Source organism: Denticeps clupeoides, chromosome 20, assembly GCF_900700375.1.
Source record: "Denticeps clupeoides chromosome 20, fDenClu1.1, whole genome shotgun sequence".
NCBI classification, from domain to species: Eukaryota; Metazoa; Chordata; class Actinopteri; order Clupeiformes; family Denticipitidae; genus Denticeps; species Denticeps clupeoides.
Window position 1 is genome coordinate 8735060 of NC_041726.1, and position 245220 is coordinate 8980279.

The 245220-nt window shown below is 46.1% G+C and overlaps 20 protein-coding genes across 34 annotated transcripts; 7 read left to right on the top strand and 13 right to left on the bottom strand.

Annotated features, from left to right (window-relative positions):
* Window positions 1-2345: 2345 nt before the first annotated feature.
* On the top strand, window positions 2346-9526 carry smap2 (small ArfGAP2). Of its 2 annotated transcripts, none has more exons than XM_028963396.1 (10): window positions 2346-2696; window positions 6487-6620; window positions 6922-7007; window positions 7191-7269; window positions 7355-7417; window positions 7710-7791; window positions 7861-7991; window positions 8279-8444; window positions 8518-8780; window positions 9392-9526. In XM_028963396.1, the coding sequence occupies exons 1-10, from the start codon at window positions 2594-2596 to the stop codon at window positions 9515-9517; spliced, it is 1233 nt and encodes a 410-aa protein (XP_028819229.1). In that variant the 5' UTR covers window positions 2346-2593; the 3' UTR covers window positions 9518-9526. The 2 variants fall into 2 exon arrangements, with proteins under 2 accessions (XP_028819229.1, XP_028819230.1); XM_028963397.1 differs by having other exon boundaries at window positions 7861-7976.
* A 2536-nt stretch (window positions 9527-12062) lies between these two features.
* rims3 (regulating synaptic membrane exocytosis 3) lies at window positions 12063-38640 on the bottom strand. 2 transcript variants are annotated; one of them, XM_028963399.1, is made up of 7 exons: window positions 38439-38640; window positions 34361-34602; window positions 17442-17583; window positions 17229-17341; window positions 16891-16992; window positions 16646-16785; window positions 12063-16495 (listed from the first exon to the last, which is right to left on the bottom strand). In XM_028963399.1, exons 2-7 carry the CDS (start codon window positions 34596-34598, stop codon window positions 16283-16285), a joined length of 948 nt encoding a protein of 315 aa, XP_028819232.1. In that variant the 5' UTR covers window positions 34599-34602; window positions 38439-38640; the 3' UTR covers window positions 12063-16282. The 2 variants fall into 2 exon arrangements, with proteins under 2 accessions (XP_028819232.1, XP_028819231.1); XM_028963398.1 differs by having other exon boundaries at window positions 34361-34630; window positions 38439-38639.
* A 2180-nt stretch (window positions 38641-40820) lies between these two features.
* On the bottom strand, window positions 40821-43310 carry LOC114769954 (glutathione S-transferase A-like). Of its 2 annotated transcripts, none has more exons than XM_028963401.1 (6): window positions 43079-43310; window positions 42038-42103; window positions 41826-41931; window positions 41449-41564; window positions 41288-41370; window positions 40821-41212 (listed from the first exon to the last, which is right to left on the bottom strand). In XM_028963401.1, exons 1-6 carry the CDS (start codon window positions 43226-43228, stop codon window positions 41080-41082), a joined length of 654 nt encoding a protein of 217 aa, XP_028819234.1. In that variant the 5' UTR covers window positions 43229-43310; the 3' UTR covers window positions 40821-41079. The 2 variants fall into 2 exon arrangements, with proteins under 2 accessions (XP_028819234.1, XP_028819233.1); XM_028963400.1 differs by having other exon boundaries at window positions 43061-43309.
* A 785-nt stretch (window positions 43311-44095) lies between these two features.
* Window positions 44096-46720, bottom strand: LOC114770431 (glutathione S-transferase A-like). The gene is made up of 6 exons (XM_028964365.1): window positions 46553-46720; window positions 45418-45483; window positions 45206-45311; window positions 44952-45067; window positions 44791-44873; window positions 44096-44713 (listed from the first exon to the last, which is right to left on the bottom strand). Exons 1-6 carry the CDS (start codon window positions 46718-46720, stop codon window positions 44581-44583), a joined length of 672 nt encoding a protein of 223 aa, XP_028820198.1. The 3' UTR covers window positions 44096-44580.
* A 4720-nt stretch (window positions 46721-51440) lies between these two features.
* LOC114770430 (myosin-M heavy chain-like) lies at window positions 51441-55565 on the bottom strand. Of its 4 annotated transcripts, XM_028964363.1 has the most exons (5): window positions 55458-55565; window positions 54223-54505; window positions 52420-53002; window positions 51999-52144; window positions 51441-51835 (listed from the first exon to the last, which is right to left on the bottom strand). In XM_028964363.1, the coding sequence occupies exons 3-5, from the start codon at window positions 52948-52950 to the stop codon at window positions 51562-51564; spliced, it is 951 nt and encodes a 316-aa protein (XP_028820196.1). In that variant the 5' UTR covers window positions 52951-53002; window positions 54223-54505; window positions 55458-55565; the 3' UTR covers window positions 51441-51561. The 4 variants fall into 4 exon arrangements, with proteins under 4 accessions (XP_028820196.1, XP_028820197.1, XP_028820195.1 ...); XM_028964364.1 differs by lacking the exon at window positions 55458-55565 and having other exon boundaries at window positions 54223-54516; XM_028964362.1 differs by lacking the exons at window positions 54223-54505; window positions 55458-55565 and having other exon boundaries at window positions 51441-51778; window positions 52420-53722.
* Window positions 55566-55616: 51 nt separating this feature from the next.
* Window positions 55617-93245, bottom strand: LOC114770429 (FH1/FH2 domain-containing protein 3-like). Its single transcript, XM_028964360.1, is given in 30 exon segments — window positions 55617-57223; window positions 57366-57524; window positions 57609-57801; window positions 57996-58019; window positions 59469-59673; window positions 59770-59960; window positions 60071-60232; window positions 60322-60441; window positions 60628-60729; window positions 60731-60811; window positions 61228-61386; window positions 62979-63913; window positions 64011-64343; window positions 64942-65114; window positions 66309-66359; window positions 66435-66569; window positions 66660-66719; window positions 67460-67549; window positions 68836-68895; window positions 69377-69415; window positions 69961-70196; window positions 70301-70444; window positions 70547-70641; window positions 70714-70819; window positions 71688-71782; window positions 72560-72665; window positions 72758-72825; window positions 86659-86723; window positions 89106-89215; window positions 92866-93245. Coding segments are annotated over 30 exon segments (4545 nt in total). The 5' UTR covers window positions 93031-93245; the 3' UTR covers window positions 55617-57140.
* A 2576-nt stretch (window positions 93246-95821) lies between these two features.
* Window positions 95822-102521, top strand: slc6a19a.2 (solute carrier family 6 member 19a, tandem duplicate 2). The gene is made up of 12 exons (XM_028964636.1): window positions 95822-96020; window positions 97719-97859; window positions 97952-98089; window positions 98173-98354; window positions 98938-99048; window positions 99117-99229; window positions 99317-99445; window positions 101334-101490; window positions 101573-101777; window positions 101873-102032; window positions 102116-102278; window positions 102357-102521. The coding sequence occupies exons 1-12, from the start codon at window positions 95822-95824 to the stop codon at window positions 102519-102521; spliced, it is 1863 nt and encodes a 620-aa protein (XP_028820469.1).
* Window positions 102522-103911: 1390 nt separating this feature from the next.
* Window positions 103912-108213, top strand: LOC114770000 (sodium-dependent neutral amino acid transporter B(0)AT1-like). Its single transcript, XM_028963568.1, has 12 exons — window positions 103912-104257; window positions 105069-105209; window positions 105285-105422; window positions 105532-105713; window positions 105805-105915; window positions 106001-106113; window positions 106369-106497; window positions 106581-106737; window positions 106832-107036; window positions 107124-107283; window positions 107443-107605; window positions 107684-108213. The coding sequence occupies exons 1-12, from the start codon at window positions 104059-104061 to the stop codon at window positions 107891-107893; spliced, it is 1908 nt and encodes a 635-aa protein (XP_028819401.1). The 5' UTR covers window positions 103912-104058; the 3' UTR covers window positions 107894-108213.
* A 1203-nt stretch (window positions 108214-109416) lies between these two features.
* Window positions 109417-114933, top strand: LOC114769968 (sodium-dependent neutral amino acid transporter B(0)AT1-like). Of its 2 annotated transcripts, none has more exons than XM_028963437.1 (12): window positions 109417-109685; window positions 110465-110605; window positions 110681-110821; window positions 110913-111094; window positions 111686-111796; window positions 111879-111991; window positions 112107-112235; window positions 113027-113183; window positions 113360-113564; window positions 113646-113805; window positions 113929-114091; window positions 114219-114933. In XM_028963437.1, the coding sequence occupies exons 1-12, from the start codon at window positions 109487-109489 to the stop codon at window positions 114387-114389; spliced, it is 1872 nt and encodes a 623-aa protein (XP_028819270.1). In that variant the 5' UTR covers window positions 109417-109486; the 3' UTR covers window positions 114390-114933. The 2 variants fall into 2 exon arrangements, with proteins under 2 accessions (XP_028819270.1, XP_028819271.1); XM_028963438.1 differs by having other exon boundaries at window positions 110684-110821.
* Window positions 114934-115939: 1006 nt separating this feature from the next.
* On the top strand, window positions 115940-121823 carry slc6a18 (solute carrier family 6 member 18). The gene is made up of 12 exons (XM_028964637.1): window positions 115940-116099; window positions 116696-116836; window positions 116925-117062; window positions 117419-117600; window positions 118555-118665; window positions 118761-118873; window positions 118956-119084; window positions 119234-119390; window positions 119476-119680; window positions 120741-120900; window positions 120994-121156; window positions 121445-121823. Exons 1-12 carry the CDS (start codon window positions 115940-115942, stop codon window positions 121640-121642), a joined length of 1857 nt encoding a protein of 618 aa, XP_028820470.1. The 3' UTR covers window positions 121643-121823.
* On the bottom strand, window positions 120628-129499 carry tert (telomerase reverse transcriptase). Its single transcript, XM_028963246.1, has 15 exons — window positions 129284-129499; window positions 127616-128747; window positions 127353-127539; window positions 127113-127266; window positions 126773-126940; window positions 126521-126682; window positions 126331-126420; window positions 126164-126249; window positions 125979-126095; window positions 124625-124696; window positions 124315-124500; window positions 123278-123404; window positions 123132-123193; window positions 122668-122921; window positions 120628-122368 (listed from the first exon to the last, which is right to left on the bottom strand). The coding sequence occupies exons 1-15, from the start codon at window positions 129497-129499 to the stop codon at window positions 122265-122267; spliced, it is 3117 nt and encodes a 1038-aa protein (XP_028819079.1). The 3' UTR covers window positions 120628-122264.
* Window positions 129500-130480: 981 nt separating this feature from the next.
* nup42 (nucleoporin 42) lies at window positions 130481-132616 on the bottom strand. The gene is made up of 7 exons (XM_028964359.1): window positions 132385-132616; window positions 131891-132107; window positions 131723-131811; window positions 131568-131644; window positions 131357-131443; window positions 131154-131277; window positions 130481-131077 (listed from the first exon to the last, which is right to left on the bottom strand). Exons 1-7 carry the CDS (start codon window positions 132506-132508, stop codon window positions 130563-130565), a joined length of 1233 nt encoding a protein of 410 aa, XP_028820192.1. The 5' UTR covers window positions 132509-132616; the 3' UTR covers window positions 130481-130562.
* A 4863-nt stretch (window positions 132617-137479) lies between these two features.
* Window positions 137480-143612, bottom strand: klhl7 (kelch-like family member 7). Its single transcript, XM_028963999.1, has 11 exons — window positions 143223-143612; window positions 143025-143127; window positions 142020-142113; window positions 141818-141942; window positions 141530-141705; window positions 140958-141132; window positions 140338-140480; window positions 140019-140259; window positions 139707-139908; window positions 138886-138983; window positions 137480-138520 (listed from the first exon to the last, which is right to left on the bottom strand). The coding sequence occupies exons 1-11, from the start codon at window positions 143346-143348 to the stop codon at window positions 138207-138209; spliced, it is 1797 nt and encodes a 598-aa protein (XP_028819832.1). The 5' UTR covers window positions 143349-143612; the 3' UTR covers window positions 137480-138206.
* Window positions 143613-145956: 2344 nt separating this feature from the next.
* On the bottom strand, window positions 145957-177119 carry rapgef5a (Rap guanine nucleotide exchange factor (GEF) 5a). Of its 2 annotated transcripts, none has more exons than XM_028964722.1 (26): window positions 176836-177119; window positions 170336-170383; window positions 169640-169746; window positions 169314-169435; window positions 167682-167844; window positions 165736-165817; window positions 164588-164636; window positions 164337-164413; window positions 162043-162171; window positions 156710-156837; window positions 155752-155852; window positions 153635-153713; window positions 153338-153482; window positions 152068-152159; window positions 150656-150686; window positions 150402-150480; window positions 149504-149653; window positions 149313-149410; window positions 149054-149176; window positions 148669-148847; window positions 148436-148526; window positions 148290-148340; window positions 148124-148211; window positions 147967-148031; window positions 146640-146694; window positions 145957-146550 (listed from the first exon to the last, which is right to left on the bottom strand). In XM_028964722.1, the coding sequence occupies exons 1-26, from the start codon at window positions 176989-176991 to the stop codon at window positions 146432-146434; spliced, it is 2607 nt and encodes an 868-aa protein (XP_028820555.1). In that variant the 5' UTR covers window positions 176992-177119; the 3' UTR covers window positions 145957-146431. The 2 variants fall into 2 exon arrangements, with proteins under 2 accessions (XP_028820555.1, XP_028820554.1); XM_028964721.1 differs by having other exon boundaries at window positions 170336-170386.
* A 12196-nt stretch (window positions 177120-189315) lies between these two features.
* LOC114770602 (uncharacterized) lies at window positions 189316-191370 on the top strand. Its single transcript, XM_028964638.1, has 5 exons — window positions 189316-189806; window positions 189903-190087; window positions 190180-190263; window positions 190365-190505; window positions 191179-191370. Exons 1-5 carry the CDS (start codon window positions 189686-189688, stop codon window positions 191368-191370), a joined length of 723 nt encoding a protein of 240 aa, XP_028820471.1. The 5' UTR covers window positions 189316-189685.
* A 261-nt stretch (window positions 191371-191631) lies between these two features.
* On the bottom strand, window positions 191632-197762 carry tomm7 (translocase of outer mitochondrial membrane 7 homolog (yeast)). Its single transcript, XM_028964233.1, has 3 exons — window positions 197553-197762; window positions 191902-191950; window positions 191632-191829 (listed from the first exon to the last, which is right to left on the bottom strand). Exons 1-3 carry the CDS (start codon window positions 197653-197655, stop codon window positions 191814-191816), a joined length of 168 nt encoding a protein of 55 aa, XP_028820066.1. The 5' UTR covers window positions 197656-197762; the 3' UTR covers window positions 191632-191813.
* Window positions 197763-198199: 437 nt separating this feature from the next.
* On the bottom strand, window positions 198200-210615 carry hycc1 (hyccin PI4KA lipid kinase complex subunit 1). Of its 6 annotated transcripts, none has more exons than XM_028964534.1 (13): window positions 210484-210615; window positions 208763-208890; window positions 206826-206907; window positions 206490-206591; window positions 206144-206323; window positions 205393-205473; window positions 205199-205314; window positions 204988-205083; window positions 203108-203224; window positions 202929-203016; window positions 202676-202835; window positions 201534-201685; window positions 199351-199525 (listed from the first exon to the last, which is right to left on the bottom strand). In XM_028964534.1, exons 3-13 carry the CDS (start codon window positions 206874-206876, stop codon window positions 199493-199495), a joined length of 1176 nt encoding a protein of 391 aa, XP_028820367.1. In that variant the 5' UTR covers window positions 206877-206907; window positions 208763-208890; window positions 210484-210615; the 3' UTR covers window positions 199351-199492. The 6 variants fall into 6 exon arrangements, 5 of the variants coding, with proteins under 5 accessions (XP_028820362.1, XP_028820363.1, XP_028820365.1 ...); XR_003743351.1 differs by having other exon boundaries at window positions 199394-199525; window positions 201360-201685; XM_028964529.1 differs by lacking the exon at window positions 201534-201685 and having other exon boundaries at window positions 198200-199525.
* A 153-nt stretch (window positions 210616-210768) lies between these two features.
* LOC114770486 (uncharacterized) lies at window positions 210769-215177 on the bottom strand. The gene is made up of 4 exons (XM_028964456.1): window positions 215045-215177; window positions 214578-214638; window positions 214215-214424; window positions 210769-211770 (listed from the first exon to the last, which is right to left on the bottom strand). Exons 1-4 carry the CDS (start codon window positions 215105-215107, stop codon window positions 211400-211402), a joined length of 705 nt encoding a protein of 234 aa, XP_028820289.1. The 5' UTR covers window positions 215108-215177; the 3' UTR covers window positions 210769-211399.
* A 3443-nt stretch (window positions 215178-218620) lies between these two features.
* Window positions 218621-221488, top strand: cdca7b (cell division cycle associated 7b). The gene is made up of 10 exons (XM_028964426.1): window positions 218621-218863; window positions 219151-219276; window positions 219356-219472; window positions 219555-219875; window positions 219962-220024; window positions 220103-220276; window positions 220459-220608; window positions 220688-220837; window positions 220940-221076; window positions 221234-221488. Exons 1-10 carry the CDS (start codon window positions 218666-218668, stop codon window positions 221253-221255), a joined length of 1458 nt encoding a protein of 485 aa, XP_028820259.1. The 5' UTR covers window positions 218621-218665; the 3' UTR covers window positions 221256-221488.
* A 3115-nt stretch (window positions 221489-224603) lies between these two features.
* On the bottom strand, window positions 224604-232114 carry sp4 (sp4 transcription factor). Of its 2 annotated transcripts, none has more exons than XM_028963854.1 (6): window positions 231795-232114; window positions 231336-231415; window positions 229561-230992; window positions 228407-228599; window positions 227942-228141; window positions 224604-226912 (listed from the first exon to the last, which is right to left on the bottom strand). In XM_028963854.1, the coding sequence occupies exons 2-6, from the start codon at window positions 231396-231398 to the stop codon at window positions 226662-226664; spliced, it is 2139 nt and encodes a 712-aa protein (XP_028819687.1). In that variant the 5' UTR covers window positions 231399-231415; window positions 231795-232114; the 3' UTR covers window positions 224604-226661. The 2 variants fall into 2 exon arrangements, with proteins under 2 accessions (XP_028819687.1, XP_028819686.1); XM_028963853.1 differs by having other exon boundaries at window positions 231684-232114.
* Between the last annotated feature and the right edge of the window lie 13106 nt (window positions 232115-245220).

A 245220-nucleotide genomic window follows, 5' to 3' on the forward strand; every position in this document is an offset into this window, starting at 1 on the left:
TCAGAATGCGCGTTCAGAACCGATCCCATCACCCATGTCACAACTGGACCCGCCGGTTGTTCGCAGTTTTTACATGTGAAGCGCTGCTGCTTTGTCGGCTCCATGCAGCCCGTCTGCTCAGCCGCTCAGGCAGCAGCAACATACCTGGGCTGCTCTCTCGCCGAGCACTCTGCTACTGGGGCTGTGAGCCACCTTTGACTCATCCCTTTTAATAGGGGACCCATTAGATGTTCCATTATTCCCTCGTTCGCGCGATGGTGTTGTGGTGCGGCGCATTTCCGCAGTGATTATTCACGCCCGGTGAAACCTCTTCAATGAATCATACATTTTTGCGTGTGTGTGTGCGTGCGTTTTTTTTTCATAGAAATTATTATCTGCGTCTTTAAAGACAGAGTTTCTGAGCAGCACATCCTTTAGCAAAAAGTGCTACCCACATGCTGAATACTGGAACTGCACTTAATAATCCCTCAACAATCTGCTCAAGTTCAGCATGACACCAACAAAGCAGTAAATCATTGAAGTCTAGACTCCACGTGACCTTTGGTGAATGACCATTGGTGAATGACCATTGGAAAAGTTGGGTGTAGACAGAGAACAGGCAGATCAAATAAAGCGCCAGTCATGGGTAGATCGGAGAGCCCTTGTGGCAAAGCCACCATTACAACCAGGATCACTGGTTGCTCAATCACACAAACCTCCATTTCCTGTGCACTGAGGGGTCAAACCTCAAGCAAAGAGTAACAGAGTCCCCTAGTGGCCAAGCAGAAGAACTGCTTCAGAGGTCTGGAATGGATGCTGGCGTTCCCACCGACCCTAAAATGACCACCTCTGATCAAGATCCTGGGGTCACATGGGTGAGTGACCAGAAGCTGGACTTACAACTGGACGGGCGTGTACACAACTTTTTTAGTGCCCACTTCAGTTCTCCTTGGGTTCTGATTGGCCAGGGTCTCCTGCTGATGAGCCTTCAAGGCTGGAAACATACGTCCCGTGGAGCGTTCCTACTTACGGGACCCAAGTGTTTACCTGTTCTGCCACAGGGCCATAATTTAACCTTCTCAACAAGACAACCATGACCTCTTAATGGCATTACAGCAATTCACTTAGAGTGGGGAAGCTGTTTCAGTGTTCAGAATAGAAGCCATTCACGTGTTTTTGTGTAGCCAGCCTTGCGCGGGAAATGTTGTAATCATACAGCAGAATAGCTGCAGTTGATTAATTTGTGTGGATGCACAGAAATTGCTTGTGCTTTGAATGGCTGGTTCCCAGTGAAAATCATTAAATAGATGTATTCATAGTTGGGGTCCTAGTGAACCGGAATTGATCTCTTCATCGATGGTAACTTGAAAGCACGTTGTAAGTCGCTCTGGATAAGGGCGTCTGCCAAATGCCGTAAATGTAAATGTAAATTAAATATGACTGTGGTGCTTTGGTTTTTGTGTTTTAACATTTTTAAATGTTAATTATATGTTAAATACTCTTTAAACAAAAAGCAAAAGCATCTTTTGGACAAACTTGGATGGCAGCTATGAGAAAGGGGATAAATTAAGGTTTGAATCACTTTTTCACAAAGCCGAAGACAACAGACCCCCAAACTCAGTCGCCAGATGCTGCTGCTGCAGGAACTCCAGATGGGAGATAAAGGTAGAGGGGGCCGCACAGGACTCACAGTGAGGGTCACTTGGCCTGTGGTTTAGGGGTCAGGTCAGGCTGAGGTCCAGTGATCCTTGCTGTAGACCTACGTTTACTGAACGGGTCTCGTGCAAGATCAGCAAGAATTATTACTAAGCCTGGTAAATGTGATTGTTCCTTATTTCGCAATAATGCTCAGCTCAAATTCCTGTATCTAAAAAATAAATTAAGCTAATAAAATGTATGGTTTATAGTGCAAAGGGAACCTAGAACTATCAAATGGCACAGTAAAAATAACAATAGTTTTACTACCGCTTGAGGTTCTGGTTCTGTCTATAGCAGGACCATTTGTAGATATAGATGCCACATAAAAAAAATGAAAAACAAGCCAGAGTAGAAAGTCACAAAATAGTTTGGACGTAGTCAGTACCAAATATTTCTTGAATCTGATCGACCCAGCTACTGGAAAGGTAATAAGCAGTGTTTGATCATTAGGGTAAAAACAACACTCGGTAATTACATCCAGTGGCCAGTCCCCTGGCACCCCTGGCTGCGGTTTAGTTGCTGTTAGTCACCATTTTAGTGCTTAAATTGATTCGGATTGTAAGGATTATTGACGTGGAATATTAAATGTGCTGCAGTAACGCAGTGTCGCCGCTGCGCCGGTAGGTGGCGGCAGTGAAACGCGTAGCCTCGTTTCCGTCCCGATCGGAGGGCGGGGTAGAAGAAGAGGAGGAGGAGACGCTTCTTCTTGTCACGGTGCGGCGTTTAGCGGCAGCGCCGACGTCCGGATCAAACCTCCTGCCCGCAAACATTTTAAAAAGCGAAGAGCGCCTCCGTCCGCTGGCCGTCGCTGAACCCAGAGCGATCTGCTAATCGGGTTTCCCCGGGGATCGGAGCGGGTCTTTTACCCTGTTCTGCCGGAGGAGGAGGGCGAGGCGAGGCGAGGAGAGGAGGGAGGATGACGGGGAAATCAGTGAAAGACATCGACCGGTACCAGGCGGTCCTCACCTCCCTCCTGGCGCTGGAGGAGAACAAGTTCTGCGCGGACTGTCTGGCTAAAGGTGAGTCCCGTGCCTCCTTCTCCGGGTCTCCTGCACCTTCCCGGTCCCGGCTGTGCGGCTCGGCTCCTCTCGGCTCGGTCTGTATGTTCAAGGTTACGAGCACCTGTGGTCTCGCACGGTGCGACGTGCTGAGGTTGGAGGTCTTAAAGTATAACGGTGTGGAGGGACGTGGTGACGTCCACTGTACTGACCGGACTTTTTGCTGTTAAAAGAAAACTGTTGGAGTTAGACAGGATGTTCGACTTCCGTTTCGTACAAGGTGGTAGTAGTAGAGAGGGTGTAACGGGTGGGGTTCTCCAGCGACCTTCTGATCTCCCTGTGTTGTGTGGGTTTTTGTTCTTTTCAGCTGTCTAGTCTCCGTGCTGGTTAACCTTGTTTGGTTTGTTTCTAGTCTCTGTGCTGGTTAACCTTGTTTGGTGTGTTTCTAGTCTCTGTGCTGGTTAACCTTGTTTGGTTTGTTTCTAGTCTCTGTGCTGGTCAACTGTGCTGGACCCTGTTTCTCGTGTAGTCTTTCATGTTTTTCAGCTGTCTAGTCTCTGTGCTGGTTAACCTTATTTGGTTTGTGTCTAGTCTCTGTGCTGGTTAACCTTGTTTGGTTTGTTTCTAGTCTCTGTGCTGGTCAACTGTGCTGGACCCTGTTTCTCGTGTAGTCTTTCATGTTTTTCAGCTGTCTAGTCTCTGTGCTGGTTAACCTTGTTTGGTTTGTTTCTAGTCTCTGTGCTGGTTAACCTTGTTTGGTTTGTTTCTAGTCTCTGTGCTGGTCAACTGTGCTGGACCCTGTTTCTCGTGTAGTCTTTCATGTTTTTCAGCTGTCTAGTCTCTGTGCTGGTTAACCTTATTTGGTTTGTGTCTAGTCTCTGTGCTGGTTAACCTTGTTTGGTTTGTTTCTAGTCTCTGTGCTGGTTAACCTTGTTTGGTTTGTTTCTAGTCTCTGTGCTGGGCAACTGTGCTGGACCCTGTTTCTCGTGTAGTCTTTTTCGTCTTTTTCAGCTGTCTAGTCTCTGTGCTGGTTAACAGTGCTGGACTCTCTGTTTCTTGTTTAGTTTTTTTTTTTTTTTTTCCAGCTGTGTAATCTCTCTGCGGGTTGGGTCGGTTGGTTGTGCTGGACTCGCTGTGTTTCGTGTGCGTGTTTTTTGTATTTGCTGTGTGAGTCAGATGTCTTCCTCAGTTGGTAACACTTCTGGTTGTTGACTGCTTTGGTTTGTGGTTTTGTCTAATTTGCTGAATTTACAGACGCATGACGGTTCGCTCCGTCTCGCTGTTTTAGGAAACTTCCTCTCTCACTTGCTGCAACGTTCTGCAGTCCTATTCTTGCAACTTCCTCTTGTGGCCCCGCAGCTCTGCTGCCGTTTGTTCAGCGCCACAGCTTTTCTCTGCAGCTTTGCCTCCTGCTTCACCTGAGGCCATGTGACCTGTTCTGTCTGCTGCTCCTCCACATGTATTCCAGGCTCCATGTTGGTTGGCCCGCCTTTAATCTGCCCTCCCCTAATTGGCCGCTCAGCAGTAATCTGCTCGCAGTGCCCTGCTGGGCACGGACATCGTGCCCTTCAGCTCTGAGGTCTGGACCATGTCCAGAACGTGTGTCTCGGTGGAGATTAGATACAACCTCCGCTCCACTTTTCTGACCTGTCCACATCCTATAATGTACGAATCGCAAATGTTCACATTTTTGTTATAAATGTGAGCCTTTATGGTTTAAGCAATGACTTATTAAAAATCATAAAGCTGCTATTGTACTCCATAAGAAACCTGTGAAAAGGTCTAACTTTTTCCCCCAAATCATAATCACAGGCCTGGGCAATCAAATTTGAATTAAGATAACATTTTGGCTTACAACAATTTCAAATAATCTAAAATAATATATTTATTAATGTTTTTTCTTTTCTATTTATTGTTCATGTTAAAAAAAAATTTTTAGTCCAAAGAAATATTAAAATGTTGCATTTCAATAGTCAAGTAATTTCTAGTTTTAGCAGCAAATTAGCAGCCCTAAAACACCCCACTTTAAAAAAAAAAAAAATTGGTGCGTGTCATGATTATGATAATAATATCAGGAACTACGATTACAGACATTTAATTCATGATTTTGATCTCTATTAATAAGCAGCAGGTAATTTAAGTTAACTGTTGGAAATTTAGAATTGTCAGATTAAAAATATAGATTTTAATAATTTTCAGTTCAATATGTGTGTGTGTGTTTGTGTGCACGTGCGCGCATTTTCTTGAAATAAATTTGATATGTGAGATTTAACGAGGCCTGAATCTGACAGTTGTAGACCAGCTGCAGTGTTCGTGTTGGATTAGCAGTCAGTGCCATCTGATCTGGGACTTTCACTCTTCCATGTCTGTTGAGCGGCGTTACTACAACTACAACCAGCTGCAGTCGGCACGCCGCTACAGTGCATGTAAGAAGTGTCCATGCCCAGCATGCCAATGGCAGCTTTATATAGGTTAGTTTGGTGTATATAAAAAGTGACCAACATCCCAACTGTAACCTGTAACCTGCACAACGCAAAACAAATCTCTTATTAAAAAAGTAAAAAAAAATTGACCATAAGCTGATTTTATTTATTCATTAAGTGTCCACAGCACTTAATAAAATAAGACTTTTAATAACTGCTGAAATGCATCACCCGCTGGGCGGGGTTAAAAGAGTGGACGGGACCCTGCGTGCCGTTCTCCGTTCTTCGTTTATCTTCCTCTCCTCCTGGTTCCTCCGCAACAGAGAGGCGTATTTTACGTTCTCTGCTCCAGTGGTTGCCATGGGGACGCTGTTAGGGGGAGGGCCTGCTGACGCCTGGTGTCACCTGTGTTGCTGATCTTCGTCCCCATCGCAGGTGCCGGTCTGCTGCCCGTTCAGCCCTCTGCTCATATTATTATTTGATCGGTTAACAGAGCTGAACTTTGACCCCTGCGGTCAAGTCTGGTCCTCGTAACCTGCCGACCCACTAGAGATTAGAGCGAGGATTTAAAGGCGAGCCCGCCCTGACCTTGGTCACTTTCACCGCAGTGTTGTCAGGGGTCAACCGAAGGTCATTTTCACGATTTAAGGAGAGCTGGAGAATGGAAGTGATGTGTCGTCGTTATTTACCCGATTCCACATATATGGCGCCGTTATTCGCCGGACCGCAGTGTTCCGGTGGAACTGCTGAGCGCCGCAGCGTTCCTGCAGGTGTGTTCTGCTGCGTCTGCAGGCTGTGGCCGACGTTCCCTCTGGAGGACGTTCTCACGTCAGCCTCGCGTTCTCCTTTGCATCTCGGGTGCTGGGACGCAGTTTTATGGGACATGACCCTGGGACGACCCAGAGTTGGAAGTCGCGACCCTCCCTTGGGGGGGGGGGGGCTTGGTGGTCCAAGCAGTCCATCTGCTTAAACTGGGTCTGCGAGGCCGCCAACGGGTCACTTCCTGTCCTCCGGCGATCCGCAGAAATGTACCACCACGGGGGAATTTTGGAAGGTTCTACATTTTTTCGACGGAGTATAAAGTCGAGTTGAGTTTATACTGTATATGTGAGCGTCATCATTTTCCGCTCCTCGGCATCGACGAGTGCGTGCTGCCGCATAGATTAATTCTCCGTTTACCCCGCACCGCGGACCCGTACTTCATCCCCTTACACACTGATCATGTGACATTACCGATGGAGGTCACATAATCAGTGGCCCCTCTTATGGTTTATACTTTTGCAATGATCCGAAAGAGTTAACGAGTCTTGGTTTTTAAGGCACGTTTTAATACCTGTTACCCGGTCTGACTCCGCCTCCCCTCCCCCCACGTTGTCCCCACCTCTCAGGCCCGCGATGGGCGTCCTGGAATCTGGGAATCTTCATTTGCATCCGCTGCGCTGGGATCCACCGTAACCTGGGCGTCCACATCTCCCGCGTCAAATCGGTCAACCTGGACCAGTGGAGCCAGGAGCAGATCCAGGTCAGAGGTCACGAAGGAGTAAAGTTTTTTTTTGTTTTGTTTTTTTGGTTAAAATGTAAAAAAAAAGAAAAGGTTATAATAGTGGGTGGTAGTGGCCTAGTGGGTAACACACTCGCCTATGAACCAGAAGACCCGGGTTCAAATCCCGCTTACTACCATTGTGTCCCTGAGCAAGACACTTAACCCTAAGTTGCTCCAGGGGGGGACTGTCCCTGTAACTACTGATTGTAAGTCGCTCTGGATAAGGGCGTCTGATAAATGCTGTAAATGTAAATAATCTCTGTGTGTGTTTTGCATTCAGTGCGTGCAGGAAATGGGCAACGCTAAAGCTAGACGACTTTATGAGGCCTTTGTTCCCGAGTGCTTCCAGCGGCCGGAGACCGACCAGTATCCTGTGTGTGTGTGTGTGTGTGTGTGTGTGTGTGTGTGTGTGTGTGTGTGTGTGTGTGTGTGTGTGTGTGTGTGTGTGTGTGTGTGTGTGTGTGTGTGTGTGTGTGAGAGAGAGAGAGAGAGACACAGTTGCTATTGGCCATTGCTTGTGCCCAGTTACCCTTGACCAGGGCTCTGCAGGGCTGCTGAGGTCTTTATTCGAGACAAATACGAGAAGAAGAAGTACATGGACAAGTGCATCGATATCCAGGCCTTCAGGGTGAGCATCTTCATCATCGTCATCATCTTCGGTCCAGTCACAGCTGGAAACATAATCCACATCAAAACGTGTGTGTGTGTTTCAGAAAGAGAAGACTGCAGAGATGATCACAAAAGAGGCACCTGTTGTTTTTGAAAAGATGAAGCTGGTGAGTTTGTGTGTGTTTGTGTCATGTTTCCTGTGTAGCAACTGTTGTGCTTTTGTTGCCTTATCTAAAGCATTAGTATATATTGTATAAAAAAAATGATTTCCTCCATTTTGGAATAAGGCTGTAACAATAAAATGTGGGAAAAGTGACGTGCTGTGAATTCTTTCCGGATGCCCCGTATACTTCTGGGTTACTTCTAACAGGTGTTAAGTGGGGGATGCTTTAGGGCATTTGATATTTATTTGCACAATGGACAGTCCTGAAAAGAGATGTTTCCACTTCGCTTTTGTAGAAGAAGGACGAGTCTCAGCAGCACAAACCAAGTCCAAAGCAGCAGCTGCAGTCGCAGTCAGTCAGTGACCTGCTAGGATTGGGTAAAAAAAACACAACATAATAATAACACACACAGAGACTTCATTTAACTTCATTTCCTTGTTTTGCAGATGCCCCTCCCCCACTTTCCCTCATGGCCAATGGGAGGTCTAGCTCTGAGGCTCCGCCCGCGCTCGACCTGTTTAGCTCTCTGCCTGACAGCAGCTCCAGTTCCATTAAAAGTGCGGTGCGTACACACCAGGTGGGCGGATTCAACGTACTGGTGGGAGATTTACAGGGGGCAGTGGTGGCCTAGCAGTTAAGGAAGCAGCCCCGTAATCAGAAGGTTGCCGGTGCGAGCAAAGCACCGTCCCCCCCCCCACACACTGCTCCCCGGGCGCCTGTCATGGCTGCCCACCAAGGATGATTGGTTAAAAGCAGTGGTCACATTTCGTTGTGTGCACCGTATGCTGTGCTGCAGTGTATCACAATGACAGTGACAATCAATGACAATTTATTTAATTAAGTCTCTTCTCTGATTGGCTCCAGCCTGTTTCTATGCCAACGGGTCGGGTTGCTGCCTCGGTACCAGAGAACCTCAGTTTGTTCCTTGACCCAGAACCTAAACCTGAGGAAAGAACGAAGAAGATGTCCAAAGATTCTATCCTGTCTCTGTATGGAAGCCGCATGGCCACACCCAACATGGCTGCCCACTGTGAGTCAATGCACATAATAATAATATGAATAATAACAACAATAATTTATGATCATTTAATCTATTTCCACAGCCTGCATGTACCTCAGCCCCGCCCAGATGGGCTACACAGCAGCTGGCTATGGGCCGTACCAGCAGCCAATGGCAGCACAGGGTGGCATGATTGGAGGCATGATGGCGCAGCAGGTGGGCATGATGGGACAGCCTGGCATGATGCCGCAAGCAACTGTCGGCGCCACATCGAGCCCGTACATGGCAGGCATGCAGGGAGGCATGCTGGGAGGCGTGGGGGCGGGGCCTCAGCAGAGTCCGCAGGTGCAGTGGAACGTAGCGCAGGTATCAGCCAGGTTCTCACCAATCAGTAGAAAATCTGTAGATTCATTAAAACTTCTATTCTATAATCCAGCCATGTTTTATTACAATTTTAATTCTGAAATGAAAATAAACGATTACTTATTGCACTCAAAAATACAAATAAAATATTGCTTGTTGACTATTTGTTTCATGTTGATAGTGTTTTTTTTTTTTTTTATATAATATAAATTCTTGTTCTAATTACAGGTCTCACAATTTGACCAGATTTCGATTATCAATGCAGCCAATTAATATTTAAATTTATTTTATTTTTTTTTACATTTTTCAAAGCGTCCACACGGGCATTCAGCACCAGCATTTGGTTGGCTGCGTATTCGGATGGTGTCAAATAAACTCGGCATAAATGCATATGGTGCGGAGCGCCGCTGTTCTCCGATCAGGCTGCCACAGTCACTACCGGCACTAATTTTTAACTAGAAAATCACCAAGCAACGCCATTATGATATAATCAATTATGTTCTGCACTGCATCGATGCAGAACCGCCCATGTTTTTTTCTATGCATATTTTCATTCTCTCTTCATTTTGTTATTATTTAATTGTAATATTTATTTATTTATTTTGACCCTGCAGATGACACAGCACATGGCTGGTATGAACTTCTATGGGACCACAGGCATGATGGGATACGGGCAGCCCACAGATGGTGCCACACCCCCCGGCGGCGGTCACTCTCTCGACTCGCACGTATGGAAGTGATGGGATTGTATGGGCTCCCGATGGCGGGTTGAAAGGCCGACAGACTTCACGCATTCGTACCACACAACATGAGATGACTGGGAACGTCCGGAACGTTCTTACGCCCGCATCGCCACTTTCACACGCCCCATGTTTGCCTTGGAACCTTTTTTTTTTTTTTTTTTTTATACACCGCCAGAATCTAGATGGTAGGAAAGTGACAAGTGGTCACGCTGTCACCCAGCCATCTATCGACATCCTTGTTTCTGTGTGTGCGTGTGTTACTAAGCCTCCTTTGAGGACACCTCAGCTCAACTCAGGAGTCGACTGGTGAAGGGTTATGGCTGCAGACGGCCTCCTGTCAGTCTGTGTTGCACTTAACATTTACAAATACAAGTTGGAACCAAAGACCATGGGAGCAACCTATAGGTGTGTGTGTGTGTTGTGCCACGCTCAGGATTTTGACATTGTTTCAGCCATCTTAACTCATGCAGGGTATGTAATAAAACTGCTGTGTCTGTGTCTGTGTCTGTGTGTGTGTGTGTGTGTGTGTGTGTGCGTGTGTGCGCGCGCGTGCGCGTGTTTTTTTTAGGTTTAATGTTAATTTTGGCTGAAATCGTTCTACACACACACACACACACACACACACACACACACACACACATTGCCTGTGAGGTTTGTCTGTTGACTGAGGCCTGGTGTTGGTGAGGGACGGTCTGTCACCATTACCTTTGCACTTCATGTGTTACCATGGAGACGTTATTCTGCTGCTTTTGTACGCACAGGCGGGAAGTGATGTCACATGCCCTAGTGAATGATCTTTTATTAGCGTGATGTGATTAGCTGTCTCTGTCTCCTCCCCTTTGCTCCCCTCGTCTGTCTGATTTGACTAACTTCTCCAGAGCAGCTTTCACTGCCGCCCCCTGGTGGTAAAACGTGGGAAGGGCTAAACGTGTACCAATAAAAATATATCCCCTGCACACACACACACACACACACACACACACATATGCTTGCGCGCGCGCGCGCACACACACACACATACACATATTCATTACCCAAAACTGCTTACCTGTACATCTGCACTGTTCTTTTAATTTTTGATTTAGAATGATCTCACTGTGATAGGAATGTGATAACTAATTGAGACCAATAATGTTAAACCGTTTGGAACATTTCATCCTTATGTGTATCAGTCTGCAGCATTTCTGCCTCTAATACTTCCTGCTGAATGGAACACGCTGAGTTCAGTCCCTCTGGAGCCCTGTGGGATTTGAACTTCCTCCAAAAGGACTTTTATTATTGTTGTCGTTATTACTATTACACTTTTATTATAATGAGCACTGCATGATGTACCTATGAAGAGGTGTATATCATTTTTATTTCTCCTATCTTGTGAAACTGAATGTTTGTGTGAACTGAAGCTGCACTTTACTCTTGAATCGTTGCTTGGAGACCGAAGCAGGATTGGGCTGATCAGAGAAACGTTTTTAAGACATTCCACTTCAAATGTCTGCCTGCTGCTGATTGGCTGACACCAGAGGGCACCGGCGGCCACTCTGCTGTAGGCTCTGTGTTTTCTGAATTGTATATATATATTTTTTCCTCTCTTCATCATTTCGACCAATAGAACAGTGGCTACTATCATGTGCGTGGCTACAGAGAGTCTCAAATTGTGCAATTGGGAGATTTTGTTAAACCTGAACAAAAAAATTACAAATTGCGGTTTTGGTCGTAGATGTTAAACTGAATTGGAATTTTTCAGCTAAACATTGATTATGTAAAATGTTAGCAACATGTTGAAGTACCAAGATCTGGCGCCTTTTCTCAATGCCGGCCCCTGCTGCTGTCTTGGTGCTAAAATCCTCACAAGCTTCTAGTGGGGAGACTTTGCAGTGAAATTTCAGCACTCACAGAATGTAACTTTTTTAATTGAAATCATATTTTGTGTTCTCCATTCCATGCTTAATGTTCATGCAGAGTCTGTGAAGTTTTTTTTTTTTTTCCTTTACCATATCCTCTATATCTAGGATGACTGCAAATGTATGTATAATTAAAGGCCTGGCGATTGTGAGTTTGTGCGATTGTGTGTTTTTATACTTTGATTTTACCCTGGGAACGGGGATTTATTAAATCATTATTATGTAATGTAAATAATCTTGGAAAAACAATTAAAAAAAAAAAAAAAAACGATATAAAGAATTGTAGAGATGATTCAGTTAAAACTTTATTGACTTTGTTTCCAGCTGTCAGAGGGCATGCACAATACAGGCTTCTGAGTCAAAATCGGTGTGTGTGTGTGTGTGTGTTTTTTTTTTTTTTTTTTTTAGTTATTTTTAATATATATATAATATTTTTTTTAAATAATATATTTGTTCTTTTTTTTTTTGTACAAAACTACGTGCACCTTAAATAATTCTGTTGCGTACAAACCACAAAAATACCAGTTTTACATTATCAAATACTGCACATAGAAAACATTTACAAAGCACAGGTATAAAATTACAGCTTCGCACTTGCCTTCATTTACGCTTGATCGTTACAATCATCGTGAAATGGGAATAGGTTTTTTTTTTTTTTATGTTATATTCCTTTTTTTTCGTGCCATTATCGCCCGTTTCTTATACTTGACTATTTTAAATCTTTCCCACATTCATCTTGTTAGCTTGTACTGCTTTAATAAGACAGGAAAAAGGAGTGGATGAATCAAAAAGGTACGTCAAGAGCTAATGCTAACATCGAACAGTAGTGCTACATGATGATGCATCATTGTTAGAAAACATTTTTTGCTTGTGGGTTGTAAAATTTTGGGATCATTTGTAAAATAGTTTGTTCTGTCTGGATTCTGTGCTTTTAAAACACGACAAGATTTTATTTTTTATTTTTTTCCATTCCTTCCGCTGAGTGCAAAAAGAACACGTCGCCCGTCCAGGACAGTTATTGCACAAAGAAGGAAGAAAGGCTGATCACATGCTACAAGGATTTCCTGTTCTCCGCCATGAAATATTTCCCCTCTTCCTTGGACTGCCAGGGCAGTAAAGTGGTGTTTGTCTATTAAAGACCATGCATCTGTACGTAGGTTTGTAAGTACGCAAATGTACTACAGCAGTGATTAACGTTAATCAGGCCTACAGCTTCTCTGAAAATGAGCTCCGCCCACCTCCAGAATCTTGTTACTGTAAAAGGCCTCAGTAACCAAGGCTTGTTCAGTTAAAACAGTTCCAGTCAATAAATCAATAACGTATACGCAGGATACGGCATGTTCTCATAATCAATTGCATGCGTGCCACATACATTCATTTCAATAGGATGAAGTTTAAGCTTTTTTTTTTCTTTTTTTTTAATCCGTACGACAGTGTGCCAGTGCTACAACTGGTCAAATGTTGGAAATGAAATAAGGGCGTTTACATCAATGCCGCCCAAATACGACAACTGTTTGCATGTGATCTTTTCAAAGGTCACAGGATAACGAAAAGATAGGAAACGCGTCCTTTAGCATAAACCATCTAACGTAGACAGAACACGTAAACCAATCACGTATGGCCAAAGGTTTCACAGCAACCAATCAGTAATACTCATACAAAAGTCCCACCCTTTCCTAAAACAGCAGCGTTGTAAAGCATGCGGACTGCCATAATTAAACAAGAAATACATCTGACCGGGGGCGTGGTCCACAAAAAGTAGGATTATTCGTCACTTCTAGCTAAATTTAACTTTGCTTGTAACGGATAAGCCCAGCTTAGTGGAACACGCCCCTGGGAAGTGTCCATCGGAGAACATCTTGGCCACAACCTTCCCAACATTCCTGCTTTTTTAGGACAACAGTTTTTCCATTTTCATCGTCGTTCTGATCAGAAGTAGCCCGTCCCACATATTCAACAAGGTGGAGTTGGGCGGAGTCGCATGGACTGGACACTCCGAACTCACTGTTCAATTGACACTAAAGTGCATCCAACTAGAGACAAAGACCGAAGCCCCCACCACGCGTGCATGTGCCGGGATCATCCTGCAGACGAGGGCGGCCATGTTGCCGTCACCCAGTCGTCACACACACGCGCGTCCTACACAATGCGCGACAATTCAACCTTTCATTCGTTCTTTAAAAAAAGAGTGCAGGTGATTGTTATTTACACACGTGAACGGAACCTCGAAGTCACGTGACGTCACTCGGAAACCCACCAGGAGAAAACAGGAACACCGGCCACGGAAGTCAACCGACGCTGGCATGCTTGCGTCCCCTGCACTTGACATGACATTGATATTTTTGGTATGCTGTAGAAGACAACACCACCAAATGGTGTCTATTCAGATATTTTTGATCCCCAAAGACTGGTAACATTACTTATGTTCTTTATTTTTACCGAATTAGTGGAATTCAGTTAAAAATCAGATTACATTAACTGACGACTGTTTTATGGGGATGCAAACGAAGCATCTCAGGTGCCCTGTAGAACCCGACCCAGGACTCTCTGTCATTTTCCACAGTTCCACACTTTCTACGCTCCATCTGCAAACATGACAAAAATCAAGACGTAAGCGAACGGGCCTTTAGGATACAGACAGTCGTGCATCATTCACTCGTTTTACACCCTGAAATCTGCAGGACCCAGAACGTTACTGTAGCTACGTCATCAACGGTAAAGGGACACAGAAGTTCTCAAGTTCCAAAGTACATAAAATCACAATGAAAAAATATTGATATCTTATAGTCTCATAGTTTTTTTTCCCACCAAGGACAGAACATTCAGCCGCGAATAAGATCTTTTTCATACAGTTATACAAGTTCCATTAAAGTTTTTGTTAGAATAAATACGTTGTTACATTTGTTTAGTTCCTCCTCTCACACACAAACATTTGTCTGTCAGTTGTTCTGAAGGCGCTACTTAAAATCTTGTGCAAATAGAAAAAGAAGAGAGGTAACGACTGACCCATGGGCGTTTCATAGAAGGGAAGTAAATGCGAGCACAGAGCAATATTCACACGTCTACAGGTAGAGTTACAGCAGCGGGACCTTTGAGGAGAGAGTTTACAGATGCCCCGCCCACTCTGAAGGGCAGTCCCTACCCCCCTGTTAGAGGTCCAGCGAGGTTACCAGTAGATCTCATTTTCCATCAGACTGGCCTACCATCACATTGGGACTTTAGCATGTTTGCTGGTGGGAAGCCCACTTCCCACAATGCACTGGGAAGTCACCCTGTGGCTGTTTGTTGTGAAATTTGGCATTTAGGATAGTCTGTGCATGTTCCTGCCTTTGACATTCACATGATTGGCATGTCAGGTAACAATTAATTCCACACTGTGGTATCTTAAAAAAACTCAGGAAACAGGGTCGCAGAGGTCATCCCCCAAAAAGAAAATCAAAGTAAAAAACCAATGGAAAATGTGTGGGCACCGAGACACCATCTCATCACCTTTCTGCACAGAACACAGCAACAAATATTCCAAAAATCAATATCTATAACACATGCACTGGTCTATCTTCTAATATATAAAGTTGAACACTGAAGCAGATTTAAATACTGTGAGGTGAAAAGGTGAAATGCTTAAAGAAACCCAAGTGTCTCCAAACTCGTCCGGGAAAAATAATGGAACAAGGAACAATGACATCTGGATATGTGCTGATCTGAGATTGGTTGTGAAAATGAACTGAGGTATGTGGAAGTGGGTTAAGAACATCAGCAGGAACAAACGCATCACAAGGCTCCTCTCCCGACGCCGCCCGACACCTACAGCGCCCAACAAAGTGGTGGGCAGCGGCGGGCATCTGATGCCAGACGGGGGTGAAGAGCTGGAGGAAGCCGGCGCAGGCACCAGGACTCCGGTGCTGTGGAAGGGAGTGGACGAGGTCTCTGAGGACGTGAGTCCCTGTGCTGGTGGAGGGTGAGGGGTGGCCAGGACTACATTTCCCAGAGGCCTTTGCTGTAGAAGTTCCTACGAAAGGCCTGTTTTTTGATGCAGAAGAAAAAAGGTCCTCGGATATCCCACAATGCAGCATGCCAAGAGTGTTGCTGGTTGAATAATAATTGAATGTTCAACTCTCTGGAACTTGGAGAGAACGGTCCAACCCCTCGTTCGTCCTGACGGTGTCCGGGGTTTCACTCCTCAGTTCCACATTAGCAAAATAAACCAAATGTCATCTCTACTCTATTAGTTTTTTTGTTCTTTTGTAAAGGCAAGCTGAAAATAGCACTTTTCTCAAAGTTTAAAACGTGCAGAATGCAGTCGACACACAGCAACACAAACCTCACCGCGGATGATCTATATACTCTATTTATAGACGCAGCCACGCGGGAAAAGAGCGTCAAACAGTGTGTTTGCATGCCGTCTCCGGGAGCCCCACCCTTCGATCTGTGCTAACGTCCCCTTGGTATTTATTTAGTTTGCATTTCATCTAAGTCAGTGACTCTGCTACATATCCACAGTCCTACATCAACAAAAGTATTATTGTTACTATCATGGCCTATAATAATACCAATAATAAATTGCTTTGGTTTAAAAATAAACGTCGTGTTTGGCATAGACAGGTTAAAGACAGGCATCAGAATGACCCTGGGTTGACCGTGGGAAAAAAACATATGCTGGATTTGTACGAACCTCAGTGTGTGTGTGTGTGTGTGTGTGTGTGAGTGTGTGTGTGTAATCAGTGCTACATCTAGGAATGTAATGTCGGGTCATTTTCTAACCTGCGTGTGTGTTTAGGCTGGTGCCACTCTTCAGAGATGGAACAACTGCGTGTGTGTATGAGTGTGTTTGTGTGTATACGTGTGTTTGTGTGTATGTGTATATTTAGGTGCAGGTGGGGCTGGTGGCGCTCTCCAGTGAAGACTGCGACAGGCGCCGGCTCAGAGGTCCGAGACTCGGCTCGGCCAGGGAGGATGTGGGGAAGAGCTTGTACCAGCCGCTGACCATGGAGGAGAGGTCCAGGTCCTCCAGCAGGATCTGGGCCATTCCCATGAAGCACTTGGTGTCCATGCGGCCGTAGTCTCCCCATACGATCACCTGCGCAGCAAAGTTCAGAGGTCAGATTCTCTAGAGCTCAAAGATGATGCCACTTTCTCTGACATATTTCTTCAAAAATAAGTCAAAAATTAATTCATTAAAAATTATCAGTTGTGATTGGCTGACTGGACCGAGGCTGACTGACGTCACCTGTAGGACTTTGCCTTGCGAACTCTCATCGAACAGCAGCGACTGCTGGAAGGATGGGTCCAGGGACTTCTTCAGAACTTTGGTCTTTTTCTTGGCCAGACACACCCCGTTCTCCAGCACGTACACCTTAACGTATGTGGCTAATGATTGAAAAACTAAGTATTACCTGGTTGACAACACACAATAATTCTACATGAAATGAACATGACCACATATCATTGGTCCAGCAATAAACAAGGTCACACCTGGAATGTTCTTCGAACCCGGTTTAGGGATCAGACCTCGGGCTTGGTTGATCTCAACTTCCAACTGGCCTTCTCTCTCGACTACGCCCACATGGACATCACCTAAGGGTGGGGAGGTCAAGAAGTCTCCTTTAGAAATTGGAAAAAACCTCAGATTCCTCTGATTTGACCTCTGGGTCATTTTCAAACAGCAGTTCCTGTCCAGACCAGCAGAGGGAGACAGAGGACAGAGCTAGAGGCAGCAGTCCGCCTCTCTCTGTGTTCTATGGAACTTGTTTGTCTCAGAAGATACCTCACATACATACACAACTAAATGAAAAGATATCTTTATTCCTCACCCATTGGGGGGGTGGCCAGTGTCTGCCGACCCACAATCTGGGCGGGGCCAAGGCCATCCAAGAAGTCGCTGAACTGGCTCTCTGGGCCGAGTCGAGTCGTAGGGAAGATGAACCTGGAAAGTGACATGCTGATATTAACAAAGTAATGCCACAACACATATAACACAGCTCACATGTTCAGTGTTTTTGTGTGTGTGTATGTGTGCCACTCACGTTCCATCTGAACTGTTGCTGTTGGTGCTGCCGTCCGTTGACTCCTTGCTGCCCTGGCGCGTGATGCGGTTGCGCATCTCCACGGCGATGCCTGTCTCTGTGCTCCGCCTGATCGTGGACCGCAGCTTTTTTGTCCCCCCATCTGCAACAAAGCACACAAACATTAGCACAAACCCTTTTTATATCTGAGAGATATTCACTTGATTCTTCTTTTTCTTCTTCCTTCAGCTTCTCCCATTAGTGGTCACCACATTGGATGGTTGTCCACACAACAAGAAAAAAGGAAAGGGTAGCAACACCACTACTGACCAGAATACACAAATACAGATCAGTACATATAACTACAGACCAGTATACATTACTACAGACTAGTACATGTAACTACAGACCAGTATACATTACTACAGATTAGTACATGTAACTACAGACCAGTATACATTACTACAGCCAGTACATGTAACTACAGACCAGTATACATTACTACAGCCAGTACACGTAACTACAGACCAGTATACATTACTACAGACTAGTACATGTAACTACAGACCGGTATACATTACTACAGCCAGTACACGTAACTACAGACCAGTATACATTACTACAGACTAGTACATGTAACTACAGACCAGTATACATTACTACAGAATAGTACATGCAACTACAGACCAGTATACATTACTACAGACTAGTACATGCAACTACAGACCAGTATACATTACTACAGCCAGTACATGTAACTACAGACCAGTATACATTACTACAGACTAGTACATGTAACTACAGACCAGTATACATTACTACAGACTACTACATGTAACTACAGACCAGTATACATTACTACAGCCAGTACACGTAACTACAGACCAGTATACATTACTACAGACTAGTACATGTAACTACAGACCATTATACATTACTACAGACTAGTACATGTAACTACAGACCAGTATACATTACTACAGCCAGTACATGTAACTACAGACCAGTATACATTACTACAGCCAGTACACGTAACTACAGACCAGTATACATTACTACAGACTAGTACATGCAACTACAGACCAGTATACATTACAACAGACTAGTACATGTAACTACAGACCAGTATACATTACTACAGACTAGTACATGTAACTACAGACCAGACTAGTACATGTAACTACAGCCAGAACATGTAACTACAGACCAGACCAGTGTCACCCTCAGCTAGTGCAGTAAAATTGTCACAACATTATTGTCAGATTTTAAATGTCAGCAACATACAAATACAGACTTTCAGCTGCAAAATGCAAACTGTTTCAAGTATAAAATTCAGCAGCGAAGGTGCAGAGGGAGCTACTGGGTACGAACTTATGTGATGTTCATCGTCCACAGCTCAAAGCACGTAGTTACCAGCAGAGTGTCAGGAAGGATCTGTTTTTAAATATGTTTGTGGGAGTAAATCTGCCCGAGGGGTGGAGCTTAAACAGATTGTGTCAGGGGTGTGTCGTGTACTTCATGATGTTATTACAAATAAAAGACCAGTCCAGATAACATAGAGAACCCAGTATACCCATACATAGACCAGTACAGACAGGTCCAGTAGACACCGGCCAATCAGAGTTCAGCAGGCATTCAGGCATGTCCTAGTGCCTAGTGCCACGGGGCATGTTAGAACAGATCTGCATTTGATCTGTTGGCGGATATAGAACAGGCCCAGTGGTTCTGGGCGGTTCTAGCTGTTGGCGGGCATTGCAGGGACCGCGTGTGTGGGTCTGCCGCCTATTGGCAGCCGGGCACGGCCGTATGAGGCAAGTGCAGAGGCCGCGTCGCCACGGTGATGAAGTGGGGTGCCAGACCGTCGGTTCTGCAGCGACACACACACACACACACACACACACACTCTGTACGCAGCTTTCACCGATATTTACAAACACACCTCCCAGCAGGCCCGACGCAGTGTTTACATTCCTCCAGCCTGAATGTGTTCTGGGTGAGAGATGCATTGTGGGAGCTCACACAACCGTACTGAAAGCAGGAGCAGCTTCATACGTACACTTTTCACTTTTCAAACAAGAAATTATTCTTTTGTTCCAAGTCACTTGTGGTCCATTTAGAAACAGAAATGATGTTTGCAGCGTTCTCCACCCAACACTTATTCAACATATTTTGATGATCAACTCTTTTTATTGTGTCTGTCACTTTTTCTGCAATTTACATTCCCCACAAAAAATAACAACAACTGAGTACTATAAAATCGTTTAAAAATAAATCACAGTTTTGATTTTCATAAAAACCATGAAAACAGAAACCTGTCAAAGCCCATTGATGCATACTGTATGTGATTTTGAGCTATGTAAGAAATAAATGTTGTTGTTGTTGTAAACTATTTAGGCACACCAGTCTTACTGAGACCCGACAAGCTCGAAGAACTTGACTAACCACACTAATGAAAAGAGGCAGCGTTTCAAATATTCAATATTTAATTACTTTATTTGAGTAAATGTAAACATTTTATGATTTAAGAATAAAACCAATTTTCATCTGAGCTTTAATGGTTCTTGCTGTGATCTCGGCTGTGTTTCATCGTCTATAGGCCAAAAGTGGTTTTGTGTCTTTTTGGAACAAAATGAGACTGGAATTGAGCCCAAATGTGGGATCGGAAGTGAAACAAGCTGGAAGTGTTTAATTATAAGTGTTTAATTAAAAAATGGTCTGTATTGTTTTGGAGGATGAAGCTGTCTGGCTGGACACTTTCATTATGGATGCTTAAAGTCCAAAAGTGTCGTTGCATTGCACTACACATCTACACATCTACACACACAGACACGCACAGATCTTGTACTTTTACCGCTACTGTAGTGTGAGCAGAACACACCTGCGTGAGTGTTCTTTACGCCTCTGCTCTGCATCGTGTGTTCCTGAATCTACACACTGAGCCACACACAGTCTGTATGCAGCAACAGAAATGGATCCCGCAGAGGAGCAACACGTCCAATTACCTTAAAATAGCAACTCGTCACCAAACGTTAGCTAACCAATCAGGGGTCACCATCCGGGGAGGCGTTCTCTGCTCAGGTGGACTAAAAAAAAAACATCTGGTCCATCTTCCTCCTCCGCCTCCTGATGAGTATCTTCAGCAACTCTTTTAGGTGTGTGTGTGTTTGTGAGGACAATTTCACATCATCTCAGTGCCAGAGCTTCATGAAGAGGAGGAGGGTGAAAAGGGCAATGGAGATCAGGTGGTCGGCTGTAAAAACCCACGTCACCAGTGAGCATGTTGCGTCTGAAAAACGGAGTCTGACCGGTAACGAGACAATAAGATCGCCAGACGAGCCATTTCAGACAGACGTGCCCCAAACAAACCACCGTGGTGACAGGGTTAACCAAAAACAGACAGGGACAGAAGGTAAAGAGAGCGAGAAAAAGAAGGACAAGAAAGAAGAAGCGGAGAGGAGAGTAAGAAGAAGAGGAGGGAGGAGCGAAGTGGAGAGACAATCGGCAGGTTGGCCGTGTTTCTATTTTTACTCCTGCAGTCAGGAACAACAGAGCAGCAGAGATAAAGTACCGATGCAAACACACACACACACACACACTTTACATACTAGGATGATTTAAACTTAATGTCAGCCATAACATTATGATGACTGATAGAGAACGTGAAGTGATTGTCATTGTGAAACACTGCAGCACAGCACACGATGACACAACAAAATGTGTACTCTGCTTTCAACCATCACCCTTAGTGAGCAGTGGGCAGCCATGACAAATGTGACAATATCACCAGTGTAATTAACCTTATAACCTTATTTTGGAGTCCAATCAGTGAGAACGATGAGTGGAATGACGTGCTACAGTCAGAATCCGGACAATTTATTCTAATCAGACAAATTAAACCTAATATTATAAGCTGAAAATAATGAAAACTGTGAAGATTCATTAGTAAAGGACCTCCAGAGAATCTCACCAGTTCATAACATGATTATAAGTTGACCTCACCCTCACCTTATTAACCTTCCGGCAAAGAAGGACCCAACTCACTTCCAGCTACACTTGTCTGCCCGTTTGTGGCTGTAGTATAGTTTTCCTTTTCCTTATAATAATTTTTGTATCAAAACTTTTATGATGTTCACACATTTCAGTCGGTATACATTTTTTACCAAATGCTTGCACTCAATATTTAGCCTGTCATCAATCATTTTATATACTGTAATATGAGATAATATTAATGAACATTTCAAATGTTGTCCACTTTCTAAAGGAATGTTCATTAATATGATCATTTCAAATGACCAGTTATTGTTGTTATTTCTGAATTTAATGCATTTGCATTGTCGTAGTGCATCTGCTTGGTCACCTTTTACCCTGTAAACTGAAAATACTTCGCTTTTGCAACTGTACATCCAATGAACTACATGCTGTGGCTGTTGCTTGTCCAGTGGATATGCATATCCGAGAAAAGATCATGAATAATGAGTTTGTTATGATGGGTTTGTTTACATATTCAATAGACAATTCAGACCAAAAAGTGATTCAATAATCATGGCCGCTGGATTGCGAGGGGATTCTCGGAGTCATCATGTTTTTAGCATATTAGGGGGCCGCCATCTTCTGCTGACATTCCTAATATTTCGCTGACATACCTAATATTGTTGGTGAACCCAACAAGTTTTGAGCCCGTGACGTGGACAAATCAGTGACTTGGGAATTTTGGGGAATGCCCATTGAAGGTTGTACCTATGTTAATTCTGGGATTGCAGTACCTTTTTGACTCCAGTTGATTTTGGTTTTCTCAGGGTGTTTCGGACTTGGGCAAAATCGTATGCTTTGATCTTTCCACAGCATGGCCAGTCTGGGCCTCTGGGTCCCAGTCTGCAGTGTTTCTTCCCCACTAATCCTCCTGTTTTCTCACCCCCTCTCTCTTCCTCCCTCTCCCTCTCCACCCGTTTCCATGGCAATACGGTCTGCAATGCACCAAGATCCCCCACCGACCGCCTCTCTCCTGTCCCCACACAGCGGCTGTGCTCTCTTACCGTCTGTCTCCAACACTTTAACCTTCCACTCCTCAGAATAGCCCTTTTTGGTCTGAACGTCGTAATTTCCACCAAGTGCCATAGTCACAACACAATAAACCAACCAGCATACCCACATGGAGAAAAAGCTGAACCTGAACATCACATCACAGTGAGGCCTCATGCATTAACTTTTATGTCAGTATTCATATTTCATAACTGGTAATAGACTTATACCTCTTTCAAGTGAAGAATTTTTGGCCAAACTGCGAACAATGCATTTCTAACACAATATACTCTATAGTGCAGCAGTAGTGGCCAAGTGGTTAAGGAAGTGGCCCTGTAAATAGAAGGTTGCCGGTTCGAATCCCGATCCGCCAAGGTGCCACTGAGCAAAGCACCCTCCCCACACACTGCTCCCTGGGTGCCTGTCATGGCTGCCCACATACCCTACACATACTCCAGCTACACAAGATTCATAACCATTGCACTTCTTATTAATGCCGAGTAATAGTAATCTTGAAATATTCTGAGGCCATGTCATGTTACACAATATATATCTCTATAACTTGAAATTTCCTCTAAATCAATATAAACGCAAAATGTATGCCTGTGTCATGATCCGGACCGGCAGGGGTTGACTCCGGATCCGGGATCCGGACCGGAGTTTCATGTTCGTCTCGTGTAATGTTCCCTGATTGTGTTCACCTGGTGTATATTTATATAATTGTATAAAACTATCCTGTTCGTGTCTGTTCGCCGTCGGGTCATCGTGCGTGTTCATGTTCCCTTGTCGCGTGTAGTTTGTATTAAACCCCTGTCCTGTGATCGTGCGAATGCGTCCTCCTTCACCGCCATGTCCAGCCCACCCGTGACAGCCTGTATTGCATAAAATGACGCTAATATCATAAATGTAACAAATATTTTAATTTTTTCCCCAGGACGAAATCCCTTACCTCCATGGACACGCTCCTGTCACCTGTTATTCCAGTAGAAATCATGCATGCACCAGGAGAGTTTTCGGGATGGGCAGGGTATCAAGCTGTCGGCTTTGACGGGGCAGAGAAGTGAATCTCAAAAGCTGTCCGTTTACGATAACTGTAGGATTTATACATTTACATTTACTTCATTTACCAGACGCCCTTATCCAGAGAGACTTACAATCAGTAGTTACAGGGACAGTCCCCCCCTGGAGACACTCAGGGTTAAATGTCTTGCTCAGGGACACAATGGTAGTAAGTGGGATTTGAACCTGGGTCTACTGGTTCATAGGCGAGTGTGTTACCCACTAGGCTACTACCACAACCAGGTGTCAGTTCCAGGATCAGAAGAACCTATGGTAAGAGGTGAGCTTTAAAATTTGCTGATGTCACCAAAAAGTTTCTCTTTAAATTCAGTCATAAACTGTGAGAATAACGCAAACAAATTACCCAAAATTGCCACATGACATCTTAAGTGACAAAACTGAGGAAATTAGCAGGGATTCAAACATGACTTGAATGTGAAAAAATTCTAAAATGGTTAAAATGTAATTAAATAAAACCCAACATCTTATTGGTTTATTTTTATTGCATTTTTTTTTTTTTAGTTTTTCTTTTTTATCTTGATTAGCATTGAAAATCAAGAAGCTGTTACAGATTCACTGTACTGCAATGTCGGCTTTTCCTAAATGAAAAAGTAAAGCATCTGATCCACTGAGTCTACTCATCCCTGTCTGACTGACTCTTATTTCCTGAGAGATTTTATTGTTTTTTCTGTTTTTAATGCTCCTTTGACTGCAGTGCCAGGGTTGAGGAATTATTCTCCTCGGCTGGAGACCGGAGAGACGCCTGCTTCACTTCTCCCCTTTTGTGTGATTATTTGAGTCACAGCCAAGCCAAAATAACAGAAATAAGAGGGGAAAAGACACTTATGCAACAGAGCTGAAGCACGGCTGTGGGCTCATTAGAGCCACGTCTCTCTTTGACGATCAGAAAAGTTCCCTCTCAGGACCAGCAGCGCCTTAATAACCAACTGGGTTACTGCAGTACCAACACACATTACACAATTTCACACAACCTAGCACACGCTCACACACATGAGTGCAAAAGCATACCTATAGAAATACTTTAAGAACAGATATTGCATACGAAAACAAATGCTAATGAGATATATGCATATCTGTGCAAACACACACACACGCAAATGCATGCACACGTGCAGTACAAATTGACGACTCAACACTCAAACGTGCAAATCCAGGACACATCAAAGACTAACACATCATAATTACGCACACATACACACATACACATGCCAGTGTGTTTACATTGGGCACCATTAAAAGCCTGACTGGCTGAGTTTCATTTAAACACACAGGATGAAGTGTAATGCAGGTCCCCAGGGTGTCGCAATAATATTATTCCCCTTTTGATCCGGGTAATTAAAGCACGGTGACATTTGCAGCGGCGCCTGTCCTCCTCATCTCGCCGCTGTAACACACACGCTGCTTTTAGCAGCCCGGGTCGCGGCGTCCTGCTTCCCGCTGCCTGCTGCGCATGGCAACAGTAACCGGGGAAGAAAGAAGTGGAAGTGGCGTGTCAGTTACAGGCACAGAGTGTCCGGATTTGGTCTTTGACACGGAAAATGTTTCTTACAGTAAATTTGAAGGCAAAAAAAGGGGAGGAGATTTGGGGTGACCTGCAGGAAGGTGTGTGTGCGTGTGTGTATCTGCTATATAGCAGAAACTCAGAAAACCCTTTCATCATCAAAAGATAAAAAGACCCACAAATGCACACCCAGCAGAGGCGTTCGTGGGGAGCAGTTTAGAGAACACACACACACACACACACACATACACACAGAGATGTGAGTCTAATCCTATGTTCAGAGAACACACTTTTAAAGCCAGGGCCACTTATGGTCAGTGACCGAAATCCTCGGCAGTTGATGGACGATGCATGGCTACTCATCGAAGACTGCGACTAGATATCTGCCATGATCTGGCTGAGTTGGCTATTAGCTGCATCCAATGAGAGTGCAGGACAAGGGATGCATGAAACGGCAACAACTGACGTGGAGGCGGGACTGACATGGTCCACCTGTGAAGAATTCTCATTTATAATAATACAAGAATTACATTTTGGCATGTTGTGATAATGCAGAACAAATATCAATATTGCGTGTCTGAAAAGCAATACAGTACATCAAAATGAAATATCACAATACGTTTTAAGTATTGTTGTCCTGACTTTGACAGTCCTGTAGTCTAATCTGTAGTCTAAAAAATGTCCCCATAAGGATTAATTACCAGTTTTAAGAGGGACCTTTGGTCCTCACTTAAAACTAGTCCCACTAGTTGTAGTCCCCAACACACACACATATATACACACACACCGCACTGCGGGAGCGCAACAGCTCCTTTATAGTCTGCAGCTAAATGTCACCCAGACATTTCAAGCCAGGACCGTTTGAACACTGCAGGCTGTAGAAGCCAACAGGGTGTGGGGTTCAGATGGGAATACATTCTAATTGTGCTACAAAGGCTAATTACTCAGGTGTTATTGACCAGGCCGGGTGTGTCAGCTGACCGTCCGTCTGCACTTCGCCTTTTTTTTCCATCTGATGAAAAGGCCTGTTGAGGTCGGTCTGACTTTCACTGCTGCATCACGCTGAATGCGGAGATACATACAGATGAAGATGTAATCGTCTCAGGGATGACAGTATGTAGAGATTATACTAATCCACTTTTACTCTCAGCTCTGCGTCTTGGCTGCAGCTGGAACCTGTTAAAGCGGCTCTGAAGCCAAAAGAACACGAGACACGTTCCGCAAGATGTGCAGGAAAGTGGAACACATGGATTTAATGAGACCTTCAGAGAGATAAAGAATATCTTGTCTGTGTCTGCATGTGTGTAGGTATTTTTTATCATTCCTACACAATGATGAGATGTCCCCACAATGACATTTGGTCCCCACAAACAAACCAAAAAGAGACAAATATTATTATGAAATGTGTGTATGGGAGAAGTTGTGCCAATCATAATCATACTGCCAGTCCCACTTTACCACATACCAGCTTGTAATGCACGTAGGGACGGACTAACACACTCACACACACACATCTACAAATTTACAAATGAGAAATGTCACACACATTGCAACACTCCAATGTGCTCATACCACAAATCTGTGCTTCTCCAATCCATACTGAGAACATGATGCCACACAACATCTCAAATATAAAACCCTCTAATTCATTATCTTAATAAATGTACTAGAACAGGACTAGAATTTTTTGTACTAGAATTTTATATAAACAGATAAAAACATCTCCATATCTCCAGTTTTTCTTCTAAAAACACATAGCAATATGAACCGAAAAAGGCATGGACGGCTGTGTCTGTGAAAGTGATAAAGAAATCAATAGCACAGTCTCCAGGGTGCAAAGCAGGCTGGGATTGAGGCTGTTAGTGACTCTACACTGCCCTTAATGATTCATGGAGTTTCAGAGGAAGCAGAGGGGATTCAACAGCATTCATCTCTAACATGGCCCTCATCTGTGAGGAGAAGTAGTTTGCAGGATGTATTTAGATTTCCAAGCGGCTCATGAAGAGGATGAGATGGGAACAGACTGCAGCTTCCTAATCCCACCATCACAATAACAAGATGAGCTCATCGCTCTATCCCAAACCAGCCAACACATTCAACTGGTGCTGCTTAAAATGTTTAAACATTTTATTGAAAATTAACTTGAAGACTTTTAGGCCATAAGATGATCCTGGAAATTAAAGAAATCCGTCTAGTTATCAGGTACCATGAGATGACTTAGTTGATAGCACCTCGATCTTATAATAAAGAGAGGCAGGTTGAGTTGAGCAGGCAAGATTCATTTGAACCTTGAGACCAGTATCACAAACCAAACTGTACTGAATTCCAATCAAACTGAATCAATTCAAGTGAAACTGATCTAAATTAAAACAGTTAAATAGCACTATTGAGAATAAACTGAATATAACCAAGCTGAACTTTACAGATTTAAATAAAAATTAACCAAAGCAAAAAAATTGACTGAATAAAAAATACAAACTGAATGGATCCTAACAAGAAGACCAACCTGAACCCGAATACAAACAAACCATGTCAAACTCATCCAAACCAAGCCACTGATAATCATGAAATGAAACTTAACTGAACTTAACTGATTCCGAAGTAAACAAACTGAGCCAAACCAAATTGAACCAAAACAAACCAAGACAAATATCTGCTCATTTATGTCTGATACATCGCAATTTGGCAACGCGGGGCTCATGACAATAACTCATGACAATAACAATACAAATGTAAAAGCTGGTATTTAAACATGAGTCAATTTATAATTATGCAATTTATAATGTGACTAGTCAATGACTAATAGTTTATTGTCCATGACTATCAAAATTTTCCCTAGTTGCAGCCTTAGTTTGCACCAGACATTGCATTTTTCTTTGGTGGCCTACCAAAGCAACCTTCCTCCATACATTTGGGGAGTCGTCCACAAGAAGAAGTGTTTTAGTTTTAACACTGCGTAAAGCCCAGCTCTATGTGTGCAGCATTTTGTGGTCCTATGGACAGTCTCCGCTGTCGAGCTATGCAACTCCTTCAGGGACACCTTTGGTCTCCGTGCTGCATCTGTGATTAATGCCCTCCCTGCCCGGTCAGTGAGTTTTTGTGGGTGGCCCTATCATGGCAGTTATTTTTCATTTGTTTGTTTGTCTTATTTGTTCTTTTATAACTCAACCCTGTTTTGCACTTGGTCTGCATGTGCTGCGCCTTGTGTGGTGATGCTGCAGCCTCTGCAGCCTTTCAGAAAAGGTGTGTTAATACTAAAAGATCATGTGACACTTAGATTGCACAAAGGTGGAGTTCATTTCATGAATTATGTGGCCTTGGAATGTAATTGGTTGCAGCAGAACTTCAATTTGCAAGACACTGTAAATAAATGTATGACAGAAACAGACTTGCCAAAAAAATGTGGGAATGTACAAATTTACAAAATCAAGTAATTTTGCTGTCTCAACTAACACACATCCCTGCTCTGTGCATCTCAGCCCTTACAGTCAGTGAAGTGTAGGGCACATTGCCATGGAGATCCTCTGACAATTGCTGCAATTGAAGGCGGACGGGATCACCCTGACGCCTGCAGACTCAACTCACACCACTCAATTACTGTCGGCTGAAAGGAGCATCAACATGCAGCAGGTCTGTCTACATCATCAAATGCAGTTTGTGTGTGTGTGTGTGTGTGTGTGTGTGTGTGTGTGTGTGTATGGGGTCAAATGTCAATATAGCATGAGATTCATCAAACATAGACACAGTGGTTGGCCTAGCAGGTAAGGAAACAAACTGATGAGCAAAGCACTGTCTCAACACATACCCCCTTGGGCTCTGTCATGGCTGCCCACTGCTCACGAAGGGTGATGGTTAAAAGCAGAGAACACGTTTTGTTGCATGTGCTGTGCTGCAGTGTTTCACAATGACAATCACTTCACTTTCACTTGTTTTTGCAGGCTTGCTGGAAGAAGAATAACATTATTTTCATATGTATAAGCCTGGGTTTACATGACAATCTGCCACTGATGGTGGTGTTGATTGTCATGTTGTAGTAAGAAAGTCTAAGGGATCATTCTGATGAAAGCTTTTTTTCTCTGCTGGGTTTCTATAATAATGTCCAAACTTTATGCCTGGACTGGTCTAAATATGTCAAAACTGCTCCCTGGTTGGCAGTGGGGTTTGTGTGATCAGAGGATTTGTACTCAATAGTAATTGTCGTGTGACATCAAATGTGTGCGGGGACTTGAGGACCTGATTGGTGTAGTGAAGAGTCTGACACCAGAACTACTGGGTTAACCAGAGAAGGCAGAAGGCCTGTTATGGCTCGGATTCTCTCTCCGTGTTAACAACATTATGTTATGTAAGAGTGAACCAGTACACACATCGGCACCTCCAACAGCCAGTCTACTCCTTGACACGGCTCGTGGTGAAAGAGACAAACAGAACCCAAACACAGGGTCAGCCACGTTTGCAACAAGATTAGAGTGTGCATAGCTCCGCTCCTCATGAGGCTCCAGAAAGGAGATCCAAGGGCCCCGAAGAAGGTTTGACAAGCTTGTAGATGTTTGTGACTCTGTGTTTTGTTCTTTAAAGTTGTGAGAAGAATTAATGAGTATGTTAGAGCTTTGGTGAGCAGTTTTAGAAGAGCAATGAGGAATGATAAAGAGCCACAAGAACAGCCCAAATTTGCGAGGAGTCCAGAAGAATCGTGAGAATTTGGTAGGGGCCCTGAAGAACAGCGCAAATTTGCGAGGAGCCCTGAAGAACAGCGAGATTTTGTGAGGAGCCCTGAAACACAACAAAAATTTGGGCGGGGCCCAGAAGAACAGCGAGAATTTGGGAGGAACCCTGAAGAACAGCAAGAGTTTGTGAGGAGCACAGAAGAACAGCAAGAGTTTGTAAGGAACCCTGAAGAACAGAAAGATTTTGTGAGGAGCCCTGAAGAACAACGAAAATTTGGGCGGGGCCCAGAAGAACAGCGCAAATTTGCGAGGAGCCCTGAAGAACAGAAAGATTTTGTGAGGAGCCCTGAAGAACAGCAAGAGTTTGCGAGGAGCACAGAAAAACAGCAAGAGTTTGTGAGGAGCCCTGAAGAACAGAAAAGATTTTGTGAGGAGCCCTGAAGAACAACGAAAATTTGGGCGGGGCCCAGAAGAACAGCGAGAATTTGGGAGGAGCCCTGAAGAACAGCAAGAGTTTGCGAGGAGCACAGAAGAACAGCGAGATTTTGCGAGGAGCCCTGAAGAACAGCAAGAGTTTGCGAGGAGCACAGAAGAACAGATAGATTTTGCGAGGAGGTCTGATGAGCGCTGAAGATCAGTGGGGGTGCGTGTGCAAGCCAGACAGGTGTCTATGCGAGATGATGGAGCATTGGGGAGTCGTGTATGAGTCAGAGCCCAAAAACTGAGCCGCCTCCATCAGCTGCCGTCCCCCCGCCGCCCTCCCACCCGCTCCTCTGTCCTTGGGGGCTAAGAATAGAACACAATATACCCAAATCGGGAAACAGAAACGGCAGCGACTCCGCCACCGAGACATGCACCAAGAAATGCATTTAATAAAACCAAGCGGGGACCAATAACCACGCAAACAGCAGGAGTAAACAGCAAATAAACACACACACACACACACACCATTTTCTCATCTAGGAGGACGCCGTTCCTCAGGGCTGTCGGCTGCGCTGAAACAAGTTGTCAATGAATCAATATGTTCACGGTCTGTAACATGCAGCAGCAGCTGAAACACGCCGCGAACATGCCCGGTGTTCACATTCCTCCTGAGAGGGGAATGAAATCGTTACGAAGCGCCCGATCGCGGTTATTGCAGCTCACCACGACAATGTGTGCATCATTACTGGAATGGGGTGATCTTTGTAAACAGTAATGTAAATGTTCATCACTGTTTCGCACTTTTTTTGCCTGTATGGTGGAAGGAAAGGAGAGACTAATGTGCAGAATAAGAAAAAATTAAATATATATATATTTTTTTGGTAAGATTTTTGTTCCAATGGACCAAATGTCATTTAATATTTCATGATAAGAAGCAGCCCAAATTAAAAACATGGGGTCGGTCTCCTAAAAGGTACAGTCTTTAAAAAAAACATGTCAGCTGGTGTCTGGTTTATGTTCCCGAATAAAGAAATGTTTCTACACCAGACATGGATGTTGGAGGGTCTCACCATGCTGGACCAGTAATAAGGGACCTCAGCAGCCATTTTAAAAATCTTTTTTTATGGACTCTTGTTCTGGGTTTTCAGAGGGGTCCGCAGATATTTTCAGTAACACTCATTCTGCCTCTGTCACTTTTCCTAAACGTCTAAATTTAGCTGCATCCCCTCCCATCGTCTCCGTGGCAACGTGTTAGTGCCCCCCCGCCCCCTGATCATTACTGATGCCTGTTGGGATAGAAGCCCCTGCTGGGCCACAACGCCGGATCTTTTTGACAGACAGCTGAGTATTAATCAAACCCAAGGAGGAAAGATAAGTGGTGTGTGTATCTGTGTGTGTGTGTGTGTGTGTGTGTGTGCACTGCAGCCTCCCTGTTGCCATGGTGACCATGCGAGTGGCTACACGGTAAGTGTGGAGGCGGCGTGTTGTGCCTAGGCGGCTCAGTGTGCCCATATGGTCCCAGTGGCCGTGTTGGCAAAGAGTGGAGATATGAAGTCCCTCGCTTCGATTCACCTCGCTCTCCTTTCCTCAACCTCAACCAAGTGAAATGCATTCATTTTTTTTTATTTACAACATATTGTTACTTTGGTTGTGGAGTTAAAGATCTCTAAAAAAATCCTAGGGGCATCAGGGTGGCGTGGCGGTTAGTGGTGTGGCCTCATGTCAAATCCTGGCCTGGACATTTACATTTACATTTATGGCATTTATCAGACGCCCTTATCCAGAGCGACTTACAATCAGTAGTTACAGGGGACAGTCCCCCTGGAGGGACTTAGGGTTAAGTGTCTTGCTCAGGGACACAATGGTAGTAAGTGGGATTTGAACCTGGGTCTCCTGGTTCATGGGCGAGTGTGTTACCCACTAGGCTACAACCACCTACCACCTGGACCATGTGTGGTTGGAGTTTACATGTTCTCCCCCAGTTGGCGCGGGTTTGCACCGGGTTCTCCATGTTTCCTCCTGCCATCCAAAGGCATGAACACTACGCGAATTGCCGACTGACCAAAGGTGTGAATGAATTATGTGTGTCCGTACGGCCCCCGCCCTCAGTGACTTCATCCCCTTTGCCCGGTATCCTGATATGGGCTCCGTCAGCAGCAACCCTAAGTAGGACTATGTCACCGGAGTCATCCACCATCCACCAATCATTTTGCACATTTATTCTGTTATATTATGTATGGAGTTTCTACAGACTGAATATTTATTATTTCAAGTGCAGAAGACCTAAAATTTTACAAGATTCAGTTTTGAATAAATTAAGTAATATAAATAAAGAGTTGATTATTCTAATTCATTCGAGCTGCCAAGGGGTATTGATTGGATTGATGTTGTAGATTGATGTTGGACTGATGTTGTAGATTTGGACTGAGAAGTAGAACTCTGGCCCAGAGATTAAAATGTCACCCATCTTGGAATAAGTGACCGAGTAGAATTTGTCAACATTTCGATTTGAAAACGCTGTCCAAGCCCAGAAATTATGAAGGTAGAGCAAAAAGAAAAGAACAGAGGTCCCCTAATATGAATCGTGGGTGGGTGGCCACATATCCCCCTTTACAACTGGTGTCATATCGGTTCCTAATTTTGAACCCGTGTTGCAAAATCAGTTCCAAAGTGGCACCAAGTCATTTCTGGAATCATGTCATCAGAGGTCGTTTAGATTAAGAAAATATTAGAAAGAAAGCATGATTTGATTTTGTCACCTGTCTTCCATTGGCCAGTGGGAATGTGGCATGGGTGTTGCTGGTTCCCATCTTTAGGGAAGATCCTGTCATGTCAGAAGGACAAGATTTGCGAACTTCTACTTCAACAAAAAACATCTGGATTTGGATTCCGGATCTGGAGTCAATCCTGACATGGACTAGGTGGCTATCCTAACCCTATATGACCCGTAATACAACCTCACCCAAATCATAACCCATACTAAGGACAGTGGTTTCAACTTGTACTCTTCTGAATGCATTAATGTGGCTCTGATCTGTCAGAGAAATGTGAATGCCACCCTTTCTCCTACCCCTATCTGTACAGAGTAAATTTGTTTAGTAGAAAATGAGGCTGAAGAGGTGAAAATTGGATGGAATTAGATGACGAGAGGTGGGAAGCAGTTGAAAAGAAAGGATAACAAAGAGAGGTTTATTTTTATAAATACCGTGTCCTACCGTGTTTGTCTCCTCCCTGAAACTGTCAGGCCCTCTGGGCGGCTCGGCTATATTTACCCGACTCGCAGACCGCGGCTTCGTGGTTGATGGAGGAGAGATGATCCCTGAGCAACAGAGCATCTACCATGAGGAGCAGGAGTTAATGAATGAACGCGGAGACGCCGTCACGGCGAGGAAACACAGGGCCCAGGCAGGTTCTATAATTAACCCAAAGCCGTACTGAATGAGTCACTCGCGACCTCCGCAAAAGGCTACAGTCAGATCGGTGGCATGAGCAAAGAGTGCCATACATCACCGAGCCACGGTATCAACAAACACCCCTGATAAAGTCAAACGTCCCTACTACAGTTTAACCCCGTCTAATTCGCCAAAATAGAATTTCTGGGAGGTAATCATGACCAATCAGCTTACAACAGAGCTGACGGAGGGTCTAGAGATCATGGCAACTTAAAGGAAAGTTTGGTCACGATTAGGAGGGGGCATAGTGAGGCGACAAGCAACCCCGGGACCCTCAGAGAAGCACAAATCCATGAGGACACTGCTCGTTCATAAATTCCAGATGTTTTTTTTTGCTACTAGCAATTCTCTGATGGCTTGTGTATATGATCTCCAGAGACCCAACTGATAGGACCCCCATCACACAAAAGACTAAAGATAGCCAACTGGCAAATCTGATTTGGAAAGAGGGCGAAGAAGTGGAACGTGATTACATATCTGATAATCCAGCTCTCGTCTGGGCTGAAGGAGGTTACAGCGGCAGCAGCAGCATAACAATGATGTACAAAACCCCCTCTTCACAGGTGAAAACTCAGAGAAAGAAGACCCAAGGCTGGGAAAGGAGAACAAGAGAGACGGAAAACGTGAAAGTAATGAGAATACGAGGAATGGGAGCGTGACAAAGTCACACTGACCTGAGCAAGAGCGAGAGCCCTTCATCCAAATAACAGGATACAAGCCGAGAAGCAGAGAAAGAAACCAGATGTGAAAGGATGGGAAGAATATGAAAAGAAAGGAGGAGATAATTTAAGAGGCACAGACCTGTCTGGTTGAGCTGAAGCGTACTCCTGCTCCACTGTGAAAGTCCCACAATGGCCACCATTTTGGCGCCAAGGCTGGAGCGCCGCTTTTTGGTGCCGCCATCGGGGCCGTTGCAGCTGGGACTCTTCTCCAGGCTGTACATGGTGCCGCTGATGCTGGAGCTGCGGATCACGTTCCGGGCAGCCGCTGCACTCATCCCGCCTGGGCTGGGCACATCCATGGAGCTGCTGAGCATCATGGTCCTGCTGGGGCCAAGGAGACAGACTGAGGCTAGAAAAAGATCAAAGGTCACCAGTTAAGTAAAATTCACATCTCAATACGGTAAAAACCAAACTGATGAATACAATATCAGCAATTGTTGATTTTTGATAAGCCACAACAAGTGTTTATAAGTTTCTCTTTTCTTATAATAATCTTTGTAACAAATATATATGTATGTTCGTATGTATGTATGTATGTATGTATGTATATATGTTATGTGTGTGTGTGTGTGTGTGTGTGTGTGTGTGTGTGTGACAGGACAGCAGACGGGATGATGATATATAAACATATATATATATATATTTATATATATATATGTATATACATCAAAAATATGAATGAACACAGGAGAGTGATGGAGTGCTGTGGCAGATGACCTGGCCTCCACAGTCACCGGACCTGAACCCAATTGAGATGGTCTGGGGTGAGCTGGACCGCAGAGTGAAGGCAAAGGACCCAACAAGTGCTAAACACCTCTGGGAACTCCTTCAAGACTCTTGGAGAACCATTTCAGGTGACGACATCTTGAAGCTCATCGAGAGAATGCCAAGAGTGTTCAAAGCAGTAATCAGAGCAAAGAAACTAGAATATAAAACATGTTTTCAGTTATTTCACCTTTTTTTGTTAAGTTCATAACTCCACATGTGTTCATTCATAGTTTTGATGCCTTCAGTGAGAATCTTCCAATGTAAATGGTCATGAAAATAAAGAAAACACATTGAATGAGAATGTGTGTTCAAACTTTTGGCCTGTACTGTATACACACACACACACACACACACACATATATATATATATTTATTACATAGCAGTTAAAACAAAATGTATGTTTTATATATATATGTTATATCTGTATGTATTTATATAAAACTGGACAGCAGACTGGATGATGGAGGTCGGCTGAGACCTCAAAGAGAATCGGTTTTAAGCGTCCTGTTTTACGATTTCCCATGTCAGTTTCACACAAAAGATTGTGACCTATCACAGCCACAGTGTCATTTAGCATGATCTGTGCTGCCATCCAAAGCAGTTGGACATTCTGAAATTAGCATAAGATATTTAAACATTATTAAAGCATGGTTAAAAAACAGTGAAATTATGTTATGTTTAATATAGCAAACACAAACAGAGAAAATAACACGAAAGATCCAATCCCAGCTATAAGATGTGCATGTTGAAAATTTACACCATAGATTTGGTCTCCATGTCTTTCAAAATGAATTTGCAGGTGTAGAACAGCCAAACACGACTGAACGTCTCTGTTTTGCGTGAGACATGTTTGTAGGTTGGATGAGAGCAGTATATATAGATATCTCAGCACAAGAGTCTGTGAGTTGCCAAAGCAGGTCATCCTTTCTGGGAATAAAACTTGCCGTGATGAGTAACGGATTTGCAGTTTCAGTGAAATATCTAGAACTCTAAAGTTGAAATTACCCGAGAAACACTCTCAACAATTATACGTAGTCCCAGTAACATAGCAATGAAATGTATTATAAAAGAATTAGGGACTTTGGTGCCTTCCGTTTCTGTAAATATTGTAGCAAGCTTTGGCCTTCCAAACGAATCACTATTCGTTTTGAGAATGTCCCGGGACGCGGGGGTAAAACCGTATAAAAGCCCCCCTTCTCCCGTCATAATGCAGAGATGAAATCTTCATTAAAAATGCAGGCGCCCCCAACCCCCTCTTCGCCTGACGTGCGGCTCCCAAGCTCAAATCAGATTGTCACGTGCGCTAAAAAAGAAAAGCACTTCAAACGGGAAACAGGAGCGCTCTCTCTTCTCCATTTCATCTGAAATGTTTGCCCAGCGTAAGCTCCGGCCGGGTTTCTATGCTGTGAGTGTTTGATCCCTCTAATAATGAAAAGAGAGAGAGAGCGAGCGAGGGAGGGAAAGAGGGAGGGATGGAGCCCTTTTCTGCCCTTTTCTACTCGGCTCAGTGTCTTTTTCCCTGCATGTGAGCTGAAGATCTCGTCCCCTCTCATCACTAATGTAGAAAACTGGGGGGGGTTGAGGCAGGAAAAAAACACACACGGTGGAAGTGGGCAGGCAGTGGAAGCAATCTGATTTCTGCAGAAATGCACGCACACACACAATCAGACACACACATATATACACTATGTATGGTGTATATATGTGTGTGTTTGTTTTGCTGCTCTGAGCCTCTGTTTGCTGAGGGGTGTAAGTCTTCACCATGACACAGCATTGGAGGGGGCGGGCAAGAGAGAGAGAGAGAGAGAGAGAGAGACGTGTTGCTGTCTTTTCACCCTCCTTCTGTCGCCACACCCTAAATGAGACAGCAGTGTGTGTGTGTGTGTGTGTGTAATGCAAGCACAGACATCACGGCTGGTTAAGCAAGAAGCTGAAACCTCCTGCGGAGGCCATCAGGGTGTGGTGAGGTGTGTGGTGGAGATTCAACTTTAAATGAAGTTCTCATGGTCGCAGGTCCATAGCTGCAGAACCGGGGGAAGGTCTGCGCAGAACAGAGGCGAATTCAGGCCGGTGGGTGATGGATGATGGGGCGCCACGCCCGACTCCTGCCCTCGTTCGGGTGAGTAACGACAACCTGACGCCCTGAATGGGATTTGGGACTCGTCCTGTGGGCGCAAGGCGTCCCACTTCCAGACACTTGCTGCCTGTCTGGGGATGGGTTCACCTGACTCACGCTCTGAGGTCATTTAGCTCAGTTACCCAGCATGCCCAGTGTGGCTGTATTCATGCGAAGGCCACTGATCATCTGGAAAAAGGTCTTCTGCGTGTCATCTACACTTCACAGCATCCTCTGCATCATCATTATTATCTCCAAAGGAGGCTCCACCCCTGAATTCAGAACAAGTCCCATTGGTTTTTGGAGAATGAGTGGAATCTGGAAAGCTTGTGGAACCTGCTTTTTTAGGGAACCGTCCCCTAGTCCCGATTTCACCAAGTTCATCGTGTGAGGATGTGGGGAACGATCTGATTGGTTCTCCTTGATTGGACTCCACTTCTTCTCATTTTACAGTAAACTCATCAGTTTTGGTGCTAATGTGTCTTAAAAGCATCCTTCCCTTAACTTGATGGACCACTAAACGGTCAGCAAACTGGAAAACTATATCCCTCCTGCAGCTAGGGGCTTCAGGTCAAATTAATAATAATTGTCTAAAACGAATATTTTATAAATACCAGCGTGGCCTTGGGAAATCTCCTTTCTGTCCCCTGTATGTTTTTTATGAGGCAGCTGACACCGCAAGGCATCCAGACCATCCACGGCCCAGTGCTACCAGTCTCCGTGCTGGGGCCCTGTTAGGGTCACCCATGCCACCGCAGTCACGGCCACACCCCCTTCCCACAGCCTGCATGGGTCAAGTCTCAATCAGGCAAAAACAATGCTGATTAGGGCGTCACATGCTATTAATACTGAAAAAAAAACATTATTAAATAAATTATAATAGATGGACCAATCAACCAATAAGAATGCATACTTTTCTTTCTGATCGGATAAAAGCGAAATACTGTGCTTGCATAAAACAGTTTATAAAATCAGAGGCAATAATAATAAAAAGCTATAATAATAATAATTGGTTATATCTGACTGGTTTAGCTGTATAGACTCTTAAACCCAGTAATCAGCTCAGATGTAATTTATGCTGGGATTTATGGATTTATTCCTGCCGGCGCTGCGCATGCGGAATTCATAAATTACTAAATTAATTTCCAATTCACACTGCAGAGTCTGGAATTCTGAAGGTTAAAAAAGAGGGTGAGAAAGAGAGAAAGAGAGAGGAGTTTTTTTTTTTGCTGATATTGTACGGGAACGGCGACGCACGACGGAAACACTCACCGGCGAACGGCGGCGGCGGGAGGCGGGAGGCGGCAGGCGGCGGGCGGGACGCTCGGATTCACGCTCCGGTCTGTCGGCCCGTGGAGAAGCGCATCGTCGGGAGCGTCGATCGCGGGAGCGCCGAGGTCCGTGTCCACCAGGCAGCGGCAGGAGGAGGGATGGTGGAGGAGCGGGGAGGCGCGGCAGGAGGAGGGATGGAGCCTCCCAGCCTCCTCATCTCCATGGTGACGCACCTGACCCACTTACTCATTAGGGGGGGGGGGGTCTTAATGAGCTCAACTTTACTCAATTATGCAAATTTCCAGCGAAATTGTAACGCAATTTATTAACAATAAACCTCAACTTTCAACATCAACTTTACATTTAGTTTATCTGCACTAATACACAAATGGAATGCAAATTAAATAACTACAACAAATCTATGTACAAAACATGTACATTAAATTCAGCACACATATATTTTGGCTTTTTTGCAATCCCACAATCCATTTAATACATGATCCGCCAAGGTGCCACTGAGCAAAAGCACCGTCCTCACACACTGCTCCCCGGGTGCCTGTCACGGCTGCCCACTGCTCACCCAGGGTGATGGTTAAATGCAGAGGACACGTTTCGTTGGGTCACCGTGTGCTGTGCTGCAGTGTTTAACAATGACAATCACTTCACTTTATCACTTTCATTTAGGTTATCCACGAAACCCGAACAGCAACTCCCCCCAGGACTGGTAGGGAGCAGTGTTTCTACTTGGGATCAGCTGGAGTGGTTCACTGTATAATGTTTTCGGTAAGGCGTTCCTAACGCAGGTTAATCTGTATCAGGTATGTCATTGTCGACACAAGAAAGAAATAGGATCACACTGTAGTATTAGAGTCGTCACAGACCTGAGAATTTCTTTCTGGTGTGGTAATCCCGGAACACCGAGATTTACTGCTTTACACGGTCTTTACCGTCAGTTAAGTGCGTCCCACAAGACTGATTACAGCACTCATGGTCTGGAGAGTCCCCCTGGGGCTTTTTTTTCACCGCTGATCCATCCCTGGACACGCGCTCGTGTCTCCTGGGGGGTCAGGTCACGAAGGACCTTGACATCAACGCTGTTGGAGAAGTAAGGCAGTAACCTGACCTGTAAGTAACGTGCACACATAACTGACCCGATGACCGCGCTGCTTAAGGACCTGCAGACCCGGAGAGGGGAGATGATCTGTCCACCCAGAGAGCAGAACATCCCGGCGGAGCGTCACAGCGTCTCACTGGGGACGGTAACTGGATTACGGAGGAAGCGTGGAGCATTTCCTGGGAAGAATGTTCTCTGCTGCCTGGCATCTGCTGCCTGTGTATTTGTGTGTGTGTGTGTGTGTGTGTGTGTGAGTAGACGCTTTCTTGGAAGTGTTCAGTTGGCCAGTTTTTTTCCGTTGAAACCATCTGAACAGGCCGTCTTCTGCTCTCCGACCTCCTTTGGAGTAAAGAACCCGGTTTCATAACCACGCCGAGGAACATCCGCAGATATAAATACACGCCTGTGCCCACGCGTTCTCGCTTACATCCTCGGTGGACCCTCAGCCCTCTCATCTTCAACCACCGACACGTTGTCCTGTACTCTTGACTGTAAAACCATTTTGTAGACTGATAAAAGACGGACTTTCATTTACTTCATTAACCCTTTAACTTGCAGTGCAGAAGAGTTTCCTGAAGACGGATGAATGTCGCATGAGCATCTACGTTCTGATTACAGACACTGATGGCCATTGAAGACATTTCCAGAGGCCAGACGCTCAAACGAGAGAGACGTAAGCGAAGAAAAAGAAAATATGGACTAAAGAAGCCATGGAATAAGTTTAGCTTTTTTTAAGTTCCATTATCAGGTTCCATCAGCATCATCTCCTCCATCTGTTGCCTCTTAAAGACATGTCAACTTGCCATCACGGACCTCCAAATGAAAATCCATACAAAATCGACTCGATAAAAATATGAAAACATGGCACGCGGTAAATTCTTTCAAATGTATTACTGATGAAGAATAAATAGTGAAAATGGGTGTGTAGCCAGCGTTGACACCCCCAGGACGCTCGCCGCCTGCCCCCTGCAGGCCAGATGCCTCCACTGCAGCTCTGTGGGGTTTGAGCAGCGCAGACTTGAGTGCGTGCAGGTCCACTGATGAAGGCTCATCAGGCGACACTCATGCTCCCAGTCTGTGGGGCGGCATCATGAACTCAGGCTGGGGAGAGAGTGAGGGTCTGGATGAGCCCCCCGTCTGAGATCAGTGTATTTGTTTGCAACTGCAACCTTGGAGACACGTCGGGTGTTGTGTTCAAATTAAAATGCCACCTCTGTCCACCACAACAGTGGCAAATCAAAAGTCAAAATGAAATGAAGGCCAGAAAATTTTAGATTTACGTCCATTTCACAGTTTAATAATATTATGGTATAGAAAATATGACATACACACACCTAGTGGAGACAATACCTTACTGGAGGTTTAAACAGGATACAAACAGAGCGAGTACCTGCTGTCAAAGAACTATATTAAAGAGCATATTTTTACTAGGATTACAAATGAGAATAGCGCATCCAACAACACTGTAAAAAAATACAATTACTACAAGATTAAATGAGTAATGATATTTGATTGAGCCTGGACCCTTCACAGGGACTTCAGCAGGTCAGAGGTCGGGGGAGACTCAAGCCAGTGTGGGGGGTAGGTGGCTTTGATGCTGGGGCGGTCCTTCAGGAAGTCATTGTACTGGGACAGTTTAGGATATTTTTCCGTGGACAGGCTGCGTTGGATGAACAGGGAACATCTTATTTTCATATTTACAAGATTGCAGAGTCTGCAGAAGAGCAGAACTCACCCAAGGCGGAACATCAGCGCAACGACGGGGTAGACGACCACGTCGGCCATGGTGAAATCCTTCCCAGCCAGGCACGATCCCTCCTGTGGTCACAAATCAGAGCATCAGAAACTGCGGACCGCCAGAGGGAAGCATCCATTCCCTGCTGTGGTGCTGGTTACCTGCACGTGTCCCTCCCAGAGCTGAGCTTCAGCCGATGCAGCCTCCATGTTCCTCTTCATTGTGGTTTCCTGACGTTCTTCCTCCGGCACGTGACGAGCATACATCAGGAGGTCCACTGCAAACAAATCATCATACAAAGCAACAAACGCCATCAGTATAACAGTCTCACTGCCACAAAATATATAATCCTTGTTCAACAAATGAAATCTAGCGACACCTGGCGGCTGCAAATTGCAAATGAAAAAATGAAATTGTTCATTATTGTCCAATAAAAGTTCCCTTTTCTCAAATGATCAAGCTCGGGGAGTCTGTACATCTTAAACCATACATCATGTATACAAATGTATCGTGCATAAAAGCAGTAAAAGTGATGCACCCAGTTTCTGCTGCAGGACGAGCCCCTCAAACGCCCGCTGGTAAACGAGGGCCTGGTCCGCCGCCTTGTCCGGGATCAGCTGCGTCCCGCGGGATTTAAACTGACTCTGGCCAGCAACATGGTGACAGAAAACAGCGTCAGACCAAGACAGACTCGTTCATTCCGGTTTGTAAAGGGCCAGGCTGGGTTTTACAGGCCCAGGTGGGTCTCACCTCCAGGTACATGCAGATGGCCAACGACTCGTTCACCTTCTTCTCCCCATGCCGGAACGCGGGCAGCTGCGGGACAAGAGTTGGGTTTAATGCGAACAGTTCATAATATTTGTAGACATTTCAGAATTCAAAAGGTTTTTAACTCGTCCCATTTTAGGGAACATGAGAACCTTATTTCAATATTTATGAGCAGCAGGGGAGCAGCAGATCCCTGAAATCTGACGCTACGCCCTGAGATCCTCAGTTATTGCTTGCAGATACAATGTTTTTATTTGTGCATTTCTACATATTCTTTTTTATTGATTCATATTCACATTCACTGGTGGTCCGAGCTATGCACTTCAGAGATAGTAGAGATACACAAGGTAACATTTTGTAATGAGTTCTTGCTTAATCTATTAATTTTAGATTAAAAGACTGTAAACTCTTTGCACAGGAGTCTTTTACCAGACTGTCTGACTAACAACAGCAAAAACATTTCTTAACTAGACACCACAACCTTACTCATAATGCACTGTTAATGTGGTTTATATTATATGTAGGGACGACGCAGAGGCAAAAGTTACAGATTCGGGACGCGCCTGCGCAGTCGGCGAGTACAAATTAACGCGCTATTAAGTCGCCCGGCGGGGTTATGAGATGAGAAAAGGTTTCGCAGCAGTTATGTCAATACGTAAGAACTCAAAAGTAGAATGAAAAGTAGTTGAATACTACACTGGCATGCAGTATTCAAAGGTTCAAAGCGCCTATTGTCATGTTACACTTCTTTGTACAATTAAAGTCTTCCTTTGCTGTCAGACAATGTATTTAGTAAAAATAAGTAAAGTAACTCCAAATTGAAAAAAAAGTTTAGTAGAAGTACAGATACAGGGGGAAATGTATTTTGTTACTGTCGACTTCTGGTACTATCTGAAGTAATAAATTGTGACATGACGACACGCGCCGAAGCTCCGCCCCCGGCCGTTCGGTCCAACGTCAGCTGACTGCGTCGCTGGAGGAGCGACTGCGCATGCGCGGACCCACCTGCCCCCGCGGGTTTACCTCCAGAACCTCTGGCTGCTTGTGCTCCCCTTTCTCGAAGCTCAGCAGCTTGTTCTTGTAGCCCTGCAGGCCCTTCTCCTCCAGAGCGATCATGGCCCTCCAGCAGGGCGGGGAGCCGGAGCCCCAGAACAGGAACATGTCCTCGGCCATGGCGCAGCTTTTCGTTCCGGTCCGACCAGCGCCGTCGGTCCGAGGCGTATCTCTATTTATCCGCCGATCCGAGCTCCACCCCCGGCGTGACAGAGGGAAGTGGGACGGACGTGTATGGAACGCCAAAAATGCCACAATTCGCCACGCTTCTTAAAACAGTGGCTTAAAATATCGCAATATAACGCAATTCAGAACGTCGCTCTGGCAGATTGAACGCAACATTTTATCGCGTTTTATTGTTTTATTGTTGGCCTTCTGAATTCTCTTCTCAAAATTACAGCATTTCCTTATGAGGGTGATAAACCACGTGACGATGGAGGAACGCTGAGTCACGTTCTGTGTTATTAAAAATGATCGAAATGTCTCCACAATCAATAATTCAAGTTTTGAGTTTGAAATCACTTATTTTTTTTTACACTTTTTTTACAATTACACTTCAAAGAATAACGTTTGTTTTTAATCTTCATCTATAATACACTATTGTACAGAAATCCACAGTGAAAAAGGGCATTTACACACTTTATACCTTCATCACTCCCACTCTATTTCCAGAGACAAAATGCGTCTGATAAACCTTTAATTTGAACAATTATTATTATTTGAAATGTTCTAGAAGGCTTGTGAGGCTTACATTGCTGGAAATATGTTCTCCCGTTGAGAATTCATACAATAAACGAACTACAACAAAGGTCTGAAGCATGAAATTCGCTTCACCTTTGACCTATAATGAATAAAAAAATTCACGTTTGGAAACGTCTACTGGGGAAAGGTATTCATTGTTGGTTCCTGTACTGAAGCTAAAATAAAATAAAAAATAAGAAACTTTATTTTTAAAAAATGAAAAGAGGGTGGCCGTAGAAATACAAGAAAGTGGATTAATGGTTTATTGGTTAATATTCAATTTTTTAAGATAATAACATATAACAGTATAGTAGGGGAAGATCACCATAACTGATTTTATTGATTATCTGCCCAACTCTTTTGCTTCAGCACACTTATTACAATGGGCTGGGAAGGTAGAAGTCTAGTGTCTCCAGGGGGACTGTCCCTATAACAACGATTAAGAACATCTGATAAATGCTGTAAATGGAAATTGGCTGTCCATAGATCACACACAAACACACACACACACTAGTGGTGCCCATATGTTACTGCAGGCATCAGCAAAAGAAGAAACCCAAGACAGGAGATACTTGGTTTCATAAAAATTATATTAAAGAGCATATTTTTATGAGGATTATAAGTAAGAAAAGTGCATCAATCAAGACTGTAAGAAATACAATTATTACAAATATAAATGAGGAATGATCTTTGGGCTCTTGTGTGGTCCAGCCTGATCAGGCCTAGACCCTTCACAAGGCCTTCAACATGTCGATGGTTTGGGGAGACTCGCGCCAGTGTGGGGGGTAGGTGGTCTTGATGCTGGGGCGGTCCTTCAGGAAGTCACTGTACTTGGCCAGTTTGGGATATTTTTCCGTGGACAAGCTGTGTTGGGTGAACAGGAAACATCTTATTTTCATATTTACAAGACCACAGCGAGATTGCGGAGTTCCTGAACTCACCCAAAGCGGAACATCAGGGCGACGACGGGGTAGACGACCACGTCAGCCATGGTGAAGTCCTTCCCAGCCAGGCACGATCCCTCCTGTGGTCACAAATCAGAGCATCAGAAACTGCTGACTGCCGGTGGGCGGCGCCCATTTCCTGCTGTGGTGCTGGTTACCTGCACGTATCCCTCCCAGAGCTGAGCTTCAGCCGATGCAGCCTCCATGTTCCTCTTCATTGTGGCTTCCTGTTGCTCTTCCTTTGGGACACGGCGAGTATACATCAGGAGGTCCACTGCAAACAATCATCATCATACAAAGCAACAAAGACAATCAGTATAACAATCTCATGGCTACAAAATACGGCACAGCCACGGCAAAGTTCAAGCAAAATATCATGCATAAAAGCAACAAATGAATTTGAGTGATGCACCCAGTTTCTGCTGCAGGACGAGCCCCTCAAACGCCCGCTGGTAAACGAGGGCCTGGTCCGCCGCCTTGTCCGGGATCAGCTTCGTCCCGCGGGATTTAAACTGACTCTGGCCAGCAACATGGTGACAGAAAACAGCGTCAGACCAAGACAGACTCGTTCATTCCGGTTTGTAAAGGGCCAGGCTGGGTTTTACAGGCCCAGGTGGGTCTCACCTCCAGGTACATGCAGATGGCCAACGACTCGTTCACCTTCTTCTCCCCATGCCGGAACGCGGGCAGCTGCGGGACAAGAGTTGGGTTTAATGCGAACAGTTCATAATATTTGTAGACATTTCAGAATTCAAAAGGTTTTTAACTCGTCCCATTTTAGGGAACATGAGAACCTTATTTCAATATTTATGACCAGAAGGGGAGCAGCAGATCCCTGAAATCCGACGCTAAGGGTGGAAGGAGCCTAGTGGGTAACACACTCGCCTATGAACCAGAAGACCCAGGTTCAAATCCCACTTACTACCATTGTGTCCCTGAGAAAGACACTTAACCCTAAGTTGCTCTAGGGGGACTGTCCCTGTAACTACTGATTGTAAGTCGCTCTGGATAAGGGCGTCTGATAAATGCTGTAAAATGTAAAATATATTTTCAATGATTGGTTCCACAACAACATTTGTTTTCTTGTTCTTGTTCCATGCTTTCTTATATATATGTCTTAAATTTACTAATCCTACTGGCTAAATTTCATATAAATACATTTACAGTGGCAAAAATATTGGGCAAAAGGCCAGGACTGAGAGACTTTCTATCCATGAACCACCTCCCACCCCGACCGTCTGAATGTCCACTGTTGTTACTGCAATCTGTTACTGTTACACTGCATGGTTATTACACAATCTATTCACAATGCGGTTTAACAGACTCCGTATCCATTACCCGTGATGTCTGTGTCTCATGTTCTCATTGAACATAATATCTTAAGTATCATAAAACATTTTTGTTTTAAAACAATTTTTACTAGCCTTAGTCTCATTTTATTGTGTTCTGTTTCATGTTCTCTCTTATTCTATTTTATTTGATTATATAACTATGCACAGTGAAACAGGGCTGTTCAGGATGCATTTCACTGCGTGTTGTACTGCTATAACTATGCACGTGACACATAAAAATCTTGAATCTTGGCAAGAAACCCCTGCGTATAGTTCTTAGAGGAGACCGACCATTTTTCCTGAAAATACAAAGGCTAAAAATGATAATCATGGATTGTTTCTTGATGTTTCATTTTGCCCCTTGGTATAGTATTGTATGAGCTAGTTTTATGAAAACTGTAGGAGCGACTGCGCATGCGCGGACCCACCTGGCCCCGCGGGTTCACCTCCAGAACCTCTGGCTGCTTGTGCTCCCCTTTCTCGAAGTTCAGCAGCTTGTTCTTGTAGCCCTGCAGGCCCTTCTCCTCCAGAGCGATCATGGCCCTCCAGCAGGGCGGGGAGCCGGAGCCCCAGAACAGGAACATGTCCTCGGCCATGGTGCAGCTTTTCGTTCCGGTCCGACCAGCGCCGTCGGTCCGAGGCGTATCTCTATTTATCCGCCGATCCGAGCTCCACCCCCGGCGTGACAGAGGGCAAGTGGGACAGAGGGGACCCAGTCACCGTGACGCTGCATTCCGTTCTTATAACCTGTCTGACTACACTAGAAAGTGTATGAGTAAAACCCGCGGAGTCATGTTATTCGGTCTTGTACGTGATAAAAATAAAAATAAATAATTCGGCCTAGTTTTTTAGAACAGTTGGAAAAATCCAGGATTTCAAAAGGTATCAAGTGACAACATTTACATTTAAAGCATTTATCAGACGCCCTTATCCAGAGCGACTTACAATCAGTAGTTACAGGGACAGTCCCCCCCTGGAGCTCAGGGACACAATGGTAGTAAGTGGGACTTGAACCTGGGTCTTCTGGTTCATAGGCCAGTGTGTTACCCATAGGGTTGGAAAGGGGCGGAAAATTTCCATGGTAAGTTAAGCTTGGGAATTTTGGAAATTAATGGGAATTAAGGAGAACTAACTGGGAATATATTATTTCCAAGCATAAATATAAACAGAAATCATAAGAAAACCTCCATGCAAAATGTTTTCAACAGATATTTCAACAGATTTACTTGTAAGTACAGTAGAACAGAACACGTTTCAATAACTTGTTTCATGGATGAATAAAAACAGAAATGTTGAGTTCAATATTACCATCCCCTAACCCCGCTCATTCAAAAATGCCCCCTGTTCAAAAATCTCCACAAAGTCCCATTCAAAAGGTTAAATGAAAAATGCCACTTATCCTCCAAAACATCCCATTAAACATGCAAATCTTCCTTCAAGCAATCCTCTTTTCTCATTTTTGCTCAGTCAATAGACTCTTCCTGGACCTCATCATCATCCAACAACATGTCCACTTCCTCAGCATCCAGCCTTCTTGAGGATGGCTCTGTGTCAGGCTCAAAGAGCCGTAGGTTTGCCCAAATGCCGACCAGCTTTTCCACTCTCACATTTGTGAGCCTGTTGTGAACCTTTGTGTGGGTGTTCCCAAACAGTGACCAGTTGCGCTCGGAGGCGGCTGATGATGGTGGGATTTGGAGGAGGATGGAGGCTACAGGTGCAAGGGCCTCAGATTCACATAGTCCCTTCCACCAGGTGGTTGCAGATATGTGCTGGCATGACTGACATATTCCATCCCCTTTCCAAAGGCCTGGCTTTGTTCGATACTTTGCCAAACTGCCTAGAACTTTGCCTTTATCGAGACCCAGGTGGTCAGACATGGCTGTAATGACCGCATAGGCACCATTGATCTCTTCCCCAGAAAGTATGCCCTTGTCATATTTGGGGTCCAGCATGTATGCTGCTGCATGCACTGGCTTCATGCAGAACTCCCTCCGCTGTTCCAATGACTTGACCACAGCTGTTTCCTCTGCTTTCAGTAGTAGGGAAGTGGACAGAATTGTCTGGATTTCTTCTTTGAGTTCTGCAAAAAGGCACTGGACATCTGACAAGATGGCACCATCCCCCTCTATCTTCGCTATTGCTGCTGCAATAGTTTTGAGGATTTTCTGACTGCTAGATACTCTATCCCAGAACACATCCTTCTTGATGTCACTGTCGATGTCTACAGACTGGGATATGGCCATCTCTTCCAGAAGGCTGTCAAACATGATAACAACATCACCCCATCGCGTTATGCTGGGAAGCTTCAGTGTAGTACTCTTGTTCTTTTCCTTTTGCTTTGACAGAAATGTAGCGGAAGTTACTTGTTTGCCTTTAACATATTTCACAACTTGCTTCGCTCTCTTATTCAGAGTGTCCATTGTTTTTAGTGCCATTATGTCTTTTAGGAGAAGATTTAGTGTATGGGCAGCACAGCCAATAGTAGTTATATGAGGGTAGGTCTCCTCCACATGTGCCCAGGCAACCTTCATGTTGGCTGTGTTGTCAGTGACCAGTGCAAAAATCTGGTCCAAGGTCATTGATTATCACTTTTAGCTCATCTGCAATGTATTGGCCTGTGTGTCTGTTTTCCTTTGTGTCTACACTCTTGTAGAACACAGGCTGAAGAGTGGTGATTATGTAGTTAATAATTCCTTGTCCCCTGATATTGTACTGAAATACAGTCAGCTTGGTCAATGGTCTGTTTCACCTTTGCTTGAACTTGACTGAACTCTTCATCCAGTAGATGAGTAGACAATGCATGTGGAATGTATGCTGGTCGGAGAACATTCAAAAATCACTTCCAGTACACATTGGATGTCAGCATCAGGGGTGAGCCAGTTGCATAGATGTCACGTCCATGCGGGCATGACGTGGCGGGTGATCGGAGAGCAGGACGAAGAGTGACGAGAAGACGTGGAATGAAGGACGCTTTCACCTGACATCACGAAACCGGGGTTTAATTGGTGAAACACAAGACAGGGGAGACATCCGAGACGTAGACACTGGTGAACACGGAACATAACTTTAAAGACCTGACAGCGAACAGAAACGAACAGGGCAGCTTTATACAATTATCACAGGTGAAAACGATTAGGGAACATTACACAGGACAACAATGAAACTCCGGTCCGGATCCTGAACCGGAGTAACCCCCATTTCGGACCGGATCGTGACAGAATCCCCCCTCCTATGGCACGACGCCTGGCGGGCCAGACGAAGCAGTCCATGAAGGAGGAAGGACAGTCCAAACACAGTCTTAAATGGTCCGAGTGGACAGGAGGAATCGAACGGAATCGATTCGAAAACCAGAAAAGATGAGATAAACAGAGTGGAATGATAAATGACTGAATGAATGAATGAATGGTCCGGTATTCCAGATGGACGAGCGGCGGTTCTCCAGCTCAGACGGCTTCGGGCCAGTTTGGTACCGGCACCTCGTCCGCATGCGTCCGCCGCTCCCTGTCAGTCTCCGGCTCGCCCCGCTGAATGGCCGCTCCTCACCTTCAACGCCGCCAGACACGGGACTGAGAGGCAGGGGTCGGGACCCTGCTGAACATGAAGCCATGGAAGGCCAGGGACAAGGAAGCTGGCGGCGTCCTCCCGGCGAGTCGCGGCTCCTCCGATCTCAGCGGGGCTGCGTCAGGTGGCGTCCAAATGTGGGTCAGGTCTTTCTGTCACGTCCATGCGGGCATGACGCGGCAGGTGAACGGAGAGGAGGACGAAGAGTGACGAGGAATGAAGGACGCTTTCACCTGACATCTCGGAACAGGTGTTTAATGGTGAATCACAGGACAGGGGAGACATCCGAGACGTAGACACTGGTGAACACGGAATCGGATCCCGGACCGGAGTAACCCCCATTTCGGACCGGATCCTGACAATAGATTGCATGAGCGAAACACTCATCTGCGTTTTTCTGGCTAGTGTCATCCATAAAATCAAAGAATCCTCTGATGCCAGAGGGACCAGGAGCTGATGAGTGGGTATCTGACTCTGATACAGCTGAAACAGATTCATTTTCCCCTTGAGTGGAACTCCTGGCTGCTGCATGTGTTGGGCCTTGAGGAATGTTTTTGCACTTTGCAATGTGCTGCTGCATTTTTGTGGCATGCTTCACGTACGTCTTATCATACAGATTTCCCTTGTACATTAGCTGGTGTAAAATGTCTCCACACATCAGATAGTGCACGTGGCATTTTTCTGTAAAATAAAACAAGAGCTTGTAAAAATGCTAATGCAATGCAAGAGATCGTAATAACACAATTGCAATATGATAAACAGATATAAATAGTTACTGGAATGATCTTCAAAACAAAACCGCCAAATGAGGAAGCTAGCATCTTCTTTATGTTATACTAGCTATGGCTTATTTAGCATCTAACAGATGCTAGCATTTTATTTAGCATCTTATCAGATTGCTATCTACCAGATTAATACATTTTATGTGATATTCACAATTTAAACATTTAATGAATATATTTTCCCATAATATCATCAAAACTTACCTCACTTGTTAAGTCCACAGGCTCAAATGTGTGCCTTCAATGCTCTTTGTCCTTCAGGCTCAAAAGTGTGGTCCATGTGCACATGTGATGGAGGCATGCACAGTGCCAGTAGGTGGTCTCAATAGCCATGCAGCAAGCATGTGCTCTGTACATGTGATTAAGGAATGGCATGGATATTCAAGTGTATTTGAATTGCATTTGTTTGTTTTTGTCAATATTATGCTAAAATATACTTTGCTCAACTATATTTAAGTTCCCTAAGAAGAGCCAACCTTCAATTTTACTCCAGTTTATTCCCATAAATTCCCATTAATTCTCGTTAATTCCCATGGAAAGTTTCCATCTTTGAAAATTCTGGGAATTTTGCAACCCTAGTTACCCACTAGGCTACTACCACCCTGACAAAACAAAGTGACTTCAGTTGAGGTTTATTAAGGTTTATTTTAAAAATAATAATAATAACAAATTATTATAAATAATAAAAATAAAATAAAGTGAAGTGATTGTCACATGTGATACACAGCAGCACAGCACACGGTGCACACAGTGAAATTTGTCCTCTGCATTTAACCCATCACCCTGAGTGAGCAGTGGGCAGCCATGACCGGCGCCCGGGGAGCAGTGTGTGGGGACGGTGCTTTGCTCAGTGGCACCTCAGTGGTACCTTGGCGGATCGGGATTCGAACCGGCAACCTTCTGATTACGGGGCCGCTTCCTTAACCGCTAGGCCAACCACTGTTAAAACACTTTATCACCAGAGTCTGCACCTTCAATGCCAGTCCAGGCCTAGTCAGCAGTAAATGAATTCAGAATGCAGGAAACAAGGATGGGGTGATGGGAAAGTTACTGCGCAAGAGTAAATCATACTGCATGCGTGTTCTGTGTTCCGTTCATTTCACCAGGCCGATCCTCCTCAGGAAGGAAGTATAGGAGGACAGGAACTTCTTGGTCGTGTCCTTCTTGCTTTGTGTGTCCATCTTCTCCAAATGAGACTCCACGCAGCTCTTGGCATGTTGCAGATGGGCGTAGTCTTGGTGACATTCGGTGGTGGTCTTGCTGATTAGGTTGAGTAGCAGCGCGTACCTGGTGACGCGCTGCACTGGTGCCCTGAGGAACGAATACAAGTTCATGTGTTGCTGAATATCCAAAGTCTCCAAGAAAATCCTGCCAAAACCAAGAAGAGAAAGGAAAAGAAACAACATGAAACATGTGCTTATGACCTCAACTCCTTCACTGAAAATAGAGGACCACTGATAAATAAATCATGAGTTTATGATTTTTTCCATTAAGAGAGACAGTCAGATTAGCACCATTTACAAATCTTTACCTCATCGGTTCATTCTTCTTCTCCAGTGTATTCAACATGTTGACAGAGGAGGACTGCTGGAGGAAGTAGGTCTGAAAGGCCAACAGCATGTTAGCAAATTCCAAGAAGAGCTCTCCAATGCGTACTGTCAGAAGGTTCTCGTCACCCTGTATAAGTAAATAAGTAAAGCTTTATCGTCATCCCATCCATATACATAATACCACAGTGAGACGAAATATCGTCGTCCCGGACCATACGTGCAACATGGAACACAGCAGTTGACTAACACTAACCATGGCATCTAGTAAGAAGACCAACAAGCACCGTCCAGATCTAGCCACTCATTTGCCACAGATCACAGATCTTCTTCCAAACACTTCAATCCGCACCATTTTTTCCAATGGGAATTTTTTTTTTTAAATAAATGTTCATTAGGTCTTACCTGATTGATCGCCTGGTCAATGCTCTCCTGTAGGCGTTTCGTAAACATTTCATTGAAGCCAATGAGTTCCTGAACGTTGCTGAACACCACAGCCAGCTCTTTGTTGGTGAGTTGTCCAGTGGTCTTCATGGGACAGTAAAACTCCTCCATAATGATGCGCAGGTCCTCTCCATATCTGGACTCGGAGTTGAGGAACTCCATGATGGCCTCCTTGCGTTCGACGTGCAGCTTGGCGCACCTTTTGCATGTGTCTTTCTCCGCACTCGATGCCTCCAGTCCCCGGGCGGAGGCCGCGGGTCCGCTCCACCCTTGAGCCGGTAACATGTGCCCCACTTTTCTGCTTTTACGCTCGTTGCCAGAAAAACCATCCTCCCCACAATGTTCCAAGTAGGACTGTTCTTCTATTATGGTCCAACTGTTCTCCTTCGCCTCTTCCAGCATTTGAACCAGCTGAGCCTTCTCCTGTCTCTCTTGCAGCAGGTACTTTTTAAGCAAATTGTTGGCCTGCTTCTGCTTTTCCAGTGATTCCATTAATTCCGAAACTGCTTGTCTTGTTTGCTTCAATTCTATGTTTTCTTCAATGCTTTTCATAAAGATAAAAGGGCACAGTTTTCTAAACCACTTACTCTATCGTCCTTCCATGCTGTATAGCTATACACTTAATTTAGATTCTGACTAATGGTTACTAGGTCGTGCTTAAGTAAAAGCTTTATAGTCATTTTGTGGGAAGTCACAATTTCTGGCCAATCAGTACACGGCATTTGGTTAGGGGGCAGGGCCAATACTTCTAAAGAAGTCCCAGCCACCTAACTATGCTTCATTGCAGGTTTCCCCACTTGTTCTTGATTGGCCAGAAACTAGTCAAAAGTCAGAAAATTCTTTAGAAAAAAGGTTAAGCCTGAAAATAAAAAATGTCAAAGAAGTGAAGAAAACTTATTTTATAGTTCTATAGTGCACACTGCACGACTCAACATGAACCCAAACAATATTAATTAGGGGGAATTCCCTTAATATTTCAAACAAGTGATTTGTCCCAGATCTTCAAGTTCATCCCTCGTCAGGTCGCTGACCATTTTTTTTTTAGAAATTTCCTAATATGAAATCAAATATGTGTGAACTTGGTGAATCCAATGGGAAAACTGTCGTCATAAATTGTTTTCGAATTGGTTACGAATGCTCATAAAGTATGGGTGGCAGTAGTTAGCTACACTCACTACTAGCTAGGCTACACTCTGGCACGCCCTCTTAGATCTGCAAATGAAATGAGACTGAAAATTCCCTCTTCACGGGGTCTCCGATTCCAATCGACTCTATTCTCCTTTGTTGTCCCTGGCTGGTGAAACAACTTGCCCTGCTCCTTTCGACTAGCCGAGACTATTACCACCTTTAAGAAGCAGTTGAAAACCCACTTATTCAAAAAGTATTTCAGACAAATCTAACACTTACACACGCACATGCACACACACTGCACAAAATAAATAAATAAAATAAAAAATTCTTCGTCTACCACTTAACAATTTCCGAGCATGTTCTTTTTCTGACAAGTTAGGCCTTATCAGGGCTCTTAGTTTTGTAAACTCAAAATCTATAGAAATCGAACGAGAATTGCTGATGTCTTACTCTTGTAAGTCGCTTTGGATAAAAGCCTCTGCAAAATAAAGTAAAGTAAAGTAAGTAGCCTAGTGGTTAACACACTCGCCTATGAACCAGAAGACCCAGGTTCAAACCCCACTTACTACCATTGTGTCCCTGAGCAAGACACTTAACCCTGAGTGTCTCCAATGCTGTAAATGAAAAATGTACCTTGAGCTACGAGATTGGTGCAGGCCAGGTAACCGGGTCCAGTCGAGAACACGGTTCCACTGAAGTCTTGTTTTGTCCCTTGATACCTTTTGAAATCAGTTCATATACTAAAATCAGTTAATCTACTCCACATTTATTCAAAAATAGAAAACAAAGAGCACATCCAATCAAATGTAAGTACAAGCCTGGCAAGGGAAGTGTGATGAGAAACCAGAATCTTCATCTTCCTGACTCCAGACCTTTTCCGACAGTCCCGGAACACACGCCAGGCTGTCCTGTACTGCTGGAATTGAATTTTATATTCTGTAATGTTGGAATGTCAGCAATCACTCAATCAGCCTGTCATGGCTGCCCACTGCTCACTCAGGGTGATGGGTTAAATGCAGAGGGCAAATTTCACTGTGTGCATCGTGTGCTGTGCTGCTTTGTATCACATGTGACAATCACTTCACTTCACTTCACTTCACTTCAAGAACTTCACTATCCCTAACTGCTTTCACATGGAGGAAACCCTCACCAACACAGATAACTATTCATTTAATTGCAATGCCTTAACATTAGTGAGGCAAGTTCAGATAGTTCCAGCCATAACAGCAATTGTACCAAAATTGGCATAATAATTTCTTTCAGTTTTCTGTGAAACAAATCTCTGCTGTCTTTTGTTGTACGAACTCTGAACCCTTTGTGAGTAGGGTCCTTTTTTTAGATGAACAATGTCTGAAAACATGGCTTCTCTTTATCATTATAAATCTAGTGCCTAAAATGGCTATTTTTGTTATTAATTTTTAAACCATTATTACATTTAAATAAATTTTATTTCCCCCAAACAATACTGGATAATCTAAACTAACAGCCTAACAGAATCCAACAAAAATAAAATGTTACTATTGTCCTAGTTGGATTCTTGGTAGTCACTAAACATCTAAACACGTCATCTTTTTTTTATTAAAATCGAAACGCTCCCAACAGCCTATTTTTATTGCTGTATAGCTCATGCTTTATCCAGTGTGCAGTACGGGGGAAGGGGCAGAGCTAAGAATTTGGCAAATGGTGTTGAATTGCAGGGGTATTATCGGTAATGATTTATGAATTAAGGTAAGACGATGTAAATTAAGATTTTTTGTATGTATAATAATGTATTATTTGATTATTGTCCAATATGATCAACATGAACTGTTTTGATATTTGTGTGAAATTAATTGATTTACTGTCCAGGGCTATTTACTTGGTCCCACCTGTCCCTGTCACTGCTGTGACGTTGCTCCGGATAAGGGCATCTGATCAATGGCATTCATGAAAATGCGAACGTTTATATGACATTGGACGTGTCCTGCTGGGGTGCGTCGCCTCTGCCGGCAGAATTTGGTGGAATCAAGACGTTCTCAGGAGAAAAGTTGCAGAAGAGGATTTTATTTTCAGAGTGAACAGACAGCAGAGGCAGATCCACACAATGACCCGGCGACCACACAAACGTACCAGAAGCACAAGGACACGAAGACGTGCGACACACAGCCCTGGCTGTGTCCTAAGGCAGGGGTCGGCGCACGACCCGTCATCGGTGGGCTAATCAAAGATTTTGCGGTTAATTATTCAAGTTATCAGTTTGAAACAATGTCGTACATATCATTTGTTTTAATATATATTCAACGTGGCATGTTTCCCTCCCATCTTCCCCTTAAATTACACTTCATAGAATAACCTTTGCATTTATACTTCATCTATAATACACTATTCTACAGAAATTACAAAAGACAAATTAAGTCCACAGTGAAGCAGGGCATTTATAAACACTTTATACACCTCATCATTGTCACTCGGCAATTTCCAGAGATAAATGCATCTGATAAACTTTCTCTTTTTATTTAACAATCGTCATTATTGTTGTTGTTATTATTTGAAATGTCCCACAAGACATGTGAGGCTTAAGGTGCCAGTTGACCATGCCATATCCTGACCAGCTCAATAAATAATGAAATATCTTCTCCCTTTGAGAATCCGTACCATAAACATCATACAAAAATGAAGGACTGAGACATGAAATTTCATTCACCTTTGACCTTTGACCTCCTATAATGAAGATAAAATGCATGAAGAAAGGCACACACCAAACTGAGGACCTTCCGTGCTCAGTCCAAGCCTGAGCATACAACAATGCAAATAAATTAACCCGTCGGGTGTAAAACACTGATTAAAACGAACACTTTTACAAACGTCTACTAAGGAGTGGAAACCATTGGTGGTTCTAGTACCAAAACTGGAAACGAAAAAATGTCAGGAGAACAACGGACTACAAGAGCAAGAAAAGACAAAAAAACGAAAAGGGTGGCCGCAGAAATAAAAGAGGGAAGTGTTGGCAATGAAAATAAAAGCTAGTCCACGTGACCACTCTGAAGAACCAGACTACTCCTTCAGGAAGACCTAGAACTAAATTCTCACTCTTTCTGAAATGAAAATGATCCCTGCCGCTGGAGCAGGGCTCGTCTCAGGAACGATTTCCACCCCCAGCTTCACTCAGACCGCAAAACACATATCTGGAGATTCGTGGAGAATCTGAAAACTGGAACAGTGCTGTGTTTTCAAGAACCAGAGACATTCTGAAGAAAAGGTTCTCACTGCTGCCTTGGCCTTATTTCGCAGTTCCTGTAAACAGGCGAAGCAGATCAAACATCGACTAAACACACAAAACACAAGCCCTGAGCCACTTTTTTTTCCGTTCTTTCATCTGTCACTGAACAAAATGACAAACAAATGAGTGCATCATCGTTGCTGTGGTACATAGCTGCTAAAAGGCTTGTGATTGGCTGATGGCCATTTGAGCGGCAGTGTGGGCGGTACAATCACAGCATTGTGTATTCTGGCGGGAGGGGGGTGGGGATCTCAAGTCATCTCGACTTCTGATTGGATGGTCCAGCGTCGCATCACACTTGCATCTCGGAGCTGTCGGCCAATCCCAGGGCCTGAGCTTCCTCCGGGGTCAGGCCGCTCTTCAGAGTCCGCCGCACTGCAGAAACACCACATGCAACCGGAATTACAAACGGTGCTGAAAAGGGAGCGTGGCTTCCACAGCTCAGTCTAGTAGTTGAGTGGCGAGAGATTTCCCCATCTCTGATTGGTTGTCAGAAGTGAAATAAAAGTGGGCGTACGTGATTTGCGGTTGGCCCGGGAACGCCTCCTCTCCCGCGGCTGTGCCCTTTGGCTCGGCCCCTGCGTCGCTGACCTCACGATGCGCTCCATGATCTCGTCCGCCGGGTCGTCTGTGACGTTCAGCAGCTCCTCGTTAGCTGCCGCCCAAGCCGAGCGACCTGCCAGTGTGTCACAACATTTTTAAAATAACGCTTTTAGTAACCGCCACGATGGAAACGATGATGGAGCGGGGTCGAACTGACCGTGACTTGCTCTGCTGCGGGTTCGTGTTCGGAGGCCGGGCACCACTAGCGCTTCCTTCTCGCCTCCGTGCAGGCTTCCCTTCAGAACCGCCTTCATGTGCTCGTGTTCCGCTGCGTCCTCCGCATGGCCCAGACCCTGAGGCTCGCTGTCCTGCACCGGACCGGACCTGGAGACCGCAGCAGCCCGGCCCGACTGAGCAGCACAAACACAAACAGCAAACAGAAGGGAAAAACGTGAACTACGGTGAGGGTATGAGAAAAAAATTCGAAACGATGGGACAAAAATCCACACGATGGGTGGTTAGTGACTGGGTCCACCAGGAAAGACTGTGAGTGATGACGAGGTTAAAGATAAATGCATGCACACACACACACAGACCATCATACCTCACTGTCCTCTTCATCATCAGTCTACAGAGAGAGGAAATGGAGGTAGCATAAAAAACAGCACTTAAAACAACAGAGTGTACATGCCTGAGTGTGTGTGTGAGGGATAGAGATGAAGAGAGGAAAAAGCAGGGAAGTGTGAATGCGAGTCAGAAAGGACAATCAGAACAATGCTGGAAACGCATCAAATAATTATATCTGAGCATATTATCACTATTTAAGGACTCACCTCACTTCACACATCTCACCATTTCACATTGTCACATTTATTATTTTATATTTTCTTTATGCAACCTTTCCTAATAAAGATGTAATGTGGAGTACAACATGGACCCATCGTTGGTCCTGTGTTCTTACCAATATTAATTAATAAATATTGACACACATCACCATCACAACATTTACATTTACAGAATATGCCAGACGCCTGTATCCAGAGTGACTTGCAATCAGTAGTTACAGGGACAGTGTCCCCCTCAAGTGTGCTCAGGGACAAAATGGTCAAAATGGTTGTAAGTGTGGATTGAACCTGGGACTTTGTGGTCTTCTAATCCATAAGTGAGTGTGTTACCCGCTAGGCTACTATAAGCATGTCCCACTTTACATGATGTTTACACAATGTTTTATTCATATTTTTTATAGATGTAGCCCGTTTGTGGATGTCGCACATGTACACTTTATGTCAGTATGTAACTTTCACTATGTACCGTCTAACATCTATGTAGCTGAAATGACAATAAAGTTCACTTGAAACTTGAAAAATTGATGTTAACTAAAACCACAAGAGCCCTGAACTCTCCAAAACTCCTTTTGTATCCGCACCTGTGAAGAACAACAACCCCGGAAAGATTCCATTAAAATCCTGAATAAAAAGCTGCATGCGCTCCTCATTTCCCTCCCCCGGTGGCTCCTTACCGTCAGCGTAGCCGGCATGTGTTCCTAATTACAATACGCAATCACCAAAAGCTCTGGGCTGCTTTCTTTCGGTGGAGAAGATTAGAGACGGCGGCTTAATTTGAGGGGTGGTCTTCGAAAGCCGGCATATTTTGGCAGGGAGGAAAAGGAACATGGTGGGTCTGTTTGGGCAGTGATTAAGAAAACTTTGGACCTCCAACACGTCCACGAGAGCTGCAAAATCTTGGCCCGACCCAAGTCGGGTTGGGTTCGGGCTCAATTTCAGGATCATTTCCCATAATGTTTCCCATGATCAGGAACGAGTCTATAGTACCTATCCTTTCCTTATGACTCGCTGCTTGTAAATTTGTTTCGGTGATTGATTTGTAATTCTCTGCAATTATGTTAATTATCGCGAGAGATGCAAAAATGGATGCTGAGGAGGTGAAACAGAGGCCAGACCCGCACATTTCGCTGCACACTTCCTTTCTCTCTTAGTCCAGCGCTCGTAGCACGCATAGGAAGCCTTTCCACTGCCTGCATGTCAGATTTTCACATTCAAGGTCAGAGGTCACTCACGGGAGCGTTGACGTCCATGATCATCTTCCCGCGGGTCTTGTTCCTCTCGCGGTGGTCGGCCCGCTTCTGCTTCTGCTGCAGAACCCGGTCACGGGTGGTGCGGTACTCCAGGGCGAACTCGCTGATGATCTTGCTGAAGCGGTGGACGCTGATGTCGCGCACGCTGTACACCGGGTGACCCAAGAACATGAGGAACGCGTGAAACCTGTCAAAACAGATATCCGATGCATAAAAGGGTCCTTTGGTTATTAAAATTGTGCAAAGTCCATACTGACGCTAATGGTATTTCAACAAAATAAACCTGTTGATGATTCTGCGGTGCACGATCTTCAGGATGATGATCCTCTCAGCGCAGTCCTTCAGAAAGTCCGACATCTTCTGCTTCAGCACTGGCTTCATCTCGTGCTTGGCAATGACCTTCAGGTGGTCCCATGATGCCTTGCAGCGTCGCTCCATCTGAGTGAGGTTGTCCTGCAGCTGGTCAAAGTCCACCTGAGATTTTGAAGGGGGGGAGGAGTCAGCAGAAGACCCCCATAGCCCACTGTTCATGTATGCCTGTGTGTGTGTGTGTGTGTGTGTGTGTGTGTGTGTGTGTGCAATACCTTGGCTGACCGTGTGATGGCGCCAATCTCGGAGTACAGGTCGGTGCTCTCTGGGAAATTCTCCACCACAATGGAGCAGGCGTGGTGCAGCAGCGACTGTTTATGAACAGTGTCCTTCACTTCCGGAACCTTCTCCAGGTAACTCAGGTCAAATCCTTTGGCCTGCAGGCACGTGGACACACAAGGTGAATAATAACTCAACTCCTTAGAGGTCTCCCTCCAAAGCCCACTGTGGCGGTCACATGACTCACAGCGGAGCCATTGAGGAAATTGCCGATGGCGAGGAGCGTGGACAGGATGTAGCGCAGTGTTCGGTTCTTCTCCAGCTGCTCCATCCCCTCCTTCAGGTCCTGAAGCGGCTCCGCCACTTCCTGTTCACAGAGGGCAGGAGGAAACGCCTGGTTACAGAGCGCAGGGGGCGGGAACTTCCTGACCGCAGGGCAGCAGGTGCAAGACGTAGAACCGCCATGTTCGCGTAACACGGAATGCCGAGGGAGGCCGTAATTATGACATCATTCTCTGTGTGTGCATCTGCACTAACACTTTCTTCTTCCTACCTTCTCAGTGGCCTCGTAGTCCATTTTGAAGGCCCAGAGCTGCAGTCGTGCCGTCAGCTCGGTGATGGAGGACAGCGTGAGCAGGAACTGTTCGGCGCTTCCCCAGCGGAACGTCGGGATTCTGCAGCTGGGCCTCCAGGATCTTCTGCTTCTCCTCCTCCGTAGGGATCATGGTGAGGATTTTCTAGAGAAGAGACAAAACAGTAGCTTACAGTCATGACTCCGGGGCTCAAGGTCATTCTGAACCTTGCCCAGAATTCCCATCTGGACTTCAACCACCGGGCCGGACCAGAACAGAGGGAAAACTGAGTATGTACGTGTTGTGTGTTTGGCCCTCTGTTCTGCATCTGAAAGATGTTTTAAATAAAAGAGCAAAAATGCTGCTGCTCCATGAGAAATTTTCACTTTCAGCGCCAGCTGCAGCTCTGCCCCAGTCTATTTTTATCCCGCTCTCCTCAAAATCACAGCTCTGCATATCTTTTATAGCAAACGCCGTTTTCCTAGAAACCATCCAACGGGGTCAAACCTGGTCTAATGACATAAGGTCCACAGTCTGCCTCAAACGTAAAGATCCCAAGTTCACGTGGGAGAGAATCCCACCTCAATGCCCTCCTTGTTTAAGGCGTATTCATCGAAGTTCAGGATGGCCGTCTTGATGGTGCGTGGTGGGGGCAGCACCGTCAGACCGATGTTGATGGCGTTGCTCCTCTTCGAGTCCAGAACGATGATCTCCTGCCGCTTTCCGTCCGCTGCTGTTTTCTGCATTAGGCACACAGAGAACTCAGGTCAGTCTACAGTCATAGGGCAGACTGTTTCAAATCATTGGACACAACCGTTGAGACCAGAGGTGAGAGTGAACCACCAATCGCCAGAGCAGTACGGCGACAGCCCCACCCATTTAACATACAGTTCCTTGTCCATTCCTCCAGCCAACAAAACATAGTTTCAACCTCAATACACTCTGTGTGTGTGTATGTGGAGGTACTAATATTTTATGATTTGTGAAGTGCACAGTTCAAAGTGACAGTGAAGTCTTTGAGCTCCTGCTTGAGGGGGCGGAGTCCATACAGGGATTTTGGGCTTAACGAGTTAAAGGAGTATACACACACACACACACACACACACACATTAAAGAGGTCTTTTGATGGATGGTTATCAACACTCAGGATGATGGAAGGGGCTCTTTGAGTAACTGAGCCCACACACACACACACAGCTCCTCTGAGAGTCACTAAGTGACTGAACTCTCACACTCAGTCTTGCTCCCTCTCTTGGGATTGGCACTGATTGACCTCCTATGTCAATTTTGGGGCGGGGCCTTATTATGGATGGAGCCACAATAAAATGTTTCCTTTAATCACTTCAGGCTGCTGAGTGAACAGTCGTTTACTTGAAGGACACATGCAGGACCCAAACGATTCCGAGCCAGAATTCCAGCCTGTGCTCCGACTACAGAGTTAGCAAAAGCGGCAGAGAGGGATCTGGAATGATTTAATTCCCAATTACAGTCAGACATTAATTCCACGTTGGCAGCTCTTATGCAGATACCACACGCTGAGGTGAGCAATGCACGTCCACGCAGTCTGTTTCCAATCAGCTGACCTCAGCAAGGTAACACCTGACCTCTCCACCCCACCCGCCGTTGTACCGTCATTTTCGCTGCTGCAACACCGGGCCAAATTGAGATGGGAACGTCTCTCATTGGAATTTCAGGCCAGGCAAAGTCCTAAATCACAGTTTATCCCTCCCAAAAAAACTCACACCTCAGAGTGGGATAATGGGAGCGTCGGAACAAAACAGAAATGAGCTCCAGCTGAGGAGCCCAGAGGCACCGTGTGCACTTCCACACCAGGGTTTCAAAGAACGTCTTTAAACACACAAATCTCAATGCACATTTTAGCAACCAAAACATTCCTGAAATCATTCCAATTAATAATTATAATTTAATGTAGAATTTCAGTGTTGACGAGTTTTTGCTACATAAACCTCACGGCATTAGAGTCTGAAAATCCCCCAAAATGAAAAAACTTTAAATAGGGCTCCTATGTTTGAGGTCACTGTGAGATTGAAGGTAAAGATTTTTAGTTTAAAACATGAATTGCAATATCAAACAAAAATACGGTTAGAGACGGTTAGGCCTCGTAATCAGAAGGTTGCCGGTTCAAATGCCGATCAGCCAAGGTGCCACTGAGGTGCCACTGAGCAAAGCACCGTCCCCACACACTGCTCCCCGGGCGCCTGTCATGGCTGCCCACTACAAGCAAGCAGTATACCTCTAGATCAAGAAGACATAAATATTCATATACTACATAAATTGACTTTGTTCCAGTTGCCTGGTGGACCCTTGTTACCTTGGTGACAGGGATCTCTTTGGACTTGCTTTCGAACAGGTGCTCCAGCTTGCTTGTGTCCAGTTTGACCGTATCCAGTCGGGACCACAGGGACTCCCGGTAGCGCCTGCGGCCAAGGTACACACAGTCTGCAGGCCGCACTTCACTCCAGAACAGACGGATGGTCTTCTTCCTCTTCTGGAACAGGGGGGGTTCGCCACCCGGCCCCCGGCCCAGCTGAGGTGAGCCCATCTGGGGCTGTGGAGGAGGCGGGGCTGGGGTGGAGAAAGGTGGAGGTGGGGGCAGTTTCATCAACCCTGGGACAGACGGAGGAGGAGGGCAGCCAAAGAGCGGAGGGGGTGGGGGCAGGTTGAAGGGGCAGGGTGGTGGAGGGGGTGGGGGCAGCAGGTCGGTCCCACCCATGAGGCTGCCTGAATCCAGAATGTCCTGGTCATCTTCGTCAGCCAGATCAGTGAAGTCGATGTCCCCAATGCGCAGCTCACGTGGACTGGCCATCAGCTGGTCCCAGATGTAGTCCGACTCCTTCTTGGGGGGCTTCTCCGGCTGGGGCGGGGCTACTGGCAGTTTTTCGGCCGGCTCCAGCAATTCGATGTGGGGTGAGCCCAGTCCCTTGACCAGGTCACCGAAGCGTTCCGCGAAGGCTCGTACAGTACCTTGGTTCTCGACCTTCTTCCCACTCTCCAGATAGTCCTGGCTGTTGTCTGCATTGGCTGGCTGGGTGCTCTGCTCCGTGGGCGTGGCTGCACTGTCCTCGCTCTCCTCTGTGTCGCCCTTGTCATCTCGTTCCGCCTCTTTCTTCTCCTCACCCTCCAACTCTTCCTCCCCGGAGGGTTTCTTGCTCTGTGCGTACAGCATGTCCAGCATGAAGAGTTTGCTGTTGAGGATGTTGGTGCACTCGTTCACGTCCGCGTCCCTCACACTGCGGGTCCAGTCACCTGCCGGGGGGAAAGGCGCACAACGTGTTCATGATATTAACCACCACATCTCGGGACTAATAAACTATGTTTGGCACCAATAGCTCCGCCCCCTCACCCGTCTCATTGCTGTCCCCGCTTCTCTCCTCGCGTTCTAGAGTGCTGCTGGCTGAGGAGATGCTGGAGGCAGAGCAGTTGTCCTTCTCGTTCACTTCCTCATTCTGACGCTCTTTGTCACTCAGGATTTCATTTTCCTCTGTTTCACCATTGGGCGTCTCCTCTGGCTCCTCCTCTTCTTTAGCCCCTCCCTGTTCTTCGGCCTCGCCCACTTCCTGCTCAGCACTCAGCCCATTTGATTCCTCTTCCGGTGCCTCTGCTTCCTCCTCCTGTTCCTCCTCAGGTGACTCTGTTTCCTTGACCTCAGGCTCTGGGCTGGTGCTGGACTCCGGATCTACAAACAAATAGAAAAAATTGTAACCATGACAACCTACACTTTCTTAGTTTATTTTTTGTGGATTGATGTCTGACTTCAAAAAAATGAAACTAGCCTTATGTATAAAGGTGTGTCTCTCATTAGGCAAAGTGAGAAAATGCAGTGTGTTTTTTCAACAGAGGTGCACAGAAAACTCACAGTTTCTGTCAACAGCGTGCACACACACACTCACACACACCTCCCCTGACCCTGCAATAACACACTGTTTGTGTCCCCCGCACACCCCACAGATCTGGTCCTGCCCCGGTACAGTACGGCCGTTTCAGTCCCTCTCACGCAGGAAAACAGGAAACGTCTGACTGAAGTCCTTCAGCTCTTATCCACCCTGCGCGGGGTGGGTTGCACCCCGACACGCAGTGCGGACACACACGTCTGACTGCGGGGATGATCAGCAGCTTGGACCCTCACCACAACACATTTACATTTACACATCACATTTATTTTGCAGACAATGCCAGAGCGACTTACAATCAGTAGCTACAGGGACAGTCCCCTGGGAGACACGGTCAGATCTATACTTCTGGACTTCAAATGCACAGCGCACAGGTGCCTGTACCTGCAATGGGCGTGTCCTCGTCTTCCTGCGAGGCAATGGAAGAGGGTGTGGCGCTGCGGGATGACTGGCAGTTATCCGAGGGGCTGAGGGTGCTCAGGCCGAGGGTCCGTGCAGCCGAGCACAAGCGCTCACGTTCGCATTCCTCTGCCGCGAGCCGCTCCACGTTCTTATACCTGAGGAGGAGGAGCCAAACGTCCGCAAAGGTCAATTTTTCACAGAAAGAAAAGAAAGTTACACGGGATCTTCATCTTCCCGTCCTAAATAATCGTATCTCTTCTTTCCTCAGTCCCCCTGCTCTCCCCCTCTCCCCTGGTGAGCAGCACTAATCTGAACGTGAACGTGCACAGGAGGTTTTAAAAAGAGAGAGAGGGGGACTTGCTCGCCCTCCCAGAGGTAAATCAGCCTAAACCTCTTCAAGATGTGGCGTCCGGCTCACGAGCCTCACCTCATACAACAACAACCCAGGGTTTTTCACCAAGCTCCCCCTTCTCCCTCGCTCCAGGTTCATTTTTTTCCCCGTCTGGACAACGGATCTGTACAGATCATGGACGTTTTCTGAGGCTCGGTGTCATGTTAGTTACCGCAATGAAGCACGGTAGTGCAACCAAACCAACACTCTCTGTTTCTGTTTCCACGTCCCGTCAGCTTCTGACTGGTTGGTGTTTGATGAGCCTGGGCTGTTTCTACTGATGATATAATATCATCCTCTCTGTTGCGAGGTTTGCAACGTCTGTTTCATATAAAACTGCTGTCTGTCTCTGTCTCTCACTGGTTCTTAAGCTCTAGAACGTCTGATGAACATGCTGGCCACTCTCTGCGGAAACGCACGTAGGACAAATGTGGAGAGAGGCTTTTCTGCATTGTTTAGTCTGTATGTGTGGATGAGGACAGAACAGAGCGCTACAATTGAAATTTGTGGGGGTAGCATGGACAACAGGTCAGGAGAGTCACTAAGAACGTACTGAAAGTGACGTTCCACAATCGAACTCACTCATCGCTTCTGTCCATCCATGTAATGAAACTGCTTCAAATCGCTGCCTCTGAAGTTTGGACTTCCAGTTGCTTAACACTGGCATCACATGACCAACGATGTTGGATCAAATGTTTGAAAATGACGGCAAATTTTTGGACACAAAGGGAATAAAACCTAATTTTCATAAAAATGAATTGCATACATGCTAGCTTTGTAAAAAGTAACATACCGTGTGAAATGTCACAGCAAAAACTACATTTTTGGCAGTGACACCCCATTCAAAAACCAGTCATCCTTTGGACAATTCATGTGACTCTTGGCAGCTTTGACTCCTCCCACTTTTTAACACCCCACTGGCCAGGCAATGGAGAGTATTGCCACTTGACGCACGTACCTCTCCTCACGGGCATGGCGTGCTTCTTCCATCTTGTCCACGTAGTCGCGACTGAAAAAGAGACGAGTTGGGAGTATATGGGCGGGGCACGTTGAGGACTGGGTGTGAATGGATCTAAAAGCTCACCTGAAGCGGCTTCGCTCCTCCCTCTCTATCCGCTGCAGACGCTCTTCTCGCTCCACACGCCTCCTCTCTCGCTCCGCCGCCAGAGACTCCTGGTGCTGCCGATACGAGGAGGACAGCAGACCCCCCAGAGCAGGTCTGAGGGGAACCATGGGCAAAGTTAAGTATATGTACTGATTTGCTGAAGAAAAAGTGTGTGTGTGTGTGTGTGTGTGTGTTCGTTCTCACCGCTCAGCTCTGTTGGTGGGCGTTGGTGGAGCGCTGTGTGAAGGGTTGGCTCTCCCCTGCCTGTTGAATAAAAAGAACAGAGCATCTTCGTCTTTCTTGTGGCAACACAATCTACTGAAATCTACATCAGACTACAGCAGGGGGACCGGCAGGAACGTGAGGCGTCCTGAGAAACAACAACTCGCAGATGAACAGTTAAAGATGTGTAGGGGGTGACGTCTGGAAGGTTCTTCTGCTATGAGTGCAGGTGTAGTGCTGAGAGTGAGAACACAAGTGAGTCCAGAACTTCCGTGAAGGAACCGGCTGCCGTGTGTTAGAGTGATGAAGTGGCAGCCATTGTCTTCTGGACCTAGGCCTTATGGGCAAGCTCTCTACCTCTCGCCCTTTTCTCCAGGTTCTTCGTCAAAGTCGTAGGAAAAGAGGTGGAAGGGTGAGTGCAGCAGGTACGGCAGACGGTCCAGCGGATGGGCGGAGCCTCTTAATGGCGGGCTGACCTCGGTGGAAGGAGGTACAGTGATGGAGGATCTGTGGCGGGTGAGCAGCGTCGCCAGGAGGGAGGGCTGGGCGGAGTCAGCTTTCCTCTCATTCTCTTGATCATCCTCCTTTATTTCAGACGGTGTGGTAAAGCCAAGGCGGTGCGACATGTGGCTAAGAGTCAAACTGTAGCAGATGGAGCGACCAATCAGAACAGCCCGGTTCTAGATCCTTAAACATAGGATAGCGCGTAGAACGAGGGACCTAGAACCAACAAAATCTAGCAGAGGCAGTGCGTGTGTAAGATGATTTAACCACCCCAGTACCTCGGCGTTCCCTGACTAGATGCCTGCCCCGCCCCCTCCTCCTCCGTCTCGGTGAGCACCGCCTCTTCCTCCTCCTCATACTCCTCCTCTCTACGAGGGGAAGGGCAGAGGGATGGGAGGAGTGGGAGGAGGGGTGAAGGACAGGAGGGAGGGAGAAGACAGTGGTAAAGACAGAGCAAAACAAGACAAATCATCCAAACACACAGACACAGGAAGTGACATCAAAGTTTACATCAAGGTTCCACACATGAAATATGATCAAATTACAGAGAATAGACTAAGTAGGACCTATTTGAGGTGCTGAGGCATTATGGGTAATATAAGCCCTCATATGTAAACCAGACAAGAACCTGTCCAACACGCTACATCAGATGTTAACATGGCCACGCATGACAGACACCGTTTTTATGACGGCAAAGTGTGTGTGCATGTGTGTGAGAGAGTGTGTGAAGGTCGTATAAATGTTTGTTGACGGCAGATTTACTGCCCAACAGACACATCCAGGCTGATGTAAAATGCAGCAACGGCCTGATGGTAAAAATGTGGAAAAGCTGTAGCTGTCCTGTCTCCACTCATCCGTCAGATCCGCGCCTGCCTACTGCTCCCTGGAGCATCGTCTGCAGGTCGGAGGGTAAAAATGCAGACCCCCTGCTCGCCGTGGAGCATTTCAACTGGCTCTGAGTGCGAAACTCGAAAAAAAAAAAAAAATCCACTGCAACATACGCTGGGGATCATGGAACAGTGATGTAAATAAACTGAAAAAAATTGAGAACATCTGGATTTTATGCAAATGAGAAGCAGACCTGGCAAACAAATCACCCTCCCAAACTTCCCATTTGACATTAGATTTTTTTTAAGCATAATTTATAAAAATGGAACCTTTACAATATACAGTGAACATATGGCCTAGGCATCAATTGACAAACTAGAACTATTAGTGGAAGTTTGGGCCCCTTTGGGCGGTTTAGGAGGCACTGCCTATTGCCTATTTTATTTCAGTGGTGGCAGAAGGTAATCGGAATCTTGTGGGTTCAAATCCCGAACTGCCAAGGTGCCACTGAGTAAAGCACCGTCCCCACACGCGGCTCCCTGGGTGCCTTTCATGGCTGCCCACTACTCACCAAGGGTGATGGTTAAATGCAGAGGACGCATTTTGTGACTAGTGGAACACATGTTATATCAAACTATGGCAATTTGTCATTTATGCACTATCAATGTTTTCACAGTTGTTTCGTTCCGACTCTTCCTCAAGTGAGAACATACAGACACACACACACACACACACATACACAAGATCAAATCTTTCAAATCTTGCCGGCAGTAGCGTTAGCGTAGCCTCAGTGCTGCTCTACTGTACTCTACTCGTCTCTACTTACTCAGGCCAGGGGCTGAAATCTGTCTCATTTAGTTCCTGGTTCCAAAACCGGCCCGCCACTCTGGGCCCAGACACACACAAGGGGGGAGGACAAGCAGACAGGTGTTATAGGGAGGAAAACAGAAGGTTAACTAGGGCGACCAAATTTGAGCATTTAAAAAACAGGAGGGGGGGGCAGACTTGGGAGTCTTGCGAAAATTCCACTTGTGCGACTGGTGGGTGGGATTGCTAATGGTGTCTAGGACAAGCGGGTGGGAATCCGATCCACTAGCGTGAGTTGAAGTGAATAGGTGTGTAGGATGTGCATGACGTGACGGATGTTTAATCAGCTCAAAATCACAGCCAGACGCAATTTCCAGGTCTCAAAAGATGACATGTCCAGTGACTGGTGACCTTCCCTATGTTAATATCAAAACAGCTCACGCTGAACCTGTGAGGTTAGATCTAGCGTCTACGGTTCTGAGGTCAGTCTCCGGTCAAGTCTGCAGCAGAAGCAGGTCTAATCTCGGCAGTGGGGGTGATCTGAAAAATGCCCAACTTACATTGAAGGAAGGTGCATCAACTCCATCGTTCTTTGTGTTCTGGGGTAAAAGCATCACCACACATTGGTCACAATGATGGCAGAACATTTGTTGAATGGCCCGTGTACTGTGTTCACATGTTGGTGACCATTGGCAACCACTGAGGAATTATGGTTCTGTGTCTGGCCTAATTTCAACCACAAAATGATCATCAGTAGTTCTCTCCTCAATTTGTTAGAAAAAGTCTCCTGGTATGATCTCCATTCTGAAAGTAAGACCACAGTGGACCAGTCCCAGTTGTGGTAGCATGTCTCCTAAGAAAAAGTTTTGGGGGCCATTGATGTAGACAGTTTAACAGTATCTACAGTGAAGCAGAACCATAAATTGCCTTCCCTAAGTGGGAATGTTCATATCGATTTATAGACAACTTGACAATTACCAAATCACTGCAGCAAAGTTCACATCATTGTCTTGCAATGGAACAACATCACCTCTTGATGTTGTTCTACTGGAAACTAGTCATGAGAACTGTGCTGCTCAATCAGAACGTCCCACAGATACGGTAATGTATTTTATGTTCCTCTCATTTCATTTTTAACTCTCACCTTTCACTTATGTCCTCGGATTTCTGCCCATTAAATGGATGGAAGCCGGTGTGATGAGGGGAGGCGGGGCTAAGAGGAGAGGCCTGGCCAGGACGACCCAGTGAGTGTCTCCTGCTACGGCGTCTCTCCAGACCTTGCTTCTCGCTCCCTCCACCCAGGCTGGTTCGGCGCCGGTCCTTCCGGCCCGCTGGAAGTGGCTGGTTGCCATCATCACCGTCCTCGTGCCGGAGCGTTGCCTGGGGGTCAAAGGTTACAGTAGCAACATCAAAAACCTTAATAAAAAAAAAACATACAGGATTATTTTTAAATATTGGTGTCTAGTGGATGGTGGATGTCTGACCTCATAAATGTTTAGCTGCTCCACCAGGTCCAGGTCAGTTCCCTTGCGGTTTAGGTGTCTGCGGCTGATGGCCTCCATGCCCTGTTCCTCCAGCACGTCCACCATGTCATAAAACGAGTCCTGGTCCGGCAGAGCCTCCAGAGTCTGATGGGAGATACGCGCTCAGCTGTGACCTCACTGAATACATGCAGTCATCAAGCCCTGTGCGTGTGTGTGTGTATGTGTGTATGTGTGAGTGTTTCTCACCTTGTTAATAAGGGTCATGGCATAAATCAGAAGCTCAGAGTCCACCCCGTCCTTCTCATCGAGAATCTCCATTGCATTGGACCACTTCTTACGGCCTGCAGAACGTTGGCCTGAGGGTCACTTACTGACACTCTTAGGTGTATGTGTGTATGTGTTTTTGTACCTACAGTAGTCTACAGTAGTAATGGCCTGGATGAGCAGAGGAGCATTGGACTCAGCATACTCCACAAACACCAGCAGCAGCTTCAGCGCAGTCTTCACCACCAGCCGGAACTTCACACACACGCACACACAAAAAATCAGTCCCTGTTATTATAATTTTTTATACAATGCATTTGTATAATGTTCTCCAGATGGTTCTAAAGCCACAATTGTACTACTGCAGATGCTGGGCTCTTCCCCTCAGTTCTGTACACTTTTTTCAAGGGGTGGAGCATTGATGTTGGAGACCGCCAAGCGGCTAAACTGCACCTTTCTATATGGCTGGCCATAGAAAGGTAGGATTTATTAAAGGGCAATTCAGATCAGAACCAGGAAGAATAAGGTTTCCCACAGGCTCAGTTTCCTGCCACACCACAAACACCCCTTTCTCCACATGGACTCCTCCATCAATGACCTGGCTCCCTCCGGTGGACTGTAGGACTGCAGTAGTGATGTTCTCTGCTCTACTGTTCTTGGTTCTATGCTCTTTGGCTCCTGTTTCTCAGTGCTTTGTCTGTTTTGCAACATTTTAATCTCGCTTAGGCGTAGTGTGAGCAGATCTCCAGATCTGGGGCTGATGGATCTGGTGATGGATCTGTGTGTGCACATGTGTGTGTGAGTGTGTCTGTGTGTGTGTGTTTGGAGTGATTTATTGCTATTTTACTGAAAAAGGGAGTACAACCGTGAAGTCAACCAGTTAATCTATCCCTGGTGACCTATTACCATTAGCAGTACGTTTCTGAAGGAACTGCATTCATTGGATTATGACCAGTGTTCACATATTTTCTCCAGGCCATTTGTTAGGATTGTAACGACAGATTAAAAGAAGAGTGAGCAGATTGAAAGAAGAAATGTGCATCCCACAATAAACCACAGATCAGTGTTCAGTTTCAGCTCACACTTAACCTCAAAAAGGTTGAATTGGTTAAATGAAGGTTACCTTTGAGCCAATCAGTGTATAGAGCCATTGGACGGTCTCCGTGTGACCTATGACCCCATTCATCCCATCCACATAGAGCATGATCTGTCCCAGGGCTGGAGGTGAGAGTAAATGAACAAAGTTACAAAAGCAGTAAAACCATGACAACGAGAACAATAAAGAGGCAGAAATGGACTTTCTACATATTCATATTTTTGAAAATATGACATTGTTAACTTATGCAAGACATCACCATATTAATGATGATATGAATGTTAATTTTTCTATTGATATTCTGATAGATTAAAAACTGATACCTAATCAAGTCAAATACAGCAACAAAACTAGCAGACCAACAGATGGCGCTCTAAAGCTGCACTCGCACTATTATACTGTCAAAAAACACTCAGGTCTATTCAATTACACACACATACACAGAATGATCCATTTAAATGGCAAAAAAGGAGATCAATTGCAGGATCCACTGCAGCACTTCCACCTGGCGAAATGTCCGTTCTGAGGACTGAATAGGTAAGCAGTTGTGCACATCGCAACAGCTGCACTCGGGTAACACACTTATCATCGGCCCGCGGTGTCACAAAAACACTCCCCAATGCCATGTGTTTCTACAAAAAACAGTGTGTGTGGTGGTGGTGGTGATATGCTACTGAGGTCTGTAAAAACTGACAATAATCATTCATATGTTGCACTTTTCACGTCCTCAGAAAGAGGAGGAAATGAAGAGATCAGAGGTGCATGTGTGTAATATGCACGTTTATGTATGATCGTTTTAGTTTGATGAATTGGATTTTGATTGGGTTTGGTTTGTGTATGTGTGCACACATGGATGTGTGTATGGATGCAGGCCCACTCTCTCATTTTTATATACACACCTCGGAGGATGTAGTTCTGGTAGTTCTGGTCGGCCTCGGCCCCGACTTTAATGAGGCAGGTGAGACCCTCGGCCATCACAAATTCATGTACCAAGTCCTTATCATCCTGCAATTCAGAACATGGCGTCACCCCTCATCCTACCAAACACCGAGCACGGGTCAGAGGTCAGGGCTAAGTGTAAATGGAGCAACGTTTACCTGGAAGATCTGTTTGAGGGAGAAGAGCGCCCTGCGCAGGTCCCGTCCACTGGAATTATACAGCTTTTCTGTGGAGAAAAGGAGAAAAGGTGAGATTTTTTTTACAGTCACACACAGATACAAACTGATGGACACAACATTTAGTACAACACACACACTGATTCTCTCCTAAATCAACGGGAAGGGGGCAGGGCTGTGAACCAACTGTCACTGAAAGTGTCCTGAATACACACTCACCCCCACACACACACACTGTCCTGAATACCCTACTGCTGCATCGCTGCCAAGAGCTCATTAACATTCCATCAGAGCACTAATCACGGCAAGTGTGTGTGTGTCTTCAGTACAGAAGAGCAGCAGGCTGCTGAGTTTCTATTGGTGGGTGTGTGTGTTTTGGCTGAGGAGGGCAGGAGGTGAGTTGAGGTGTGTTTGCAGCTCTGCTCTCCATCCCCGGCCATTGTCCCGCTAACACACAACGTTCCGGTTCACGTCGTGGAAACGTTGCAGGAATGTTCGCAGCTCCGGCTGAAATAAATCCCAGCGTCCCACGCGCTCATATCACATCTGTCTACTCGCTGGACACAGAACTTCATTGAGCTTGGAACATTCCAGGCTTCACACGATCTGTCTGCAGGGGGACAGACGGCAGGACAGAGCTGCGTTCACTGCAGCCTTCAAGATCAGCTCCCATTCTGTGTGTCTGCAAATTTCGAACTGGTTCTGGTTCAGATCATTCTCTACAAAAATTTGTAGATAAAATATATATCTCTTCACGGAATTATAAGCCTGTTACAAAATGGAACACAAGCAGAAGAGGAACAAGGAAAGGCGAGGGTTGGAGACTTTGGAGAACCAGCACATGGTTCTAGGGATTTCATTAAATATTGATACGCTGAATACTGATCAGCATGTTATTTAATCTATATGTTTATTGAGGTTTTTTCTTTGGAGCGATCGGAGTCTCCCACATATTGATTGCACCTCCCAGACATTTATATAACATATAATAAGTGTAGGAGAACATGTGTTTCTCTGAATAGATGAGTCTTAAAGACAGTGATGGCACTGCTCTGATGATGGTTGGAAGCTCTTTCACAGTCGATGAGAGTAGAACATTTCACATTTCAATTAATTGCAAAATATCTTCGTCAATAAACCTTTTTGACGCGATGAAGACGAGACGTAATATTGAAATATTATAGATGTATGGATGTAACTACACTTACAACTCCCAATCAGGCAGCTCCCTCTAGTGGTGCTTCCTTATATAAACCTTCACAAATTAATTCATAAAGGGATCCTTAATTCATTAACACCTTTATTTCCCTTAGGAACTCTCCAGAATGTAGGCTACAGACAGTCCACTCATCCTGTTTCTGTCGGTTCCTGATAAAAGTTAAGTGGTAGAACAGTAATGCCATTCACGTCCAACTCTTGTTCACCGCTCACTGTAAACGGCTATTCTGCTTGCTCCGGAAAAACAACCCCACCCACCCAGCCTCCAGCCCCGCCCAGGTAAACGTGGGCTGCTTTGTATATGGCCTGCATTGTCCAAGAGCCCCGCCCCCATCTGCCTTTCCCTGGAACTGAAGGGTCTCTTCCTGATAGAACCACCTGGAACAGCCTGGGCGGAGCAAACGTATCACCTGTTCTCTTCAGGTCACGATTCTGTATCTCTGTGACCTTTGCCAACGTGGCCGCCCTTGCCAGGTCGCTGTCAACTTGGCTGATAGGGGCGGGATACCAGCGACAGACAAGTCTCTGCTTTATTTCACTGACATACGACAAGAGCTGAGCCACACAAACACACACACACACACACACACAGACCTGCATTACCATTCAGAACCACTTTCAGCTGTCCAACCCAACAGCGAGGGTGTGATGAGACGAGGAAATACAAAGAAAACCACACAAACACACACACACACACACACACACACACACACACACACAGGCCATGAGCCAATAAGAAGACTCTATGGCAAACAATGTAAGCTAATTTAAATAACAGACTGACTAACTTTAGAATAAAGTTCTATGTGTGTATGTGTGTGTGTGTGTGTGTGTGTTGAGAGAAACGCAGAGGCATCCGTTTATAGGTTTCCTTTCTCTTTTATGGTTTTGTTTTTCAGGCCTGAGAGCTTTTCTCTGGATTTGGGACCAGATGAGGCATACTGACAAAAACACACACACAGTCAAACACAGACAGATATACATACAGAACTGTGCCTGCCACGAAGCACCAAAAATACATAACAAAACACACTCATGCAAGCCCTCCAAACACACACACACACACACAAGTGTGTGTCCAGTGAACGTGAACTCTGCATCCTGCCCACAGATGGCCATCAAAGAGATTTAAACAACAGAGGGGACATTTAAAAGCTCTGGAAACGTACAATGAAGTAAATCTCTGTCTCTCTCTCTCTCACACACACAGATTCCTTTCACCATAAACAATCCCATATACCCATTAAAACACAAACACACACACACTTTACCTCTCGGTGTGACTAAGTCTGTATCCTCTGTGTTTTTAGTTAAGTAACATCAGACATTTTAGTTATCCTCTCAAATCCAAACCATTAGTGTCATAATGGATACACACACACACACACACACACACACACACACACAGGATTCCCTCTCCTCACTGATCCTGCTACTAAGCCGTGTCCCCTAAAAGCAGATTAACGTGTGTCCCACCGTCACCTCCCTCCCACCACGGCCACCCAGCCATCATACTGACATTTCCACAAATGTTGCAACATACGACACTCGTGAATATTCTACATCTCAGAAGACTTCAGTCCTCGGTGTACTGGACTTCTGCACATGGAACAATTCAACAAGCATTCTTCAGAATTCTACATAATATTCAGTGTAATACACGTTTCAGCACACTACATAATATTCAGCGTAATACACGTTTCACCACACTACATAATATTCAGCGTAATACACGTTTCACCACACTACATAATATTCAGCGTACTACACGTTTCACCACACTACATAATATTCAGCGTACTACACGTTTCACCACACTACATACTATTCAGCGTAATACACGTTTCACCACACTACATACTATTCAGCGTACTACACGTTTCACCACACTACATAATATTCAGCGTAATACACGTTTCACCACACTACATAATATTCAGCGTAATACACGTTTCACCACACTACATAATATTCAGCGTACTACACGTTTCACCACACTACATACTATTCAGCGTAATACACGTTTCACCACACTACATAATATTCAGCGTAATACACGTTTCACCACACTACATAATATTCAGCGTACTACACGTTTCACCACACTACATAATATTCAGCGTAATACACGTTTCACCACACTACATAATATTCAGCGTACTACACGTTTCACCACACTACATACTATTCAGCGTACTACACGTTTCACCACACTACATAATATTCAGCGTACTACACGTTTCACCACACTACATAATATTCAGCGTAATACACGTTTCACCACACTACATAATATTCAGCGTACTACTCGTTTCACCACACTACATAATATTCAGCGTACTACACGTTTCACCACACTACATAATATTCAGCGTACTACACGTTTCACCTCACTACATACTATTCAGCGTACTGCACGTTTCACCACACTACATAATATTCAGCATACTACACGTTTCACCACACTACATACTATTCAGCGTAATACACGTTTCACCACACTACATACTATTCAGCGTACTGCACGTTTCACCACACTACATAATATTCAGCGTACTACACGTTTCACCACACTACATACTATTCAGCGTAATACACGTTTCACCTCACTACATAATATTCAGCGTACTACACGTTTCACCACACTACATAATATTCAGCGTACTGCACGTTTCACCACACTACATACTATTCAGCGTACTGCACGTTTCACCACACTACATAATATTCAGCGTACTACACGTTTCACCACACTACATACTATTCAGCGTAATACACGTTTCACCTCACTACATAATATTCAGCGTACTACACGTTTCACCACACTACATACTATTCAGCGTAATACACGTTTCACCTCACTACATAATATTCAGCGTACTACACGTTTCACCACACTACATACTATTCAGCGTAATACACGTTTCACCTCACTACATACTATTCAGCGTAATACACGTTTCACCACACTACATACTATTCAGCGTACTACACGTTTCACCACACTACATAATATTCAGCGTAATACACGTTTCACCACACTACATAATATTCAGCGTAATACACGTTTCACCACACTACATAATATTCAGCGTACTACACGTTTCACCACACTACATACTATTCAGCGTAATACACGTTTCACCACACTACATAATATTCAGCGTACTACACGTTTCACCACACTACATAATATTCAGCGTACTACACGTTTCACCACACTACATAATATTCAGCGTACTACACGTTTCACCACACTACATAATATTCAGCGTAATACACGTTTCACCACACTACATAATATTCAGCGTACTACACGTTTCACCACACTACATACTATTCAGCGTACTACACGTTTCACCACACTACATAATATTCAGCGTACTACACGTTTCACCACACTACATAATATTCAGCGTAATACACGTTTCACCACACTACATAATATTCAGCGTACTACTCGTTTCACCACACTACATAATATTCAGCGTACTACACGTTTCACCACACTACATAATATTCAGCGTACTACACGTTTCACCTCACTACATACTATTCAGCGTACTGCACGTTTCACCACACTACATAATATTCAGCATACTACACGTTTCACCACACTACATACTATTCAGCGTAATACACGTTTCACCACACTACATACTATTCAGCGTACTGCACGTTTCACCACACTACATAATATTCAGCGTACTACACGTTTCACCACACTACATACTATTCAGCGTAATACACGTTTCACCTCACTACATAATATTCAGCGTACTACACGTTTCACCACACTACATAATATTCAGCGTAATACACGTTTCACCACACTACATAATATTCAGCGTACTGCACGTTTCACCACACTACATACTATTCAGCGTACTGCACGTTTCACCACACTACATAATATTCAGCGTACTACACGTTTCACCACACTACATAATATTCAGCGTACTGCACGTTTCACCACACTACATACTATTCAGCGTACTGCACGTTTCACCACACTACATAATATTCAGCGTACTACACGTTTCACCACACTACATAATATTCAGCGTAATACACGTTTCACCACACTACATACTATTCAGCGTACTACACGTTTCACCACACTACATACTATTCAGCGTAATACACGTTTCACCACACTACATACTATTCAGCGTACTACACGTTTCACCACACTACATAATATTCAGCGTAATACACGTTTCACCACACTACATAATATTCAGCGTAATACACGTTTCACCACACTACATACTATTCAGCGTACTACACGTTTCACAATATTACAAACAACAAACAGGCCCTGTCTTCTATATGTGCATATGTTTCTAAAACGTCCTGAGTGACCTCCAGTGTGGGTCCAATGCATCCAGAATCCACTGGGGCCAGCTGGTGGGGACGGGGTTGGGGGGCGGGGCTTGCAAGCAGCCGCTGACGTGCTGCAGAGCTGCATCCTGATGCGGTGCTCAGCATCGCTAAATAAAATCTGAGAGGATCTCAAATTACAGAAGAGACCAGAGACAGCTGAGAGAGAGTGTGTGTGTATGTGTGTGTGTGTGTGTGTGTGTGTGTGTGTGTGTGGAGCAGCTGAGTTCAGTTCAGGGGCTCCCAGTAACAACCATAAACCCTCCCAAAAATAGAGGTGCCTGGATGCACACCATACTGTATCAGCAGTGCATCAGGTTTACCAGGGTGTGTGTGCATGTGTGATTATGTTTGCTTGTTTGTTGTCTGTGTGTGTGTGTCTGCGGCAGTTCTATAAGCAGCCACTATAAAGCTCAGCCGTCTCTACAGAAACCAAAATGATTTCAGAGTGAAGCGAACGGGCGCTTAATCTCATGCGGCCAAATTATAAAGTGGCAGGGCAGCAGAGCGACTGGCCGGAGGAGAAGCGATTACAGAGCGGCTGGATGCCGCCGACCTCCGTCTGCAGAGGAGGCGAGAGAGACGGCCTACGACCGTCACTTAAAGGGAGCAAAGTGAGAAGGAAACCCAATGTTTCAGAGGTCAGATGTGTAGAGGTCTACGAAAAATATTCACCATTCGTCTCTGGAATAAAGGTCTCTCTGTTATACTGTATCGACTCCACAGCATTCATATCATCAGAAAGACATAACCAGGTAGAAGCAAGAAGTGCCCACTGGTTACTGGTTGTCTGCATGCTGGGGAACAAACAAACCTGTGAACCAGAAGACCCAGGTTCAAATCCCACTTACTACCATTGTGTCCCTGAGCAAGAGACTTAACTCTAAGTTGTTCCGGGGGGGGACTGTCCCTGTAACTACTGATTGTAAGGCCGTCTGATAAATGCATTACATGTAAATGTAAAGATGAACTTTACTGATGATTTTATTATCAAATGAGTCTGTAGGCATGATTGACAGCTCTAACACACCCTACTCCCTCATTCTGGACGATTTAAACCCCCTCCTTTCAATACATCACACGGTCAGGTTCAATCCTAACAATAATTAAAAAATACATCAAAACACACACAAAATTGCTACAGACAATCTGATATGTAACTGTCGTGACTACTTAAAATAAGAACGTTGTTCAATTCATATTTTTGACAAATATATGTTTTCTAGAAATAAAAATTCAGAACAGCCCAATCTGGCAACATACAGCACTAGGTCCCGTCTCTTCCGTTCCTGTTCAGCAGACATCTAAACACCTGATGTCCCTTAGTGTCATATCAGGTCCATGCCCACCACCAAACCAAGCAGATTATCAGCTCTTTTCTCCCAAAATTCTCACTGGCAAACCCATGAATCTGTCCAGGTTTCTGTGAAGATGCTATGATTCGGTATTAAAGGTTCTAGATTTGGTTCCTGTTCAGTTCTGCTAAGAGCCGATCTTTGGAACCGATCTCCAGTTCCTGTCCGTTCCTCTGTGCGGTGAGGCAGCAGGAAGTGATGATGAAAGCATTTGAGATGGAGGTCGAATAAAACCTAGAATGTGCCGGGTCACCACGGCAGACCATTCACTGTGTAAGCACTTTACAAAAAGAGCCTGGTGATGAGTGCCTGAGGTTGTGAAGGGCGTGTGTGTATGTGTGTGTGTGTCTCAGGCCACTTTTATCCCGACTCCATGTCTTTTGCCTGCAGCTGCTGATGATATCAGCATCTGAATGCAGTAAATCTCTCATACCTGTGTGTCTCTCCATATGATGAAGAAGTCAGAAGTCACTTTTTCCTTTTGTTTTTCTTTTGCCAAATTTTTGCAGCAATTACAGAAAATATGGAACACATTATTAGATTTGTAAATTTTTTTAGGTTTTTGACCGTGCGAAGGTGTGTTCTATAAAACAGGTCAGTGATTTGAAGGGGAAAAGCAAATCAATTGAACCAGATCCACAGGGGGTCTGAATGTACGTGACCGATCATTAACAGTGGTAGCTCCTAATCATTAAACACCCGCACCCACACACACCCACACACACACACATCCACACACCCACGCACACACACAGTGTTGCAAGTGTGAATCTGGGGAGAGGAAACGTCCCCAGAACACAAATAGCGGCGCAGCACATGTCAGCGTCCATCACGTGCCCCCAGCTGCTGGGGTAAAAATAACACCCCCACCAGTGCCACCCTCAGCCTGGGGGTGGTGGTCAGAGACACAGAGAGGTCAGACAGAGAGGGGGCGGGGCATCCGACTGGACACTCATTAACAGACACGCACACACATCCCCCCTGCTGGGATCTACACTCAGCTCCCCAGAGCTTTAAACCGCTGATCCGACGCTGGTTTGGAGGTTCTCTGGCGCGATCTCCGTATCCCACAATGCCACGGGGCTGCACGCAGTTAAACTGGTGTAGAGAGGGGCTCCTCAGACCCACAATCAGCATTGACCACGGCAACGGATCCGGTGTCAGAGGACGTGAGAAAGACACACGTTCGCACACACAGTATTCATGCAAAATAATAGAAAACCGGATCAGGACGGAAACACCCACGGGGTTCCGCAACCTGTTCCACATTGGTCCCTGGCCACGCCCCCCTCTCTGGAGACCAGTACACTGCTGTTCAAACGTTTCTGGTCATTCAGAAACATCCTTGTTTTTCCACGAGTATAAAACTGTGATGTCGGTTTGTATAACAAGCCGTCATTTAAAAATGTTTGAAACTAGAACGTAGTGGAACCGAGATCTGCTGATGCGCTACATACTACGTACTAGAGGGGATTTGGCCAGTTTAACAGCTCTGATACAATCTCCTGACAATCTTGGACATTGGCACAGTTTATATGAAGAAACTGTGAAGTATCAACTAAACCTGCCCATGTTCGTTTTGCACGTTCGACGTTAGACATGTCCTGTCTCGTCTCTGCCTTCTTTCTGCCGTTCGTGGCGCCAGGTGACCGCGGACTGAACGGCGGCCATTTTTCAAAGCGCCCAGTGTGGGCAGTGTGTATGGATGGCATCAAATCTCTGTCGAAATCCCAACAAACGTTAAACATCGACGAGCAAATGGCAGTGAAACGTCAATCAAACGCAGCTACAAAGTGCTGCAAAAACATGTATGGCATGTGGTGGCCTAGCGGTTAAGGAAGCGGCCCCCATAATCAGAAGGTTGCCAGTTCGAATCCCGATCCGCCACTGAGCAACACACTGCTCCCCGGGCGCCGGTCATGGCTGCCCACTGCTCACTCAGGGTGATGGGTTAAATGCAGAGGACTAATTTCACTGTGTGCACAGTGTGCTGTGCTGCTGTGTATCACAAGTGACCTTCACTTCACTCATTTCGGAGCGCCGCTGTCCTGTGTCCCAGCTGCCACAGTCACTGCCGGCACAAATTTTACCTAGAAATTCACGAAATGTCGTTGCAATATAACCAATTGTGTCCTTCACTGCGTCGATGCAGAATCAGCCCCGTCAGGACCACGATGCATCCTTGCATGCAGCTGCACAGTTTCAGAACAAGCGTTGGAAGACTGCTTCACGTTTCCTTCTCCGTCCTGCCCGGAGCGCCTCCGTCGCTCCGTTTTTTTTTTTTTCCAGTTCCGGGAACCACGCGCGCTCCATCGGGGAACAAACAGCCTTCAACGTCTGTCTTCCTCATCAAACCTCGGTGGAAAAACACACGTCCTTCCCGTCCCAGAGCGCTCTCACGGCGCCAAACGCCAGAACAACGTTACTGCTTCGCTCTTTACAGCCGCACTGAGGTCGGCGCCGCTGTCTATACACCTGCCGTGTGCCGGTGGACCCCTGTACCGCAGTTGTGAGTTCTGCAGCAGGGAACTGAACCCCGAATCCGAGCCACATGAATACAGGGGGGAGCTTGTGTACTGTGTGTTTGATGTGAGTACAGTTGTGAGGTTGTGTACTGTGTGTGTGTGTGTGTTTGCATAGTTCTGTGCAGAATTACTTGTTTTCATTGAACAGCGTGAGGTTCCGGGCAAACGAATTTACAGCACACAATAGAGTGCTGCAACACACACACACACACACACACACACACACACACACAGAGAGAGAACTGAGAGACACTGGTGAACACACCTTGATTCTAGGATCAGATTTCTAGTTGAGTTTCTGTGTCTACAACAATATACACACTTACACACATTTCAGTTCCCATTTCCCCCCACAAGTAGTTGATTAAGCACACACACACACACACACACACACACACTCTCTCTCCATCGCTCTGCCAATACAGTGACTCATGGGTGCTGCACTGAAATCAACAATTTTCCAAACGCTGACGGCCAACAGGGGAAAAAAAACGAAAGGAATTCTGTCAGTGTGGAACCGGGTGAAACGAGAGTGTGTGTGTGTGTGGGTGGATGAGAGAGAGAGACACACACACACTCATACAGTTCAATATTGCGGGGGGTCTGGCGGGATGAGTTGTCATCAGCAAGACAGGTGGGTCAGAAAGAGGAGACACACAAACACACACTCCATAAAAAAAGAAGGAAGTGTGCACGCGTGTGTGTGTGTGTGTGTGTGTGTGTGTGTGTGTGTGTGTGTTTTAAATGCTGCCCTTGGCACCATTAGAAAACCATTAACCCGGAAACTTCAATCTCCCTCTCCGCTCCTCATCGATCCACGTTCCACCACTTTGGCGTCACCTACGTGAATCTGGCCGGCTTTCAGACATCGCTGCCCCGCCCGCGTGTAATGTTTAGTAGCACCGTGTGAGGTGAAAGGTTCCGGTTCTACGGAGTCAGACGGGGACGGAACACACAGTCGTTCACATGTAACCGCATCTTTCGCCCCTCCCCCCACCTTCTCCGGTTCTCTGCGTGACGCTGGAGAACTTCAGCTCCTCACATGTTTCTGTCCCGTCAACAGTTTCTAAAGATAAACGCTGAGTCTCCCCGTCACCCCGTGCCTAAATTTAACACACACACTCACACACACAATCTCATATCCACACACAAACACACACACTCACAATCTCTTATCCACACATAAAAACACAATCTCATATCCACACACCAGCACACAAACAAACAATCTCATTTATACACAGCCACACACACTCTCTCATATCCACACACACATCCACACACTCACATAAACACATACACATTCTCATATCCACATACACACACTCACATATCCACAAAAACACAATCTCATATTTACACACAAACACACACACTCACAATCGATTATCCACACATAAAAACACAATCTCATATCCACACACCAGCACACAAACAAACAATCTCATTTATACACAGCCACACACACTCTCTCATATCCACACACACACACCTCACATAAACACATACACATTCTCATATCCACATACACACACTCACATATCCACAAAAACACAATCTCATATTTACACACAAACACACACACTCACAATCGATTATCCACACATAAAAACACAATCACACATCCACACACTCACATAAACACTCATATCCACACACACACTCACTCATATCCACACACACTCACTCATATCCACACACACACACTCATATCCACACACACACAATCTCATATTTACACACACGCACACAGACACACACAAAATCTCATATGCGCACATACTCTCTCATACACACACAAACACTACATATACTAAATCAACCCTGTAGATACTGTAATAATGTACACACCACGCTTGTCACGATGTTGAAATTTTAAACTCAATACCGATACTCGCTGGTACTATTTTTGATACTACAGGAGGAGGAAAAACACACTTTCTTTGTGTGCGCTAGGAGCGCTTCACCTCCTCAGAATAGTTCAAACAAGTCACCTAATGACAGTGGCTGAAAAATGCAAATCAAATTATGAAAAATTAACATTTAATAAGACAAATTTACAACACGCGAAACACTTCTACCAACCACAAATCATATTGGAAAGGATAGGTACCATATACCAGATTATGCTGGCTGATCATTTACGACCCGACCCGACCCGACCCGACCCAACCCAACCCAACCAGAGTCCAACTAAAATTATTAAAAGCCTGAATCTGAACCAAAATGCTTTTTACATTTTCTAGCAAGCCTGGTGTGTCTCATGTAAACATTGGGCCCTCCTCTGTCAGGGGAGGGGCTGTCCTCTGCAATGCCTGTTGCTGTACTATGCCTGCGAATTCTGTGAAGATGCAAAACTGCGATTTTTATGAATAGTCAATACTACATTTTAAATCTGGGAATCGATATAAATCAGTTTTACAACCCTAGTACACACAATAACAGACGTCTACGCACATGACACACAAGAGAGAGAGAGAGAGAGAGTCGGGGAGAGAGAAAGAGAGCGAGCTGGATGCCGTGTTTGCCGGTATAGAGTAAACAACGATGAGAAATCGGCCGTTTTCAGCTCAGCTCTAATTAGCTCTGACCACCGCGGTGGGACACACGGAGTCGCCGGCCAGAGGAACGCCGGGGTCGCCGCAGGTCACCTTACCCACAAAGAACTACCACAGGGTGAAGGAAAATGACGAAGGTGAATTGAACGTCTTCATGGGGACAATCCTGTGACCTTTCATCGGATCAAGGGCAAACCCTGGAAACAATCAAGGAATGATTCATGCACCATGACCGGGGCTCATCAGGGGGAGGGGACACTAATCTTCAGACAGCCATCGCCACACCAGACTTGAACTAAATACGGATCACTTTCAGCTCCTTTCATAAACCCAAAATCCAAAGTCCAGATGGTCCACAACATGGTTTCAACCCAAATGATCTGATGTCCCACATTCTCACCTCCAAAGTGACGTCTAGCTCTGCAGCCACCGACAAGAACTACAAGTCACAGACACATAAATTCCATCCACAATGTCACCCCGCATTGCTGACCCTACTGCCAAGGCTTCTCGCATCAAGGCCTTCAAGGATCTCATGCCACTTTCTTCATCTGTTTGAACCAGGACACATGAATTGACATTGGGTGTAAAACTCGAACCTGCAGCAGCTGCTGTACAAAGTGGCCAGCGTTGCATCATTTCATATCATTTACTAAACTGTGGATTACAGAATCATGAAAGCGATCTGGAATGCCCTGGTTCTCGGGTTCCACTTCCTCACATTGAAGCGACGCCCTGAATATTGCGAAGAGGGCGGATTATGCGGTTCAGTATCTCGTCGACAGTCGTTAAGCGCGGCAGGGGGCGGGGCACTTGGCCAACGGCAGGTGGCTGTCTTAAAACAGGTCGCTCATCTACTTAAGCGACTCCGTTCCACCCCCACCCTAATCTTCTTCCTCCTCCTCTTCATCCTCACGCTCCACCACAACCTGCTAAAGCCCCAAACACATGGTGCGGAGGCCAAGTCGAAGGATGAGATCAGTCTCTCTCCCTCTCTCTCTTTCTCACAACTGCTCCACCTCCCGACCTCTGACCCCTGGCTGATTTCTGAAGGCCGCCACCCAGAAAAGCCCATGACTCCACAGCCTGAAAATAGTTGCGGTGCAAGACAGGAGAACCGGAGTGGAGGGAGAGTGAGAGATGGGGACCAAGAGACCGACTAATATAGAGAGAGAGAGACGGGGACTAAACAGATAAGGACTGAGAGACAAAGAGAGAGAGAGAGAGAGAGAGAGTAAAATAAACTAGGACTGAGAGACAAACAGACAGAAAAATTAGGACCAATGAAAGACAGACAGGCAAATAGAAAATGACAAACAGATGAACTTAGAAACAAACAGATGAAAAGAGAGAGACAGGGACTGAGAGACAGACAGATGCAGAAATGGACAGTGAAAGAGGGGAGAAAAGAAAGACATTGGTGTCCATTGGTCTCTGGGTGGGTTTAAGCTCCGCCCCCTCTGTCTCCCCTCCCCTCCTCTTGTGCATTAATGGCTTTTCCAGTCTGTGGTCAGCAGCAGTGCAGTGTGTGTTTCACACATGCGACTCAACGGGATTTCAGCACGGAACTCCGGACCAGCGGTCCGAAACTGAGAACAAAAACAGTGCAGCCCAAAACACACCTGAGACACACACACACACACACACACACACATGTTCTCTCTCTTTTTAGCCTAGATTTTCAGGTCATTAAAAAAATGAGAAGAGGAATTCAAACAGAATTCTCATTTACGCCAAGGTGCACACACACACTCCAGGTGTGCACCGTGTGCTGTGCTGCTGTGTATCATGTGACAATCACTTCACTTCAGGTGAGGTGTGTATGAGGTTGGAGGGGGACTCACCAATGCAGGCGTGGACCCGGACGCTCAGCTGGGTCCTCAGAACAACACTGTGCTTCCTGCCTCTCCTGCACAGAACAAACACACAGAGACGTCAGGTCCAGATCGTTCATACGACACGAGAACTTCAGGGAACATGGAACCAGGGTTGCCAACTGTCCCGAATGGATGACATCCTAAAATGTGGCGGATTTTGATTTGCCCAATCCAGGGCAGCTCAGGTCCCATATTCCACTCATAGCCATTTCAGCCAAAAATAGTCTACTGTAGTCTACTGCAACTCCTGCAAACGTTGCTGTGAGTTCTAGACTCTATTATTATGATAGCAAAAACTACAGATCCCATAATGCAGTGCTTCAGTTGCCTTGCAGAACGCACACTGCAGCTGAATCTGTGCAGGATCAGTTTCCACCGGCACCACTGATATCAATCCGATACCAAGTTTAATTCAGGTGGGTATTGGCGATACTGATAAGGTTTGGAAAATCTAAATGAAAATGCGCAGCGCATCAGCATTTCAAATCGGAAAAATGGACAAAGGAAATGTGCGTGTGCGTGTGTGTGTGTGCGTGTGTGTGTGTGTATTCGTACAAGTGTAAAATTGTGTTACCCCCATCCTGCATCAGTGAGATTAACATCACAAACATACACACACAAACACAGGGTTCCACAATCAGGCAGACAAAACAACAGGGATTCACACACACACACACACACACACACACACAAACACACACATTAAACCTTTTTAAATTTGAACACATGTATACACCCTCACAAACACACACAGACACACCCATGCATGTGGGCACAGAGACACACGCACACTCATTCAGCAGCCTTATAAAACTCGTCTAGACAGACGGAACACTTTGATCACATCGTTATTCTCATGTTTTTAGGGGTTTTTTTGTTGCCACTCTCACTACGCCGCTGCCGTTCGTCTCGGCCCATCGCTGCATCTCCAGGAGATAAGGCCGGACCACTCTGGGCAGGGAGGGGGTCGAATTCCAAGCGGCCAAACGCGCATGGAGACAGCCGGTTATCCGAGTGTCGGCATCGTAAACCCACGCATCGCCCTCATCCCACCCGTCCCGTCAAATCAGGACACAAAGGCCCGCAAAGAAAAAGGCACGGAGGACGGGGCGAGGCCCAGATACACAGCGAAGGGCAACGAGAAACGTACAAAAATACACAGAACGGCGCAGACAGTAAAACGGACCGTAAAAAAGGAGGAGGAAAAAAAACAACAACAAAAAAAAAAATCACCCCAACAATCTTGCTGCCCGCAAGTCAGCAACATGCTCCCTGCGTACAACTAAATTAAATAATATCATTTTAAAATATATAACAACAAGTTAATTGTAATGAATAAGATTGGTTGCTGGTCATTTCTGGATTTCTGGGCGAGGGTTCCAGTCACCCCCATGCCGCAGCTCGTTCGTGGTGGGGGGGTTAGAACCCCTCGTATGTTGCTTTTTCTCCTTCACGCCCCTGTCCTACATTGTGCCGTTTGGTTGGTGATGTTGTGCTGCTTTTCGTGTCTTCATGTTTGTCTTCATGTTCTGTTTGTTCTCATTTATCCTCACGTGCCGAGCGTTTGTCTCCTCCACACCGCATGGCAAGACCACGTTTGTATTTCATTCGGTCATTACAGGGGGCAGGAAAAAAAAAAACAGAGAAACTGGGAGCAGCAGCTGCTTTACACACACACGCACGCACAAACATCCAACCTGGAGACTGAACTGGAAAGAGTGAGAGCAGCATCCTGACATAGAGCCACGGTCACAGACACACACACACACACATCCACATAGAGGTTCATTTGCAGAGCACTGTGTGTGTGTGCAGACATCAGATATGAGACGAAATAGGATGTGTGTTATCATCTCTCTGTGTGCCTGTGTGTGTAATAGTACTATAGTAATATAGTGACACAGCGTGACACATGACCTCCATACTGAGGTCACGTGAGACACTTTTCACTGCGACAGTGACCGTATCAGTCAGTCCCAGCAGTGATGGTGAATGGAAAGTCTTCAGAAGAAGAATTGGAAGCTTCCTCTTGTAAACAGTGAACAGCTTCTACCTGCAGCTGTGGCCTTATGGTAGTCATGTGACGAGAATTAAGATGAACGAAGACACGGTGAAAAAAAAAAAAAGGGAGCAGGTGAGGTCACCACAGCTTTGTTTCTCAGAATAAAGGACCGGAAAATGGGAGAAATGCGGAGGGGGGGACAGAGGGGACGTTTTTATTCCAGCCTCTCAAACTTTCCACAAACGTCCGTTCCAGGAACGCGGCCTGTCACTCGTCACCTCACACGCGTGCCAACGGCTCCTTCAACGAGGTAAACATGTATCATGATTGGCCAATAATCAGGCAATCGACCACAACATTTCATATCAGGTGACAGAGGGAGAGACAGACAGGTGACAAGTCTCAGTCGTACCCTCCCGAGTCGTCCTGGAAACCCTCCAGCTCGTCTCTCTGCTCGGCCAGAGAAGATTCCAAGTCCAGGTAGGTTCCATTATGGGATAACTGCAGCGCACAGTCGTCGAGCTAAAAGAGAGAGAGAGAGAGAGAGAGAGAGAGAGAGGGAATTAATATTTGCCATAGAAGAATTATGGGTAGGAGGAAGTGCAAAGATGTGGAGCAGTGCATTATGGGTTTGCCCATGTTTTTTTTTTATTCCTGTCTCCTTCACACCTCTTTAAAACGTTCCCTTTGCCTGCTGTAAAAGTCGTTTACGAGCACCGCGCCAAGAACGAAAAACACGCTCTGCAGCGGTTCCCCGCTTCTCCGCGTTACGGGCCAGTTAGAGCAATTAGCGACATCCATAAAGCCCCGAGAACACTGCAGCCCCTCTGCCACTACCCAGCATGCACTTCTGCATGACTCCATCTGGACAGGTGAGACGCTCATAGGGCAGGAGTGCCCTGTTCCTGTTACCATGGCAACAGGGCACACCCACAGGAAATATGAACGAAAAAATCTGGGTTCTAATGGTCCTGAGCATGCAGTGCTAACAGTTCCTAGCAAATTCAAGTTCTCCAACGTCAAGTGCACAAGTCACTCTCCGTAAGTGGGGGGTGTTGGTGAACCCTACCCTTAGGCCCGTGACCTGAGCATTGCGGAACGCCGCGGGTATGTTGAGGAAGAAGAGTTCCTGAGCGGATTTGCTGTTGACGGGCGTAGCGTCATGAATTAGCGAGAGTTTAAGACACACACGCGGCGTCCTCACCCCGGAACCGACCTCGTAGACACACACACACACACACACACACACACACACACACACCAACGCAGCCTCCTAAATTTCATCAGCGTTCTAGAGCCAACAGGCACAGCACTACCCAGACATTTTTTTTTTATTTGGACACTGATGAAATCCCACATTTTTATTTTACTCCATTAACACACAGTTCATGATTTCAGAACATTTCACAACCAAACAAGAACTGACGTTTGTTTCATATATATTCGTGGTTGAAATGCTCGTTGGTTTTTCATTTGAGAAGAATAAGTAGCATATTCCAACTTTAGAAATGGTTGTTGCCAAAACTCCACTCTGGAATTCAGGAGCTGCGTTCAGAAGAACGCAACTACTGGACGTCGGGTTTTACTTGCGGGGAACACAAAGTGCAACACAATAATCATAACTCATGTTGTAACATTAAAGCGTAATTAATTACTCAAAAAAAGTCGTCTGCTGCACTGGCCTCAGGCAAGCGGCTTCTATCGAGCGGACTTGCTTAAAGTCCCTGTAAACATTGCGTGGATGTTGAGGGTACGTGGGTGAGGGTTCCACACTTTGGGTTTTGGGGTTATCTGCAGTGGTGGCCTAGTGGTTAGGGAAGCGGCCCCGTAATCAGAAGGTTGCCGGTTCGAATCCCGATCCGCCAAGGTGCCACTGAGGTGCCACTGAGCAAAACACCGTCCCCCCACACTGCTCCCCGGGCGCCTGAAATGAAGTGATTGTATTATGTGATACACAGCAGCACAGCACACGGTGCACACAGTGAAATTTGTCCTCTGCATTTAACCCATCACTCTGAGTGATCAGTGGGCAGCCATGACAGGCGCCCGGGGAGCAGTGTGTGGGGACGGTGCTTTGCTCAGTGACACCTCAGTGGTACCTTGGTGGCTCGGGATTCAAACCGGCAACCTTCTGATTACGGGGCCGCTTCCTTAACCGCTAGGTCACCACTGCCTGTCATGGCTGCCCACTGCTCACTCAGGGTGATGGTTAAATGCAGAGGACACATTTCACTGTGCGCACCGTGTGCTGTGCTGCTGGGTATCACATGTGACAATCACTTCACTTTCACTTACACTTCTCGCAGTCTTGGAATTTCCTTACGGCTCTCCGGCTTTTTCCAGCATTTCCTGTCAGCGTGTTGGGAAGCGTTTACACAGAACCCCAGATAAACTCCAGAGGCTCCACAAGCGTTTTCACACTCACGGCTACGGAAAAAAGAGCCCGTCCGGCCTTCCGTGTCGATGGTGGGCCGCGTTTCCGGGGAAACATGCGACCGCCCGCGGCATGGCATGTCTCCCGTGTCATTTTTCTGGCCCGGCAAAACGGCCTCATCAATCACATGAAAGCGCGAACAACGGCACGCCGGCAAACATCAACATCGCGAGAAGCGACGGTGACGGACCGGGCCCCGAGGATGCGCTTCTAATCACGAAACGAGGCCGCGGAACCGTCATCAGAACCCTGCTAATGAGCCGTGATGTTAACAGATCGCTGGCGAGGAAAAGTCGGGCTGTTTTTTCACGGCTCGTCCCCCTTAAAAAGAAACGGAAAACGCGGAGCGACAGAAAAGGATCTCGGATCCTCGTTTCGTAAAAAGTACTGTACTACCCACTCGTGTGAGTACCGAGGCAGTAGCATTATCACTAGATGTAGTTCCGTGGTCACGGTCTCGGTTTCAGAATGTTCTAGACTGAGCGTGAAAATGCCATTAAAGGAGCCTGTGGGGGTTCCCCTGCGTTCCCGCTGGGTTCTAAAGGCCCGTTCTCCGTCCGGGAGTCTTCCGTTTGTTCGCTGCATTCTCTGCCGGGTTCTAAGGCCTCTTTCTGACGTGGCCTGTGGTCTCTGGAGCCTGCAGATCGTCTGGGCTCGGCCTGAGTCTGGGTTGTGTTCTGGAGAGATTTCACGTAAAGCTTGCAGGAAGAAAGTAAGGAGGCGAACGTTCTCACACAAAAGAAACGTTTTGGAGCCGCTGCCAAGTGCGACGGTCCGACTGCGGATAAAAACAGACCGGAGGCTGGAAAGGGCCGGGATCTCGGAGGCTAAGTGGTAGTTATGGGACTCAAGAGGCGAGGCCAAACGGACAGCCAGCGTGTGTGCGTGTGCGTGTGTGTGTGTGTCGCTGTCTCTCTCTCTTTCTCCCGCTCTGAGTGTTGACCGGGTACCATGGCAACGGGCCAATCAGGTCACCTGACTCCCGCCGACGGGCGAGAGGCGCAGGCCACACCGATACCGGCCCGGGGGGCCTGTTGGGAGTCTGAGAATAAATGATGATGCCGTAGTAAAATGTGGGGGCAGCGCTACAGCACTGGAACAGCGTGTGGGGTCTGTGTTTATGGCGTCTGACGGACGGACGGACGGACAGGTGAGAGAAATGCACGAGAAGACAGAGAGAAGGACGGAGGAGAGGGAGAACGGGAGAGGTCGGAGAAAACCGCGGAGCCCTGGACTCCAGAGAACAAAGTGCGAGTGGAACTCCAAGCCGCAGCCACAGCTGAGCGGGTTCTACAGACTCCAGCGGAACGTCCAATTACAGCCGTCCAGCGGTCCTCTAAAATAACACAGCGGCAGGAAGGAAAACACTGAGCAGCAGAGGACAGGGACAGGAGGACGCGGAGGCTCTAAAAGCGTCCCCGAGGACCGGTGGACGCGATAAATATGACGCTTGTGACAGATAAGCCTCTCCTGCGGCCCTGATCCTGCAGTGACCCTGTCCAACACCACCGGGACGGCTCCGGGACCCACGGACAGAAATTTCACATGAAAACAGTGACACTGTCCATGCAATATACTGAAAAGCACACATTTTCTTCCATCTATTTAGTGACAGATAATGACATAATAATGATAACCACAGAATAACGCTGCGGCTCCACCTGCCACCCGGACCCGGGGTCCGACCGCTCCGGTACTAACGACAGGAACTCTGCGCGGTCCCGAAACTTTGTCCCACCTTGTGCGGGGCGCGCAGCAGCCGGTGGACCCCCGCGACCTGGTTGACGAGGGGGATGTCCTCGCGGAAGGTGAACTGGGGCGGCCGGCTCGGTTCGGGGAAGTTGGTGCTGTTGAACGGATCGGTGTCGTCTAGGAACTGAACCCGGCAGACGAACGCGGCCATGGCGGCTCCATGCAACCCCGGTCACAGCAGCACCGGCAGCGCAGGCAGGTCCCCGGCCCGCGTCGCACGTCCCATCCGAAGCCGACACGGCCGACGAGGCTCCGCTGCGGGGTCCGACCGGCCCGAAAGTCGGGGAGCGGCGCGGAGAGCAGCGGGTGTCTGGTGACGCCGGGGTGGAGGCCCCCCCTCCCGGCTTAAACGCTTTGCCATAAGCAGCAGCGGACAGCAGCAGGAGGAGGAGGAGGAGGAGGAGGAGGAAGATGAGGAGTGCGCCCTCCTGCGGTGGAAAAATTAATAAATCAGAGTAAGAATTATGACATGAACTCGTTACATGTGAAAAGGAGAAAAGAGAAGAAGACCAGCTTCCTTCATTATGTGGGTGGTAGTAGCCTAGTGGGTAACACACTCGCCTATGAACCAGAAGACCCGGGTTCAAATCCCGCTTACTACCATTGTGTCCCTGAGCAAGACACTTAACCCTGAGTGTCTCCAGGGGAGGACTGTCCCTGTAACTACTGACTGTAAGTCGCTCTGGATAAGGGCGTCTGATAAATGCTGAAAATGTAAATGACCGCAGCTGGATATGAAATAATTTCGTGATGTTCAGCTGCAGTGCGCTCTGCCCTCCTGGTCTCCCATGGGGCTCCACCTGCAAATGCAGAAAACATCTAGAATGAACAATAAAAAGAAAATGTAAGGTCACTATCGACAACCAAGCGTCCTTCTCGACTCACATCACCGCTCATGTAGAATTCCTGATTAGATTCCTTCTCTACAGACAGATCCGCCCTTACCTATCAACACGGGCCACCCAGATACTCGTTCAGCCCCTTACAATCTCACGACTGGATAATGTAACTCCCTTCTAGCGGGTCTACCTCTAAATGCCATCCGGCCTCTACAACTAGTACAGAATTCATCAAGTTCTCCCACACCGCCCCACCGCTACACTCCCTCCACTGGCTCCCAACTGATGCTGGCCTACAAACTTAAACATGGAGTTGCACCGTCCTACCTCACAGCCCTTATTACACCTCGCAGTGCCCTCCAGTACCGCTCTCCTGGTCCCTCCACCGCTGAAGGTACGAGGAGGAGACTCGTCGGTGGTGGAATGAACTTCCCCTCGAGGTCAGAACAGCACGGTCCCTGAGGATCTTCAAACGGCAGCTTAACACTTTACTCTTCAGAGAATACTTAGACTAACCACCTGACTTACGTCAGGAAAGACTACAACCGAGTGAATAAAATGATTTGTTTTCATGGTTTGAGTCCTAGTGAACCTGAACTGATTACCTCATTGATGGAAACATGAAAGCACGTTGTAAGTTGCTCTGGATAAGGACGTCTGCCAAGTTATATAAATGTAAAAATGTAAATATAAAATGAAGGTTCAGCCTTGCTCCTAAATTTGCCATGTGATCCCATATTTATTTATTTGTTCATCTTCGTCTTCATCATCATCATCATCATCATCATCATCATCATGAAACAATCTCTCATCAGACCCCCTGCTGCGTGTCCCTCTCCTGGATTTCTCCAGTCCAGGAACGGAAGAGCCACTTTTTATAGAAAGGAATGTGTCTCTGAAGGCGGCAACATTTTTCCGTTGCGCATCGGTGCGGGCACGCGCTGCACACCTGACCAAAAACATTGTGTGTGTGTGTGTGTGTGTGTGTGTGTATAAACGTATAAACCCAATATTCTAAGAATAAAAATGTTTAACACGCATGTGTAATTACTGATATTGTTCTATTGTTCCAAGTCTGAGTCCAAGAAGTTCATTACAGATAATGTCTCAGCACTTAATTTAACACATGATCTCTGTTTTAAAAAGAATAACTGAATATGAATTCCAAAACGATATCATCACAGTGTGTATACACTGTGAACTCCAACACCGGACTGAAACCTACTCTGCACCGTCCAGTGCCTCCAAACAGTGTACCAATTTGGAGTTTATTTTAACACCAACTTTGCCCTGGGACAGATTTTTCCCAGGCCCGCTGTGACGCCTACTGCACTCTGGCCTGGAAGGGTGTCCCTCTCCCACTCACTCATTCACAAGGCTTCTCCCTCTTTTATTTACTCCCCGAGAGTTTTTCCACGGTGTACAGAAAGTGTTGGGGCTGTCGACTGCAGAGCCAGACAAAGTCCATTGAGACAAACGTACAATCCCCGAAATGATCTGTGGGCTCCGCAGGGTCCCTGTTGGTGAAATTCTGCATCGTTCCAGATGGTTCCAGCTACCAGACGCCTTGTTCACCAGTCAGGGGGTTCAAATCATCAGTCCACCCGCTGTTACGCATTAGCCTCCCAGTAGAGACAGTGGGTTTATTTTTGGTGCAGTTTACTTGGATTTGCTCGGCGGCTGTGAACCTGAGGTCTTGATGCGTTTTGGGCTGGTGCCATTTCACTCTAGACGTACCCGTAGTTAATTACTTCATTAATAGTGTTTAGATATCAACACATTCATCAGGCCTCTGTGCAATTTGGAACCTCGCTCTCTAATATTAACAGTTTATGGTAGTCAGTGCTTTATCTTTACAGATCCTCTGCCCACCTGACCTGTCACGCACATCAGCCCAGTTCTGCTCACCTTGAGATATGATTCCAGGAGGCCATCAGTCATTGGCTGGATTGGAGACTCACGTTCCTGCTGTTCATCGGCGCTGTGGGAGGGGTCTCCAGCAAGTCTGAAGGTCGGCGTCTCTAGGTAAACACACGCTGGGTCATTTGCACATTATACCCCATCCTTCGTTGTCCACCCCACACTCACGGCCGACCTGGCAAAATGAAGCTGAAGCTGCCCAACCCGGGACTGGACGGCCGGATCCCGTCTCATGCCGACCTGGAGAAGCTGGAGGCTGAGGAGGCTGGGGACCGGCCCAAATGGGACAACAAGGCCCAGTACATGCTGACCTGCGTGGGCTTCTGTGTCGGCCTGGGCAACGTCTGGCGCTTCCCCTACCTGTGCCAGAGCCATGGAGGAGGTAAGGAGGACCTCTAATAAGACTCCATGTCTTCATGATTATATCATGGGTGGCGGAACAACACAAATTCTTCACCTTGCACAAGTGGATGGGACATTCGTCACACATTTACAGTTGTCCTGTAAATTACAGTAGGAACGTAAATCTATTTCACTGCAATTCTGTCAAACTGTTTTGGCCCCCAACCTGTAGATGGCGCCTCATAAGTACTCATCCATAAAAAGGTGTTTCCTAGGACCCTGTCAGTGTATGGCCCTAGAATCTGGGACAACAAAAGTGACAAAAAAAAAAAACATTTCACATCTGATAATGGATTAAGTAAAGCCATAGAAAATTGCATGAAATTACAGTCAAATTAAAATATTCAGGCAAAGGTTACTGAATGGTTCTCTAGTCTACAGTATAAATAACCATGTTTGAGGGACAATCAAGTTCTGCAGGCAGATGGTTCGGCTGATGAGGGCTGACCATAAATTCTGAAGAATGATAGGAACAGGATCCGTTTTTGGGTGAAAGAGAAGATGCTACTTCTTCATCATCTCAAGACGCGCCAAGCCCTACCTAGCAGCAGTGCTGTTGGAAGGGGAATTTAATCTTATCCACCGAGGTGTGGTTGCCGGTGATGTGTACGAACCCTCAGGCAGCACTAATAAATACAGAAAACAACCTTTTAGATAAACGTGGACACCTGAGGCCCAATCTTGACCTTTAAAAGCCTTACAAAAAATTATGTTCTTGAATGGTTAAAGACCACAGAAGTGTTCCCTACAGTTAATTAATTTAACAAAAAATAACCTCTATTATCTCACCTATTATTGGATGGTCTTGACCTTTGCCTCTTGAGACCAGATTTACAACAGCTACATGAATACGGAGTATTGATGACACTCATGTGAACCGTAGAATGTCACAAGAACAGCATGAAACCCAACTGGATACTTGCATGTCTCCTGTCACTTCAGTGTCTTTTTGGTCTTCTCCTTCTAGCCCTGAGTGTTGAGTGCAGCAGTTACATTAAATCAGAAACGCTTCCGGCTTTCTCAGTGGTCGCCCTCCTCCTGCCAAGTGAGGTCAGCCCTGGTGTTGATATCTCTTCACACCGTGGCTGACAGCAGGAATGTTAACAGGGAAGTGAACTATTGGTACAGCCCCTGGTCATATAAGAGTTTAATCAGTGAGGCTCCGTGGTTCTTATCTCGCCATCTGAGAGAAACTGGGACAGTTTCCTACCCGCTCATGAAAACTTTACACCATCTGTTGCAACATTTATTGTAGATGATAAGGCCGATTAGGATGAGATACCTATGATTTTTCCATTTGTTTAAAATGAAGGGCGGAGTTGGAGCTGTGTGGGGATAGACAACCAGATAGACCAGAGGCCAGTCTACCAGGCATTAAGGGGTTGGGTTCAGGTGACAATTTGTGGACCACCAACTGTTAAGGAATAGGTTAGATGGCCACCAGAGCAATGGTCTATCAGTTGAACCAAGAGACAATCACAAAGGTCCATCATACAGACTAGCAAACACTAGAGGGCAGCCATGGTGCTCACAACTGCGGCTCTGAGCCAATTGTACAATCAACCTTTGTCCAAAGCTTCCAAGACAAGTGATTCTCATCTAAAGTCCACATGGATAGCATCATTGCTTTCATGACAATGTCAACAAGTTGATGACGCCAATGGTTTCTTTGTCTTAGGTGCGTTTATGATCCCGTTCCTGATCCTGTTGGTTTTGGAGGGAATCCCTTTACTCCACCTGGAGTTTGCCATTGGTCAGAGATTGAGGAAAAGCAGTGTAGGGGTTTGGACCTCAATTAACCCTTACTTAGCAGGAGTCGGTGGGTATGAATTGATCAGTCAAGTTTCTTGGTCTTCTTCATCATTAATTTAACACACTGACAAGGGATTTTTTGTTTTTTTTATCACACAGGTATTGCCTCCATGCTGGTTTCATTCATGGTGGGGATGTACTACAACACCATCATGGCCTGGGTCATGTGGTACTTCTTCAATTCCTTCCAGGATCCTCTACCCTGGAGCCAATGTCCCCTCAATGATAACCTGATAGGTGCCTGTTCACTACATACAATCTCAAGCCTCAGAATCAAAACCATGAGTTAATGCAGCCAAATAATCCAGTGTTGCCCCCAGACCAGGTGTCGGAGTGCGCGAGGAGCTCCTCTGTGGATTATTTTTGGTACCGAGAGACTCTGAACATCTCCACAAAAATCGATGACTCTGGCGGCCTGCAGTGGTGGATGCTCCTGTGTCTTATCTGTGCCTGGGCTGTTCTCTATGTCTGCTGCATCAGGGGCATTGAGACCACAGGCAAGGTTTGATGCCACCTGCTAATTTATTAAACATTAACCACGTTAACACGCTGCCGCGTGACTAACCAAACACCCAACAGTGTTCAACCAGCTTTTCATTAGATCATTAAGCGTCAGTTACCTCACACTCAGTTGGCAGGAGAAAGGCAGAACTTCCTGGTATGTGAAACATCTAGTGACCTTGCTGTAAAGTTTGTGCCAATATCTGTATTCACAGACACTTTCATTTTTTAAATGAAGGTAAAAATACCTAGACAAACAATAACAACAACAACATGTATTTCTTATATAGCCCAAAATCACATATAGTATGTCTCAATGGGTTTTGACAAGCCCTACAGTTCTGCACACAAGGAAAAACTCCACACAAAAAAAACTCCAGGAGAGAGAAAAAAAGAAAGGAAGAAACCTTGGGAAGGAGTGATACAGAGAAAAACCATGCAATACCAAGACAACAAATCAGCCACATGTGTTTACACCTTTCCAGTAAACTAATGGACGGGACTAGAATCCATTTTTATGCCAATTTGACAGATTTCAACAGACATGCTGTGCCATGTGAAACTAAATGAATTGTCTTCTGCAGGCAGTTTACATCACCTCCACCTTGCCATATGTGGTCCTCACCATCTTCCTGGTGAGGGGCTTAACCCTTAAAGGGTCATCGAATGGAATTAAGTTCCTCTTCACTCCTGAGGTGAGGGCTCATCTGTTAGTGTTTCTGTGATTCTGAGATTCCCTTCTGTAACCTGACGACCTTTGCAGGTCAGTGAGCTGATGAATCCAACCACATGGTTGGACGCTGGTGCTCAAGTGTTCTATTCCTTCTCCCTTGCTGCCGGAGGTCTCATCTCCTTCTCCAGCTACAACCCTGTGCAGTAAGAACATTTATTTTCTCCAACGTAAGAAAAAATAAAATGCACATTAAACTTTGGTTGTCGTTTTTTTTTTTCACTTCGCCACAGCAACAACTGTGAACAGGATGCCGTCATCATCTCGGTGATAAACGGATGTACTTCCATCTACGCTGCCATCGTCATCTACTCTGTGATTGGCTTCAGGGCCACGGAAAGCTTTGATGACTGTTTCAATGGGTGAGTGCATTACGGCATTCTTTTAATGAACAATATACACATATGCATATACAATATATGACGGGACATACACTACTATTGACTGGTGCTGTATGTTCTGACACCTATCACTGCTTTTTTTATGTCCTGACAATTGTAAATCGTCTCAGAAAAGCTGGAAATGCTATGATCTAGTCATGTAGTCATAATATTTTAGTTAATTCTCACATGCAAATCACATCAGTGTCAAGGACAATGCTGACTTACTGCCTGGTACACTACCGTTAAAAAGTCTGGACGCACCTACTCTGTGCAATTATGGAGAGTTTTTTCTTCTTTTTACCTTCATGGCTGATTTTATCAATATTGCCATCATCAAAAGGCGCTTCATGAGATGCTCATTAACACGAGTGAAGTGTTCAGCATAAACCTTCAGGACTGTTGGAAACCATCCCCGTTGTCCAACTTAAGGACAATCACTGCCATTACAGCAAAACCTCCCTGATTTGGAGACACAAATCTTCAACTTTATTTTTATTACATAACCTCACATGTTTATTCATAGACCTGTGTCCTCTCTCTTTTGTTTTACACTGAAAAAAACATTCATTGGATTTAGTTAATTGGCTAATGGACATTTGTGCCACTTAATAAGAATCCATCATAAGAATCATCAATCTGTCCTAATTATTTTGCATTATTTCAAACCATATGTATTAAGTTAGTTCGGCTTGATTTTTTTAAACAACAAATTATTTTATGAAGTGGATCAAATGTGATTTGGCATTGAATCCAAATTTAACACGTTATTCATACTTCATCACATCATAACTGAGATGTGTTTTGTTGGAAACATTAAAATATTATAAAATGTGATTAATTTAAGTTAATTTAGAAAGGAATCCTTCCATTTACATTATTTATCAGACACCCTTATCCAGAGCGACTTACAATCAGTAGTTACAGGGACAGTCTCCCTGGAGCAACTTAAGGTTAAGTGTCTTGCTCAGGGACACAATGGTAGTAAGTGGGATTTGAACCTGGGTCTCCTGGTTCACAGGCGAGTGTCTTACCCACTAGGCTACTACCACCCTAGGCTACTACCTTCCCTTCTTTTCAGTGCATAATGTAAAAAGTGCAAGACCCATAAATGACTAAATGTGTCCAAACTCTTAATATAGATACACTATGTCACAGCTTGTTGTGGCTGCATCAGCTAGATACACAATTCAGTGTAGTAGGAGGATCTGCTTCAAATTATGTGGGTCGGACAATGATGGAGACTGGACCATCATGAGTAAAAGTGAAGTGACTGTCATTGTGAAACACTGCAGCGCACCATACGGTGACACAACGAAATGTGTCCTCTGCTTTTAACCATCACCCTTGGTAAGCAGTGAGCAGCCATGACAGGCGCCCTGGGAGCAGTGTGTGGGGACGGTACCTTGATCAAGGGGACCTCAGTGGCACCAGGTTCTGGATTTGAACCCACACACACACACACACACACACACACCTGCTCCTTCAGGTGACTGGACCACCCCTTCCTTTAGGCTGTTCTGATGTTGGTTGGCTGTGCTGAGTCTGCTGTTTTATTGTAGCACCTTTTTATTGTACATCACTGTTAAGAAAAGCTCTGTTTGTATGCTTTCTTTAGTTGTGTGTGTAACAGTGGACCTCATCCTCTCCACACCCTTGTCATGTCCCTTAACCCCTAGACTTAGGAACGTGACAGTGCTGTGCTGTGGTGTGTCACATGTTACTAATCACTTTCACTGCGGGTCAACACATTATCCGTCATTATCCGTCTGTCTTCAGGATGATCCACAGGTTTTGAAGTCAAGTACAGCACTCAAAGATAATCGTTAAACTTTGTTAGTCATTTCTATTGTATCGTGTATTTCGCCAGGAACATCCTGGAACTTATCAATGCATTTGACCTTCCCGAGGGAAACATCACACAAAGCAACTACGATGAAGTCTTGCAGAGTTTGAACAGCACCCAGCCAGAGATCATCCAGACATTGAACCTGCAGACGTGCGACATGCAGGCTTTCCTCAGCCAGGTCTCAGTGCTGTTCTGAAACACCTTTACCGAAGCCAGTCTGGTCCCATCGGTTGAGTAAATCTCTCCTCTCTGCTCTGCAGGGGGTGGAGGGCACCGGGCTGGCCTTCATCGTGTTCACAGAGGCCATCACCAAGATGCCCGTCTCTCCGCTGTGGTCTGTGCTCTTCTTCGTCATGCTCTTCTGCTTGGGCCTGTCCACCATGTTTGGCAGCGTTGAAGGCGTGGTTGTGCCCTTGCAAGATCTCAACATTCTACCAAAGAAGTGGCCTAAAGAAGTAATAACAGGTAACTGGGTCCTACCTGAGTTAGGAATGGACAGTCAGAACAATCATGACATGATCCTTGTCCTCTAAAAGCTTGTCCATTTGCCCGATTTTCAGGCCTGGTTTGCTTTGTGTCCTTCGCCATCGCACTCATCTTCACTCAGCGCTCAGGAGAGTACTGGCTGGCGCTCTTCGACAGCTTTGCAGGTTCCATCCCACTCCTGATCATCGCATTCTGTGAGATGATGATTGTGAGTTACGTCTATGGGATAGACAGGTGAGGAAATTTGAATAATTCTCTTCCATTTGTTTTTGCCCTTCAGTGTCCTCGAAAAAAAATCTTTTTCGTTCCTCCTGCAGGTTCAATAAGGATATTGAGTTCATGATAGGACACAAGCCTAACATCTTCTGGCAGGCCACATGGAGGTTGGTCAGTCCGCTGCTGGTTTTTGTGATCTTCGTGTTTTACATGGTCACCACGGTTACCAAGGACCTGACATACATCACCTGGAACCCGCAGTTTGTACGTCTGAGGCCAGGAAGTATTTCTGTCAGTCGCTCTGCTTGATTTAATCTCAGACGACATTTGTTCTTGTGGCAGGAAAACTTCCCGAATCTGGAGGAACAGTTCTACCCTCGATGGGTGTACGTCATCATATTCATCCTATCTGGTGTTCCGTGTTTGGTGATCCCAGCCGTTGCCATCTTCAAGTACATCCAGAAACGCTGCTGCAGGAGGGACGGAGCTGCAGTGGAACTGAACTGAGGATGAAACCCAGGTGAAACGGGGAAGTTCAGATGCTGTGGCTCATCACAATGTACAACCTGCTCAATAACTAATGTATTTATGTCAACGAATGTATGCAGTTCAGAGCTTGGAGATTCTTGTACATACATCAACATTGTGTCTATCAAATATTTTGTATGTTAAAAATACGCTACAAACTGTTTTTTTATTTTGCACACTTACAGTTACAAACATCATTTGATGCATCTGCAAAGAAACATTCTACACTTCTTTTAATATTTATGTTTGCATAATATGTAATATTGCCATCATGCTCATGTGCAGAAACTGCATTATTGTAAGTAATTATTGCATCAAAACAATAAATGGTCCTAATAAATAACATTTATGGTGACACAAATTTGAATACCACATTATTTTTTATTAGCCAGGCATAAAACCAAATTCAAAATGGTTATACCTGTGCTAATTATGAAACATGCAGTAATACTAAAACATCTTTTCAAATGTCACAGTATAAAGGGTCGGTTTGTTGATAATTTGAATGTTGTGCTACCGCTCCAACGAGTTGAAAGGTTCAGTGCGTGCAAGGATGATAAATCACCCTTAAAACACAATAAAGGGGGCAGTGGTGACCTAGAGGTTAAGGAAGCGGCCCCGTAATCAGAAGGTTGCTGGTTCGAATCCCGATCCGCCAAGGTGCCACTGAGGTGCCACTGAGCAAAGCACCGTCCCAACACACTGCTCCCCGGGCGCCTGTCAGGGCTGCCCACTGCTCACTCAGGGTGATGGGATAAATTCAGAGGACAAATTTCACTGTGTGAATCGTGTGCTGTGCTGCTGTATATCACATGTGACAATCACTTCACTAAGGATAAAAACACTGTAATCTTATTTGCATGCAATAAATATTTCAAATGTTCCAGATTGACATTTATTATACTGTAATAGTTGTCATAAATTTCTATAAATGCAACCTTGAGTTTTACCTTGAGCCAGTGAGTCACCTTCCTGGTAAGAAAAAATTCGCTTAAAGACAAACAATGTGTTCTGTCCAATTACCTACTCCAAACGTACTGCAGAAAAATGTTCAAAGGTCTAAAAAAGTACAAATCTGAATGGGTTGTCCCAAGTGGTTTATGACTGGTAATAACTTTTTGGTTTTAAGCATGCTTGAACAAGTAAATGATTGTGATAGAGACAGAAAATCATGTAATTAAAGGCGGCTGATGTACCTGTTCTGATTATAGTGGATTTGTAACATTCAGGCATCCCCGGTTTATTCATTTATGACTGCTTCATCATGCTGACCCCACACAATGTCTCACTTGTAGAGATAAATGCACAGATAACAGCGGCCCATGGGTGCTAAAGGGCAGCAGAAACTGAGTGTTGAGGACGGCTGAGAAATACGACAGACCCCAAGCACACACAGAGTGTAAGAAAGTGGGAGTGTGTGTGAGAGAGAGAGAGAGAGAGAGAGAGAGAGACAGGGGTAGCCACATAAGCAGTGCTGCCCCCATCACAGAGCAAATCCAGAGCTCCACCAGGCAACATGAAGCTGAAGCTGCCCAACCCGGGATTGGACAGGCGGATCCCGTCCTACACCGACCTGGAAAAGATGGAGGCTGAGGAGGCTGGGGACCGGCCCAAATGGGACAACAAGGCCCAGTACATGCTGACCTGCGTGGGATTCTGCGTCGGCCTGGGCAACGTATGGCGCTTCCCCTACCTGTGTCAGAGCCATGGAGGAGGTAGGGGCCATCAGTGAGCCATCACAATACTTCAGACATATTCACACAGATATTTACTTCTCTCTACCAAGACAAGAAATATTCATAAACTCTACTAATTGCTGAGATGTTTTTTTTTTACTTATTTAGCATTTATAATGTTTGTACTTGTTCTAAAGATTTCAAATGATTCACATTGAATAAAAGGGTCATTGTCATACGCTGGAATATACTGATTAATGATTAAATCGGTTTAATCCTGGTCCTCACAAATGCCTTCCCACTCTCTATAAGTTAAAGAAGAAAGTTGTCTTATTTAAAATGTTCAGTTAATAACTAATAACAAAACTACCAAATGACAAAATATTTGACAGATCTTTTTAAATGTTTAATTTTGTTTCATAGCTAAATGTTAGTTAGTCTAAAGTTTGGTTTTAGTTGGGAAGTCACCCAGAATTTTTATTCAACATGGGCAGGAATTGTAACAGGCCCTACTGGCGCAGTGAAATGAGGGATGTAACATTAGGGTACAAATATTGATTTGTTACAAGTACGGCATTTAGCCAATGTCCTTATCCAGAGCGACTTAGTATGTGGACAGTCGTCCTGGAGACACTCAGAATTACGTGTCTTGCTCAGGGGAACAATGGTAGTAAGTGTGGGTTTGAGCCTGGGGCTTGGTGGTCATTTGGTTCACAGGCAAGTTTGTTACCCACTAGGTTACTACCACCACCTGAAAAACTGTCAGAATCAAAGCAACATTTCCCAGTCCAGGACTCTTTAGGTACACTGAGGAACTAGGAGATTGATGTTGGAACGTTTGTGTTCTCAGGTGCATTCATGATCCCTTTCCTGATCTTACTGGTCCTGGAGGGAATCCCATTGCTACATCTGGAGTTCGCTATTGGGCAAAGGCTGCGTAATGGAAGTGTGGGAGTGTGGAGGTCCATCAACCCCTACCTCACCGGTCTTGGTGTGTCCTGTCCCCTATTTTGTAATACTGGAAGGTAATTGAGAAAAGTATATAATCAATTTCTGTGCCTTACAGGCATCGCATCCATGCTAGTGTCATTTGTGGTGGGGCTCTACTACAATACCATCATGGCCTGGGTCATGTGGTACTTCTTCAACTCCTTCCAGGACCCTCTACCCTGGAGCCAGTGTCCCATTGATGGAAACAGGACAGGTACAAAAGTAGCCATTCTGTTATGTTCTGTCCATTCTTTCACATGTAATAAGTTGTCCAACACTTTGGCCAAACCTGATGAACAGAGTTTGACCAATTTTCCTTGCAGGTCTGGTGCCGGAGTGTGCCCGGAGCTCCTCTGTGGACTACTTCTGGTACAGAGAGACCCTGAATGCCTCACCAGCCATAGACAAGTCCAGTGGGCTCGAGTGGTGGTTGGTCTTGTCGCTGATTTGTGCTTGGGTTGTCCTCTACGTCTGCTGTATCAGAGGCATTGAAACCACCGGCAAGGTTAGACAAAACCTTAGACAAAAATTACAGTTTAGTTTATGCTCAAGTCCAGCCATGCTGACTGATGGTGACTAATAATGTCTTTCCACAGGCTGTGTACATCACTTCCACCCTACCTTACATTGTTCTAACGATCTTCTTGATAAGAGGACTGACTCTCAAAGGTTCAGTCAGTGGAATAAAGTTCCTCTTCACCCCAGACGTGAGTTCTCACACAGACTAAAAATTTGTTATTCTTGACTCTATCTGATCTTGCACTGAGTAAAATTTTATTCTGTGTTCTCCAGGTGAATGAGTTGATGAACCCGACAACTTGGCTGGACGCTGGTGCTCAGGTGCTGTTCTCCTTCTCACTGGCATTTGGTGGACTCATCTCCTTCTCCAGCTACAACCCTATACAGTAAGGGCTCTCTGTGGGTATAGTATCTCTTTAGCCATGTTGCCAGTGACTCTGACCCATCTGGAAATCTATGACATCAGATTCCCAAGCCCAAAGCAATTTTTTGGTCTTCAGCCTAGCTGGGAACAAAATATAGGCTATTCATGCAATCACAACTTTATATCAAGTCTCATATCAAGGATCATTTCCTTAATCCACACAGCAGAACCACCTGGTGGGATGTGGGGATGTTTAATGGTGGTTATGTATCCTCAGCAACAACTGTGAGAAGGACGCTGTAACCATCTCCATCATTAACGGCCTCACGTCGGTCTACTCTGCCACTGTCATCTACTCAATTATTGGCTTCAGAGCCACAGAGAAATTTGACGATTGTCTCAGTGGGTAGGTGAACTATGGGAAAATGTTTAACATGAGCCCTTAAACTTTGACACTAATTCATTTTACTTCTTCTATTCCTCAAATAGGAACATCCTAAAGCTGATTAACACTTTTGAACTTCCAGAGGGAAATATTACAGAAAGCAATTACGACCAAATGTTCAACAGCTTGAACCACAGTGCACCAGATGTCATTCAGGGGTTAAACTTGACCACCTGTGACCTCAATACTTTGCTCAGTGAGGTAATGGGACAATTCCTACCATTTCAGTACAATTAGGTTGCTCCCTAATTCGATCCCAAGAACCTTGTTGCCATTTGTTTTCTTATAACCGTAGGGTGTAGAGGGCACTGGACTGGCATTTATCGTCTTCACAGAGGCCATCACTAAGATGCCTGTCTCTCCACTGTGGTCCGTCTTATTCTTCATTATGCTCTTCTGTTTGGGGCTCTCTACCATGTTTGGGAACCTTGAAGGGACAGTGGTGCCCCTTCAGGACCTCAACCTCCTCCCAAAAAACTGGCCAAAGGAAGCTTTTACAGGTGAGATGTGAAGAAACCTTTAGGTTGGAACAGTCCAGTCCAGGTTTGGTGATGTTTCTTGATGTCTTGATGTTTTTTGTTTTGAAGGTCTGACATGCCTGGTATCCTTCCTGATTGCCCTGATATTTGTCCAGCAGTCTGGAAGCTACTGGTTGGCTCTTTTTGACAACTTTGCAGCCTCTATCCCTCTGTTGGTCATCGCTTTCTGTGAGATGTTCATTGTGGTCTACATCTATGGGATAGACAGGTGAGTCCAGTCAGCAGAAGCTCTACTAAGGACAACATCTTTAAAAGCAAAGCTATATGCTGTAATTTGTACAATTATGTAAAATTGAAAAAAAAATTAAATTAGCCCTAAAAATAGCTCTAATCAAGTGAACTGTACTTGTCTTCCCTCCCTCTTCAGGTTTAATGAAGACATCAAGTTCATGATTGGTCATAAACCCAACATCTTCTGGCAGGTCACATGGAGAGTGCTCAGTCCCCTCCTCATCCTCGTTATCCTCATCTTCTACTTTGTAACTAAAGTTAGCCAGAACCTAACATACCTCGTCTGGGACCCAAATTCGGTAACGCCATCCTATATGCATTATGGTCAGAATTATGGTGTTGGGCGTATGAAGTAATTTTTTAATCTTTGCTTTCAGAACAAGTTCCCCACGCTGGCAGAGGTGGAGTACCCATCCTGGATCAATGGCATTATCTTCATACTGGCAGGAATTCCGAGTCTCACAATTCCGTTTTTTTCCCTCTTCAAGTTCATCTGGAACCGCTGTAAAGGGAGTAACCATTTTGACGGGGATTCCATCAGCACGATATCTGATAAAGTAAAAATGTCTGTGAAAACAGCAAATTAACTTTTCACAGCGATGGCTCTTGGACTTGAATTCTTAGAGGTAAAGGACAGTGCAGGCACCTCTGATCTATTTATGGACTCTTACATGATCGAAGCCCGGATAACATACTTTGCACCCTGGCTGCATTCCTGGTGATCCCTACATTTTTGACTTGCTGTCAGCGAGTGAATCCTGAACAAGGTAGAGCCGGGATGGAATGATGGCGTATCACTGTCATTCTGTACTTTTGAAATTTCATTTCTAATAAGAGACTCTATAAAGGATTTCTATGTTTTATATTTATGTTCTGCGAATATTTTTCTTCTTGGAGTTCTGTAAGTTTGCTGTTGTCAATATAAACTGTATTAATTGCAGACATCTGTATGTTTTCTCTAATTAAATCAGGAAATAATGATACATTGCAATAAACCAGCAAAGCAGCAATAAAGTTTATGCAGAAAATGATGTCTCAGCGATTAGAGAAGCCCTTCCTGCATCTGCCAACTTGTCTTGAGCAATAACTGCAATAATTAACAGCTTACCTACCTCATCAAATACTGTTAGCTTTCAACCACAGTCAGCTGGTCCCGTGAGCTGTGATTTAACCCAGCCATCAGCTGATGAGAATCCCATGTAATAGATATCTCATATCACCCTCATTCAAGTGAAGGTCAACTGTACCAGGTTAGCAATGGAAACCATGAATGCACATCAAAGTTGGGCACCTTCACTGCACCTTTATCTACATACCCAGAAGCTCTTTCATCCTCTAATTCCTTTTCAGTCACTGGTGCAAGGTGGATGGTTCACGTAGGGGGGTAGGCATGTAATTCAAGTAGCAGTAAGATAGTATTCAATAGCCAAGGGTGTACTAAGCAACTTTCTGTTCGTGACAAAATGTGTTCTGTGAACGAAATTACTCCTTGTCATTGGCAACATGCATGTTGTGGAGGAAATGACATTTTGTCTATGAAACAGTTTTCTGTCCTTCATACAGTACAGATTCTGACCACAAAATGTTGGTGTCAGTTTGGTGCACAAGGTGACAATGTGCAGCAAGGTTTAATTACTTTTGTTGCACAGAATGTATGCTGTGCACGGAAATGTGGCATGTGGCATTTCAGAGGCATGTCTGTTCTCGGAACAAAAACATCAAGTCGGCCCCTGAATGCACAAATTGACTTTTCCATTAGGTTTGAAAACACCAAAATCTTGAATGGTAATAATGCACAGCACCAAAGTCCTCTGTTTTCCATGTTTCCTTTCAGATCTGTCCAGTATTTCTCAAATTAAAAGCACTTCCGGCAAAAAAAAAATTACAAATAGCCAGGAACTGAAAGTAGGGGGAACCAGTTTGGAACATTGGACGCTTGTGCCTGCCTGGGTGACACATTGTGAAACAGATGTGTGATGTAATTCTGCCCCCCCAGCTGGCCCATTAATAATTATTACTAAGAGGAGTAATAATTACTGTGACGGTGTACAAGACAGAACACATATAAAGGACATCATAAAAAAAAAAAGTCCATAAATGTTCAAACGCTCGAACGGGAAAGTCAAAGTGCCGGTGACTGTAGGAGGGACGGTGAGGGGGACAAACTTCAGTTCGGCAACATGAGGCTGACTGTTGCCAACCCCGGGCTGGATGAACGGATCCCGTCTCATGCCGATCTAGAGAGGCTGGAGGCTGAGGACGCTGGGGACCGGCCAAAATGGGACAACAAGGCGCAGTACATGCTGACTTGCGTGGGCTTCTGTATTGGACTGGGCAACGTCTGGCGCTTCCCCTACCTGTGCCAGAGCCATGGAGGAGGTACCGATTCAGCTTGAGAAGAGTTTTCGAATGAGTGCATGACTTCTAAAGATTTTTGTGTGACACATTTACAGACGTGTTAGATAAAAAGTAACAAAACGTTTGCAGATAAATGACTTAACACCCCAGAGCAGTCTTTACACAGCACTTATCCTCAAAAGAGAGTGTTGTGAAATACTAGTTTTGGGCACAGTGAACATAACCCATTTTGTCGATTGTCATAAATTCATGACTGGGGATATGCCGGTTACGGCAAAAAGGTGGGCGGAGAAATTCTAAATTCAAAGAGATCGCTGAAGGTCTGTAGTAACTGATCACGATTAATCACCATTCATTTTGACTATGAAGGAAGTGCAAAACGCACATGGGCATGAACACAACAGCTATGTTATTATCGAGCATCACAGCAGCAAACCTCTGAGCAACAGGGACACCAATTTTTTCAAATGAAGTCTGCTAGATGGACCTCCAGGGTCAGGTCTGAGATCTGTACTGCTGCAATGGTCCCAGACTAATGCAAGAGGGTTTCTTCTGCAGAACGTTTTGCCTTTCAAAAATGAAGATTTTACAGAAGTGAAACCGTTCACAAGTTACTGGAGCATCGTGTGAGACAAAGGGCAACACTTGCGCGTTGTAATTACCCATTAACTGCTGTGGACATTTTTTTGCTGATGATATTCAAGCCACTTCCGTCTGTAGGTGAATCCTGTTGTTCTGTCTAATTTTGCAGCACGTCTCTCGGTTCCTTGTATGATTGATGTTCTTCCTTTGGAATGCAGGGGCTTTCATAATCCCATACCTCATCCTGCTCGTGTTTGAAGGCATGCCCCTCCTCTTCCTGGAATTTGCCATTGGCCAGAGGCTGAGAAAGGGCAGTGTTGGCGTCTGGAGGTCCATCAGTCCCTACCTGATAGGCGTTGGTGAGGTCTGAGACATGATTTACGGTGGAGATGAATGAATCTCATTCATGTATTCATGGCTCTTGTTTGGCCCAGCAGGAATATCTTCTATGCTGGTGTCATTCCTCATTGCTCTCTACTATAACACCATCCTGTCATGGGTTATTTGGTACTTCTTCAACTCCTTTCAGGACCCTTTGCCTTGGAGTCAATGTCCCCTTGATGAAAACAGGACAGGTATTGAGACAGCAAATTTTCCATCTAATCGTAGAACAGTGAGACTGATGTAGAGCTGATCCAAATCCCATCCATGTGCTGTCCCCTACAGGCCTGGTGCCAGAGTGCGCTCTGAGCTCCACGGTGGATTATTTCTGGTACAGAGAGACTCTGAACACATCAGCATCCATAGACAATTCCGGTGGGCTGCAGTGGTGGTTGGTCCTGGTCTCTCTGTGTGCCTGGAGCATTCTTTACATCTGCTGCATTCGGGGCATTGAGTCCACCGGGAAGGTTAGGGTGACACACCCTTTGTTCTCTTCCACCACAGATGTAAATGCTGAGCAGACCGAGCTGTGCATTCATGTCCGTTTAGATCATACGGTGGCCGACAAGTGCAAAACGATTTAACATTTCAAAAAACAAATTCACAACATGCGAAACACTTTTACTCAAAAGGGAAAAGGTAGGTAAGATAAACCAAAAGTGCATGTTTCGCGGGGTGAAGTAAAGTGAGACTGAGACTGTATGTGATGTTTCTTGGAATTATTTTAGCCAACTGTTCCACTTTTGTGTTTCGTTTTTTTTTTTTTAAATGAGGTAACCTTGTCCTTGATTGACACCACACACTGAGCTATCATACCTAGCCTTTCTATTTTGAGTTGTTCGCTGCTTGTAAAAGTGTTTCGGCGATTGGTAAATTTGTTTCGCATGTTGTTAATTTTTTTTACTATTTGTAATTTTTTTTTTACTTTTCAGCCACCATAGGATTCAAATGCAGTTACAGATTCAATGAGCCCTAGGCTTGAGCAACATAAGACATGACCATCGGCCACCAGAATCAACTCAGATGGATGTTAACAGAATGTTGTTTCTGACTGCCAGGCAGTGTATGTGACGTCTACGCTGCCATACGTGGTTCTCGCCATCTTCCTGATCAGAGGTTTGACCCTCAAAGGCTCTCTGAGTGGAATCAAGTTCCTCTTCACACCAGACGTGAGAGACTTGAACTTTCCGTTGATGAGCGGTTTCACTCTGCAGTGAGATCCAGCCTTTCACGTCACGCTCCTCTCAACAGGTTGAAGAACTGATGAGTCCGACCAACTGGCTGGATGCTGGAGCCCAGGTCTTCTACTCCTTTGGTCTTGCATGGGGAGGCCTCATCTCCTTCTCCAGCTACAACTCTGTACAGTGAGAAACTCTGTCTATAGTCAGTGCTTCACACAAGCAATTTAGAATCAATCTTTCCAACCAGTTTTAATTTCAGACAGAATGTCAATTTCACCACATTTCCTCCTCTCATCAGTAACAACTGTGAGCAGGATGCTGTGACAATTTCCATTGTGACGGGTGGAACCTCCCTTTACGCCGCCACCGTCATCTACTCCATCATTGGCTTCAGGGCCACAGAGAAATTCGATGAATGCATCGACAGGTGGAGATCACTCGCCTTTCTGCTGTGTTGACAGTAGTCTAGTGGTTAACCACAAAGTCCCAGGTTCAAGCCCAACTTACTACCATTGTGTCCCTGAGTAAGACACTTTACCCTGAGTGTCTCTATGGGAACTGTCACTCTGGATAAAAAATTAATGTAAATGGTCCATGCTGCAGACATTACTAGAATATTTACAATAATTTTTGAGATTCCAAGCTGGGCAACATGCGGAACATTGTGACTATATTTTTCTGATTTTAGTCCCACGGCACCTCCTGCTGTTGAGATGATAAGAAAATAAAAAGTGAATTCCTTCACAAAGCTATATTTCAGCACTGAGCAGCTCCTTCAGTGGCAGGCTGCAGCACCCACAATGTAGGATGAAGAGACTCAGAAGGTCTTTTCTGCCAACCGCTGTCATACTCTATAACAGCTGACCACACATCCAATACACCATTTCCATTTTCTTATGTGCAATATGGGTACATATATCCACTCTGTACATATTTACACGTGCTTAAATTATATGTAGACAGACATTCACAAATATATTTTAATGTACATATTTTAATGTTTAAAACTCACATCCACAGTTTTTTCCAGACTATTTATTTGTTTATTTAACTTTTTATATTATACAGTTGGCATGTTGTCTATGCTATTATTTTTTGCTGTTCTTATCTTGTACTGTCCACTTTCTGCCATGACAATGTAAATTTCCCACTTGTGGGACTAATAAAGGATTATCATATCTTATCATTCAAGTTTTTAACTTATGTTGCTGTTTGTAGAAATATCTGGACATTGCTAAATGCTTTAGACCTTCCTGATGGAAGCATCACGGCAAGCAGCTATGAGGAGTCACTCAGTCACCTCAACGCGACGTCACCTGGCCTGATCCAGGGACTCCAGCTGAAGACATGTGACATGCAGACCTTCCTTAGCGAGGTGTGAAATACAAAAGTCATATTCTTTTTTAATTACAGAGTTTTTAAGAACAGTTGAGAAATGAAATGCTGTACTGAATCATGCAGTTTGGGATGAAGCCCACATTAATCGAGGCAGTAGAGCCACCGTCAGCTTTTGTGTACAGATTGACTTTGGGGCCCATTTCCCATTCGCAGGGGGTGGAGGGCACTGGGCTGGCCTTCATCATCTTCACAGAGGCCATCACCAAGATGCCCGTCTCTCAGCTCTGGTCCATTCTGTTCTTCATCATGCTTTTTTGTCTCGGCCTGTCCAGCCTTTTTGGGAACATTGAGGGCGTGGTTGTACCACTTCAGGATCTAAACATCTTGCCCAAAACGTGGCCTAAGGAGGTTTTCACTGGTACTCTAGCAGCTCCACATTCACCTATGCTGCTTGTTTTTTATGAAAACACTAATCTCAATCTCATCATCTCTATTTCAGGTCTGACGTGCCTTGTGTCATTTGTCATTGCCCTGACCTTCTCACAGCAGTCGGGAAGCTACTGGGTGGCCCTTTTCGACACGTTTGCGGGATCTGTCCCTCTCCTGATCATAGCGTTTTTTGAAATGATTGGTGTGGTCATGATCTACGGGATGGACAGGTGCTTTAGGACCAAAAGAAGAACGTTAAATACTTATACGTTCTACTTGATGTACTACCAGTTTGATGTACTTCCATATGATTAGCCATCTTATACTGAAGGTAATATACAACATTTCAACAGGTTTTGCAAGGACATTGAGTTCATGATCGGTCACAAGCCCAACATCTTCTGGAGGACCAGCTGGATGGTCATCAGTCCACTCATAGTTCTGACCATCTTCTTGGCCTATTTTGTTACTAAAGTTCGAGAGGAGCTGACCTACACTGTCTGGGACCCAAGTTGGGTGTGTATGGGGTTCTGGTTATGGTGTTTACCTTCAATCTGGGTTTTATAATCATTCTGTCTGGATCTTTTAATACAAGTTTAAAATGATGGCTCTTGTAGACCTGGAATTTTTTTTTTTTTTTCAGGAGAACTTCCCAGCCTTGAGGAAAGTCACATACCCTGGGTGGATTTATGTGATCATCTTCATCCTAGCTGGAATCCCTAGCCTTGCAGTGCCTGTTGTTGCTTTAGCGAAATATCTACAGAAGATGTACAGCAGAAGAAAGAATGGAAACAAGGACATAATATTAAAATGAGCTGCCATAACGTTTAAATGTGTTCTTTGCATTTTCCTCCATTGTATACATTTACAAATCTGAGATGGAGGGATGTAGATAACAGCTTTAATACCTGAAAATGGTAAATGCTGCAGTTCACCTTCATTACAGGGCTCCCTGGTATAATTGGCCAAATGCTGTGATGCAGTTTTAATTGGGCAAATACTTATGTAGATATTTAATGTGTTGTGTAAATACCATAATAAAATAAAATTTATTACACCTAGTGGTCTAAATTTCATGCACAGTGAATTATTGCTTCCAAAACAACAAAGACAACCTCCATGGGAATATTTTGTGTGATTTCATCAGGAGGGCTGAACTGTATATATAATGTAAATAGGTCTGTACAGAGTGGATATATATCAAGATTATTTAATTGTATTGGGTACTAAACGGTTGACATAGTTTCTATGCTTTTTATTTGATTTTTGCTGCTCTTCTCTTGTATTGTACACTTTCTGCCATGACAGTGCAAATTTTCCACTTGTGGGACTAATAAAGGATCATCATATCTTATCTATCTCTTATCTCACAAAAAAAAACGTTTTATGTAGATACTGAGATTTTCACAGCAAGTCATGCTGAAATACAACTTTCGTGGAACCATTGCATTGTTCACTAAACGTGATGAGATGATAAGCTCTCTAGAAGTACGACTAACGTATTACCATCCACAGTCCAACTGAAAGATCTGAGTCCAGAGGAGATCAGTCAGTGCTGGTGTGCAGTTCTTCACTTTCAGATGAATAATTGGAGTGAGAGTTTCTCCGACAGGGCTTAGTTGTAAAATGCATATGTATTGAAATCTACTTTGTAAGGTTTTTCTTTTTCCATAACAAGAAAAAGGCAAGCGCTTCACATGGTCCCAGAAATTCAAATTGAGTCTTAGACAGGCAAGACATGACATGACATGAGGATCATTTTAAAATAAGGGAAATGAGAGCAAACCGAGCAGCAAACCCTGGGGAACACAAAGAAGCAATATTTGGGACCTCAAGGAAACTACAGTCTTCAAGTAAAGGCATTAAAACATCATGAAAAAGATCTTTAGTCAGTCATCAGGCATCTCATAAATGTATACAGCCGCCAGGAATTTGCCATGCTTTTTACACTACACTCACAATTACAGAGTTTATGAATAGAAGTGTCCAGAACTGTCTTCATTGACAGCAGATCTTTAATTGTCAAATAGATTTCCCTTCTTCCTGGAAGTTTCAGATGGATACTGGTGGAGAAAAAAAAGAAAAGAAAGGAAAGAAAGAAACAATGCATCTCAGGGTTATCCATTAAACAAGAGCCTCAGGACAGTTCTCACACAATCAAACCATTTTGAAGGGGAGGAAAAAAATTAAATCATTGCCTAACCCCACTCTTCCCAGTGCACTCTCGAAATATAAACGCTGTCCGATGACAAGCTAAGTGGAACACACCCCTGGGCGAATGAGCAGGAGCGCACATCGCAGCTCGGACACAGGCGGTATATATTCGGGACCAGAAGACCCGTTGGGTCCTCGGTAAAAACCAGGATGGCTGTAACAGAGAACCCAGCAGAAACCGATGGGCCCAAGACTGAGGAACGGCCAAAATGGGACAATAAGGCTCAATACCTGCTGACCTGCATTGGATTCGCCGTGGGTTTGGGCAACGTGTGGAGGTTCCCTTACCTGTGCCAAATCTACGGAGGAGGTAACAAGCAATCCTTACCGTCTTAAACACTTATACTGGCAGTTACTGCTCCCTTACACATAAAACATTTAAAAAGCATATCTCAAGAACATTATTTTCACAATTAGAGGAAATATTAATAGATAATCAGAATTGAATATATTGAGAATTTAAAACATGTCCTTTAAGGCATCTTTATTAAAAGTCGAGTTTATTATAATATATGTATTTATATTTTGCAATTTCTTAACTAGGCGGATGAATTCAGCTTTTTATAGAAGAGAATTCATGAATTGGTGAGGGTCATTTAGGCAGGATAGGATCGAAATGTGATGCGATGTATGGGTATTGATGTTCCTCTGTTCATGTAATTTGCAATGTTTTGCAGAAGAGTTTCCATAGAGTTGTTAGAGGGGGAACCGCTGTATGAACAGAAATTATGATGAACTAGAAGATCTACCCAAATGAGCTGCACAGCTCATTTAAACTTAAATGACCACTTCAAAAATAATTTTTCCTTTCCAGGCATGATCCATGCATTACTGGAACAACTTTCATTTTGAGAATCTCAGCCCTAGTGGATGATAAATGATTGATGTGCATTGACCATCCCTCAGGTGCGTTCCTGATCCCGTACCTCATTGCCCTGGTTTTTGAGGGACTCCCTCTTCTCTACCTAGAGCTGGCAATTGGACAGCGTCTGCGCATGGGAAGCATCAGCGTCTGGAACTCCATATCGCCCTACTTTGGTGGTGTAGGTACGAAGAGTGTTACAAATAAAGTGAAAAGAATGCCTAAGATAATGATTGCCCTGAAACATCTAAAGGTCTTTGTCTGTGTGTGTAGGCGTGGCTTCCCAGGCCGTCTCCTTCCTCGTGGGCCTGTTCTACAATACCATACTGGCCTGGGTGCTTTGGTACTTCTTCCATTCATTCCAAGAACCACTACCATGGAGTCAATGTCCAGTCATTGAGGACCAAACAGGTACAAGCAGACTTTTAACTATTCTCAGCTTATGCCAGACCTGGGAACATTTTGAGGTAAAACTTTCGGTTCCTGGGCCCAAGAACACATAGACATCCTCTGCACAAGACACCATCGTCATCAGATCTGACATTTAAAACATTTGTTGACTGTTTTGCACAGCAAAATTCATTTAAACCATTACACCCAGGTTAAAATAACAGAGGAGCTGGAATTCCACTCATTACTGTTTAACCTCTTAACCCTTTAATAAGAAAACAAAGTTCTGCTCCAATTGTGGCGAGAACCATCAGTGTTCACGGCTGACCATCACAACTGCTCTCCAAACCGCTTCTCCTGAACTGTTCCCACCCAAGGTTATGTTCCGGAGTGTGAGGCCAGCACCCCAGTGAACTACTTCTGGTATCGAGAGACGCTGAACATCTCGCCCAATGTGGAGACCAGCGGCTCGCTGCACTGGTGGCTGGTTGTGTGCCTGGGTGCTGCCTGGTGCATCGTCTACATCTGCTTCATCCGCGGCATCGAGACCATTGGCAAGGTGGGTGGTTCCCACACTTCTGCTCGCCAGAAAATAATCTGCTGCAAGGGCAGGAGTGCCTACAATAACAAGGTGGAGGCAAGAACATCACATAATGGCATCGTAAAAAAAAAAAAACGGCACCACAGCGAAAGCAATTCAATGTTATACAGACAGAAGGAACAAAGTCCAGTCATCTCATCCAGCACATGCAACACAGGAAAACCGCTCAGGTTCCATTAGCATTGCAAACCTCTTAAAGCTTAGGACAGAAATCAGTAAAAGCCCACAAAAAGCTTATCCAAATTCAACATTGTATTTGTGCTCCTGCTAGATTCTACAGTCTTTAAAAAAACACCAAAATAAAGAATGTGTTTGAATTCTCTGCCAGAACACTGTGGGTGTTTATGTCCCTTTACATACAGAATCGTGAAAAGTATAGCCCCATATTTTTTAGTTGTAATGAGCACAATTTACATGTCTTTACATGGTGGTTGTATCTAAAAAGATTTTTGTGTTTATTGAAAATAAAACGCAAATATTAAGTTTAACATATGCATATGCGGTTAAGGAAGTGGTAATCAGAAGGTTGCCGGTTCAAATTGCGATCATCCAACATGCCACTGAGGTGCTACTGAGCAAAGCACCGTCCCCACACACTGCTCCCAGGGCACCTTCCATGGCTGCCCACTGCTCACCAAGGGTGATGGTTAAAAGCAGAGGACACATTTCGATGTCTCCATGTACTGTGCCATGTATCACAATGACATTTTCACTTTCATGAAATGTGCTAACCCTATGGTTACGCTGTTAGCACAATGCTAATACAAAGGATGTTGTAAATGCAAGTAAACATCCTTGACAATCTTGACTTGTGATGATGATGATGGTTGTGCATGTTAACCTCTTGGAGAACAGCATGGGGTTTAGTTATGTCAAACTGTCCTCTTGACCTCGGTTTGAACATCTTAACAGGCGGTGTACGTTACTGCCACCTTCCCCTATCTGGTGCTGACCATCTTCCTGGTTCGGGCACTCACACTTCCTGGAGCAACAGAGGGCCTTCGTTACCTCTTCACTCCAAAGGTGACTTTGTCCTTTTGTTCCCTCACACCTTTTCCCATGCTGGACCATGTTGAAACATGGCGTTGATCAATCTAATCACATCTTCACATTCACAGTGGGAAATTCTGGAAAACCCCCAGGTGTGGCTGGACGCCGCCACTCAGATCTTCTTCTCACTGTCTTTAGCATTTGGTGGCCTGATCGCCTTCTCCAGCTACAACCCGGAAAAGTAAGAAAGCCTGATAATGCACACTTGACCCCATCATAAACCACACACACACACACACACACACCATTCACTTGTTTTTCAGAAATAACTGCGAGAGAGACGCCGTGCTGGTTGGCTGCATAAACAGCGCCACCTCCCTCTACGCCTCCATCCCCATATTCGCCATTCTGGGCTTTAAAGCGACCTCCAACTACAACTCCTGTCTGGAGAGGTATTACCTCCCACCTGGTTTGATATTTAAAAAGAACATTTCGAAGTTAGTTTGCTAAATAATGACCATATCATATTTGCATATAGTATCCATATAATCTATCATGTTTAGTGCTAGAATAACAATTTCTTTTCTCCTTTCATTGGAAGCAACATCTTGGCATTAACCAATAAATTTGACATTGCCGATCAAAACATGACAATTGAGAACTACGACAGCTGGATGGATTATCTGACAGAAATGGCCCCAGAGCAGGTGGCACAACTGCATCTAAGAGAATGCAGCCTTCAGACGTTCCTCGATCAGGTATTCGCGTTCATTCCAAATTGACGACCATAATATTTGCATTTCAGGTTTTCAGCTGTGTCCATTTTCTTATTCTATAACCCAGAGTGCATCGGGAACAGGCCTGGCCTTCATTGTCTTTACAGAAGCAGTCATCGAGATGCCGGGCTCTCAAATCTGGGCTGTGCTCTTCTTCGTCATGCTTTTCAGCCTCGGCCTGTCTAGCATGTTCGGGAACCTGGAAGGTGTCCTCACTCCGCTGTTGGACCTCAACCTGGTGCCCAAGTGGATGCCCAAGGAGCTCTTCACCGGTACGACGCCTAAAAGTTGTTTACCAGATCACGTGTATGCAATACTCGAGTTGGGGTTGGATGAGGGAGGACGTCATGCCCAAAAAAAGTCAAAACCATCCCCCTTCTAAAACGCACCCCCCCCCCGTTCCATCCCTTCTGCTATTTTATCAATCAATGCACAGGCCCATTTATTGCTCTCTGAAAACGCTATCCAACAAATAAAATGGAATCCATTGTAAAACACGGAATTGCGTATGATTTCTGGCCACTGCAGTTCACTACACGTTTTTCCTGCTGAGGCGGGACTGTCAGTGTCGAATCCGGACCACTTGCCCGATTGATTCCGCGCAGCAAACTCTTGGAAACCCATGTAAACAAATCAGCTGATTCAAAACAGGGTTTTATAATCATGGTTCCAGTTCATTATGCAAATGGTCACAACCTATTTTTTGTATTCCAGGTCTGCCCCATGTTTATTTATTTAATACGTTTTTTTTTATGTTGAGGACTTTTATTTTACAAATGGAAAAATGTGTAATATTGTGAAATAGTTCTTTGCATGAAATACACATATTATTTACAAGGAAATAGTTCAAAAAAAGCAAAGAGTAAATGCCCAAGCACTTTGTTGAACAGCGATTAAATGTGATTTGTTATATTGCATTTGTTTTTTTCACATCCACTCCAAACTCACACAGTTTTGAGGTGAATAAATACATTTATAATGGAAAACATCGGGAAATTCGGGAAAAACCTAATTTAGAAAAAAAAATAAACAAATTACATAGGCAAGTGCTAAGGGTGCCATTTGCCCACCCAGACGCCACAAATCAAAGTAAAAATTGAGTGTTTCTTAAAACTATTTTTTATTAATATGAAAATGCCTTAATATGAAAAAATACAAGAGGACATGAATGTACCTGTAGCGGTAATAATTATAATGCTTACAATAAACAAGTCTCCTGCTGTAGAATTCAAACAAAAAATATAAATTACATAAACATAAATTCTTAAAATGTAAAACTTTTTTTCTCATTCCAGTCATGCTAATATTTGGTGTTTAAATTGTTGTGGACAGGTCTGATATGCCTGCTGTCTTTCTCGGTGGCTCTAATCTTCACACTGGGCTCTGGTAACTACTGGCTAGAGATCTTCAACAGCTATGTTGGCTCCATCCCGCTGCTCATCATCGCCTTCTTTGAGATTGTTGCCGTGGTCTTCATTTACGGAATACGCCGGTCCGTTCTGTTAATTGTAATTGCAGCATAATGAAATCAGACATCAGGTTGGTTTCTGGGAAATCCCATTTTCTTCTTCTTGTGCAATTCCAGGTTCAGCTCAGACATCGAGTTCATGACGGGCCGCAGGCCGAACCTGTACTGGCGAGTGTGTTGGATGGTGATCAGCCCACTAATGCTGCTGGTGGTGTTCGTGGCCTACATCGCAGTGCAGGTGCAGTCGCACCCCACCTACCCTGCCTGGGACCCTGAATACGTAAGAGCTCCAACATAAACATCAGTCAGGTGTAACTTCACCTGCAACGTCTGAAGGCACCTTGCTCAAGGGTTCCACTGTGGCACATGGCTGGATGGCAAATCAAACCCAAACCCGTGTGCTACAAATATGAACAGCTGACTGCTGAAGCCTTTGCTGACAAAAGGCCAGTGAATCAGTAACAATTTGTTGTTTCCTGTGTCGAACGAAGCAAGAGTGTAGCCAAAATGTACAGAAATACCATAACGGGGACAAGAACAGGTGACACTTTGCTTGCTTCTTTTGTAGGAAAAATTCCCCCTGCCATGGGTGCAGCCTTACCCCGACTGGGTCATCGCCATCTGCGTTCTCCTGGCTGGCGTGCCCGTTCTGCCCATTCCTCTGGTGGCTCTTTACCAACTGGTCAAGTTCCTGATTTCCAGACAAAAGCGTGGAAGCCGTCACGCGCCCAACAATCCGTACACCAACCAGGCCTTTGAGATGTAGATATGCCGCAAAACCAAGGGAGCAGAAGCTCCAGCGGTCCATATAGTCCATATTCAGAGCTAAGACTTTCTACAGCACTAAGTGCACAGAATCATTCCTCCGGCCCACCAAATTAATCTATCAACAGTGGTTCATTTCTGATGAAGGGTCAGAAGATGACCAGCAAAAACTGGACAACACTCTCCCCACTACTGCAGGCTGGGGGTTTATGGTGAAGTCAATTTAAAGTGCATGAACTGTTCAAATTGGATCAATAAAGATGCAACAGGATGTTTTGTAAAGTTGTAGTTCAGGGAAATTGATTTGTTTCTTCTCATTTAAAGTAGTTCACCTCTTCCTGATGCTGATTCTCCATGCGACTCCTGACCTTTAGCGCCACACTTAGCGGGCGTGTTTTTTACGAGACGCACTCTTTTACAGTGTAATGAGGGATCATTTTCTGCTGTAAAAATTGGCTCAGTCACATCTGTTAATGACCACCATCTTAACGCAGCCATTTTTTCCTCCTCCCCTTATTTGCTTGAGGTCGATTTGTGCCCCATAACAACTCAATAAAAAAGAAGGCAGAAACCAGAAGTCATCACCATCAGGCAGCTTTAAAACCCTGGACAGGATCTGCTCTTTACAGACGGATGGCAGTAAAGTCACTCGGAATTCTGGGCGTGGCGGCCTGGCGTACCCGCGCCAGCCGCACCCCCCTCAGTACACGCTGCTGACGCCACTTTCCTGGAGCAAAGAGAACATAGTCAGACAGACAGATCTGGCAAATAAGAAAAATGGGAGTATTGGTCCTTTTTGGGATATTTTAGCTGGCAGACGTTCTGTTGGGAAAACTGTACAGAAAAAAAATTATAATTACAGAAGAACAACATTTTCTTAACATAAAAATATAGAAAAAGCACGTATGCGCTTATTCAGATTCTTCAAAATTTAGAAAAGGTCACTAAATCACTAATTGCGTTGCCCCAAGAGAACATCTGCCAGAAAGAAGCTGCATCACTTGAAATGTGAGGAGTGTGACGTACTGCGACGGAGGCATGGCAAAAGGCATCGGTAACAGGGCCGGTGGCGGAGAAAGACTACTTCGAACGCCAGACAGAAGAGTAGCTCCACTGCCTCGTACGGTACACAGCTGCCGGAATCAACACCGTTGCCTTGGTTACTCTGTTGGATGCAGCCGCTGGTCAATTTAACCATCGACCAGATGATTCTCATGAAGAAAGAAGGGTTCGTTTCCACATTCTGGCCCAGGGGGAGAGCACGCACACATACATGGAACCTGTATAAACACACACACACACGACACTGACCCCAGATCCACACCGGTAATTTCTACAAGCTTGCTTTGAACATGATGCATCAGCACCTCCTGCAGCAGTCTGAATGACAGTACGGCTGTGTACGCATATTAAAATTAGTTCTGAAATGCACCTAAATGAGTGGAACCAGAACCTCAAAGTCCCAGGGACCAACCCGTTGTGAACGTTACCTCATTGCCTGCAGCAGCACTATCTTGTAGAGGTTTTTGAACACACACTCCAAAGAATTCATCTGGAAAACACAAATAATGATTAAAAAATTCAATCCAAGTGGCGAGTTATTTATGTAGATAAGGGAGGGTGCTTAAGTCCTTACTGCAAGATCAAGGAAGATTGCATCACACTTGAGCCTCAGGATGGACATCAGTTTCTTCTGCATGAAGGAAGCTGCGGAGTGGGCGTAGCCAATGGTCAGACTGTAGCGCAGGGAGAGGCCAGCATAGCTGAAAGGGGTCAGGTACAGTTCTGTGTTCCGTGGAATTGGTCAGAGTAGGATACATGGCACAACGATATTAAGCGCTGATAATACACAAACTACAGATCCCATAATGCAGTGCACACCTTGCTGGCAAACTGAGCACCCTACGCACTGAGTTTGCACGGCTCTTTGGTGACTTTGCAGAACGAAAATAATTTCAAGCTGCTTCAACCTTTTTGCTGTTGATGTGAAAACTGCTCCTGTACAGATTCAGCCGCAGTGTAAAGAGCGCGTTCAGCAAGGCAACTGAAGCACTGCATTATGGGATCTGTAGTTTGTGTGTTAGCAGCGCTTAAATGGTATAGCCGTGGCATAATAGCAGATCTATATAAAGTTATCTCGCGGGATGTGGCCCGAGGGCAGCCAGTTTGACACCCCTGGAGCAGGATGTCACCCATTTGATACAGTAGTCAATCCCCTCCCAGTGGACATTCTTTACTATGCAAATTCCGTGTGTTAATAATGTTTTAAAGTGAAGGCCAGCTCAATCCTCACCCTTCACACACACTCACTTCTCGTTTATGAAAAATATTTACATAAAACACTGGCGATCGATAACGTTCATTTATTTACCAGGCCATTAGTAAGTAAGTAAGTGGCGTGTTAACTTGGCTCTAAGTGATCAGATAATGATTTAGTATCTCATTTAGGAATCACATGAGAGCTGGTGGCCATAAAAATTCTTTAGCACTGATGCACGGGGCCTGGGCGGTGAAGCCAGGACAGCCCTGCCCCCCAAAAAATCTTGAAATTCAACAGATCAGAACATCTAAAGAGGTTCATGATACCACAGGTATGCCGCATTTGACCATTGATTACAAACAAGGATTAAATTGGAATTATGTTCTAAAGCAATGTCCTTCAGCCTGTCGTACCTGGAGTAGTCATTAGAGACGTCCAGGGTGTTTGTGTCCACCAGGAGTCCACACCAGGGGAACAGGCAGTGCTGCGGCAAAACACGGACCCCCTCCCCGCCCATCTCCTCCCCCGGGGGGAAGTTCACTGCTACCTTCTGAGGGTTCACAACACATCCGTACTGCGGCACGCCATTCAGCAGCCTCCTGCACGGAGGGACATGCTAATTGAATTAAAATGATCAGGGTTTGAATGTGTATTTGAACTGGGCCAGTGTTTGGGTTTAACAAAAAACTTGTAATGAAATGCAGCCAGAGCAGCGGCACAGACCTGAGGAACGTCAACGCTTTGTGCAGCTTCGGCGTTATGAGCAGGAAGTCGTCCACCAGCCTCATCAAGCACCTGAGATGACCAGAGATGGGTGGAGATTTACACACCAGACGTGTTAGACCTGAAGCTTTAACTGGTGGCTCAGATCAGGGTCAGATACTGGAAAAAGCCCAGTTCAGCTGGAACCTCTACTGGTTGTTTTACATTTATGACATTTTTCAGACAATCAGTAGTGACAGGGACAGTACCCCTGGAGACATTCAGGTTTAGGTGTCGTGCTCAGCGTCTAGTAAGTGGGGTTGGAACCTGTACGCTTCCACCATCCACTATTTCAGACATGGACTTAGACAGACGCCTAAAGTGTTGATGTCACTGTCAGATTTTGAGTGGTTTGTCTGTAGAAGCATAAATGTAATTATGTAGAGACCATCATCATACCTCATTTCTGTGCTGCTTGGGAAGTTGGAACACCCCAAACCAAATTTCATTTCATAGTTAAGGCTGAACTACTATTTTTGCAATCATGTTATGTTGACCATTAAGATTATTGCATATACCATATGTACTGGTCTTTTAAAGGGTTGTCAGTGAGGCTTTTATTCTTGAAAAAAATTGGAACTTGAAATTACAATTATTTTAATGAACATTAAATTGAAATTACTGTCATAATGACATTATTTCATGATTTGAATGCATTTCAAAATGCATTTATTAAACTGATCAAGTGATGCATTGTGCATTTTTTCTTTATTCTTGTCCATTTATTTATTTTATTCATGGTTTTTGCCATGTTGCACATTTACTCATTTCTATTATAGGTTTATAAATTTGTTTATTAAATCTTTTTCTTTTTTTCCAAAGGGAATGACAAAAAAAACTAACAAAAAAAATAAACCGCAGCTCATAATACTTCAAACCCCTCCATTACGTTATTGTTAATGTTACATAGTTTATAATTTGCAGTCATGGATTTTATCATTCCACCACAAGCAAAACGACTGTTTGTTGAAGTGTCTTACTATTTTAATTTGCAGAAATTGTCATTGATTAATCTTTGATTGCCATTTAAATTAATTACTAAAAAGAATGCTGAATGTAAATAATATGTTATGAATGGAAATAATTATCATTTTGTAACATGTATATACGAAAACCCCAATTTCCATGTCACCTGTATTGTTTTATAGGGTGGACCTGCCAGTCGCAATACTGCGGACTGGTTGACATATGCAGTCAACGAGGCAACCGCGAATGCGGCGTGAAATAATTATATGTATAAGATATAAGACAGCACAGCTCCCCCTACTGGGCAGACCCAGTAGTGACTACCAGCATAACCAGGTGACCAACCTACCCGCCTCTCTCGGTGACATGGCCCAGCAAGGTGTTCTCCATGTGACCGTAACACAGGTTACACAGCATGGCTGACACGACGAAGCCCTGCGGGACTCCACAAACCTGCTGGAATGTTCTGAACAGCAAAATGTCTGTTAGGGAACGTGAGCTAAGGTAGGGTGTTTCATTCAAACTCAAACTCACCTCTTCCCGTAACGAATGACGCAGGAGGTCAGCATCTGTCTGAAAAACTGCAGGATGCCTCGGCCGGTCACATCGGTCAAGTTGAACTGTCAATGAAACACATCAGCTGATCAGATCCGAGCCGGAGCGGCAGCGCCCTGAGGAATCGCATCGCGGACTATTCTCACCTTCTCAACCAGCACGGCGTGGTGGAGTTTCCCGCTCTGCTGCTCCTCCATCACAAAGCCCTTCATGTTGGTGGATTCCAGAGCGCCTGCCTGATACACAATCGCACAGACGCCAATTTACATGCTGCTGCAGTGAAGACAGTATGTGTGTGTGTGTGTGTGTGTGTGTGTGTGTGTTGAGGGAACACACCCTTGTGCAGAACTGTCTCCTGACACCGTGCAGTGACTCCTCCCACACCTTAGTGAAATGTCTGATGGAGAAGTGCAGGTCCAGCACAGGGTGGAGGGCTTCACTAACCACCTGTAGCAGCTTATCATGAGGCAAACTGTCATACGCCCCACTCACATCCACCTGTTAGAGACACACACACAAATGATGAACGACACTCACATGGACCAAAATAAATAGAAAATAAGAAGCCAGTACTTTAACACTTCACACCTTAACAAAGTAGAGAGGTGTGGGGTTGCTCTTCTGGTGTAACGCAACGCTCTTTAGGACCCTGTGGATGTCCTGACGCCCCCAAACAGTCGAGCCCAGCAGAGATGGCGAGGATTTCACACACACCCCCAACACGTCTCTCAGGTCCCTCACACTGCTCTGGAAATGCTGGAAAAACATAAGACACACCAGGAACAACTCATTCAAAAAATTATGCTATATGCTGTTTGCATTAGCGCCCCAAAAATATATTAAAGTGTTCCAACAAATGCAAGAGGTGTTGGAACAGAACAACCCTAGCTTGTGCTGTTTGAAACGTCCCTCAGTCCGGGGTCCGTACCTTGGTGGCGGCGTCCCTCCCCACAAGGCGCGTGATCGGTCGCATTCCGTTTGCTTTGGGGATGAAGCGGATGCGGGAGGTGACCGTGGATTTGGGGAGAGCCGCTAGTTGCTGTGGACTGAGGGGTTTCCACCGTCCCTTGGACAGGAGCTCCCTGAGGTCAAGGTCAACAGTCGTCAATACTTTCCACAGCGACAGAACTGACGGATTTATTTCGAAAAAGAAAATCCATGGGTGCACCTGAAAGCCTGGTCCCTCAGTCGGGTCCAGACCTGTTGCGTGTAGAAGCGTAGGGCCTGCTTCTGGCCCATGCTCTCTGTGACGTAGAAGAAGGCGCGGACCAGGCCGAGGACGTAGCTGTCCAGCAGCCAGGCCAGAAACTGCCCCAGGATCCACTCTCGGTAGCGGTGCTCACTCGGACACCGGGCTGCAAGCAGCAACAAAAGCGATGACAAACAGACGCAGAGACCACCAGGTCACTCTGACGTTCTCAACACACCCACCTGCACCACGCCCCAGCCAACCGCAGCTGCCGACTTTCATCCGCCACACCACCTGAGCCAACGACAGGCCTTCGAACTTCCCCAGCCGGAGGAACTGCTTCACCCTCGCCAGGAAGAGCAGCCGGTTCTGGTCGGACCCCCACAGTTCATCCGGGACAACATAACCGAGGCTCTCCCTCAGGAACAGGTAGACCCGGTACGGCGGGCAATGGGAGGCCAGCGGGGACCCCAAAGACCCAGAGCACTTCTTACGCAGGAAGTAGGCATACGGGCACTTCCTGTGTCTCTGCAGCAGTCGGCTGAAGAGGGGCACCATGCTGAAGAAGCGACGGGGGAGCTTTTTGGGTTTGGCCGCCTCCCCGTTCAGGTAGGACTCTCCCTGGAGGAACACGACCCGGACCAGATCGGACCCCTGCAGGCCGCACGGAACACCGGCACCACCTTTCAGCTTCCTGTTCAGCTGGAAGTTCCTCATGCCCTGGCCACTATAGAGCATACGAAGCACCCGTATTAAGCATAGGATGGGCCGAGGTGGTGGCTGGGCGTCGGCCTTCCAGCTCAGGTGACCCTGAGAGGTTTCCGTGGCGACTGTTTGGGGGGGCTCAGACTGTACACTGCTGTGACTGGCTGACTGTGGACAATATGTTTTCTCGCAACGTCTCCTTTTCCTTGGCAACCCCTCACCTTTTTCCTCCCTCTTCCTCTTCTTTGCTTGTACTTTTCGCCTCCTACTGGTCCTCAAAACGTCCCTGTTGGCCCCCTGCGGTGTGGGTGGGGCCGGGCGTGGGGCCATCGTACAGAGAAAGAAACTGGAGCCCGTTTTGATGGAGACCCGGTCATATATCGGGACCCCGCAAACCTGGAACAGGCAGGTAGGGGGCGCTACGACAAACACAGCACAGCTCTGCAGCAGATGCTGGGTGAGGTCGGTGCCCAGCCGCTGGCTGACCTTCCTCCAGAAGTCGCTGCCATGGATGAAGGCGGGGCTCTGGGTGATCGTGCCGTGGAACTTGAAGGGGTCCGCATCTCCGGCCTGGTTGGTGAAAAGGTACCCAAACCGAAGCACGTTTCTCCGCCTCTTCCTTACCATGTTGTTCAGCACGTAGGCGAGGATCTCAGGTAGGGTGCAGACCTTTAACAAGACAGACCATTATTCAAAGAGTGCAAATAATTTGATATTTCATGCCAACCCAGCAATCCCAAAAGATTACGTACCAGTTACATTAAAATAAATACGTTTATCTGATCTGCGTTTGCCAGAACCACATAATGGGCGTTTAACTTTGGACAGCGAAATTAAGAAAAATTCATATAAAAACATATAAAATACATAAAATGACACTCTGTGGGGCAGTGATTAAGGAAGTGGCCCCGTAATCAGAAGGTTGCCGGTTCGAATCCCGATCCACCGTCCCCACACGCTGTCATGGCTGCCCACTGAGGAGACATTTCGTTGTGCGCACTGAGAGCTGTGCTGCAGTGTTTCACAACGACAATAACTTCACTTTCACTTGACTCACTAAAAAAAATAGGGGGCATTTTACTTATCCAGATTAATTTATGTTCATTTAAAATAACAGATGGCACGAAACCCTTTTGTCAGTAAAAGAATATATATATATTTTTAATAAATAACTAACAGTTTAAAACCGTCCCCGCTCGCCTCACCTCCTCCCGGCGGGGCTGCTGGCGCAGCGGCTTCTCCTCACAGACGATCAGGCCGCGGGCCAGCGAGCGGAAGCGGGACCCGTCCGCCGGCTCCACCACAGCCGGCCGCCCGCCGCCGCTGAAGCTCACGGCCGCGGCGAACTCCTCCACCGTTTGCACGGAGGGGTAGAGGTCGCGGAGGATGGCGAGCGCCCTGGATACGTCGCCGTCCGACATGTTCTGCGGGGCCGCCGCAGTTCAGACAGGTCTGAACTTTTTTGCCGCGGCACCACGTCCACCAATTACAGCGGCCGGGGGTGGGTCTTAGTCATTCCCCGGACCAATCACAATCCACAGGGTGCGTTATGATCACCAATCACAGAACAAAAGAGGCGGGTTCATTATTTTCACTATTTTTTTTATAATTCATGACATGTTGAGTTAATTAATGAGTTCACTTTTTAAATAATTAATTTTATTACAGATCTGCAGGTTTAAGCCACATTTAAGACAAGCCACCTTGATCAAATTTAAACATGTGACCACCATACAAAGACTTCTTTCCAAACACTTATTGTAACTGAAGGAGATGGAAAATAAGATAATCTCTCTCCACAGCATGAAAGTGCATGAATTTCAAAACAAACAAGTTACGATTTCATGAAATGTGTAAACTGAATATATCAGTGAATTGTGCTACAACTTCCACATTTATGGCATAGATCTGATTCTTCAGTCCTTGCCTCCAGCTCAGCTTCCACTTGGGGCTGACTCTACAGCTTTAATTCCCATTCAACCAAGTTTAAGCACAGCTTAAAAAGGGAACTGGTTTTAACCCTGTACACTGAGTAAACGTTAAACGTGCATTTTCCCATGACTGATGCGGCGCGCCCACTAGCAACAAACTGGCAACGTTCAAATCTGAAAAAGACCCCCTTTCCCACAAACACAGGCCGATTCCGCTCCTTCCGATCTCAGACTTTGTCTTGTGGTATTTCAAGACCTTTCAGTAATTTTAAAAAGATTTTTAAGGTCTTTATTTTGAATAATCTAATTTAAATGTTTTTTTTTAAGAATCCGTGGATACATTAATACATCAATAATTAAATAATTCAGTCTGTTTAATTTTCCTACTCCTACAACTCCGTAATATCATACACTAATTGGTATAAAACTATTCTCTTACATACCAGGAGGCAGAAATCTTACCAAACAAACCTCAACATAATCATTTTTTTATTAAACATTAAAACACATAATCGAAAGAAAATAAGATAAAAGTCTCTCTGACTCGAGTCTATTAGACCACCAGCAGATCGGCGGGTGGGGGTCTGAGGGGAATCTGTCCTAGAGTGAACCTGCTGGCTTCGAACTCCTTCAACTCTTCGGGACTCAGTTCACTGCGTGGGGTGAACAAGTTGACGGCTGCTCGAGTTGCTGGTGCTGAAACTGTTGCCGCGGCCACACTCCCGAAACCACCGGCAGTAGCAACGCTGCTTCCGCCCGGCATCCCGAAGCCCCCAGGACTCGGTGTGGAAGTGGAACCAAACCCACTTCCAAAGGACCCAGCGGTTGAAGAGGCAAAGCTGAACCCTGCCGCGGTGGGAGCTGGAGCCTCACCGAACGCGCTGGGAGCGTTCTTACTCACGGCAGGAGCCGCGAAGGAGAAGGAAGCAGCGGTGGGGGCGGACGAGGGTGGGGCCGAGCCGAACACCGGCTGGGGCTGGGTGGACGTGGCACTGTTGAAAGCAGAAGATCCTCCCAATCCGAAGCCAGCACTGGGTGATGTGAAACTGAAGCTGCTTGGAGTCACTCCTGCAAAAAAAGAAATGTAATAAAATACATAGCGTTATGATTAACTAATTAATTAAAATATGTAATATTTGCCCACCTCCTGCTCCAAAGCTTGACTTTGATCCAAACCCAGACGATGCAGAGACAAACCCAAAAGATGAGCCAAACCCAGATGGGCCAAAGGAGGATGTCTGGGATGACTGGTTGTTTAATTCCAACAGCTGTTGTTAAAGGAAAGGGGCGGAGTTATGAATAATATTCATGTGTTGTTGTGTGTGTGTGTGTGAATGCATGTCTTACCACAGCGGCTCGTGTGCTGGAACTCATCAACTTCAGTTCCTGGACTCGACCCCTCCACTGACCAACCAGCTGCTGCACAGAGTTTCCCTATAACACACACACACCTTCAGACAAGTTCCACGTTCGTCTTGCAGCGAAACCTAAAATAAACTAAAGTGAAATTAAGCAGAATGTGATCAGTGCATTTTATTTGTTGGGATACGCCACTCACGTAGGTCTGCATGTCTCCAGTCGCTTTGCAGCTGTAATACTCCAGTCTCAGCTCTTCAGGAGAGAGGTCGACGAACCCTGCAAAGGCCAAAATGCACATTTCACGGCCCAACGCGGATCCACCACAGAGTTCCGACGCAGATGTCGTTCACATACCTGTTATTGGAGACTTCAAGACGGAGTAGCAAGAAAACACCCACTGGCCGGAATTCTCCCAAATCTCCATATCGCTTTGGATGGTTTCTCTAAAAAACAAATAAACAAAAAAATAATAATTAGCGGAGAATGAGGCCACAATCTGTGACTGAAGGATCATGAACCTACATGTGTTTCTCGTTCTCGTCTTTTTGCCCGCCTTGGTCAAAGTCCGTCTGAGAGGCGAGGGCACCAAAGCGGTTCCTGGCAGAGAAGCTGAAGTCGGAGCTCTTCGTGTCCCTGCCACCTCCAGCCCAATCATTCCCCCCCCGGGAGAAAGCTGGCGGCTGGACGTAATTCCCAGCAGATCGCTGGTTGGGGTTCACCCACACGCGGTTCCCGAAACCTGCAGAAGTAAAAAAATATGTCTGACCGTCCAGGTTGGACATTTTCTATTCATTGAGTTGTAGATCAGTCCAAGCCCAATCAATAAACCCATGTATCCATGGTTCAGATCCCTGTGTTCAGAGACCACCTACACCCCAGCATATTCTTTTCGGGGCTCTCAGACCAGAAACAAATCACTAGTGTTTGGCAACGCTGACTGCTTAGCGTTGTGCCGCGTGTCACTGCTAATTATAATAACTGTTTAAAATATTACTTATGTTATTTTTAAATGTTACCTGAGCCGCCACTTCGTCCCCCGCCGCCGCCGCCGGACGTCCCTCCTCCTCCTCTCGGATGCTCGTTCCAGCATTTCTCGCCGTACCGGCAGCGGCCCTGGAGGAAGAAGTTGCAGACCGTCATTTCACGTCCAAAAAGGCCTTTCTGGAGCCCTGGTCTCCCGTCTGTCCGCCAGCCCGGAACACCAAAACAAACCAGTTCACGTGTCCGGCCGAAGCGCTTCCTCTGCGTTTTTGCTGAAACCGCGAATTCAGAATGAATGCGGCCACACCGCCACCTGCTGTCCTGGAAGATAACCAGTCCACTGCGAGGGAGCCGACTCTTCAATTCAATTCAGTACGATTCAGTTCAGTTCAAAGGACTTTATTTGTCCACGAGGGGCAATTTAAAAGGCAGAGTAGTAAAATTGTAAAACAGTTGTTACAGTTGTAAAATTAGACTCAACAGTATCACAGTTGTGATAGTCTGTGTATTGCACTATGAAAAATGATAAATAACTAATACAAAACAGAAGCAGAAAGGTGCAGTAAGGTGCATAATGTTTTAGAAAAGACTAAAATCTGTGTAGAGCACAAGGTGCAGTGAATGAAGAGAAAACTCTCCAGTCTGGTTTTCTTGCTTCCGGCCTCTTCTCCTGCTGCTTCTATCAGGGATATAAAATGGAGAGAGGGAAGTGACATAAGCGCTCAAATACCCAGAAAGGAATAATGGGAAGTAAAGTCCCAGTAAAAGTAAAAGTGATATTTATGTGTAAATTATACACAATAAGCATACAGTACAGGCCAAAAGTTTGTTTTCTTTATTTTCATGACCATTTACATTGGTAGATTCTCACTGAAGGAATCAAAACTATGATGTGGAGTTATGTACTTTGGTCTGGCTCCAACATCCGAACTCAAGTTCGATGTCAGGGCCAGCCTTTTACATGAAAGAATCAGCAACTGTGCCTTTGAAATCTGGCCTATGTGTTGAGATGTCTCTATAGTGTATATGGCTGCCTTTGACTGGCAGCACTTTACATTTACAGCATTTATCAAAAATGCACTTATGCAGTGTAACTTCTCAGAACATAAGCCACATCTACTACAATCAGTAGTAACAGGGACAGTCCCCCTGAGCACTCAGGCCTAAGTTTCTTGCTCAGGGGCACAATGGTGGTAAGTGGAATTTGAACCCCCTTATAGATAAATATAGATCTTCTTCGTTGATCTATGTTTGTCTATCATCTTTTCAAGGCTCATTTTCTCCCTGTTCTCAGTTAATTCATTTCATTTTTCTTGACTCATTTTTTCTTTTATCAGGTGTCTGTGTAGAGGAGGACTCTGTTGGAATTTAGGACTCTGCATTATGCCTTTGCGCCAATGCTTCTCTTGTATCCTGGAGCATTTCGCTTAATTTATTTCTTGTTTGTGTTTCTATTTCCAGTGATCTTTGCAGTTCCTAACACTTGGTTTCTAACACTTATTGTTTCAGCCTATCAGCATCTCTTAAAATCTGGAGCCTATCCACTTTTTTCTTCAGCTCAATCAAATCTATGGTTGCATTACAAAGTTCATTATGCACTTAAAATGTATAATAATTATCTGGGTCTTCACATAATTATGAAATACGTTGCTTCATTTTTCTCTTCAACATTTTACACTCTTTCAGATTCTCCCTCAGTTGTTCACATTCTGTTTTCTTGGTGCGAAGATCCATCAGCAGATCCAGCATTAAGGATCTCTAGGCGTCCGTAGGTTCATACAAAAGTCTTTCTTTCTCATTTTTATCAAGCTTGACTTGGTCGTCCTGTTAAATAATATTTCGATTTTGACCTTTTTCTTTAATCATCTTAGTACTTCTCCACCACCCCTTTCCATTTAAATAAACGACTATGGGGAGTGAATAAATATTCTTTATTCATCCAATACCCCCCTCTGTCCAGAGGGACTTCTTCATTATCTAGAACCAATCCTCTTGCAGCTGTAGCCACATCTACTGTCTTTTGTTTCAGCAACATCCTATAAGTTTGCTCTGATTTGGTGGATAACCTAGGGATGGACTTTGCCTAGCGAAGTGCGGTATTTGGTCCTTAAAAGTTAGGCCACACCTTGCCCGGTCCTGCCAAAGTACAGCATTTTAAAAGCCCGAAACTCGTTTACAGCCCAATATTCCTTGGGCAAGCGGGTTGGAAGTAAATAGTTGAATGTTGCATGTTGAGATGTGGGTTGTACGGGGGTTAAACACAGTTTAGCGTAAGTGGGAGGCTGGGCACCGTCTCCATTTCACGTGCCACAAAATAAGAGCAGAAGTGTTCTTGTTTAAGCAAAAAAATCCACTTAAACTACCAGGTTGTACAAATAACAAGCTCTTATTCCAGCCAGGATGGAATGAGTGTGATACGTGAGGTGCCACTGAGTAAAGCACCGTCGCCACACACTGCTCCCCGGGCGCCTGTCATGGACACTGCTCACTCAGGGGTGATGGGTTAAATGCAGAGGACAAATTTCACTGTGTGCACCGTTTGCTTTGCTGCTGTGTATCACAAGTGGCAATCACTTGACTTTCTTTCTAATCTGATCTTCTCTTGTTTCTTCTTGCCTTAAGTCTTGAATCCATTATAAAAAAATTAATTCTTCAACATTTTATTCATATTCAGGAAGTCTCTGTTCAGAAGAACCAACTGAAGTTAAAGAACTTTTTGTAATGACGTTTTTAGAAGATGATTAAGAAGCTATTTTTTGTCGAATTCAACAACAACATTTATTTGTTATACAGCCCAAAATCACATACAGTATGTTTCAATATCTGATGTGGTCCAACCTCACCCTACTAATTTGAGACCCCTGATGTAGATCTTTCTGCCTCCCTCCACCATTATTCTCAATTAGCCTCCACGTTGCATCATATAGATTTCTTTGCCAGGGTTTCCGCAAATCCTTAAACAGTTAAATTGGATTTTAGAAAAATTAAGGCCTTAAATATAAATATAAACTAGAAGCCAAAATTCCAGGGGAAATTTTGATGGGTCTGTCCGGGCATTGGTCACAGCTGCGGGCATGGGATTTGTAAAATGGGGCTTCTTTACTGTGGTACTGCCTTCGGCCTGACCACTCCGTTGTTTCTTTACGTTTGACGGTCTTCGCGTGGCGGTCTTTAACGTAAGACATGTTCTTTTTTGCCATTCTCAGCACAATAAAGATTACGAATAATCTTTCAATACTGAGTAAAAAGTACCGCAGACCCAATTCATTTATTTACTGGTAACCTCTAAATAATTTGGCGAATTTCTAATATGTGTTTTGCATTTTTGTGTCTGAGATCATAATTAGCAGAACTAAATCAAATGAGACAAGCATGGTCTCAGCACACTACATGGTCTCCACTGGTCTCAGCACACTACAAACTTCTAGGTTTAAAAGTACAGCGCAATCACAATGTCAGGTCATGCGATTACACAAACACAAAATAATGCAATTTATATTATGAGTACATGGACTGAAGTGACAATATATTATTATCTCAAATTTTTCCAACAGTCTAAACTGAGACCAGCTGCTCAGTCTCACATCAGTCTGTTAACCGTTCCTGCCATATTCTGGACTGGAGTCGGGGAACGCAGGGTACAGTTGGAAATTAATTTTGATCATTTTAATCTAATTGAGCTCACGTGGTAGATGATTGGTTAGCGAATTTTCCAGCCTATAGTACCTATCCTTTTCATATGACTGGCTGCTTGTAAATTTGTTTTGGTGATTGGTTAAAAGTTTTTTGCATGTTGTAAATAAACATATTAAATGTTTTTTTTTAATTATGTTAATTTGATTTGCAAATCTTGGTCACCGTCTTCACAGATATATATACACTAGAGGTCGCGTTGAATGGGGCCGTCTATGGGAGCGAATGCGTCAAAAGCGCTCCTTTTAAAGCGTCTATCGTGGGCCAAGGTGGAATACAGAATTAAAAACCACAAACAGGCAAATTATGGTCTTTGTTTGTCCATTTATTATTATATTCTTTAGTCAAAAAACATTTAATGTTATAGAAACTGCAATGTCTATTTAAGCCCAAGGAAGGCCTGAAAATAATTCTTAAAATAACTAGGCAAACCAGATATACAGAGATGGAAGACATCGGTTTAAAACACAAAGACATGAAACTGAAAAAGAATCAGGAACCAAGACTGCTGTTAGAATAAAACAAGGCCTTTAAACAAAAGTGTCTGAATATTCAGATAGCTATTCACACGGAGGAAAAGGAAAGTGAACAGCTGAGGAAGATTCTGACTCAGGAGGAAATAGACATAAATAACATGGAGCAACTTGCTGACCAATTAAGCCACGGCCCAGAGCAGTCCTATAAAACAAAGATTTATGTGGGAATGCATGAGGCGAAAAGAGATTAGTTTGAGCTGGAGGAAAAATTGCGTGGGCTCGAGGTTTCAAGAGATGCTAAACAGAGGAAAATAACGTGGTTAGAAAGCGAGTGTGAGGAACTGAAAAGATAGCTGGAAAAAGAAACAGAAGCAAGAATCGAATTATGTAAAATTCTCCAGGATGCAAGAGATGAAATGAATCAAAAGCAAAATAGAGTTTGAGACTGCAGCGAGTCCTCCTCTACACAGACAGATGAGTCGAGCAAAATAAAGTGAATTAACCAAGAATGTGAGCCTTGAAAACACAATAGACAATTACAGATCAATGTTACAAATATAATTTTGTTAACCTCAGTGCAGATGCAATTCCGTTTTTACTGGGTTATTATTTCTAATAATATTATGTATATTAATATTAATGTTGAAAGTGAAATTATTGTCACATGTGATACACAGCAGCACAGCACACGGTGCACACAGTGAAATTTGTCCTCTGCTTTTAACCATCACCCTTGGTGAGCAGTGGGCAGCCGTGACGGGCGCCCGGGGAGCAGTGTATGGGAACGGTGTTTTACTCAGTGGCACCTTGGCGGATCGGGATTCTAACCGGCAACCTTCTGATTACTGGGCCGCTTCCTTATCCAATAGGAGCCATTTGTTTTATTCAGACGTTTTCTTTTGACTCCTCCCTTGTTTCTTCAGGAATCATATCATTTTGGTCTTGTGAACGGGTCTCCTTCATGTCTGGCGTTTCTACCATTGTCTTTTGAGTTAGTTGGGCATAATGCGGCGTATCAGGGCTCTGCTAGAAGTCATCGTATTGCTCCAGCTCTTCTTCACACTGAGACAGGTCCTTCGTTATAAGGTCAAAGAAATGTCTCTCTCTTTTCAAGGTTTACTACAGATACAAATATTGGCGTGACAACTGGACAAGATTTCTGAAATTGCTGTCCTGTTTCCTTCTCAGCAAAGTGCATAATCTCTCTGTCGAGGACATAACTGATTTTTACCTCTGGATAGCTTCTTCCAGCCCCCTTGATTTCTCTTCCAATTCGGTGAGTAAAAGAAGCTTCTGTCCCAAATAAAAGGAAATTCTTTTTTGCTTTCTTTGAACTAAGTCTCTACTCATTTTTTGTAATTTGTTTCCTTGCATTTCTCTTATATAATTAATATTTCCTTTCAGGTGTACTGACAATATTCAGTTGGTACCACTGCGACAGAAAATAAAGAATATATTTCTTTAAAAATAATAAAGACAAATGTCGGTAGCAGCTGAAACAAGATTATTCTTTATTATGCTCCATTTCAGCAGACCTTATTTTTGTCCACCAAAAGAAGTCCCTGGATAGAGGCCATTTTCAGGCCTGTGAAAGCTCAGGTTGGCACAGGACTTCTTGAAGAGGTAAAAGTCCTCACGGCTGCGACAGCAGCTTCAAAGGTCTTTAAAGCAACATGAGTCCTTGGCAACTATGACGTTGAAGATGTGGATGATGACGGGTGTGAGGGGTTCTCCTCCTCGTTGGCTCCACAGGTGTCCACCACGCAGATGAGGCAGCTGGTGACCGGGAAGGCGCGCACCTTGCTGCACGCCACCCATTTGTCAGTCTCTGTGTAATACTCCATGATGTGGTTGAGCCGGCCGACGCCCTGAAATCCCGCCAACACGTAGATGACCGAGCCGACCGCCGCACACTTCACAGTCACGCCGCGCCAGGGCATCGGCGCTGCAGTCTTCCACTCGGTGCCGCCGATCTCATAGTATTCCACAGAGTCCAGGCCTCCTGCCAGTGTTTGGAGAGAGAGAGAGAGAGAGAGAGAGAGAGAAACTGTGTCACCATACATAACCTGAGCATGACTAAGAAAGCCATGAATACAACTCGCCATAACACAGAATCGTTTTTTAAATTATCTCTGTGACATGCATTACACATAATGGGGCTGGGCAATTATACGATTGTGATAGAATTCTGGTTGATTCCAATGACCCGTTTTGGGCACATTTTCTCAATTGGAAATTTGCGCAACAAAGTCTGGCTTTTTTTTTTTTTTAATATCATTATACTATTTATTATGTGAAATGTACAATTTTTCTGTAAAATCAGTGGATCGTGTCAGAGGTGCCTGTTACCGTAGTACAAAAACTTACCAAGTCCATTCTGCCCTCCAACGGCGTAGATCCTGTTGTTGACCACCACCAGTCCGTGGTTTTTCCTGTTCTCTCTCATGGGACACAGTTCCCTCCAGCTGAGTATGGAGGGAAGCAAAGGAGAGAATTAGGGGAATTGGGTGGCGATGCAGTGCTTGGTGGTAGGGTGGTACTGGCCTAGTGGGTTAGACACTTGCCTATGAACCAGAAGACCAGGGTTCAAATCCCACTTACTACCATTGTGTCCCTGAGCAAGACACTTAACCCTAAGTTGCTCCAGGGGGACTGTCCCTGTAACTACTGATTGTAAGTCGCTCTGGATAAGGGCGTCTGATAAATGTAAATGCTTGATTGTTCTAGGACAATAAAGATTAAATTAGAAGTGGAATAAAAACTACTGCCAGAAATCCCAAGCAAATAATAAGTATATCCAAACAAGACTGTTTCAGTTCTTGAAAATTAGCGGCTAATTAGCATAAAGCCTCACACATTTACGTTTCCATGCACAGGCTGTTTCAAACTAGCATGGAGATGGAGGTGGGGGTTAGAACGCAGCCAGGATGCCGCTTTTTATGCCGTTTTATTACTAGCATGAATACTCGTAGGAAAGTTTCGTATCGTTATTATTACTACTACTTTATAGACTTTGCTACGCAGGTAATTATATGTGGGCTTGCTCTTTTCATATTAACACGCTAGTTTTAAGAATAGTGGAACGTTATACTTTTCACTTCCTGTTTGTGGCGCCCCCTGGATGGGTGGTGCCCTTAGCATTTGCCTGATCTCAGCAACGTTAACTCGGCACAGCAGCAGCATCTCACTCATCGCTGTTGGGGTCGTAGACCTCGCAGTTGTTCAGGACCCTCCCGGAGACGTTGTTGCCAAGACTCCCCCCGCAGACGTAGATGAGGCCGTTGGCTTCCACCATGCCGTGGCTGCAGCGCGGCATCAGCATGCTGGGCTTGTTGTGCCACGTCTCTGTGCGCGTGTCGTAGCACTCGAACACGTTCAGGGCCGAATTTCCTGTGGAACAGAGGAACCCTTACAGCTGCTATATAAATATGGCCACTCACCTAAAGCTGACTGTGTGCCCCTTTTGCTACTAAAGTCCTGATCCTCCCTCACTCACTCACCCACTTCTGACCCGCCGGACGTGTAGATTTTGCCCTTGGACGCGCAGGCTGCCAGGCTGTCCCGCGGGTTGGGAGGTCCCAGTTTGGAATACCAGCTGTCCTTCACCACGTTGTAGCAGTCCATTCGCTTGATGGGGAACAGCTGGGAGCCGCCGAGGATGTACACCACGTTGTCCCAGAACACAGAGGTGGCGTCCCGCCGCTTCTCAAAGGGGCACCGGATGTCCGTCCAGCTGTAATCCTAATGTTTTACAAAAGATATAATAAATCCGACAAACCCGCTTCCGTTCAGTTGCACAACGCCAGACTGACAACTAACCTTGGGATTAAAGTAGCGGCAGGACTGGGGCTGCGAGCCGCCAAACAGGGCGATGCGGAAGTCGTGTTTCTTGCGGCGCGGGCGGCTGCTCTCACCCAGTTCCTCGCGGTCCTCCAGGGACAGGAGATGGTAGCGCATCCCACCTACAGGACACACACACACAAAAAAACAAGATTGTACGAGACGCAGTTATGTTACAGAATAACAATACACGTCAATTCCATACCAAGAATCAGATTCTCAAACTGTCATCTTGACTTGACCTTTAACACATGGACCACAGTATACAAAGTGAATAATATTATATCATATTTTACAACGATATAATAATATATTTTATTCAAAAAGATTTTTAACGTTAAAAAAAATTGTCACAAGAACCTTTATGGCGTGTGTGTTTTGGTATTAAGTCATTTTGGATTTTATTATTTCCATTTCGCCCACAGTGTCACTTACACCTATATGGCCCTCTCCCCTCTCCTCTCATTATCTTCGACAGCCAAACACGTGACTTGATCTTTTTTTTTTCTTCCCTTTTAGTCACATTTTCAGAAAGACAATTATCTTTGATCTGTTTTTGACTGTATCGTAACGCATTAAGGAAAGAACGGAGGACTCACTGATCACCATCTTCAGACACTCAGGGTTGTCCTGGATCAGCGGCTCGGCCTGGACAGTCTTACTCAGGAAGCTTTTGGACACCAGCGGGAAGCGAACTTTCCCCAGGACGTCCACAATGTACTGTTGCCGGTTCAACACGTCGTACTTCAACCACCGCACTGCGGCGTCATAGATCTACACAACACATCACATCTCCTATAGCATGTTTATGTTCTTGCAATTGACTCTATACTGCTCAGCATTTTCTTTTTTTTTTGCATTTTATGCATACATGGTTGTTAGTAGGTACCTTAGTTCAGCAAGAGCTTTGATTGAGGGGTCACAATGCATATACAATTCCCCAAATCCGTAATTCTACTGAAAGCACTTTTCACCACATCAGAAACATTGCTAAAGTGCATGCAGTGAGAAGCCGTTGCCCGTTTTTATCACCAGCGGCCATGATTACCGCAGTGCTCTCTCCACATAAGGAGTTGACAGCACCACGTTCTAACCAAGACCGAGCCCTGTTCTGATGTCTCACTCAGTGGACACCTTGTACTGATATTTTGCTTGAGCGGGTGGCAGGTACCTGGTCCTCCGCGCGGACGGTCAGCGTGTCCTGGTGCAGCAGCTCAGTCACCTGCTTCACGTCCAGTTGCATGAACTCGTCCATTTTGTAGACATCTGTGAAGTGCTGGTGGATGAAGTTGTCTGCGGCAACCTTCAGCTCGGGGCAGTCCAAGCACTCGGCCAGAGCACTGATGCCTGCACGGTGCAGCAAGGCATGATGGGGAAAGTCAAATTCTGAAAATTAGTATTTAAATGAAACGGGGGTAAAAAAGTATAAATGAAGGCAGTAAAGCTCAGCGTCACACACCGAGGCAGTTTGTAGCGTCCACCTGCTCCTTGAGGAAATCCACACACATCTTCTTCACTGGCTCGATCTGGTACTGGTTGGCGGCGTTGAGGAGCGACTGCACGTTGTTGCTGTTCACTGAGATTCTGACACAAACGGAGGAACATGAAGACCACACACACGCACGCACAAACACACTCAGCTGTGCTGTAAGCGTGGTTACCGTGCCGTGTAGACAAACTCCACCAGAAGCTCGATGATCTCTGGCTCGGCACATTTCAGCTCCACCTCGTGAGCCGTCGACTCAATCATGCTGGCTGTGGTGAAAGTGAAATTGAAAGTGATTGTCATTGTGATACACAGCATAGCGCAGCACACGATGACACAACGAAATGTGCCCTCTGCTTTTAACCATCACCCTTGGTGAGCAGTGGGCAGCCATGACAGGCGCCCGGGGAGCAGTGTGTGGGGACGGTGCTTTGCTCAGTGGCACCTTGGCGGTTCGGGATTTGAAAACAGCTGATGCTATATGTTGATGTATCTATATTATACAGTTTATTATACAACTTGCTGCTGCATCACCTTTGCTATGGACACATATTAACCTTACAAAACCAGTTACATTTCAATTTACTTATCAAATTATATACCACAGTATATCCATCTATTGTTACATTTATATTGCAATGTGAATTTGATACCATATTGCACATCCCTAGTTACAGGGAGTCCCCCTGGAGACACTCAGAGTTAAGTGTCTTGCTCAGGAACACAATGGTAGTATGTGGGGTTTGAACCTGGGACTTTGTGGTGTCCTGGTTCAACTGGTTCACTAAGCCTCTACCATGCCTGCCCACAGCAGAGAATGTTTTTATTTCATTTCCCTGGCAATGGAAGTGGTGGACCAGTGGGTAAGTCGAGGGTTCAAACAATGAACTACCACTGAGGTCCCCTTGATCAAGGCACCGTCCCCACACACTGTACCCCGGGCGCCTTTCATGGCTGCACTGCTCACAATGGGTGATGGGTTTATTATTATTGAACTGATAAACAGACAGATTGATACTTTATTGATCCCAGAGGGACATTTGTTATTGTTGTTTTATTATTACTGAATTGATAAACAGACTTTATTGATCCCAGAGAAAAACGTAAGTAACATTTTATTATCCTTGCCAGGAGGGCCGGGGCTCATCGTGGAGTCCATTCGGTTTTGAGGGTCACTTACTGGTGAACATGAGGTTGAAGAAATGACTCGCAGCAGCCAGAACCACCCTGTGGGCCCGGATGTGTTTTCCCTGGACTACAAGGATGACGTCACACAGCGTCCCCTGTGGGCAGCAGATACAAGTATTTGTGTCTGTTTTCCCTAGAATTCGCAAAGAAGATGACGTTCATCGCAATCTGAATCGTGTTCTGTGTGCACCTGCTTCCTCAGGTTGTTCATGATCCCCATGATGTTGGACAGCAGCCGGAACTCTTCTTTAGACGCGAATTTCTTCTCGCCCTTCTTTTTGGAGCCGGGCGTCTTTTCGCACGCCGACGAGGCCATGGTGCCAAAAAAAAACAAAAAAAAAACGGTCCTTCCGATCCGGGTGGGGACGAACGCGGCTCACGAACGTCGGTCTTTTTTAAAAAACATAAACATTTAAAACCAAATAAAAGTAAAGCGCGCCTGCGTACTGAGCCCTCTTCTGCTGCGGAGTGGGAGAACCGGGAAATCCATCATTTTACCCGGCGCCCTTCCCCAGAGCGCCTTACAGCCAGTAGTGACGGGGACAGCAGCGGGGACAGACCCGCTCGCGTCTTGTTTACTTCCTGGTCCCCCCCGCAGAAAGAGCGGCGCCAGTATATCTCCGGGCGGCGCTCACAGGCGCCACCTAGCGGCCTGGAATACGAACAGCAGACGCGCTTCCGCGGCGTTAAAGCATTCAGGCATTTATTAAGAGCTAAAACGGCGTGTCAAGTTGGTTTTGGTTGACCTCTTTTTTGTAAACCTAATAATAACCAGTTTGTGTACCTTCTGATAACATTTTAATGCATTCCGATTGCAGTAACATGCAGGGAGAATGCAGACATTTAATTTGAAATATTTAGCGCGTTGCAGTTAATTGCATAAATGGATTTTGATGGGCTGCAATTTGATCCGCACTGTGCATTTGGTGCACACAACGAAACGTGTCCTCTGCTTTTAACCATCACCCTTGGTGAGCAGTGTGTGGGGACACTGATCCTTGGCGGATCTTAACTTAACGTTGATTATGTTGGTGATCTGCACACTCAGGGAATCGTGCAAAATTATGTATACACTCACACAAAACACCGCTCACGAAGTAAGTCCTTGTGCAAAATGAAATACGGGGGAGAAAAGGGTGGTAGGTGATCCATAAAGATATTTTATTAGCTCAGTACATTTACACTTCCGAGTAAAAATGCAACTTTAGAAAAGTGTGACTCTTATTAAGGAGGATGGGACGTGGGTGGGGCTACAGCTGTATTGCTTTGCTTTTCTCGCACATATTTACATTTTTTACTTTCACTTTACAACAGACGCCGCATCTCCCGGTCTCCGGAACTCTCCCCTTCTCATGCAAATAATTTATTTTATTTATTTAATTTTTTAGTACAAAAAAATAAAAAAAGCTTCTCGCGGTTGAAATGAAGAGGGAAGTGAAACACGACATCTCCAGCATTTTACACGCCAGTGGAAATAAACAACAGCAAGGAGAACAAGCTGCACAGAGACCAAGAGCAAAAACGACTACAGCAGATAACAGCTCCCTTTCCCCTTCTCACCAGTGAAACATTGCAACGGGACATGGCTTTCGGTAAAGAAAAAAGGAAAATAAAATAAAATCCTTTCCTGAGTTGAATATTACTTATTCAAAACGCCGCTTGTGTTGCAGTTCGTGTAATCAGTGGGGCAGGGCGATATATCGCGATATTTTAAACCGGTAAAGCCTGTTTGGCCGAGCCACATTCCACGTCATTCCACCAACACCGGGTCTATTCACTAGAAGCGAAAGCGTTCTGCGGCCAGTTCGAAGCACAGGGCCCTACTTTCACCCCTTTTCTGAAACGCCACATTGTTCCACGAGCAGCATGTAAAAAAAAAAAAAAAAAAAAAAAAAAAGGCTACGATCACCAAACGTTGCGACGCATCAGATTTCAGTTCTCCGGTCAACCCCCAATAAAATCTCAGACTTAAAAATATCCTTAATATATACAACGCTGGGGGGGGGGTGTAAAATAATTTCCTGCAGAAACCGAAAGCTTTCAACTCCTGCGGGCCTGACTACGCCTCACTCGCACCAACGTGTCTTCATATCGCACCAACATCCCACTGCACTGTTTGGCACAAAACATACGTATTTTTATACATTATATATATATATATATACACATATACACACACACACACACACACACACAGTACAGGCCAAAAGTTTGGACACATCTTTTCATTCAGTGTGTGTTCGTTATTTTCATGACCATTTACGTTGGTAGATTCTCACTGAAGGCATCAAAACTATGAATGAACACACGTGGAGTTATGTACTTAACAAAAAGTGGAGACCTGACCTCCACAGTCACTGGACCTGAACCCAGTGGAGATGGTTTGGGGTGAGCTGGACCAACAAGTGCTAAACACCTCTGGGAACTCCTTCAAGACTGTTGGAGAACCATTTCAGGTGACGACCTCTTGAAGCACATCGAGAGAATGCCAAGAGTGTGCAAAGCAGTAACCAGAGCAAAGAAACTAGAATATAAAACATGTTTTCATATGTGTTTTCACATGTGTTCATTCATAGTTTTGATGCCTTCAGTGAGAATCTACCAATGTAAATGGTCATGAAAATAAAGAAAACACATTGAATGAGAAGGTGTCCAAACTTTTTTCCTGTACTGTGTGTGTTTGTGTGTGTGTGTATATATATATATATATATATATATAACAGAAAAAATCTGAGCGAACATTAATAAAGCTTTAAAGAATTTTACACCTTATATTACAAACGGAACAAAACACACACGAGGCCTGCTGCTTAAAACCCTGTTAAGCACTTGAAGCGGTGAAATGATGGAATAGAAGAAGCGTGACGTCGAGCCGTGTGGTTGTAGAGGATCAGCCCGGTCGCAGCCAAAAGACACAAACGAAATTCAGAAAGAACAATAATAATAATAATAATAATAATAATATTAATACTGCAGGTTTCTGTAACAAACACATGTACAAATATACATCAGTCTCGTTAATTACAGTAATTACATCTGAGGAACAGATTAACTGTGTCTTTGCCTCGTCAGTCCGTTGCTGGCGGTTCATATGTACTAAAAACGAATACATAAATAGACATCATATCAATAGAAATGAGCGCAGGATTCATAAAAAAAAAAACCCACCAAAACACACAACTTTGTTGTACAAAGAAAACAGAACAAAAAGCGTTTGTGTGTTTGACTGTGTGTGTGTGTGTGTGTGTGTGTGTGGGCCGGTGCAGGTCAACTGACCGGTGGCTTCAGTATGTGAGGGGTGTATATGTGTGTGTGTGTGTGTGTATGTTACTCCACATTTCCACCAGTGGAGGTCAGTCCAGAGGACACAGCCTGACGGGCGGAGCCTCGGCGCGGGTTCTACGCCCGGGGCTCCAGGCGGTGTGAGAGCTCGAACAGAGTCTGCTGGTTGTCGATTATGTGCAGGTACTGGACGCTGGCCTTGACATCGGAGCTGACACTTTGTACGGTCTCATTTCCTGGGTGAAGAGGGAATTTTGGGTAAAAAAAAATTAGAACGCCGGCTGGTTAATACTGCGGGCAGCTGGGAAGATAGAAGTCGCGGTACCTGACTGGTCAGTCTGACAGTGACGAATCAAGCGCACCGTGTCTGCGATCATGTGCTGTGGAACATAAGCATAAATTCAGAGTCAAAGCAGCACCATCATCTCTAGGCACAAAAAAACATTGGCAAAATATATTTAAAAACTATATTAAAAAAAAGATTTCAAAATAGAAAACATTTTGATATCTAACCAGCATGAGATATATATATATATATATATATATATATATATATATATATATATTAGTGGTGGGCCGTTATCGGCGTTAACGTGCTGTGTTAACGTGAGACTCTTAACGGGCGATTAATCTATTCACAAAGTTGGATTGGGAGCTGGGTCTATACTACGCAAGCTATTGTGCCGGAGTTAAATGGTTACACTAGATTTATAAGTATATTTCTTGTGTCTTATTTTCTAAAGACTTTTATTTTGTTTTGTTTTGGAGACCCGATTTAGTTCTCTTGGACACATGGCGTGAGTTGTGAGAGGTGCATGGGGTTTGTGTGCAAAAAGTTATTTCTTTAATTTTAATTTATGTACATATTAGGAATATTTTGCATGTGTGTTATTTTGTGAATATTTTTTTTATGTTCTTTTAATACTGAGAGGTGCAGAAAGACGCGATGTGTGACGCGATGTTCTGACGCGATGTTCTGACGCGACCTTGCTTTTTGTACAGAATACACTTTGAACAGAAAATCTCTTGGGTGTCAGCTCATCATTTGTGGTTCAAGAAACGAAATTAAATACGCAGAAGAAGAACCGCTACACTATGATGACTTTCACCTTGATATTTTAGCGCGGATGTATACCTAGCCGAATTGCACTGTAGGGGGCGAGAACGAGTCTTCAAACTGTGAAATGACCACATCAAACGTGACGTGGTAACATGGATGCAGCTATTTACCTGAATAAACAGTTGGTAAACACAAGTATATCTTATTGAACATAATTTATTTTCATCACCAATTATCATAGTAGAACTGCTTTCTCAAGCAGTTTGTGATGCATTTTGGAAACAGGAGATGAGCCCCTGGTCTAATGCGCCACCTGGCTTGAGAAACCCGTTCTCAAAGACTTACTTTTAGTCATTATTTGGGTAGCACACGTATTCTGAATGCCTTCGTCAGAATTCAAATGAGCCATTTTAACGGCCAGATTAATCTACATTAATCTAGATGAATCTAGATTAATTCCAAGATTACAGTGATATTAATTGAGATTAAGAAAATTAATCTATGCCCACCTCTAATATATATATATATATACACACACACACACACACACACACACACATCATATATGGATTGATAGAAGCAAAAGGCTCACCAGTTTCTCAAAATTGACGAGGTTATCGTGAAACGTCTTGTTCCCCTCGTGTATGAAGGTGATGTCTGGAGTGAAATTTTATTACATCCGTCATAGTCATCAACATAGTCATTTTATCCCATGAACCTCAACTGCACTGAACCCCACCCTGACGTACCCTTCAGCAGGAGCGGCATGAAGGGGATTTTGGGCGACTTCATCTTCCGGAAGGTGTCCCGGTAGGCCTTGTGGTTCAGGGAGGGGTCCTGCAAAAATCCAGAGGTCAAAAGGTCAGAACGGGGCTAACCTCGGTCACATGACAAATTGGAGATAGGGAAGCCCACCGTCAGCAGCTCCAGCTCAGAGAAAAGCTTCTTAAATTTCCCCGGAACCTTCTGTGAAAGAGGACAAAAAGAAAAAGAAAGAAGAAAAAAACGTGAACTTCTACACAATTCTCCAAACACACACACACACACACACACACCCTTACCTCCCACGTCTGGTTGAGGCGGCTGACTGCCGCAGTGTTCAGCCCCATGATGATGGCGAACGTGGAGTTGAGGTTGCGTTGAGCCTTGCAGCTGCGTTCGTGAGAAACAAGGACAGCGGTCAGAAGTTCTCGCACCAACAACCCAGATTTGCCCGCTAGTGGGATTATAAGCAAACTAAATGTCATTTGATGTAATCCAGCGGAGTTTAGGGGTGTCACTCCTGTTCTCTTACTGCGCTGCGATCTTGACGAACTTCTTCAGAAGCTGGACACGCTTGCTGAGGGAGGGACACAACAGGACCTCGGACATCACCCACTGCTGCACCTCGTTGCAGCGCTGCAGAAGCACCTCCAGCGCCACCGTGTGGCGGCTGCTGGCCTGCCGACTCAGCGTATAGTGAACCAGCTCCTGCTGCAGGGCGGGACAACCGGGAAATACAGCATTTAATAGACGCCCTTATCCAGAGCGCCTTACAATCAGTAGTGACAGGGACAGTCCCCCTGGAGACACTCAGAGTTAAATGTCTTGCTCAGGGACAACGTGGTAGTAATCGGGGTTTGAACCTGGGACTTTGTGGAGGGTGTGTTAGCTGCTACGTTCTGTCAGGGGATCTCTACCTCGTGGACTGAGTTGAACAGGCCCCAGTCCAGGTTGGTGAGGGCCACCGCCACGTCCCAGGTGTTCATGCCCAGCAGGCGAATGGGTCTCTGGCTGAGCTCAGGACACTCGGTCAAGGGCGGCTGTGCGGGGAGAGAGGGGCGGTGAGCTTGTAAAGTTCAGAGGTCGTGCGATCGTGTACTGGAGCTAAAGAGGGGGAGCTGCGTGAAACTGGAATGCGTGTGTTCACCAGGGACGCGGGGAGGTCGGAGGTCATACCATAATCTCACACAGGTCCCTCTGACACACCATCAGCCTGCCGGGGAGCGTCAGTGAGTCTGTGTACACGCCCTCGTGAGGCTGGAGAACCCGCTTCTCTGCAGGGACGCAGAGAGAGAAGCCATGAAGACGTCAGCAGGTAATTTCAGGTGTGTGTGTGTGTGTGTGTGTGTGTGTGTGTGTGTTTTTACCTCCACTGTACGTCTGCAGCACCAGCATCATGTCCTCTTCCGCCCTCTCCATCCTGTTTGCAGTGAGGCGCAGCAGCTCCTGAGCCACGACTGACGGCCGAGTGTTGACACTCACGTACGAGTCGGGACTGATGTACACACGGCAGAGTACTGGATCACACAATCACACACACGACACAGCATTATAACTACTTGGTACGTTGGTAGAATTGTATTAATCCATCAGGAAGGTTCCTCCAGGAAATTCAGCGGTACAATATATAAAGATATTAATAGCAAAATTGTTATTGTGATTGTCACTGCAGCACATGGTGACACAACGAAATGTGTCGTCTGTATTTAACCATCACCCTCAGTAAGCAGTGGGCAGCCATGAAAGGCGCCCGGGGAGCAGCGTGCGGGGACGGTGCTTAGGTCAAGGGGACCTCAGTGGCACCCTGACAGGTCTGGATTTGAACCCGCAACCCTTACGGTCCACTTCCTTATACGAAGTTCACTTTGTCTGGTCACGGTAAGTTCGGTTCCACCGAGATTTGATCCCTGATGACTGGATTCAAAGTCCAGAGTGTGGTATTTTACACCACAATACAAGAAATATATTTTATATTTAAGTATAAAAATAGCAACGATCCCACAGACACACTAAATAACGGCGCCCTTATCCAAAGCGTCTTACAATCAGTAGTGACAGTCCCCCTGGAGACACTCAGGGTTAAGTGTCTTGCTCAGGGACTCAATGGTAGTGGGTCATCCATTTCGATGGCTTGTGGGAGTTTTTGCGTCTGTGGTTCCAGTGTCCAGTCAGGCTCCTCTGGTTGTTAATGACAGTGTGCAGAGGACGCCAGACATCGTCCATAATGGTTTGTATTGAAGTGTGAATATTTTGAGTGTGTCCCACCTTCCTTGCTTTCACTCGGCGTCCCCCGCAGTGGCATGCAGCTCTCCTTCAGACTCAGTTGCTGGAACAGAGCCTTGTTCTGTGCAGAGGAACAAACACAGTCTGTTAAACCCCGCCCCTTCCTGAACAGGAAAAAAGGACACATCTGTCCATCTCTCATTTCATCAAAAAGTGATACAAAACCCACAATCCCATCTACACACACACACACACACACACACACACACACAGTGTGGGTTTTCATTATCCCTCACCTTTTGGTGTGGAGTGTAATCATCTACGGTGCTGAAAGAGGAGATGAGGGAGAAGATTAAAATCTGAACAATGCAGCATGTAATAAACAGCTGGCCTGTGTGTGTCTGAGACAGCGTTGGACTCGCAAGGCCACTGCTCTCACCACAGACACAGGAAGTCCGCGGGGATGGACAGGGCGTCCCGATGGGGATTATAATGGCCCCACTCACACATCGTCCTAACTTCTCCCCACAAACCCACAAGACCAACTGCGCAAACGCCAAATTCATCCATCATGTGACGGGCAATGGCAGTTAAGGTAGCGGACCTGTAATCAAAAGGTGCCACTGAGGTCCCCTTGACCAAGGTACCGTCCCCACACACTGCCCCCCGGGCGCCTTTCACGGCAGCACACTGCTCACCAAGGGTGATGGGTAAATGCAGAGACTACATTTCACTGTGTGCTGTGCTGCAGTGTTTAACAATGACAATCACTTCACTTTCACGTCTTCACTTTTTCAATCACTGTATACAATCAATACAAAAAACAATACAAAACTTTCCTCGAATCTGAAAGATGTGAAAGTCTTTTTTTGAATGAGGTTGTAAGATGTATGTTTAGTTTTGTTTTTAATACACTTAAAATATAAAGTCATTGTGTACATTAAATTGAATTCCCATCTGTAGTATTAACTAAATCTCAACATTAAATAAATTTTTTGGAGTATGAGGAGATAGTGTTCAGTATTCTGCCACTGAATATCATGTATTTCAAATCAGATCAAAATTAAGCATCTGAAAATGCTTTATTTTGCGGCGATGGATCATAATCAGACTCTTTTACATCTCAATGCAGTTTCCACAACTCTAGTGTACACGCCTTAACTGTCGTCATGACAACAGTCTGATTAACTCGAGGGCATTCTGAAGACACATTCTGCTTCAGATGGTCATTAGTCTCTCAGGCTCGTGTCCTCTCGTCCAATCAGCACCGCCCACACACATCACCCATCTGCCCGGAGTTCAGGCGCCATATGCTGCCAGGCCTCAGCTCTGGTCATGTGACTGGCGAGGACGCGCCGACCTCATCTGTAATGACCCGAAATTTGCACCTGTGCAGACACTGTCCCTGACAGCTCTGGCCACATCGAGCAGGGTTGGCAAATCAGGGGTCACAAAAGTGTCACTGTCTGAACTGAACACCCGGCGGCGCCGCAATTTATCAGTCCATTCATCAATCTAGGATAATGGCCGCCTCTGTTTGCTGCACACTGTCGCTGCAAGAGCACTTCCTGTTTTGCTGGGATTTCGTATGCATGGTTACAGTGCAGTCAAATCAGTGCTGCAATTACAGTATGTGGCCATAAATAGACAGTTGTGTGTGTGTGTGTGTGTGTGTGTGTGTGTGTGTGTGTTAGATGTGCACACTCACTGTCGACGGCGCAGAAGTTTCTGGAATTCCTTCAGGTCCTTCTCCAAGGTCGGATATTCATACACATCCTCTAGAACGTAGCGGTACAGAGTCTGGGACACACAAACACACACACACACACACATATGATTACTGCTGTCGTCATAGTGACTCCTATTTGAACAGCTCCTCCCATTCAAAAACATTGGCCATCGCCCACATTATGATGGTTACCAGGGTAACCATCACCTGGAACAGTAGCTCTGTGATAATCCACAGTGGGAACTCTGGTTGCCATGGTAGCTGCAGGCCTGAACAGAGCGCAGCGGTTCTACAGTGGTACGTTAAACGTTTCATCTGGCAGAATAAATGAAAGTGTGGCCCACGGCACAAAAACGATTAAACCCTTTAAGCCCTGACACCTCGCCTATCGTCCCCTCGTGTTCCAGCCAATCAGCAGACTTCTGCAGTAAAAGACACGGTGACAGGCAATGGACCAGAGAATCCCGTCCCCCTGGAGACACTCAGGGTTAAGTGTCTTGCTCAGGGACACAGTGGTAGCAAGTGTCCCTGTTCTAAACACCGTCCAGCAACCTGTTCTAAACCACACAAAATCAATAGCACCAACATATTAAAAATAAATAAACACGAACTCACTAAGCATTCTAATGACGTCAAAATTAATGTTTTTATTGCATTAGAACATAGTGAACATAGAAACCGGGCTTTTAACCTGAATGCTTGAAAATACTCCTGGTGCAATTAGTGCATTTAAAAATTAGAGACTAAATTTGAAAAATGTCCCTCTGATATCTTTCCATGTTAGGACATGACCAGTGGGGCAGTGGTGACCTAGTGGGTAAGAAAAACGTACTCGCAATCAGAAAGTTGCGGGTTTGAATCCCGAACCGCCAAGGTGCCACTGAGCAAAGCACCGTCCCCACACACTGCTCCCCGGGTGCCTGTCATGGCTGCCCGCTGCTCACCAAGGGTGATGGTTAAAAGCAGAGGACATTGTTGTGTCACCGTTTGCTGTGCAATGACTATTACTTCACTTTCACTTTTTCAGGACATGTGGATAAGGGACGCCTGCTCAACTCCCACATTTATCACAGCGGGGATCAAATGTAGAATTTTGTATAAATTGTTTTGTAAAATTATATCAACACGTGATGGTTGGCATGTGCTGCACAAAGACTACAGGAACGGCAGCCACTTCCTGCTTGCGACAACACAGTCGCTTAACCCACAACAAAAGTTACAAGAATGTCAACCCTCAACCCTCTCTCACCTTCATGAAGAGCTTGACATGCTCCTCCTCACGCAGGAAGTCCTTGTAAAGCACACTCCACTGCGACACCAGGTGCAGAACCTTGCGCTTCCTGTAGAGGGCCTCCTTCCCCTCCTCCTTCCCTTTGCAGTGCTTGTTGCAGTAGGTGGGTTGGGGGTTAAGGAATGACCAGGGGTGAACTCTGTTCCTAACCATAAGCATTAAGACGCACTTTCCCAACCGCCAATCAAATCAGAGTTTGAAATAAATCCCACAAATATCAGAACGCCCCCCTCCACCCAATCAGAGAAAGGATATTGGCCTAGTAGGGCCTGGCACAGGTCGTTCGTGGACATGAACACGAGGTACGTCAACAGGAAGTCATCCAGAAGCATTTCTGAAACAGGAGGGTTAATACTGAAATAACCAGACGACCAAAAATCTACTGTAATACATCATTTGTGACATTTAGCCAACGCCCTTTATCCATAGTGACTTACAATCAGTAGTTACAGGGACAGTCCCTCTGGAGACACTCAGGCTTAAGTGTCTTGCTCAGGGACATGATTGTTGAACCCGGGACTTTGTGGCTCCTACCCCTAAACTAAAGGTCCCGTACTTTCCATATTTTACCGCTAACAAAAATAACCATGAACTATTCTACACTACCATACTATACCTCAATGTTCTAAAACATTCTGTGGGTGCCATGACCAGTTCTACGCTGTTCTAAAAGTACGGTGCAAACCAGAATAACCTACCACTGACAAGTATGTATGGTTACTAAGGATGTTAGTAGCCTAGCGGGAAAATCACAAAGACCCAGGTTCAAACACCACTTACTACCATCGTGTCTGTGAGGGGGGGGCGGGGCAGTAAGGATAAGGCCGTCTGGTAAATGCTGTACGTTACTAGAATTCCTACCATGCAGACGTTGTACCCGGACTGTACTATCTGTACTAATGTAGCATTAACTGTTCTGCCACAGTAATTGTGCCACTTTCTGGAAATAAATCAGGACAGTCATGAGGCAGAAGCATCTAAGAGCCAAGGAATGAAAAAAAATAAGCAGACACGCAGATGAATTATGGAGCGCCAACCATCAATAATGCAGCCATGAACCTCAGCTTCATAGCTTCAATCTCCTTCACTCCTCTCTCTAGTAACGGGCGTCAGCCTCCATCTTTTTCACCCGAGACCCCGCCCAGGCAGAACCTTTCACAATCACGTTTACATTTAATGCCTGCCTGGAGCGCCACCAAATGTTCAGACCTTCAGACCGATACTCATTTCAGAGTTAACTTGAAAATGTAGAGACAAACGCTTCTGAAAACGTGTCAAGAGTCCAGAAACACTACAGAAATTCTTATAAAATAGTGTAATCTGACCACTGCATGAAACAACTGGACATCAAATGAAATGACCTCTGACCCCAAACACTGACTGACTTATAAATCAGTAATATAAATTAGTATTTAAAGAGATTTATTAAACATTGCTTTTTAGCATCCAATGATTCAATGAACAATCAACGTGACCTCTGACCTTCACCCAACCACATGACATTTCACTCCATCTAACTCCCCCGACCCCATCCCACCCACACTGACATTTAAGCAGACAATAGATGGGTACAGTCTTATATTCTTTTTTATATGCTGGCCTCCACACCCACACATCTATTTTTAAACAAACACACACACACACACACACACACACACACACACGCCACACTTTTTGAGCTGCTCTCTGATTGGCCAGGGGGAGTGAGATTACACGAGGGAGGAGGACCGAAGTCATTAGGGGGGAAGAGGCTGCCGAGCCGCAGGTCAACCGGTAATTAGAGGCACATCAGGATGTGCGGCCCAGAGCGAGAAGAAGTGGGAGAACACACACACACACACACACACACACACACAAAGAGGTAGAAACAAACATGCACACGGCTTAGTTTTCTGCAGTGAAGTTCATACACGCCCACTGGGATGCACTATAGGGACAAAAGTTTTCATTATCCAGTTCAGGTGTTCCAGTCACACCCACGGCCACAGGTGGTCGCCGTGAGGAGCAGCGAGGAAAGCTGGAGATCTTCCTCACCGGCTGCTCACACTCACACCTTCGATTGCGTGCAGGACGACCCAGCTGATGCACAGGCCACATTCCTGGAAGCTGCACTGTCCCGGCTTGCTGACGCATTCCTGCGTGTTTTTCGGTATAAGCCCGACAACGCAGAGGCTGCTACACAACCAGCGGCCATAAATTAAGAAAAAAAAAAAAAAACGGTACATTATTGCTGATCGTCAAACAATCACCTGCGGCTTCAGCTTAATTACACAAAAACTCGAGCGTCGAGCAGGACCGTCAGTCTGGAACGGAAGTGGAGTCGCAGAGCACTTCACCGTGTTATGGTGTGTGTGCGTGTGTCCGTTCCCCACCTGTCTCCCGGCTCTCCGTCGCCCCCTGCTGCTCGTCCAGCCGCATGTCACTCAGCAGGTGCTCCAGGATCTTCTGCGGCGTGCCGGACACCACCACGTACCTGTCGGACAGAGAAGAGGACGAGTAGTCTTCCTCGGCCGAGCGGGCGTGGCCTCCCCTCCCGCCCCTCTCCTGCTCCTCATCGCCCTCCTCTTCATCGATGTAGCGGAAGTACGGAACGTCGAAGGTACAACCGCCCGGCTCCTGAACATAGTTCCTGCTGCTGCTGCTGCTGCTGCTGCCGCCCTCCGAGTCAGTGTCTTCTTCACCGTCGTCATCGTCTTCCTCCTCCACCAGGGTGGCGCGCTTCTCCAGCAGGTGCTGACGCGCGCTGCCCATCCTGGTGCCTCCGCGGAGACGCCAGGCCCGGTGCTCCGAGCTGGAGCAGCAGCAGCAGCAGCTCCACCCCACTGACTGACGGAGCTCTCACTGGCGGCCGACACTCGGCTCTGCCTGCCTCGCTGCTCAAGACACTCCCCGTACCACACACACACACACACACACACACACACACACAGAACTGCACTGTCCTTCCGGCAAGCTAAAACATGAACACCCAAAAACACACACGCACAGTTGCATTCCCTGCGGCCAGACCAGCCACACACACACACACACACACACACACACACCGCAACCATATTCTCTCGCTTTTCAGCCCTATGGCTCTCGTTCTACTTAAGAAGCCAGGGAAAAGTACACACTAATCACACTCACACACACACACATAATTACTCTCACACAAACACACACGTCACAGAAGAATGCACACTCATTCCTCCTGTGTGTACTGCAGGCTGTGTGTGTGTGTGTGTGTGTGTGTGTGTGTGTGGACAGTGATTGCAGGGCAGACTGATTGAGGAGAAATGATTGAGGGGGCGAGGAAAGGGGGTGATTAAGACGACGGCCACGTCTCACCTCCTGTCGCTCTCCTCCTCCTTCACGCCTCCCGCTGCCGGTGCCAACGGGCGTTCCGACGACACCCTCTGGAGAACCAACACGTCCTGACCCCGCTCCTTCAGGCAGACCCGGACCACGCCCTCTCCCTGAGAGATACAGTACGATCATCAATGTGATTGTCAACAGATGCTTTAAATAAACAAAAAGACACAGGTGACACCTACAACTGGATATTAATAGACAGCACCCACACCCCACCCAGACACAGCACCCAGACCGACCAGCACCCAAAACAGCACCATTTGTTCCCTCATCAATCACCAGCCTCTCAAATACAACACTGACAGACAGGAACAGGAAATAGTTGTGACAGAATCAGTCCCAATGCTGCTTCTGCATAATTAGGTTTCATTGGAAGTCCTTCCTTTCGTTAGAACAGAATAATTCCAGATGGCCTGGCTGCTGCGCGCTAACCGGATTTCGGATTTCGACACGCCGCAGAGGGGAACTTTTGATGTGGCGATGAAAGCAACACACACCTGAGGATGCAGATGTGCAGAAGCCATAACTTCCTGCTGATAAAACTCCACTCGGACCCTGTGCTCGGCCTCCATTACGGAACTTTCGCTTGTGGCGTGCGGTAGTAGTTAGTGCGTCGCGTGCAAGGCACCTGAGTCACACACGCCACAGTGAGTCAGCGGCTAAAATCACCACCTGATCCTGGTGAGGCGCTGTGATGTCACCGGAGATGGCAGCCCAGGTGTGCTGCATCTGGCCTGGCTGGGCGCCGGAGACATGTGATTGCCTGTTTTGCCGCGTGGCGTACTGGGCCCCGGGCTACAACGTGATTGGCTAAGCATGTGTAATATGTGATAAAGGTCGTGACCCTGAACCTCAGATGGACAGAACAGAACAGAACGTCACATGACACTGCTAACAACACCAAACAGAACATCCTCATATTAAAGTGAAGCCAAACTAAACACAGCTGTACACACACACACACACACACACACACACACACGGTCAGATGACATATGGATATTGAAAAGGTGACTTTCTGTTATGCAACCTTGGAGCAAGGGCTGCTGGGAAATGGACATGGGGACCGGGCACATGTGAACTCACTCTGACTAGGTGAAGGGTTTAGGGTCACCAGGGGTCAAGTCTGACGTAACAACACTTGACCCTCTCCAGGGGGGAGAACCGCCACGGGGGTCGTTGGCCGCCATTCCCCTCGACATTCCTCAAACAGATACGGCCGGAGACAGAAACGAAGCGTTCCCACCCAAAACTCTGACCGCCAATTCCGTTCCCGCGTCCACTCCCACCGCCATTGCAGTTATGCAACTTTATACAAACACGGCAAAAAAAAATGGCCCAGGCTGGGAGAAATAAAAAAAAAAAAAATCTGATAAGCGGCGTGTTTATCTGTAGAGACCGCGTTCCTCTCGTTCATTTCCAAAAACAACTCCGTGCCACCCTAGGGAGCTGAACAGGCCAGTCCCAACACAGCTGTAATTACAGTGCCACCCCCTACACACACAGACGAAATGATGTGAACATGGACTTAGTGGAACGATGGGAGGGTTTGTATGTGTTACATAACACATTCCTGTCACGAGTCTGTTAGAATGGGCCTCGGGAAAACAGTCCAGGAAGCCTGAAGATGGGAGAATTCCGGAGGGGGGGGGGGGGGGGTACAGCAGGGTTCTTACTGGTGACAGCGTGTCCAAACCATGCTCCCTAAGAGGACCTGGACAGAATTTTTACATTCCGGACGTCCCCGCTTTCAATCCACCTCAAACTCCATAAAGGGACATGATGGAATTTTAAGAGGTGATGAGCCCAGACTGGAACACAGAGTGCCGCGCCGTGCAGCGCTTAAAGGGCCCGGGTTTTAAACCCCGCATGTGAGAACAAAACTGACGGAGTTCAAGGGTGCCGGATCAAAAATCCATTCCTGGCACCAGACGTGTGATGGTCGTCAGGTCTTACCATGCTGGACCAGTAACAGTGTCTAAGATCAGGAATCAAGGACTACACACCCTTATACAGAGCGTTGCAAAATCAGTAGTTACAGGGACAGTCCCCCCCGGAGACACTCAGGGTTAAGTGTCACAATGGTAGTAAGTGGGGTTTGAACCTGGGACTTTGTGGTCTGTTACAGCACAGCGCTGAAAGACAGAAGGAGGGAAGGAAGTCACCGTGTTTGCTGGGAACTGACATCTTTGGCCTGGTTATCGCACCACTGACGGGCGGACAGCAACAGGAAGTGCTGTGGCAGAATGGGGTGGGGGGTTGAGCACCGCGCCGGTTGCACCGGTGTCCACCCTATAATTCTGGCCTGGCTGTGTGATTATCCTGAACTCCCTTAACACACACACACACACACACACACACACACACACACACAGTGGCTCACCTAACAGACTCTACCAGCCAAATCAAACAAAAAGTGAATGAAGTAAAAATGTACTTCAATGGGCAGCATTTAAGAAAAAAGAAACAGGAAAAAAAAAAAAAAAAATCTTTACATTGCCACACACTTCCATAGACCTCCATACACATTCATATATCTTTACACAGCTTCATATACCTCTCCACACACTTCCATAGACCTCCACACACCTTCACATATCTCTACACACCTTCATATACCTCCACATACCTTCAATAAAAAAAAAAAAAAAAGAATCTTTACATTGCCACACACTTCCATAGACCTCCACACACCTTCACATATCTCTACACACCTTCATATACCTCCACATACCTTCATTAAAAAAAAAATATATATATTCTTTGCAGGGTCAGTCCGCATCATTTTAAATTCCGAAATGTGGGAAATTTGTTTTCAACCTTTTGACCCAGGGCATCAGAAGTGCATGGCGAGCACATGGTCCAGAAGGCCAGCAGGCAGTGGGGCAGTGGTGGCCTAGCGGGTAAGGAAGCGGACCCACTGAGGTGCCAATGAGCGAATCTTGCCCAATGCTCACTAAGGTTGAGGGTTAAATACAGGGGGACACATTTTGTGGTGTCACTGTGTGTTGTGCTTCACAGTGACTTCCACTTCGTTTTTTTTGTTTTTTTTTTAAGATTTTGGCAGAAGACCGGTTCTTGTTGGATGACACCGACCCAGGTGTCCAAAACTGGGAAGCACCGGTCATGTTTCTGGAATCTTCTGCTCAACCACAAAAACTCTTTCCTTTCCTTCCTTCCATCTTTTCCTGTTCTCCACTCCACGCGGCCAGCAGGACATTACCCAATCCTCCCTCTTTCCTCTTTCCTGCCCGTTCTTCACCCCACGTCTACTAATGGACAAGCATTAATAAATTTGGACTAGAGGAGTCATTCAGGTAAATAAATTAGTCCTGAATGACTCCTCTAGTCCTGTTTTCTTGACAAATTTATTAATGCTTGCCCATTAGTAGGAGTGTCTCACCAAGGGACACAGCGGCCTGTCTGCGTTCTCACGCTCAATGCCAGACCTATGCAGGGGGGACAGGAAAGGACGGGGGCTTCATGAAAAGCTAACAGGAAGCACTTGGTGTTCCCTTCCTGTGTTCCTGAGCACTTTACTGCAATTTTGTGTGTGTGTGCGTTCAACAGTAACCCCCGTCCTCCTCCTAATAACTAAAAATAATGGCCTGATCAGCAGGTTGGCAGAACCGCATCATTTCTCGAAAAGACTTGTGAAGAACAAAATGAAAAAGAAGACACACAATTTTCATGAATCCTCTGTAATTAATACATTTTTCTGATTCATGGAAAGCCTGAAGTGTCTGAAGTCCAGAAAACAGAAGATAATGGCCTCCCATTTTAGATATTCACTGAGGAGAAGGCAAATCACCGTGGAAACAGGTGATCAGAAATTCCCCAGCGCAGCTGAGCCCCGTGGTGACCATGGTGACGCGGTTAAATGGCAGGAAGTGCGATAGGGGACGGTGGCCAATTGGGAGCCAGTCGGCGATGTGAGAGATTTCATATCACCAACCTGCAGCGGCCGGAGACTTCAACCAGGACTGTGTCCTACAATATGATTGGCTGAGCCACAGCTGTGGGGACAACACTGTCTGACCAAATCAAGGGGAAATTTTCCACTGTTGTTGCTAGGAAACAATCATTTTTAAAACCACGTGGCAATCACCTGGTTTGTTTTTCATTGTGGACACCTTAGAAAGTAAAATAAATATTATTATTGCTAAATGTTTCATAAATTCAGTAATTTGGTGGAAGTTACACAAACAAAAAATCCCAAAGCAGCAAAAACATCAAACCAGTAACACAAGTAGAATTAAAGCTGGGCTGACTGGTGCAGACAGGCGCTCAGTCGATCACATGACTGTTGAGACACAAAACTCTGGCACTTGCTGTTTCTGCCCTGCAGGCACCAGACATGAATCACGAGCAGAGCTCCTCACACCTCCATACGTCACCTCCAAAGACCTCTAAAGACTTCCATAGACCTTCACACACATCTCCACATGCTTCCATAGACCTCCACACACATTCATATATCTCTACACAGCTTCATATACCTCTCCACACACTTCCATAGACCTCCACACACCTTCACATATCTCTACACAGCTTCATATATCTCCACACACTTCCATAAACCTCCACAGACCTTCAGTGGTGGCAATGGTGGCAATAGCGGTTAAGGAAGTGACCCCGTAATCAGAAGGTTGCCGTTCCAAACCCTGAGGGGCCAAGGTGCCACTGAGGTGCCACTAGGCAAAGCACTGCTCACCAAGGGTTAAAAGCAGAGGACACATTTCATGCACCGTGTACTGTGCTGCAGTGTACCATAATGACATTCAATTCGCTTTCACTTTCATATCTTCAGAGACCTTCACATATCTCCACAGACCTCCACATGTGTCCATAGACCTCCACATGCTTCCACAGACCTCCATACACCATCAAAACTACACAAAGACAATCACTACACAACAGTACAACTACACACACAATGAAAAACACACAGAGACTAATATAGTAAATATTTGTATACTTTTGAGCCTTGTGTGACCTTTTCACCCTGTCACTTCCAACACTTAACAACACACCTGCAGATGTCCAGTAACGGCCAAGTCCTTGATGGTGGGCCAGATTAATACAAGTTATGGGGCGTCATTGGTTACACCTTGAAAATGTTGGCGACCAACCCAACAAGGGATGGAATTGTCTGGGTCAAATCAATTATATGAAATATTGTCAATGTTGGGTCGTGTACGGCGCGTTACACCCACACACAACTACATTATACACACAGATTATCACTGCACCACCTGTACAACCACACACACACACACCACCTGTATAAATACACACAGAGTCCTCACCCCGCTGCTCCGATCCGGTACGCGGTAGCTCTGGTTCTGGAGGAAGCGGCAGCCATCCTTAGCGAGTCTCTGCACCATCTCCAGGCGGGACAGCTCATCCTGGGACCTCAGGGCACAGACACCCCCCTGCTGCAGCACAGGGGGCAGAGAGAACAGGTACTTCAGCCCACAGTCCCACGACACGGCGCCCATCCTGGCAGTACGCTCCGCTCCGCTCCAGAACTTTCATCCACCGCCGCCTGGAAAACTCCTGCAGTGCAGCGTGTTTGAGCGTGGGGATGTGATCAGTGTGTGGGGGCAGGCTCCTCTGTGTCAGTGTGTCTGGCCCCTCCCCTTTTAGAGGTGGGAGTTCAGTTTCAAAGCAAAGCGTGCTGAAGTGGCCAAACAGAGTGTGTGTCAGTAATTTAGATGCATCTCAACGCCAAATTAAGCAAGACTGTGCATGTTCAAGGCAGAGGTGTGTAGGTGTGTAGGTGTGTGTGTGTGTGTGTGTGAGATGGAGATAGAGTGTGCTGCATGTCGAGTACGTTAGTAAGTGACATTCTTATTGTGTGTTATGTCTCTTCATGAGTTTGACAGAGGTCACATGACCTGTAATCTGGGTTTAACATCATACAAGTGGACTATATTTAGAGCCTGTGTTTGTTTACTTGTTTACACACACACACACACACACACACACACACAGAGTGCCTCAGGAGGTGATTTGTAAGGTCCAGGGGAGGGGCCGTCTGGTTTTAGCCACTTGTATTTCAGCCACGTAGACTCTAGGACCCACACAAACGACTTCCTGTGAGTGACCGTCCCCTCTATCCCAGAAACGCCCGACAAACATGAGACAGTGTTGTAAAGTGCAGTACTGTACAGAAGCAGTGAAACTATCTTAAAATTGTAAAACCCAAAAAAGTAAAAGTGGTAATAATGTCCATGTTGATATGTAGAGACAATGGGGTCCGTCTCTCCTAACTCTGTAAACTAATGAATGATCTAGAAAAGTTAAATTATACAGATGGAGAACATCTACAGAGAACAACATCATGTCTTCATTATACACTTTAGTTAAATCAATAATTGATCAATATTGGGCATAGGGGGTTGTTACGTTTACAAAATTGCATGCAGCTAAGAAAACCGGCGATATTGTTTTACCAAAATTAGAATTTTTGAAAACTGGTTTGTATTTTTTTTTTTGCACAGTTCTGTATAAAGATGGCCAACCAATGAACTTTCATCCCAAAGCCAGCGTCTTGCTGTGCCACATTCACGCAGGGCGAGCGTCAGCGCGGTGAATGACAAGGAGCAGGGCCTTCATTTGAGGATGAGTGTAAAGAGACATGGGAGGAGGGTAATTACCCCACATGCCATAACGAGCACCTACAGCCTAACCAACAGGATGCAGGCACACACACACACACACACACACACACACACACAAGCATTTAGAGTGAAAACTCCTTCATCAGCTTTTACTTGGGTTTCAATGGAAACACAAAGTAGCCCAATCCCTCCCCCATACACACAAGTGCAAATACACACGTTTGTTCCTGAAGAAAACAAACATGATCACGACAGTCACACGTCATACACATGCCACATCCACCACACTTCCTTTAACCCTCTCAGTCCTGACAGAGATCAAATGTAGGCATCAAAAGTTGGGAGTATTACTGAAGACATGATAGGGGTGTGAGGCTTGTGTATAGCATGTGATGGTACAGTTGGATGTGTGTTGGGCTGGTGGCGATGGTACAGTTGGGCTTGGTGTTGGGCTGGTGGTGAATGTACAGTTGGGCTTGTTGTTGGGCTGGTGGCAACAGTACAGTTGGGCTTGGTGTTGGGCTTATGGCGATGGTACAGTTGGGCTTGGTGTTGGCCTGGTGGCGATAGTACAGTTGGGCTTGGTGTTGGCCTGGTGGCGATAGTAATGGGGTGGTAGTAGCCTAGTGGGTAACACACTCGCCTATGAACCAGAAGACCCGGGTTCAAATCCCACTTACTACCATTGTGTCCCTGAGCAAGACACTTAACCCTAAGTTGCTCCAGGGAGACTGTCCCTGTAACTACTGATTGTAAGTCGCTCTGGATAAGGGCGTCTGATAAATGCTGTAAATGTAAATGTATAGTACAGTTGGAGTTGGTGTTGGGCTCTGGATTCCCAGTAGATGATTCTGGTTGTATTGACACCTGTACACCTGAGACCAGTTTCTTTCTACACCAAGGTTAAATGTCACTTAATGTGGCTGAGGACAAGCATAGTGTGTGTATGTGTGTGTGTGTGTGTGTGTGTGTGGTACCTTAGCCTGCACATCAGTTGCTTTTGGAGATTCCTGTGAAGAGCTTTCCGCAGATTCAGCAGAGTCATCTTCTGACACTGCAACCAATCAGAACAGACATTTTCGAATCAACCAATCAAATCAGGCAGAGAATAACACAGCCATAACTAAAGCCAGTGCAGCTAACAGGTGCTCAGCTCAGTCTGTACTAAATGAGGCGAGGAATGTCTCTCATTGTGTCATTGTGCGGGTGCATGATGTCATAAACTCACTCGATTTCCTGGCCTTTCGTGCGAGAGCTGCGGCCAGCTCGCTCTGGACCTGTACGAAGGAGGGAGGCGATTAAAACACAACTCTAAACTCAACACACTTGCATTCTCACACAGCCAACTCCACACTGGGGTCCCTTCCCAAGCCCGATCAAACGGCAGGAGATGACCAAACACAATCACTCTGCCACAGACCAATCAGGGAATCAGGAAAGTGCCTCGAGGTTTTAAATCTCTTGCCAGAGCAAGGGATATTTTGATGTACGGTACTCAAAAGAGTAAAAACAAAACCACAGTTTATCTAAGCTGCAAGCAATTTACCCTAACCCCCATGTCAAAAATAAACCAAATATTGATTTACCTAAAGCATTTATTGCTGATTTTCTTTTCATGAAACAATGACATGATGTGTGTAGAGAAAGAGACTCTGGGATGTAATACAAGATTGTTCTCCATCTGTAGACTTCTGTTTGTAGGAGATCATTCATTAGTTCACACACACACACAGTTCTTCTAGAACATCTCTACATATGAACATCAACATTATTACCGCTTTCACTTTTCAATCTGTATTTTTTTTTTTTTTAGATAGTCCCTTCCTAAACTATTTCACAGTTACTGTTGGGGAGATGAAAAAACTTTAATTAGATTCACTGCTTACTGAAACCACTGCACAGTACAGATGAACGCAAACCAGCTGTTACTATAAGGGCTACAGCTCCAGGTTTCTGCCACTAGGGGGACTCAGAGACCCGCCTTACAGGACAGTCTCATTTGAATGACGTTTGACATTTTTTACATGTGAACAGTGCTGCTGTGCATCATCAATTATCTTATCAGCTCGTCAGAAAACCCGCTTCAGCACAGAAACACCCGTCCCGTGTGAGCAGCACCAGGGATGCTGGCATTTGCACAAAGTGACAGCTGACGCCGGTGGTCTAAATGACCGATGGTTCTCCTGCCCAGACGGCCCATCGCCATGGCGGCAGCGTTCAATAACAGATGGGGCTCAAAACGAAGCAACGAGCCGAGTCTCACTCGCGTGCACACTAGGGACCACAACACACAAGTAGAGACCAGTGATTTCTCACACACACACACACACACACACGCACACACACACACACACACACACACACACACACACACACCGTGGACGTAAGCCGCTCCAGTGCTTTCATCTGAAGAATTTCACTGCAGATGTCCCTCTTTCCTTCCATGTCCTCCTCCGGCCTGGAACATAACAAGACACAAAGTGAGTGCATGTCTTCATCGCAGGTATTTTTGTGAGTTTATTGGTTGAAATCTATTATTTATATATATATTGGGTTGCATATAATCAATGTTCATCAATGCTGCCCCCCAAAGGCAGGAGATATAATTACAGCTGTGAAAATAATGCATTGGGACATAATGCATTGGGACTACACAGGTGTCACTTAAACTCTAATTCACCCCATAATGCACTGGGGCTATACAGAGGTCATTACTGGTATCAACTGATGCAGACTGCGAACGTGCACATGTGCAGAACAGACTGGACAGATCGGGTATGGACAGCCATATTTCCTAATAAACCCCCATAATGCACTGGGGCTACACAGGGGTCGCCGCTCATCGGATCAATCGCATAATGCAGTGGTGCTGCCCAGAGGTCATTGTCCCTCATAAAAAGACACCGCTGATGTCAGATCGGCTTCTGAAAGGCCAACGTTTGTCTCGTCTGAAATGTCAGGCCACCTTCCCTCCATTCAGATGCTAATAATAGGATCCGTGCGTGAGTCACAAACGGGACCGATACGAAGAGCAGGAGTCACAGGGCACCATCTACACCCTCCGCCAAACAAGAACGCTCCAATTAAACCAATCACATTGCATCTCCGGCGAACAAATTATATATGAAATATATAAATAAAGAGGCTATAAAAGTGGCACTAAATTTTTCATGACCTGAAGCACAGCCACCACCCAATCAGATGACCCCATCCCCATGTGACATCTGGTCCTCCACCAGCACAGGCACCATTCAAACGCAGCCACCGAGCCTCTGTGTGTGTGTGTGTGTGTGTGTGTGTGTGTGCGCGTGTTATAAACCCCATTATCTCCACTGCCTGGAGGTGTTGTGGGTTCCGCGCAGCGCGGCGATGATGAAGTTTACAGGAACACAGAGCAGCTGTTTACACAGCAGCGCGCAGCGACAACGGGAGCGAACCGCAAAAAAACATGCCGTGAAGCCGGGAGACATGACGCCAACAACCAATCAGAGGGCAGGGAGCTTCGTTTTCATCGGCCTCACACTGCGTCGGTTATGGCGCTTCTCACATCAGAGCGATGCGCTCAATCTCTCTCTCACACACACACACACACACAATCTAACCAAGCCAGACAGAGGCTTCTGGGAAAATGTAACAGCAATCAGGCAGAAAGGACAGAAGTCAATTCACACGTGGTAGACAGACACGTGGCGTGGCTCGTCCCGTGGGAGGAGCCGCCGCAGTCTCCTTCCAGACGGCCGGAGTGCAGCGCCGCACCTCTCAACTCATTCATTTTACAGCAGCCGCTCCCGCCGGACAGTTATATTTATACACAGATGGATGGACGGAGGGGCTTACGGCAAGGCTGAGGACGGACCAAAGGTCCAACCCATTACCACCCCACCCCATTACAGGCTATTATGGCCTTGTTATTTTCATATGTAAAGGGAGAGCAAATGAGCCTTTAGAACACACACACACACACACACACACACACACACAGAGCGTTGCTTTCTCAACATTGAAATATTGGTCACCTTGGATTGTCATGGTAACCGTCGGCCCCGCGAGACCTTGGGTAGGTTAAGAGAACAACAGAGGGTGCTCAGAAAGGAGTGGTCATGTGACCTCAGAAGGTGGGATTTGTTTTGTTGAGTATGCAGAATAGAATACACACCCACACAGCCTTCATTCATCATTGCTGCTGAGCCTGCGTCTGTCTATGAGGTCACTTCCTGACCCAGATCTGTCGGGCCACCTCATCCCTCCACTATTTACAAGAACTACCATTAGAAAGTGTGGTGTGTGTGTGTGTGTGTGTGTGTGTGTGCGCGTGTACTCACGGGCTAACGACGCGGAACTGGACATAGGGGACGAGTTGTGTGAGGAGGCGAACTCCGTTCTGCCACTCGTCCTCATTCCGGAATTCGCATCCCTGAGCATCACACTCCTCAAACGAGAATTGGTAGTAGGTGTTGGAGTCTTCAAACACCACACGCTGATCAACTGATCACAGGCACACACACATCATTGTGACAATTAGTAGTGATTAAACAATACTGAATACAATACTGAATACATTATATTATTACATAGATTTCGGGTATTCCAGTACAGTACATAATAACTGTACATAATAACTGTGTTGTGTCATTATTTGTTTCCGGGTTTTTTTATACTTTAAAATTACATTTTGCACATTTGTATAAAGACAAACACAAATGTCAAATGTAATTAATTATTGAACAATATTTGTTATTCATACGCATCTTCATCAGAAACGCGGCATTGTGACATGTGGGTTTTATGACTAATTAAATGCGATAATAGAGTCACAGTCAAAATACACAATGCCCTAACTGATTTAGACAAGCTATAGTAGACAACAGGTGCAACATGAATAAAATATCCACATGAATATTATGTATTATTCAGAGTCACCCACATCCATGTTTCAGCGTGTGAAGCAAATTTAAATATTTGATCAATCGCTGCAAATAAAAAAAACATAGATCTGTGTAAAGACATTTATAATATATTTTTGTATTCTGCATATTTATCCCTGTTACAAGTATTCGTCTGCTTCCCAACCAGGTTCACCAATCGGCAAGATTCCATGGTGACAGCTGATTGACACATTTTCGGAAAACGACAGTCAGTAAATAGTATTAATCTCTCCGGACCTCAGCGTTTTTTAATTTTTTTGCATGAATTATTAACAAAATAAAAATGTTGGCTGCATGGAACAGGATGGCGGTCCACCGCGAAGGAATCTCTAGAAGGATCCGGTTTCCAAGGCAGCTATATTTCCCCCATTGCTGTTGCCAAGATACCAGCGGCCCCGTGATCACAGCAACAACTATTTTATTTTTTTTTTAAATGGCAAAAAAACAACCAGCTGACTGGGTGCGGAGTATTATGGGATATTTGAGGACACCATATCCTCAGTGGGGTTTTATAAAGACCAAGGTGCAGTTACTGGTCATTGCCATTTGTGATGTGTGATGTGTGTGTCTGTGTGTGTGTGTGTGTGTGTGTGTGTGTGACCACAGTTATCGAAAATGGATCTGACGCACACACACCTACACACTGAAATAATCACTCCTGTTGGCAGGCTGTTGCCATGACAGCCGTAACACAGATTGTGCGAGGCTTTTCTAAAACGGGAGAAAAATGAAGAGTGGGCGTGGTTTAACTGTCTGCCGCTTCATCAAGGTAGAGCTGACATGAATATTTTACAGTTACACTGGTGGAGGGTGTGTGTGTGTGTGTGTGTCTGTGTGTGGATTCCTTCATCCAGAACAGTGAGGTATGTTTAACGTCTGAATACGCATGGAGAAATAGTCTAGGAACCTCCATGCATGTGTCCCCATGGTAGTGATAAAAAAATATATATATATATCTATATAGTAAAATATGCTGAAATGTTTCTATGTCTGTGTGTGTGTGTGTGTGTGTGTGTGTGTGTGTCCTACCTGAGTGTAAGATTCCCAACTCCAGCAGCACCTGCCAAACTCTGGCTGCCATCATCCGGCACTGGACAAACACACACTGCTCCAGCAGCCACTGTACCAGCTCCACACCCACGTAGCTCCTCCTGTACACACACATCCGACCAGCAAACATCAAATGAGCTCCGCGCAGAAACAACACCAGCTTTACACACACGGAACAGAAAGATGGGGGGAACACTGCATCACACACACAAACACACACACACAAATATCAGCATGAAAACTGTGTACACACACGTACACACACACGTACACACACACACACACACACACACACACACACTCACCTGATGATCCTGGCTAGGTGGATCTTGTCCTTGGCGGGGTACGGCCCGTGGGACAGGAAGGCGTTTCTCAGCGCGCGGCCGGCACATGGGAAACTCTGAGAACATGACTAAGACACACGAGAGCCATCAATCAGATGCGTATCAGATGCGTTCACACTCACTAAATATTTACAATCATGTCAGGCGATGGATGTAAGTAAGACATGTGACACCAGAAGGAAAAAACTAAACAAATGTGTGTGTGTGTGTGTGTGTGTGTGTGTGCGCGTGCCTGCACAGTAGGTTTTTGCATAAGGTTTTGAATGAATGCATCCAGGTTTCGGTATGAGGTCATAGGTTTGTGTAGAATAGAGAGTGTGAGATTGTGTGTGTGTGTGTGTGTGTGTGTGTGTGTGTAAGAGAGAGATCATCAGATGAGTTGAGACTAAATTGAGCAGCGGAGCGCAGATTTCAACCAACAACCATGACAACAATCACCATGACATCAATGCATGCAGGTGGTGACAACAACTGCATCGTATTCCATTTTGCACTTTCTCGCTCTCTCCAACACACACACACACACACACACACACACACACACATAATCCAACTGCACATGCAGTGCACAGTTGTGCATGATTGTTAATTAGTGGGATTATTACACTGAAAAAAATGCTGGTGTGTGTGTGTGTGTGTGTGTGTGTATTTGCCTACCTTCTGTTTGGAAAGTGCAGTGCTCGGTCCAGGAATGGTGTCAGGGGACTGCTGCCAAGACACAATCAATAACAAGAAACCAGGTCATAATGGGGTTCACAGACAGGAAGTGACATCACAGACCGGTCGCTCATAAATCAAGAACGCGACAGCAATTACACCCCTATGCACAGAATGCAAAGTCCAGTAGAACCCTGTTACAATTAATCTCAGCATGACCTATGACCTTTGTTTAATAAAACAGGCACGCCCCAATTTGAAACTGGGATCCCCCAAAAACGACTGATTTTGTAAGGGTCTGTCTACAAACTACTACATGCTGAGCGAAACGTTTAAAGATAAGGCAATTCATCCATCCATCCAGTTTCTCGAGGCAGGTAATTGAATCAACTAACGACATCACAGAGAACTCTTTAACTAATTTATACAGGAAATCACATCATATTTCTTTCAGCCTTTCCAAACGTTAGAAAGAGAAAACGAGAAAAGCCTGCTCAAAAATCATAGGCGTCATTTTTCGAGGGAAAGGAGGTGCGAAGGGGGTCATGACCCCTGCAAAAATTAGACACAGCCAACATAGCAACCCAATATAATAGAGTCATTCAGATTAATACATAAATTAATGATCTTGCCTTAATAATTTGTCAGCAAAATAACATGGTAATGAATACTTGGTATCACCCAAACCCTCTTTCTTTGAGGAGTATTGTTTTTAAGAGTTTTAAAATATGTTGTTTCCTTTACGACAAAAAGCCGTAGTTTACGCCACTGATATACAAGACGCGCTTCGTAAGTGGTGAACTGTGGCTGCTTTTCAGTTCCGTACATTCCGTACACCCCCAAAAACCCCCGAATGATAGGCCCAAAGTTATGCCCTTGCTGAAGATAACAGCGTTGCGTAGCCTAGCAGCAGCATCCCTGACCTCCAGCCGCTGTGGGATTATTCTGACAAACAGGATTTGCCTGTTGGTTTTCTGGGGGAACAAAAACACAATAGGAGGGGAGATAAAGGACAGTACAGCCTGATTATCCTGTTCTGTTGTCTAGCGTTACCCAACTCGGTGGTTCTTTCTTTTGTAGTTAAAAAAAAAAAAAACGTGACAATGATAAAAAGATTATATCCACAGGCAACCCAACCACCTGTCCACTAGATCCAATACCTTCTGCAATGTTTCAAACTATCTCCCCTAACCTCATCCCTTTCATTTCTTATATCATAAACAGCTCAATCTCATCTGGCCACGTACCATCCGCCTTTAAAACAGCCAGGGTTCTTCTAATCCTAAAGAAACCCACTGCTGATCCTACAGACATTAACAATTACAGACCAGTTTCCCTCCTCTCATTTCTATCCAAAATCCTTGAGCGCTGTGTCTACAACCAGCTATCACTCCATTTATCACAGAACAACCTCCTGGATCCTAACCAGTCTGGCTTCAGAACAGCTCACTCCACCGAGACTGCCCTTTTGGCGGTTACCAAGCAGCTACATGCAGCCAGATTGGCAAAACTGTCATCAGTTCTTATTCTCCTCGACCTATCTGCTGCATTTGACACCGTTAACCACAAGACTCTCTTGTCAATCCTGAAGAGGCTTGGAATTCGGGGCTCAGCATGGCAGTGGTTTGCTTCCTACCTTGATGAGTGATCTTACCAAGTGACTTGGAAAGGATCCACCTCTACCTCACGTAGACTCTCCACTGGTGTCCCTCAAGGCTCGGTGCTAGGTCCTCTCCTTTTCTCCCTCTACACGAGATCACTTGGTGAGGTCATTTCCTCACATGGTTTATCCTACCACTCCTCTTCTTCTTTCCTCCCTCTGATCTTCATGCTGCTTCCAAAATCTCTGCATGTCTAACAGACATCTCGTCTTGGATGGCAGCCCATCACCTCCAACTCAATCCCACCAAAACTGAACTAATATTCATTCCAGCAGATTCTTCACCACATCAGGATCTTGCTATTTACCTAGACAACTCGCAGCTCTCTCCTTCTACAACAGCCCGCAACCTTGGGGTAACAATAGACAACCAACTCTCTTTCTCAACTCACATCAGCAATCTTTCCCACTCATGTAGATTCCTTCTCTACAATATCAGACTGTCAACCCAGGCCACCCAACTACTGGTTCAGTCCTTAGTAATCTCACGACTGGACTACTGCAACTCCCTTCTAGCTGGTCTACCACTATATACCATCCGACCTCTACAACTCATACAAAATGCAGCAGCACGACTAATCTTCAACCTTCCCAAATTCTCCCATACCACCCCTCTGCTACGTTCCCTCCACTGGCTCCCAGTAGCTGCACGCATCAGGTTCAAAATACTGATGCTGGCCTACAAAGCCAAACATGGAGTAGCCCCATCCTACCTCACAGCCCTTATTACACCTCGCACTGCACCTCGTATACTCCGAGCCTCCAGTACTGCTCGCCTGGTCCCTCCATCTCTGAAGGTACAAGGCAGACATTCATCTAGACTCTTCTCCGTCTTGGCCCCTCGATGGTGGAATGAACTTCCCCTCGAGGTCAGAACCGCTCAGTCACTGAGCACCTTCAAACGACAGCTCAAGTCCTTCCTCTTTAAAGAATATTTAGATTAAATTGTAATTTTCTTGTTGTCGAACTTGTGTACATAATCTACAACAGAGTGAATAAAATAGATGTATTCATAGTTGGGGTCCTAGTGAACCGGAATTGATCTCTTCATCGATGGTAACTTGAAAGCACGTTGTAAGTCGCTCTGGATAAGGGCGTCTGCCAAATGCCGTAAATGTAAATGTAATGTAAAAACCAGGGACGGCTGGGTTCCGGATTGGTCCAGAACACGGACGTCATAAAGGTAAAATGACCAGGATACCAGCAGATTATTAATCTGGCCCGGATGCTCGCTGTGTGTGGAACGGGCGTGAAGTGCAGTGCATTCTGGGCTAACGTGAGGCAGCAGGACGGGCCAATTAGGCAGATCTGGGAATTTCAAACTGATCCTCATTAACGCGATCATCATTTGGAACCTCTTCAGTTCTCAGGAATGGTCCAGAACGGCGCCCATCACTGTCACCTCGCTTTATTACGCAACACACGCCAGCGCACAACTAGGGCCCGAAGTTGTACGGCCGAAGATGCGAAGATGCAGATGGCACAACCCTTCCCATCATTCCACAGCATCAGCAAAACACACTGCGCCGCCGACAGCAGACGGTTATGGTGAGAGTTAAGCGGTCGTGGGCGTTCGATCGGCGCTATTGACCGCGGGCGGGACAGAGGGATGTTTGGGCTGGAGGTGAAGCGAAGCTCAGCACACGCCAGTGCAGGAAGAGATAAGGGTCCCCGTCTCTACGGGAACACTGAGATGATGGCCGATGATGGAGGGGGCCGGGGGAGGGGACTGCCTTCCCTGCCGCCAACACCCACCCGATGCTCCTAATCCATCCCTCAAATCACTCGGAGCGCCAGCGTTCCGGCTATACTATAAAGCAGGAGCCTGGAGAGGGGAACCACCGACCCGCAGCGGGTACCGCGGAGACAGACAGACAGGAGGAGGAGCAGCAGGAGAGACTTTATCTAGAGGAGACTTCAGAGCGCGGTGGCGGCGGCAACGATGTTCGCTTCGTCCGCGCAAGTCATTATCTGGCAGAAATGGATTACCTTCAGATTAGAGCGCTCAGCGTGCCTCGACAATGTAGTACAGGGTGTGTGTGTGTGTGTGTGTATATGTATACACACATACGCACACTCGTTCGCCACAAATCCGTCAAGCTGGATGAGCTGCTCAAAGACGGAAACACCGTCTCAGTCATTAACTTTTCATCATAACACCAACATACAGTGTCTTCCAGAGAAAACACACACACATACACACACACACACACACACTCACACACAGCCGCCTCCTGTGATGTACAGCTTGCGAGCTGCAGCCTACATATTAAAATGGTGAATCGGGATAAACAGGCAGCTGGAGGAGGAGGAAAGAATAAAAAAAAAATTTAAATCAGCATTTTCGTTAATCCCACATTTGAAACGGAAGGTCAGCGTTGTCAAAAGATCTGGCAACAAAAGTAAAAAATTTGCATGCAAAAAATGCAAAAGAAATGCAAAAAAAGAACCTGTTTTTAGCATTTCACAATCTTGTCTGCATTTCATTCTCGGTTCTAGCGGCAAGTTCTTTTGCATCAGAAGCGACATGAATCTGGCAGGAAATAATTAACCAACCAGTTGGGTGGACTGAGGTGGTCAATTTACATTTAATAATGCAACCAGACCAATTCTTCTATCCCGGAAAAAAAATAATCGGAACGGCCCAATCCGGCAACACCGTTTTTGTCAAAACAAGAGAAGACGTCTATGGTAAGGGTAGCAATAATAGGCACACTCGCCTATGGACCAGAAGACCCAGGTTCAAACCCCACTTACTACCATTGTGTCCCTGAGCAAGACACTTAACCCTGAGTGTCTCCAGGAGGGGGACTGTCCCTGTAACTACTGAAGTCTGGATTAGGGCGTCTGGTAAATGCTGTGAATATAAATGGTAACATTGTAACATACTGAACAGATACAAAGTCAATGCGCCGTGTCTAGTAAAAGCTGGTCTATACGGTCGGAGCTTTAGAAATAACATTCACTGTTCTATACTATTCATCAACTGGCAACCCTGCACGCGTCCGTCACGGCAGAAACGTACGTGTCAAGATTCCAACGGTCCAACAATGACACTTTAAACATCACCTGATGCCAGTTTCATTTAACATTCAAACTACTGGATGACATTGTTTAACTTTTATGAAAACGTTACACAACCAAGACAACAAAGGACGCTGTAAACTGTTTTTTTTTATTTTTATTTTTTTTTATTAAAAAGCAGCATTTTCAAATTCATAGCCAAAAATGTTTGTTCTTTTGTGTCAGGGACACGATGTTGACATCAGGGCAATGTTGTGAGTAAGAGTCTCGATGTTCATGCAAAGCAGCCTGGCGTTGGGGGGGAGGGTCACATGACCGAGCTTAACGCCTGTGCCAGGTCTGCAGATTCGCCGGAAACGGGTTACCAGGATGCAAACAGCTATTATATACAACTCATCTAATCTAATCTGAAAGTGAAATTAAAATACGAACCGATGCTCCTTTATGCTGGTGACATGGACGTAGGCAGGTCCGCGATGTCACGTCATATACCCTGTGACTATGGCGGTTATGGCGATGTTCTTTTCTGCCACGTGTTCTAATTCTGCCCAGGTATGAGTCTGGTGATGCTCTTATGTGTCACTGCACTTGTCACATGATCCAGAATTGTTTAAAAAAAAAAAAGTGAAATTTGGGCCATAGACCGATTCCTACATCTGAATTTAAGAACCTTTGGAATGCATAATTATCCAGAACAGGATAGAACAGTCTGAACGGAACAAGAAACTTCTACTGACATCATATTCATATCGTCAGATTCTGATCGGATTCCTTGCACTCTTTACTAATCAGAATGCTGATTATCAGTAAAATAACCGGATTTCATCAGATATGCAACATAGGCCACGTTTCATGATAAGCATCATGCTTAGAAAATGACAGACGGCGTCTTTAGGTCCGATTACAATCAGTTAAACCAACACAGTAGAAGGTCTCACCTTCCTACAGGATGAAGGACCTGACCTCCTGACCTCCCCCGGAGGTTCTCGGCCCAAATCAAACTCGGCCTCATCTAAGCGCAGCACCGTTCAGGAGATTTTTCAGCCCCATATTAAACCTGCTAGTGAGGCAGGTTCCAGCAGGTACCAAATTATCCAGCGATGGATCCAAATCACCCGGAATGGCAGCACACGCCCTTCCCAGCAGGTTTGCAGGGTTAGAAGGTGCCGGATCAGGCAGCGGCGGCGGCGTGCTGAGCTCCCTCAGACTTACGCCGACTGGCCCAGAAATCAGCTTACGCCGCGGCCGTCAGGTCCCCCGCAGAGCGGGTCAGGTGCTGAAAGCATGTGGAGCGTGGCGGGACTGCCCAACGCCGCCACTCGGCAGCAGATGACCTCTGGGTCCTGGGGACAGGGGGGACATCCAGCAGTGGACTTTACGACCCCTTATCCCCACCACCTTCACGCTTCGGGGGCTTTATTCCTCCTTAGAGGACCATTTATGGCCAAGCAACCAAAGACCAGAGAGCTGAGTCGTCTCTCCCACGCAGACCCACGGGCCATTCGTCACCGCCACACACAAGGTCCCTTTTCAGGAAAAACGGCATTTTTTCTCCCCAAACCTGGAACCCGTGTGCTCTGGTGAGAAACAGGCGCCATTAGAGCTCGATGATGAAGAGGAGGAGGAGGAGGAGGAGGAGGAGGAAGAGGAGGAGGAGGAGGAGGGGGGTCTGCAGGTGAGCGCGGCGCAGCATTCCCGATATTCCCGACGCGACATTCCCAACACGTCCAGCGCGCCCCCGCGGCGCGCAACTTTCATTCATTTGCGCAACGTGATAACGGAGGACGGAAACCCGCGCTACTCCGGCTCTACTCACACTCTTCTTGCGCAGATGCAGGCCGTGTTTGAGGAGCCCGGGCAGGTCCCGGATCTTCTGCCTCAGCTGCGCCGGTTCCCTCGCCGTTCGGCTCCAGCGCCACGGCGCCAGCAGCCCGTCCTCCGCCGCGCACGGCGCGCTGTCCGACTCCTCCATGTCCGCCCGGCCGGAGCTTCACAGGCCCGGGGGCCGGAGCTCCATCACCCGCGTCTGCACCTCCTCCTCCTCCTCCTCTTCTTCTTCCTCCTCCTCCTCTGCCTCCCTCCACCCACGGAGCGGACGCGCTCTCCTCTGCACAACCGAAAAGCGAGATCCGGCAGCGGCTCCGCCCAGCGCCTCCCCCGGTGTACTATCGGCGCGGGCGCGCGCGGGCGGGCGCGGGAGCGCGCAGAGGGAGGAGGAGGGGGGGGGCGAGTCACAGGTGCGGGGACGCACGCGGCGTTCTCCGTCTCGATGGGGGACGAGTGGGTGTCCGGTTGGCTCATTGGATTTCCTTGTAGGTCGGAATTTTCCTGGTGCGACGACGTAAGGTCACGTGGTCCGTGTTCGATAATTAAGTATTTACAGAAATAAACACGTGACCGTTTTACTGGTCGTCTGTGTGTTGGAGAGGAGCAACTAACACAGACCTTTTTATTGCCGTGGAATTATTTCTTTTAATCCCTCCATTAGGGACCACACCCGCTACCAACACCAACACCCAGGTAATCAGGCGCTTTATGTGGCAGTGGAGGCCTATAGCGTTGCGGGTGTCACCGCCAAGGCGCCAATGAGGTCCCCTTGATCAAGGCACCGTCCCCACACACTGCTCCCCGTTCGCCTGTCATGGCTGCCCACTGCTCACCAAGGGTGATGGTTAAAATCAGAGGACAAATTTCGTTGCTGCAGTTGACATTTTACATTTACAGCATTTATCAGACGCCCTTATCCAGAGCGACTTACAATCAGTATTTACAGGGACAGGAGACACTTAGAGTTAAGTGTCTTGCTCAGGCACACCGTGGTAGTAAGTGGGGTTTGAACCTGGGTCTTCTGGTTCATAGGTTCATGTGTTAATCACTAGGCTGCTACTACCACCCATTTCACAATGGCGGGTTCTGATTTGAATGTTACGTTAGTGAACATGTCCCATGCCCCAGAAAGGGGAGTCCCTCGGATTGGGCAGGATGGGTCTTATGCTGACGCCGGGGCCCGGTTTGGACCCTGTCAGTGCAGTGACACCGGCACCGTTTCTCCGCTTGTCCGTCACTCAGCGCTCCGGGGAGGAGGCCGTTATTAAATGTAATTCCTCTGCTGCGATGGTCATCACTCTGTGCCGCGTGGCGGACATGTCTGCCGGAGATTCGGTTTGTGTTGTCAATGTGTTGGGGGTGTTGAGTTCATGGCCGTTACCGCCGGTTATGCTGAGCTTTCAGGTTGCATCAGCGGACTAATCGGTTCTTCCCGGCTGATGTGTTCCGCCTCTGGTCAGGTAATTAAAGTGTGACGAGGAAAGCCGGGAAGTTCTCGGGCACCCAACGTTCCTCCAACGTTCATGCAACATTCTAGTTGATGCTACTGACACAATCTGCTTCATAATCGAGATTTTTACCTAAATTCATGTTTTTTTTTAACAATGTATGTGATAAATGCAATAATTTGATTTTAATGGCATGGTGGGACTGCAGAACTGTGGGTTTGAGAGCCCCTCCCTGCTTCAGAACCAGAGCACTGACCCGATTCTGTCTCCCCTCTGATCTTTGTTTTGTCCGGCTGGTGTCCCCTGGTTGGAGATGCATTCAAGGCTCCTCTTTGCATCGTGCATTTCTGTTAAATAAAGAAATAAGTCACCGCTCGCCGCCGCGCTCCAAAGTCGTTCATCTTGGGCCGGTGGAGGCGAGGCAGAGAGCGGCACTCTGGGAAACTGCTGCCGCAGGAACAGGTGCAGCCGCGGTCGGAGAACAATGGCCCTTGTTCAGCCGGTGCTGACACCTCTAGCACATCACTTCCTGCTTCCAGGTTCAGCAATGCGGGGGCGACCAGCAGGTAAATGGGGTCAAAGGTCATCAAGGTCATCGGGATTCTGCTGCTGAGTGTAACTGCTGGGAACCAATGGGAGGTGGGAGCTGAATTTCACACAGGCGGTTGGAGGACTTTGGCCTGGAGAGTGACGATGCAGACGCAGCGTTTACCAGAAGGTGTGGCCTGGCGCGCGGCATCGGGTTTCAAGGGTGTGGCCAAACACCGGTACCGGGGTAGTTTGGAGGCCCCGCCCACACATGTTCAGATCTGACAAAGGAGCGCTGTTTTCTAAAGTTCATAGTTTGGTTTGGGTTTTACAGAGAAACACATGCACACAAGCAAATATTCAATTTCCAGAGATTTTAATCACAATAAGACAGGAAGATACATGGATGATTTAAATTAGTACAAAAATTATTTTACTAATAATTTTGGTTCATTCTTTGTACATAGCACGTGCACACATATTCGTAATAGCTGTAAGTGTGTTTTGGATGATTTCCCATTAGATTTCAAAATGTCAATAAAACACAACTTTGAAACGACTGTAGTTCATTTCAGTGATTTTATGTGACGTTTTCCATGTATTTTAATACGTTAATATTCTCTAAAAAAAAAAAAATGAAGTGATTGTCACATGTGATACACAGCAGCACAGCACACGATGCTCACAGTGAAATTTGTCCTCTGCATTTAACCCATCACCCTGAGTGAGCAGTGGGCAGCCATGACAGGCGCCCGGGGAGCAGTGTGTTTGGACGGTGCTTTGCTCAGTGGCACCTCAGTGGCACCTTGGCAGATCGGGATTCGAACCGGCAACCTTCTGATTACGGGGGCGCTTCCTTAACCGCTAGGCCACCACTGCCCACCACGGCCCACCACGGCCAGCACTGTAATTTTTGAATCACTTGAAATATGACCATTGTGTGAGCAAAATATGGGAGAACACTATGCTAGGAATGTATTTGTTATTCTCAATTTCATTCTGCAATGTCAGAGTTTTCAGGAAACACGATTCGATCAGGGCTCTGATTGGCTATTCTTATTACTTTTCAAGATTTTTTTTTTCTGATTACTGATAGACTTCAATTTTAGAATATTTCTAATTTATTCACTGTGTTGTTTGTGAGCACTGGGAGCATTTTGGATATTTTATTTTTCAGAATTCTAGGGAGCGCTCATGAAGAGCTCATGGCTTCTGATGTTAGCTACAGGTTTGAGGAATCTGGGAAGATATACATTCATACACTGAGAATTTATGAATCATCCAACCTTTCGTAAAAATGACTGTGAATGCACCATTGCTTATTAAGCTAATTAATGTCCGGAACCTTGTCTGAAAACTCAAACATCATGGGGTGCCCAAACTTTTGCATGATGTTCTCTTCTTTGACATTAGGGTTTGAAGGGACAGAAGGGTGTGGCTGGTGAGCTGCTCTCTTGTTCTAGAACAGGGATGCACCGATCCAGCATTCCGATAACAAAACCAGCTGTTCGGATACTGGCTGATCCCGAGTACCGATCCGATTCTGGTATTTAATGTGGAAACTGTCTTACTGTGGGTAGGACTGAGGTTACTCTACGTTTAAAAAAAAAAACACCAGACTTTTCCACAAATTCCACAATTTTATACATACACCGCTTGGAATTGTCCACTTCTTTTGTTTTTTTTTCTGTATTGCTTGTTGTGGCAGGCTCGATGCTTCTGGACGTGCTTTATTAAGTTGGTCATGCCTTACGTTGCGGTTCTACCCCTCGAAACATCGGCGCTGCATATATCGCAGTTGTCTGTGTAGCGAGCATTAAATACCGTTTTGTTTCTCCCTCCCTGCTATGTTAGTGGCATGTTAGCTATCGTTCACTGAAATGTGCAGTTACGTACTGGAGAGCGCAGGGAGTACAATAAAACATAGAGGATCCTACAATTTATCTGGATAGATCGATTTTATAGATTGGCACACAGTAACGATGCTCCATCCAGTGATCTGAGTCATTATTTGACCAATATGCTCGTATCGGATTGGAGCGTCCCTATTCTGGGCCCGCACCCTCTCGGCGCTGTTCAACCGAGACAGGACCAGGGTGGGGAGGGGCTCATCAGAGCTGATGATGTTCGTGTTACCTGGAGGAGAACGGAGTCACCGCGTTGCCCGGCAACGCTGCTGTTAATAGAATCCTACGACAACAGTCCCCCGCCCAGAGAACAGGGTACCGCAGAGAACCACAGTTTGGAGGAATGCTGTGTATTTCACTCGGCCGGTGGTGCCGAGAACGCACCGGTAACCAGTGCCATCATGTTAAAGTTGGTCTCACACACATGTGATTAAAAAGTCAGGCTTGTTGCCCCGGGGTGTGGGGGTGGGGCAGGGTCATGTGCTCTGGGAGAGTCCCTCGTCTGCCTGTGTTCAGGTGTTGCACTGTGGTGTTGGGTGACACTGGGAGGGGCCTCTGGGGGAAGGATGAACATGCAGGAAACACACACACACACACACACACACACACATTAATAAAGGAAAATAAACCAGAATCATTTCTGATATTCTGCAAAATTCACAAATTTCTAATCAAATCAGCTGTTTTGTGTGTGTGTGTGTGTGTGTGTGTGTGTGTTGGACAGTCTCTCCGATTCCCGTCATTACACCTGCAGTGCGTTTGACCGCAGCAACCTCACCTGCAAGCACATGCCGGAGTCTGAAGGTTATGAGTGGGCTGGGTTTCAGTGTGTCTGGACAATCGCCGCAGCTTTGCATGCTGGGAGATGAAGTTAAGTGACCCCCATGGCTGACTGGTGCAGGCAGCAATGTGGTTGAGTGTCGACAGCAGTGGCTGTTTAGCATGCAGGGCCACGCTGTTGTGTGTGTGTCTGTCTAGCTGTATGAATTTGCAGAGAGAGATGCAGCCAAGTAAAAGCTTTTTCTTTTGGCCGCAGAAAGCCTTTCATCCCCACAGATAACACCCCGCCTTTTACACACACACACACACACACACACACACACACAGAGGCCTCTTCAAACAAATTCATGATTAAATATTGAAGAGAGCCCACAGCAACTGGCACGCAGATGCAATCCCATTCCAACACGGGAAAGGAGAGGAGGATTCTGGGAGGACGGCGTTAATAAAATATAAACACCAACAAAGCCTGAAGTGATGATATTATGTGGAATGAAGCCCTTTCTGCAAGGCAAATCTCAAAGCGGCATTTGCCATCAAGCGGCCGTGTTTGGAACTGCAACTTTCCCAGAGTCACGCGTGCGTACTACCATCTAGTGGCCGCATGTAAAACTGCAGATTACTCCCAGAATCTGGCTCGCTTACAAACATGTAGCGGCCACGCCTGAAAGTTGAGTCCAGGCAACTGGACTTTCTTTCTTTAAGGTAGAGACGTTTCATTCTGCATCCACAGAACTTTGTCAATCTGAGGGAAGTTGCCCACAAATTTATCCTTCAGGTTGGTTTCACCTCAATCCCACCTTGAGTAGGATCATTGAGTGGTACAAAGGCAGGGAGAGGGGGTGGGTAGATGTGACAGCCCCACCCTGGCAGCTCCTCCTACCCCCATTAAGCGGGTCGTTAAATGTGGCCAACCTGGAGAACGTGTGAATTGGGCCTGGAAGGATGGAAGGAAAGGGCAGCAAAATAGGTTGGAGATATGTTGTGTCTGAGGCCTCCACCTCTGTTGAGTGAGGGTTTGTTGATTTGCACATGCAAAGTTTTCCTCACTCCTCTCTCAAACCACCTATCTTTTCTGTCCAGTATTTGAACATGTCCTTAAGGTGAAGCCTGTGAATATCCCAAGTGGGCCTTTAACAAGGCAGGATCCTCCTTCAAGAAAAGGACCACAGAACAACCTGAATCCCAGGGCCAACGGAAGAACCTGGTCCTTCCATACATGGCTGGTGTGTCTGAATGACAGAAAAGGATTTTTGGGAAACATCACATACCGGTCCATTTCAAACCTGCAAACACTCTGAGACAGAGACTGGTCCATCCCAAAGACCGGACACCAAAACAGGTGAAGAGCAATGTAGTGTGTGCGGTGAAGAGTGCTCCGAGCTGTACATCGGCCCAGCACAAAAGGAGCAACACCTCAGGGCCAGAATCAGCTGTGTACCTTCACCTTAAGGACAAAGGACATTTATCCTTAAGGTGAAGGTTTGGTGGTTTTGAGAGAGGAGTGAGGGAAGCTTTGCATGTGCAAATCAACAAACCCTCACTCAACAGAGGTGGAGATCTATTTTGCTGCCCTTTCTTCCATCAGGCCCAATTTGCACGTTCACCAGGTTGGCCACATTTAACGACCTGCTTAATGGGGGTAGGAGGAGCTGCCAGGGCGGGGCTGTCACATCTACCCACCCCCTCTCCCTGCCTTTGTACCACTCAGTGAGCCTATTCAAGGCGGGATTGAGGTGAAACCAACCTGAAGGATGAATTTGTGGGCACAAGCCAACTTCCCTCATATTGACAAAGTTCTGTGGATGCAGAATGAAACGTCTCTACCTTAAAGAAAGAAAGTCCAGCTGCCATGACTCAACTTTCAGACAAATTCACCTGGATGACTGAGAATCTTCACAGACGTATCTAGCAGCCATATTTGGAACTGAAGATTACTTCCAGAACCAGGCTCGCGTACCAACATGTAGCGGCAGCATTTACAACTGCAGATTACTTCCAGAACCAGGCTCATTCATCACGTGACCAACTGGTGGGACCTGGGCACAGCAGTAAAAGTAAAGTGGAATCCATTTTGATTTCATATTCACATCCCCATTATTTACTAGCAGACTAAGAGGAGGACTCACTGAAAACCAATTTAGTTAAATCTAAAATTAAATGACAGATTTAGATTTCTATCTAATTTCATGTCACGTGACAAACAAAGGTTGTTTTATATAAGGGCTACATACAAGAAAAAAAAATTCTTTCAATATTGCGATTCATGTGAAGAGGCAGATTATATTGAATTATAAATCTGCTTTATTTTAATATTTTATTTGCACAATAACAAATTTAATTGACATTTTAAATTGTCAGGTGTAATGAAATTCAGAAACGTATCATTCACTTTATTGTATAATATGCCGTGCACACTCATCTGAAATCAAGCCTGATTCTGCTTTTTTGTGGTTCTGTGCATTTCAATATTTAAATGAAATGGAAATGAATTTATTCAGGGGGCCCAAGAAAAAGAAAGCCTCTCGCTGACTGGCAGATGGAGGCGGAATAATCCCCCAATCTGCATCCGAGGGCAAATGCAAATGTTCAGTGGTATTCGATGTTGCATCACAAAAAGCCCAAGGATGGTTTTCCCGAAACTCGGTGGGGAAAAAAAGTTATAAAAGATTTCCATTTCAGACACAATATAGACAGGATGCATCTCTAAAATCTGCAACTGAGTTTATAGGATTTTTTTATTGTGCTATCCTGTGTGTATGGAACGTAGTCTGGATGTGTTCAGGTTCGTGTTCCAGGCCACAAACATTCCACATCAGCCTCATCTCACCCGGTCACCAGGACCTGACCACGGGGCAAAAAACATTAATAATAAAGAAGTTGATTTGGTATGAAGTTGAGATACATATCAATTGAAATCCTTGATCAGCAATTTATTCTGACAAAAGGATTAGAATGAATTCATAATAAAATTTGTTATGAATTCATTCTAATACTTTTGCCAGAATAAAGAGAGAACAAAAAAAAGCCTTAACACTGAACACACAGAAGCAAAAAAAAACCCGGTGATTACTTTTGAAATTTAAAAATGTAGGAAAAAATCGCTTGAAAATAAATTTGTTCTTTTTATTCAACTTAACACTGAAGTGACAAATATTGATCATAATATGGTCACTTTGTAGTTGTGGTCTCATGTGAAGTGGGCAGAATTTGAGTTAAACCCGTAAGGCCCCTATCCTCAACATGCAATGCAATTTGAAATAGAAAGGGGATCCAAATCATCCAAAATGAGTTTAGTTCTTAAAAATACTATCTGGCCAGTCTGGTGTTTTTTTGGGGTAATTTTTTAGTTTTCAGCCCAGAAACTCCAGTTGAAGCCACTTCAGCGTCGAGTACTCCGCATTGTCAGTACAGGCCAAGGCATGTTAATGAAGCGAAGAGGTCATGTAACCTTGTGAAAGTTGGGCTCTGTAACGTAAAATATCATTTCACATCAGATTAAACAGAACAGCTGGGTTCAAATGCGAGACGCTGGGGACTGAAACCTGAATTCTGAAAATTAAAACATGTAGTTTTAAAATGGGAAAATTGGATTAATTTGGTGCACGTTTGTATTATTAAAAAGAAAAAGAAATGATCTGACCAGAATTTGCTGATTCTCTGAAAAATGGACCATAAAAAGCAGGACTGGAAATCTTCCTGGCGGCTGAAGGATTCTGAGACTCTCCAACCATTTCCAGATGTTATGTTTACATTTTACATTTAAGGCATTTGGCAGACGCTTTCATGTTGCCATCGATGAAGAGATCAGTTCCCGTTCATTAGGACCCCCAACTATGAATACAGGCGAGCAGTACTGGAGGCTCGGAGTATACAAGGTGCAGTGCAAGGTGTAATAAGGGCTGTGAGGTAGGATGGTGCTACTGGCCAGTCTCCTCAGGTGTGTGGACTGCTCAGGTGTGTGTGTGTAGGGTGCAGGGCAGGGGTATTGTGGGAATTCTGCAGGATTGAGAGTAATTGGTTTTCCTACCCATCTATACATGCAAATTTAACATGATCTATATTCTGATAAATGAGGATTGCACTCCATTACATTTGTGTGTGTGTGTGCACTTGACTCTCTGTGTCACTAATCGTGCATCAGCATTTTTTTATATTATAAACTCTGAAGATCATGACACAGCAACACACACACGCACAGAGAGAGAGAGAAAGTCCGGTTCCAGTGAAACACTCAGGAAACCATGTCACAACCGTCTCTTTTCCACCACGGACGTGAGCAAGCCACCTCATCAGCTCTGATGAAAGTGACAGTTTGTTTCTTGCTGATTCATGAGTAAGTCACGTCTGTCGGGGTGAAAGATCAGCAGGTCGGACCGGGTCTTCTCACCTCCTGATTCTCGGATGAAGATGAAGACTAAGGTTGGATGTGGTTCTAGCACCGATCTCTGATTTCATTTCCTCGTCAGAAATCATTCAGCAGGACTTCCCCTTCACACATACGAACACACACACCATCATCCCACATCTTCATCACACCTGGTCAAAAGGACAAAGGACATTTATCCTTAAGGTGAAGGTTTGGTCCAGCGTGTCACTGTGGCTCAGTTGATTGTAGTTTATTTATTTCCATTATTTCTATTACATTGTCAAGTACAATATAATTAATTTTTTTATTCCTTCCTAATCCGCACAAGCAACCCTTCATGACGAAGGATTTTGTGCCAGTGGTTGCCTAGCGGTTAAGGAAGCGGCCCTGTAACCAGATCGTGTTCGAATCCCGATCCGCCAAGGTGCCACTGAGCAAAGCACAGTCCCCACACGCTGCTCACCCGGCGCCTGTCATGAGCAGAGGACACATTTTGTTGTGTCACCGTGTGCTGTGCAACAGTGTTTCACAATGACAATCACTTCACTTTCACAAGATGAAGGTTTTGAAAAAAGAATGATACTGAACGTGTCTGAATGATGAAATCTGAGTTTATTGTCCCCGGAAGAGCAAATGTAGTCACTTCAAATATGGGAAATAGAATCTGGACACGGAAATGCCAATTTAGGGTTAATTTTTTATTTTCACTTTTTTCAGTCATTTCTCTACAGAAATTCCAGGCGATTCCACAACACACATATACACACCACAACCCCATATTCACAAATATACAGCCATGTCAGTAAATATTATATATTATAAAAAATATACGACTTTCAGGTGAACGGTGTAGGAATTATAACAGCTTGTATACGTGTCTCCCACTTTTTAAGGGACCAAAAGTAATGGGACAATTGTCTGCTCAGCCGTTCCATGGCCAGGTGTGTGTAACCCCCATATTATCCTATTTCCAAGGAGCAGTTCCTTTCAAGTCTGCTATTTGCATTTGCAATCTGTTGCGGTCAACTATCAATTCCAGATAGCCGTGATTAGGCTGAAGGATAAAATCAAGACAATCAGAGAAAGATATGGACTGATATGGCACTATGTTTCAGAAGAATTTAGTTGTCCAGATCCAGAACCATCTCCAGGAGGGAAGTGTATGTGTGTCAAAGTCAACAATCAAGAGAAGACTTCACCCGAGTAAATACAGAAGGTTCACCAAAAGATGGAAACCATTGGTGAGCCTCAAGTTTAAAGAGTTTAAAAATGCCTTTTTCAGTTCTGGAACAAAGTCCTATGGACAGACGAGACAAAGTTTCAGGCAATATTATCTGCTCACATTCAGCCAACGGCTTCAGAACTCATTGGACAGTGCTTCACAGTAAAGATGGACAATGACCGGTATTGACAAGAGAAAGTTTGATTTATGATGAATTTCTCCCATTACTTTTGGTCCCTTAAGAAGTGGGAGTCACATTTTCGAACTGTTGTGATTCCTACACCCCTCACCTGAAACACCCTCAAATTAAAGATGAACGTCTGATCTTGACCATTTCATGGTGCTAAACATTTTAGAATGGTGTCGAGGTCCCGATATTTATAGGCCTGACTGTACACACATCACAACTCAACAGCACACACATATACACACACAAAAAAAACAGCCCAGGTTCAAACCCCACTTACTACCGTCGTGTCCCCGAGCAGGACACTTAACCCTGAGTGTCTCAAGGGGGGGACTGTCCCTGTAACTACTGATTGAAAGCCGCTCTGACAAATGCCGTAAATGTAAAATTTAAACACATTACACACATATACACACAACACAACAACACAACACACAACACAAGCCAGGTTTGCAGCTCATCATGAAACTAGCAGTGAGTGAAGACTAAAAACCAACATTTAAAAAAAAGACACATGAGACATTGATAAAAAAAAACACATGACACATTTCCCACGTTCACCATGTTTTAGAACATCCATTTCACTCTGAGAAAAAGTGGTTGGAAATTGAATGGCTGTTTGGTGAAGTTGCTAGGCAACAAGAACTTCAAGGTTTGGGACCAGAACAACGGCACTTGTTAGTGAGGCAGATCATAAAAAGGCCTTCAGAATCTGGAAGAAGGAAGAATGGGAGGTCTGGTAAGTCCAGGCTGACCCTGCTCCACCCTGCACATCAAGCTAAGAAGGGAGGAACGTGAGGTGAAGTACCCATCGTGCATCGTCCCTACTGTACAAGCCTGATAATGCGCCGTTATGATCTGAGGTTCTTCAAATGGTCACGTCTGGTTTCAGCAACATTACGTGGCAATAACTTGAAGTCAGGTCCTACTTTCACCACAACGGGCCCTGACCACAACGGGCCCTGACCCGTTGAGGCATCTGAAGGTATCAGCTGTGGTGTCTGTGAGTAGCAGGTCCTTGAAGTCCTGTGTCTTGTGAGGTGGTGCCTCCTTGAAGAACTCGAGCAACCATACACCACGGTTCATCAGACCACGACACCTTCTTCCACTGGCCTGTGGTCCACTGTAGAAGCTTTTGGTGATGGACACTGGTCTGTTTGTTTATTTATTTAAATACAAGTAAATAAATAAATGAATGATAATACAAAATAATCCAAGCATCTAAAGGAATAACCCAGGAAGACAAAAACCCAGGAAATAACCCGAACTAAAACACACATTCATTTACATTTACTGCATTTAGTGCCACTTACAATCAGAAGTGACAGGGACAGTCCCCCTGGAGACACTCAGGGTTAAGTGTCTTGCTCAGGGACACAGTGGTATTAAGTGGGGTTTGAACCTGGAACGTTGTTGTCTTCCAGGTTACTACCATGAATGAAGCAAAGGAAAACTGACATTTACATCTGTATAATGTGTCAATGTTCATCACCTCACCTGTCAGAGGTCATAATCCTGTGGATTTTCGTTTTTGTTTTGTGCACTCGGGCCAAGTTCTCATGTCTCCACCTCTGGGGTGTGTGAAAAAACGAAGTCCAACTCGGCAATGAAGGGTGGACGTCCGAGATTGGTTTGGATGTTATTAATTATTAATTATGTATTTCAACTCATCTGTGTTCTCTGCATTTAAGTAAGCAGTGGTTCAGGAAGCGGCCCCATAATCAGAAGGTTCAAATCCTGATCTGCCAAGGTGCCACTGAGGTGCCACTGAGCAAAGTACCGTCCCCACACACTGCTCCCCGGGCACCTGTCATGGCTGCCCACTGCTCCCTGCTCCTCGGGCGTGTGCTGTGCTGAGTATCACAATGACAATCACGTCACTATCACTTTCACTTGAAAGGCGCCTGGGAAACTGTGTGTGTGTGTGGGGGGGGGGGGGTACTTTGATCTCAGTGGCACCTTGCCGGTTCGGGATTCGAGCCCACACTGAGGGGGGAAAAGAGGTCTAAATTGGAGGTCTTCATTAAAGTCATGGACGTGGAATCTCCCATCTTACACGAGGAACATGGAAGGCAGGTAATGACATTTAAATTTACAGCATTTACCAGACGCCCTTATCCAGAGCGCCTTACAATCAGCAGTTACAGGGACAGTCACTCTGGAGACACTCCGGGTTAAGTGTCTCGCTCAGTGGAGGGGTGTGAACCTGGGTCTTTGTAGTCTTCTGGTTCATAGGCTGGTCTGTCACCCACTAGGCCACTACCACCCATGACCTGCTCCTTCCCCCCAGATCCCCAGATGTCCTGTCTGGGACCCTCAGGCACAGGTCTGGTGAAGCTCTGCTCTGTTGGGGAATTTCTCTCTTTTTTTTTCTGAAGATGTCAACACTTCTCAGGATATGATGAATAAGTGTGAAGGTGTGGTTTTGGAAATCCCTTCTGGTACCAGTATAAAATTCACGCGACCCGGGCCCCAAGGCAAAAGGACCAAACGCTCCGCCATGCCCTCCGCGCGTCACAGTGAGTGCGTCGGCGGCGCGCCCGCTCCTGATTGGCAGCTGGAGACCTTGCGCCAACTCCACTCACTCTCTCTCTCTCTCGCTCTCGCGTCTCCAGACGTCCTCCTCGTGCAGCTGCTGGCCCTGGCAGTGGCTCTGGAGGGAAGGTCCGTCACCCCCGTCCCCGAGGAGGAATCGGGGGAGGTGTCGGGCGGAGAGGAGCCGCGCAACGCGCAGCAGAAGGTGGACGTGGTGAACCTGACGCTGGCGCTGCAGAAGGGCGTGGCCACGCTGGAGAAGAAGGTGATACGTGTATACGGTGTGTGTATATATTTTTACAAGTAACAATATATGTGCGCATATATAAATGTCCATTTTGATCGTTGGGTCGGCAGTTCGCGGAGGCGTTTCCTGAGGTGACGTCCGAGTTCGAGTCGCGGAGCGCACCAGACGGCTGCGACAGGGGCAACTTCAGCAGAGTATGTCACACACACACACACACACACACACACACTCACAGAGAGAGAGAGAGAGAGAGAGAGAGAGAGACTCAGTCCCGCTCCTATGCTTCCACCACCAGGCCAGATGTTTGCCCAGCATCACCACCGGCCTCCAGATGTTCGCGGCGCGCATGCAGATGGTGAGGCGCGAGTTCGAACCCGAGCTGGCGGCCAGGATCATCTCCTCAGCAGAGCACCTGCACGGCGGCCTCAGCAAGATGGTAAAGGCGAAAACGTGGCACCTCGCATTCATATTCAACGATGCGTTGCTTTCCACATTATCTGGCGGAGATGCGAATAGCTGCACCCCACATCCAGTCCAGGGTACACCTCACAACATCAGACAACGCGTATAAAACAACCACGAGTCAACCACGGGGCAGTCATGGCCGCCCACTGCTCACTCAGGGTGATGGGATAAATGCAGAGGACAAATTTCACTGTGTGCACCGTGTGCTGTGCTGCTGTGTATCACATGTGACAATCACTTCACTTTACTTTACTTTATACATCTGGTCTGTGCGGAAATGTGGTCGATAACTAAATTAATGAATAAAACAAATAACGACACAGCACAGTCGCTTTACGCATGTTCAAAAACGACCCAAATTTGATTTGTACTTTTTCCAGTCCTGCCAATTTTACAGAAACGTTGGAAAGTCACAAAGAACAATTTTAATAGTTTACCACAACCCAAATCATTTGGACAAATATTGATTTACCTAAAGCGTTTATTGCAGAATTTCCTTCATTTCACGAAACAATGTCTCTCTGAGATTATTATTAACACTTTTATAATCGGGAGGATTTGTGGATTTTTTATTATTATTATTTTGCCGGTCATGGCTGATGGGTCGTGATGATTTGATCTCCATCTCCATCTCCTCCCTTCAGTGCAGGAGCGGGTGCGGCGGCGCGCCGCGCTCCCCGCCGCCCCCCCCGCCGCAGGCGCGCGCCTCGGACCCGCTGTGGGAGCGCCGGGTCGCGGTCCGGTCCGCGCTGGCGACCTTCAACACGTTCCTGCAGGGTGCGCACCGGGCGCTGCGCTACATGGCGCGGCCGCGGGGGAGGCGAGCGCCGCACTAGACGCGATCACGTCTTCTGGTTATTTATTGGTCGGCCTTTCATTTATCTGGCCGCCTCTTATTTATGAGCCATGTTGCTACTGGTGCCATTTTGTTGAAAAGCATTTATTAAATTATTGATTATTTATTTTGTTAATTTATATTTTGGTTAATAAATGTAGTCACTTGTGTGACGAAATATTTTGTATTAAATATTTTGCGTTTAAAAAATGAGTCAGATGAGTTGGTGTTATTCATTCAGAATTAAGAACTCAGGACAGTCTGTCATTAAAGACACGATTTATTGGGTGAAAGTCCATAAATAAAACATCGGAACACTGCTGTGGTGGATCCAGAAGGTCTAAGGGAAATCAGGAGCAGCATGGGAGAGATCGGGGGCAGGACCAGGTCCAGGGGGGTTCGGGGTTCTTGGTCCAGTGTTGTCCGGAATGCCGCTCTCTGCCTTCAGCCCCACAGCAAACTGGGAAAGGGGAGAGGTCAGAGTTCAACCGGATTTCTGGGGGAAATTGTACAAGGAAAGTCGAACTCTCACCTCAGGACTGTTGGCTCCGGCATGCCGGGATCAGCTCCCCGCTTGAACCCTGCGCATAAACAAAAAAAAAAAAAACAATCATGAATGAAATGATCAGCGTGAGGCGGCTTCTTTTTGCGCAAAAAGAAGAGGAGAAACATAGAAACCCACATTAGAGACAGCAGGAGTCGCATGGTAATAACTCACGGGCCACGGCCACTAAAAAGGAATCCCATTACATCGTGATCGCCATCTTTTGGACCTCCTCCGCTGCCACTATTACATTTTGCCCCTCCTTTTTGTTGTCTTTCTCCTGTTTTTTTTTTTTTCAGCTTATTGACAATAACTTGTTGGTCTGACCAGGATCTGCACACAAAGATGAGTGCAAATGACGGCTGGAAATGAAGGCGTGGAAAAATGACGAGCGGAAATGAAGCGCTGGCCTGATGGCACTGGGATAAAAGCCACTGTGGTAGCTTCAGCATAAACGAAAGTGACAGTGACGCCCCCTCGCCGATCCTGCGCCTGATCAGGGCTGCAGGTGTGAAAAACGTTCAACTGTTCCTGTCTTCCGCACAGAGCGGCCAGTATTGGCATCTGATGTTCTTTTACTGTAAACTGGTGTCACGCCCGCCAATGGAAGCAACAAAATGGATAGGGCTGTGGCAACAAACACCCAAAAATCACCTTAACAGCAAACCTAGAATAATCACTCGTAAGCACAGGCCAAAGATCACATCGGCGGGAGAGCAGGGCATGGACTTATTTTAGAAGGGATTGTGGCCAGAACGTCAAGTCAAAGAACAAACACCGTGGCTGCGAGGAGGGGAAGAAATGTCTGTACCTCAGAATGCTGTCCTTTTGTCCACTTCATTCCGGCTACGGTTAAGGTTTAGGTTCATTTTACTGCGATTAAACACATTTGACTTACAATCACTGCTATAATCAACCTCCCCTCCATCTTGGTTTCCAAGCTGCTTCAGTGCCTTTCTTTATAGTGGTTGCTCGTCAACACAGAGGTCAAATTTCAACAATATTCAACTTTGGCTACAGTATGCACAAAAGCTCTCAGAGAAAAGTGTAAGCCCATGTGATTTCAGATACATTAATTGGAGATGGACCAGGACTAATTTTGTGACCTACATTTTCAAAAAACAGAGGTTCAGAGACAAAAAGTCTCAGTAAACTTCCCGTGGTTCTAGGAACAGACATATATCAGGTTTATTCTAAACCAATCGGAGATGGTGAAGGGCGGGGCCTGCCTCTGATTGGCCGTGGTCCAGATATTCCTGCTGCATTCAGACATGGAGAGACCAGTCAGAAACACAAGGGTGGACGTAGCCACGGATTAGAGCTTTTAAAAGCCCGAACCTGACATTATTGTGGCGGCCGAGGTCAGCCAACATGACTGTACCAACATGCTTCACGCGCATTTATACAATTTTCAATGTGATTTTTTCATGGTCAATGTTTTTTTTCCACACCTCAGAATTTGCTTTCGTAATTGGCAGAAGCTACCCTCCGCCTCAGCATTCATTTTCGTGCTAATCAAAACGCATCATGTGATCTCGCATTTACCGCACGAGCCAGGGTAAAAAGATCGAAATTAAACAGTGAAAAAACGCTAAATGTAGGTGACAATCAAGTTCAAGCACTTAAAACACGGCACACTTTTCATTTCTTGTAGAATTGTGCTTCAAATAGAGAACTTTATGTTAACCAGATTGTTATTTAATCATTTTCAAGTTGATATTGCCTATATGCACAGCGAACCTTGTTAAAGGCAATGCCGCATTTAGTAAGGCAAACCAGTGCAACAAGCTAGTCTAGAGCCCTGTGGGCGCAGAAAAACTTTACATTTTGGTTAAATTCATTCTATGCACGCATGGGGTCATCTTAACACAAGAAAAGGTCGACATTGATACAGTGATATAGAGGAAATTTCAACTTAGCATGATATATATGATGTATCGCACTTATCGCGATAATATCCCCCAGGCCTACATTAAAGCAAGTGATTTTTTTAATAAACAGGAATAACGTCCATCAACCACAGTGTATGAGTGGGCGGGGAAAGTTTCTGCATTATTTTCAAAAGATTATTGTTGTAAATGCTACCACCAAATTTGCCTTATAGATAGCATTTCATTAGATATGCTGGTTAGAGCGGATTTTCTAGAATACTGGCAATGATGATTATGGACTGAGCCTGTGAGCTGTAATAATATACGAACATACGGTCACCGAAATCAGGGTCTCTCCGACTGTAAACCTCACATCCTGCTCGCTTTCACTTCCTGTTGCTGTTGCCGGTTTATTTCTGGTCTTTTTCGTTTTTACTTTTTGAGGAGATCTGTGCTGAAGGAGGCAGCTGGGGAAACACCATATCTCCTCAGACTGGGCTTTTCTGGACCCTGCAGCAAAATTAGTGCAAATTAGTGAAAACTGTGAGAGGCGGGGAGGGGACGAGAAAAGTGACGTTTTTTCCCCACAGAAACCCCTGTGCGGCGAATAAAGCAGATGACATGTAGAAGCGGAGAGGAACCCCAGGGCCTGACGTCAGTGGGGACTAACTTCGAAAAAGTGGAAGTGCAAAGATGTTCCGGAATAAGCAAAAAGAGCGGTGTCACTCAGCAGAAAAAAAAACACCAATCTCAGCACAACAGTGACGTCTGGGAACGTTGACCCAGCCGTCCTGATCTCCAAACTCCATCCCGTCAGCTCAAGGCCCACTGCCTGCACTCATGTAGAGCCAAGCGTGAACAGAACTACGTTCTTAGGATTCTTAGACATGATCTTGCAGAGGGATGCAGCACTCTTAAAATTGCAAAGCTTCTGAAGCGTGATCATCGAACAATCAAGCGTTTCATTCAAAATAGTCAACAGGGTCGCAAGAAGCGTTTGGAAAAACCAAGGCGCAAAATAACTGCCCATGAACTGAGAAAAGTCAAGCGTGCAGCTGCCAAGATGCCACTTGCCATCAGTTTGGCCATATTTTAGAGCTGCAACATCACTGGAGTGCCCAAAAGCACAAGGTGTGCAATACTCAGAGACATGTCCAAGGTAAGAAAGGCTGAAAGACGACCACCACTGAACAAGACACACAAGCTGAAACGTCAAGACTGGGCCAAGAAATATCTCAAGACTGATTTTTCTAAGGTTTTATGGACTGATGAAATGAGAGTGAGTCTTGATGGGCCAGATGGATGGGCCCGTGGCTGGATTGGTAAAGGGCAGAGAGCTCCAGTCCGACTCAGACGCCAGCAAGGTGGAGGTGGAGTACTGGTTTTGGCTGGTATTCTCCCATACCACCCCTCTGCTACGTTCCCTTCACTGGCTCCCAGTAGCTGCACGCATCAGGTTCAAAATACTGATGCTGGCCTACAAAGCCAAACATGGAGCAGCACCATCCTACCTCACAGCCCTCATTACACCTCGCACTGCACCTCGTCTACTCCGAGCCTCCAGTACTGCTCGCCTGGTCCCTCCATCTCTGAAGGTAAAAGGAAAACATTCATCCAGACTCTTCTCCGTCTTGGCCCCTCGGTGGTGGAATGAACTTCCCCTCGAGGTCAGAACAGCTCAGTCACTGAGCACCTTCAAACGGCAGCTCAAGACCTTCCTCTTTAAAGAATATTTAGATTAAATTGTAATTTTCTTGTCAAACTTTGTGTACAGAATCTACAACAGAGTGAATTAAATAGATGTATTCATAGTTGGGGTCCTAGTGAACCGGAATTGATCTCTTCATCGATGGTAACTTGAAAGCACGTTGTAAGTCGCTCTGGATAAGGGCGTCTGCCAAATGCCGTAAATGTAAATGTAAATGTAAATGGTATCATCAAAGATGAGCTTGTGGGGCCTTTTCGGGTTGAGGATGGAGTCAAGCTCAACTCCCAGTCCTACTGCCAGTTTCTGGTGCAGGAAGAAGTCTGCATCTTTCAAGAAAAACATGATTTTCATGCAGGACAATGCTCCATCACACGCGTCCAAGTACTCCACAGCGTGGCTGGCAAGAAAGGGTATAAAAGAAGAAAAACTAATGACATGGCCTCCTTGTTCACCTGATCTGAACCCATTTACATCATTTACATTTACAGCATTTATCAGACGCCCTTATCCAGAGCGACTTACAATCAGTAGTTACAGGGACAGTCTCCCTGGAGCAACTTACCCACTAGGCTACTACCACCCCATTGAGAACCTGTGGTCCATCATCAAATGTGAGATTTACAAGGAGGGAAAACAGTACACCTCTCTGAACAATGTCTGGGAGGCTGTGGTTGCTGCTGCACACAATGTTGATGGTGAACAGATCAAAACACTGACAGAATCCATGGATGGCAGGCTTTTGAGTGTCCTTGCAAAGAAAGGTGGTTATATTGGTCGCTGTTTTTGTTTTGAATGTCAGAAATGTATATTTGTGAATGTGGAGATGTTATATTGGTTTCACTGGTAAAAATAAATAATTGAAATGGGTATATATTTGTTTTTTGTTAAGTTGCCTAATAATTATGCACAGTAATAGTCACCTGCACACACAGATATCCCCCTAAAATAGCTAAAAATAAAAACAAACTAAAAACTACTTCCAAAAACATTCAGCTTTGATATTAATGAGTTTTTTGGGTTCATTGAGAACATGGTTGTTGTTCAATAATAAAATTATTCCTCAAAAATACAACTTGCCTAATAATTCTGCACTCCCTGTACAGTCAGTCAACTAATTTGGTTTGGGATAAAAGGTTGATGGTTTAACCTGGACCCTTTTCACCAGATTCATTTTTCATGCATGTTATAGATTTTATCTAATTACATCAGAACACATCACTTTTCTCACCAAATGTTCCATTTGATCAATTCTGCAAATGATTTTTTTTACAAATATTGCCACAACTTCCTGACCTCCGACCTCTAGCATCTACTCCGCAACCCTTCAAGACCAGGAAATTATTATATCCTCACCGAAATGTGGTTTTCATCAGACTGTCAACCCACCCGATACACTAATCTTAAGGCATGAAAGCAGTCAGAAATATCATTTGTTTAATCCTGTTATTATTCATATGTTCCAGGGTGTGTGTGTATTATATTCCTTATTTACGCTAGTCCACTGTGTTTTTCCTGACTTTTTATTTGTATATGAACGTTGTATATTATACAGTCAGGATATTCTGTATGCTATTTATTTATTTGTTATTTTGTTACTGTGACAATGTAAATTTAATGTAAACTAATAAAGAGCATCTTATCTTAATATTTAAATATATATTTTTTTTGTTGATGAAAAAAAATATATATTAAACGCTTTGTTGACCAGAGCATCGCCCCGCCCACAGCACAATTTGAAGCGCTATAAGAGGCGAGATATAGCCAATCAGCGCAAAGTCCCGCCCACAGCACGAATTGGAGGGGTATAAGAAGCGTGAAATAGCTAATCAGCGCGAAGTCCCGCCCACAGTACTATTCGACGGCCTATTAATTTTACTCGAGATGCTGATCGATTGTATAATGTCGACGTCGTTCGCTTATTTACATCACGACGAGACGTAAACAGAACAACGCGCTCAGGCTTAATCAACGTGACGCTGGGTCCGGAACGTACACAGTTAGTAAAAACGGCCGTACCGAGAAACAGAACCGGCTGGTCCCGGTATCGACATCATACTCACCCAGATATAGCACCGTGGGGATGAAGCCCCATCGGATGACGAACTGGCCGCACTGGAACACCTGCTGCAGCCGCTGCTTGGCTTCTTTGCTGAGTTTCGCCATATTTTTTTTGTTTTAATCCGTGAATTTTATTTACAGGGGAACCGCGGGACGCCGCGACCAAGGACGGAAACGCGGAAGGAGGAACGTCTCGTGGCCGTAAAGCGTTTGGTCGGTTTGCGACACGACGCCTCGCGACAGGATGAGTCGTAACACGGCGGCTACTGAGCAGGAGCGCGGCAGCGCCCTCTGGCGGCCCAGGCGTGTACAGTTTTTTTAGATAAATAAGCACGTTTTATTTACTTGACGTAATATATACACGCGGACGCTTTTTTTTTTTCAATTTTATTTGAAATTATTCATACATTGTATTGAAATTTAGTTATTCAGTAACTCAAGAGTTTCTGCTTTCCAGGAAATAATTTTTTTTCCCGTCTGCCTCTTAAGCTGCTTAGTGACTATGAGCGCTGTAGAACAAACCGAATTCAATTTCATTCAAACATCCCCTTAAATCCACAAAACCCAATCCAGCCTCTGACAACTAGGTCAATAATAAACAATAATCACAACATCGGTGTTATTACAAAAACACACACACACAACAGCCTGAAATATACAAAGACTTTATTTTCTGAGAGAAGTTCTCAATTTCAGACCAAAATAAAAATAAAATACAACAAAAAAAGCACATGATCAGAATTTCCCCCCATTTTCCTCAGTAAACAGAAAGCAGCAGTGATTGTTACATTTTAACTTGGGACGTTAGGCATTTTCTTTCCTTTTTGAGCTTCAGGGCCAAAGTGATTCATGGAAACACCAGCCCACGCCGCTCTAACAGCGCAGCAGAAGAGTCCGGCTCACGCCCGTATTGCTTCAGCTTCGGGGGAAAGTGACAGACTGTAAATGTACACTCATGGCTTTTGCTGGTTCGTTCTCAACAGCTGACCGGGACAATGATCCGAATACTGAAATTACAATGGGGGAAAAAAAATACACATATATACACATACACACACATACATAGATAAAATAAGCAGAGTGGAGGTCTTTTGAAAATACTTTCAAAAATACATTTTTCTCATTATTGACTCTTTAGACAGTTATTCACTCCACACTGATGATGGTTCAACAGTTAAAAACAGGGTCAGGTTCAGTAAGGTGCCACAGTTACAGCTCATCACCACCAGGGGGCAGCATGCTGCCTGAAGTCCATTCTGTGTGTGTGTGTGTGTTGTGTGTGTGTGAGAAGGTGGGATGTTACAGTTTTCACTTCTGGATTTCATTAATGGAGGACAGGTGTGGGGGGGGGGGTGTCAAACACTCAATGTCAAATGTCACAGGTCAGAGGCGAGGTGGACACTGATGCTGGGAGACAACTGCTTGTGATGTGGGCTGGGGCTCAAATGCTCTACCCCTCCCACAACATAGGTTAGCCCCTCCTCCTGCAGGCTGCATGCTGAGTAGCGGTTTGAGGCGGAGGCCTGACTGGGGGCGGGGCTATGGGGCTGGTTGCCAGCTGCGACGGCGAGGGCGTTGCTGACTTGCTCAAAGGAGCGAGAGAAGACAGCGCTAGCCGTGCGGGACAGGCTGAGCGAGGTCGTCTTGGGCAGCGATTGGCTGGAGGTGAGTGTCAAACGCTTGAGTGACAGCATCTCCAGGTTCTCACTCAAGGCCCGCCCCCCACCCTGCTTCCGGGAGGCTGGATCCATGGTGACCGACAGCTCCTTTTCCTTATCCCGACTGGCCCTGCCCCCCAGCAGCCTGCGCTGGCTCCGCCCCGCTGCCTTGCCTCCAGCAGGGGTGGGCGTGGCCACGCTAGAGCTGACCACAATGGCTGGCGGGCTGGCGCCTTCACATGTGCCGTGAAAGCAGAAGCCTTCATCCTCCTCAGCAATCTCCATCAGGTCATCCGGGGAACCCAGATCCACCGCATCTGTGGGTGGAGAGACAGTCACGTTTGGACACGGCTCATTTCTCTGCACACGTCCAAACCAAAAACGAGAATTGCTGGTGTCTTCCCATTGTAAGTCGCTTTGGATAAAAGCGTCTGCCAAATAAAGTAAAGTAAAGTAAAAACCTCCCGCGTCCCCGCCGTCCCAACCATACCGCTCCCGCGTCCCCGCCGTCCCAACCATACCGCTCCAGCGTCCCCGCCGTCCAAACCATACCGCTCCCGCGTCCCCGCCGTCCAAACCAACCCCCTCCCGCGTCCCCGCCGTCCAAACAAACCCCCTCCCGCGTCCCCGCCGTCCAAACCAACCCGCTCCCGCGTCCCCGCCGTCCAAACCATGCCGCTCCCGCGTCCCCGCCGTCCAAACCAACCCCCTCCCGCGTCCCCGCCGTCCAAACCAACCCCCTCCCGCGTCCCCGCCGTCCAAACCAACCCGCTCCCGCGTCCCCGCCGTCCAAACCATGCCGCTCCCGCGTCCCCGCCGTCCAAACCAACCCCCTCCCGCGTCCCCGCCGTCCAAACCATACCGCTCCAGCGTCCCCGCCGTCCCAACCATACCGCTCCCGCGTCCCCGCCGTCCCAACCATACCGCTCCCGCGTCCCCGCCGTCCCAACCATACCGCTCCCGCGTCCCCGCCGTCCCAACCATACCGCTCCCGCGTCCCCGCCGTCCCAACCATACCGCTCCCGCGTCCCCGCCGTCCCAACCATACCGCTCCCGCGTCCCCGCCGTCCAAACCATACCGCTCCCGCGTCCCCGCCGTCCAAACCATACCGCTCCCGCGTCCCCGCCGTCCCAACCATACCGCTCCCGCGTCCCCGCCGTCCCAACCATACCGCTCCCGCGTCCCCGCCGTCCCAACCATACCGCTCCAGCGTCCCCGCCGTCCAAACCATACCGCTCCCGCGTCCCCGCCGTCCAAACCATACCGCTCCCGCGTCCCCGCCGTCCAAACCAACCCCCTCCCGCGTCCCCGCCGTCAAAACCATACCGCTCCCGCGTCCCAGCCATCCAACCCCCTCCTGCGTCCCAGCCGTCCAAACCATACCGCCCCCGTCCCTGCGGTCTAAACCAAACCCCTACTACGTCCCCACTGTCCAAACCAAACCCATTTTACATCATGTCTCCTCAAAACATAAAAAAAAAAAAAAAAGTCAACACCTGCAGAAATTCGATTTTCATTCATTCTACACAAAACAATTAAAGCCAAAGAGAGGATCAGAGAGCAGAAGGGTGGCTGACAGGCAGGTCCTTAACCAGGGACGGAGTATCAGCCCCCCGGCCAATCAGGACAGAGTCTGTTGAGGCGTCTTAAAGAGCAACAGTATATTGGTAAATGTCCACTTTACAAACTCTGTGAAATTAAGTGATCAGTAATGATATTTAATCTGTTATAATTGAACATTCTCTGCCTCCACATCAGATCTTCAACAGACTCCTGTAGATTTCATTATTTCTCAGATTTCCAGCTAGAGCCGAGCTTCCAGGAACCCAGCGAGGGACCGGCCAGCAGGGGCGTAACGCAGGACAGAGGGACAGAACTGTGACACTGAAAGGGATCAGGTAAAAGGGGGAAAGAAGATTTTATTTCGTTTCAGGAGAAGCAGCGGTTGGGAAAACTGAGCATCAGGTGGTGACACGTCAGAGCAAACCAAGAGCTCGCCGTTCAGAACCGATCTGAGGACTGTGTGGTTCTGCGTGGTTCTGCGCGGTTCTCAGGGTGTGCTCTGTTTGGCCAGACCCATTGTGATCAGGTGTGAAAAGGGGTGGGGTTAAGCATTTGGGCTTTGCACAACCCAAGCCAACACACAATACCTCTGGGCGTGGGGGAGAGGGGCGGGGTTTTGCGGTCACAGTGTGTGTGTGGAGGTTTGGGGGGGGAAGGGCTCAGTTCTAGGCCCTCCCACCGGAGGCCGGCCCCTCCTCCAGGTGCCTCCGCACAGACTTCTGCCTCCTGACCTCCAGATGACCCCTAGAGTCGACCCCCACCTCAGCGGCGCCCCCCAGCGCCTCCCCCTCAGTCCTGCTCCGCAGCAACTCTCCGTTGGCCACACGCTCGCCGCTCACGCCCGTCACGCTAATCTCGGGTATGGGGCCCGCCGGACTGATGTCCGGAGAGTCTATACTGTTCTCCTGAGAGTCTGGTGAGGGATGACACACACACACAAACATGCAGATACATGGGACATAAATACACAATGGCAGACAGAAATAACAACAACCAAAATTCAAAATGAAGAGAAATTAAGATGACAAAGACAAATGAACGACAGGTTCCAGCCTAAAGCCAGACAGGTGAAAATTGAGATCTGAGACTATCCGGCACCTTTCAACCTCAGACGTGCAGCTCAGGGTGAAGAGTTTGTTGAAATAATATAAAAAAAAAAAAAAAAAAAAAAAAGAATCGATGAAGTACGTTCTGTCTTGTAATACCACTGTGTATCTCGGGGTGGCGATAGTGAGGTACTTTTTTGAACGAATCCCCTGCTAAATGAAGAATCTAGAACCCGAGGCCATCAGCGGCATGGCTTGGCCTCTTTATCTCCCGGTCTCGGTCTGAGCCCCGACCAGGAGGCAATGCTGGACTCCTCCTACCAGGGAGCCAAGCGGCACCCAATTAAACCATCAAAGGCTCCATCCTGTTCACTCCTCCCCCACCGAGCGGCTAATTGGTGCAGTAATTACAGCACTGTGCTCGACCTTTCACTGTAATTAGAGCGTGTAGAAGACAGGACGACCGGGGCTTTTGTTTTTTGTCCTCCCTGTCTGATGAGAACTGGAGTAACAAACTCCCGTCTTTTAACTCGTTCACATCCAGTGTGGCGAGAACTGTAACTATTAAACAGTTCTGTGCGAGACACGGAATCCAGAAGGATTCTGCTTTGCTTTTGTCTCACGCCCGAGGGGGGTGGGACTAAGTAAAGCATCCCATCATGCATTTCAGGTGCATGGTAAGGTTTGAAGGCATGCCTGAGGTGAACGTGGAACACGTGGCGGTCGTGAGTCAATCTGACACATTTCTGCAGCCGGCGAGACACACACACACACACCACCCACTCGTCTCCAGTCATTTTGGTGAAGGTGACCCACGGCTGTCTGTAAGAAGATGGTTGCCATGGTTACGGTCTCACCGTGTCTCTTCCAGCGATGCCCCCTGATGGACAGGCTGGTGACGGCGTTGCGCGAGATCCGGGACGCCGTGGGCGTGATCTCCACCTGGATGCTGCGGGTCCCTTCCTTGTTGGCCTTCAGGTCGGCGCCGCGCAGAGACGATTTGATGGCGTTTCCCACCTGAGAGGACGTAGCGTGCGAGTCGCCTTTATAACACACAGGCACACATAGAAAGAGAGAGAGAGAGAGAGAGAGAGAGAAAACTACACCCACCAGCAGGGCTTCGGGGTAGAGCTCCAGCTGAGCACGGTACAGGACGTCCTCCAGAGCCTTGGACCCGAGATCCGACTCCCCATTACATCTGGAAAGAGAGGAATCGGACGTCACATGACCTCACGTGTCCACAAGGTCGTGCCAAGACCCTTTCACCAAATGCGGGGGCGGGGACTCACAGTGCGAAATGAATGCCGGTTATAAGCTGCACCAGGAACTCCGAGGTCACCATCACGCGGCTGCTAATGCCTTTGTAGCGCCGGAGCTGTTGCCGTGGATACCCGCAGATGCAGATCCTGAAAACAGGTGAAAGTTAAGCAAGAGGAGGCGCCACCGCAAGCGCATCACACACTCAGTTCAAAAGTCAGAAAGTTCTGCTGCTGCGTTCGAAGACGGGTCCGTACAAGAGTCGTGGATCTGTGGATCTGAAGGTTCTCATTCCGGATAAACCCAGCTTGACCCGCGTTTTCACATTAACTAATGCAATTTGAAGAGCATCTTGACCATCCAGCACATATCAAAAAATTAATTTAAAGCGAGAAATTGTTGTAATTTATTTGTAATTAATTGTAATTTATTAAAAACCGAACCAGGCCTGCCGTAAAAGTATTGCCCCTTCATCATCTCAATGCACATTTGGTTAATAGATTGGTTCAACTGAGATCTATGTGTCCTCCACCTGCTTATAAATAAATCAAGGCTAAAGCTGTTATTAATGGGATCGGACGTGCGTTACCATGGTAATGAAATCTCTTCGATTTCATCATCAACCTAGAAAAATGAAACGCACTGACTAATGTGGTCTACACCACATGTGTACATCAGGTATTACATTTCGTGAACAATTTCTGTCCACTGTATATATGACATGAAAAACCATACGCTTCATATTTTAAACGAATAATTGGGACGTCATCATGGGCATGAATATTTTGATGTGATATTAAACCAAGAGCCACGTCTGGACGTGAGCTTCGTTGAGGCTTCCTCGTCTGTAACCTTAGCTTGACCATAAGTGCACAATGACGTGTGTCCCCCCATTGCAGAAAGTTTATGACCATGACATTGGAGGGAGCTAAATTATGCCGACTTGTGAATAACCAGACAGGACGTAGAACCGGAAAGCAACCTCCCCCTGACTCCTAGACAAGGTGTAGCAGCAGATAACGCCTTGGGTGAGAAAAGGGGAAACTGCATTTCTTCGCGTAAGAAAGGAAAATTCTGTACAGCCGTGCTGACCCGTCTCCTTGCATAAACAGCTAAGCGGATTTTCTTATTAAGAAAGGAAAGTTCGTCCGACAACATGCCCCACATTCACGCCACGCGTGGAATCGGCTCGGAGACAAACGGCACTTTGTTCTGGAACAACTCGACTGTGGCGGAACCATGTGCATCACGTACCATGTCCGGCCGGTCAGGTCACGTTCTCAGTGCGTCCTCGCGCTGAGTGCTACGGACCTGGTATAAATTCGCACGTTGAGCCCGTATGGAGATTTTTTTTTCCGATGGTGGCAGAAACCATGTCCAGCCGGTCAGGTCACGTTCTCAGTGCGTCCTCGCGCTGAGTGCTACGGACCTGGTAATTAATGTGGCGTGCAGGTTCTGTGGCCGCACTTGTGGAGATTTGCGTCGCCGTACAGAAGTAAGCGACGTTTGAACGCCACCGCAGTCGGGATTCCTTCACAGTTAAACCGATTGGAGGATAAGAGGATCGGGGCTTATCGGCGCAGGGGGGTAACAGGCTGCAGTCGGCGCACCAGTAACAGAGTCAAAAGGTCGCAGTGACTTATTGTTTATGTGTGAGAACGTTCTGAGCTCCGACCAATCACGACGCAGCCCTCAGCAGCAGCTAAACCTCATTAATAAAACAGAGAGTTCACACAGAACCACGCAGATCCAGAATCAGCCAGATTAGAACAGATCTGAGAACCCGAGGGAACGACCAGCATCAGTTAGAGGCTGAGAACCCGATTATGAACACAGCTGAATGGAGACTTGCAAGTGGGAGCGTTGAGGTGTGTGTGTGTGTGTGTGTGTGTGTGTGTGTGTGTTTACCTACCTCGAGCTCAGCTGACATAGTGACTGTAGTGACGTGCTGGACATGTAGCTGAGAGCCGCGTTGTAACAGAGGAGCAGGAACGTCAGCACCTCGAACCTACACACACACACACACAGTGAAATAACTTCGCTTCATGCTTTCATTTATCATAAACCTGATTTTAGATCTGAATGATGAATGTATATTTGATGAAACACACACACACACACACCTGTTCTGCGCAGTGAACGTCTCCCTCTGCAGGTGGGGTCCACTGTACACAACCCTGCTGAGGCCATGATTGGCCAGCGCCCCCTCTGTTAAGGCCAAGGAACCAATGGCAGACGGCTGTGTGCGGAGTTAAGGACGTATGAGCAACGGCGTAATCCAAACAGCCAATCACGTGGCTAATTGGGTGCGCCTCACCTCATGGTAAACCGACGGTTTGGACAGCGAAGGGACAGTGAAGGACAGCAGTTTGCTTTGACCGTCTTTATCAACAATCTCCTGCAGACACAAAAAAGGATTCACACACACACACACACACACACACACAGGCAAACATCCTGCCATCAGGTTTGAACTTAAATATTCCTAGAGACAGCAACTGAGCAGAAAGTAATAAAACACACACACACACACACACACACTTTCCAACATTAACATGCTCTGACAGCAACTCAGAGTGTGGGCACTCACACGCACACACACGGCTCACAGCGAATCTCAAGGCATCAGACATGCCGCCCTGACTAATTTGACCAATGAGCCGCACCATCACTCAGAGGCGTGTGGAGGTGAAAGGTCACGCTCAGAGGGACCCCCCCCCCCCACTTCTGCCAGCAGAACCAGTTCTGGCCGCGTCACATTTTCTTTCCCTCTCATCAGATTAAACAAACGAAACTCGTCTCTCCCGATGAATCCGAAACGTTCCAGTTTTTTCTCTCTTTTCTGTCACTCGTGCCACTTCCCACACAGTCTCCATGGTAACGGCAGGCACGATGTGACTCATCATGAAGACAGGAGCTGATTATAAGTTGACGGGAGATTCAGAAGTTGTGACAAACACACACACACACACACACACACGGTGCAGCGGAGTTGAAACGGAACAGCTGATTGGCCGCCGTGGCACGTCACCTGACCCTCAGGTAAAGGAAGCGGCCGCGGGACTCACCAGGTTGTAGATGCCAAGCAGCAGAGCCTCGATGCAGCCGCTGCAGTGGGGGTCGCGCCCGGCCGTGACGGACAGGTAGGTCCACACCAGCTCGGGCAGGAACTGCAGCGTGAAGCGCTGGAGGCGGAGCTCGCCGCTGCGGTAAAACTCGAACAGCTGATTACACACCGGCTCCAGGAGCTGCAAAGGGTGTCCGACAAGCACCAATCAGCGCGCGGCGTTCACCACGCCACCAATGGGCACGCAGCAATCTCAACATTACAGGATTAGGACGTAATATGATGAAAGGGCCGAAAATCAGGAACAAGTGATTATGACAGACAGGGAATTAGAGAGAGAGACGTACGTCGCTGTAGTTTTCGCGGATGACTTTGTAAAGCGCAGGAACCAGTGACGTTTTCTCCTTCAGTGCGGCGGCGTAGCTGGAGACGGCCGCTTCCGGAAGAGTCTGGACAAAGACGAAAGAGGTAATAACAATCAGCAGCCAATCAATAAGCCCCTCCCCTCCTAATCAATCACCAATAACAGACGCCGCTGCAGACGGGGGCCTGGGCGCAGCTGATGACATTTTCCACGACAGCCGGGGGGGGCGGGGATTATTCTCCACTTCCTGTTATGTATCAAGGACCGGCTTTTCTGGGACTGCATGCATGCGCGTGTGCGTGCGTGTACATTCACTCACTTTAAACTCCGACAGCCACTCCTCCACCACGCCTTGGTCCATCACCAGCATCCTGCGTCATCCGGCACTCAGAGAACTCAACCTAAAATATGACACACACACACACAAAATATTAGAACCCACACACACTGACATATTCATAAAGTACACACATACACATGTCCTTTTACACTGTCAAGTGACAATGCTGACATGGGAGAACTGGCGGAGAATCGTTCTGTGGAAGCGGCGGCGCGCCTCTTCCTCTCCACTCTGAGGCTAACCGCTAATCTCCCGCCGGTGCGTCTACCCATCAGCCCTGGCGATGGCACCCACCCGAACTCGTCTCCCTCTGCGTTCTGCACCGGCTTCTCCGCTGATTGCATAAGAGCGATCGGCCGGGAGTGTTTACAGCAGAGCGCTAAATCCGCACACGGGCGCCCACATTTGCACCCTAGTGACCGCCCCCCCCCGGCCAATCAGATTACAGCACAGGACAGATTAAGAAAAGAAAAGAATCACGCATAAATCCTAAATAGAAATAGAAAGCTTCAGAAAAAAAAAAAAAAGAAAGAATCTAAATGACCAAACATCCAATCAAATCAAAGCAGATTTGAGTTTTTAATGATTCACTGAATCATGAATCACCAAAACCGAATATGGAGAATCCAGGATCTCCCGACTCCTACTTCCAGTCAAACCCACTCACACATATTTTTAGACATTTGTCTGCAGTGATTCATTTCTCAAAAACTGGAAAAACCCACTCAAAACTCGGATGTTAACGATGACAGATTAGATTTGGGGGGGGGGCTGAAAGTTCTACCCACCAGAATGTCCCTCCTTAAACCACGCCCCTTTAAATGACATTAAATAGATTATGAAGGCATGCAGACGGCAGTTGGAGGACGCGGGAAGCACTGTTATGACAGACCGATGGCCAATCAGATCCTGACGAGGCTGCAGTAGCCCCGCCCCCCTCCAACCACGGACTTCAGCTGCAAGACCCTCTAATGAGGGTAGGTGACAGTGGAGATGTGACTCAGACGACCTTTACACACACGAGCATAGAGTTGAGAGCAACAGTTCCCACTCGACAGATCAACCACACCCTGAATTTCCATTTCTGTAGCAACCACCACAACCACCACTGTCTCCACGGTGAAAAGGCAAGAGGAAAACGGGAAGAAAGGTGGTTTGAAAAGAGGAAACTAAAACACACACACAGGAACCAATAATCCAAGGGTCTTTAAAAATACTGAATTAATATGGCACTGTCCCAGGTGTCTCCCACGCACATGAATAATCAATACAAAACTCACACAGAATCTTTAAATACACTAAACTTGTACACACACACGCACAGGAATCAATAATCAATACAAATTCTTTAAATACACTGAAATCGTACACACACACACACACATCTGGCTGTGACAATGAGATCAAGTACAGGTTACGGATGACTTGTGCTCCCAATCACCAGCATATATACACACACACACACACACACACACACCAACAATATCAGTATTGCTCAAGCAAAGGAGCACCCTGTGTGTGTGTGTGTGTGTGTGTGTGTGTGTGTGTGTGTGTGCGCGCGTATTGTGCAAAAGCAGCCAGACCTGCTGACAGACACAGGTTTTACTCACACACCCTTACAGTGGTATTTAACACACACACACACACACACACATTTAATCTCCAGATGATCGCGTCCGGCTGGTTTTCACCAGTGTTCCAGAAACACAAGATTTGCTACACGCACACACACACACACACACACACACACACAAACTAGGAGAGGCAGGAATACTAGACGGCAAATCACAACAGCAGGGTGCTTAAAAAAAACAGCCCCGTCACAAGTCTCACAATCAGACAACGTGGAACACGTTCACACACACAGGCGCGCGCGCATGCCAGCGTTACAGATTCGGGGAACAGAAAGTACTCACATGCGACAGGAGAGGCCATGATCACATCCACAGCACACGGCCGACCACGGCGAAGGAAGATCGGAGGCTCCGCCCTGACTGCTAAAGCCCCGCCCCTCTCACAGGCAAACTCTGACCCTTCTCCATGTCTGATAACAGCAGCGAGTCAGGAAATAAAAAAAAAAATAATAAAGCCACAGCATTTTTCTCCCGTGTTATCACACACACACACACACCCAAACCCACACACACAGTTTTCAAGTGCTGCTCCAGACGCCGGGCGACGCAAACCTGCTGCACTCACCCACACAGTTGGTGTGTGTGTATGCATCTGGCCATCATTTCAGCCCCGAGTGTGTTTCCGGCTCAGCCTCCTTCCCATGACCACCCACTCAGATGTCAGCTCCAAAGCTTTCAAGCCTCAAGAGTGTGAGTATGTGTATGTGTGTGATTGATTGATTGAAACCACTAATGGCGGGTAAAACTATGGTAAGAATAGAACAGAAATAGAGCAAAATTGTGTGCGTGTGTGTGTTTGAAAGTGTAGTAAATTGAGGATATTCCCTGGAGGCAGCAGGGGCTGTTAGTGTGTGTGTGTGTGTGTGTGCGCAAGAATTCCCATCTCTATCATTGTACTAATTAAAAGCTATGCTCATCAGTAGAGTTTTACAACCTGGTTATGAGGCAGCCAATTAGTGTATGAAACAGACACACACACACACACACACACACGCACTGACAGCCCCTGGTGGCTCCAGGGAATATCCTCAATTTACTACACTTTCAAACACATACCCACAGACACACAGTAGTTCCACAGGACGCACTTGAGTTCTACGTGTTCTGTGGAGAAGACGACGGAACCGGGGAACAGACAACACTCCTTTTCATTTAAAAGGGCAGCGTGTCTCGGCAGACCGCGTGTGTATGTTTGTGTGTGTGTGTGTGTCACCGCAGGGCCCGACTGCTGTCACACCAGATTGAGGAAGACGGTGCCCTCACCATCCTCATCTTCCTCCCCCGCAGCAGATGAAGAGTTAAAGAAACACCGACAGGCTGAAAATGAGTCATGGAATTTGGAAAACACACACTTGCTGGGTGAGAGTGTGTGTGTGTGTGTGTGTGTGTGTGTGTGTGTGTGTGTGTGCACGTCCAGATTCTGTTACTGTTGCCAAACGAAAATGAAGGTGTTATAGCTTATCAGATTAGTTATCATTAAACACACATACATGCAATAACAGATATAGTGTGTGTGTGTGTGTGTGTGTGTGTGTGTGTGTGTCGACCTTGAATCGACCCAATAACAATTCTGTATTTAATTTATTCAGACAAGCAGAGAAATGCATCTGTAACATGAGGCAAAACCACACACACAGACTCACAAACACAAACACACACACACACACACACACACACAAACACTATATCTCTCGCTCTCTCTCTCTCACTCACACACACACACACACACGTCAGAAGTCCACGAGACCAGTTCTTCATATTCATAAGTCGTAAACAGTCTGGACCAGCAGCCACAAACCGGTCAGAACCAAACCCCCGACCGGAAATCCGCTCGTTTGGCGGCTAAAAGGTGGGAGTTTCTCCCACGCCGCCGCTCGACGAGGATCGTGTCGGTTCTGACCGCCCTGCAGGGCTACCGTCGGCCCCGTCACCGGACTTTACTCTGCCGAGACCACCGGACCAACCGCCCGCTACCCTTCCCCCGGCGCCCCGCAGATACTCACTCTCTGGTCCTCGAGTCCCGCAGCGGCCGCTCGGTCCGCACATTTACTGAATTATTGAGATATTAGTCCTCCATCTTCACTACTTTCGCCGCTCCGCCTAACTTGGGCTGTTGGGGGGGTATTAGTTCTGATTGACAGCAACCCCGCCAATCAGAGCCTGCTCTGCTCGTCCTGTGCTGCGCGTCTCCAAATACTGACCAATCGAAAAGCTTGTGGGGCGGGACGTTGTTATTTCCACTACTGGGGTAGGTTGTGTCGATGTAATGAACCCGAAATGACATCTGATCAGCCCAAATTCTTTATTTTAAATGAATGTCCTTTATTTAATGTTATCTATTCGTATTAAGTCATATTCGTTGGTAAAGCACGAATACATGGCAAGAATATTTTATTCACAGTAAACCGATATTATGTAAAATCACACTTTAAGACAATTAATTTTAGAAAATCGTTTTCATCATATGCAGTGAAAAATCCCTGTAATCAAAATACCCTTGCAGACTACAACGTTCACGGTGGGTCTGTTAACTTTTTAGTATATATGTAAAATGTAAATTTAATTTTTAGGTAGTGTACTATATGACTTACATTTACATTTACGGCATTTATCAGATGCCCTTATCCAGAGCACCTTTCAGTCAGTAGTGACAGGGACAGTCCCCCTGGAGACACTCAGGGTTAAATGTCTCCCTCAGTGACGCAATGGTAGTAAGTGGGGTTCGAACCTGAGACTTTGTGACGGGCATGTTGCAAAACTGTTGCACAGTACTGTACATCCATCAAATTCTTGCGGTTCTCACGGTGCAAATATTTCACCAGTGATGGCACATTGTCAAGCTTATGAGATAATAGTGGCCATTAACCAACCTTAAAGGTCTAATAAAGATGATCTGGAGAGTATTATGTAAATGTGACCTCAGGGGTTGACCCCTGACAGCAGGGCAGCCTCGTTCAGCAATTTCCCAGCCTCCTCTCTGTAGCGGGACGAATGCTCGTTCGCCCGCCGGGACTCCTGGAGGTTCTCCTTCAGGTTGTCTTCCAGCCTGCGCTTCTCCTGGTATGCGGGCGCCACGTCCAGCACCTGGCGGGTCAGCTGATGCTCGCTCTGGAGCAGCCAGCCAATCATCTGCTGGAGCTTGGTACCTGCTGCGACCACAGCCTTTGTAGCCTGGCACAGGGCTTTGACTCTCTCCTGCGCTGCCTTCAGCTTAACAGGCACCTCTCCACCGGACCCCACCACCAGGGAGAACTCGTAACCCCTCATGTAAAGAATGACGTTAGATGCATCTGAGAAAAAAAGAAGGAGGACACGTTACATGGAACCTTCTCTCTTCCACCAGGTGGAAAAAGGAACCACATCATTCACTCTGTTACTCTGTTAAATGCTGAAGCTGCTTTACTAAAGATAAAAGGTAAAGGTAAAAACTAGCCCTGCAAAGGACAAAAATAACTTTTAATGTCTGATGAACAAGGGGCAATACCGGCCTAGTGGGTAAGGAAGCCGTAACCGGAAGGCTGCCAGTTCGAATCCCTAAATCACATGCACAATCTCAAATCCATTCAAATTTCACACACATTTCATTGTGTCACCATGTGCTGTTTCATAATGACAAGTTACTAAGACAGTCGCTGGACTTTCACTACGCGTCACGTAGAGCACAAGAAAAGAACCACAACATGCTGATTAATAAATGAAGCTCTACATTTACATTTACAGCATTTATCAGACGCCTTATCCAGAGCGACTTACAATCAGTAGTTACGGGGACAGTCCCACCCTGGAGCAACTTGGGGTTAAGTGTCTTGCTCAGGGACACAATGGTAGTAAGTGGGATTTGAACCTGGGTCTTCGGGTTCATAGGCGAGTGTGTTACCCGCTAGGCTACTACCACCTAGCTCTACTGCCCATAGTCTCCATTCTACTTGAAAGTGAAGTGATTGTCATTCTGAAGCAGAGCACAGCCATGAAAAGCGTCTGGGGACGGTACTTTGCTCAGTGGCAACTCAATGGTACCTTGGCGGTTCGGGATTTGAACCGTCAAAGAGTCGAACGAGACCAGTTGAGTTCTAACAGATCTGTTCTGAAAATGTATGAACTAGAAAGTACAGATACTTGTTTGCAAGCTCACATTCCGTCTGCTCATGGATAACCCCTCATTACACCCTTCCCAAATAGATGTGGCTTTTAGAAGCTGATCATGTTACTGATGGCACCTTCTCTTCATGTGAGGCAGGCCCATCAAATTCCTAACGGGTGCCAAACTTTTTCTTTCTTTCAGAATTTCAGAAATAGATTTCTGTGCAAAAGGAAGAATATCAACATTACACATGGAAGTGGAATCGTTAATAGACCTAGATGGGCCGAAACCCGGCAAACTTGGGAACAGGATTTGTCTTTGGAGCTTAATTAAGAGACATGGCAACACATGGCATCACTTTTCTGTTTGTGACAATTCTGTCTTTTACCATTTAAGGTTGTACACCATTTTGCCTACACAAACTAAAAATTGTTCCTGAATTGCCCCAATGCGAACACAACCCAGCCACAATATGTTCTGGGAGTGTCAAATACAAACAGGTTTCATGTTACAATATACAGTACAGGCCAAAAGTTTGGACACACCTTCTCATTCAATGTGTTTTCTTTATATTGATGAGCAATTACGTTGGTAGATTCTCACTGAAGGCATCAAAACTATGAATGAACACATGTGGAGTTATGTACTTAACAAAAAAAGGTGAAATAACTGTTTTATATTCTAGTTTCTTTGCTCTGATTACTGCTTTGCACACTCTTGGCATTCTCTCGATGAGCTTCAAGAGGTCGTCACCTGAAATGCTTTTCCAACAGTCTTGAAGGAGTTCCCAGAGGTGTTCAGCACTTGTTGGCCCCTTTGCCTTCACTCTGTGGTCCAGCTCACCCCAAACTATCTCAATTGGGTTCAGGTCCGGTGACTGTGGAGGTCAGGTCTCCACTTTTTGTTAAGTACATAACTCCACATGTGTTCATTCATAGTTTTGACACCTTCAGTGAGAATTTACCAACGTAAATGGTCATGAAACTAAAGAAAACACATTGAATGAGAAGGTGTGTCCAAACGTTTGACCTGTACTGTATGTTTTAAAAGTCAAAGATCCGCAGGGAAAAAAAGTTAAAATGCCCACAAACTCTATTTAAGTACAGTAATGTGTTCCATTAGCAAAACAAATGCCCCTTTTCACCATATTCAGATGCAATACATGGTGAGGTTTCTGTCCTGATATCTGGTCACCCGGTCACTTAGTGACCTTTTCTGCCCACTGGATTTTTATCCGGAGTGCCATCCTGTACTGACTATGAATTTTTTACATGTTAACTAATTAATATCCAGTCTGTGATAATTTGAAAGCAGCCAATAAGCATTAAAAATACATTTACACCATAAATAAACATTTGGTTCTAATTTATGCACATGGTTTAACACATATACATGTTATTTTTTACATTTTGTTAAAATGTTTAGTTTCTCATGCTGCTTTTATGAATTTTTATTTGAAATGTTATGAGATGAGGGTGACTGGGGTGTCTGGCACTCGCAGCAAATGTCAATTTTTAAGGCAATAATGAACGTAATGAATGTGCCCACGTGTCCATTCATCATCTGATCTGTCCGTGCCACCTGACCACAGCCAGGCAAGACAATGACCACTCCACCTACTGGGTAATTAGCAGGGGCGGTCACATGACTCACTATGCTCGTCCTTGATTCTCCTTATGCACTCTGACAGGCTGGCATCACGGGGACAGTTGTAGCTGTCCCTGAGCGCATTCAGGTGCTCCGTCATGGCCTCATGGTGACCCTGCTGCAGGTTGAACGTCTCGGCCGCGTCCTCGAAGCGTTGGTCAAGTTCAGCCACACCCACGTGCCGCGCCGTGAACCTGCCAGTCCGCCCGTGGCCGTCTGTAACAAACATAAGAAGGAAGGCAGCCGGGGTCATGACCTCTTGGCAAGTGCCTCAAGGCTCCTCATCATCCAACCTGGCATCAGTGGACCTGGCATTGACCCTCACACACATGTGGGTGGGGCTAACAGTAAAAAATGTTTCCAACTGACCGTTTGCCGACGGCCGGAACTGCCTGGCAGACTCTGGCGTGTTCTGCAGGAGACGTTCCCTCTGGAACACATAAATTTGGGGATATTTATTCAAAATTAGAATAATTAATAGTAATTCATTTCATGACGCCGACTTTGGATAGACTCTCCATCTCCTACAACATCCAAAATGGACAAGATTTTACTTCCTCAGTGAATTTCTTCTGGGTTCCTGATTTGTCAGTGTCTCCTTTACCCATCCTGCATGTCACCAATGTAAATGTGTAGAAACAAACCGTCAAAAGAGATGAAGAGCTTTCATCACTTTCATTTGATAGTACCTTTAGATTTGTGTATGTCTTGTAGAATTCCTTCTGATCTGTTTGTTTTGTTTTTTTGGAATGTCGAAATATTCACGCTTTGCCCAAAACCAACCAATCCTACCCTCGCGTCCCCCTCGGTAACATGCGACAGGTTGGACGTCCTACCTCACCGGGATCCGCGGGACCTTGGGGACAGCAGCAGGAGCACAGCAGGCGCAGGAGCGACATGGTCTCGGTCTCCCGAGGCTGCCGCAAGCACGGCCTGACGTCACAGTCACGGGACGCCGGGACGGTTTCATTCTGTCGCCGCGCACACCTGTACCTGCGGCGGCGGGGCGGGTTGCCAGGTCCGCTGCATTTAAACCGTTTCGTCAAACCTCGCCAGCCATGGGATGCGCTTCTCCTGCTTCATTTTTTTAAAATTTGGGGCCATAAGAGTTCGGCGCCCACAGGACTCATGGTGACCCTGCCGTGTCCGTACAAACCGTCAAATGTCCCCACCTACTGTAGCCAGCGTGTGCCTTCATCCTGCTCCTTTTTTTACTCCAAACGCACTGAAACAAGAAATCTGAGCAGCTCGGCACACATCTTAATTAATTTCAGCGCTCATAAATACGCTAAATCTAATTATGTAGAGCTCTGTATGTAATTAACATTTAAATTGTGTTAAATTGTCTTTTTTTGTTCACTGCTGGACACTGTTGCCTTCATTTGTATGTTAAAGAAAATGTTAAACGACTTTTTATCCTTCAACAAATAAAGACATGACATGGCTGCCATTGACAGAAAGGAAGGTTTTCTAAGTGTAACTGACCATTGATAGGAATTCTAAGTTTTTGTTATACGCATCCAATAATTATAATAGGATAACTTTTTAATTTAAACTAATTGTAGTGCTTAAAACTGGCAACCCTGTCTCAGGTCACTTATTGCCCATTTCTGCCCAACCTGGCTTTCATCCAGAGCTCCAATCCTGCACTGGTTATCTTTATATGTTAATTAATTCATATCCTGTCAGTCATCATTCAAATGTAGGCAATGCACAAAGTAATGGAACATTATGCGTTTACACCATAAGTAAACCTTACATTCAAACTGAATCAAATTGAAAACAACTTTTTGACATTTGGCGACGATGACTAGTTTCTCGTGCTTTTACGGCGTGTGTTTCGGTCCCTTTAAGAGCCGAATTCTCCTCTCTGCTCTGCAGGTGTCGCCGTTGCATCGCGTTTGACCGAGCATCGTGACCAGGAGCCATTGTCGGACGGCTGCTGGAGAGCCGCCAGTGGGGTCCTGCTGGGAACGGGGTAATTGGGCTGTTTGGGATTTCTGGAGAAGTGCTTATTTCCTGCACCTGCGCCGTCCTCCTGCTCTTCACAAAACTACAGTCAAACGCGCAAATAACAGAGAAAGAGACAGACGGGGAGAGAGAGAGAGAGAAGGATCCAGATGTCTTTATACACTCCCGAACAAAACCGTAGCGCCGCGTGGTCAAGGTTCAACAGGAGCTAGAAAACCGCCTTCAAACTTCTCGACAGAGCGATCACCAGCGCGATCCCATAAAAGAACCCCAAAGAGGAAAGTCTCGGCAGGTTCTCGGTTTGGGCTGGTCCGGTTTTATTGTTGGTCCCGGGACGGAACGCACATGCGCGGTGAGATTAATGATGAGATTAAAACCGGGGTTAAAACAGGTGGGCGAGGCCGGAGGGACATAAAAGCGCCGCGAAACAAAGACCCCACCCACGAAAAAAAAAAAAAAAAAGCCTCCAGCAGCTGGCGGCAATTTGCGCTCGTCTGCTCGGCGGCGACGCCGCTACCTGCTGCGCGGCGCGGCGCGTCGCGCTGTTATTTCCGCGCGTCACGCCGCGCACCGTATCATTTCGCTGTCGTGCGGACGACGCGCTGAGCCGCGAGTTAATGAAGGGCCTCCGGCTGCAGGTGCAGACGACGACGACGCTGCGGCGGCGGGGGAAAGGACGGAGGGACGCGGGCGTCTTTCGTCCTCATCGGGACCGATCAAACTCTTACACAGTGCAGGACAAAAGTTTGGACGCGCCTTCTCATTCAGTGTGTGTTCTTTATTTTCATGACCATTTACGTTGGTAGATTCTCACCGAAGGCATCGAAACTGAATGAACACATGTGGAGTTATGTACTTAACAAAAAGTGGAGACCTGGTCTCCACAGTCACCGGACCTGAACCCAGTCCAGATGGTTTGGGGTGAGCTGGACCAACAAGTGCTAAACACCTCTGGGAACTCCTTCAAGACTGTTGGAGAAGCATTTCAGGTGACGACCTCTTGAAGCTCATCGAGAGAATGCCAAGAGTGTGCAAAGCAGTAATCAGAGCAAAGAAACTAGAATATAAAACATGTTTTCAGTTATTTCACCTTAATTCACAATGCGCTTTAACAGGATCCATATCCACTACCCATGATTGCTGTGTTCTATGTTGTTTGAACATAATATCTTTCTCTCGTTATAGATTGCCTACTTTTTATTACATTCTTTTTTTTGCTGGCCATACTCTCCTATTATTTTATTCCATTTCATGATATAACTTTTACTTAACTATGCACAGTAAAAACAGGGTGGTCCAGCATGCATTTCACTGTTGTACTGCTATGACTATGCATATGACAAATAAAATTCTTGAATCTCTTGAATCTTGCATTTACACTTACAGCTCTTATCTAGAGCGCCTTTCAATCAGCTGTTACAGGGACAGTCCCCCTGGAGACACTCAGGGTTAAACATCTTGCTCAGATTTATTTTCATTTCAGCTACATACATGTTGGACAGTACATAGTGAAACGTTTCTCATGAACCTAGTGCTTCATGTAACATTTAGACAAAGTTACGTACTGACATAAAGTACAAGCATGGGACACAGGCAGTGCAAGAACAACATTTATGTCAAACAAAACATATAGACAACAAAAGACATACAGACAGACAAGCAGACAGTGGTAAAACCAGTGAAATTAATGCAATGGAATGTACCAGTGCAAAAACAGTGCAAATACTGCAGTGCAAAATGGAACAGTACAATAGGGAAGGTCGCAAGTTCAAATTCCTGTGCTGTGGCATGGTGGGTGGCGCCTCCACGGTTGTGGGTTCGATTCCATGTCTGGATTTGTGTGTGTGCTCTCCGGGTTCCCCAATGCCCTCCTATGCCACCCCAAGTCAGGTAGACCAGGTGGTTTGGTGAAGGTGGGTGGCCAGACTGGCTGAAAATCTGCTTTTAACCCCTCAGCCACAAAACCTCTGAAATCACTCAACCCCCCCCCCCCCCCCTCCCAATCTACCCCAACACTAATTATGCTTGTATTAATTTAGAATCTTTTTTTACTGTTGGCTAGATCCAAACAACGCCTTAATGTACTCCTAAAATGACAATAAAAGGAGTGTCAGTGATAAAAAATACTAATATATATAATGTAATATATATTTAGCGTGTTAATTAAATGCATATTACTCACACACAAACAAATATATAACATTGCAGTTAATATACAGCAACGTACAATTTCTAATTTAACATTAACTTAGGAACTAAGTTAGGAATAAAATGCTACTACAAGATTCCATTTACTTGGTAAAGTTAGTTATATGAGTTGGCCTGGAACTGCGGCGCGAAACCGGCCGTTCCCGCGAACAGCGAGGGGGCGGGGCCGGAGCGGCCCATTCCGCTCACGGCGGAGGGGGGTCGTGCCCCCATTCGCCTTTTTATTTCCCTCGCAGAATGTCAAAAGCGACCCGGGCTAAATCGTTTTCGGTATCGCGATGCCGGGACGTCGCTTCGGGCCGCGGCGGAGACGCCGACAGCCGCCCCGATGCGACTTTGGAAACACGCGGCCCATGCCGCCAGCCCCCCTCGCGCCGCAGATGTTTTGTAAATCTCCGCTCTTTGTGAGACGAGTCCAAGTCCCCGAACTCCGCGAGGTCCGGCCCGACACCGCGCACATGGCCGCCTACACGCAGGTAAGCGTCTTTAATCCCGACGTTGCGCACGGCGAGACGCCGAACCAGAACCAGCCCCACTTCCCGAGTCCCACCCACGACTGGACTACACGGCGTGCAATTAAAGTTCATCTGACTTCACCGACAAGCACGTCACCTGTTTATAACGGGCTTATAACGTCCTGCTCTGTAACTTACTGTAAACAAACAGACGTTGGGTCACGTGGGCTCCTATAGGACCGGTGAGTGTTTTCATGTTTGCATCTGTTTCAGTCCAATGTTTCATTTTTTAAAAACTTTGTTGACAGTTGCCCGAGGCTTTAGCGGTGATCTTTGAAGGGCCCAGCGACGATGAGGACTTCTTGGGCTTCCGGGTCTCCTCTCCCATGGGCTTCTCTGAGGACAGTATGAACTCTGAGGATTCTGGGAAGGCGGTGAGTGTCTGTGTGTGTGTCTCTGTATTACAGAACAAAAGTGCACAATTTGGAATATTGTTGGAATCTGCTGCTGCAGGACCTCCGCTTTCGGTCGAAGTACATTACGGACGAGCTGCTACACATCTTCATCGACAGCGACAGCGATGAGGAGTTTGAGGGGTTCAGCACCAGCGGTTCCTCACGGGTTAAAACGGTGAGGTGACATCTTGCCACTTGCTGATGTTTTCCCGACCTTGTGATGGACGTTTCTAACTTTTTTCTGTGCTCTTCGGCAGTCCACGTATTCTGAGGAGAACAGTGATGAGGACATAGGCTTCTATTCTGATGGGGAGTGTCCAGACCCGCCCAAGAGGCGGAGCTCCGGCCTGTGTGTGGCTTTTCGCTTCCCAATGAAGAAGACCCCCGGCTCGCTAAAAAGGCGGCGCAGCTCCGCCTCACAAATTCGACCCATGGCCTTGAAGCATGGGCCATTTTTGAAAAGCGCTGTGCGCCACCTGGAGGACACTGCCATCACATCAGAAGAGGAGGCCCGGTCCAAGGCCCAGTCACAAGTCCTGAGCAAGAGGGCCAGGAACATCCAGGAGAACAAAGCCATGGTAGGCCAGATCCGCATGACCCCGTAACCCCATGTCAAGATCTGTTTATCGAGTTTTTTTTTTTTTTCCATCCGCTTCTCTCTCAGCTGGCGAAGCTGTTCGCCGAGATGCCATCGATAGCTGCACTGGAGCCCACGACTCCTACTCAGGTGAGTGCGGCAGCTCCACCCCTTCCTCTCCAGTCCGTAAACGTATCCCTTGCTGAATTCGCAATCTCTTTCTGTCAGAAAAAGAAGGTGTCTCCCAAGAAACGGGTTTCTGAGGGGCTGTCTGAAAGGCGGAACCCGACACGCAGTGCACGCCCCCCTGAGCACTTTGGACGCGAGGAGCCACTGGCCTCTCTGACGAAAGCTAAACCAACGAGCAGCTTCCAGGACGTGGACGTGCATAAACTGATGGAGGTAACAAATATACACTTAAAAAAATATACACTTAGATAAGCAGAAGGCCACACCCACTTCTGCACCCGGTCAGCTGACACCTGGGAATTGTTGTTCGGTGGACAGGATCAGATTACTTATTTATGCATGGCGGTCGTCTGATGCATTGTGGGTAGTGAGCTGTTCTGTATTCGACGGTGCAGGTGGACGACGAGCTCCGAGTGGAGATGCAGAGTGACCGGAAGCGGAGAAGCCGGAAATGCCACTGGGTGCGGCCGGTGGACGACATCAGTCGGGAGGAGCTGGACAACGTGGCCGACCGCCCGCGAGACAAGATCCTGGACAAGGAGAACGTGAGCGCTGATGGTTCTTGTGGCTGCACGTACGCCGCCGCCGCCCCCCCGCCAGCCCTTAACATCCTGTTTCCCGCAGGGCTCCACGTGCCACCAGTGTAGACAGAAGACACTCGACACCAAGACCGTGTGCCGCAGCTCATTCTGCCACGGGGTCAAAGGTCAGTTCTGTGGGCCGTGTCTGCGTAACCGTTATGGTGAAGACGTCCGCACAGCGCTATTAGACCCGGTGAGTTGACTGTGGTGCGTGTCATTTTCTTCTTCCCGTCACCAGAGACACTGTTTGTAAGTCTTTTGTGTGTGTGTGTGTGTGTGTGTGTTTGTGTGTAAGACGTGGGAGTGCCCTATCTGCAGAGGAGTGTGTAACTGCAGCCTCTGCCGAAAGCGCGACGGCCGCTGTGCCACTGGATCTCTCACTCGATTGGCCAAACACTACGGCCACGACAGCGTCAGAGAGTACCTGGACAGGTGAGGAAATACAAAGTCAAAGGTCACGCAAAAATTGTACAGCAAACAAAAATTGTCGTCTTTAGATTACCCGCCTTGTAACCCAAAAGACCCTCAGATCATCATCATCATCATCATCGTCCTGGCTTGTGCACCATTGTCTTTCTTTTTCTTTTAGCCTCAAGGAGCAGCTGTCCTGAAGTGTCCATGTCCCTGCGTGACCTCAGACCAGAAGGTGCTCTGTAACTTTTACTTCTGCCTGTACTGTAGCTCCTTGCCAGAGGCCTAGATGCTTTTTAGGTTTTAAAATATATTTTTATTAATGAAGGCCCCTGTCCAGACGACCACCGCCCAAGTAGTTTTAAGCCAAAAAATTTAATGTTTATGGTGAAGCCAGTTTTTTGAAAAAAAAAAAAAAAAAATCCATCTTAATTGCGTCATTTAATCATCCATTTGTCTAGAAATGTTCCCATTTTCTTTCCTTTTGTCAGCACAGAACTTGAAATAAACAAACACGATTAGAGATGTCTGAGTTGTGCCTGAAATTCTTTCGCAATAAAATGCATTACATGACATGACGTGTCAGTGCTGAAAAAAACTTTGTCCCGTTCCCCTTCGCAGCTCCACGTCTGCTTTTTACCATTAATCAGAAATTTGGTCTTTACCAGAGTTATTCTTCACCCCCCCCAGCCCAGGCGTGTGGTGGTAGGGTGGGAGTAGCCTAGTGGGTAACACACTCGCCTATGAACCAGAAGATTCGAATCTTACTACCATTGTGTCCCTGAGTAAGACACTTAACCCCATGTGTCTCCAGGGGGGGGGGGGCTGTCCCTGTAACTACTGATTGTAAGTCGCTCTGGATAAGGGCGTCTGATAAATGCTGTAAATGTAAATGTGTTCTGCAGTGCATAAGAAGCTCAACAGAGGTCAGCACAGAACTGCACACAAACTCGCACCATCGCAAAGTCGGGGACGGTCACAGCTTTCCCTTTTGGACGTGGATAATGATAATGTTATTAAATATAAACAGGAAACCATCAAACATTCCAGAGTCTCGTCTGAGAAACAGCGGCCCGTTGTCTGGGCTCTGTGAGCGTGGGCTTGTCTGTAGACGCTTCAGGAGTCACCTGCAAGGAATTCATTTCGTGCTAAATGACAGTGATTGGGAAAGTTGGGAGAAGCAGATGCTGAGCAGAGATGAGCAGGAGAGAAAATGCTGGAGATGATGATCATCACCACCTGGTACCTGGCCCTCTCTCCCCATCTGTGATGATTTCAGCGCCCATTCACTCATGCACTGTTGATGCGCCCTTAAAATGAATCTATGAGGGATTCACATCTCGCACCGTGGCAGATGACAGTGAGTGGGAGTCACCGAAACACCCCGATGTGATGAGGGAAAGTTCACAGTTCCTGCAGGAACATGGCGTCCAGAGGGTGAGAAGGTGCCCTGTCTGAGCCGGTGATGAATGGCAGCAGGGCGAAAAATTCCAGAAAACCACACCTACATCTGGTTTCTTTACTCCTGTGCAGATCTCCATCATTACCTTCTAATTGCCAGCTCCCCCAAAATTTTGGACCACAAGGTGCACAGCTTCCATCTCGTTCCCGCTCCGCCAGGAAACCCTCCCGTTTTTGGGTGGGAGGGGCCTGTGCTCACGCTGGTAATTGATGCGGCACTCTCTCCGTTTTCCGCACTCCCCGCTTGTTTTTGGCTTCAGCTCGGAAAGACTCGGAGCTGAATGGAGTGTTTGGGTGCGTGAGAAGGCGACTCCTCGAGCGAACTCCACTGTTTTGAAAGAGGGGACGTTGAACAGCTGCGGTCCCCGGCAAGTGGCACAGCGGAACGGCAGATGTTTGCCTACACAAAGGCGTCCCTCTGAGGACCGACGAGGTTACGGGGACGTCAGTCAACAGAAAAACGAGGGAGGCGGCGCCCTACCTTCCACCCCCGCCACACTCCACATGGTCACCTGTGCCGAAGTGAACGTTGACGAAGGGGCTTCTTCATGACTTAACCCAGTAGAGCACCAGGACGCATGAAGCCATTCTATCTATTCTGTCTATATTTTCAAAAGAAATATTTTATAACTCCCAACTTGAATACTTGTTCCCCTTTCCTCAGAAAGGACAGTGCTGCTGTAGAAGGGGCTAAACATAGTTCTACACGAATGGCTCCTGGCCTTTCAGGTAGGCTTTATTTGCCAGTGAGGTAATTATCCAGGTGCAGATGCTGTCCATCCAAATACTCAACACAATAAGCTATGGATGATCTGTCCTGAAGGCAACAAATCTGACCACCAGCGAAGACAATAGCCTGTCCTGCAGGATGAAGTCCACCGGTGATGGAACCAACACCAACAATTATTTTCTTATATAGCCCATAATCACATACAGTGTGTCTCAATGGGCTTTGACAGGCCCTACAGTTGACACGCCCCAGACTTGATGCTTATGTACACAAGGAAAACCTCCACCAAAAAATAAAGGAAGAAGCCTTGTGAAGGATTGATACAGAGAAGGACCCCCTTCCAGGATAGAATGAACCTTCAGTGTCAGTGCTGGGTTGGTGATGATTTGTCCAGGAAGAGAAGAAGTCCTACAGTTGTAGTGGTGGAAAAGTCCAAAGTGTAGTATAGAGCATCTGTCCATGTTTGAAGGTACTGGACAGTGCGGAGTAGGTTTTACTCCAGTGTCATGGTGTACAACACAACTTGCTGCACCCTGATAAGGTGGAACAGTGAATCGTCACTTCATGAATGAAAGTACACCCAGGAATATTTCAGGCCGTGGAGATCAGGTGACAACCAGAACAGACCTTCCAAAAACATCTGTAAATTCTGCATCTAGGAGGATTATTGCCTGAACTGAAATATCATGTCTTACCATCCATCCATAGTGTAACCGTCCCTACACACAATGTGATCCCAGTCTAGGTTCTTCTTGTCTGTGGTTCTCCAACCACCATCAGTACAGTCCCATTATTCTCCTTCAACAATCCCTTGAAGACAATCCTCTTCCAAGATCACCACCTCTCCAAAACCCATAGCTCCTCACACTCGCACTGCTTTGGATAAGACGTGTACTCTGAAGAGAACACTTGCGTTGATCCCCTATTGAGAAACCACAGATGGATTAGCAATGGCAGAAAGTTTTCCACAGTAAAATGCAGGGGTTTGGAAGAGCAGCCTCTTCCAGGAATGACAGACACTAGCGAATTGTTTGCTAGCGTAAGGTCAAACATGTACTTCAGGTTTACACAAAGAAATGACTAAAACGAGAAAGAAACTATCTTTAATGGCGTTTGCGTGAGAGCTGTCAATCGTCAGGCTCCTCCCATTTGAAACTCTGTTTGTAAAAGCAACCCCAGGCCAGGAGAGGGCGCCCCGTAGGGAGGGGGGTCACTCTTGGGTCCAGCAAAGACTCAGAAGGGGTCAAAGTCTGTTTAGCCAGCCAGCTGCAGCTGTGCTGATCCACAAAGTCGTGCCGAGCCCACCCGATAAGAGCGGTTAACATGGCCAGGAGTCAAAACACACACAAACGGCGTGTCTGATATTTAGAACAGGTTTTATTCTCATAATTTTCAAGTGTTATGCAGGCAAGGTTTTTTTTTTGTTTGTTTCCCCATTCACATAACACAATTGTACAAAGTCATTTAAAAATATCAATAAACCGCAGCCTTTGAGGCTAACCTGGCAAAAAACCATTATCAAATGTCATGGAGACAAACAAACATCTTAGAAAAAGATTTACAAATGAGATGTCACTAGAAAATATTAAAGAAAATCGGTTGTCACACAAAATATTACCAAAAACATCTAAATTGTTTGGTATCAACCATTTCATTTGATATTTTTTTGCTTTCTTTTTTTTTTCTTTTTAAACACATTATGACATGAAGAAAAGTCAGATAAATTAAAAAGCCATGATTATATTTATAAAAGGAGCACATTTATAGAAATAATAAATCAACACTATCAGCAGAAAATGAAACATGCTGGACATAATCTCTGAATCGACAGCGCACAATACACATCAGCAATCGGCAAAGGCAAATATTCAAATAAAGGATAAATAATAAATTAGCCAAACACAGTCGTCATCTACAGTTGCCTGTGTGTTAAGAGAAAAGGGGGCGGAGCAGGGGCGGGACGAGGGGGAGGGGAAAATAATAAAAAACGAAACCAAGTCACAAAACTGAGACAGACAGAAACACCACCAGACACGATTCGATAACACTGAACTGAGCAAATTTGGGCCGATGCCCACCAACGCACAGAGGCGGAGACAGGCCGGAGGGGTGGGGCCTGGTTTTGTGGGTGGGGCTCCAGTATGAAGGAATGGATGACCAAGGAGTCCATTTGGAGCGCGCAAGAAAGGAAAAATAAACAGAAGTAAGTGTACCAGCGAGTGGCTGTTCACAAGTTCATCGACTGATGAGTTGCGGTCGCAGTCCCCCCCCCAACGACACGCCCCCAAGCCCCCCCCCCAGGAGAGTTCGCTGCACTTCATCTTAAGGCATCGACAGAACAGTTCATGACTAGAGTGACAAAACACCTTTCGTGTAGTTTCCTTTTCCACCCCAAATCATGTAAACATGGTCTCACTAAGATTGTCTTTGTAGTATTGCTTTCATCTAACAGCACGTTGTAGAAAGCTAGATTGTAATTTTTTTGTAATATTTTTGATTCTCTAGAAACTCTAATATCACCTTGTGTTGACAGGAATGCATTGTTAATGAGCGTAATTTTAAAAAATGTGCTTTTTCTTAACTGCCCTTTACAAACAGTCCTTCAATAAGAGCTTTGTTACACACCGGTTCCGTCCGATCGGGGTGGAAGGGAAGGGCAGCGAACAGCGCCAGCGTCCCAAGACACAGATATACTGATCTTCATCTTCTATGCACCACGTAACCGAAAATTTGCACGTTAATTACGTTTCAGAGAATCTGGAAACGCGGCGTGGATTGAAAACAGGTTTGTAAAACCTCCAGCACCCAAAGCTGGTTCTGTCATCATAGGTTTAGTGCAGACGGATTTCATATTTTCATGTACTCCAGATTACGAACTTTTTACGACTCCTGACCCGTTGTCCCACACCGAAGCCGAATAGTTACCGACCAGTCTGGCCAGTACGCAGTACCCTTTAACCAACCTGCCCTTCCACCGTCCAGCTGTGCTTTCGACGGGAAGTCGGACAGGTCGCGCGTTGTGATTCTGGTTGGTGGGGATTTCACCTTTTCCATTCCCCCCCCGGCGCAAATTCACCCGTCGTGTCAGGCGGCAACCCATCGGCCCCTCAAACCTGCGAGCGACACAACTTCACTTGTGCATAGAAATAGCTTCCGTTGATTTCCCGCTATAACCTTGTTTATTCCATTGTGCTATTCTACCAATTCCGCTCCGTCCTTCCACCCATCTTTCAGAAGCCGTCCATCACCAGGTCATTTTGACTTTGACATATCCTCAGAATATGCATTATTATTATTTTTAGATTCTCGCATGGAAGAAAAGAAATGCAAAATAAAGGAAAAGTGAAATCAGGTGCGTATACACGTCTGTCCTGTTTATACCACACCCCAAACACCCACGACAGAGTGGGTGGGGCTACTCAAACTCCTCCTCCAGGTTGTTGGATGTGGTGGGCGTGGCTGGGTTGGAATCTTGGGATAGGGACGCCACGGTCACCATGGGAGGCGAGGCCATGACTTCGTCCACAGTGTCCTCCATGTCCTCCGTGGTGATTATGGTCAGGGAGGCTCCGCCTTTCTTGTGCTGGTGGGTTTTGATGTGCTTCGACAGGTGGTCACTCCTCATGAAGCGCTTGGAACATTCCGGACACTCGAAGCGCTTCTCACCTGGAAATGTGGAACAAGCAAGTAAAAAACCAACACGTCATGTTTTGTGTGTGTGTGTGTGAGAGTGTGTGTACATTTACATTTAAGGCATTTGGCATTAGGACCCCGAACTATGAATACAATCTTTTTATTCACACTTGTTATAGATTTTGTACATAAGTTCGACAATAAGAGGTTTACAAATTAATCTAAATATTCTCTAAAGAGGAAGGTCTTGAGCTGCTCTGAAAATACTCAGTGACTGAGCTCTTCTGACCTCAAGGGGCCAAGACAGAGAAGAGTCTAGATGAATATCTTCCTTTTACCTTTAGCAATGGGGGGACCAAGTGAGCAGTACTGGAGGCTCGGAGTATACTAGCATACATGTGAATCTGCTTGCCATTGTTGTTTGTTGCTACAACTGGGGTGTATTTGTGTGTTTAAATGTGTGTGAGTGTTTGAATTTATGCATGATAAGCAATGTGTGTGCTCTACAATGACAGTGCAGCTCGTCACTGTGTGTGTGGAGATTGTACCTGTGTGTGACTGTGGGGTGTTTTTTTATGTGTGAGTGTTGTTCTGTGATGCTGCAGCAGTTCGCTGTTTCTGGGGAGGATGTGTGTGTGTTACTCTGTGTGTGCATATGTATGTTCTGTAATGCTGCTGTAGCTCGCTATAAGTGGGGAGGATGTGTGTGTGTTACTCTGTGTGTGTATATGTGTGTTCTGTAATGCTGCTGTAGCTCGCTATGTGTGGGGAGGATGTGTGTGTGTTACTCTGTGTGTGCATATGTATGTTCTGTAATGCTGCTGTAGCTCACTATGTGTGGGGAGGATGTGTGTGTGTGTTACTCTGTGTGTGTATATGTGTGTATGTTACTCTGTGTGTGCATATGTATGTTCTGTAATGCTGCTGTAGCTCGCTATGTGTGGGGAGGATGTGTGTGTGTTACTCTGTGTGTGTATATGTATGTGTGTTACTCTGTGTGTGTATATGTATGATCTGTAATGCTGCTGTAGCTCGCTATGTGTGGGAAGGATGTGTGTGTACCTGTGTGTGTTCTGCGATGCCGCTGCAGCTCATCGCTGCGTGTGAACCGCTTGCCACAGAAGATCCAGTTGCAGACGAAGGGTCTCTCGCCCGTGTGCCAACGCAGGTGGGCGCGCAGGTGGGACGTCTTCCCATACACCTTCCCACAGCCCTCCATGTGACACACATGCTGCTTCTTCTTTGACGGGTCACTGTTGTTCCTGTGCGGGTGACACAAACGATGATCGGTCAGCAAACACGAACTTCCGATCTATAGTACCCATCCTTTCCATATGATTTGTTGCTTGTTAACTTGTTTTGTTTCATGGAATGTTCATTTTTTTAATGAAATGTAAATTTATTTGCAATTCTCCGACACCAACGTCGTCGTTTAATTATCTCCAGACAGACATATTTTCTTTCACTCATAGACGCTCATAGGGTCAAGTCGGTTTGGATTCTGTTGGGCTTGAGTCTTCTCCTCACCTCCCCTCTCCATCTCTGCAGTTGGGACAGGAGCAGGCCACCCTACGTAGTCTCTTGCTCGGTGGTCCCTCCTGGTCGGTGGGGCTCTGGACGCCCATCTGATCCGGGCTGACGGTGTTCAGGCCGCTGTTGCCCACTGTGACAGTCACTGGGGTCGACTGCACTTTGATCCCCTCCTGACCCTGTTGTTGACCTTCAGGGAGAACATTGTGGAGAAACACATTCATTTGATCTTTTACCATTAATTTAACCTTTAACCTCAGGTACAATAAATCTGGTTCCGTATCAGTCTTCCCAGAACTGTTCCAGAATGTCACATTGACTAGTTGCCCCATCAAAACACTGTAATTAAAGCAGTGATGTTTCAGTGGGGTGTGAGCACATTTCCAGGAAAAATGATGAGTGGCAAGTTTACTTTTTGCTGTATTTACCATGGTATATATAGTTCCTCGTGTTATGTAAAAGTCATATGTCAAGTCGTGTCACCCCAGCCCTGCTGCCGATGATCAACATAGAACACCTCCTCCTCTTTTCTATGGGGGCCCAAAAACCCTCTCTCGCTCTCTCACACACACACACACACAGACACTCAAAATACTCAGCAATCACAGCAAAATGTACAATTCGTTTAAATAAACCCCCATAATTAGGTTCTTGTCTAGAAATGGACCACACATGCGTCAATACGAATGACTGATGGGCTTTGAGTGATATTGGATCAGGTGGATTTCCTGCAGCAAACTTGCCCGACCTCCTCCCCTGACCCCTCACCCGACCTGCCGATCGGTTTAATGTGATAAGCTGACGTGTGTTACTGATCAGAATTTCCTCTTTGAGGAAGTGAGGGCTGGGAGCGGGGCCTTGAGGGCAGAACATGATCACATTTTCATTTGTGAAATACAAGTCAGTTCAGATTTGCTACAAAGTTGATCATTTTATATTTCTGAAATTGCCTAAAACATTTATTTATTAGATTACGTTGAAATCAAACTCCCCAAAAATCTATTGTTACATTAATAACGTTACACCATGAGAATTGATTTAAGTGTGGTGAGATTTCTATTTTTACTTTAATTGTTTATGACAGACTGGTTGATCGTCCCAAAGCTCCACCCACTCAGCAAGTGAGGCGGAGCCTCTTGTGTCAGGCTTACCTTGTACTCCGGTGATGGTGAGTGGAACGCCCTGGACCTGCATGCCGGCCGCACCCAGGCCCGCGATGTTGACCGTCTGGACGCCGCTGCCGGACGGGATCTGCGCCGCGCTGAGCGTGATGGGGGCTCCGCCCAGCGTCAAGGGGGCGATCTGCGCGAAGGTCCCCGCCCCTGCGCCGGACGCCACCGGCGCCAGGGTGATCTGTTGCGGCATGCTGGCATTCTGCACCTGCACCGTCTGCCAGCTGATCTGGCCGCCCGGCGTGAGCGTGGGTGCCCGGATCAGGACCTGCGCCGGGTTCTGGAAGGCCTGCAGCTGCAGGTTCTGCTGGATGGGCTGCAGGACCGAGCCCTGCACCAGCTGCTGCTGGGGCTGCTGGACCTGGATCTGCTGCAGGACCGGAGGACCCACAATGTGGATCTGCTGGACTGAACCGGCCGGGTCCGATGCCGACTGAAGCCCGTTGGACTGGACCGGACCGCCCTGACCATTGGCGTCGGTGGAGTGGGCTTGTGTGTCCTTGTCTGTGCTAACGTCAGACTGTACCGAGGTGGTCAACGTTGTTCCGTCCACGGCGGTGGAGTCGCTGGTCACTGTGGTGGTACAGGTGGACGCGCCTGAGGAATCCGTCACGGTCACCCCACTGCTACTCGTGGGTGTGGCCACCAGCTGGTTGCCGTTAGAAATGCTCCCGTCACTATGCTGCACAAGCTGGACGGCCCCGCCCCCAGCGACACTGTTAATAACGGGCAGGGCCAGGGTCATGCCACCGATGTTTATGGGTAAAGTTGTCACCATGGGAGTCTGGGCACCTTGGATGGTCTGCAGCTGGAGGGGGAAAGAGGGGCGGATCTGAAGCGGGATGGCCTGACCGGCCACGTTCTGAGTGACGATGTTGGCGGACCCCGCCTTCTGTGGCGTGGCGAGGATGGCCTGGCTGTTCCCAGCCGGGATCAGCTGGATCTGCTCCGACTGCACGTTCAGCGCGGCGGGGTTGGCCGGGTTGATCTGGATCTGCTGTCCGTCAGCGGTCTGGAGGTGCGGGATGACCTGGTACTGGATCCCGCCACTGGAGGTGGGCATGTTCTGCACCTGGATGATCTGGAACTGCTGCTGGGCGGCCGGTGCAGCGCTGCCGGCGCTGCCGATCACTTTTACCTTCCGGCCCGAGGCGGTGTCGGCCACGCCCGCTTGTGTCATGTTGTCTCTGGAAACGGCGGCAGGGGCGGCGGCAGCGATGATCTGCCAGCCGTTTCCGGTGAACTGCGCCGGCACAAGTTCCAGCTGCTGTGGCGCGCTCTGCAGCTGCACCAGTGCCTGACTCGGGTCGATGATGATTTGCTGCGGGGCACCTGGCTGGCCCTCGCTGGCCACACCCCCTATTTTGCTGCATGTGGCTGCAAGCAGCGCCAGCGGCGATGGCTGTGCGTCCTGTTCACACACACACACGTACAGAGACAGAGAAGTGGAGAGCTGTCAGTGGCTGTGGGCGGAGTCACAGGAAGTGTTGCCTGTGTGTGCGGGGGCGTGAACCACATTCTCATTTCTCGGAGATGGAAGGCAGAACAGGACAAACGAAGCGGGGCAATTAATACCAATGAACAACAAAATCAAATATTGCAATAAAAACGTTGCTGACCCCGGCAACTCTACAGACATGTGTTGTTGTTTTGTTAGATACCAGGAAGTGCCGATGTTTAGTCTCACATCACACCTGCACTGTGCTGTCATAACACTTGGGCGTAAAGGTGTGCATGGCGGTGCACCACCCTACCTGCGATCCTGATGCCCTGCCTTTCCCGTCACCCCCCGAGCTCTTGCCCCCCTCAGTGGCCATGGCTTCCTTCTTCTGATCTGGAAACATACATAATAATAAAACACACGTGAGAATACACCGGGTATATAACACACCGAATATACCCCGCACGCAAACAGTCACACTAAAGAAGGCTGGACCCCCCCCCCAACTCATCAACAAATTAAACGTGGCTTCGATAAAGAGCGCGAACGCGCGCGACGCGGGGTGAGGGAGAGAGTGAGAGAGAGAGCTAGAGAAAGAGAGGGGTGCATGGATGGAGAGAGAGAGGGGGGTGGAGACGGACCGGAGGAGGAGGGTACGCACCACTCATCCCGCATGAATAACGCGGAGCGGAGAGGTGTAGTTACGGTGAAGAAGGCCGGACGCCGTGCGGCGGAAGGACGAATGGCTGCTGCGCGGCTGCGCCTCACCCACCCGGCAGGAAGGGCGGTGCCAAGCGGCGGAGCGCAGCCCCGGGTCCCCGAACGCGCCCAGGCGCGGGTGCACTCCCTCAGGTCCGCGACGCGCGGTCCGCTGGCGCGACGGTTCCACCCGAAACTACGCCTCTGTGTCCGGCAGGGACCTCCCCCCGCCCATTGAAATGTCCGCGCCTCCGGCCGACCGCGCGCTGGACAGCCGCCCGCGACGCCTCACGCCCACCGCCCGCTTACAATCGGCGCGCTGGCATTTCTGCACTTTTTCACGCACAGTCGCGTTTGCGCTGCGGAAAGATCGCTACGGCTTTTGTGGGCGGACGGTCTCCACCCACATATTCAGATTGGACGGGGCGACTTTACATGCGAGGGTGGAGATGGGAGTTGTATTTGCGCGCCGCGCGCCGCGCACACGCGCCCGCGGCGCCGAGGACTACGTCTCCCATGATGCTCCGCGCCCGAGGGCGGCCCGGCCGTGACGCGGCTCCGCCGGGTTCGGTTGAGAGGCCGCGAGTAGGGCGGATACTCGCGCGCGGTGGGGGCTGGGCGAAGGCCGGCGCGAGGGAGGGGAAACGCGGACCCCCACCCACCCCCCAACCCTCCGGTTTAAACCCGGCGCGGCCGCGGTTCATGACCGTCGCTTCATATCCGCAGTTACATAATGAATCTAGTTACTCACCGAATCCTCATAAGAGTAGTTAAGGGGCTCGTTTATACAAGCTCGGGCGCTGTTGGGAGAATTATTAGTCGGTGTTGAGTTGGCATTGGGTTGGTATTGCATTTACATTTACAGCATTTACCAGACGCCCTTATCCAGAGCGCCTTACAATCAGTAGTGACAGGCACAGTCCCCCTGGAGACAATCAGGGACACAGTGGTAGTAATCAGGGTTTGAACCTGGGTCTTCATTGGCAAGAGTTTTACTCACTAGGCTATTACCAATCATCTTGCATTACCCATATTGCATTAATGCTGGGTAGTGATGGGTTAGTGCTGGGTTAGTTTATAGTTCCTGAAGAGTTGGTTAAATTAAATTCATACTGGATTAGAGTTATGAGTTAATGTTACATTAGTGTTTGGTAGTTATGGGTTAGTGCTGGGTTAGTTTAGTTGCTGAAGGGTTGGTGTTAGGTTCATGTTGGGATATAGTAATGAGTTAATGTTGCATTACTGTTGGTAGTTATGAGTTGGTGCTCGATCAGTTTATAGTTTCTGAAGGGTTGGTGTTAAATTCATACTGGATTAGAGTTTTGAGTTAATGTTATATTAGTGTTTGGTGCTGCATTAGCACCAAAGCTGCATTAGTTTATAGTTGATGTCAGGTTATTAGTGTTGGTGTCAGGTTCAGTGTTAGTTTCGGATTAGTGTTGGGATCTTATTGGATTGGAGTGTATTTAGCAATGATTTAGTGTCAATCAGATAATGGATTAATTATGGTTAACATGGTAGAGTTAACATTAGGTTAGTTTTGGATTAGTTATGGGTTAGGTTTACCTATGGGTTAGTACTGGGTTTGAGTAGTGTTAGTGATGGGATAGTTTTGGATATAATCCTGTAGTAAAAGACAGAAAAGCAGAACAGTAAAACTGTCTTGTTAACACACAATTCCACAAAATGAAAATAAATAAAATCACATGTAAGTTACACAGCGTGAGGAATCAAGATGAAGCTCATTAGGTGACCCCACAAGGTCTGGGTGGATCACAGTTTTAGAATGCTTCAGTCTATAGGTCAGCCACGGGTGAAACGTCACCTGAGGTCTGAAAAAGGATGGGTTTATGTAGCATTCAATGGGACGCACCCAGGTGGCTTCAAGGTGTCAGCAGGTATTTTAAGTATTTTAAGTGCTTGTTATTAAAATTAAGAGCGGTCTGGTGAAGATTTATGATATTCCAATTTGTGCTCCTCCTCCCCACACTGCCGACATCAGGCCGAAGGCGACGCCTGCGCTGCCTAGTGTAAAACGTGGGCTGGACCGTGGTCCCTGCTGCTTCCAGCTCATTTGACCCAGATCACACCTTCCCACCAACCTCCCTCGGCCAGGTTCTCTGGAACTCGTCTTGACTCCTCCCACAAACCTCCCCCTTCTGGTTTCACCACCTCCCACACGATCTCTGCCTGTCTCGCCCCCCACCCAGCTACAGAAATGAGTCACACCGCAGAGACGCCTTCTCCTGCTTCACCATGTCCACCAAGCTTCAACATGCAGCTCTCCCCCCTTCTTTTTCTCCCGAGGAAACAACCCATTTACATTAAGCAAGCAATAAAAACCCGTGCAAAGTTTAATTTTTAAATCCAACCACGAAAACAAAGAGCTTGTAGCAGCACCGTGAACGTCAGGAGCGGGTCTCGCGTCGCTGCCGGTTTACCTGAGACCACGCCCCCTTCCGCCCCTCGGCTCGCTTCGTTGGCGCGTTGCTGGGCAACAGCGCGCCAGGGGGCGTGGCTGCAGCTGTCTCGCCGACAGAAAAAGGAAACGGGGGGAAAAAAACGGGGGCGCGAAGAGAAACGGCGACGGTAATTAGGTCACGATTTCAGAAAAGCTCAGATTATTACTATAAAAACAGCATCACAATGCCATTACAGACAAAAAATGATATATAAAATGCACATATATAAACAGAACAAAACATAAAACACACATATATACACATATATACAGATTATGCACCGAAAATTCATTTATGTAACTAGTAATAATCAATTAACAAATTAATTTATGCAAAAATCTACAACCTACGGAATTGCATCTTATTACATTCAAATCTGCTTGTATTTTTCTTAATATACATTACACTGTGTGTTCCCTCTGAAATCACTTGTATTTGAATAATTTCGGAATTTCTCCATGTAAGAAAACTTGCAGAGAATTTTTTTCCCCGCCTCCCCTATTCTGGTTAGGAAACTGTAATTTCCCACAGAATCTGAAGTTCGCTGTAGGACAGCAGCGCCATCAAGCGGAAACCAGCAGAAGCTCAGTCCGGCGGCATTTCAAACGAATACGATGCATTCATGATGTAAATTTTATACAAGACTTCCCCGACGAGTAACATCAAACGATGAAACAACCCGTAAAACTTCAACATCAGACCTACCAACTACTATATTACTACTACTCCTCATTATAATGATGTTTTTATAAACGAATTAACTAATCAGAATATAATAGAATATAATATTGTATTATATTCTAAATTTAAACATGTTGAAAGAATGTAGATTATATAAAAATACATTGTCAATTGTACTCTTTAAAACTTGCACTTTTGTTATCTTTTCGTCTTTTCATCTTTACACCGCAAGGGGGCGACGGCGACCCTCCATTACCGCCTGACCGCGATTTATTAAATGAACGGTCACAGATTAATTACAACATGTTATACTGTGAAAATAAATGCGCAAAAATGTGAATATATAAGTGAATAAAAAATGAAATCTTGTTTAAAAAAATAAACACGTTATTCTGAAGGGCCGCCAGTTGCGCGCAGGGGCTCCTGGAACCCTGGTGAAAAAAGAGAATTGTAATAGAAACTTGCACATGCATATTCCAATACATCTGTTTTTTTTTTTTTATATATTGACTGCCAGAGGTCAGAGGTCGCGTCCGACCGCGGCGCTGATGAGAATAAAAGTGGAACGAAGTCTGACGGAGTAATTAGCGAAGCCCCGTTTATTTGAAGTGGCCCTAATTACCGCCGCAGCTTCATGACCGCGGCGACGCGGCGCAGATTAAAACGCGCCGCGTCCCGCGGGACGAGAAGCGCACGCTGTCAATCAGCGCGACACGCGGGAGAGCGACAACAACAACAACAACAACAACTCATCACCATCATCACCATCATCGTCGTCGTCGTCGTCGTCGTCGTTCTTGCAGTTCTAGCGAAGTGAGTTCTTTTGAATTTTAATTTAATTCCATGTGCAATATGGGAAAAATGACCCCCTGAATATGAATGCACGTGTGGTTGTTTCTTGCAGAAGTTTATTAAGATAAACATGGTTTCTTTGTCATTTTTAAGTAGACTGAGCTTTAAACTTTTAAGAAAAATTCCTTTAAATGTACAACAATGTTACACCAGTGAGTCCCGTAAAATAGAAAAAGAAAAAACAATAAATCAAACACCCTCACAGCTTCATGATTTATATTTCATAATTATCCTCGCGACGGCCCTATAATAAACAAACAAATGATTCTAAACCAATCTGGCCTGGTTCTGAAATATTGATCTTGTTTAGCTGATTTAGCGATATTTAATGATTGCATTTAGTGATTATAATAAAAGTAATTAAAACACTGAAAACGTAACGTGTGTGTGTGTGTGTGTGTGTGTGTGTGCTGTTTGTTGATGAGGTCACGAGTGGCGAGTTTCCTCCCTCCCATCTCAATAAAACGTCTACAGTGAAGTGTGTTGACATGTAAGCAGTGTGTGTGTGTGTGTGTGTGTGTGTGTGTGTAACATCTGTGTTCATTATGAATGTGTGTAGCCATTGTTTAATGTAAATCTAGTACTGTACACTTTTGTTCAGAGAAAGATGCACAATGAGAGACATCTCCGTACGTCTCAGTTATGCATTAATGTGGAAGAATGTGTATCAGTAGTGAAAATAATTTAAGATTTTTCATCTGACCAACAGAAATAACTGAGGAAGAGAAGCGTAAAAAGGGGGGAAAATGTTGATGTTGATATGTAGAGATGAGGTAGAAGAACTGGGCGTCGGTCACCTCTGTAACCTCCGCAAACTAATGAATGATCTCCTACAGAGTCTCTCGCTCTCATGTCATTATTTCATGAAAAGAAGGAAATTAATATTTGACATTGGGGGTTGTTAGGTTAACTAAATTAAACTTTTAAATGAAAAAGCTGGTCACTAAGCTCTGTGAATGAAGGTTTTAAGCAGCGTGTGTGTGTGTGTGTGTGTGTGTGTGAGAGAGACTGCTGCCCTGTGCATGGTGTGTTATGAACAGTATATAAACTGTGTTTGAATATGCATTATGTATGAGTGTGTAGTTTCTTTTTCTTTTATACATTTACCAGTGACTGTGATGTGTGTTTGGAAGTGTGTTGTGTGTGTTTGAACGTGTATGAACTTGTACATTTATGAGTGTGTGTGTGTGTGTGTGTGTGTGTCATCGTGGCGTCAGAGTGTCTCCTGCACTGGCGGGTGAGGCTGCTGTTGATTTACTGCACAAATCTGGTCAATGAGGGATTTTTGGCTGATGAGTGTGTGTGTGTGTGTGTGTGTGTTCACTCCAGGAGATGCCTCCGTGTTTTTATTAACCCTCCAGTGGCAGAACAAAGGAACACGAGTGGAACAGGTCGACTGAAAGACGAGTTTCCTCCCTCCTGTCAGTGGGAACGAGGCGAAGAACCAGCTGAAGCGCCGGCGTCCCGTTCGTAGGCCTCGGGGACGACCGGATTATTTATTAATGGGCTGTTTAGGGCCTGTTGATGTTTCAGATGAAGGAAGAACAGGGTTCTGCATGGAGAACGCAATGGAACACGACGAGTCGGAACTCACCGGTTCTGCCACTTCTGATGAATGTTCCCTTGCAGTTGGAATTTAAAGTGTTGAACAGGAACAGACGTTTTTGTTTGTTTTGCATCTTTTTTTTTTCTTTTAACTTGCTGCGCATGTGCGCCTCTGTGTTTAAATACTTCATCTAAATTCATGTAAATCCACGCGGCCCTGTAATGAAATGCATGTGGCTCTATATTAAAAAAAACGCTGATTCTTTTTTAAATGCACAGTGTTCTATATTTAAATGCATGTGGTTCTATAATTGTGTGTGTGTGTGTGTGTGTGTGTGTGTGTGCGCGCGAGTGTGTTTTTCGACAGGGTGTGTCTGTCTGTACAGCAGGAGATGAGCGACCGTCAGCCTGTTCTGTCAGCACCATAAAAACAGAAACACACACACACACACACAAATCTGAAGTGTTCAGAACAGGTGTGTTGATGTTGTATATACACACTCACACCCACACAAACTCTCGCACACACACCAGGGTGCGGAACAGCATAATCTCACTGATCGCCTGAGTGTGTGTTCTGCCTCATAAAGCCTCGCTTGTCGCCGTAACCACATTTGATTTAATTCAATTTGGAAATTAAACAAGCAACAAAAACCTCTCCATCACATCTCGTTACCAGCCGCTCGTTTGCATAAGCATGAGAAAGGCCATGCGTCGTCATGGGAACACGGCGCCGCCGCACACTTCCCAAACACCAAGGTCTGCTGACCTGCGGAATTTACGCTACGTCTGGAATTGCGACCTTATTGAAGCCTCACCCACACAGGAAGGGACAGGGGATGATGCCCCGCCCAGTCGGGCAGAAACATCACTGCCCAAGTTGAGGTGAGGTCGCCGCGGGAACCAAAGTGACCCCTGCACAGGTAATGACCCGCAGTGAGGTCGCCAGGCGGGATGCAGACAGACGCTCGTAAAACCAGAAAATGCTAATGAGGGCAACAGCAGCCGCACCGACAACGTCAATCAAAGCTCCACCAGACGTTACCACGACAACCTTACTTTGTCTGCAGGAGGGTACGTTTCATGTTCAGAGAACATTTAGTAACTTTTCGAGTTTAAAGATGCAAATAAAGCAACACAACCAGAAAAAAAAAAAACTTTCCTGCTTTTCATTGTTCGAAGTTGGGTCAATATTTTTATCTTTATTCCAAGTTTTAAAATGACGTACGGTCGATATGTACGGAGTACCTGAACCTTCAGGAAGGACCATCAACCAATCAGAGCAGCAGAGCAGGCCACCACGCCGGGCCAGGGGTGTCCCTAACGCACATTTCCACCTCGCCACCGACCCCAACAAAGGGAGCCAATCTGCTGTCGGCACGACGGGGCAAGTGTGCAATCAGGAGACAATGGCGGCTTTTCACGAGTTAAGTGCCCATTGTGATGCTAAGGGCAGAGAAAACTCGACTAATTACACGCAGCTCGCCCCAATGCAACTCACTACACTTCAAAAGAGAGAGAGGCAGGGAAACAGATGGAAGGTTCAGGAGGCACGTCGGAAAAAAAAAACTTTCAAAATCCCTGTTGCCATTACAGTCACCATATTGAAAATTAGCGGCGACCGTGCCAAGGCACAGCTACAGCGGGCGTGGCGGTCAGTGGCCGGAGGGAAAGTTTTTTTATATTAGTACAGTTGCAAAATGTACATATTACTCAGTACAATGTCAGCAAAGTGGGATTTATAATACATGGCAGTAACATTAAATAAAACACCAAGCACGATTACACCTCTAACGCCTTCATAAATACAGAAATGTTAATCATTTATGGCTCAAATGTTTTTAGTCTATGCCTAAAAAAATTTAAGTAATGAAAAAATAAATGCATATAAATACATGAGGACAGAAAAGTACATATGTAATTTAACAGTTTCTTGCTTGGTGAAATAATGTAATCAGTACTGATTGAATTCTATGTTCTAGGTTCTGTTCGGAACAGCAGAGACAGTTCGGAACCCGGCAGGGAGTGAAATGGATGATTAGATAAATTCCGGGGCCGCGGGATGATGAAAAATCTGCCGTCCTCCTGGCCGGGTCTGTCTTCTGTCCCAATGAGAACCGCTCTATTAAAACCACTTCATTTTTCTTTCCCGCTTCTCCTGTTCCACGAGCACCGGCGCGCTCTGCGCAGATAAATGATCTCGTGGACGTTCTCTCAGAATTTCTGCAGCCATACGTCTTGTCAGGCCCCTCGCCGGCGGCCATGTTTGCGGGCCCCGCCGCTGTCCCAATCAATCTCGGGACTGTTCTATTAATCTGAGATGCGTAACCTTGATCATTCGCCGTGTTGGCCGTGTCTGCCTCATCCGGACGCTGCCGGGCAAATCTGCAGTTAGGAGGGTCCCGCCGGAGAATGTTCCGTCCGCCGCGGAGATGATTAAAGAGTCCGGGAGACGTTGGACACCGCAAACAATCTCACTATGCCGACAATCCCTGGATGTGGTCGCCTGGACGACCCAGGGTGACCAAGTGGTGACCAGGGGATGACGGGTTCCCCCATTTCTCAGCTCAGGAAGTTCCTCCTGGCCACTTGGCGCCACTGTACATCGTAAACAAAACTTCCACAGATAAATGTGATTGACTCAAATTGCAGAACCGGCAAAGACACCAAAACTCGGGACCAGAGATGAACGCCGTGTGACGAATGGCAGAACGTAATTGTAGCTGGAAGTGAGTTTTGGTGGGAATTCTGAGGCCTTTGAAGCTGACTGGTCAGTGACGGGCCGAGGGGAGGGAACAGGCCCGGGAGAAGCAGGGAGCTGTAAGTGGAGGGTGCAGCGCGTCGTAAAGATGGCTGATAAGAGGCGAGGCTCTGATCTCCGCCGGGGTTAAGTGCCGGGGCAGGACCGGTCTTGCCCGGCAGGGCGACCCTGACGCCAGACCTCCAGATGCCTGTCTGACCCACAGGCTACGGGCTCCTCCGCCCGGTGGATGCGCGGAGACGCACGGCCGCGGTTCACACGCCGCCCGCCGAAGTCGACCAGGTGCGTCAGGTGAGCGATAAATTTCCCAAGCGACTGAGCTGCAGATGAAAGGAGACCTTTTATGTCCCCCTCAGGCGAGGGACAAGTGGTCAGGTGAGAGCAACTGTGTGTGTGTTTGAAGTGCCAGTAAATGTATGATTGAAGTGCCAGTAAGTGTGTGTGAGTTTGTGTGTGGAGGAAGCTGAACATGAGTCAGTGTGTGAAATTATTTTGCTTGCACACACACACACTTTACAAAATGTAAAGTCCACCTGCATCTTTCCTCTTGCAGTCGTGTGACGACGACCATCACCAATCGCCATGGTTATGGCTGAAGGTGATCTTGCATGAAGTGAACTAGTGTAATTTTTGTGGGCTGAGCATATGTGTGTTTCAAAGCGCTATGTAGCAGGTGTTGCGCTGGGCCTTGTTCACGTCTTCGTTATTTACAAAATTTTCCAGATAGAGACCAGAAGCTGTTTTTAGTTGGAGTGTAATTATATGGCTATATGCTCGATCGACAGCTCTCATACACCCTACTTCCTCATTATGGACCATTTAAACCCCCTCCTGTCAATACTTCACATGCACAAATTAGTGCAAGCCCTGTTATTTCAGCCAGAAATCATCCAAAAATCGACCAAAAATCTTACCTTTTTGCTTTTTTCAAAAAGCAAAGTCAAATTTGCCCAATCTGGCAACCCTGAACAAGCTTGGCCCTGATGCTTTCATCTCCAGTTTCCTAGCATGTAATAACAGTGGCTCACGGCACCTTCAGCACACCTCACATCACCAAACCAAGCATGCAGACAGATTATCAGCAATTTTATTCAAGGAATTTGATTGGTGAACGTCTGAATCTGACATCTTGTTCGGCACCGCAAAAAAAAACCCCAGCATGTTTGTTAAAATACTGTATGTGTGCGAGTGTACATGATTGTGTGTGTGTGAGTGACCCTTGATCTCCTCACTCATCCTCTGCTCTCTGCTGCTGTGATTGATGGTCGGGGGAAGCTGCTGCACCCAATGGGCTTTTGATGAAATTGTTGGAGGGATCCGGAGCGATAAATCCCCATCAAACGTCCCGGCCGGGGGCGACTCTCCTCTCCTCCCGCCATCAATAACCGGCCGCTGCCGCACGGCACCATGCTGCACACCACCACACACTTCATATTTACAGCAGCGGCCCGCGGTGATGAGGAAAGATGTTTTTATTCATCAGGTGGAAGGAAATATTTGAAAATGGATTCTTTCCCGCAACCAGGCGGAACAGTGGAGAACAAACGTGACAAAACAGGAAATGTTTCATGGCGAGGAACATGGTCAGAGTGACGTCAAACATCGGCCTGTGCTGATACTTTAAAGCATAAAAAAAAAAAACATTAGCATCATTTGAAATCTACAAACACACACACACACACACACTGAGTGTGGTCCTATTTTTCCCAGCAGGCGTTGGCTGGAGGTGAGAAGGTCTCACTGCATGATTTGCTTATTTAATTCTCATGTGGAAGCTTAATTGTTTTCTCACACCCACTTTCCCGTATTACACAAGGTCATTTAGCACAGAGATCTACGGTTCTCTACCGTTCTACAGCGCTTTCGTTTTTACAGTTAAAGTACATTTACTCACAGACCTGCTGCTGACATTGTGTGGCGAGTAAAATGTCTGAACATGATTAAGGATACACTGAAACGCTGTGAAAGTGATTATTTGTCACACGTGACACACCACAGCACAGCACCCAGTGCACACAGTGAAACGTGTCCTCTGCTTTTAACCATCACCCTTGGTGAGCAGTGGGCAGCCATGACAGACGCCCGGGGAGCAGTGTGTGGGGACGGTGCTTTGCTTGACCGCTAGGCCAACCACTGGCCCTACCAACCACTGCACAGCTGTTATGAAGCGTGAAAGTTGGAAGTAAGCTGGATCACTTGCATGCTTCCTTTCACACTTATCAAAACTGCTCATGCTGAGGCATAATCATTGTAGGAAATTATTAAAATTATTATTTTTAGCATTATCAATCCAAAGAAATGTAGGAGTTGCCTTATCATCATTAGCTGGTTTACTAGCTGGGTTAACTTCGAAACTAGGAAAAGTGGTGTATGTGTTTAAACTTTTCTTGATATATAGCCCAGGGGGTGGTACCTATAGAAATAGCATGTGATACCTATAGAACTACTTTTCGAACTGAAACCCACTTTCACTGGATGTCTGATGTTACAGTTCGTTCTGAAAGCGAAAAAGTGCATGTCGCATTCAGTCTGAAACTGGCTTCTGTCCCAAAAGTCACCTCATAATTTTAGCATATCTGTATGCGCACTTACCTTTGTCTGATCATGCTGAATCATGCACAATTTCAATTCCTTTACCGATCGATCAATGCATCTCTAGTAAAAATACAAAACATTTATATTCAGTGTTTTTTATTTGAGTATAATTGATATTTCTCCTTATATAAAAATGTAAGCATGTGTATGATAAACTATGTCATAAAACAACCCACTGCAGTACATCACTGCTGCAATCTTCTTTCTCTGAATGTCAAAATGATCTTGTGCCTTGTCCACCCTGTCATTAAAATTGAATGAAGTTAGGGAGGGACAGTTTGTTTCTCTAATATCTAGTCAGTAGTTAATTACTTACGCATTACCGGTTTATTTGTGTGCAATATACTACTTTTAATATGTACTGGGTGGGAATTCCCCTGGTGTGAATTCATAATAAAAGTGATTGTTTTTGTCATTGTAACACAGCAGCACAGCACACAGTGACGCAACCCTTCAGTGAGCAGCGGGCAGCCATGAAAGGGCTCCCGGGCAGCAGTGTGTGGGGACGGTAGCTTGATCAAGGGGACCTCAGTGGCACTGTGGCGGATCAGGATTTTGGATCCACCCCACCACTGCCCATGGGTTAAATTATTGTAGAGTGTAAGTTATATTAACAAAATATATGTTCACTGACGCTTATCTTTATGTGAAGTGAACTGTAAAATGAAATGGGAGTAGATCAAAAATATATTCAATAAATGTAACATTTTACATTTTTATGTTGTCGTGCATTTGTGGTGTTCTGCTTAATGAGTCTATCCTGTTTTCAATGGGATCAATTGCTAATTAAAACAATATACATATTTAAAGATATACTATTATAAATATACTCCTACTGTACAAATTAGAGCAGTTTTTTTTATCTACACATCCAGTCAAAAGTTTGTCCCTTCGTTATGGGACGAAGATGGAGCAATTTTGAAGAATCCAATGTAAGAAACATATTTATTATTTGATGTATGAGGAGAAAGTGAAGTATGTTTGATGAATCTGTTTTTTCCTCCTTTTTACTTTCATAGCTGCTTTGTTCACTATCGTCATCATCAAAAGCCGCTTCATGAGATGCTCATTAACATGAGTGAATGATAAGAAAGCGTTCAGCATAAACCTTCAGGATCGCGTCCCCGTTGTCCAACTTAACTTACATTACATTACATACACACACACATTAGTGTAAATTATTTAAAAAGCATTTGTTTATTTCTAAATGTGTGTAAAACCATTGCGTGTGTTTGGTAAAAATGTGAGTGCGTAGACCAGAGATGATCTAAATTCTGTAAATGATTATTTTAATCAGGCAGATGCAGTAAATGGCTGAATTATTCCCCTCCTTTATATTGAAGGCTGAATAGGCGCCAACAAGCTGCAGGCCCCCAGTGGGCCGGTCCATTAACCATTAACCTGCCCAGCTGGGACGTGGAGGGGGGGCGTATTTTGGAAAGGGGAGGTGCATTATGGGACAGTGGTGTCTCATGCTGAGGTCAAATGAGCTGACCTCTCTCCAAAAAATTCAACATTTGTTTAGAAAATCCCTGTTAAAAAACGACTCCCGGACGGATTCTCCATGCCGAACAGATCTGGACGCTCCTTGCCGTTTTGGAGTCTTTGTCGCTCAATTAGCATAAAAAGCGAGGCGGCATTTTTCCGCTCAATTTAACCGAAGGGCTGCAGCGGCTGTTAGCCCACGTGCACTGAGCAGAATTATCATAACGCCGGAAAACTCAGCACTAATCTTAGTGTGTGTGTGGGTGTATTGCTCAATCACTAGCGTGCCAGAGGAGAGACAGGCACGAGGGAGGCCTGCCCGCAAGGGCTGAAGTGCCTTTAGCACCGAAACAACAGGCTTGTAAAAAACACACACACACACACACACACACACACACACACACACACACACACACAGTGGAGAGTTCACAGACTCACAGGCACGTATACTCTGCAGATTTCAGACGATATTGGAGTCAAAGTCATGAGAGGACTGACCTCTGACCTCCATCATATTTGGCAACAAAGCGGCATGTCAGAAACTGACCAATCAGAACACGACAACACCTGTGGGCCTTAGGAGGTGTTTAAGAATCAGACAGGCGCCTTTTGAGTGCAGCAACCCGGTGTGTGTGTGTGTGTGTGTGTGTTTCTGGAACCTCTACTACCCCTCAGACTGTCACAGATAATGAGAGCCCCCCAGCCCCATTGAGGACTGAAGAGAGCGCCGCCCCGTCCTCTCCAGCCTGACGCGCCCCTTTACAGCTCCCCATTGTGGGGCTGTGGAGCGAGGTTCCCCATTACCATACATATCCATATGAACGGTCAGTGCCGCTGCGGCCAGCTGGCCACCGCAGCTCCGCCCTGTATGGGACAACAACAAACACCACCACCAACACGTCCACAACGGAGCTCCGAACGTTCCTCTAATCATAATCAGAACACACGAACACCCCAGTTCTTATCAAATGAAAAGAAATGATCAACGTGACGATTCGCGTGAGGTGATGTCACCAAAGGGGGTCACATGATCAGTGCCACTCATTTGATGCTTCCTGAACTAGAATTTAATTTAATTTCATCCTGCAGAAACAGGCTCCTGTTGTTGATAATAAAGC

What these genes read in the sequence shown, in the direction of transcription:
- smap2 (XM_028963396.1), top strand. Translation starts at nt 2,594, where the DNA reads ATGACGGGGAAATCAGTGAAAGACATCGACCGGTACCAGGCGGTCCTC. An exon ending in CGCGGACTGTCTGGCTAAAG is followed by an intron (nt 2,697 to 6,486) that starts GTGAGTCCCGTG and finishes CCCACCTCTCAG; the next exon opens with GCCCGCGATGGGCGTCCTGG. An exon ending in TGCAGTGGAACGTAGCGCAG is followed by an intron (nt 8,781 to 9,391) that starts GTATCAGCCAGG and finishes TTGACCCTGCAG; the next exon opens with ATGACACAGCACATGGCTGG.
- rims3 (XM_028963399.1), bottom strand. Translation starts at nt 34,598, where the DNA reads ATGATGCTCAGCAGCTCCATGGATGTGCCCAGCCCAGGCGGGATGAGT. An exon ending in ACTGGCCACCCCCCCAATGG is followed by an intron (nt 16,993 to 17,228) that starts GTGAGGAATAAA and finishes CCCCACCCTTAG; the next exon opens with GTGATGTCCATGTGGGCGTA. An exon ending in GGGTTCGAAGAACATTCCAG is followed by an intron (nt 16,786 to 16,890) that starts GTGTGACCTTGT and finishes TTCAATCATTAG; the next exon opens with CCACATACGTTAAGGTGTAC.
- LOC114769954 (XM_028963400.1), bottom strand. Translation starts at nt 43,228, where the DNA reads ATGGCCGAGGACATGTTCCTGTTCTGGGGCTCCGGCTCCCCGCCCTGC. An exon ending in CGTCCTGCAGCAGAAACTGG is followed by an intron (nt 41,565 to 41,825) that starts GTGCATCACTTT and finishes ATTTGTTTGCAG; the next exon opens with TGGACCTCCTGATGTATGCT. An exon ending in TCTGGGAGGGACACGTGCAG is followed by an intron (nt 41,371 to 41,448) that starts GTAACCAGCACC and finishes TTGTGACCACAG; the next exon opens with GAGGGATCGTGCCTGGCTGG.
- LOC114770431 (XM_028964365.1), bottom strand. Translation starts at nt 46,720, where the DNA reads ATGGCCGAGGACATGTTCCTGTTCTGGGGCTCCGGCTCCCCGCCCTGC. An exon ending in CGTCCTGCAGCAGAAACTGG is followed by an intron (nt 45,068 to 45,205) that starts GTGCATCACTCA and finishes GATTGTTTGCAG; the next exon opens with TGGACCTCCTGATGTATACT. An exon ending in TCTGGGAGGGATACGTGCAG is followed by an intron (nt 44,874 to 44,951) that starts GTAACCAGCACC and finishes TTGTGACCACAG; the next exon opens with GAGGGATCGTGCCTGGCTGG.
- LOC114770430 (XM_028964361.1), bottom strand. Translation starts at nt 53,010, where the DNA reads ATGAAAAGCATTGAAGAAAACATAGAATTGAAGCAAACAAGACAAGCA. An exon ending in TTGACCAGGCGATCAATCAG is followed by an intron (nt 52,145 to 52,419) that starts GTAAGACCTAAT and finishes TTACTTATACAG; the next exon opens with GGTGACGAGAACCTTCTGAC. An exon ending in AAGAAGAATGAACCGATGAG is followed by an intron (nt 51,836 to 51,998) that starts GTAAAGATTTGT and finishes TGGTTTTGGCAG; the next exon opens with GATTTTCTTGGAGACTTTGG.
- slc6a19a.2 (XM_028964636.1), top strand. Translation starts at nt 95,822, where the DNA reads ATGAAGCTGAAGCTGCCCAACCCGGGACTGGACGGCCGGATCCCGTCT. An exon ending in CCTCAATGATAACCTGATAG is followed by an intron (nt 98,090 to 98,172) that starts GTGCCTGTTCAC and finishes TGTTGCCCCCAG; the next exon opens with ACCAGGTGTCGGAGTGCGCG. An exon ending in TCCAGCTACAACCCTGTGCA is followed by an intron (nt 99,230 to 99,316) that starts GTAAGAACATTT and finishes ACTTCGCCACAG; the next exon opens with CAACAACTGTGAACAGGATG.
- LOC114770000 (XM_028963568.1), top strand. Translation starts at nt 104,059, where the DNA reads ATGAAGCTGAAGCTGCCCAACCCGGGATTGGACAGGCGGATCCCGTCC. An exon ending in GTGTCAGAGCCATGGAGGAG is followed by an intron (nt 104,258 to 105,068) that starts GTAGGGGCCATC and finishes TTGTGTTCTCAG; the next exon opens with GTGCATTCATGATCCCTTTC. An exon ending in TACATCTATGGGATAGACAG is followed by an intron (nt 107,284 to 107,442) that starts GTGAGTCCAGTC and finishes CTCCCTCTTCAG; the next exon opens with GTTTAATGAAGACATCAAGT.
- LOC114769968 (XM_028963437.1), top strand. Translation starts at nt 109,487, where the DNA reads ATGAGGCTGACTGTTGCCAACCCCGGGCTGGATGAACGGATCCCGTCT. An exon ending in AGTTCCTCTTCACACCAGAC is followed by an intron (nt 111,797 to 111,878) that starts GTGAGAGACTTG and finishes TCCTCTCAACAG; the next exon opens with GTTGAAGAACTGATGAGTCC. An exon ending in TGCAGACCTTCCTTAGCGAG is followed by an intron (nt 113,184 to 113,359) that starts GTGTGAAATACA and finishes TCCCATTCGCAG; the next exon opens with GGGGTGGAGGGCACTGGGCT.
- slc6a18 (XM_028964637.1), top strand. Translation starts at nt 115,940, where the DNA reads ATGGCTGTAACAGAGAACCCAGCAGAAACCGATGGGCCCAAGACTGAG. An exon ending in GCCCAAGGAGCTCTTCACCG is followed by an intron (nt 119,681 to 120,740) that starts GTACGACGCCTA and finishes TGTTGTGGACAG; the next exon opens with GTCTGATATGCCTGCTGTCT. An exon ending in TTCATTTACGGAATACGCCG is followed by an intron (nt 120,901 to 120,993) that starts GTCCGTTCTGTT and finishes GTGCAATTCCAG; the next exon opens with GTTCAGCTCAGACATCGAGT.
- tert (XM_028963246.1), bottom strand. Translation starts at nt 129,499, where the DNA reads ATGTCGGACGGCGACGTATCCAGGGCGCTCGCCATCCTCCGCGACCTC. An exon ending in GGAGACAGTTCTGCACAAGG is followed by an intron (nt 126,421 to 126,520) that starts GTGTGTTCCCTC and finishes ATTGTGTATCAG; the next exon opens with GCAGGCGCTCTGGAATCCAC. An exon ending in GTCATTCGTTACGGGAAGAG is followed by an intron (nt 126,096 to 126,163) that starts GTGAGTTTGAGT and finishes TTTGCTGTTCAG; the next exon opens with AACATTCCAGCAGGTTTGTG.
- nup42 (XM_028964359.1), bottom strand. Translation starts at nt 132,508, where the DNA reads ATGACGGTCTGCAACTTCTTCCTCCAGGGCCGCTGCCGGTACGGCGAG. An exon ending in GACGAGAACGAGAAACACAT is followed by an intron (nt 131,812 to 131,890) that starts GTAGGTTCATGA and finishes TTTGTTTTTTAG; the next exon opens with AGAAACCATCCAAAGCGATA. An exon ending in GTCAAGCTTTGGAGCAGGAG is followed by an intron (nt 131,078 to 131,153) that starts GTGGGCAAATAT and finishes CTTTTTTTGCAG; the next exon opens with GAGTGACTCCAAGCAGCTTC.
- klhl7 (XM_028963999.1), bottom strand. Translation starts at nt 143,348, where the DNA reads ATGGCCTCGTCGGCGTGCGAAAAGACGCCCGGCTCCAAAAAGAAGGGC. An exon ending in CCGTCCGCGCGGAGGACCAG is followed by an intron (nt 141,133 to 141,529) that starts GTACCTGCCACC and finishes TGTGTTGTGTAG; the next exon opens with ATCTATGACGCCGCAGTGCG. An exon ending in TGGAGGGCAGAATGGACTTG is followed by an intron (nt 138,521 to 138,885) that starts GTAAGTTTTTGT and finishes AAACACTGGCAG; the next exon opens with GAGGCCTGGACTCTGTGGAA.
- rapgef5a (XM_028964721.1), bottom strand. Translation starts at nt 176,991, where the DNA reads ATGGAGGAGTCGGACAGCGCGCCGTGCGCGGCGGAGGACGGGCTGCTG. An exon ending in CAGTTCCGCGTCGTTAGCCC is followed by an intron (nt 165,818 to 167,681) that starts GTGAGTACACGC and finishes GTTATGTTCCAG; the next exon opens with GCCGGAGGAGGACATGGAAG. An exon ending in CTGAGCTGGAGCTGCTGACG is followed by an intron (nt 148,212 to 148,289) that starts GTGGGCTTCCCT and finishes GGATTTTTGCAG; the next exon opens with GACCCCTCCCTGAACCACAA.
- LOC114770602 (XM_028964638.1), top strand. Translation starts at nt 189,686, where the DNA reads ATGATGAATAAGTGTGAAGGTGTGGTTTTGGAAATCCCTTCTGGTACC. An exon ending in CATGCCCTCCGCGCGTCACA is followed by an intron (nt 189,807 to 189,902) that starts GTGAGTGCGTCG and finishes TCGCGTCTCCAG; the next exon opens with ACGTCCTCCTCGTGCAGCTG. An exon ending in ACGGCGGCCTCAGCAAGATG is followed by an intron (nt 190,506 to 191,178) that starts GTAAAGGCGAAA and finishes TCCTCCCTTCAG; the next exon opens with TGCAGGAGCGGGTGCGGCGG.
- tomm7 (XM_028964233.1), bottom strand. Translation starts at nt 197,655, where the DNA reads ATGGCGAAACTCAGCAAAGAAGCCAAGCAGCGGCTGCAGCAGGTGTTC. An exon ending in CCCCACGGTGCTATATCTGG is followed by an intron (nt 191,951 to 197,552) that starts GTGAGTATGATG and finishes GTTTATGCGCAG; the next exon opens with GGTTCAAGCGGGGAGCTGAT.
- hycc1 (XM_028964529.1), bottom strand. Translation starts at nt 206,876, where the DNA reads ATGCTGGTGATGGACCAAGGCGTGGTGGAGGAGTGGCTGTCGGAGTTT. An exon ending in TCCGCGAAAACTACAGCGAC is followed by an intron (nt 206,324 to 206,489) that starts GTACGTCTCTCT and finishes CACCCTTTGCAG; the next exon opens with CTCCTGGAGCCGGTGTGTAA. An exon ending in ACGTTCACTGCGCAGAACAG is followed by an intron (nt 205,084 to 205,198) that starts GTGTGTGTGTGT and finishes GTGTGTGTGTAG; the next exon opens with GTTCGAGGTGCTGACGTTCC.
- LOC114770486 (XM_028964456.1), bottom strand. Translation starts at nt 215,107, where the DNA reads ATGTCGCTCCTGCGCCTGCTGTGCTCCTGCTGCTGTCCCCAAGGTCCC. An exon ending in GTTCCGGCCGTCGGCAAACG is followed by an intron (nt 214,425 to 214,577) that starts GTCAGTTGGAAA and finishes TGTTTGTTACAG; the next exon opens with ACGGCCACGGGCGGACTGGC. An exon ending in GAGAATCAAGGACGAGCATA is followed by an intron (nt 211,771 to 214,214) that starts GTGAGTCATGTG and finishes TTTTTTTCTCAG; the next exon opens with ATGCATCTAACGTCATTCTT.
- cdca7b (XM_028964426.1), top strand. Translation starts at nt 218,666, where the DNA reads ATGCCGGGACGTCGCTTCGGGCCGCGGCGGAGACGCCGACAGCCGCCC. An exon ending in GTTCCTCACGGGTTAAAACG is followed by an intron (nt 219,473 to 219,554) that starts GTGAGGTGACAT and finishes GCTCTTCGGCAG; the next exon opens with TCCACGTATTCTGAGGAGAA. An exon ending in AGCCCACGACTCCTACTCAG is followed by an intron (nt 220,025 to 220,102) that starts GTGAGTGCGGCA and finishes TCTTTCTGTCAG; the next exon opens with AAAAAGAAGGTGTCTCCCAA.
- sp4 (XM_028963853.1), bottom strand. An exon ending in GCAGGGCATCAGGATCGCAG is followed by an intron (nt 230,993 to 231,335) that starts GTAGGGTGGTGC and finishes GTGTGTGAACAG; the next exon opens with GACGCACAGCCATCGCCGCT. An exon ending in TGCAGAGATGGAGAGGGGAG is followed by an intron (nt 228,142 to 228,406) that starts GTGAGGAGAAGA and finishes TCACCCGCACAG; the next exon opens with GAACAACAGTGACCCGTCAA.